This window comes from Pleurodeles waltl, chromosome 11 (assembly GCF_031143425.1).
Source record: "Pleurodeles waltl isolate 20211129_DDA chromosome 11, aPleWal1.hap1.20221129, whole genome shotgun sequence".
Lineage (NCBI taxonomy): Eukaryota > Metazoa > Chordata > Amphibia > Caudata > Salamandridae > Pleurodeles > Pleurodeles waltl.
Genome location: NC_090450.1, coordinates 691,562,482 through 691,850,839, shown reverse-complemented (window position 1 = coordinate 691,850,839; position 288,358 = coordinate 691,562,482). Strand labels below are relative to the sequence as shown.

Below are 288,358 nucleotides of genomic sequence, written 5' to 3'. Positions count from 1 at the left end.
CACTCTGTCCATCATCGAACATGCATATTCCTGGCTTTTCCCTGCGCGGGCGCACAATGTGCTGCCTAGCACCGTCGCAGGCACCCTTGCACCATAATGCAAGGGTCCCTGCATTTTAAGCAGGATTGTTTGTGCGCAGGAAAGGGCACCGTCCTGCACAGAAGCAATCCTAAGAAGCATTTTCCTCTTTCACACATAGGAAGTTGAAGAAACGTCTCTTAGTTATGCCTCACCTGGGGAGGCATAGGTTTTTGACGCATTCCCAGGTTTACCAGTAATGGTAAATCTAGGAATGAGCCAAAATTCACGGGTGGCTGTATGGGAACACCCACGCTCCACCCTCGGAACACCTTCCCAGGGCACAGTTAACACAACACAGTAATTTGTGTTACTTTATGTTATTCTAAATTTATAATGCAAGGTGGCCTTGCCTGACTTGATAAACCTAACTTAAGAGTTGTGTTGCTCTTGCACCCAGTTGCCTGGCGCAAGAGCGATGCAACTCTGATGAATATGGCCCTCAGTGCTTAATTTGTAAAAGAAATAGTGCCTGTACCAATGTTTTGCCCAGAAGCCTGCACCAGTGGCATAACAAAACTTGGGGGGGCCCTGCAAAGTACATGGAGGGGTCTCCCTCCCCGGCCTACCACTTGATGAGGTGGTCCTCTGTAGCTTAGGGCCACCCCAGCACCCTGGGGGCTACAGGGGCTTCTGTTGCGCCAATGACCTGCGCTGTAAAAGGTTACGGTGCCGAATACCAAAGTTGCATAATGTTGGTTCCACCTCATGCCTCTTTAATCCACTACCAGGCACGCGCAGCCTCTTTATATCACTCGTACAGATGCTTTTTTCATCCCTGCTTTCTCCTTTTGTGACTGCTTTTCCGTCTTTCTCTTCCTGATCCTTACCCCGTTTAGTACTTTTCTCTCTTTTACTTTGATTCAAAAATATTTGAGGAAAAATAAGTGCTGTCCCCAAAAATGAGTTAAGGTGGCCCCCCTCCTGCAACCACCAGCTAAAATTAAGCACTGCGCACAATGCACTATCGAACATATCCCGCACAACCAAACAATGCCTCTGATTGGCTTTTACAGAAGCCAACATCACCCATTACCACTGACTGTCTTGCATGCTTTCAATTCCGCCTTAATCTAGAAAGTGTGTAAACAAAATGTTACAGCCTGTGTTTTCACCGTTTAAACACATCAAACACAATGACCTTTCAATCACAACTCAAAGGAGACACTTTCCCCTACTCAGGAACATGCATACTCCTTCATTTTACTGATAGCAGATTCTTGACACACTGAATCAGACTCGTCTGCAATGGACACCTCAGAACCATTTGGAAAATCACACCGGACTACAGAAAGCGCCATAAAGCCTTACCAATGACAGTCTGTGTGCAGTACCAAGGGTAATATTGTAACATAACATGTCACTCAGGAGCGATGTAGCACACACAACGAGAAGCAGATAACTTGAGGTTTTATTACTAAAAGTATCAAAAAATAGCAACACAAGGACAAAACATATACAATGTTTAAATCAGATGCCATTCTTATCCGCAGACACCCTCAATTTTCCGTGTTGGCATTAGGAGGAATATCAGCATTCTAAATGCCACCATACATTCAGGCTGCGTGGCATTCATACATAAAATGAAGTGTAGCTATGTTACAACAGTCTTCTTCCTACACAAACACAAGACACAACCCATTACATGGCAGTGTGTTGGCAGAGGTGGCTCCTCCATTAGGGCAGAGGAGTGTCGCCCCAACACCAACAGCAGCAGCTGCAAAACCTTTAAAACAAAACAATAATAAACTTTATTATCATTTTCTTTTAAAGGGGCAGGGCCAAGGGAGTGATGAGTGCTTTTGTGTTTGGTCAGCTATCTCAGGTCAGGCAAACACACATGCGCAGTAGGCTCTCTCCAGCCCAGCAACTCAGTTGCCGGGCTGGAGAGAGCACGCACAGGCTCCCAGTCTGCCTGGGCACTACCAGCCAATCCTGACGCTGCTCTGAGCAGCGTCAGGATTGGTCGCAGGGCAGGCTGGGAGCCTGTGCCTGCCTGCAGCAGAGGAGCGGTGCAGAGAAGGTGTTTTTTTTTAATTTAATATATTTTATGTTTATTACCCACCTACTCCCCCCCACCAGCGCGTCACCCCTTCTGCACCCCACAAGCCACACCTGTGTGTTGGCCAAATCAATGGAAGCAGAGTATGCCTCCTTTACACCAACATTCTTCACTCTTTGTTAAGGTGCTTGTGTTTCTCTCGCCTTAAAATGTCATTCTCTCAGGTGAAAATGTCTGGGAGGAAGGTTAAAGAGGATTCCACCTCATTTACTCAGGATACTACAAGGACCTTTGTGGCTTAAAGTAACATTTTGGATTGATATGGAAGGGTAAGGATAGGACGATGATATGGGGGGGGGGTTCTAGTCAGTCTTGTTTTGGCGGGGTAGTAGTGTCTGACTGTGACATGATCATGTTGACAGTCTGGTTTGGGCTTTCGACATGGCTGGATTGAGGAGAAATCATCTGCCTTTAGGAGCATGAGAGAGGATTTGGGCATGAACCTCTACTAAAAATGTGTCTCTCTCAGTGTAGGTAGAGTACACACAATCTGTGTCTCTGAAAGTTCGCAGAAGTTCTGTTGCTGTCACCAACTAATTATGCTGTTCCAATTATTATCTTTTTTATTTGTCACAAATGTGCTACAAGAGGTAGCAGCCCAGCATTTAAAAGGTTGCATAGGTTCTGCTCATGACATTACTTAGATTACTAGAACTGGCCACTTTAGGATCTTTTGCTGTAAACATGCAATGCTTCATTTCCCTTCTGATGAGCTGTGTGCTAGGTAAATAAAACCAATAGGAAAAATCCAAAACACGTGCCACCATGAAACAGCACACACTCACCTAAAATTACATAAGACAGAGCATCCCACAGCCAACTCAGCCCAGATACACAATAACTTCCTACAATCAATTTCACCCCTACAATCCACACTACGCTTGTGTCACAAAAAAGTGCATTACTTGATCATATGGTGAAAAGCACATGAACTGTTTAGTTAATCTATATCTTTATCCCCCAACACTGTCTTAATGTGCTTGATATAGTATGTGCAAGTCGCATCTGTATGCCCCCCAAGCATTCTCTCAGTATGCCATTTAGCCTAGTTCCTCATCCTGAGTATCTCAAGCCCCCAGGCACTTATTTCATGAGCAGTTAAGTGCCGTCCATGTGTACCCTAACCAAAAAGGTTTCTGGGTGATACTACTGCTCGCCATCTCTTATGAGGGTCACTCATTCATGTGATTGAGCTCACCTGCCCAGTCACTCACAAATACCTTCTTGGCCCCCCCCCAGTGGGGTATCATTAATGCTCTTTGTCAACCCTCTGGCCCCCTGGCACTTACTTCATCAAGGATCCGACACTGCCCATCACTTACACTCACTGCCCTCCAATGGTGATTTGGTGCACGTTGGACCACCCTTTTAATCCTAGGCCAGTAGGGAGTAACTAGTCATGTGATCATCTCAATGGTTCGTAACACTAGAGCGTCAATTTGAAACGACACTTACCCCCTCATTCCCCATCTTAAAACCACATGGCTCCATCAAATCAAATCATTTATAAAGCGCGCTACTCACCCGTGCGGGTCTCAAGGCGCTAGGGGAAAAAGGGGGGGGTACAGATGCTTGAAAAGCCAGGTTTTTAGGAGTCTCCGGAATGCGGAGTGGTCCTTGGTGGTCCTGAGGCTGGTGGGGAGGGAGTTCCAGGTCTTGGCTGCCAGGAAGGAGAAAGACCTCCCACCCGCCGAGGAGCGGCGGATGTGAGGGACGGCAGCGAGCACGAGGCCAGAGGAACGGAGGAGGCGGGTGGGGACGTAGAAGCTGAGGCGTCGGTTGAGGTATCCCGGTCCCTTGTTGTGGAGGGCTTTGTGTGCGTGGGTGAGAAGTCGAAAGGTGATCCTTTTGCTGACTGGGAGCCAATGCAGGTGTCTCAGGTGTGCGGAGATGTGGCTGTTGCGGGGTACGTCGAGGATGAGGCGGGCCGAGGCGTTTTGAATGAGTTGCAGGCGATTTTGGAGTTTGGCGGTGGTCCCAGCGTAGAGGGTGTTGCCGTAGTCCAGGCGGCTCGTGACGAGGGCGTGAGTCACGGTTTTTCTAGTGTCGGCTGGGATCCAGCGGAAGATCTTGCGGAGCATGCGGAGGGTGAGGAAGCAGGCGGAGGACACGGCGTTGACTTGCTTGGTCATGGTGAGAAGGGGGTCCAAGATGAAGCCGAGGTTGCGGGCGTGGTCTGTGGGGGTCGGTGCCGAGGGCCGTGGGCCACCAGGAGTCGTCCCAGGCGGACGGGGTGTTGCCGAGGATGAGGACTTCCGTTTTGTCAGAGTTCAGCTTTAGGCGGCTGAGCCTCATCCAATCTGCGACGTCCTTCATACCCTCTTGTAGGTTGGTCTTGGCGCTGGCGGGGTCCTTGGTGAGGGAGAGTATAAGTTGGGTGTCGTCGGCGTAGGAGGTGATGATGTCGTGCTTGCGTACGATCTTGGCGAGGGGGCTCATGTAGACATTGAAGAGTGTCGGGCTGAGCGATGAGCCTTGAGGTACGCCGAAGATGATCTCAGTGGGGTCTGAGCGGAACAGTGGGAGGTAAACTCTTTGGGAGCGGTTTGAGAGGAAGGAGGCGATCCAGTCCAGGGCCTGGCCTTGGATCCCGGTGGAGCGGAGGCGGGTGATTAGGGTACGGTGGCAGACGGTGTCGAAGGCAGCCGAGAGGTCGAGGAGGATGAGGGCGACTGTTTCACCGTTGTCCATCATGGTTCTGATGTCGTCTGTGACTGAGATGAGGGCGGTTTCCGTGCTGTGGTTGGTTCGGAATCCGGTTTGTGAAGGGTCGAGCAGGTTGTTGTTTTCCAGGAATGTGGTCAGCTGTTTGTTGACGGTCTTCTCTATTACCTTGGCTGGGAAAGGCAGGAGAGAGATGGGGCGGAAGTTTTTCAGGTCGCTCGGGTCAGCCGTAGGTTTCTTTAGGAGGGCGTTGACTTCGGCGTGTTTCCAGCATTCGGGGAAGGTAGCAGAAGAAAAAGAAGAGTTGATGACGGCCTGGAGGTGCGGGGCGATGATGCTGTCGGCTTTATTAAAGATGAAGTGAGGGCAGGGGTCCGAAGGGGCGCCGGAGTGGACAGAGTTCATGATGGATTTGGTTTCTTCAGTGTTGATGTGGGTCCAGTTGTTGAGGGTGAAGGCCGGGGATGTGGGTTCTGTGATGTTTGGTTGGGTCTGGTGTCCGAAGCTGTCGTGGAGGTTGCTGATCTTGCGATGGAAGAAGGTGGCGAGGGATTCGCACAAATCCTGTGAGGGCGTGACGGCGTTGGCGTTGGGGTTGGAGAACTCCTTGACGATGCTGAAAAGTTCTCTGCTGTTGTGGCTGTTTTTGTGTTTTGTGTTGTGGGAAAGTTTATTTACAACACACTGACTGTTATTATTCAACACAGTTACGTAGGGAAGGGTATTTTCTTCTCAACCACATGGGTGTGATGGTATAATCCTACCACCCGTTCCTTGCTCACCCAAACTCCTCACCTGAACTAAGGTGGACCACACTACTTGCAAATATTCATACTTCATGTTTGTACTATGTGTCCGCCCGCCTTCAGCTACAGCATCAGACTAGTCGGTCTGACTTTGCGGTGCTACGCGGACTACGTGACCCGGCTACAGGTCATTCTCAAGCCGATCTTAGATGTGCCAACCTTTCGTAGCCTTTTATGGATACAAACATAAGAACAACAACTATTCTTTCAATTTTGCAAGTGATTTTGTTGATGATACAATACTGCTACTGACATGTGTGAACTTCACTAATTGTACGGTCTTTTTCAGATCCCCGTAAATGCACGTCCTGTTTCCTACTCCAACTCACTTCCTATAACTACTGATGTGGATTCAACCCAGGACACAACTACATACATACATACACACTCATAATATATTACCCCTCTGTTCTATTGGGTGGATGTATCTATTGCATGCTTCCTGACCCAATCTATAGAAACCTCTCAAATGTGAGCTCAATCCTTTCTCCTTAGGTAGATTGTACACATCTACGAATATTCACTCCACAATAATACATTTTCATTGTGGCCGCCTCCATACCCCTATCTCATCATGGAGCATCAGGTGTTAGAAGTTCCTCTGTAGGGGCAGTTCGATTATTTTAATGTAAAAACACCCTTCCCCTTCATATCCCCATTTATCTCCTACAAACAATGTAAATGATGTCACAGGATCTCATCATTTAATCCCTGTTCGTGACTTTTTCGTCTGTATACCAATCCCTGTTCACATCTAAACAGAAATTTATTTGCATCCCTTACTTTGTTCGGAATCTGAGGGTTTGTCAATCACTGACCATCTCAAGCCCTCCACCGAGTGGTTCATCTCAGAGTAATGTGTAGTCAATCTTGTCATCGTTTTTCTGTACCCGACATTGCACATATGTTCCATTATCCTGATCTTCACCTTCCTCAGGGGCATACCAACATATAATAGATTTCAGGGGCATTTAACAAGATATATGACATTTTCAGAATTGCACGTTGTGAGAAAACAGGGCTGATTGCAGAGGCCCCATAACTTTTTGCCCCCATTTTCCACTTTTTGCTGGTGTTTTCCTGACTTTAAAGGTGCCCTGGGTACTGCTAACCAGTCCCAGGGCCTGTGCTCTGTGTAAAATGGATATGCAAATTAGGCTAATTATAAGTGGCTAAGTTAACCTACCTATAAGTCCCTAGTATATGGTAGGGCATGTAGGTTTAGGGACCACAGCATAGGTGGTGCACACCTAGGTGCATTGCTGAGGTGCCCAGTGTCATTTTAAAAGCAAGCCTGCCTTGCTGGCTGCTTTTAAATTAAAGTTATATGCAAATTCGACTTTGGAATTAAAGGTACTTCCAAAGTCTTAAACTACCTTATTTTTACATATAAGTCACCCCTAAGGTGTGCCCTATGTGCCCCTAGGGCTGGGTGCCATGTAACTATAGGCAGGGACTTTATAAAAATAGATTTATAAGCCCTGGTGAGGTAAAAACAGCCAAATTCGTTTTTCCCTCATTGAAGTAAATGGCCTTCATAGGCTAGAATGGGCAGACTTTATTTTAAATTTTAAAGTCTCCTTAAATGTTGCATACCAAGAATTTGGTATCAAATTAATTGTTGTAATAAATCCTACAACTTCCAGTTGTTGGATTTAATATAACTAGTTCAGGTAAAAAGTTTAGACTTTACCTAAAAAGTTGCCAATTTCAGCTCTGCATTGTTTTTGCTGCTGTGCTCTGATTGGCCAGCCTGCAGCAGCTTCTGCCAGGCTGCCTTGATGAGGTGTGAAGTGGCCAGGCTTCACACAAAGGAATGTGCTTGGGGGAGAGAATCTCCCCTCAGCAGATGGTGAGGCAGGAAGGGGGAGGGCTGCCAAACTGGTCTTCAAAGGCAGAGAAGGACATTTGCAGCACCCAGCAACACCCCCACATCCTGCAACCCCAGACAGCTAGGTGCCCCCTTGATTAGATTAGGAGAGGGCAGGAGAGGGGTGTGTTTATGATTTTTAGCCACACCAGTGGGTGGGCTCAGCCAGATGTAACCTCCAAAAATCAGATTCATCCATGTTGGATTTTTAGAGACTGTTGCCTTCTGGGATGGATTTTTGCCACACTTCCCAGGAAGTGGTCATCACAGGGGGACGACCCTGTCCCTGATTGGAAAACCAGGGCCCCCCTGCTTTTCACCCAGGAGCAAGGATAAAACTGGCAGACCTGCACCCACACCTCAGATCCCCTCCAGAATTCAACAAGAAAGGAACTAAAGAAGAAGAAGGACTGCCCTGCTGGACCCCTGGCCTGCACCTGGACCCTGCACTCAGAAGGACTGCACCAGCTGCACACTTGGGCTTCACCACAAGAAGGACTTTGCCTGGCTTCAATTGGTTCAAGGAGGGACTCCCTGTTTGCTACAGGTGAAAAATTGCTAAACCAGAGTCCCCTGCACCAACTCCTGAAGAAAGCGACCAGCTGACCACTGTCCAGTGGCCAAAAAGGAGTTTGCGACAGGTGCATTCTGGGAGTTGAAGTCCGCACACCCCAAGGACCATCACAGAACTTCTGGACCCTTGGGGTGAGCTGTGGACCCCAAAAGAACCTTAAAAGAACATCTGGGTGAAGCCCCAGAAGTTTGGAAAAGATTTGAGAATTTTTGGAAAAAAGCTCCAGAGAGGGACCGACCCGCCGCAGAAATTCTAGCTGGCTTGCCTCAACCGCGACTCGGCCTGACTTCGTGGTTCGTCCCGGTAAAGAAAAACATCCAAAAAAGAGACTAAGGCCCTCATTCTGACCTTGGCGGGCGGCGGAGGCCGCCCGCCAAAGTCCCGCCGTCAGGTTACCGTTCCGCGGTCGAAAGACCGCGGCGGTAATTCTGACTTTCCCGCTGGGCTGGCGGGCGGTCGCCTTCAGACCGCCAGCCAGCCCAGCGGGAAAGAGGCTTCCACGATGAAGCCGGCTCGGAATCGAGCTGGCGGAGTGGAAGCTGTGCGACGGGTGCAGTTGCACCCGTCGCGTATTTCACTGTCTGCGCAGCAGACAGTGAAATACATGTAGGGGCCCTCTTACGGGGGCCCCTGCAATGCCCATGCCAGTGGCATGGGCACTGCAGGGGCCCCCAGGGGCCCCGCGACCCCCCCTACCGCCATCCGGATCTCGGCGGTCCGACCGCCGGGATCTGGATGGCGGTAGGGGGGGTCGGAATCCCCGCGGCGGTGCAGCAAGCTGCGCCGCCGCGGAGGATTCAATGGGGCGGCGGTACACTGGCGGGACCCCGCCAGTGGTGCCGGTCCGACCGCGGCTTTACCGCCGCGGTCGGAATCCCCATTGGAGCACCGCCGGCCTGTCGGCAGTGCTCCCGCGGTCCTCCGCCCTGGCGGTCAAAGACCGCCAGGGTCAGAATGACCACCTAAGTCCGAACGTAAAAAGTTGACCGGGACCTCCCAGCCATCGTATCCGAGAAGGGCTCCATGGACGTCGGATCAAGATCCAGGTTTAACCCGGTCGAAGGATTTTCATCTCGAAAAAACGACTAAGTCCGAAGGTAAAAGTCTCCACCGAGGAAACCCACATCGCGTATCCGGACAAGGGCTCCAGGAGGTCGGATTCAACTGGCAGGTTCGTCCCGGTGAAGAAAAACTTCAAAATAAAGACTAAGTCAGAAGGTAACTTTTTAACCGAGGCCTCCCACGGCCTGTAGCCGAGCAGGGCTCCATCGCGGTCGGCCTGAAAGTTTGACTTTGCCCCGGTCAAGGTGCAACCAGATGACCCGATTGGCGCTTTTTGTTTCTAAGCGCTAGAAAAGTAATAATTCTTTAAAAATTCATATCTCCGGTTCCCCTGAACCGATTTTAATCGTTTTTGTGTCATTTTAAAGATAAAAATATAAACTATGTTTATAAATTGGTTTTGGATTTTTAAACTGTTTCCTGTGTTTTATTTAATTACTGTTTTGTGATATTTGAATGCTTTACACTTTGTCTCCTAAGTTAAGCCTTGACGCTCGTTGCCAAGCTACTAAGGGTTGAGCTGGGATTAATTTACTGAGACCTAACTGTACCTATGTGGAGGTTAGTGGCTTGTTGCTAGGTGTAGGTACCTACCTGCCCTACCAATAACCCATTTTCCAACATAATTGGAAGCAGCGACGGGATCCTGTACTTGTGTTCAATATCACGTTACAGTTTTAGGTAAAACAAATTAAAAATCCTTTAAATTGTCCTAGTGCAAAAAATTTTTTTAATTTGGATTAATTTCAATTATTGAATTTTTGTAATTTTTCTAAATTCTTGTTTCCAATTTTTGCAAAAAGTTTTTGTTGACACAAAACTAGGGAACCATGGAGCTTGATCTGGCTAGCCTACCCACACTGACAGTAGTCCAGCTTAGGGGGTTGTGTATTGAAAGAGGGTTGCCTGCAACCACTGATCTCAGGAAGCAAATCCTGATCACATCCCTGACAGCATGGGCTGAGGCCCAAGAGGTAGAGTCAGAAGAAGCTCCAGAGGAGGGAGAAAGAAGGGAGGATGCAAGCTCTAACCACTCAGGGGAGGGAAGGCATCTGACCCTAAGTGAGGACGAGGAAGAACGGTCCTCAGTAAATACAGTCACTAGTGGCAGATCCAAAGCTAGTGGTGGGAAGGGGTCCTTTCAGGAGGAGAGAACCCATCCATCAGAGAAAGAGAGCTGGAGGCCCAGCTAGCATACATAGCTTTGGAAGCAGAGAAGCTGGCCCTAGAAAAGAAAAAGTGGGCATACAAAGAGAAAGGAGATGGAAGCAGCGACAAAGAAGCTGAGGTGTCCATGGGTGGGGGAGTTTGCCCCAGGTTACCCAAGGCGGTAGTTCCTGCTTATGTAGAGGGGGATGACATAGATAAGTGGCTGGGGGCCTTTGAGAGGGCACTCCAAATGAGAAGGGTTAGGCCTCAATACTGGGGTTCCCTTTTGTAGGAGTTGGTCCCCAACTCAGGGAGGGATAGGCTTCTGACCTTAAGGGGGGAGGAGGCAGATTCATACCCTAGTATGAAGAGGTGCTTAGCCAAGAAGTTTGGTCTGACCCCAGAGCAATATAGAATGAAGTTCAGGGACACCCAGAAGGTCAGTACCCAGTCTTGGGTTGACTTTGTGGACATTTCACTAAAGGCACTAGAGGGCTGGATTATTGGTAACAAAGTAGATACTTATGAGGGGTTATACAATCTGATCATGAGAGAGCACATCTTGACCAATTGTACCCAAGAAAGGTTATGCCAGCATCTAGTGGACTCTAAGCAGACCAACCCTAGAGAGCTAGGGGAGGCAGCTGATGAGTGGTTGAGAACCAGGGTGGTTGTCAAGTCCCAGGGGGAGACTCCAAGAAGGGGGGGACAGGTCCCCAAAAACCTAAGGAGGGAGGTGGTAAGCCCACCACAGAGACTCCCTCTGTACCCCAGAACCCTAAGAAGGAGGAGAGTAAATCCCACTCCCACTCTGACAAGCAGAGACAGGGAGACCCAGGGTTAAAAAAACTCTTGGACAGTAGGGCTTGCTTTGACTATCAGCAGACAGGTCACTTCAGAGGAGATGCAGCCTGTCCAAGGAAGGTGGTTAGCACTGGGCTGTCCAGTGTAGCCATAGAGGAGGATTCCTCAGATGATGAAGTCCTCCTAGCATTGTGCTGGGAGACATGACCAGATGGTAAGCTGGTGATCCCTGAGCGTGGGAGTAGGCACTTCCACCACATTCAAGTGAATGGGATCCCTACCACTGGCCTGAGGGACACCTGTGCCAGTCACACTATAGTGAGTGACCGGTTAGTGACGCCAGACATGTATGTCCCAGGAAAGACAAAGAAAGTCAGGATAGCCACAGGGGAGGTCACCTCCAAACCTGTAGCCATAGTGCCCCTAGAGAGGGTGGGTATCCTTGACTGGATTAGGGTGGTAGTCAGTGCTGACCTCCCCCTAGATTGTATCCTGGGCAATGACCTCCCAGAGGTGAGTCTGGTCACAGATGGGGTGGTCGCCCAGGGCGCCCCCCCAACCCAAAGTCCTGGGGAGTCAGTCCCTACAGTTAGGAGACAGGGGTCCCCAAGAAAAGGAAAGAAGAAAAGGAAGGGTAGGCCACTCTTAAAGAGAGTTCCAGGGAGCCAAGGGCCTTCTGCCCCAGTAGGGGGGGAGCCCAGAGTTGGCACTGGTGAGGCCTCACCTGACCCCAAGGAAGTCCTGAGTAGTCAGGCAGCTGTCCAGATGCAAGGTGTTGCCCCTGCACTGACAGAAGGGAGAGTGGAAGGAGGGTGTCTGCCACAGGAGGTGGTAGCCCCCCACTCTAGACAGCAAGAGGGGTGCCAGGACCCCAAAGATGCCCCTAAAGCAGCTCAGCCACCTGTCAGTGGAGAGCTTAGGGTGTGGTTCTGGGTACTGACAGCTGTCAGTAGCCTCTGCTGGGTGCTAGCCTTCCTGGCAGCACTGTACTTGGCCTGGGAGGCAGACCCCAGGGCCAATAGCAAAGTAGGCCCCCTGACCCTATTGGTCATGGTGGGGTTGCTCAAGTGTTGGGTGACCTCTTTGGGTAAGCTAGGTGTTGCCCTAGCAAAGTTTGGAGTAGGGGAGGTGGGCACCTCACTACCCAAGTTGGCAGAGAGAAAGGAGGAAGACCCCCCTAGAGGAAAGTTTCAGTTTGTGTTGGGTCCTTTTACTGTTGGGATGGCTTCACTACCCATAGGGAGTGACCCTGACAGGAGGATATAAGGCAGAGTAGGCCCTGCAAAGGGACAGCCAGTTTTCTTCACTGTCTTCCTCGCCTAACAAGCCAGGAAGACTCTCCCAGGGTTGGGCTGAGTCTCCTGGGCGTGTGGGCTGGGGGGGGGGGTTGTGTGAGAAAACAGGGCTGATTGCAGAGGCCCCATAACTTTTTGCCCCCATTTTCCACTTTTTGCTGGTGTTTTCCTGACTTTAAAGGTGCCCTGGGTACTGCTAACCAGTCCCAGGGCCTGTGCTCTGTGTAAAATGGATATGCAAATTAGGCTAATTATAAGTGGCTAAGTTAACCTACCTATAAGTCCCTAGTATATGGTAGGGCATGTAGGTTTAGGGACCACAGCATAGGTGGTGCACACCTAGGTGCATTGCTGAGGTGCCCAGTGTCATTTTAAAAGCAAGCCTGCCTTGCTGGCTGCTTTTAAATTAAAGTTATATGCAAATTCGACTTTGGAATTAAAGGTACTTCCAAAGTCTTAAACTACCTTATTTTTACATATAAGTCACCCCTAATGTGTGCCCTATGTGCCCCTAGGGCTGGGTGCCATGTAACTATAAGCAGGGACTTTATAAAAATAGATTTATAAGCCCTGGTGAGGTAAAAACAGCCAAATTCGTTTTTCCCTCATTGAAGTAAATGGCCTTCATAGGCTAGAATGGGCAGACTTTATTTTAAATTTTAAAGTCTCCTTAAATGTTGCATACCAAGAATTTGGTATCAAATTAATTGTTGTAATAAATCCTACAACTTCCAGTTGTTGGATTTAATATAACTAGTTCAGGTAAAAAGTTTAGACTTTACCTAAAAAGTTGCCAATTTCAGCTCTGCATTGTTTTTGCTGCTGTGCTCTGATTGGCCAGCCTGCAGCAGCTTCTGCCAGGCTGCCTTGATGAGGTGTGAAGTGGCCAGGCTTCACACAAAGGAATGTGCTTGGGGGAGAGAATCTCCCCTCAGCAGATGGTGAGGCAGGAAGGGGGAGGGCTGCCAAACTGGTCTTCAAAGGCAGAGAAGGACATTTGCAGCACCCAGCAACACCCCCACATCCTGCAACCCCAGACAGCTAGGTGCCCCCTTGATTAGATTAGGAGAGGGCAGGAGAGGGGTGTGTTTATGATTTTTAGCCACACCAGTGGGTGGGTTCAGCCAGATGTAACCTCCAAAAATCAGATTCATCCATGTTGGATTTTTAGAGACTGTTGCCTTCTGGGATGGATTTTTGCCACACTTCCCAGGAAGGACCCTGTCCCTGATTGGAGAACCAGGGCCCCCCTGCTTTTCACCCAGGAGCAAGGATAAAACTGGCAGACCTGCACCCACACCTCAGATCCCCTCCAGAATTCAACAAGAAAGGAACTAAAGAAGAAGAAGGACTGCCCTGCTGGACCCCTGGCCTGCACCTGGACCCTGCACTCAGAAGGACTGCACCAGCTGCACACTTGGGCTTCACCACAAGAAGGACTTTGCCTGGCTTCAATTGGTTCAAGGAGGGACTCCCTGTTTGCTACAGGTGAAAAATTGCTAAACCAGAGTCCCCTGCACCAACTCCTGAAGAAAGCGACCAGCTGACCACTGTCCAGTGGCCAAAAAGGAGTTTGCGCCAGGTGCATTCTGGGAGTTGAAGTCCGCACCCCCCAAGGACCATCACAGAACTTCTGGACCCTTGGGGTGAGCTGTGGACCCCAAAAGAACCTTAAAAGAACATCTGGGTGAAGCCCCAGAAGTTTGGAAAAGATTTGAGAATTTTTGGAAAAAAGCTCCAGAGAGGGACCGACCCGCCGCGGAAATTCTAGCCGGCTTGCCTCAACCGCGACCCGGCCTGACTTTGTGGTTCGTCCCGGTAAAGAAAAACATCCAAAAAAGAGACTAAGTCCAAACGTAAAAAGTTGACCGGGACCTCCCAGCCATCGTATCCGAGAAGGGCTCCATGGACGTCGGATCAAGATCCAGGTTTACCCTGGTCGAAGGATTTTCATCTCGAAAAAACGACTAAGTCCGAAGGTAAAAGTCTCCACCGAGGAAACCCACATCGCGTATCCGGACAAGGGCTCCAGGAGAGTGGATTCAACTGGCAGGTTCGTCCCGGTGAAGAAAAACTTCAAAATAAAGACTAAGTCAGAAGGTAACTTTTTAACCGAGGCCTCCCGCGACCTGTAGCCGAGCAGGGCTCCATCGCGGTCGGCCTGAAAGTTTGACTTTGCCCCGGTCGAGGTGCAACCAGATGACCCAATTGGCGCTTTTTGTTTCTAAGCGCTAGAAAAGTAATAATTCTTTAAAAATTCATATCTCCGGTTCCCCTGAACCGATTTTAATCGTTTTTGTGTCATTTTAAAGATAAAAATATAAACTATTTTTATAAATTGGTTTTGGATTTTTAAACTGTTTCCTGTGTTTTATTTAATTACTGTTTTGTGATATTTGAATGCTTTCTCCTAAGTTAAGCCTTGACGCTCGTTGCCAAGCTACCAAGGGTTGAGCTGGGATTAATTTACTGAGACCTAACTGTACCTATGTGGAGGTTAGTGGCTTGTTGCTAGGTGTAGGTACCTACCTGCCCTACCAATAACCCATTTTCCAACACACGTGATATGTCTTGTCAGTAGCCATGGGTATTTCATACCCAGCTTCATGGTTTTACATTGCTTGTGAACGGGCAGGCTTTGCACAAACCAGAGGTTTGTATGTCCTATTAAAGGTGCTGGAGCACCCGCTGAGGTCTTCTTTCCTCCTCAGGTTCAAAATCACAAATGCTCTGGTGAGACACTATTTCTTATCCCACCTACTATAAGTCGACTGGATCTTTGGGCGTAGTGTGGAGTGTGGTAATCAGATTCATTCAACACAAATCAATAACATAAAAAACATAAATAATTCTAGACACCATGACCAAATTAAACACAAATCAAACTCCAAACTGAATAATGTTTCAAAGCTTTATTACAATCCCAAAATCAGTGCAACGTGTATGGGGTGCAAAACAATGTTATAAACATACATGAAAATCATTGGCTGACCAAAATGTCTAAAAAGATCAAAGCTACCAAACATCAATACAGTTAAACACCCCAGAAGAATAGCACAAATTAGCAAAACTATAATATGCACATTAAATTCAGACTTCAAAGCAGAAGATAGTGACATCAGTAAATCATCAAAATTCAATTTAACAGTCAGTTTTCAGGTCTGGGCCATCCTTATCACTAATATGAATCTGGACTTGCATTTGTGGGAACTGACTAATACATGAGGGCAAAACAAAAGAAAAGACAAAAATAATTTGAAAGAAATCATCTAACTAGGGTAACAATATAAAAATACACTGATGTAATCAATTTAAGCTGAAAAGAAAATGAGAAACCACGTTAAATATTATACCTCTTCTTATGGCACAGCAGACTGGAAAGTTTCATCAAGCAGAGCGCTCACAGTTTTGCACCATCAATAGACAGCAACATCAGGACAGTGCAGTACAATGGCTGCACATATGACAAGTCAGCAGTTCAGAATTATTGGGCATATTAGTACTGAACAGCCATAATAATGGGACATGTAAGATTAAAGGAAACTAAAAACATAAAGACTAAATATGGCAGAAGAATTGACGAGGGACAAGAGGTAACAGCATGAACACCCAAAAAGAACAGACTGACTAAAAGATTTAAACGTCTCTCCCTAACTAGAAATGTCTACGAGTTTCTAATTGGTCCTCCAGGTGGGCTTATCTTACACATGATAACCAACATCCAATGGTAACCTCTGACACCATAAAATTTCCAACTATTCTGGATTTTCTCAGGAAAGATGCAAAGTCATCTTGATGAATTCAGACATTTCTGCCAAAATAGGATACTTATTTGTTGACTACAACTTTGGCATCCTTTCCCACAGTACACAGTATGAACTGAACAGTTCTCATACAAAATTAATAAAGCTTCCTGTCTTGATTGACAGCTAGAACAAATACTGTTACATTTGTTAACTTTGAGACATGTTCTTGGTCTTTAATACAATAGGACGTTCACCAATACATCAACAACCTAAAAATTAATTTAGATCAGAGGGAACATGTCATTTTCCTCTACTGCTGCAATAATGACTCTTCAGACCTAGTCTAGCTAAGAAAGCTTAAATACACATTAATACAATTAATGCACATAAATCCTATTGTGCACCTTACAATTTGAATCAAATATGCAAAGCAAATTATTTAATTGCAAACATTATTCATGACATATTAGAACACAATTTAAACGTACATTACCTTTCTATACATAAGTAACTTGTATTAATAAATCATTTAAATCAATACAAGTATGATTAACTCATGTTCATTTAATAGTCATCATATGCTTCTCATCCCTACTTATTTCACTAATGCTTTTAATATAAATTTATGTCAGTCCCTCATTTCGAATATAAATGCACAACATCTTTCATGGCAAAACGCAATGTCAAATATGAATGGAGGGTACAGTTTCCACCATGATTCAAATGTGCACATTTTACATTTCATATTAATTTCTCTGTTAGGCTTGTAAATGCAGGTTTATAAGTCTCCATATGCTAACTTCTATGCCACTAATGTATTAGTAACATTTGATCTTTATCACAGGCGGAGGATCCCACAACTTAATTTCTACTGATGGTCTTTCTGCCTGCAGTCTGGTATAAACTAGTAGGTTCTTGATATTCACACTTTTCCTGAATGAAAACATCACAGTTTGTGAAACTGGGACATTGGATTTAATTGGAGCTCAGAATCTGCCATTTTTTGGTGACAATCTTCTTTCGAAAATTAGAACATTTACAAAATTAGAAGCTGTGCTGAATGTAGTAACACATATGCTTCTGCCTGTTGTTGGGCTCTCATTTGTTTCAAGCAAAATTCCAGAAAAAATATTTCTGAAATTAAATTTACAAAATGGAATTTAGTGCCATTCTAAATTTAGTGATCTGACACCAAGGTACAAAAGCACTACAAATATGTGAACACCCCAATTAAGGTGGTATATGCCCATTTTTCAAGTTTAAAAATGTTGTATAATCTTATCACTCTTAAAACATCTTTCTCTACAATGCAATTTAATAAGGAGATTAAATTCTCCTGATTTCAAGGCTGACTTAAAGACCGCTTTAGAAGTTCCAAAATGCTCATATTTGAAAAAAGACAAAATAAAAATACATAAATACGTATATAGATATACACATAAATTGACTTTTAGTCAGCCCTCTTCATTGATTGGTCTTTTCATAACATTCACATTTTGCTTCCTTCCACAGTAGACTAAAGATTGAGAAACTTGTCAGCCCACTTCCGCCACTGGCTCTCATCAATGTGAGTGATGGTGCTGCATTCTTGCACATGTGCATCACTTAGAAAGTAGTCCTCTTCAATGCCAGGGCTGCTATGCCACTCGCTGCTTCCATTTATTTATGTAATATGTCAATAGTTACTTGTTTAGTTTTTTTGCAAACATATATATACTACCTTTTGATGGCAGTACTTTTGTTTTTTCTTACTTTTGCATGTCTAATGTCTATAATATATTTCGTTAAAAACAGCTACAATTTTTTTTTTTAAATGCATATTTGCAAATGCCATAACTTCTGGCTCTGCAAGTGCTTGTTATTAATTCAGATCTTCCTCCTAGCTGTTCTCAAACATTGGCATGTATGCAATGATTAACTCTTCTTTAACCTTTTCCATGAGGAGGACTACTTCAAGCCATCCCCCGCCATGGTTTTTGTGTGTGCAGGACGGCTCCAAGCCCTCCTCGCACACAAAGACAAGAAATCCCTCCGGTCCGGGCACAAGAGGGATTTCCTGTTGCTAAAAACAGTCTCAGGACCTGGGGAAAAGCTTCCCCGGCTCCAAGAGGCTGTTTTGTTTGGTTTTCAGTGAAATGTGCGACGCCGTGAAGTCCGGCAGTGCCTCACTTACGGGCTGTGGTCAGATCAGTGGTCCACGTTTTGGACAGCCGTTTCTGCTGTGGTCCGCTTTTTGGCTAAACTTTCCCTTTGGGCACTGTTTACGCTGCCCTCGCTCTTGCCCCCTTTAGTTGCTTACCTGTTCTTGATGTCTTCCTCTTTTCTTCTTTTTTCTTTTCCTTGCCTTAGCCATGTTACTTCTTCCCAAGAGTCAGTGTTCCTCTCCCTGCATGCTTTGCTCACTACCTTTCTATGCCATGGCTATTTTTCCATTCACCTGAATGTGGTCTTTCCCAATTCAAGATGGCGTCTTCAATATTTCCTGTATGTCACTTCCTGTTTTTCAGTATATAAGCACAAGTTGGTTTTCTGTTCCTTGCGTTGCAAACACTTCCTTCGTGGTTGTGCTCCTTGTTCCCGTATCCGGGATTTTGGATTTCTCCTGTTCTTTTTCCGCCTTCAGTTTGTTCCAGTTCTTTTTTGTGCTTTTGTTCTTCTTTTTCCAGGAGTCCTTGATTCTGAGGTTTTTCCCACATTGGGTTGTTTCCTCTGGGACTCCTTCTGGAAGTTACGCCCTGCTTGGTGTTTTATTATCAGCAGAACCGTGGCTACTGGAAAGGGTTGCCCCTACCTTGGTCAATCCAGAACAAGCAAGATACCAAGTGGTGCCCAGAGACTGGCTGATTATAGCGGTAAGAAGCACTCAAGTCGTGACAGATTGCAACGCCCAAAATTTCTGCGTTTCTCTTTAGCCATGGAAGGTCCACCAGAAGATGTTGTGAAAACTGCACAGTCGATGCTTCATACCGTACAGCAACAGGCACAAGAATTACAACAACTACGTACCGAAAATCCTGCTCTAAGACAGGCCCTGGTGACTCCATCCATTGATGTACCCACTATCTCAGCCTCAATACCACGTTATTCGGGAGACCCAAACAAGTTAAAAGAATTTCTGGATTCCGTAACAGTATATTTTGCTTTTCATCCCTCTCAGTTTACCCAGGATAAGACCAAGGTTGGTTATTTGATAAGCTCCTTGTCTGTTCCAGCTCTAGCCTGGGCAACTCCCTTGATAGCCACCAATGACTCCTTATTATCTAACTATTCAGATTTTCTTTGAGCCTTTAAACAAATATCCAAACAACCTGGACTGGGAGCTGCTGCTGAAGAGGCGTTATGCAAGATACAACAAGGGAATCAGGATGTCCTGACTTACATAACTCGTTTCAAACAACTAGCAGCTGAAACCACATGGGTTGAACGTACTTTGGTGACACTTTTTTGTCGAGGGTTACGAGACGAAATAAAAGATGAACTGGTGCATTCCGTCCAGGCATCATCACTGAAGGAACTGATGGATCTGGCACTTAACATTGAGTACCGTTTACGAGAGCGTAGATTGAAGAAACGAAGGTCCAGGTTTCTGTCCCAGCCTGTGTCTATGCGCCCCTTTGCATGTCGTTCTGAAGAGGATCGATCAGAAAAAAACAGTTTCTACGGATGAAGAACCTATGCAATAGATGTTGCTCGTGGACCATTATCCGAAGCAGAACGAGAAAACAGACAACGCAAAGGCTTGTGTCTTTATTGTGGCAGTGCAGGGCATTTAATTCAAATGTGTCCAGTCAGTCCCATTAGACCTTCGGGAAACGCCAAGTCTCATCCTCTGTGAGAAGGAAGGGGACGGGAGGCATTGAGATACCTTCTATCTGCTCCTCCAGCGAAAGTACCACAGCTCTCTTTATATTCTCAGTAATTCTACAGTACTTCTACGGTGCCCTAAGTAGGAAGAACAAATATTCACATTATTGGATTGTGGAGCCAGTGGAATGTTCCTAGATGAGAATTGGGCTAAGGACAAAGGAATACCCCGTGTTCCTAAAGAGGTTCCTGAGCATGTTCAAACAGTTGATGGCTCTCCCTTAACTTTCAGACCAGTGGTGGATACCACTCCAACTCTTTGCCTGCAATTCGGAAAACATAAGGAATATGTTGCTTTTGACTTGATATCTTCCCCTAACCATACAATGATTCTGGGTATTCCTTGGCTAACACAACATAATCCATATATCAATTAGGAAACAAGGACCATATCACTTTCATCCCACTTTTGTCAAGTACATTGCTATCCCACAAATTCCTATTGGTCTCAAAGAGGGTCCATTTTTTCTTCCACTGATGCAAGCAATACTATTAATCTGATTCAAGGATTACCCAGATGTTACCAGGATTACTCCGACGTGTTCCAGAAACCTCAAAGACCCATTCTGCCTCCTCATCTGGAATATGACTGCACTATTCCTGTGATACCTGGGGAGGTGGTTCCATTTGGAAGAATGTATTCCTTATCAGAGCAAGTAAGGAAGGTTCTTAAGGAATACATAGAAGAAAATATGCAAAGCGGCTTCATTGTTCCCTCTAAATCACCTGCTGGAGCTCCTCTTTTCTTTGTAACAAAGAAGTCTAAAGATCTCCGTCCCTGTATTGACTTTCGAGTGTTAAATAAGATTACCATCAAGGATAGGTATCCCCTACCTCTCTTTAAGGAAGTTTTGGAAGCAGTCCAAAGAGCCACAATTTTTACCAAGTTAGATTTGTGGGGTGCCTATCATCTGTTACGAATCAAGGAAGGAGATGAATGGAAGACCGCTTTTTGTACCCGTTAGGTCATTTTGAATATCGCGTCATGCCTTTTGGTCTGACTAATGCACCTTCCATATTCCAAAGATTTATGGATTCAATTTTCTCAGATCCTTTAAATCAAAGTGTCGTAGTCTGTCTGGATGACATTCTGATACATTCTCATTGTCCCGAACATCATACTAAACATGTGCGTCAGATTCTGGAAAGACTCCGACAGAACAATCTATATTGTAAGCCTGAAAAGTGCGAGTTCAACAAGACCGAGGTACATTATCTTGGTTTCCGGATCAATCAAGTTGGCATTTCTATGGATCCAGAAAAAGTACAAGCCATACTAGATTAGCCATCTCCCACTTCTGTCAAGGAGACACAGTGCTTTTTAGGGTTATCCAATTTCTATAGACAATTTATAAAGGACTTTGCTCTACAACAAGGTCAGATAACCCAGACCATCAAGAAAGAAAACCTAAAGAAAGGTTTTACTTGGACAGAAGAAGTTGAAAGAGCTGAATCTAAAACACGCCTTTACAGAAGCTCTGATACTACGTCATCCTGACAGTAGGAAGAAATTTATAGTGGTCACTGATGCCATTGGAGCCGTGTAATTGCAAAAACAAGATGATGACGACCTAGAACACCCTGTCTTTTATCTGTCCCATATGTTATCAGATGCAAAACAAATCTACTCCATGGTGGAAAAATAATTACTAGCACTGAAAATTGCCTGCAAGGAGTGGAGGCAATTTCTTAGTGGTTCACAGGAAACCTTTGAAGTCAGGACAGATCATCGCAATCTACAATGTCTCTGCAGTTTTCAATGCAGGAATAGTCAGCAAGCCAGATGGGCTTTCTTCTTTAACCAATATGACTTTGTGGTAACCTATATACCTTGATCCCAAAATATTGTGGCAGATGCTTTATCCCGCTGATATCCGGAAAGTGCAATTACCATCTTTCCACACATAATAGAACCATGTCGAATAGTAGGGGTCGTTCAATCCTTTCTCGACCGAGTATCAGAAGGTACCTATGGAAGAATGGAACGCCTTAAGTTCCCATGTACAGAAATACCAGGAGTATTACTATCATAAGAACACCTTATTTTTGCCTACTAAAAAGGAAAAACAGAAGCCCTGCAAATGTGTCATGAGTCTCCTATTGCTGGACATCGTGGAATACAGAATACACAGGAACTGCTCATTCGCTCCTTTTGGTGGCCCACATTAAAATCTGATGTGGAAACATATGTAAGATCTTGCCCGATATGTGCTCAGATGAAGACAGCTCGAACTAAGCCAGCAAGATTATTAATGCCCTTGCCTGTGCCTTCTGTTCCATGGCAAACGGAATCTACCACTAGGCACCAGGGAGGTGGGAGGGAGGGAGCGGTCCCTTGAGCAAGGGTGTTTGCTCCCCTCTGAGCATTTTGTTTTGTAATTCAGTCTTTCTGCCCCCCCCCACCCCACCCCCTGGAGGCAGATAGGGGGGTGCAGAAAGCCCACTAGGCAGCAGGGACTATTTCTTTTTTAGTAGTGTAGGGGCTGCCCAAAATGGGCATGCCAATGCCCCAACCCCCAAAAAACAAATGGGTACAATCTTTCTGCCTCCCCTAGGTGGCAGAGGGGGGTTATTATCCTCAGGCAGACCCCTATGTGGGGCAGGAAGCCCACTAGACACCAGGGAATTGTTTTTTTAAAGAGGGGTGGGGCATGGCAAGCTGCCTCGCCAAAATAAATAGGGACTAAAGTCTTTCTGCACCCCCCTCCCCCCAGGGGCAAGATGAGGCAATAGCCCCTGATCTGCGGTCCCTCCCCCCCCCCCCACCCAGGGAAGCGGAAAGCCCACTGGGCACCAGGGATTATTTTATTAGAAAAAGTTAAGGACGGGAGCTGCCCAGAACGGGCATGGCAATGTACCCACCCCCCAAAAATGGGCACAGTCCTTCTGCCCCACTTGGGGGGAAGATGGGGGTTATTACCACTGATCTGCCCCAGGGGGGCAGATGAGGCAATAGCCCCGGATCCCAGGGATTATTTTGTTTTAGAAAGGTCTAGGGGTGGAGCTTGCTATATTTAGCATATTTTCCTCAATGCCCTCCATGGGGATCCACAAACCATGGGCACCTTTAGACTACACAGGATGTTGGAAAAAAAGGACATAAATTTGGCGTGGATAGCTTATGTGGACAAAAAATTATGGAGGCTTAAGCGCAAACTACCCTAAATAGCCAAAATAGCTTAGCACTGGGGGAAAGACCTAGTAGCAAAAAGGTTAAGATCTGCTGACATTTAAATAAAAATAATATATAAATCGCATTAAAAGGGCTATCACAGTTCGTCACCCTTGACCAAATTGACACAGTGCTCCCTGCGCATGCAGGAGACAGCTGCCCTGCTACATTGTTGACTGGTAATCTTGTCACCAAATATGCTTATCATCACAATTGTTTCTTCTTGGCCCATTATGTAAGTTGCAGGGCACCTCTTTTTCCTACAAAGTTTCCAACACGCTGTCTGTTATTAGTTGGTAATAATTCCATGCGAACTGAAAATGTCTCAACTTTGTTTGGTAGCATTTACATAATGCTTCACACCCCTGATGAGGCCACAAGGTGCTCCGATTTGCACTGGATTCCTAACACCCTTTCAGAAAGAATGGCTGATATTGTATTGGCTATAGTTTGGCCTATTATAGCGGTGTTGTTTGAGATTTAAAGACATGCATCAAGCAGTGTCATGAGAATAGCCACTGATCCCCTTTTTCAGAGTATTCAAGTCTTTTTTGTTTTGTTTGTTTCTGGTCCTGGGATCCTATTAGATTATTTTGGCCATATGTACAAAAGCATCTCTGTGGTCCGTATCGAACCACAAAAATGCTTTTTGATATGTACAAAACACAAGATGTGATTCAGTAACATTACCGATTCGCAATTTGTGTTAAGCGATTTGTTATTTGGAAGTGGCGTGTTAGGGCGTCCCTTCTAAATACAGAGTCACAGTGGTATGTATGAATGTATGCAACTGAATTATGGTCTCTGAACATTAATTTTTTACTGACAACTAAAGGATGGTGGTAACCATTTGCAAATGGGAACAGGTCCAAACGGGGCCCCTTCCTCTTTGTGAATGCTGAAACAAATATCTTTTAACTCTAAAAAAAAAATGAAACTTGACTGTTTCATTTTACTTTTGAAACACAGATGTTTTCCTTTGACAAAACTGGCTGCGTTTCAAAACTAATAGATTGCTTTATTATAGAGCAATTGCAGATCTAGTGGTCTGCTGACCCCAGCAGGCCACCATCCCTTTGATGATGGCAATTCTTAATAGGTCACACACTATGACCTATCTCATTGATATTCATGAGATAGCTCTATTTGCGACCCCATAAGGAATTTCTACATGAAACCCCATGTGTTTCTTACATTAGAAATAGCAACTTCCTAATTGTGATTTGCAGAAAATCTCAAGTAGGTAATTGCTATTCAGCCCCACTCTCTTCAACGCCTATATGACAGACATCACCACTTGGATTGGGTCTAACTGCCTCAAGCTTGACCCAGACAAAACAGAGATCCTCATCTTCAGAAAAAAAGCCTTCCCCCCTCGGACGACACATGGTGGCCAACTACCCTCGGCCCTCCACTGCACCCGCTAACCATGCACGCAACCTCAGGATCATCCTAGACACCCATCTGACCATGAAGCAATAGATCAACACTGTCTCCTCTGCCTGCTTCAACATCCTTTGCATGCTCTGCAAGATCTTCCATTGGATACCCATCTCCACCAGAAAGACAGTCACCCAGACCCTCATCTCCAGCTGCCTTTACTACAGCAAAGCACACTGCGTCAGAACTACCAAACAGCTCCTAAAGCACCTGCAAATCATCCAAAGACTCATCCGCAACCTCCCCAGAAGGACCAACATCACCCTCCACAGGGCCCTCCACTGGCTTCACATATAGCAAAGATGCTTCTTCAAACTCCCAATGCATGCTTACAAGGCCCTCCACGACTCCGGACCCGCCTACATCAACAACCTCCTCAAATTCCACAGACCGACCAGAGAGCTCCACTCGGCCACCCTCGCCCTGGCTCACATCCCCCACATCCACCACCATGCTTCAGAGGACACTCATTCACCTGCCTCGCTGCCAAGTCCTGGAATGACCTCCCCCTCCACCTTCTTACTTCCCCCTCCCTGAAAGACTTCAGAAAACAGCTCAAGACTTGGCTCTTCAACCACCACCTCCACCAGCCAGGCAAATCCCGCAGCACCAAACCAGCACCTGGAGACCCACCTGGGTAATAAGCTCCTGCTCTACAAGAATCCCCTGACTGATTGAGGTCTGTACACCCATAAAGGGGTCTCCCCATCTTGGGAGTGGGCAGAACGGTGCACCCTGGAATAGCCAGATGCCACCCTCCACAGGAAGTGGTCACCAGGTGGGAGGCAACCTGATAGCCCATTGGCTAACAACCGCATCCTGCCATGAAGGCACTTTCTGAGCATAAAGATGCTACCCTTGGGACTCAGACCTTGACCAAATTGAAAGAAGGGCCAAAGAAGGACTGCCCTGCTGCACCGAGGGACCAGCAAAGAGAGGTCGCACTGATGAAGACTGCACCTGCTGCATCTGGTGGCTAGCAAAGAGGTCAACTGCACCTGCCACGTCCTGCTTAAAGAAGGAGTTGTCTCCAGAGCCCAGTCAAGCCAAGAAACTCCAAGGCCCAACAAACTGGATTCTTGATCGCAGCACAGGGACACAGCTGAAGAAGCCTGCTGGGGCAAGGTGGTAGCCCAAAGTCTTCAAACTGCTATCACCAAAGCCAGTCAGTACCAAGAACCAACAGCAGCAGCACAGAGTTGCACACAAGTTGGCTGAAACCAGGAGTGCTGCCAAAGAGTTGCTGGGACTGTCAACATCAGGACAGTGCGCACTCTACGGGCGACGTAAATGCAAAAACCCAGTCCTTATGCAAAGGCATATTTCATGCATTGTGTCTCTATGCAGTATGTTAACTTTTTGCATTGCAGAGCTTCTACCTTGAAAAGTCATTAATGCTGTTTGTAATTCATTGTTTATTTGCAAGGCTTGTTTGCAGGCCTACAGGGTGTGGTCCTTTATTCTAAGACCTTCTAGAAGTCTTTCTTGCAGCATGATTGGGTGTGGCTCGTGGGAGGGGCTTGGCTCCATATAAGGGAGCCAGCCCAGCTCCACGTGCTCACTATTCAGAGGTCCCCGTGCAGAGCAGCAGCATTTTCCAGAGTTCCTGTCCCAGAGGCCTATCCGGTCATTTCCAGGCCTGCCCTCGTTTCTTTGGTGATCTTCCAGCAGGGCGGTAAGGCGGAGGTCGGGTTAGGCCCCCGACTCAGTTTCCAATGACACTCGGGTTTTGGGCCTAAACTTGACATCGCGTGTGCAATTGTTTTCCTGGCATTCACTTCTTGGCATTCAGATCGGCAGTACGCGCGATCATTTCATGGCATTTGTATTGTGAATTCTGAATCGGCAACAGTGGGCGCGATTCATTCCTAGCATTTACTTCTTGGCATTCAGATCGGCAGTGCGCACAATCACTTCATGGCATTTGGTTCTTGATAATCGAATCGGCAACAGTGTGCACGATTCATTCCAGGCATTTAACCTTTGAAATACAGATTGGCAGAGTGCACGATCATTTCTAGACATTGAAATTTAGAAGTGCAAGTTTGATTAAGGTGCATAATATTTCCTTAACATTTGAGTCTTGGAACTCTTAATCAGAGAGTGACGTAGCTGTGTTATTCATGAATCTAGTACAGTTCATTCATGCAGAGAAATAACCATGTGTTCTTTGATTCTTGTTACAATGCAATGACTACTCTAAGAACTATTTGGAGATTGATTATTGTGCAAAAATATAATATGTTAATTCTGAAATGTTCATATGAAAAACTTGTATAACCTTTTCTTGATTTCCAGGTACCTAGATTCTTGAGGCCTAGTTATAGTGAAGCCTTAGGCCTTTCATGTTTTCAGTATAAGTGTTTATTAGAAACAAAACTTATTGAAAGTCATTTTGATTAATCTTGCAATTGTGTTGTTTTACTCTTGCTTCCACAGGTCTCCTTCCCCGCTGTTCCCAACCCAAAACCCATTCCCCCACTTGGTCATTCTTTAACTCTGTGCTATATTACTAATGGAGTTTGGAGCTGCCAAGAGGTGGACATGTTGGGAACATGCGCAAGCCCCGAGGATCTGGTCTCCTTGACAGGGACCTTCAGAAGGGGAAGTTATCGACTTACAGCATATTGGCTTGTAATTGTCACAACAGGAGACTGGTAGTCTAGTGGCATCTGGACTTCGGCCAGACAAGAGAGGACCTTGTGGGACATCACCCTGCAAACAGGGCCCCTCACCATCTTTGTGGACCAAGGAATCCCTGCAGAAAGTCCACAGTTTACTGTGTCGCATCTACAGCATCCTTTGAGCATCTTCAGCATACTTCATCCCTTACATCAGGACCACTCCAAAGGAATCCATTGCAATGAGAATAAAGTGCCTGGAACTGTTGAAGGACTGCATCACCTCTGAAGGTAATTGTTCTTGAGGACCTTGCTGGTCTCCCTGACTAGCTCCCTGTCAGAGTTGGTCACACCAAGTACTTCTAACTGAACGCCTAACTGACTGCAGTGACACTTACCTAAGTTTTCCTTGAAAAAAAGTTTCCAAACGTCTGATTTGTTGATTTTGCCAAGGCTTGTTTACAGTTGAGTGAAATTGAATTGACTTGTTATCGCTGTTAATATCTGTCCCCGGCACCCTCTGGTGGATCTTTTTGTTTATTCTAGTGTCTAAGTTCTTATAAAAATATAGAGCCTGATTTAGATCTTGGGGGGAGGGGTTTCTCATTCGCAACAGTGATGGATAGCTTGTCCGATGAAATCTAAATGCCATTGTTTTCAATGGTATTTTTAGATTTCGGTGGACAGGTTATCTGTCAGTGTTGTGATTGAGTAACCCCTCCGCCGAGATCTGAATCAAGCCCATAGTCTATTTTTATAAATTGGTGTCAGGTTTCTTGAGTGTTGTCTCAAATTCTTCTTCAGTTGTTTTGGTGCTGTTCAATTGCTTTACACTTGTTCCCCTGTTTAAACCTTGGTGCTCAGTGCCACGGCTACCCAGGATTGAGCGGGGGGTTTGATAGACAAACCACAAGGGTGCTAAAGCGTTTGGTAAGTGTATTACGCAGTGAGATTGCACTACCACACCATATAATAAACTTCATTTCCTCTCAATGTGTGTATCATTTTGTGTATACATTTCTGTATATCCTTCTGTAGTTTATTGAATTTAATTTGAAATTCTGTGAGCTCTTTGTTGACCTTCTTTGGTATTTTTTTAAATAATTGTAACTGGGTATGGGCAACATCCACAGTAACCAGATTGATTTGTGACTCTGAGCAGCTTTTCCTAGGCAATTTGTCAGTAAGTTCAAACTTCTGAATTCCTCTCCAACTCTTTAAAAAATCTAAATGATGGAGAAATGCAGCATAACCTTCTCATCAGTTTCATGCTTTATGTGTTGTTTTAAGTGTAATAATTTGCTGATTAAGCTTTCAAGCCCCTACCACTGAAAATAAGCTTCATCTGCTCTTCTTCTGTTCCGAATTCTTCGCTACAAATAAATCTGCTAACTTCCCTCTCTTCTGTTCTTCCCTCTGGGTCTGCAATGCTTCAAAAGTGGAAACCTAGAATAAAAAGAGAACAACTTGACCATCCTGAAGAGCTAAACTCCTCCAGCCCCAGGGAGTTAACATGCCTCCTAGGAGACTTCAAGGTGTGTGACTTGTCTACGAGGTAATCGCACAGAGAGCAATGAAAGGATATATTGTTTTGTATTATCGTGAATTTATCTTGCTTTTTAAACCTCTAATGGGGTTCCGACGTGCATTTGTGGATGGGTAGCACACCACTCCATAGGAGTGCTTTGGACAGAAGAGTGTTAGTCCGTCACTCTGCACATGCAGATATTGTTTCGATATCAAGCCTGGGGACGACAAAAGTACCATTATTGGTTTTTTTTACACTATGCCTTGGCATTTACAGGTTATCGTAAGAAACTGTGGTTTACATTGGCTCATACAGTAACACATTCAGCATATATGTAGCAAAATAAATGCTACATGCTGACTATACATACTATCTCACTGTTTCCAGGAGATATGTAATTACTGCAACACCCAATTAGCTAGAGCAACTCCAGCTAGTCTCTGAGAGTTTCGTATCATATTTAATCATTACAAAGTATGTCATCACCTTCCAAAGGAAAACAGAAGTAATACGTGCTCAGTGACCCTAGTGATCACGCATAAAACTGATGATACCGAGATTGAAAGTGTGTATGTACAAAGATCAACAAATTACACACGTCAAAAAAGGTCAACCGGATGAGAGACTCATAAATCTCGGCATGAGGGTTGTAATGTTGACAATCTTTCAAACTTAATATTTATTTCTGAGGCTATCTTCAGGACCGAAAAGGTGATTCTGTATAAATACAGAAGGATGGGGTCCCTGAATTATATGGAGGCCTGGTAAGCTGGTTGTAAATGCACTTATATGAAACAAGGTGACAGGTCACCTGGAAATGGACGGTGTACTTACGTTGTTGCTACAAGAATGCGAGATCATGAAGTACACCAAAAAGATACAAATTTAAGACACCTAGATGAGGATCCAAATCAAAGGGAACTCACTCCTAAGAGTGCATTGGTAAATAATTTAGGGTACTACAAAATAAAATCACCATAAGCGTGAGACACCCACATGAATGATCTAAGCAGTAAGTAATCACTCCTACTGTTTGGATTTTAAGGGACTCAGAAGTTCTGGGTACTGCAAAATAAGATTATTGTGAGTTTTCATTCAATAAAACTTTTTAATTTAAATACGAAGGTGATCAAACTTACCCATTGAATAGAGGAGCCTACACTTGCGCAAGAGAGGAGACAAAGCAAATATCATCCCCAGGGGGCCGGAATCAGTGGTTCACACCTTGTGGTGGATGAAGATGCACGAGACACAGCGCCCGTCTCTGTTTAGCCACAAATCAGTAATGAAGTAGAGCACTGTGTCTAGAACTGTATGGAAAACAAGAGGGCTCTGAAATACATATTCATAAAGATGTGAGGAATATGAAAAAACGTGCTAGAGTATTTTCAATAACTTGAAAATAACAGTACAATAGTAAATTTTTACAAAAACAAATGACAATAAATAGAAAAAGTTCATTCTGAACATGCCTTCAGCCAAAGGTAATACATCAATGTAATATTAGGCAGCCTTGGTATAGCTACGAACAACACTTTGAGCCCCAGTGGTGGCACTAATAACAAGAACAAGTGGATAGGGGTGTTGAGTTTTCTGCAGCAGATTGACATGATCTTATTTTCGAACTTCACAAGATTCCATTAACATGACCTACTGCACTTGTGACATTGTAGCCTAAGATAAAGGGGCGGAGCTTAGTCAGTGATATTTGGGGGGGGGTAAATCTCATATTTACCAACTAAAGAAAGCAGTGGAATGCAGGGTGGAGGGTTGAGACGAACAGGATTTTGGATGGACTGTTTCCATGAAGAACAGGGTTAGTGCTGATTTGCATTAGGTGAGCCTTTGTCTGAAGTGGCACAGTGGGCAGGAATGGTACCATGAGTGATTGTCACTGGTTAGAGTATTTATAAACATTCATCCCATCACCTTATCCCATCACCTTTTGGGTGTTTGATTGTCAGTAGTATGCCTGCAAGCCTGAGACTGATGCAGCTTCCCAGGTCTACTACTGCCAACATTTGTGAATTCCAAAAGTAGCACATTTGCACCCATTCAAGGAACACTTCCCTGGGTGAAGATATACTATTTTGTTGGTAAACAATCACTCCATGGGCCTGATTTACAGAGATAACTCTTATTTTGGAGTAAGTTTACTACTTTTTGGGTATTATCAAAATTCAAGTATACATTTACTCCAAAAGTGTAACTTAAATTCACAAACTGCATTTTGTAGAATGTTTTGTAGTACTACAATAGAATTACAAAATTCAATTCACAAACTGCACTTCTAAAGTACTACTGTAAGAAACAGTAGTACATTAGAAGTAAGGTTTGTGAATAGCATTTTCTAGTATGTTTGTACTGATATTTTAGTACTACAAAATGTACTACAAAAAAACAAAATGCAGTTTGTGAATACCCCCATGCCTTTCATGTAAACCCTAAAGTAGTCATGTAAATCCTAAGGATGGCCTAGATTCTTATTGTAGATGTAGCAATATTAGAGTCTATTAAAATGATTGCATGGGAGGTGCTTGTACAGCACACTTTCCAAAACCAAGTATTTAAAAATGCACTCACATGTGATAATAAAGTAAAAGGAGGCTCTGAAATAAAAATGTTTAGATCGCACACTATGGACAAGCAGGCAAGCCGGTATTGAGTCCAGGTTTTCTGGCTTCACATTTTGAAATTCAGCGACCAGATATATGTCTCTGTCTTTCTTATTTTCAAGCAAAGGTCACACTTTTGTCTCTAAGATGAAAAATCGACACAGACATAGCAGACATGACTTAGGGTTACCTGACCCAAGTACCAGGACAAAAATGCATTTATGTGGGCGGTGTCACACCCCAAACACCCCAGAGAAGCTACACCCCTTCTAGGATAGCCGACATCAATGACTAATAATACCACCCTTACCCAGCCTGGCAGGACAAACAATGGTGGGCCAGGCCATTTAGAAGAATGGCCTTAATATATTCCAGACTGACTTGTGTTTTTATGGGGATTACAGTTTTCAGCAGATACTTTTAAAGCATGAGAAAAGTGAGCTGTTGACCAGAACACTCATCTTCCAATGAGGACCTGGTAAAGTGATTCGGACTGCCATTAGACTATCTCTCTCTCTTTCTTTTTCGATTCAGTCTCAATCACCCTCCATCTCCGGACTCATCACCATGTATTCCATATCTCCTATGACTACCTTTCTATTTATTTACCCCACCTATGTCTCACTTTGTCATCTCCCCCTCCCTACCTTGTGCACCTCTCTTTACTTCTCAAGTGAAGAGGCACACAGGCGCGGTGCCTCCGATTTGGCGGAGGAGTGTAACCCCACCCGTACTCCCCCCCCCACCCGCCAGCAGCAGCTGCAAACCTTTTACCAAAAAACGATGTTAAACTACGTTTATTATTGTTTTTTGGTAAAAGGGGCGGGCCACCGGCTGTGACAAACACTGAGACACTCTGCATGTACATTTGGCCGGCCGTTTCCGGAGGGCCAAACACATATGCGCATTAGGCTCTCTCCAGCCTGACACTGTGTTGCCGGGCTGGAGAGAGCAGGCACAGGCTTCCCAGTCTGCATGGGAGTGCCCTGGCTGGGCAATCCAAGCCAATCCTAACGCTGTTCTGAGAAGCGGATTGGCTGCAGGGCAGGCTGGGAGCCTATGCCTGCAGTTTATCTGGAGCCTAGGAGAGGAGCAGTGCGGTGGTGCTGGAGGCGGCACAGATACGTTTTAATTTTTTTTAATGAATTCAACCCCCCACCTGTGTGCACAGCCCCGCCCCTATTTACCACTGCGAACAGCTCCTGGAAGCACAATAGATCTTAGTTAAAATGCTGAAAGATCATGAATAATATATCACATAAAGACCTGCAATAACAGTAACAATTAAAAGGAAAAACCCTAACACTACACAGGACTATCTGTTGGTACTCTTTGTGAGTATATAAAACTCACCAGTTTCTTTCTGTAGGCAGTTTTTAATATTTTGGGGCCAGATGCACAAAACGTTTTTTGCAATCGCAAAGCACTTATGTTCCGACTTTGAAACCGTAAATATGTTTTTGACCATGCTTAAACCCCTAAAATGGATTTGCGACTGTATACTATTTCGATATTTCAAAAGGGTGTTTTTTGGGGCTGTCTTCCAAATACCGTATTGCTACCAAATTTATCAGTGATATTCAACCGGATTTCTGGTTGCAGACTTTTGAAAAGGTTGGGGTTCGTACTTATTCACAAAATTGAATGGATCCGCATTGGATCTTTTCTCCTTTGTGAATTAGGGTGCATGTTTCAGGGGAATTCACTGAAACTTTTAAAAAAAGAGAACTTCCTTTAACAAAAAAAGCAACCCTGGTTCCTCTAAGAAAATCGGGCTGTTTTTATTTGGTTTGTTTGTTTTAAATATTTTTTAGAAGCGGTCACAGAGAAGGTGGCCTGCTGACACTTGCAGGGCACCATTTCTCTTATGGTGACCAATTTGAGTGAGTCTCAATTTATGACCCACTAAGTGAATATTAATTAGGAATGTGAACTGTTACCCACTCCGATTTGAAATTTTGAAAACTGACCGATAAGTACATAGTTCGGGTTGGAAAATTAGATACTGGTTGCAAAAAGACTAATAGATTGTCCACAAATTGCAACCACGTTTTCCACCAATATCTTCGAACATATATGATTAAGAACTATCCTGGATTAAATGACTATTTAAAGTGTTCCTGAGCCAGCGTCCAATGATGAGAAAAGTCTAACAACTCCAGTTTTCACAATTAATACTGATTTTTATTTTAAGTGTCCACGTTTTGTTTTTTCCGGTCGCGACTCCTGTTCCAGTTGACTTGTTATTCTCCTGAGCCATTGTGCTTGTGACAGACTGTCGCCTCACAGGGATGAAAGTGTCTGTCTGCCTTTCAAACCTTTCCTACACTTTGATTGTTCTTAGTGTCTCCATGACTTTACCAAATGACTGGATCTGATTGGATGGATGTCATGACATGCACTTTCAGCCTGCCCAACTTTGATACATAATTAGTACAGCAATAAAGCAATAATATATTCCCCAATGCACACTGTTTTATGATAGGCAATTACTTGTTTTTTCCCACAATCGGGTTAAATGTTTTATTTCTACCATCTAAAACTGCTAAAAAAGAATACATCCCTAGGAAGGTTTGCAGGCTATCTCTTTACATCTCCATATTTCCCTAGTAAGCATTTTTACCGTTTTTATGTGTTAGGTACTTTGCACGTTGGCACCGAGTGCTTAATTTGAGCTGGTGTTTCAGGTACTTATTTTTCCGAACCAGATTTTGACACAGAGTACGAGAGAGAAAAAACACAAAGGGGAAAGGAAGATAAAGATGCACAAACAGTGACAGCAAAAGAAAGCAGGGATGAAAAATAACCAGGAAGTGCTAAATAAAGGGCCGAGAGTGGCTGGTGGTGCATGAAAGGGGCATGAGGTAGAATCAAGGCTAGGCAGCCTTGGTGTACAGCTCTGACCCCTGACATTCGACAGCACTGGTCTCAGGCTTCTGAGCAAAACTTTAGGCCCGGGCACTTATTCTTTTACAAACTAAGCACTGATGGCACTAATAGCAAGAACAAGTGAATGGAGCTGTTGAGTTTCCACAGCCGTTTTACGTGGTCTTGCTTTTGTTCTTCACAAGATTCCATTAGCATTAGCTGATGTACTGGTGTCATTATAACCTACTTGGATGATTATTAATACTCCCCTCCCCCGGTCTGGGGGGCAGCCAGTGGTGGGCAAGACCATTCAGAAGCATGGCCTTAAGACAGGAAAGACTGGCTTTTGCTTTTGTGGGGATGGCTGTTTGCAGCAGAGACCTTTAAGGCATGAGCAAAGTGAGCTATTGTCCAGAACACTCACCTTACAATGGGTGTCCTGGTAAAGTGATTAGGGCAGTCATTATACTCTCTCTACCTCAATCCCACTCATACCATCTCTATCTGCTCCATGTACCCCCATGTCCTCAGTCACTACCCTGTCATCTTCCTCTCACCTATGTCTCACTCTGTCATCTCTCTCTCTACCTTGCTCACCTTTCTTTACTTCTCCGTCTGTCTACCCCATCTAACTTACTATTTATTTTCTACCTTTTCCCATCTCTTTCTACTTCACCTTTCTCTACTTCAACCCTCTGTACCTCTCCAATCACGAAATCCCCACCTTGCTCAGCATCTTATTTTTCCCTCCTCACTACTTTTTTCCCTTTTTTATCACCTCTCTCTCCACACTCTATTCATCTGCCTCCTATCTTACCTTCACACTCTACCTTCCGCTACATTTCTATGTGCCCACTCCGGCCAGAGCTTTTATCTACCTCTACCTCACATCTCTCTCAATGCAACTTTCTCTCTCAATACAGCTTCGTCTTCCCTCGCATCTATTTCTACCACTGTCAGAGCCCACCTCTACTTCTGTACCTCGTTACCTTAACTTTACCTCACATCTGTACCTCTTTACCTTAACTTTACCTCCCACTTATTTCTACATTTCCCTGCTCTATTTCAGTGACAGTTCCCAGTACCTCTCTTTCGTGTGCTTCAGCGCTCATAAACTATAAACTCATCTCTTTGGCTCACCTGTCTTCCATCTCTAAACAGCTCATCCTTCTTCTACTCATTAGTCACTGTCTACATCACACATCTTCCTACCTCATTTATATCCCTACTTTACATTTTGTATACCTCATCTTTCTCTACTCCACCTAACTCCTTTTCTCACAGTATCTCACCTAATTCGCCCCACCCACTATTCATTCAGCACCATCTCCACACTCTGTCTCTTTTTCCAACTCTTTTCCTTTTTCATGGCCTCCTTCACTACCTTCACCTCTTTTCCTCCATTCATTACTACCTCCACTCTCTTGCACCCTGTTGCTCTCTGTACCCTCATTCCCATTTTAAGTCCGCTGTCATCCTCACCTGTCTCTGCTTCTCTCAACACAAACCTCTACATCACCTCTCCGAGTCTCCCTCTCACCATTCTATCCACATATTGTTCACCCTCACCACTACTTCTGTACCTTAACTGCCTCCACACATCACCTCTTTTCAATGCAGTTCATCTCTCTTCCTACCCTTCATCTGTTTCTCTCTGAATTTGAATAGAATATATAGAGTGGTGGTTACCCTATTGGGTGTCCGACAGTAACTACAAGAAAAAAGAAAGCCTGAATAAAAATTATAATTGAACAACTATGTTTTGATTTGTTTTTTCTGAAAGCAATACTTTTAGGTTCTGCTCGTATACGGCGAGGGAGCTCATTGTAGAGTTTGGTGGAACAGAAGAAAAAGGTTTCTCTCCACTCCAAGCTTTCCTGAGTTTAGGAACGGCTATTAGCGAACCAGAAGTTGACCGAAGAGTCCGTGATGGACAATGTGGTACAATATCGGTCTTAATGTCCTCTGGGCATTTCCCAGAGCAGACACCTTGTGGCAAATCCAGAGTGCCTTAAGGCATTTCTTTTGTCAACAGGGAGACAATGTAGATTGCGAAGATGAGATGAGAACGATTTTCGCCACAATAAACTTAGAAGGTGACTGGCAGCGTTGTCTTGAATCAGTTGCGTACCATTCATGACAGTAACATGGAGGCCTACATACAGAGTTAAAAAAAAAACACAAAAAAAACTTGCATCTCTCTACACGCCTGTCACTGTCCACCTCTCTACCTTTACCTCTGTCTTTTTCTAACTGACTCATTTTTCTACTTTACTTTTCTCTGTATCTAGCCATGTAATGTACCGCTATCTTCCTTTCTCTATTTGTTTCTCCCTATCTTTACCTGTCACTAGGCTCTCTAAAATCTTACCTATCTCTCTACATCTCTCTGTCTACCTACCTCTTCTTCTTTCTATGTGTTTTTTGGGCTACCTTTCCTTTCTCGCTTTATCGCACGTCTCTCACCACCTCGTCTCTCACCACCTCACCTAGCTATCACTAACTCCTTTCTCTCTACCTAATCTCTCCCTCATTACCATTCTCTTTATCAGTTTACCTTTCTTCTCCTGCCCCTCCCATTTCCCTTACTCAGAACAGCCAGAAGTCAAATTACACCCAGTGGAATGGTGAAAATCTTCTGAGCAGTGATTTGATTTTCCTTATTGCAGCAAAAAGGCCGATTGTGAAGGTGTATTTATTTATGATGCCCAATAATCCATCAATTAAAACTACAATTGCAAGCACTATGTACATATATCTCACTTTATTTATTTACCAGTCTACTAAACATCCACCAAGACTCATTCACTGTGTCTTTCCTACAATTGAAAGGAACTGTCTGAATTTCATGTTCAATACTGTGTTTGCTTCTGTTTATTAATCTTAAATTGGAAGACGTTTGGCAGCTTGAGCTTTCGGCTAGTTTTGCTTACTCCTGTTTACGAACATTTAAAACATAAATCAATATTGTTTGACTTCAGGAGGCCTTAAATTAGCTGAAAATGGATAATAAATTCATAGTTGTTTCAAAAAGGAAGCTCCAAAGCATGGCATGCCTAGGGCAGCGCTCTGAAAAACCTTCAGATGTCACGGTGGCAATGAGGAGCCTGGGACAATTACAGACTGAGAAACTAGGGGCCTCACTTACAAGTGGCCTGGGCCACCGCTGTGTGTCACTTTTTTGATGCACTGGTGGCGCAGGGCCATTTCTACAAGGCCACGCAAAGCTACTTTGTGTGGCTTTACATGGCCTTGCACACATGGCCCCCTTTGATGTATTACTCTGCGTGTTCCCACGCAAACCCATGGAATCTGACACATTCCCAAATTTACAAGGTTTTGTAAACCTGGGAGTGTATCAGTTTCCTTCGCCACCCTGGAGTGATTTAAGGGTGGCGCAACAGGGAAAAATAACATTATTTGATCCTGTTTTTAACCCTTTCTATTGGTGCAGCACACATAGGAGGAAAACGCCTCTCATGATTGTTTTTATGCAGGAGCTGTCCCTTCCTGCACATAAACAATCGTCCTTGCAACGATAGTGAGGAATCCAAAGACTGGTATCATGGGTGAATCTCAGACATTGAGAATATGGTGTGCCTGAGATCTCCAAATAATTACCACAATGACCTATCTAAGATAGTTGGTGCAAAGAGCTTAATGGTGGAGATGAACTGATTGAGGTTCATTGAGTTTATAGTGGTTGAGGCAGTATGGGTGCCAATAGGGGGCATGTTTTGAAAAGTAAACACTTTCATGTAGCAATGCACACCTATGCAAGCATTGTGGTCACTCTGTGTTGTGCAATATGAAGTTAGGAAAATGTCAAAATAAATAGGTGATCTAATGACTGGTTACAGGCTCCAATCCCAATGACATAGATCAATGAGTTGTGTGACTGCAGTAGTGACTGTAATATATTCATATAGTGCTTTTGATCCATGCTGGGGCCCCAGAGTGCATCTGCAGACAGGTTATATGCAAAGCTATAGGAGAGATATAGATGGAAGGCTGTGTGGCCTTTACGTTACCAATATGTATAGTGATTTGATTTTGTGCCAGAGAAACAGAGTTGTGCCCTTTCAAGTTTTCCTGTTGTGCCTATGCATTAATTTAAAGCAAAACGTGATTAGAGATAGGACGCTTAAACATTAGCATACACGTCGATAGAGTAACTGAAAGTGGTTTATATGGTATATAGTTTGATGTTGCTTTTTTGTTGCAGATCCTTCCCAGACATTGTGGCAGCAACTGTGCATTTACACTAATGCTTAGCTGTAAAACAGTGTGAGAACAGACAGTTGTGCATGCATACAGGCCCTGCAAATACAGGTTCCAAAGCAATGGAAAAAGATGGCTTCCATTATTGAGAATAATTGAAAAATTTAAATAAAAACATAAATATAAATTTGAAAGCCCATGTTGTTTACTAAAGATTGACAGTCCAGAGGCATGAGAAGGTACATCACGGTCTACAAAAATATATTCCCTACTATCCTCCTTAAATGTAAAAATACAGGGGTGTTGTGTATTTTCCAGTCCCGCAAAAAGACAGAAGAGCTGTCTGACAATTACCCATTAGTACTTAACCTTCTCTGTCTCGTCACATCACAGAACATAAATTTTGTCACTGTGTATCTGCCACCATTTCTGTCATGGGAAAAATAACTAGTGAAAACATTCTCATTTAGGATAGAAAGGTTGAGAATGATAGTTTTAAATCAGAAAGGCTTGTCTTCGTCAGATATTTAGAGAGCCATCTGGTTTCAATGCTCGAGAGAGAGGGAGAGGGAGAGAGAGAGAAAGAGAGAGAGAGAGTGAGTGTGTCGGGAGAGTGGTAACGAGACATAGTAATGCCCCCTCAAAGTGAACCTATTATTCTATGCTTCGCCCTGCCAGGGAGGGCAGAGGATTGCTAACATCACTGCTGATCCTGCACAAGGTAGTCCTTTAGCGAAGGACTGTTCGTCTCCGGGGTTGGCTACCATTCCAAGATGATAAAGCACCGATTTGCATAAAAGAAGAGTTCCTACACCAATATATACGTCATCATGCATCCAACGTAACGGAAGGACTCTTTCTCAGAGCATGAATATGTGAAGCGTCCTCCGACCTCCAGATGAAAGTGGTCAGAAAAAGTGACAATGGTCTGGGGAGCTGAGCGGTGGAACATTCCTTCTCATACTTAGTCTATCATGCATCAAGCTGGTACCCCTGAATGACCCCTGAAAGGTGGTACCCCAGAAAACTTTGGAACTATCACCATCAAATATTATTTAATTTATATGTAACTCTCAGAAAACCCTAAAGGTTCTGGAAGCCCAAACTTCAAAATGCAAGCTATAATAAACATCGATGCCACTGCCACAAAACAGGATTGCAGTGCTGGTGGTGTGCAATGGTAGTATCTGCCAGCCACCGAGGGAGCCATCCTGAGGTGGGTGCCAGACTGCCCCAGTACCAAATAGAGCACATGCAATACTAGAGATACATTGTCAAAAAGGAATTTCATTTCAGTGGCCCAGCGGTACTTCTACTAATCTTTCTTGACAGTAGGTAGAAGGGACATCTGTTTTTAACTCCATATTGAGAGAATAGTAGGCGAGAATCGCAAAAAGGAAATATGAACTAAGTTTCTCACAATATAGGTAGGACCTTGTTTGCTGCCATCGATGTGTTGTCCTACAATACTAAGAAGAAGGTGTCAGTACATTTGCAGATTTTGTGGGCAGTGCTAATATGTATGATACAACTGGTGTGGCATTTGCACCTGTTTTACCACAATGTTCTCTGTACATTTTAGCGTGATCACAGCAGTAGTCTGTAAGTATGGAGGTATTTGTAGATCTTCCAAACGAAGGAATTATCTTAGCTTATCATATATACATACATAGAAAGGTAGGCACTTAGAGGTGGGGAGTTAGAGAGGTTAAGAGAAAGGAGTGAAGTAGACATGTTTAGGTAAAGTATGGAGAGAGATTTGAGTCAGAATTTCTATGTTTTTTAGGTCTCACCCACAGACTGTTATTAGCTTTTAGCTATCTGTTGTTGTATAGCTTTTGTAGACAATACCAGTACCGTTTGTAGGCTTTGAGGCAGCCCATTGCTTACCATTGTTTGGATTTCTTGTCAGTCTCATTTTCTTGCTTCTTATTCAATGGCTTTCCTTCTTCTTTTGTTGTCCCTACCCTGAAGCATAGCTACTTCACCAACAGTTTGATTGGATTACTTGTATCCTTCCACTGTTTACATTAAGGAATCCATTTGTTCTTTCATTTTTTAAACACTGTGCTAGAAATGGGGTTTCTGGTTGGCTAGGGTATGCACCTAAGCCAGGCAGAACCCACCCACTCTAGTCAGGACAAGGGAGTTACACTTCCAAGATAACTCCTGCTTACCTTCTTGGTAGCTTGGCACGAGCAGTCAGGCCTATCCCGGAGGGAATGTGTAAAACACGCGTGATGCAATAAATACACCACAAAGGAACACACCACCAAGTTATGTAAAAAATAAACTGTATTGCGCAAACCATAATTAGACCAAACATAACACGTCAGTAATCCGAAGCTACCTTAGCAGTTGTCTGAACATTATGCAATAGTTACTTTGCAAAAATCAGCAGTCGCCACACATAACACACAGGTTACTTATTATTCTGCAACAGAAGCAGTAGCCAGGAATCACATTACTAAAAAAAATGCACCTGTCATAGAAATATCATAAATGCCAATATGAGGAACATTATAAAACATGGCAATTCATGAAAACATATCAGTGTAGAGTGTCCATAAAAGGAACATCAGCAAACATATATGGCACATTCTCAGAAGAGACAGGAAAACATATTAATCCATAATGTCCATATTAGGAACATTTGAAATCATCTGTCCTCAAAAAGAGTACCTGTTTAATGATGTAACGGCACCTTTAGAGCCACGAAGCACCCGGGGGCCCCGGCACTCCTTGGGCCGATGTTAGGTGGGTTGCATGCACTCCCTCTGGCACTTATCTCAGGGCCCCTTCTGGGGACGCGCGATCTCTGGGGGTGTCGGGTCCCCTCCTGGGGCCCATGCCTATATGGGAGCTGACAACTCTAGGTCGCAACTGACCCTCCGGGGGAGGGGGCAAAGTGAGGCTAATGATGCTGGGGGCATCCATACCACTAGGGCAGTGGCCGGGGGGAAAGAAACTCCCTCCCCGCCACGAGCCCTGTGGTCCTGTAGGCAGCTGCCCGTGCCCTCGAGGACTCTGTCGAATAGATGGGGGAGAGGCCAACTCCTTTCCCTGCCAGCCGCACTCCTCCTGGGGGCGGGTGAGGTGTCCTCCAGCGGGCCCGCTCATCTCTCCGGGCTGCGGCAGTGAAATGTGCATCAGTAGGAGCCGGTGTCTGCCTTAGAGGCACCTCTCAGTTAACTGGTTCTCCGGCGTTCCTCACAGGAGCGCACCGGCTCCAATCTTCATCATGGTGGTGCCCTGAGGGCACATTCAAGAGCTTGCCACCAATGCGCTCGTCTTTATCAGAGCACCTGGGTCGCAGTGGTGAATCCCTCCACAACAACGTGCTGGCCAAAGCGCTGGGGGGGGAGGGAAGGGGGCGGCAAACCTTGCTTTCTCAGACCAAGCGCTGTCCCAGCACTTGAGGCAATCCACACACGGCGTCTTCCAGACAATATGGCCCTATGTAGAGCACTCCTCCTGCATTACTCCAGTGCAGGGAAACCAGGAAGGCAGGGGAGACAGGGGCCACAGCATCCCACCCCTGGAGAAAAGAATTAGAGGCACAGGCGGCAGGGCCTAGCAACAGGCCAGCACAAGGAAGGTGCAGTCAGGGACAAGACCTCCTGGTGACCCGGCAGGTCACAGGTCAGCACCCACAGCAGCAGTCCAAGGCAGTTCCTGGGGGAGTCCTTCCAGCAGCGTTCTGTGTCCAGTTCCAAGTATATTTCTGGTTCAAATTGTGGGGAAAAATCCCCTGTACTTATATTCAGTTTTGCAAAGCAATTCCACCGAAGAGGAGAGGGGGTTTCGACCAGCTACAACTGGTTCTAGGGGTGTCCCCCCTCTCTCCTCCAGCACAGTCTCCAAACATCAGTTGGGGGTAAACAACCCTTTTGTGTGATGGCAGGGCACAGCCTTTTCAGATGCATGCATGTGCCTCCCCCTTCTCTCAGCCCAGGAAGACCATTCAAAATGTAGATGCACTTCTGTGACACCTCTACCCTCCTTGTGTACAGGCTGTCTGAGAAGTATGCACACGACCCAACTGTCACTCTGCCCAGACGTGGATTGGAGTCAAGCTGCAAAACACCAGTCATTAGCACAGAGAAATGCTCACTTTCTAGAAGTGGGATTTCTGTAATAGTAATAAAAATTCCACATACACCAGTAAGCAGCGATTCTCACTACCATTACAACCATACCAAACATGCCTACGCTACCCCTTATAAATCAGACAATACCCCCTAGACATAAGGCAGGGCATTTCCAATGCAATCGTATGAGAAGGCAGCACTCACAGCAGTGAGAAACCAAATAGGCTGTTTGTCACTACCAGGAGAGGCCACACAACTAGGCACATGTCCTGCACACTTCCTGCCTTCCATATGCATAGCATCCTGCCCATAGGGCTAGCTAGGGCCTACCTTAGGGTGACTTGCATGTAGTAAAAGGGGAGTTCTGGACCTGGCAAGTAAATTTAGATGCCAGGTCCCTGTGGCTGCAAACTGCAGGCCGAGAGAGGTTTGAAAGGCTAATTCAGTGGGTGGCGCAAGCAGCGCTGCAGGCCCATGAGTAGCATTTAATTTACAGGCCCTGAGTATAGAGATACCACTGTACAAGGGACTTATAAGTAAATTAAATGTGCCAACCAGGTATAAGCCAATCATTCCAGGTTTACAAGGGAGTAAACCACTCCAAGCCACTCTCTGTCACTCCACCCTATGCCACTCTACTCCACTCTGTGCCACTAAAAACACCTCCACAATCCTCCCCTTTACAATCCTCAACTCTACGCTACCTTAGTCCACACTATGCAGTTCCATTGTTTCAAACCACAACACTAACTTTTCTCTAAGCCACTTAAATCCACTTTAACACTCTATGCCCCTCCACAACACACTTCAAAACATTCCATTATACTCTACTCCAACCCACTCTACAACACTCCACTTTACTTTATTTTACACCACTCCATGCCACTCCACAACACACTAGTTCATTCTACAACACTCTACTCCACTAGCCTTTACTTCATTCTATGACAATGTACTCTACACCTATCCAACCTACAACACTCTAATCCATGCCACTCTACAACACTCCACTCTACAGCACTCATTGTCAATCTACATCAGGCTACTCTACTATAACACTCCACTTCACTCTGTCACTCCACCTTACTCCACTCTCTGGCCCTTTACTCATCTCTACAGAACTCCACTCTATACCACTCCACCCCAAAACATGCTAGTAAACAGCACTCTATGGCACTTCATGCACTCTACCCCACTCTACTTCATTTTGCACCAGTCCTTTCCACTCAATGCCTGTCCACGCTACGACATTACACTCCATGCTCCTCCACTCTACTTCACACCATATTACCAGTTTCCACTCTGACACTCTACTTTATAACACTCTACAACACTTTATGGCACGCCACTCCACTCCATGACAAAGCAATATACTCTACTCTGACACTCCATGACCCTTTACTCTACATTACTCCACTGTATGACACTCCACCCTATGCCACAACACTCCATTCCACAACATTGCACTCCACTCTACTTCATTTTACACCTCCCTTTGCACTCAATTCCACTCAACAACACTATTCCATTCTGCACCACTTAACTCTGACACTCTAGTCCACTGTATGCCCCTCCTTGCCACTGTATGAACATCTGTGACACTCCACAACATTCTACTCTATTTTACACCACTACATACCATTTGTAGGAAGCTGGCCTGGTGTGTGGTGGGTACCTATGGTACGTACACCTTATACTAGGTCCAGGTATCCCCTCTTAGTGAAGTGTAGGCCGTGTCTAGAAACCAGGTTCTCTAGAGGTAGCTGTGGATGAACAGCCAAGCCTTATCTAGGAGACATGCAAAGCTCATGCAATACCACTATAGTCACACATCACTCACACACATGAAAAGAAACACTCAGTTGTACAAAAATAAAGATACTTTATTATTGGCACAAATCACCACAATATACTATACAGGTGACCCACCCTTAGGAGATAAGTGCTACACTAAATATATACACTAGCAATCGGAAATAGGCACAGAAAATGTTAGAAAATAGTGCAAACAGTAATAACCAATAGTGACCCTAAGGGGAGCACAAACCATATACTAAAAAAAATAGAATGTAAACAAGGTACTCCCACCTAGGTAAGTAAAAGGTGTAGAGGGGAGCTGGGTGTACTAGAGAACCACAAAGGTAAGTAACAATACCCCCCAGTGACCAGGAATGCAGGAGTAAAACACTGGATTTTTCCAAAACCACCCAAAAGGAGGAAAAGAAGGAAAAGAAGACACCCAGAGAAGACTGCAAGAAAACCAGTGGTGGATTCCTGAATAAAGAAGACCAGTGGAGAGAGGGGACCAAGTCCAAGAGTCACAGTGGAGTCCAGGAGGAGTAGGAGGTACTACCCACGAGCTGTGGATGCAGGAGTTGGTCGACGGTTCTGAAAACAGGTCAACACTGCAGCCCAGGAGCTGGAGAAGAGTTCCAGATGGATGCAGAAGATGTCCCACACGGGAAGGAAGATTGCAGACGGGTATCAGTGCACTAACTCGAGGTTAGTGGAAAGGAGGTGCTGCTGGGGACCAGCAAGGTCCAGGAGGACTCTATCCAGGAGGGGGAGTCTGCATCCCAGAAGGCCCACAGGAGCAGAGGCAGCACCCACAGGTGTCCCACAGGACAGGGACACAGAAGTCACTGAAGCATCCCATGCAGCACCACAGAAGTTGCTCCCACGTAGCCAGTAGACCACTCAGAGGCCCAGGAGGGAGTGCTGGGGGCTGGAGCTACAGGCTGCTTGAAGTTCCCTTTGGATGTGAAGCAAACAAGCCTTGGCAGCTGCAAAGGACGCTGTGCATGGGGGTGCTGTCTTGCATGGAGTAGAAAGGACTTACCACAACCAAAGTGTGACAGCTGGTAGAGAGGACGAAGGGTAAATCTCTGGACCATGACCCATGACCCATGACACATGACACATGCTACTCAGGATGAGAGGAGATCAATGCAGCCGGTCGTCATTGCAGCCAGGTACCTGCAGATGCCGGCGAGTGATGTCTTCACCCCAATGGAGATTCCTGCTTTTTCTTGTGCCGGCTGAAGAGTTGCAGTCTTCTGAGGATGCATGGCCAGTGAAATGTTTCAAAGCTGGCAGGAATTCTGGATACAATGTTGCAGAAGAGTCTTTCTCATGGACCTGCAGCTTGTAGGTTCCTGGAGGGGCCAGTCGCGGTTCCGGAGGCCAGAAGTCGAAGCAGAGGTTGCAGAGGAGTCCTGCTGGAATCTTGCAAGCCGAATCTGAGGACCCACCCAAAAGAGAGACCCTAAATAGCCCTGAAAGGGGGATTGGTCACCTAACCAGGTAAGCACCTATTAGGAGGGGGCTCTGACGTCACCTGCCTGGCCTGGCCACTCAGATGCTCCCAGAGTTCCTTGCCAACCTTGGAATCAAGATGGCAGAACCCAGGGACCCTCTGGAGGAGCTCTGGGCACCAACCCTGGGGTGGTGATGGACATGGGAGTGGTCACTCCCCTTTCCATTGTCCAGTTTCATGCCAGAGCAGGGACTGGGGGTTCCTGAACCGGTGTGGACTGGTTTATGCATGGTGGGCACCAAATGTGCCCTTCTAAGCAAACCAGTGGCTTGGGGAAGCTACCCCTCCCAGGCCTGTCACACCTATTTCCAAAGGGAGAGGGTGTTACCTCCCTCTCCCAAAGGAATTCATTTGTTCTGCCTTCCTGAGCTGGACCAGATCAAGCAGTAGGAGTGCAGAAACCTGTCTAAGGGGTGGCAGCAGCTGGGCTGGCCGGAAAACCCTGTAAGACTGGTGGTAGAAATGCTGGAGGTCCTCTAAGGAGCCCCCAGAGTGCATGGAATCATACTTCCAATACTTGCAACAGTATTGACGTATGATTCCAACATGTTTGATACCAAACATGCCCAGGTTTGGAGTTACCATTATGTAGCTGGACATAGGTAGTGACCTATGTCCAGTACACACATCAAATGGCATCCCCGCACTCACAACGTCCAGTAAAATGGGGCTGGAATTTGTGGGAGCACCTCTGCTAGTGCAGGGGTGCCCTCACACAGGTACCTGCACCCTGCCCTCTAGGCTGAGAGGGTTACCACAGGGGTGACTTAGTGACCTGGTGCAGTGACCTGTAGTGAAATCGGGTGCAGGTACCCGGTTCCTGCAGACTGCAATGGCAGGCCTGCAGAACCCTTCGCATGGGCTCCCTATGGGTGGCAGAATAACTGCTGCAGCCCATAGGGATCCCCTGGAACCCCAATGCCCTGGGTATCTAGGTACCATACACTAGGGACTTGCATGGGTGCACCAGTATGCCATTTGTGGGAATAAGAAAGTTACCAGCACCCACAATAAGAGGAGAGCGCACAGCCACTGGGGTCCTGGTTAGCTGGATCCCAGTGAACACAGTCAAACACACTGACAAACAAGCAAAAAGTGGGCATAACCAAGCCCCACTCCAAGCCACTCTGTTCCTCTACTCCAAGACACTCTGCTTCACACCTCTCTATGCCACTCCACTCCATTTTACACCACTCCACAACACTATCCCATTCTACGTCACTCACTCTATGCTACTGCACTCCACTCTATGCCAATCCCTGGTAAGACACTCCACGGGACTCCACTCTACTTCATGCCACTCTACGACACTATATGCCACGCCTCTCTACATTTCATTATACTTCACTCTGACACTCCACTCTGTGACCCTTTACTCCACTCTACAACACTCCAGCCCATGCCACTCCACTCTACTCTACTCCACAAAACTCTACTCCACTTTACTTCATGTTACACCACTCCACTCTCCTTCATTCTACTCTACTCCACAACACTTGACTCTGCGCCACTTTACTCCACTCTCCAACACTCAACTCTATGACACTCCTCTCTACTCTATGCCACTCAACTCTACTCCTTTTTACTCTATGCCACTCCACTCCCTTCCACTTAATGCCACTCTGAGCCTCTCCACTCAGCGGCACTCTATTTCACCCACGCTATTCCATAATACAACACTGAATACCACAACACTGTGTGCCTTTCCATGTCACTCCTCTATATTCCACTCTGCAACACTCCACTCTGAGTCTTAGTACACTCTATGCCACTTCACACTATGACATTCCACTCTGACACTCCACTCTGTGCACTTGACTCCACTTTAAACCACTCCACTCTTCAACACTGTTCTATTTGTTGCCACTCCACTCTACACCACTCTAGTCTAGGCCACTCCCCTCTAAAAACTCTACTCCACCCCAAAACACTCCACTGGATGGCACTCTACACCCCTCCACTTCATGCCACTCTATAACACTCTACTTCTCTCTGTGCCACTCCACTCTATGCCACTCTAGTCCAGTTTACACTACTCCACTCTGACACTATTCCATTCTATGCCACTCCACTCTATGCCACTCTACGCCACCCCACTCTGCCACTTCACGACTCCTTACTTGACCCTATGCCACTCTAATCCACTCAATGCCACACCACTCTATGAAACTCCACTCTATGCCACTCCACGCCCCACCACTCTACTTCATGTCACTCTGAGACTCTACTGTGTGTCCCTCCACTTCACCCACTCTACAACACGGTATGCCACTCCATGGCACTGAATGCACTCCACAGTGTATATTCCACTCTACAACACTCCACTCTCTGACTTACTACGTGCTACAACATTCCACTCTAACACTCCACCCTATTCCACTCCACTCCACTCTACGACACTGTTCTATTCTTTGACACGCTACACCAGTGGTTCCCAACCTGTGGTCCGGGGACCCCTGGGGGTCCGTGAAGCCTTCTCAGAGGATCCGTGACTGCTTAGAAAATATTAACAGATCAGGTCCCCATCTTTCATTAATGACTCAATGGGGGGTCCTTGGTTTCCACTAATGATTCAGGTGGGGGTCCCCAGTTTCCAGTAATGATAAAGTGGGGGTCCACAGAAGTCAAAAGGTTGGGAACCACTGCTCTACACCACTCTAGTCTATGCCACTCCACAATTCTATTCCACTCTGCAACACTCTACTCCACCCCAAGACACTCCACGCCACCCCACTTTACTCCACACTGCACCACTCTACTCCATTTCACACCACTCCATGGCACTCTATTCTAAAACACTAGTCCATTCTCTGCCGCTCAACTCTACATAACTCCACTCTGCCACTTCACAAATTTATACATCACTCTATGCCACTCTAATCCACTCCACACCACGCCCATGAAATTCTACTCCACGGCACTACACTAGACAACACCTTAGTCCATTTCACACCATTCCAGTGTGACACTCTACGACATTCTACTGCATGCTACTCTACACCCCTCCACTCTACGACACGCTACTTCACGCCAGTCCACAACTCTGTACACCACTCCACAACACTTCACAATACTCCACTCTTACACTCCACACCACTTTACTCCATTCTATGCTACTATACTCATTGCCACTCCACAACCCTCTACACCACTTCATTGTACACCACTCCACACCCCTTCACTCAACTTCACACTACTCTGACACTGTATGCCACTCCACTCTACTCTACTCCATTTGAACCACTCCACTCAATGCTGTTCCAAGACACTCCATGCCACTCTGTGCCTCCCACCCTACTTCACGCCACTCTATAAGACTCCTATCTGTGCCCCTCTACTCTAGGACAATCTACTTCACGCCTCTCTATGCCACTCCACTCCACTCTGTTTTACACCATTCCACACCACTCCACTTTGTGACTCTGGTCACCACTCCACCCTGTGCCACTCCACAACACTCTACTTCATTTTAAACCACTCCACTCTACGACACTCTTCTATTCTATGCCACTCCACTCTACACCACTCAACTCCATGCCACTCCACTCTACAACATTCTAGTCCACTCTAAGACTCTCCACTCCACACCTCTCTACACCCCTCCATTCTAGGACACTCTACTTCATGCCACTCTATGATAATCTACTCCACTCTACCCCACTTTGCTCCATAACACACTACTCTATGCTACCCCAACCTATGGCACTCCACTCTATCTATTACTTTTTACTCTATTTTACAACACCCCACTTCACACCACTCCACTTTGTGGTACGCTACTCCACTTTATGACACTATTCCATTCTACATCACTCCACTCTTCTACACTTTAATCCACTGTATACCACTCCACTCTATGCTACTCCACTTCACTCAGTGACTCTATACTTAACTCTACGCCGCTCTGATCTAGTCCACTCTATGAAACTCCACAAATCAATACTCCATTCTACTTCACTCTATTACCCTCTACTTCACACCAGTCTACAACACTCCACTCTACAACACTCCACTTTACACCACCCCATGCCACTCTACCCCGCTCTATGACAGTCCACTATATGCCACTTCACTCCATGCCACTCTATGCCCCTCCCCTCTAAGGCACTGTACGTGACTCTACAAAACTTTACTCCACTCCACTCTATGGTACTCTATGTCCCTTTACTCTACATCACTCAACTCCTCTCCACCCTCTACATATGTCACTCCACCCTATGCCACTCCACACACTCTATCCACTCTACTATACCCACTCTAATCCATTTTATACCACTCCATGCCACGCCACTCAATACCACTCTACTCTATTCTACAACAATATTCCATTCTACACCACTCTATGAAATTCTAGTCCACTCTATGCCATGCCACGCCACTCTAATCCTCTTCACTCTCTGGAACTCCACTCTATGAAACGCTACTCCATTCAATGCCACTCCACACTGCTCCACAACACATTACTCCACTCTACTTCATTCTATTATACTCTTTGACTCTCCACTCTACAACCTTCCACTCTACTTCACAACACTCCATGCTCCGCTGCACCTCTCCACTCTACTTCATGCAACTCGGACACTCTACAGCTCTCCACTCTACTACAATCCAGTTGATGCCACTACACAACACTCCACTCTTTGATACTCCACAGCACTCTACTTCACACTCTCCATACTACTCTCTGCCACTCTACAACACTCTACTCGAGGCCATTCCACTCATTTTGCACCACTCCATGACACTATTCCATTCTATGCCACTTACGCTCCTCCACCCTACATACCGCCCTTCGCTCAATGCTTCTCTATGCTCGCTCCATTCTATGACACTACTTAATGCCACTCTGAGACTATGCCACTCTACAACACCCTATGCCACTCAACAACACTCCACAACCCTTTACTTCACTCTGCCCCACTGCACTCTGACCCTTTATTCCACTCTTCACCACTGCACTCTACTGTATGCCATTCCACCCTTTGCCCCTCCTCAACACTCTATTCCACACCACTTTACTCCTTTTAACATCACTCCATGAAACACTACTTCATGCCACTTAAGTGTATGACACCCTACTCTGTCACTCCATTCTACGACAATCCACTCTACAACCCTCTACACCACTCTTCTCCACTCTACGCCACTCCTCTCTACAACACTCTAATCTATGCCTCTCCACCCTATGCCACTCCACTCTGACACCATTATATTCTATGCCACTCCACTCTACTCTACAACACTCTACTCAACTCTATGCTTCTCCACTCTACTTCACACAACTCTACTCCACTCTGACACTTTATGCGACTCAACAACAAAAAGATACACTGTTCCAAAAAAGAAGAAAGTGACAGGAGAAAGAACAGAAAGAAGTCCTAATTCTAGGAGCAAGAATCCTCACACACCCAAATGGGTGTCATGCTTCATCATCGGAATTGCTCCTCGTCAGACCGGCGCTGCAATGTCTGACGGGCACCCCCCGTAGGGGGGCTCTTTGCCTGTATGTGACTCCACTACACTGTACTGTACGCCACTCCATGGCCCTTTACTCCACTCTATGCCACTCTGCTCTATGCCACTTCACCCTACAACGCTTTACTTCACTCTACAACTCTTTTCTCCACTGTACTACATTTTACACCACTCCACAATACTATTCCATTCTACGCCCCTCCACGCCAATCTGTGCCTCTCCACTCTACCATTCCCTAGTGAACTCTGCAATACTCCACGATATGCCACTGCATGCCCCTCCACTCTGATACTCTCCTTCTTGCCACTCTGACACTGTACTCCATACTGCGCCACTCTACAACACTCTCCTCTGTCACTACAGACTACGCCACTCCACTCCATACCATTCCACTCTATCAACTCTACTCTATTCCATTTTACACCACTCGATTCCACACCAATTCACCCTACACCAGTCAACTTTATGCCACTCCACTCAACTCTACAACACTAATCCATTCTATTCCACTCCACTGTAGGCCACTCTACACCACTCCACTGTACTCAACAACGCTATACTTGTCAGGGAGTCCGGATCCTCAGGGTTTGCGCCTGTTCCCAATATGTCCACCTCTTGGCAGCCCCAAACTCGACTAGCCGTTATAGCACAGAGTTAAAGAATGGCCAAGTGGGGGAAAGAGTTTTAGGTTGGGAACAGCAGGGAAGGAGACCTGTGGAAGTAAAAGTTAATAACACAATAATCAGATTATGCATATTGACTTTCATAAGCTTTGTTCATAATAGCTATGTACTGATAACATGAATGATCAAGAGCCTTCCTATATCATAACCTTATTAGCTCTGAGTACCTGGAAAATAAATAAGGATTATGTAAGCTTTCATATGAGCGGTTCTTTAGAATACAGTCTGATGCTCTGAACCTAGAACTGACTCAAGTTATTTCTTTGAATAGAACCTGCTTAATAACAGTGATCGATAAACACATTAGTTTTCAAGAATAAACTGCGTTAGGCTCATGAATGATACTGCAAAGGCACACTATAACAGTAATCAATGAACACATTGGTTTTTAGGAATAAACTGTGATAAGCTCATGAATGATACTGTAAGGACACACTCTATCTAGACTTTCAAGATTCAGTTGATTCAATATCAAAACTGTGCATCAAGATTTCAATGTCTAGAAATGATCACGCTTACTGCCGATCTGACACACAAGGGTTAAATGCCAAGAATAACTCACGCACTGTCATTGATTCAAACATCAGGATTTAAATGTCAAAATACAATTGCGCACTCCACCGATCCGAGTTGCAAGATTTAACTGCCAAGAATGAATCACGCACACTGCTGTCGATTCGATCATCAAAGTTCAAATGTCAAAACATGATCGCACACTGCCGATCTGAACTACAAGCGTTAAATGCCAAGAATGAATCGCGCACACTGTTGCTGATTCAACCATCAAGGTTTAAATGCCAAGATACGATCGCGCACACTGCCGATCCGAACTGCAACAGTTAAATGCCAAGAATGAATCGTGCACTCTGTTGCCGATTCAACCATCAAGGTTTAAATGCCAAGATACGATCGCGCACACTGCGATCCGAACTGTAAGAGTTAAATGCCAAGAAAACCATTGCACACGCGATGTAACCAAAAGGCCCAAAACTCGAGTATTTCTGAAAACGGAGTTGGGGGCCTAACCTGACCTCTGCCTTACCACCCTGCTTGAAGATCACCAAGGAAATGAAGACCAGGCCTGGAAATCCTAGGTAGGCCTTCGGAACAGGAGCTCAGGAAAATGCTGCTGCTCTGCACCGGGACCTCTGAATAGTGAGCACGTGGAGCTGGGCTGGGTCCCTTAAATAGACCCAGGCCCCACCCACGTGCCACACCCAGCCAGGCTGCAGGAAGGGATTCTAGAAAGGCTTAGAATAGGGACCACACCCTAACCACACCCTGTAATACTGCAGCAAAGCCTTGAAAATGAGCAATACATTGCAAACAGCATAAATGATGTTTCAACATGAATCTCCGCAATGCAAAAGGTTAACATACTGCATTAATACATAATGCATGAATTATTACATTTCATAAGCGTTAGTTTATTGCATTACGTCGCCCGTAGAGCGCGCACTGTCCTGATGTTGACAGTACTCCCCCCTCCCGAACGCGCTCTAGCGCCTGGTTTGTCTGGGTTTAGGCGATGAAAACGTTGCACTAGTCGTGGAGCATGAATGTCAGATGCAGCGACCCATGAATTTTCTTTGGGACCGTAACCTTTCCAAGATATTAGATACCAGAGATTACGACCTTTAAGTTTTGAATCCAGAACCTGTTTTACTTTGTATTCCAATTCTCCCTGTACTAGAACTGGAGCTGGTTGTGAGCGGTTTTTTTGGACTGCTCCTTTCAGGAGAGAAGTATGAAATACTGGATGAATACGTAGTGATTTTGGTAACTGCAGCTTATATGTTACTGGATTGATCTTCTGAATGACTGTGTAAGGACCTATATATTTGGGATTAAACATATGTTTTTTCTTGAAATCAATATGGCGTGTGGAAAGCCACACTCTGTCTCCTGGCATATATTGTGGTCCTTTACAATGTTTTTTGTCATAATATTTTTTATATGTTTGTTTTGCTTTAGCTAGGTGTTGATGGATTTGTTTCTGGGTTTGATGGAGTTGTCGTATCATTTCTGACACAGCTGGTGTAAGTGAGCTTACTTGTGAAGTTGTGATTGGCAAAGTAGCAGGATGGTAGCCAAATAGGCCAAAAAAGGGCATTGCACCAGTGGAAGTATGATACGAGTAGTTGTAGGCCAGTTCGGCTAACCAAAGCATTGATTTCCAAGAATGAAGTGCTTTCTCAGCGTAAGCACGCAGATATTGTTTCAATGTCTGATTGAGTCTCTCAGTTTGGCCATCTGTTCGAGGATGATGACTAGTAGATAGTGTAGATGTAACTTGTAGTGTTTTGCACCACGTCTTCCAGAAATTAGAGGCAAATTGTGATCCTCGATCGGAGAGGATCACTTTAGGTAATCCGTGATAACGGACCACTTGATTTAAAAGTATTGTTGCCAATTCACTGGAGGTAGGCAATTTCCTGCAAGCAACGAAATGTGCATACTTAATGAGACTATCTCTACCACCAGGATTACTGAGTGAAATTGAACAACTGGCAGTCCTGTAATAAAGTCTAATGATATGTGTTCCTAAGGTCGGAGTGGAGTTGGGAGAGGATGTAACAACCCTTTTGGTTTTGAGTGACTTGTCTTGATACGAGCTCAAACTTCACAATTATCTACCATTTGCTTGACGTCTTTTGTCAAAGTAGGCCACCAAACGTATTGTTGTATTAGTTCAAGAGTCTTAGGAAAACGTGGATGACCTTCCGTAGGTATAACATGTAACCAGTGAAACACTAGTTTGCGTAACTTGGTAGTTGCAACAAATAAACATGCATCATGAAAAGGTAGGCCTTGTTTGATTGATCTTTTGGGATCTGCTTGAGCCCAGTTCTGCCATTTCTTAATGGTGAAAGAGTTACGAATCTCTTAAAAAAAAGTCTTTGGTTTTGATGATACAGAGGATTTTGTCTGGGGCAATGATAGCTTGTGGAGACTGGATTGCGGGTAACATGGTGGAATCTTGTCTGGACAAGGCATCCGCTTTACGATTGTCTTTACTGGGACGGAAGGTTAGCACAAAATCAATCTCAGCAAAAAACAACATCCAACGCAATTGTCGAGGAGTCATAAGTCTAGCTGAGCTCATATACTGAAGATTGCGATAATCTGTGTATACTGTGATAGTGTACTTGGCACCTAGCAAATAGTGTCTCCACTCTTTGAAGGCATCATGGATTGCTAAAAGCTCTTTTTCAGCAATGACATAGTTTCGTTCAGCTTCGTTTAGTTTTCAAGACATGTAGGCTACGGGTGTAGCGGACCAGTATCTTTACTGCGTTGTGATAGCGCTGCGCCAATTGCCACATCTGAAGCATCTGCTTCCACTACGAACGGACGTTCAGTGTCTGGGTGAGTCAAGAGTGGGGCAATGGAGAAAGCTTCTTTTAAGGTGGAAAAAGCTTTGTCAGCTTCTGGGGACCATACAAATGGTTCTTTCTTTCGTAATAGCTTAGTGATTGGTGCCACTGTCTGTGAGGAATGATCTATGAACCTGCGATAGAAGTTCGCAAAGCCTAGGAAGCATTGAACATCTCGAACAGTCTTTGGAATTGGCCAATCAGATACTGCTTGTACTTTTCTTTCTGCCATGACCATGCCTTTAGGGGTAAGAATGACACCTAAAAATTCAACGGTGGTAACATGAAATTCACATTTAGTTAATTTGCAATATAGATGATGTTTTCGAAGAACAGTGACAATCTTCTTGACATGTTGTACATGCTCGACTTCGTTATCTGAATAGATTGAAATATCATTGATATAGACTATTGTAGATCTATAGAGAAATTCTCTGAGGTCATCATTAAAAAAAAAAATTGGAACGCTGCTGGTGCATTACAAAGTCCAAAGGGCATGACTGTGTATTCAAATAGACCATATCGAGTTTTAAAAGCAGTCTTCCATTCGTCGCCTTCTCTCATTCTGACTAAGTGGTAAGCACCTCTTAGGTCTAACTTGGTGTAGATTTTGGCCTTTTTAACTTGATCCAACAAGACAGGAATCAAGGGTAATGGGTATTTGTTTTTTACTGTGATTTTATTCAAACCTCTGTAGTCTATACAGGTTCGAAGATGCCCATTACCCCTTGGGCCAAAAAAAAAAAAAAAGAGGAGATGCTGCAGGAGACTTAGAGGGACGAATGAATCCATTAGCTAGAAATTGGTCTAAGTATTTTCTCAGGTGTTGGTTTTCATGTTCTGACAGGGCGTACACACAACAACTAGGGAGAACAGCACCAGGAGTCAGATCAATTTGACAGTCATAGGGTCTATGAGGTGGCAAGGTTTCTGCTTCTTTTTCATCAAAGACGTCTAAAAAAGATGAATACTGCCTGGGTAACGTTACATTTCTTTCAGCGGCTGTGGCTATGTGAGTTTTGTGAGGAACTGTGACTCTCGCTGTCTGTAGACACTTTTCTGTACACATGAGTGAAGAAAACATGATGTTTTCGCTCTTGACAGTCTATCACAGAGTTATGGTGACTTAACCACGGTATGCCAAGAATGATCCCATACTGAGGAGCATGGATGACGTCAAAGATTAGTTTTTCTACGTGTTTGGCATCTTGATTCCCCCCTATGCAGATCACAGAAAAGGGGAGTGTCTGTAGAGTCACTGGACCTCCATCTACGAGCTTTCCATCTACGGCTTGTACTATTTCTGGTGTTTTCTTTTTCTTACATAGGATCCCCCATGTTCGAACCAATTGTGCATTGATTAAGTTGCCGGTAGCCCCTGAGCCGACTAAGGCTTTCTTTAGATAACTCTTCTTTTTTTACTAGCACTTCTAAGTCTAGTTTGAGATGTCCTGACTGTGAAGGGTCCATAGTTACACCCAAGAGCAACCCTTCTTTACACCTTGGGTGTTCTAGTTTTCCGGCTCCATTTGTACGTTAGCTGCCACTTTCTTGGTGGAGATTTGTTTGCCTTTTGGTTTTACTGTACATTCTTTGACGAAGTGACCCTTTCTACCATAGTATAGGCATTGACCGTTCTTTCTACGTAGATCTTTTTCTTCTTTCGTCAAGGGCCGCCTGATGGTTCCAATTTCCATTGGTTCATGATTATGCTCTTTCTGAACTCGATTCTCTGCATTCATGAACACGCCAGGTATGTTTCTCTGTCTTTTTGCGTGTTCCTTGTCGTTCAGAAAGATGATGGTCTAGTCTTAAAACAAGATTTATCAAGTCTTGACAATCAGTAGGTTGGGGATCGATCTGAGCAAGAATGTCTTTTAACTCATCTTTGAGTCCTTGATAAAACAGGGCTGCTTGTTTTTCTTCAGGCCAAGATGTTTCTGCTATTAAACGATTAAAGCTAGCTAAGTACGAAACCAAGTCTTTATCGCCTTGTCGCAATTCTAGCAGTTCTCTGTCTGCGGATAAAGTGACAGTTCTTCAATCAAACACTCTTTCAAATTCTCGGACAAAGTTTCTCCAATTATAAAGCAGTGGACTGTCTTTACGCACAAGAGGAATTGCCCAAGTGGCCGCGTCTCCAGTCAAATAGGATAGCAGGAAGGCCACCCGGGATTGGGCATCAGGGAAGGTGTTTGGTCGACAGGTGAAATGCAATTCTACTTGAGTCAAAAAGGATTCTGCTTTCTGAGGATCACCTGAAAATCTTTCTGGAGGAGCTAAAGGGATGGCTGAGGGAACTGTGAGGGAAATGTTAGTTGGAGGACTTCCTCCTGAACCTTGAGTAGGAGGACCGAACCAACCCGCACCCAGAGGACCTTGCTCCTTCTTTTCTACTCTGTCTTGCAACTGACTCACTCTCTCAGCTAGACTAGTTGCTATATCTTTAGATGACACTACATCCGATTGGAGCTGCGTAATTACTTTGACTAGGTCATCCAATGTGGCCATATTGACAACCTAGCGCAAACCAGGAGGATTACAAATTTGTGGGCTCACTATTCTGTCAGGGAGTCCGGATCCTCTGAGTTTGCGCCTGTTCCCAATATGTCCACCTCTTGGCAGCTCCAAACTCTACTAGCCGTTATAGCACAGAGTTAAAGAATGGCCAAGTGGGGGAAGGGGTTTTAGGTTCTGAACAGTGGGGAAGGTGACCTGTTGAAGTAAAAGTTAAAAACACAATAATCGGATTATGCACATTGACTTTCATAAACTTTGTTCATAATAGCTATGTACTGATAACATGAATGATCAAGAGCCTTCCTATATCATAAACTTATTAGCTCAGAGTACCTGGAAAATAAATAAGGATTATGCAAGCTTTCATATGAGCGGTCCTTTAGAATACAATCTGATGCTCTGAACCTTGAACTGGCTCAAGTTATTTCTTTGAATAGAAACTGCTTAGTAACAGTGATCAATAAACACATTAGTTTTCAGGAATAAACTGCGTTAGGCTCATGAATCATACTGCAAAGGCACACTATAACAGTGATCAATGAACACATTGGTTTTTAGGAATAAACTGTGATAAGCTCATGAATGATACTGTAAGGACACACTCTATCTAGACTTCCAAGATTCAATTGTTTAGGAATTATTATACCCTTTAAATATCAAAACTGTGCATCAAGATTTCAATGTCTAGAAATGATCGCGCTTTCTGCCGATCCGAAACACAAGGGTTAAATGCCAAGAATGACTCACGCACTGTCATTGATTCAAACATCAGGATTTAAATGTCAAAATACGATCGCGCACTCCGCCGATCCGAGTTGCAAGTTTTAACTGCCAAGAATGAATCGCGCACACTGCTGTCGATTCGATCATCAAAGTTCAAATGTCAAAACATGATCGCACACACTGCCGATCTGAACTACAAGCGTCAAATGCCAAGAATGAATCACGCACACTGCTGCTGATTCAATCATCAAGGTTTAAAGGCCAGGATACAATCGCGCACACTGCCGATCCGAACTGCAAGAGTTAAATGCCAAGAATGAATCATGCACTCTGTTGCCGATTTAACCATCAAGGTTTAAATGCCAAGATACGATCGCGCACACTGCGATCCGAACTGCAAGAGTTAAATGCCAAGAAAACCATTGCACATGCGATGTAACCAAAAGGCCCAAAACTCGAGTATTTCTGAAAACGGAATCGGGGGCCTAACCCGACCTTTGCTTTACCGCCCTGCTTGAAGATCACCAAGGAAATGAAGACAGGGCCTGGAAATCCTAGGTAGGCCTTCGGAACAGGAGCTCAGGAAAATGCTGCTGCTCTGCACCGGGACCTCTGAATAGTGAGCACGTGGAGCTGGGCTGGGTCCCTTAAATAGACCCAGGCCCCGCCCACGTGCCACACCCAGCCAGGCTGCAGGAAGGGATTCTAGAAAGGCTTAGAATAGGGACCACACCCTACCCACACCCTGTAATACTGCAGCAAAGCCTTGAAAATGAGCAATACATTGCAAACAGCATTAATGATGTTTCAACATGAATCACTGCAATGCAAAAGGTTAACATACTGCATTAATACATAATGCATGAATTATTACATTTCATAAGCGTTAGTTTATTGCATTACGTCACCCTTAGAGCGCGCACTGTCCTGATGTTGACAATACTTTAGTCTAATCCACTCTACGCCGCTCCACTCAATGTCACTCCAAAACACACTACTTCACACCATGACATTCTAGTCCATTCTTCAACACTACACTCTACGACATTCCACTGTAGGCCCGTATACCACACTCCCCTCTACAACACTTCATTCTGCGACACTCCACTACCACACACTCTGACACTCCAGTCCAGGCCACACCACTCTGTTCTATGCTACTCCACCCTATGTCACTCCACAACACTCTACTCCATCACTCTACTCCATTTTGCTCCCTTCCATGCAGTCCACACCACTGTATAATACTATTCCATTCTACGCAACACTACTCTACACCTCCCCAGTGTACAAATACTCAAGTCCACTCTGACACTCCACTCTACTATAAGCTACTCTACACCCCTCGCCTATACACTCTACTTCATGCCGGTCTATGCCTCTCCATTCTGATACTCTACTTCACGCTACTGTGACACTCTGCACAACACTCCACCATACTCCTCTCTACCCTACCCTACCCTACAGCAACCTACTCCATTTCACACCAGTCCGTGCCACTCCACAACACTCTTCCATTCTACTCCATGACACTCTAGTCCACTATGTCACACCACAATATGCCACTCCACTCTATGACACTCTGACAACCCCACTATACTCCAGTCCACTTTACTCCACTATATGCCACTCCAATACCCTCTCCTCCACTCTGCCACTCTTCTCTTCAACACTCTACTCCTCTCTGACACTCCACCACTCCACTATTCCATTCTATGCTACTTCACTCTATGCCCGTCCACTCTGCTTCATACTACTCTGACTTTCTACTTCACACCACTCTGACACTCTACTCCCCAAAACTCCACTGTACTCCACAACCTTTTACTCCACTGTACTCTATGCCACTTCATCCTAAAACACTCAACTCCACTCTGACACTTTACTCCACTCAATTGCACGCCACTCCACAACACCCTACTCTGTGCCTCTCCACACCTCTTTACTCCACTGTATGCCACTCCACTCTACGACACCCTACCACACTCAGTTCCATTCTGACACTCCACTCCCTGCCACTCGACTATATAACATTCCACAGCACTCCTTGACACTCTGTGTCACTCTATGCCACTCCACCCTATGACACTTAGGCCCTCATTATGACATTGGCGGTAAATCCTGCTTACCGCCACGCTGACTGCCACCAACTTACCGCCTCTGCGGCGGATATCCGTTCACCATATTATGACACACACACCAATCCGACAGAATTCAGCCATATACACAAATCAGCCAGTCCAAAGGTCATTGATAAACTGGCAGTATCAAAACCCACACTGTTACACCAACAAAACAACGCCCACCACATTATGACCGACGAATCACCACAGCCAACATTCAATTCAATGGCGTTAAACCATTGGCGGTACATACCTCCGTACTCACAATTGACACCCACTAGCAAAACAACTCCACATTGGCCAATTCAAACAACACACACCTGACACCCATACACACACCACACCCACACCACTATCAAACACACACACACACACACACACACACACATTACCCACAACCCTTTACGATTACAAATCATTGCAACCAGAGGGACACCAAGACCATTGAGACAACTAGAGCCACACACTACTCACACCCATACACCACTCACGCACTCCACATCACACACCCCAACACATTACCCAACACATCCTCACCAACACACCTCACATGACACCCATGGCATCACAAAGACACCCCCGTTTCATAGAGGAGGAGCTAAGGGTCATGGTGGAGGAAATTGTCAGGGTAGAGCCACAGCTACTTGGAGCACAGGTGCAGCAAATATCCATTGCAAGGAAGATGGAGCTATGGCGGAGAATCGTGGACAGGGTCAACGCCATGGGACAGCACCCCAGAACAAGGGATGACATCAGGAAGAGGTGGAATGACCTATGGGGAAGGTACGTTCCATAGCAGCAAGACACCAGCTCGCTATGCAGAGGACTGGCGGTGGATCCCCACCTCCTCCCCCACAACTCACAGCATGGGAGGAGCAAGTCTTGGCAATACTGCATCCTGAGGGCCTGGCCGGAGTCAGAGGAGGACTGGACACTGGTAAGTCAACTCTACTATAATCAGCCCCCTACCTGCATGCCATCACATACCCTCACCATCACTCAGCTACATCTCCCACACTCCAACATGACATCTCACTAATCCCAGTAGCAAGCCCTGCATGCTGTACCCATGCATGGACACCCCTCACAGCCCTACATGGACAACCATTACTAAAGCATGCACAGCATAGAGAACTAGCAATCCCACCATACATTAACATACAAAAGTGAAAGCTGGCAGGGAAAAACCAACCAAAGAGGGGAAGCCAGGGATGTATAATATGTCATACACATAAACCATAACACAGCATTTACATCCCACAGGTACCCCAGCCAATGTCGCCGGAGAGGAGGTGCCAGCACTATCCAGTCCCACAACTGAAGAAGCCCACAGTGATGATAGTAACTCTGGTCTTCAGGATCTGGTCAATCTACCTGGCCCATCAGGGACCACTGGACAACTGGTTACCCAAGCCCAGTCACACACCACCACAGAGCCTCCCCCATCAGGAAACACCACCACAGCATCCACCCAGCGTTCCCACACCTCTGTCCCCAGGACACGTCAATCAGCAGTTTGTCCACCTGTACAGGGACCCCAGGCCACACCTAAGACAATCAGGGACCTGGGATCAGTGGCAGTGGGCACACGGTTCAGGGTACAGAGGCACAGGCCAACAGGGAAACTGGGAGGAGTGCTGTGCACCAGGGTGAGGACAGGCCCAGGGAACTGACTCTTCAGGAGGCACTCTCCGAGATCCTGGGCGCCTACCAACACTCCCAGGACACGATTGACCAGATCCTGTACAATGTGCAGGAGAACAGGCAGCTACAGGAGGGACAGTACCAGGGGATCAGGGCGGACTTGCAGGCCATCAACAACACCCTGATCTCCGTAGCAGGGGTGCTGGCAGACATGGCCAACATTATGAAGAAGGCAGTCTCACATCAGCAGGCCCCTGCCACTAGCCAGACATCTAACAGCCTTCCACTTCCTCTGACGATAGTGGCCAGGAGGCCCCGCCACAGGACTGACAGGCCACCAGCACCCCTGCCCCTGCAGAAGGGGAACCACCACGCAAATGTTCCCTGCGATCCAGACAGAAGCCAGAGACACATGCCAAGACCCCCGCCAGGATATTAGACTCTCCTGATTGTCCCCCTTGTGTCCCACTCAGTCACTCTGTTCACCTTGAACTGTCATTGCACCGCTTCCTGTGTCACCTTGGACAGTTCACCTGTGCTACAAACAGACTGGAACAATACCCTGGACTTTCCTCCATCATCACCCCCATCCCATTGCACTTTCCCCCTGTATGTTAGCACTTCAATAAACACCCTTTGAAAAAAATCTATTTGGAGTATGTCATGTATATCAAATATGTCTTTTTTTAAACAGGTACAAACATTGCAAATGAACTGTACATAGAATAAGCATAGATTAATGACCTGTAGTTGGCTATAGTGATCACACCAGGAGTATTTGTCAAATCACCAGCTTCTGCAAAATGAATTGCCAGAGGGAACAGTAAGTGGGCATAGAAGTGGGAAATATCAGCATGCCATTGCCACACAGATTACAACCAAAGTAATTGAAATGTAAAGTTACACTGTCTTACCTGTGTGTCATTGGAAGTATTGATGGATCACAGATGTTGTGTTGTCCTCATCCTCATCCTCTGCCTCCTCATCCTCCCTGTCCACAGGGTCTACTGCTGCCACAGGGGCATCTCCAGTCTCCTCCTCCTGCAGAAAAGGTACATATCTTCTGAGGGCCAGGTTGTGCAACATGCAGCATGCCACTGCTATCTGGCAGACCTTCTTCGGTGAGTAGCACAGGGACCCACCTGTTAGAGGGAGGCAGCATAACCTGGCCTTCAGGAGGCCAAACGTTCTCTCAATTATCATTCTGGTTCACCCATGTGCCTCATTATAACGTTCTTCTGCCCTTGTCCTGGCATTCCTCATAGGGGTCAGCAGCCATGATAGGTTTGGGTAACCAGAGTCCTCTGCAAATATTGAGGGACAACATTTAGCCACACACTATCCCATATGGCCAACTGCATAGGCATACACCAACATATCTTGGGTGGGAACAAGGGCTCACCTATTAACCACACCCTGTGCCTCTGTAGTCGGCCCATCACATTTGGGATGCTGCTATTCCTTAGGACAAAGGCATCATGGTGGGGGGGGGAACAAATGCAATATGTGTTCCATCAATCGCCCCAATTATATTGAGGGTATGTCCCATTGCATAAAACTCGGCCTTCACTGTGGCCAAATCCTCAACCTGGGGGAAAGCAATGTAGCTGCACGTGTTTTATCAGGGCAGACAAAACTCTTGTTAGCACTATTGAGAACATTGGCTGTGACATTCCTGCTGCCAAGCCCGCTGTCACTTGTAAAGAACCTGTTGCCAGGAAATGGAGTACAGATAGCACTTGCACAAACAGGGGGATCCCAGTGGGCTGATGGATAGCAGATATCAGGTCAGGTTCCAATTGAGCTTCCAGCTCTGTTATTGTGGCCCTGTCCAGTCTATAGGTGAGTATTATGTGCCTGTCCTCCATTGTAGCCAAGTCCACCAGGGGTCTGTACACGGGGTTATGTCTCCATCTCCTATTCATCTGCAGCGGTAGGAATCTATGGGGCAAAAGAGCGAGGAGGCTGTCACAAACTGAACAATGGAGCCACAACAGTAGTTTGCATTCAGTGTGATTTGTCCAGTATGTGCTGGTTTCTCCTGTGACGCAGCATTATTCCATAGGGCTGCCCCCCTGCTGAAATGGCGTCCGCCTGTTCTGTGTGGGGGGACAGGTGGACGGGAGGTAATTCTGCTTATGTTGTGCGCCGGAGACGGTCGGGAACCGCCATGCAATTCCTCATTGGTTAAAATTGGGCCCTATGTGGTACAGTGGCCAATGGTGATCTACGCCGGCGGTGACGGTATGCACCACCGTTGATGGGACGGACATTTTCTATCTGATTCCTCACTTGTTACCTGACCTTCCATAGGAGAGGACCGACACTGTATGTGCTGCCGTGACTGGTGTCTGGAACCTACCATTGCCTGTGTGACCGGGGAAAGGGCCCAAGCCTTCACTTCAGAGGAGTTGGAGGGACTGGTGGATGGGGTCCTACCCCAGTACAGACTGCTGTATGGGCCTCCAGACCAGCAGGTGAGTGTACACCTTGGACACAATGCATGTGGCATGCATATATGGAGGTGGGTGTGTGATAGCTCCGTGTAAGGGGGGAGGGATGTCCTCCTGGCTGGGTACACATTGAGTGCTGGCCTATGTGTGTTCCAATAGTGCTATAAACGAATATGGCAGGCCATATGTGTAACTGGCTGGACTGTTTGTCTAATGGTGTTTTCCCATCAAAAGAAGGGTATATGGCGTGCCATCGCCAAGCACATGTGGACCCTGGGGCTCAATGACAGGCAGAGCACCCACTGTCGCAAACGGTAGAAGGACCCAAGACGCTGGGCACAGAAGATGGCGGAGGCCCAGCTGAGGGTGGCCTCCCAACGAGGAAGGAGTGCTCGTCAAACCCTGATCCCCGATGGCCTGCATACTGGTGGTGGCCTATCCAGAGCTGGATGAGTGCTTGAGGACATCACAACAGCCACAAGGGGGTAAGTACAGTGACTATCATTACAACTTATGCCTGGTGGGGTGGTATCTGGGTGGTGGTTTTGTGTCCCCGTAGGAGAGGCCAGACATAGCAGCATAGGTCCTCTGGTGGCTAGGGGTCTGAAGGGATAATACTGCCTACCTAGCTTGTTAGCATCCACAACTGGCCAGGGCTGCGTGGGTCCCAGGTGTGCTGCAGGTGGTGGTGTGTGCCCATCTAGCAGAGGAGCAGAGGCACAGGCGACAGAGGGAGCTGCATCCCACAAGACCCTGGAGGCAGAGGCCACCGATTCTGAGGGCACCACTGGGACGGAGGGCGAGGGGAGCACCATGGCAGAGACTGGAGGGGACAAAACAGACTCCGATACCTGCGGAACGGAAACTTCTGTGACCACCCCAGCTACAGGTACAGCTGCCACCCCCGTACCAGCACCGCCCTCCCAGCAGCCCCTCAGCAAGTTTCCCATGCCCGCTCACCCGGGAGGGTGGGCATCTCCTTTTCCCCAGGCACCTCAGGCCCTGCCCCAGTGAGCCCTGCTGCCCTGAGTGAGGAGGCTATTAACCTCCTGAGATCCATCTCTGTAGGGCAGTCAACCATTGTGAATGCCATCCAGGGTCTGGCAGCCCAGATGCAACAATCTAATGCATTCCTGGAGGGCATTCACACTGAATTGGCGGCCCAACAGAGATCGATCCAGGCTCTGGCCTGCTCTCTGATGGCAGCCATTGTCCCTGTTCCTACTGTCCCTCCTCCAACTTCCACTTCCCAGTCCCATTCTCCTCAACCTCAACCTATCCCAAGCACACAGCCAGACAAGCATGCACACAGGACAACACCCAAGAGTGTCACAGGCAAACACAAGCACCACACTTCATCCCACAGCCACTCACACAAACACCATCCAGTTGCAGACACAACAACATTCAGTATTTCCACTGTCTCCCCTTCTTCCTCCTCCTCCTCCTCCACCTCCCACCTATTTACATCCACACTCACACCTGCATGCACTACATCATCATCCACTTCCTGCATCATCACCACACCAAGCAGACCACACACCTCACTGGTCGACACCTCCACAACATCCATGCACACGTCCCCTGTGTCCTCTCCCACTGTGCCCGTCCCTCCCCTTGAAGTACACAAATGCAAGCACTCAGACACCCAACAGCCATCCACCTCACAACAGCATACAGACCATACACCTGCACCCAAATCTAGCAGACAAACACCTCCAACAACCACTCCCTCATCCCTAACTCCTATTACTTCTCCCTCTTCGTGCCCCAATGTCCCTAAAAAGCTTTTCCTTTCCACCATTGACCTCTACCCTACCCACCCCCGTCCTGCACATATGGCCAGGGTATCAAGACCCCAGCCAAGCACCTCAGCCACACAGTCCAAGGGCCCTGTTCCAGCCATACCTACTCATGGTGGAAAGGATTCCAGGCCACAGATACTGAAGGGGAAGGAGACTGCACCAGCAGGCAAGAAGGGGAAGGAGCCTGCACCAGCAGGCAAGAAGGTGAAGGAGCCTGCACCAGCAGGCAAGAAGGGGAAGGAGCCTGCACCAGCAGGCAAGATTGGGAAGGAGCCTGCACCAGCAGGCAAGATTGGGAAGGAGCCTGCACCAGCAGGCAAGATTGGGAAGGAGTCTTCACCAGCAGGCAAGAAGGAGAAGGAGCCTGCACCTGCTGACAAGGGGAATGAGCCTGCACCTGCCATCCGAAAGGGGAAGGAGCCTGCACCAGCAGGCAAGAAGTGGAAGGAGCCTGCACCTTCCATCCGAAAGGGGAAGTAGCCTGCACCGGCCATCCCGACAGGGGAAGGAGCCTGCACCAGCAGCTGTCAGAGCCCCCACCACCAACCGTGGTTGTGCAGACATCGCAGGGTGCAGGGGCTGTGCAGCAGCCTCCCACTACCTCCACCACCAACACCACCACAGTTCATCCATCGGAGGGTGCAGGGGCTATGCAGGAGCCTTCCATTACCACCACGACCACCACCACAGTGCAGCCACTGGAGAGTGCAGGGGCTGTACAGGAGCCTCCAACTACCACCTCCACAGTGCAGCCATTGGAGGGTGTAGGGGCTGTGCAGGAGCCTCCCACTACCACCACCACCACAGTGCAGCCATCGCAGGGTGCAGGGGCTGTGCAGGAGCCTCCCACTACCACAGTGCAGCCATAGGAGGGTGCAAGGGCTGTGCAGGAGCCTCCCACTACCACCACCACCACAGTGCAGCCATCAGAGGGTGCAGGGGCTGAGAAGGAGCCTCCCACTACCACCACCACAGTGCAGCTGTCACCACCGGCGGACGCAATGGGATCCTGCCTCCATGGGCTGCTGTGCGGCCTGTCCCCTTCAGAACCAGTGGGGAAGACACCCACTTGAGAGACTGTGGCCTATAAATCCCTAGGGCCAAGCACAGGGCATCTTGCCCCCTCCAGAACCAGTGGGGAAGACACCCGCTTGAGAGACTGTGGCCTATCACTTCCCAGGACCAAGCACAGGCATGTTGCCCCCTCCAGAACCAGTGGTCTTGTTTCCGCCTCCAGCTGAGGTGCCCCCCTCCCATCCCCCTGAGGTGTCTGCCTATTTGCCACCCGATGCCCCTGCAGTGTTCTCTCCGTATTGATGCAGGTAACAAGTGGGGCCTTGGACTTTGCCATATGGCCCAGGCAAACTGAGGACTGGGCAGTGTCCCTTTTTTGTACATTTGTACATATCTGTAGCATTGGCAAAATTATTATTTATACTGTGTTGATCTTATTACAATCACTTTAGTAAATTCATATTGTCCTTCCATTATTCAGCCGATTTACGGGGATTAACTTGTTTTCTTGGGCAGCTGGTTGTGTGTTTGGTGTGTGTGTCTGGGGTGTGTATGGTGCATGTGTGTGTCACTCTCGTTCCCCCCCTTGTGTGCTAGGCAGCTGTACTCACCGTTGTCATCTTCGCCGGAGTTGGTGTTCGTGGTGGAGCAGAACGTAGAACATCATCGGGAACACTTGCAGTTCTGGTTCCATGGTGGCGTGGATCTTCCCTGTGTGTCCAATGATGAGTCCTTTCACTTCTGTGCAGTGTTTCCGCCTGGCTTTTGATGTCGTTGGTACCGCCCGGAAAAGGTGGCTGATTGTGTAGTCATAATATGGTGGGCGGAACTTTGACTTCCGCCTGGCTGTAGGCGGCTACTGCAGTGGAGCCTGTTGTTTCTGCCCTGGCGGTCGGTGTGGTACATTGGCTGTCTTTCGGAGATCTTTCTGCCATGGTCATAATTTGGCAGTAGTTACCGCCAGCCTATTGGCGGTATTACCGCCACTTCATCACCAACCGCCAGGGTCGTAATGAGGGCCTTAGTTCCAAGCACTCTGACACTCCACTACACTCTACTCTTAAAACACTGCTCCACACCACTACTCCACTCCACACCAGCACTCTAGTCCAGACTCCACTCTGCGACACTCTACACCACTCAACTGTACTCCACTTAACGCCACTCCACTCTGACACTATGATACTCCACTCTAAGACACTGTGCTCTGCAATACTTTACTCAACTCTGTGACACTAATCCATTCTTCAACACTACTCCACTGTACGCCACACCACTCTATTTCATTCCACTCTGACACTCACTATATGACACTCTACACCACCCCACTATACCACTCCACTCTAACACACTACTCTTCAGCATGACACTCCACTCTGCAACACTCCATGCCACTGTACTCAACTCTATGGCACTTGACGCCTCTCCGCACGACGCTCGACACCATTCTCTGCTATGCCACTATCTTTCATCCACGCTGAACAGCAGACATGCTGGTGTACAACATGGCTAAAACACACTGGCATGGCAACTGCTTCGCATAGACACGACTTATTGGCTTTGTCAATGCTTGTTATTTTGGTCTTGCTTCTCCATCTGCACCGCCTATTCCAGCCTGGATATGCTCCTACCAACACCTCTCTTTAAATTACTTTGTTGTGCAGTCTAAAGCCCAAAGTATCTGAACCAACAAGTCCACCCTTAAGAGTGTGAACAAAGGAGCCCACAGCAGTAAAAATGCAAAAACACCAGAAGGATTACAGAGAGGAAGCAGAAGGACCATGCAGCAAAAGGGCAGAGATGAGCAGTGGCATGGTTTAAGGGGGAGGGGGGGGCATGTTGGGATGTTACACATCACTAATAAATTTATTTTCTGTTAAACAGTTGGGTACAGGTGCTTTCAGTAGGGTATGGGGAGTTGTCTGGCAGATTTCCCCACAGGTTCTGGCATACACACAGATAAAAACACACACACTTGCTCCCTTTCTCTGTTTTGAAAGTCTTCAACAATGTTGGTAAGTTTACAAAATACTGTGTTTTCCCTCACTTAGTACCCCTGCCAATACCAATCTGCATTCCTCGCCCTTTCCGCTGCCCCTTAAGCCCCTCTCATGCAAACTGCCCTTATATGTATCTTTATATTATATGCCAGTGTGATTGTTGGGAAAATCAGAAGCACACCCCACAATCTTACTGACCAAGCTATGCTCCTGGAGATGAGGATGAGGGAGATCCAACTGGAATTCTATTGGGCCGTAGCCACTCACTCCTCCAGAAGACAATGTTCCTCATTGTTGAAAGAGGTGAACAGAGTTCCGGTGACAGGGAGTAAAAAGAGTGATTTTAGGTGGTGTAAAAGGAAAACAATGCCTCAACCAAGGGCATATACTCGCGAGTATGAGACATTCATTGCACTAGAGAAAGACCACCCCGAAACAAAGTTCACAATAAAAAATGCAAAAGGAAGAGTGGCGATTGCTGATCTGAAAGGGTTGTGGACTCCAGGAAGTAGAAACAAAATAGGCTAGACTACCCGTAAAAGCAAAGAAAGTCAATCAAAGCATAGGAGACCACCTTATTTCAAACCAAGGCTTTGAACCACCCTTCCAAACTGTGCTAGCAGAGTTTACAAATTGCTCCAAAGGATTTCATCCTAAATGATTTTCTCTTTTCGATTAATCATTTTCTCATGGCGGCTGGCAGGGCCCATTTGTGTTACATCTCTACCATAGCCCTGTCTTCCTACACACTTTAGTGAGTCATCAATTTAACACCTATTCAAAGCTGTACAATCCAAAGCAGCTGCCACTGCCTCTTTATGGATTATATCCGTCACCTGATGGTGTGAGTAGAATAAATGGATACCTTTCCTCATCAAACTGGAAAGTGACAGTTGTCCCGCCCCGGAACTGACATCACATCCGTTACTGGGACTTCTGGTGCCCCTGAGAGCCCGTCCCAAAACTGACATAGGTGGATCACGTGGGTTGTGACATGCTGTGATTACGTGTTAGTCACGTGCCAGTGTCTAGGGCTATAGGCTGTGTAAAATAGGGGCCCTGATGGTGTGCGCCATGTTTCTGCACCTAAGAGGACAAATCTGGACATGTCAGACAGCCAGGACCTTGTGACTGCTGGGTGTCTCCTCACAAGGAGGAACAGTGGATATGTAAGACCAAACCTCCACACTGCTGGCTAATCCAAAACAAGAGGCTGGTCAAATGTTGCTTTTGTTAGGGTCAACCAATCAATTTAGAAATGGAAACCTAAAACATATGTTTGCTTCAAAATTCCCAGGAATGGTGATTAGCAGAGGTCAAAGTATAAAGGGTCCCCACACTTAAGGGCTGAAATAGAGCCTTTGAAATGAAAACTCCAGAGCACATATGCAAGCCCCCAGGAGTGTGTTAAAAGCTGGTTACCAGATGTAAAATTATAAACACGGACCCCACAATAAAAAAAATGTTTAAAACAGACAGATGATATAACATGAAAACCTAATACAGATGTATGCCCCATAAGACTTCCCAGGACAGGGTTCGAAGGTAGTTAGCAGAAGTCAAAGTATAAACACACCACACAATTAAAAACGTTTGAAACAGCCAGAGGTCATGAAAGGGCAGTCTAAAACAGATGTTGCACCCCAAAGACTTCCCAGGACAGGACTCAAAGGATGACATGCAATGCAAACCTAAAACAGATGTCTGCCCCCAAGAGTTCCCAGGACAGGATTCAAAGGGGATCAGCAGAGGTCAAATTATAAAGTGACCATGCAATTAAAAGTTTGAAACAAACAGTGGACATGCAATTCAAACCTAAAACAGATGTCGGCCCCCAAGACTTCTCAGGACAGGTTCAAAAGGGATCAGCAGAGGTCAAATTACAAAGTGACTGTGCAATTAAAAGTATGAAACAAACAGAGGACTTGATATAAAAAACCTAAAACAGACTTCTATTTCTGGGCCCAACCCTCCACAAAGCCCATGCATAATTAGCACGAGGCAGGTATAAAAAGCCTCCCCACATTCGCAGGTCTCTTTTTCTGAACTATGTATTTGAAGTTTGCGGAGAGCATTGGCTTCCAGGACCAGCAGGGGTGAAGAATATGAAGGGCAGAGCGCAGACTGGTGATGCTAACCCTCTTCTACTTAAGGTTAGTAATTGTGGTGTTTGTATATGTCCTATTGTAGTTTCACCCTGACATTATCCCCAGCCCTTTCAACTACGCCCCATCAGAACGTAATGCCTATGTTTTACACAGGGTTATCTGAGACATTTATGTTGTGTTGAAGCCCATATTTAATTTGTAGCAAAAAATATTTTAAAAGTAAAAAACACAAAGGGGTGGTAAAAATCGGTCTAAACTTATAGTACATTATGCATGATAATTAGGTGTTTTTAATATTGTAAGCCCAAGCTATGTAGCTTAGACACGCACAATTTTATTATTCTTCTGTTTTTTCTAAAATCCAACCCTGCATGTTTTAAAAGTTTGGAGCCCCAGACACGCACAACCCGGGTCCCAGCCCTCCATTATATGCATTGTTACTAGGGCTGGCCCCTGCCTTGGGTTCCTGCCCTAACAACTTGTGTGTAACGGAGGGCATGGGCCCAGGCTGCCCTCGGCCATGGTCCCTGCCCTCCGTTGCATACATTGTTGTTATGGGATAGGGGCTGGCCTGGGCCCCCAGCCCCTGTTACATACTCATTGTTAGGGCATGGGTCAGGGTCTACGGCCCTACCTGCACTTACAGAAGTTTTCCCCATCCTTTTCAACTGCACCCCATCAGAGCTTAACGCCTATGTTTTACACAGGGTTATCTGAGACATACGTTTATGTTGTGTTGAAGCCCATGTTTAATTTGTAGCAGCGAAAAGTATTTTAAAAGTAAAAAACACAAAGGGGTGGTAAAAATCGGTCTAAACTTATAGTACAGTATGCATGATAATTAGGTATTTTTAATATTGTAAGCCTAAGCTATGTAGCTTAGACCCACACAATTTTATTATTCTGCTGTTTTTTTCTAAAATCGAACCCTACATGTTTTAAAAGTTGAGTCCCAGACGCGCACAACCCGGGTCCCAGCTCTCCATTATATGCATTGTTGTTAGCGCTCGCCCATGGTCCCTGCCCTCTGTTACGTACATTGTTGTTATGAGATAGGGGCTGCCCGTGGGCCCCCAGCCACTGTTTCATACTCATTGTTAGGGCAGGGGTCGGGGTCTCCGGCCCTACCAGCACTTACAGAAGTGCTGGTAGGGCCGAGGTCTCTATCCCAGCCCTAACAACGTGTATATAGCGGGGACCTGGGACCTGGGACCTGGATCATTCGCGAGCTGTGTCCCCAGCCACCCATTACACACATCCTGGTAGGGCCGGTGTCTCCGTCTCAGCCCTAACAATATGTATATAGCTGGGGCCAGGAACCAGGACCGCACACGGTCCAGGTCCCCAGCTCCCGGTGTATACACATTGTTAGGGCCGGGACAGAGACCCCGTCCCTGATCCTAACAGGATGTGTGTAATGACGGACACGGACCCGGGGGTTGCGCGGCCCTGGTCACCAGCCTTCCGTTACGGAAGTGCTGGCAGGGACTTGATGGAGACCCTGGCCCCTGACACTAACAGGACGTGAGTAATGGAGAGCTGGGGACCAGTGCCGCACGCAGGCCAGGTCCCCAGCCACCCATTACAGAAGTGCTGGAGGGGCTGTGCAGGGTCCCCGGCTGCACTATGCCAAGGTCCCTAACTGCTAGTACATACACATTCTTAGGGCTGGTCAGAAAGCCCCAACCGGCCCCAACAGTTCATTTGTAATAGTGGACAGGGACCTCAGCATCACCCAGCATGGGTCCCTGCTCCAAGCATAGCCCTATACTCTGGGGATAAATGTAATGGCCGGCGCTACACACCATTCGTGTTTTAAATAGCGTAAACAGCTAAAATAGCATGCAGCATGTTGGCCCTGCAAAGGGACCTCTTTACATACCGGGGGTCGTCCAGTTCGAGGCCTACCCCAACCCATATGCACTCACCTGGGGTGGGGCCCTGTATACATAGGGGCTCTGTGCACAATGCTTGGGTCCCCCAGGTACTCCTCCACAGCATACAATTGATCAATGGCTGTGGAAGGGTTGTTGCATACACGTGTCTGTGGTGGAGCAGGCTCTGCATGTCTGCTTCCACCCTCTAGACTGGGGCTTAGGGAGAGCTCTGCCCCCACACATGGTTGAGAGCATGGGGAGTGAGGGCAAAAACCTGGAAATGGATCCTAAGATCTGGCAACCATTCCATTGTACATATATATACAGTTAGGTTAATGCTTTAAATTGTTATGTGCTGTGTGTTATAATGTGTAGAATTATTGGAATTATATGGTATTACAAGGGCTGTAAATTATTATAGTAATGTGTGTAAATAATGCTGTAAAGGTTCTGGAGCCATATAAATAAGGTCATACCGAGAGTTTCCTAGATCTTATGTGATGCATCAGCGCCACCATGTGGCCTTTTTGATAAACAGCTCATGATGTTTGAGAAATGTGAAGAAGAGTTTTTTCTGTATAATACTTTCAGAACCTTGTAGTGGCGCCGATTTGTATGGATTGCTAGGATACTTAACAGTTAACATCATGAGAGAGCATGTTTAAAATTAATTGTATTTTAAATTGTGTATGTAAAAATGTATTTTGAAATACAACATATGTATAAGTATATACCTCTGAAGGTATGTGTACTGTGCTATTTAATAAAGATTGCCGTTGTTAGGAGGGGTAACGTTTCAACTCTTAATTGAATAAGTGTTTTTACGGCCTTTCAGTATATTTTCAATAGCCTATGTTAATATGTCTGTAAGGCGCTCAGTAAGACTGTAAGCAGAAAAATAAGTAAGTAGGGTGCATGGGTCTAGACAGGATCTTAATTAATAGCAGTTGCTAAAAGAGATTTCAAGAGGGGTTTGTGTTTATATGTGGAACAGTTATTAAAAGTATACAAATGTAGTTCTGAATAAATAGTGTAAAGAGGCATCTGTAATTAGAACCTTTATGTTTATATTTTATGTGTTTTACTCGACAGTTGTGCTCGAGGATTGGGATTTTAGATTGTTGTGTTATGGTTTTAGTATTATATTATGCAGACCTAGTATATAATTTAAAATGAGTGGCTGCAGGCAATTATGAATGTAGCGTAAAAAGCATTAGGGGTTAAAAGTCCTTTTTTGTCTCTTCTGTGAGAAAGCTCCCCAAGAGCTAACACTGTCCCCAGAGGAAATAGATGCCTTGAAATAAGGTATATGTATCGAGAGATTTATAGTTCAGAGAACCTTGTCAACCTCCTTCCTGAACAGCGTTGTCTCGATTTCGTATTTTTTTATTTTTTCATTAATGTTTTCCTATGTTTGTGTTCCTTTACAGGCTATGATGCTGAACTACAGTTTGCAGTGGGTGCTCTAAAACAAATCCTCCAGGCTCAAGACGCCCCAGGCATACTGTCTCAGGATACATCTTTTGTGGGTAAACAAAAAGAGTCCTTGTGTAAACACTGTGAAAACATCAAAAAGCCTCATAAAACCCTGTAGATGGTACCCTCAGAGGGCATGCATAGTCAGTGTATCATATTGTAAATGTGACATTTATTCTTCTTTTTTTCCTCCAGACCCGCTGGTGGTACAATCGGGCAGAATGCCAGCGATGCAGAAAGTGGTAGGGGACACTAAAAAGACAGTCTACAAAAGGAAGTCTACAGCGCCTAAGGAAGGTCATCTATAAAGAAGGACCCTCACAACGGAACACAGCAGGTGCATTTTAGAAACTCTAGAGCCAAATTAATCCTAACCTTATTGTCTCTCAAACCTCTTTCTCCTCTAGGATATAGCAGTTATAGCAATACCTAATATGTATTTTGTTATCTTTACACCATAAAGTCGTCACAAAAGAGCTCTGGAGGAATCAGCCGTAAGGCTAAGCGGAAGTCAATGCCTTTAAAGGACAACACAGCGGCCCTTCAAAACACTAAGGCCCATATTTATACTTTTTAGCGCCGCATTTGCGCCGCTTTTTGACGCAAAAGCGGCTCCAACTTACAAAATACAATTGTGCATGTAACAACAAATATCACCCTGTTCACCTGCCCATGCCTATAGCGCAGCACTCGACTCCCAACATAAGACTCTCCGCCACAGATTGTCCAACTCAAACATGGAACAAAATGTCAAACTCCAGTCAAGTCACATATCAGATCATGTGCCAGCACATCATACCTTGCAATGAGTCCAACACACAGGAGTCAATCACACAACAGCTGCAAACACAACACAGGACAAACATATCAACACTTACTGGATATGTCTGGGTCCGCAAATCGAGCCACTTCACCAATTGTGTAGGGGGATGGTGCACCTGTAAAACATGGAAGGGTGAAATGTGCTCAATGTCTGCTCCCTGTACAGAAGGGACAATGAGTTACTGTGCGATGCTCACGTGGGTTGAGTTTAGTTCAGGAACCATTGTGCTTTCTAAGGTCCATTATATGTGTGCCTGTGTTGTATGTAGGTCACATATGCCACAATGGCAGTGTACCCAGAGCCGTATATGCCCCCTATGAAACCAGGAAGGCAGGGATCCTGTGTGGTACTTGATGACAATGTTACGCTAAACATGGATTGGCCCTTTATCTAAATCAAAACAACAAAGAAATATATGCTGACAGTGTTTAATTTGATCATCCGTGACAGAATGCATGGGCACAGGTTTAGTCATTGCACCTGAAATGTGTTACTCAGGGCCCTGTGTACCTCTATCAGGTATTGTAGATCACACTTAGCCACATTCATTATCTTACATTTGCCAATTTGGGTGATCTGTGGTTATACAACCGAACTGACACTGTCCCCTAATTGAAACATGGTTTAGCAAATGTCCTACTTCGGCAATCTTGATGACGTAGGTCTGTATTTGTATGCACCTTGGGAATGCCGCACTCACAGGAATGCTGGCCTGCTGATCTTAGCATACACCCATGTCTGTGATAGCCTTCATACTGAGAAGTTAACAATTCTACATATGCTGCACTAGATCAGCAGGGGTGTACCAAACGTAAACTACCAAACTAGTTTGTCACTTTAAATGTATGATGGAAGCAGTCAGGGGTCCCTTGCACAACATCATGCAAATAAATAATTTGTGACCATGCATTCACAAAGTTCAGGGATCCCATGATGACCAATTACCTTTAGAAAATTGTTTGGCTATAAAGTGACACAGATGACAAATGCACCAGCTCTGTACCAGCAATTGTGCCCAAGGCAAAAAAAAACACACAGAAACAATGAACTTAGGGACAGATGTTCTTTTTTTATGCGTAGCATTTGCTTCATTTGTTTACGCTACAGCTATGGAAAGTAGCACAAAATATTTAGATATTATCAAGTGTGCATTACTTTGGCATCCATAATTAATTTAAATGCTGCACAAACCAAGTCAAAATATCAGCCTAAGATATTACCAGAGGTTAGGAAGATCTTTGTACGTATGGCTATGAATACTGTTCAGACATGTATTAAAAAATTTGTGGACTACATTGGTTCCTCGCATTAGCATGTGAAATACATCTCATGCCTGGTACACTCACAGGACCTGAATAATACTTTTGTTTGTGCCGCATTACCACCATCTATTGACGTCAAAGCAGCACTAATTTACAAGATAAAGTTGTCTTTTGTAAGTTTGTATAGCTTTTGTGTCAACAAAGGACGGTAATGCGTAGCAAAAATTGTATAAATCGGGGCACTGTTTGTTCAACTTGCATTCCACATGTCCACAAACATTGCGTGCAGCATGTCACAAAATCTGCTACTGTCACTAATGAGCATTTTACTGTACACATTAGTCTAATTTGTACTTACCAACACGGCCATCAATCACCACATCCAGGTGGTCCAGCAGGTCTTGCTCTCTGGCCACCAGGTCAGCCCGGCAATGTTTAAGTTGGTGGTCGATGCACTGGCTGTTGAACACACTCATTAGGTAGAACAGCACCTTTGACCACCTGAGCCTCCTAGCCTCTGTGTGATACCCCTGTATCACCCTGCCACCAGCCTCTAACATCAAGGGGAGGAAGTGGCACACGAGCCAAATAAAAGCCCTCAGCTCCTCCTCACCCATTCTCCCCAGACGTAGCCTTCCCAACATCTCAAAAATAATAGGGATAGGAAAAGGAAAAGAGGGAAATACAGGGAAATGAGGTATGGAAATGAAACTTAAAGAACCCACAAACAGCCCAACAATACCCCAACTAACAATACCCACTACACACTCCCAACAGTACAAAGACAAATTTAAACATAAAAAATGAAAAAAACACACAATGATTTACACAGACACTTACTAAAACAACAGATTACAATGGAAATGGCACACAGGAGACAAAAGCACAATATTGACAGACAACTCTCTACACAGCTACACAGTCTAGAAGAATCACAGACTGCAAAGTGAAAGGGAAAGTACACCCACTGTACCATTTCTGTAAACAGGATATCCTATTACATCACTTCCTGTCTCAAATGCGGTGCGTTTTTATTATGATGCGTGGAAGTTTATGATGCTTACTGGCTTTGCGTCAATATTTTTTTACGCATATGCATAAAAATCCCCCCTCATTCAAGGATCAATATTTTTTTAATGGATAACCGATTTCATGGGGTGCAGTGTTGGAATTAACGATAGGGACCAATCAATGTATAATGGGTGTGAGCATCATTTTGTAACGCATATGTGTCATATTTTGACGTATATGCATCTTTTTTTACGCTTTTGCGTCAAAATATCTGTCTATAACTGTGTTTGTGTCATTTGTCTCTTTTTTAACATACATGAAGGCTACAACTATACAAAGATAGGATGTTATGGCCTGCTGTGTGTCTTCTAGTGTTTGGGCACATGTGGCAGACCACACTACTGCGGAGCATAATACTCATGTTGTTTTGCCGTATTAGCACTCTTAACTGACACAACAGCAACACAAACTTTTGGAATTAAAATTGGTATTTCCTACTTTGAGCAGGTGTTGCATCAATATAGGATAGCAAGGCTACGCAACTTAAAGAATTCACTCATGGCCTGTGTGTTTATGTCTGTGAATTGCCTATTTCAATTGTTGTTGTGCCTCTGTGTGAACGTCACAAGACGTGTTTTGCATAATGTGCTTGTATGCATGTGTTGTAATTGTGAATAACCATCAGATGCCATTCATTGAGGTACATCAGTCATGATATGTCTTTGTCATATCTGTTGCGTATTATGCTGTGTGAACTTCTCTGACTTTGGGGACAAAACATCTCCCATGACAAACTAAATAGAGGATGGTTGACAATGGCAATGTCAAAAATGTAAGCCATCACATGTGATGGAATGTTGGATACCACTTTATGGTCACTTGTGTGTATACTACCCATGAGTCAGGCATTTGAACATGCTAGGTAGGTACAGTGTTTGTGACACAGAGTCCCAACTCCAATCAAAAAATGTTTTGGTACACCACATTTTGAGTCATGTAAATGACCTATGTTTCTCCTGTGGCTGTGGAGGACCAGCAGAGCATGTTGCATGTGTTCACATATTTCCAGTGGTTCATTGCACAAAGGTGTCCAGTTCAAGTGTGTGGCCATATGTACTCTGTGTCAGTATTGGCCTCCATGTTGTCATAGTTATGTGCAGGTCTAGTCATGAGTCTGTGGAGCCATTCCCTCAATTAACAGAGTATCCTTCAAAGCAGATTTGCCCTAAAACCAAAGATAAACTAACGACACACATGGTGATAGCCCAGCTATGGCACAGCAGAACTTTTAGAATGCTGACGACAGAGCATCCTTGGTGTGTTCAAATGTGTTATGGATCAGTAATATGAAATAGGCAGGTTTCTTCACAATATTTGTACACAGGGTGGGCTCTAAAATTCCCACTGCAACAGGAAACATCAGTGCCTCTGTGCTGATTAATCTCACAGCTAGTCACCACGCAAGTCCCATCAGAGGGTGGCGGCAGAAGTGAATCTGTGTCTGGATCGTCAGTGCACACACATGTTTTATCCTTACATACACATTAGCAACCCTTGTTTGTTGTGCTGTAGGTACCATACGAAATCCATGCATACAGCCATAGCACACTGTCACTGTTTGGCACTAATGAATACATGCAAAACCAGACAAGGAATGGGGGCTGGAGTAGGTCATTTGAATACATGTTCCAGAACAGAATACGTTCAGTAAAATGATTAAACTATACTGTACATTTGAGGATTCATTGAAAACCTACCAGACACAATACCCCAGGAAGAAACAGAGGGCATGGAAAGCAACTAAATGTAGCCACAGGGAACCTCTATGGTTAATGCAAATACTGAAACCAGTCTGGCTAACAGGATGCAGGCTCTGTCAGGAACAAACATGAACAAGGCAAATACACAGTGAGCAGACCCTGACTGGGACAAGCAGGAACAACACTGTGGGAACAAAAAACAGTTTCTGCTGTGGTCTGCACCGTTATACAATCCCCCAAGGGCTCTGGTACACATGTGATTTTTACACCAATGCACAACAAGGAGATTCAGAAAATGATAGCTTCTAAGCAGTTCCAGGCAGCAGCAAGGGCAGTACAGAGTCAAATGCCTGGTCTGCATGGTAGTGCCCACAGGTGTGTGCAGCTTCAGTCTCTCACAAGTTGTGGAGTTGAGAATCAAGTTTAAAGGGCCAAGTAGACCTTTCACATGGGAAGCAACGGACAGCTGATTACAGGTCTTACCGACTACCAGGCAGTGCATTATTTGACCAGAAGACCATGCAGACTGATGAACTGACTTTGGCATGCCATCCTGAAGTGGGAAGCACACAGGAGTCTGAATGGGAGTCTGGGTGTGTGTAGCTGAGGAATCTCAGGCTACAGATAGTCCATTTACAGGGCCCCCTAGAAAAGTGTGGGGAGAGACTTAAAACATGGCAGTGGCAGGACTTATTACCTGGGATGGAATGCGCAGGGCATGTTTTGTGAGCAATGCTTGTCATACTTGGGGCACTCGTGCTATCCAATTTCAGCCTAGATGGACGTCTTGTCTCACATGCTCCTTGCAGAGATAGCTGATGTCACACTTACTGCTGTCAAGGGTCTGGTCATACATTCCTGTTACCAATGCAATAGCACATCCACTGCCTCATGTACGAGACTTTTTTTTCCTTATGATTGATTGTGTCTTAGTTGTGTGTGATGTGCAGGAATGGACCATGTTGGCAACATGGCTGTGTCTCGTAGCTGTAGTCCTCTGATATTGCCCTTCACATGTGAAATAGACAGGATATATGTCATTTACACTGTGTGTGATGTTGTGTGTACATTCATAGCCATCAAATGTGATGTGGCTTTTTCAGTATCTTAATCTATATTTCTGCAATGCTCCATGAGGCTAAACTCTGATTATGATTCCTAGGGATCATGTGATGCATACATATTGCCCAGAGCATGATTGAGTGACGAAGGTAGGTGTTTAATGACATACGATATCAAAGTGGTGATGGTGACTATAGTTAGAAGAAGTTTTGTACAATGTGTTGTCTCCGACGCAATCCTGATGCAGTGTTTGGATGGTCCCCCTTTATTTCACGGACAGCATCCTCCTCTTCAGGCATTTGTGGGTCTGGTTCATAAAGGGGAATGTTCCTCCTTACACAAATGCTGTGCGGGATGGCACAGGTCAAAATGATCTTGCAGACCATTTTAGGTGAATATATGAGGCTGCCTCCAGTGATGTCGAGGCACCTGAATCTGGACTTCAGGATGCCAAAAGTCCTCTCAACTATGGTGCATGTCCTACGATGTGCCTGCTGTGCTTGGGTTGGCAAATGGACTCATGATCCATGGCTGCATCCCGTAATCCTGATCAGCTGAAAGAGAAAATGAGGGTAAATATTTGGTTGTTGGTTGCACCTTGATTATCACTTTGCATGGCAGTTATCTTGTGTCGTCTGTGACTCATCTGTGTTTGTGTTATTGTGTGGGATCCTAGGCTTCTAGGATGTTCTTTCTGCATTGGGTTGTTCAACTATCAAAACTGGTGTTTGACTGATTGACCTGATATCAGTGGTATATTTGTAAACTTGCAGTTCATTGTGTATCTCCCATGCATTATGTCATGTGAAAGAAGTGTCCGTGTGCCTTCACTGGAGGTACATGATACTTCCACACACACAATTGATTCCACTGTGGTGGTAACACGGTTGCACTATATGGCCTGCACATCCCATCCAATTAGACATATGTAATTGCATGTGAAATACAACAGTGAGGCCCTATGATTTGGCTAGGTGACAATGTACAACACATCTCCAGAAGTTGGCAGCACTGAAGTGTTCACAATTGACAATGCACAAATATCCCATGTGTGACAAGTTCTATGCAAACCTATTTTTGTGCCCTTACTGAGTTGGCTCGTGCAAACGTGTACCCACACTATTGAACTTGCTTCAGGTAAGCTTGCTAACTTGGTTGTTGGGGTGAAGGTTTAAGTGTCATACGGTCCATGTGCCTGTACATCTGTTATGTATATGTGTAATTGTCTCAATCTGTATGTGTAGCAGTGTGCACTTTTCATTAGTGTCACATCAATATGTGTACATAGCACAGTCCACTTCTTTATTGCTACTGGGCAATGTCGCCCCAGGAGTGATGAGAGCTTGGTACTGTCTCAGTGATTCCATGTCACCTTCATTAGAGTCAGCATCATCATGCTATGTCTCTCATGGTGTTTGACCTGCAGCGAAACACATTACACACCCCTTACACAGTACGTATTGCTTAGAAGGGTGTGTGCTTTAGTGTTATTGATGTGATATTGGAAGATTCATCTTCCAAGTTATACTGCCAGTTAAGGCCATGTCATTGTCACTGTGTGGTTTTAAATTGGTCCTGTGTGGCTCTGAAGTGGCATCTTTTGTTATTTGCATCCGTCATTTGTCCATAGGTGTGTATCCCATTGGGTCAGGATATCAAACATGACTACCAGTGTCACAACCTCAGTGTCTTCCTTGCCACGTGTCAATGTAATGGTGTATGTGTTGTGTGTCCTACAGGGTCGCTGTGCTGTGTGTATATAACTAGGTTTCTGTACTTACCAACAAGTAGGCCATTGCCATATCATCCATCCTGGAAGTGTTGATTGATGGTGCTGTGGCAGAAGATGAATGAATCATGTACACTCCCAGGATACTTTGTCACGATGTGGTGATCAATCCCCGGTGATCCACAATGGCCGGCACATTGATGGAGTGTGTGTGCTTCCTGTTGAGGTATAGATGCTCTGTTACAGCAGGTGGCACAATCCGTACATGTGTGCAGTCAATGGCACCAAGCACATGTGGAAGACATTGATTTGATAGAAGCCCTGTTTGGTCTCCTGCTGCTTCTGCTGTGTGTTGGGGAAGCTGATGTGGCGGGGTGTGACGGAGATGATGGCATCCAGTACCTTGAGAAGGAAGGCAGAGAATGAGGGCTGTGAAATCCCGGCAACCAGGGCACCAGTGGTTTGAAAAGAGCCACTTGCCAACATGTGCAGGACAGCTTGGTCTCTGGTGGAATGATGTGGCGTGTCTGCAAGCTGGGTGCCAACTGTGGCTCAATGTGGCGCAGCAGTTGCTGTATGGCTTGCCAGTTTAGTCTGTACCTCTGGATGATGTCATGTTCCCTTAGGCCCTGAAGGGTTGTCCTGGTCTGGAATATCCTCTCCTGTCTTCGGCGTTGCCTTTGGGTCCCTGTTGGTGTGCTGGAAGCTGCTGCTGTTGCTCCTGTGCTCTGCGTCTTCATGCATGCTGAATGAATAGCACCTCCATGTCTTCCTTTTGGAGCTCTGAAGTTGCTTCTGTGGATTTTCCTTAAGTACTGATGTGTTTGCCCCATTTTAACACCTGCCCTGACCCAGACGTTAATTTTTGGTGCAAATCGGGATTTGCCCCCTTTTCCAGCTCCGCCTCCCAGCTGTGCGGCATTTTTGCACAGTTGGATAGATATGGCACACGGGTGTTTGTCATTTTTTGGACAGGAACGCCTACCTTGCATCTCATTAACGCAAGGCGGATTCACGCATCCAGAAATGCTGCGCACTGGGATATTTTGCCGTTAGACGGGTCTAGCGTCAAAATATAAATATGGTGTTATCTTTGCGCCAAATTTGCATTTAAAAAAATGACGCAAATGCAGCGCAAGCAGAGTATAAATATGCCCCATAGTATCTAGGCCTGGCCCTTACTAAGTTAAAAAACATGGTCATGGCACGCAGGAAGTTTCCAACTCCACCCAGCCTGAAAAACTGGAAGAGTGTATGCTACCTGCTGGGTGCAGGCCGAGGCAGTGGCCTTACATCATGAGGTGGCTAGAGGGGACGATTCTTCGCCCGATGGCTCATAGGTGGGACACATTATTTATTCAGCACTCGAGGCTCTGCCAGATTCCTCTTCTGAGTAGGTGGCATTGTAGCTTTCACACTCTCGACGGGCACAGTTAGAAATGGCTTCCCCTCCTTGGGCAGCATGCATGCTTCACCCTGATTTAGGTTCCATAACCATGCAGCACCAGATGAGTCGCTGGCCCCCCTTCCACCTCACCAGAGACATATATGCCACCAGAGTCTCCTTGACTTAATAGCTGCCCCCTTTCCCTATTCACTTTTCTGTCCTGCCTACACCCCTGGGGCCCTCTGCATGACATCTGACTGGAATTGAGGTGAAATGTTATTGGTGATACTTTGTTGCAGAGTGGCATTGATGGAAAAGATAAAGTTTCTGTATAATGGGCATTTTTACAAATATGTAATTTATGGTTATACCTAATCTGAATACTTGTTTAATAAAACTCAACAATAAACAAGTTAAAAACAAAATTCCAATAAAGTTTTATATCACAAAACCTTTTCAGACTCTTATGTTGGTCCACAATGCACCAGTACAATGGCTTCGCCTTAGACTGTTTTTCTGTCTAGTCGGTGAGTAGTATAAGCGATGTGTGCTATCGAAGAAGTGTACTGTATATTGTGAAGAGGTGCTATGATAGAAAAGATTCAAAACATGTGTGATCATCTCTGGAGGAAGAGGGTGAGTGCATGTGAATCAAGAGCACTACAAGCTGCAATAGTCTAGTTATAGATTAAGTAACACTTTCTCCCAATCTACAGCCACACATGCTATGCAGATAAACTGCTTTACAGTATATGCAGAGTATGCTAAAGTAGCGGCTAGCAAGCAGATGAAGCAGATGTTTGAAACCGGATTCCTAACTCAATTTGGCCAACTAAAGATTGTTGATGGGTTTGGATGTCCTCACAGTAGTGTTTCCTTAACATGCGTGCACTGGACCGAGCAGCAGCTTGTTGATGTATGCTAAAGAGAATGGTGCCTAAAAATCCTTATTGGCACCCTATTTGCATTGGAATGCGCTTGGCGAACACTTAGTGCAGACTCGGCTGTGGCCTAAAAGGTTTGTATGACTTTGAAGAGCTATCTTGCAGTGCCTGACTTAGAGATGGGGTGCCACATGTGAGGCTCGGCAAAGACCACGAAGAGTTGTTTTGTTTTATGGAGGGACTTAGATCTGTCAGTGTTGTACATGAGCACCCTTTTAACAGTTAGTAACATCTAGTTTGTCTAAAGCATTTTCCCTACAGAGACAGAATATGGAAAGAAGGCAGACAGCTCAATGGTTTTATTAAAGCTTGAGGTTCGCTGATGCATTTGAGAGAAGTGATTGCTGCTGAGAAGACCATCTTCAGAACTGGAGAACAAACGAGAGTAGAGACTCAAATGATGGACCCATAAGCCATGTTAGAATGATGTTTAAGTTCCAAAATGGGGTTTGGGGACACCTTGGGTGGTATAATTGTTTGGAGGCCCTCAATGAAAGCTGTAACCACAAGGAATTCAAATAGGGACGTGTTCCCTATTTTATAGGTATGCTGCAACTGCAGTCAAGTGTATTCAAATGTAAGTGTATGAAAAATCAAGCCATCCGAAGGTCAACCAAGTGGAAATTGTTATCTTGAACTGAGCCTTTGAAGTCGGCTACATGATTGTCGATACAGTGGAGGAAAAACCTTTCTCACTTTGCAACATAACAGGCATGTGAAATGTGCCTGCGCACATCACAGAGAATGTAAATGCCTCCAGGAACTTGAGGTACCCAAATTACAGGTCCTGGGGCACTAAATTGCTAGGTTGCATGAATTGGCCTTGATGCAGAGAAGGTTTTGCCTGAGGAGCAACTTCTCATGTGGACCGACATTTCCAGGCATGTGGAGTACCAGTGTTGCTGGCCCAGGTTGGTGCCAAAAATGGAACGGCATAACACAGGCCTTCTACCAGCCCCCATGGTGCTGGGGGGCCACAGCCATTACCTGCAAAGGTGTTTGTGAAATACTCTTGCCTATAAGTGAGTAATTTTATTGAAGATACTGTTGCTGTATTTCTTTCAAAACTGCTTTTGCTTAAGGAAGAAGGGCCCCTATAAAGCCCCCTTGCATCTATGAATGTTTTTTCAGTCACCGAGGTTGGACTGTGTACATCCCTGCCATCTCAATCAACTGGGGGCGTCCACCTAGGGTTAACACCTGGCCGTGTTTTTTTTGTTTGTTTTTTTACCAGCTTTGGCAGTATAATGATGCCCCACCCAGTACAAAAAGAAAATCACTTAAACCTGGTATTTTTGTCTCTTATCACTACATACATGAAATACCAAATATAAGCAGAAAGCACTTTAAAATACATTCTAAAGTTGCCATAATGATCCATGACTGAGATCATGTCTGGACCTTTTCAAAATCCTAAAATATGAACAAATGACTGCTATTTTTCTCTGGAAAGGTGGCAGCCCTACATCAACCACAGGAGCATAGCAAGGGCGTAAAGCAGGCTCCTGTGGTGCAGGGGTTCTCCAACTCTAGGCACCTCCAGCCCTTCAAGGGGGAGGGGGGGGCATTTAGCCCAAGGACAATGAATATCTGTGGGATATGTGAGACTCATGGGCTCCTTGTTCTTCAGGGGGACCCAATCATTTTGCGTTACGCCACTACCACTAGGATGAGGGCCATTTATACCTGCCTCATTTTCCTGACCATTTATTGAATGAGTGGGAAAGGAGGAAAAAACTAACAAATATTCAATACTAGTATATACATAGTGCATTGCCCATGGACTATGGATCGGGGTACCTGGCAGTGGAGCATTGGCATTTCTGCATTTCTTGGGGTGACAAACAGGTTGATAGTCTGAGTGCCCCGCAGGTGGATGTACCTATGAAGTACGTGCATGTTCAGTTCCCCTTCATGCACTTGTTGATACATCCTGCTTACAGTCCACAAAATCATTGCCCATCCCTGGCAAATCTTTGACTAACATGTGTATGTTGTTGCGAATTGCCCCATGCCAAATCACCTGTGTTAGTGCATACAGCTGGGCTGTGACTCCCCCGTTTTTAGATCCAGGACATGGTTGTCATGTTGTCTGTCTTTAGGAGGACTGTTTTCACCCCGGTGAGCTTAAAGAAGACTTTAAGACCCTGATTTATAGTTTTTGGTGCAAAACTGCACTAACGCAGTTTTGCACCAAAAAGTTTAGCACCAGCTTGCACCATTTCTGTGCACCAGCCAGGCACCATATTTATGGAATGGTGCAGGTCGGTGCAAAGGGTAGGCTAGTGTCAAAAAAATTGACATTAGTCGGGAGGCGCTGGCGGTATGGAAGAAGGGGGTTTTGCACCCAAAATGACTTTAGGCAGGTTAGAGTAAACAAAAATGACTCTAACCATATTAGCGTCGTTTTATGGCACTAAACCTACCATTCTACATGACTCGTGCCTTAGAAAAAGCAGAAGTCATGCCCACCACCCCAATGGCCAGCACAGGGGACAAGGGTCCCCTGCGCATGGTTATTGCACCCTGTGCCATGTATGGGGGGCCTGTTTCAGGGCTCCCTTGGCACTTTAAAAAAATAAAATAAAATACTTACCTGTACTTACCTGGGATGGGGTCCCCCATCCTTCACTGTCCCTCTGGTGTGGGTGGGGTTGTCCCTGGGCATGGTGAGGGCACCTGTGGGCTTATTCCATGGTGTTCAACCATGGAAATAGGCCCACAGGTCCCCTAAAGTCTGCCCTGACCCAGGAGTTAAAAAATGTGGCAAAGCAAGCTTTGCACCATTTTTTGACCCCTCCTCCTTCCCGTGCACCATTTTTGCACAGAAGTATAAATATGATGTTAAGGCCATAGAGTCATTTTTTGCACGGGAACGCCTACCTTGCGTCTCATTAAGGCAAGGTAGGTTTCCACTTTCAAAAAATGACTAACTCCATAAATTTGGCGCTAGACATGTCTAGCACCGAAGTATAAATATGGAGTTCGTTTTTCACCGAATTAGAGTAAAAAAAAATTACGCTAATTCGGTGCAGAGTATAAATATGCCCCTAAGTACTAAATGAATGGCCAATAACTCCAGGAAGTTAATATGTCACCCCTGGTGGTATGAGGTCCTGATACCCTGCACAGTTATGTGCCAGAGGTGGGCTTCTCACATTTCCTGTAGTAATTAAGGTAAATACATAAATTAATCAATTAAAACTAGGAGGGTGAGAGGGATCCAGGACTGGAACGAGAAAGACTTAGACTCAGAGTAATGAAGAATACTTTTAAGTGACCAGGTCATTACCTCCTCATCCAGTGAGCAAATACCCAAGCAGATATTGATTGATTTAATACACTCATTTGAACAGGAAAGAAATTACACAATTGAATGCAACACACATTAATTTTATTATGGTTTATTGCACCAGAAAAATAATTAATCTTCTTAAACAGAATGAACACAAGATAATATATGTGAGCCAAAATCTGTAGGCACATCACCCTCCAGCTGCAAACAGTAGTGAAGCTTAAATGTGTGAGAGGATAGCCAACCCGGAACACAACAGACGTCTTGCATGGAAGCTCCTTTAAAGGCTGTCCAAGAAGTGGATCTACCCCGAAATTGTGCTGGGATTTAATTTCCTGAGATGCCATATGGTTTGAAAATAACCAGCTTAATCCATCTGCATAAAGTTGGTGTTAAAGAGCGAAGACCTTTGCCTGGAAAACTAAGGGGCATATTTATGGAAAAGTGGTGCATCATGCATGATGCGCCAATTTTCTTGCTCCCCCCCCCCATTGGCACCTAACACCACCATGGCTGCGCCCTATTTCCAATACGGTGCACCATGGCGGTCATTCGCACAATAGCATCAACATTTTTGACGCTATTATGATGCTTTGCTGCAATAGCATGAAACATTTTGACGCTAGTGCAGCAAAGTGCTGGGAGGCCCATAGGTTACCATGGGTGGGTCATTTTGATGCCTGCTCTGCGCAGGCGTTAAAAATGACAAAAAAAAAAGCGTAGTAAAATCTTTTAAATTTCACTGCGTCATTTTTTTGGGCCTCCCAGCGCCAGAACACCCCTCTTGCATACATTATGCCTGATGCAGGCATAATGTGGTGCAAGGGTTTGCAAAGTGACGCAATGCTTGCATTGCACCACCTTGTAAATATGGCACTTGGGAAATGCTACCTCACTGCCACAAAAAAAGATACAAATGTGGCGCAAGGTGGCACTAGGGGCATCATAAATATGCCCTTAAATGTCACAACAAGGGTGTCAACCTTATGAAAAGATGTAGTTCTTGTTTGATAGATGGTTAATGCCCTATGCACATCCAAGGTATGTAGCGTAACCTTTCTCCGAAATGGGGTTTAGTTAGGACAGGCAATGCTAGGTCTTCAGAGCTACGAAACATGGATGGGGTTCTAGGCAGGAATGTAGGACCGGGTCTCACTACTACCTTATTCTGGGCAAAATTACAAAGATAAGAGGACACCAATTTCACTGACCCTTCTGCCTGAGCGAATAGCTACCAAAATACGCATCTTTGCTGAGAGAAATTCAACATCCACTGATAGAAGTGGCTAAAATGGGGGAGAACCAAGGGAAGATCCCAAGTGGGTATTGAGGAATGTACAACTGGTCTCCCAGGAATAAAAATAAATAAAAAAAAACTCTTCAGCAAACGGGTGGCTAAGGTTAAAATAGGACGCACTTGCTCCCCTCTAAAAGCCTGAATAGCTGCCCACTGGGCTCTAATAATAGAAACGACCAACCCCAGGGGAAAACCATCCCTGATAAAGTCTAAGACCACAGCAGAATCACAGTTCTGAAGGGGAAAGCATTTTTTCATTACACCAGAGTTCAAAATTGCATCAGTGGCGGGCATATGTCTTTAAAGTGCAGGGCCTTCTGGACTGTTGGATACATTCTGCAACTTCCCAAAAACAACCAGCCCCACTTAGAACCACTTTTCAAGTGCCAAACCCCTAGGTTGAGTCTCCAAAAAGAATCTAATGGAAGAAGAGGCTGGCTCAGAGGCAAGGGGTGAATTGGAAATAAATAATGCAGACTGACAGGCATCTGTAGAAGCAATGGGTACCAAGGCCATCTCACCCACTCCAGAGCAATGAGGAGAACCTCTGCCTGGCCCTCCTGAATTTCTTACCACTGCTCAGGACCAGTTGGATTAAGGAAAACAATACAGCAGACCTGGAGGCCAGTTAACATGAAACATAATCTATTACCCAGCCCTGACTGGATGGGTCAGACTGCAGAAGTTAAGGAGAAGTGAGTTCTGTAGAGTGGCAAAAAGATCGAACCAGGGTATCCCTAACCTTTCTGTGATTGTCTTGAAGAGTTGAGGACAGAGACGTAGGGTAACAGATAATGGAAACTTTCGACTGGGCTGATGGGCAGGCTACATCTCCTTCCCCAGAAGACACTGCCTACAGAGAGGCGAGATACAAACGTATCTTCCAGGAAAAGAAAAAGAAGGTGGAATGCATTCCACCCCCTGTTGGTTCAGGAATGATCTGACTACCTGATTGTCAGTTTGAATACAGACTGCTTGATGTTGAATCAAAGGCTGGAGGGACAAGAGCGCCCTTTGATGTGAAGTGCCTCCCACTCCTTCCTGTTGGACAAATTATGAATTTGCTTCGTATTTCATCTGTCCTGAATGAAGGAAGAACCATAGGTGCCACCCCAACACAGCTTGCTTGCATCTATCATTACCATTGCTAATTCTGGTGGAATCTAGGAGAAACTCTAGTTGAGATGTTCTGAAATCAGCCACAATTTAAGATCTTGGTGTACTTCCGGTGTTATCAGTATCAAACTTTTGTAATTGTGAAATATGGGGTACCAAAAATGTGGCAAGTGGTGGATGAGAGAATACAGATGAAGTCACGCCCAAGGGAGAATGGCTAGCATCAATGCCATCTTTCCTTGGTTTCTCAACAACAACCTGGCTGATGCCTGTGTTTCGTAAAGAAGGGACGATAAGTAAGCTCTCAGCGTCACTCTCTTCTGTGACAGAAAGCCTTGGTTGACATCTGTACAGCACAGAGCCCCAAAGAGCTGGAGCTTCTGAGAACAGTGAGACTTTTTCACATTCAAGAGATATCTGTGGTCTTGGAGAAGACAGCATGTTTGATGGAATCTTGCTCTGCCTTGGGGAAAGAAAAAAGAGGCTACCAGCCAGTCATCGAGGAATGGTTATACTTGAATTCTTCTAGCATGCAGAATACCCACCAGAGGGCTCATAAGCTTTGTGATCACCTGGTCCTGAGGCTACCTGAAGGGAAGAACCTGGAACTGGTAATGCTTCCCTAGGACAGCGAATCAAAGAAAGTAGGACAGCGAATCAAGGAAAATTCTGGCAAGATGGGAAGATTGGAGCATCCATAAAGCCCAAAAATCTCTGAGAATCCCATTTTTTCAAGAGATGCAGGATTACTTGAAGAGAAACCATTTTGAATGGCATGTAGGAAATAAAGAGGTTCTGTTCTTTCAAGTCCAGTACAGGTCAAAAGAACCCAGAGGCTTTCTGGAACAGAAACAGATCGAGTAATAACCCTGAAAGCATTCCTCCTGAGGAATACATATTATTGCTGCTTTGCTCAGTAACAACTGGATTCCATCTCGTCAGGCCTGGACTCGAATCATATTCTTTGGAGTCAGTCTGTTGAAAATGCTGAGGAGGGTGACTGGTTAAATCTATTCTGCGGCCTTGCAAGACTTTCTCTGGCTCAGGCATCTGATAATGTTTCTTGCCAGATCTCTTGGAAGTGGAGAAGATGGCGTCCCACCAGAAGACTTTCTGCATAGTCATGCCTTAGGAGGCTGTGATGGAGGAGTTGAGGTAGAGGAGGAGGAGGGTTGGAACTGTAGCTTATCTGAAGCAGGGGCACCCTGGCCGTGCCTCCTGCCTCAAAAGGGCTGATATTTAGACATTGTGCCCCCTAGACCAAATCATGTCTAGAACCTCCCCCCCGTGGAAAGAACGAACTGGTGCCATGAGTTTTTTATTCTCTACAGACTCTATACCTTCTGGTAGTGGAATAAAAAGTCATCATCCTCTTTATCAGCGATCAGGGGATCAATGCCCAGATTGCCCCTTAAATGTTGCAAAAAATCCGAAATAACTGCCCCCTGTACATTTCGATCCCTCACCTCTTCTTCTTCAGAGTCTGTATCAGTTGTATCCAGCTGAGGCGTCTTAGTTGTAAGAGTGGGAGGAATACTCTCACGTGATTGAAACAAAGCAGCTTCTACCGCTGCTTCGATCATTCTCTGCATCGTTACCATCATGGAAGCGTCAGAGGAGGGCATAGCAGATGGACCGGCCCGAGGGCTCCATTGACTTTTAGTCTCCACACGGCTCTATATTGCTGCTAATGCAAACGGGAGCGAGTTCCTGCTTGACTTGTTGCTATAGAGGCAATCAACGCAGTCTCATGTAATCTCATGAGAGCTGCCATATTGGAACAGGCAGTGACATCAATAGTAGAGAAACCCTGTAAGGATTCCTCACAATTGGCAAAGTGAAGTGTGGTTTCTCTGCAAAATAAACAATAAGGTAATAAGAATATTTACAGTCTTTATATGCTCGGCAAGACAGTCATGATCGATGATAGCTGAGACTGCTAGAGTGAACCTAATAGAGGGGAGAAAATAAAATGAATATACATAGAAACATTTTTAAACAAACACCTCATTCGGGGAAGGTAAATAAATAAATCAGGAAGTGTCTTTCAGGAAATAAGATTATTTGAGTACTTCTGGGGAAGGGCAGTCACATTGAGGGAAGTATTAAAAGTTGGCCTTGGTAAACAATGTCTGCCAGCTAAGAAGATCTCGTCACCAGGAAGGACTAGAACAAGGAAGATGAAAGAGGAGGTAATGGCCACCTGTGGAAGAGGGTCAAGGAATGGCTTCTTGAGCAATGAGTTGTTGCTGTTCTACCACAGAAGAGTACATTGAGTCCTGGATGTTCCCTACACAACATCCTCCCAGTCGCCCTCCCATGTGACACTTTTGGCAAGGTGTGCCCTCATCTCATGAAGTAAAATTTGAGGCGGTACTCCCTATGTACGAATGAGAATGCCCACTGCTCCCATGTATTGCCATCCCACTAAGGAAGAACCTCTGTCTTTCCCCGTCACAGGTGACATATGATCTAGTGGGGGAGAGGATCAGTCACTGTTTTGAGACTGAGTTATCCTGACTGGAGCCACTTCTGCCATGCCAGTTATTCCTGTAGCTTTGGCTCAATCCTCCCCCCCCACCACCACCAGCTGACTCCTCCGAAAGATCGACCTGGAGGTATGGAAGCCAACCATGGACATTGCAATGTCAGTGTTGTCTTTGTGTTTTTCAAGCACCACTTTGTTCTAGGGACCAAAGAGATGCTTACCATCAAAAGGCATATTAAGGAGATGCTGTTGCACTGCCAGCTAGAATCTGGAGTTCCAGAGTTATCTGTGCGGATACAAAAGAAAGCTTTTACTGATGCTTCAGGCCACAGTATCAGCTGCGTCGAGGGCATACTTGATGTTTGCATTGTTAATTTTACCCTTTGCTACTAGCTCCTGCCTCCCATTCCTGTGGGACTCTCGGAGATGGCTGACAAGCTCCACCATGTCCTCCCAATGATATCAGTCATAGCATGAGAAGCAGCCTATAGAATTGGTGCCAGTGAGGGGCAGCCCCAACTGCTACGCACTAGCGCTAATGCGCTTCCATTGCTCTTCTGATGTAGGTGTGTCCAGTCTTGCCTGCACTAAGGCCTGTTTGCGTGCGGCAGTACTACTAGGGAATCAGGTGGCATCTGACCGCAGATGTAAACTGGAGCATCGGGGGAGGGTTTAAGCTTCTCCAATAGGTGGTGAGAGGATTTGCCTTTATTGGCTCCTTAAAGTTGTCTAAAGCTGCCTTTCACACGTTGCATAGGTCCATAGCTCTAAAACTGTTCTGACATCAAGAAATATATGACCCACAACTTCTCATGGCATGTTCATCAAAGGTGCTCACCTCCTCCCTCCCCCACTGAAGTGGGATAATACCACTTCAGTGGACTCAACCAAGGGCTGAGAGATGTTAGATAATTCTTAAAACAGGACAAGAAAGGGGTTCATAAATAGGTATTTTAACACTAAGGGTCTACCCCAAAAGAATCCTTGTATTCAGGGTACCCTTGGTACAATAAAAGCAACTATTTACAATTGTGGTAATGCTTAACCATTATGAGTTACATAACAATTTTCTGTGCCAACATGTTCCCACCATGAAAGAATGGCTCATACTGTGTCCGTGGTCTTCATCGAGGCTACTGGCCTCAATGTTGCAACTTATTCATGCAATAGAAAGGAGGTCTACAACTCTCCTACCTGACTCAATGTAGTGGATTCAGTTTTTGGGAGGTTAGGGGTATTATGGTCTAGGAATAGGGGGGGCTTCCCCTGTAGTTACACAGGTACACGGGCCAGGCTACACCCACCCACCTCCAGTTCTCCAGGCACTGGCAGTGGCACACCAAAAACGTTATACGTTCTAGTTTGGGACTTCTTTTCGATTAGCAAGCAGGAGGATAACATTGCACTGTGCTTCATTTGCCATGAGAGTGTTTGTCAACATAAGCTAGTTTTGCACTACATTACTGGAGGCCACATGTCCCATATGAAAAAACATCCAGCAATCCAGTGGGAGGAGCACCTTAAAAAGATAACTGCTGATGGTGAATATGAGAGAGGGAAAGCAACTCAGTCCACAGTGACAGAAGAAGGTAGTCACGAGGAAGAAAAGGATGATGGCATTACATTAAGCAGCACTGCTGCAATAAGTGTCCCCTGTAGTGTGCCAGCATCTCCCTCATCATCAACCCCCAAATAGCAGAAGACTCAGGTGCAGACACCGCCGTATACAGCGAATCTCGCAAGATGCTAATTGAGTCTACCACCTCCTGGTTTTCTCCCAAAGTCGCCTGTGTCAGTGATACCACAAAAGACAAAACTCCAACCTACTATTATGGGTATATTTAGGCAGGAGGGGACCTATGAACACAATCAGCCAATGGCAGATTTGTACAATGAGAAGCTGGCTAAAATATTAGCCTTGGACCGCCTCCCTTTTTCTTTTGTGGAAGGAGTGAGATTTTTAAACTTTGTGGCAGCCATCTCCCCCAAATGGAAGGTTCCCAGCCGTATTTATTTTGCCAGTTCCTATTCCAATGCTCCATCATGATGTGCTGTAATTGGCAAGCCAAGCTATGCAGCAGAGTGTTGTTCACACTATGGCCCTCATTATGACATTGGCAGTGACTGTTAAAGTGGCAGTAATACCGACAAATTATAACCATGGCAGTGATTCCTCCCATAGACAGCTAATATACCACACCAACTGCCAGGGTTTTAACACCACTGACCGCGGAGGTAGCCATCAACAGCCAGGCAGAAGACAAGGTATTGCCCACCATATTATGACTTAGCAAACCGCCACAATTTCCGGGGCGGTACCAATGCCATCAAAAGCCTGTCAGAAACACTGCAAAGAAAACGAAAGACTCACCAGAGACACACAGGTGACCACCGCCATGGAACTGGAACATCAAGACTTCCCGATGCTCTTCTACACCATGGTCCTCCTGGAACATCAACGCAGATGAAGAAGACGGTGGTGAGTACAGCCGCCTAGCACACAAGGGAGGAGGAAAAGGAGAGTGACACACAGACGCACAACACACACCATTCACACACACCCCATACACACAACCAGCTGCAGAGTAAAACAGGGCCCACATCTAATTAAAACAAGGACCACATTGAGGTTTAAGTGACACTGTTATTTGATGCCAACAGCCACCATATTGTCCATGGAAAAACAAAAGCATCTGTCAATGTCCAGAAAGGGCCAATGGCCAGTCCAAAGTACAAAAGGCCCATATGGCCAAAGGGCGCAGTCCTAGGCCCAACTTGACTCCTGACATTATCCGGACTCCACTGTGCAGGGGCATCATTTTGGAAATGGGCAGGCACCTCAGAGAGAAGGGGGGTGGGGGTGGGGAGCACCTCAGCTGAAGTGAGTAACATGCCCACTGGTTCTGGAGGGGGCTCCTTGCCCAATTGTCTCTGGCGGAAGGCCTACATGCCCTCTGCTGGAGGTGAGGGCTCCTTGCCCACTGCTGGTGGAGGTGTTACTCTGACTGCCTCTGCTGGAGGTGAGGGCTCCTTGCCCACTGCTGGTGGAGGTGTTACCCTGGCTGCCTCTGCTGGAGGTGAGGGCTCCTTGCCCTCTGCTTGTGCAGGGGGTCTCTTGCCTCTCTTTGCTGGTGGAGTGGGAACCTTCCCTTTCTTGGGTGGTGGAGTGGGAACCTTCCCTTTCTTGCCTCCAGGACTAGGAGGTGCCTCCACTGTCTTGGTCTCCTGTCCCTTGGTTTTCACCTCCCTAGTCCTCCCTTTCTGAGGCGGAGGTGTGCTCACTGTAGGAGTGGCACCTATCACACTCTGGGCCCCTTTGTGCCAGAAGCTGAGGTTTTGTTCGGAGCAGTGGCAGACTGTTTGGCTGAGATGCTGTGCTGGGTTGTTGGGACCCTGCTCCTACGCACAGGACGGGGGTAGAGGGGGAGGGAAGAGGTCAAGATGGGCAGGGAGAATATTCTTAGGGGTGTTGGGGGATATGGGAGGAGGGATGGTAGTGGAGTTTGAGGGAGTGGTTGTCGGAGGTGTACGTCTGCTGGACTTAGGTGCAGGTTCATGGGCAGTGTGCATGTGTGAGGTGAAGGGTTGTTGGGAGTCTAAGTGCGTGCGTTTGTGTCTCTTAGGAGGGGGTAGACAGGATGGGACAGGACAAAGGGGATGCATGGATGGATGTTGTGGAGGTGTTTGCAAGGGAGGTGTGTGTGCTGCATGATGTTGTGATGGTGGTGGTGGCTGTTGATGCAGTGCATGCAGGTGTGAGTGTGGATGTGACTATGAGGTGGGAGGAGGAGGAGGAGGAAGGGGAGACACTGGAGGCAGTTGATGTTGTTGTGAGTGCAACTGTCTGTTGATGTGAGTGCTTGTGGCCTGAAGTGTGCTGCCTGTGTTTGACTGTGCCTATCTTGTCTGATGTTTTTTGTGCATGCTTGTCTGTATGTGTGCATGGGATAGGTTGGGATTGAGGCGACTAGGAAGTGGTAGTTGGAGGGGGGACGGTAGGAACAGGGACACTGGCTGCCATCAGCAAGGCGGTCAGAGCCTGAAACAGTCTCTGTAGGGCTGCCAAGCCACTGTGGATGCCCTCCAGGAACGCATTGCATTGCTGCATCTGCAATGCCAGCCCCTGGATGGCATTCACTATGGTTGCCTGCCCTACAGAGATGGATCTCAGGAGGTCACTAGCCTCCTCACTGAGGGCAGCAGGGCTCACTGGGGCAGGCCCTGAGGTGCCTGGAGCAAAGGAGATGCCCATCCTCCTGGGTGTATGGGCACGGCCAACTCAGTGGGGGGCTACTGGGAGGGCGGTGCTGGTATGGGGGGTGGTGGCTGTAGCTGGGGTGGTTCCAGAGGTGTCCACCACCAAGGAGCTCCCATCGGAGGAGGAATCAGAGTCAGTGTTGTCACCTCCTGTTTCCGCCATGGTGCTCCCCTCGCCCTCTGTCCCACTGGTGCCCTCGACGTTGGTGGACTCTGCCTCCTGGGTCCTGTGGAATGCAGCTCCCTCAGTCACCGGTGCCCCTGCTCCTCCACCAGATGATGCTAATGCACACATGGACAGGATGACAGAAGAAAATACGGGGGAGAGAGAAAGGGAGCACTGGGTCAATTACAGCACCAACACCACAGATGGCATACACATTACCATCACACACAGGGATCAGGATCGGGCACTATGCATCGCACTAGCATTCCATTGGCTAGGTACCAAAGCAAGATGAGAGCCAACCACCACCAACTGCACCCCTCCTGGGACCCACTAAGCCCTGTCTGATCTGGAATGCCACCTACTTGGAATACAAGATTTTGCTGTACACCCATTTACCTTGTGAAGGACCACACAACAATGTCTGAGCTGGTATTAAGGGGCACCCACTAACTGAAACCCACCACCAGGATCCATGCCAGACAACAAAAATGGTTGTCATGCCCACTGTACTTAGCCCCTTTGTGGCTGCTGTGCTGCCCTCAAGCGCCCATCCAGCTCTGGGTAGGCCACCACCAGTATGAAGGCCATCAGGGGAGGGTCAGGTTCTGACGGGCACCCCACCCTCATTGGGAGGCCATCCCCAGCTGGGCCTCTGCGGTCTTCCAGGCCCAGCATCTCAGGTCCTCCCACCTTTTCCTGCAGTGGGTGCTCTGCCTGCAATAGACCCCCCAGGACCCCCACATCCTTGGCGATGGCATGCCACAATCCCTTCTTCTGATGGGCACTGACCTGCAGAGGTAATACAATCAGGCCTGTCAAACATATGGCCCACACATTACATTTCCATTGGCACACACATCACCCTGAGCCCTGCATGTACACTACCACCAGACATACCTCACACCTGGTCACATGCATCATCCCCATGGTGTACTCACTTGTTGGTCTGGAAGCCCATACAGCTGTCCATACAGGGTTAGGACCCCATCCACCAGGTGCTCTAACACCTCCGAAGTGAAGGCAGGGGCCCTTTCCCAGACACACAAGCCATGGCAGGATCCAGACACAGGTCACAGCAGCACACGCATTGTAGGTGTTGTCCTGTGGAAAGTCAGGAATCAAGTGAGGTTATAGATAGAAAATGGCGTTCACGTCCATGGTGGTGTACACCGTCACCGCCACCAGTGATCCTCATTGGATGCTGTACTCCATAGAGCCCCATGTTAGCCAATGAGGAATAGCACATCGGTGCAAGACCGCCTTCCACCATGACGACCAACGTGGCGGAGTTACATCACTTCCACCTGTCCATACTTACAGGACAGGCGGTTGCCATTTCTTGGTGTTGGACAATCAGAAATTGGAAACTGCGTCATTGCTGTGAATTGTACATACATTGCCATTCACATTCTTCGATTACATACGTGCCCAGTTGCAATGGGGTGGTGGTTCCATTGTTCAGTTTGGGACACCCTTCTCACTCTTGTGTCCCCTAGAAACCTACCATTGCGGAGGAATAGGAGGAGGAGGCAAGCCGCTGGGTATAGACCCCTTGTGGACTTGGCTACACTGGAGGAGAGGCATATAATACTGACCTATAGACTGGACAGAGCCACAATCACAGAGCTGTGTACTCAATTGGAGCCTGATCTGATATCAGCTATCTGTCATCCCACTGGGATCCCCACCTCTTGTGTAAGTTCTATCAGTGCTCCATTTCCTGGCAACTGGTTCTTTCCAAGCAACAGTGGACTTGGCAGCAGGAATGTCACAGCCAATGTTCTCAATAGTGCTGGCAAGGGTTTTGTCTGCCTTGGTCAAACACTTGTGCAGCTACATCGCCTTCCCCCAAGTGGAACACTTGGCCACTGTGAAGGCTGGATTCTATGAAATGGGACATATTCCAAATATTATTGGGGCGATTTACGGAACACATATTGCATTTGTGCGCCCCCCCCCCACCACAATGAACAGGTGTTCAGGAATCTGAAGAGTTTCCACTCACACAATCTGCAAATGGTGTGCCTGGCGGACCAGTACATCTCCCACGTCACTGGCAAGTATCCTGGGTTGGTGCATGACGCTTTCGACCAGAGGAATAGCAGCATCCCAAATTTGATGGCACAATTACAGAGGCACAGGGTGTGGCTGATAGGTGAGCCTGAGTCCCCACCCAAGATGTCAGTGTATGCCTTCTGGAGTCATCCCCCATACCATTGTGTATGGTTAATGTTTGTCCCTCAGTTCTTGCAGGTGACTCTGGCTACCCAAACCGGTCGTGGCTCCTGACCCCAGGGAGGAATGCCAGAGCAAGGGCTGAGAATCGGTATAATGATGCACATGGGCGAACCAGCAGAATCATAGGACTTACCTTCGGCCTCCTGAAGGCCAGGTTCAGATGCCTCCATCTGACAGGTGGATCCCTGTGCTACTCCCCTGAGAAGGTCTGGCAAATAGTTGTAGTATGCTGCATGTTGCACAACCTGGCCCTCAGAAGACATGTGCCTTATCTGTAGGAGGAGGAGATTGGAAATGCCCCTGTGGAAGCAGTGGACCCTGAGGACAGTGACGATGAGGAGGCAGAGGATGAGGATGTGGACAATAGAACATCAGTAATATGGCAGTACTTCCAATGACACACAGGTAAGACAATGGAACTGACCATTCCTCTAATTATTTATGTTTTCAGTGTCACTGTAGCAGGATGGCAGTCACTTCATTTGCATCTCAACTGTCTGTCACCTATGCCTTCTCTATTTGCAGATATTGGTGTTATTACTACTATGTACTGATGTCATTACTACAGACAGCTGAAGCTCATAATTTGTATACTATACCAAAGTTCAGATCAATTGCACAAGATGTAACTGTTAACATAATTGCACATTTTCATCACATAAAGCACTATCACTCAAGTTGTGTTCAAGGGTGTTTATTGTAGTGAAATTAATAGAAGGAATAGAGCAATGGAATGGCGTGATGATAGAGGTAAGTCCAGGGTATTGGTCCAGTCTGTCTGTGCACAGGTCCAGTGTTCAAGGGGCCACAGGAAGGGGAGCAATGGCAGTTCAACGAGGACAAGGTGACCGAGTGGAACACAAGAGTGACATTCAGGGGGGTCTCCCTTCCTGGTTGTGGGCTTGGTCTTGTCAAGTGTCTCTGGCGTCTATCTGGGTCGCACGGAGCATTTGCGGGGTGGTTCACTTTCTGCAGGGGGAGGGGTGCTGGTGGCCTGTGGGTCCTGTGGCAGGGCCTCCTGTCCACTAGCTGCAGCAGACGTGGTGGGCTGTTCAGTTGACTGGCTAGTGGAAGGGGCCCACTGGTGTGCTGTACATTCCCTCATGATGTTGGCATTATCAGCCAGCACCCTTGCTATGGAGACCATGGTGGTGTTGAGGGCCTGCAAATCTTCCCTGATCTCCTGATGGTGTACCTCCTGCAGCCGCTTGTTCTCCTGCATGTTGTTAGGAATCTGGACCATCTTGTCCTGGGATTGTTGGTAAACCCCCAGGACATTAGTGAGTGCCTCCTGGAGAGTCGGTTCCCTGGGCCTGTCCTCCCCCGGACGCACAGCTGTCAGCCGAGTATCCCTGTCCCCCTGTGCCTGCGCCCCCTTAACAGTGTACCCACTGCCACTGACCCCAGGACCCTGATTGTCTTGGCTGTGAGGTGTGGACTGGGGTCCCTGTACAGGTGGGCACACTGCTGATTGACATGCCCTGGGGCCTGTGGTGTGGGGACGTTGGGTGGGTGCTGTGGTGTTGGATAATGAGGGGGGAGGCTCTGTGGTGGGCTGGGAGTGGGCTGGGGTTGCCGACTGACCAGTGGTCCCTGATGGGCCAGGTAGTTTATCTAAATCCAGAAGTCCAGAGTTGCTGTCATCAATGGGGGCATCTTCTGTTGGGGGACTGGATAGTCGTAGCGCCTCCTACCCACAGATTGGCTGGGGCACCTGTGGGGGGTGTAAGTGATGTATTATGCTTCATGTCTATGACATATTGTACATCCCTAGCTTCCCCTATATCGTTGCTGTTGCCCTGCCACCTTTGTTTGTGTATGGTGATGTATTGTGGGATTGTTTGTTCTCCATGCTGTGCATGCTTTGGTGATGGGTGTACATGCAGGGCTGGGAGGGCTGTACATGCAGTGTGTATGGCATGCAGGGCTTGGCATTGGGGTTACTCACATGTGTAGGTGCACTGTGTGGGATGGAGTGGAGTGATGGGAGTCAGGGCGATGGGGTGAGATGGTATGCAGGTATGGGGGGTGATAAGTAGTAAATATTGACTCACCAGTGCCCAGTTCTTTGGCTACTCCAGTGAGTCCCTCAGGATGCAGGATTGCCAAGACTTGCTCCTCCCTTGCTGTCAGCTGTGGAGGAGGAGGAGGGGGGTCCACTGCAGGTCCTCTGGATGGTGAGCTGGTGCCTTGCTGCCAAAGAACATACCTCCCCGTTAGGTCCTTCCACCTCTTCCTGATGTTGTCCCTTGTTCTTGGATGCTGTACCACGCCATTCACCCCGTCCACGATTCTCCGCCATAGCTCCATCATCCTGACAATGGAGAATTGCTGTACCTGTGCTCCGAAGAGCTGTGGCTCTACCCGGTTTCCTCCACCATGAACCGCAACTCATCTGTGAAACGGGGGTGCCTTAGTGGGGATTTGGGTGTTGTGTGTTGTGCAGAGGGTATTGAGTAATGTGGTGGGGTGTGGAGTGCCAGATGGATGTATGGGTGGCTGTGGTGTGTGTGTGTGTGTGTGTGTGTAGTTGTCTCTGATTTGCGTGGCTAGCTATTGCAGTCTTTTCGTGTTGGCAAAGGGTTGTATGTAATGTGGGTGTATGTTTTATAGTGCTGTGGGTGGGTGTGGTGTGTGTATCAGTGTCAGGTGTTTGTATTTGGTATTGGCCAATGTTGTGTTGTTTTGTATTTGGGTGGCCATTCTAACCACGTCGGTGTGTACCGCAAATGGTTTACCACCGTTGAATGTCCGCCTTGGTGATTCGTGGGTCATAATGTGGTGGGCATTGTTTTGTTGACGTAACGGTATGGGTGTTCATACCGACACTTTATCACTGACCTTTGGTCTGGCGGATTTGTGTTTGTGGCAGTACTCTGTCAGTTTAGTGTGTGTGTGTGTGTGTGTGTGTCATAATATGGCGAACGGATGTTCACCTCCGTGACAGTATGTTGGCGGCCGTCACCATGGCGGTAAGCGGCATTTACCGCCAATGTCATAATGAGAGCCTATATGCATAACAACAGGCATGTGGACCAGTTGTCAAGAAACTGATTACATGTGTATCACTACACAGTGGATCTCTTTTTTGCAGGATAGGCAACAGCTATCTGCATATCTCAGCACTGAAAAACGTTTTAAGGACATTCAGCGGCATTCAACAATGGCGATCTTCGCCATGAAGAAATCCCATACATCTTGAAAGAGTTTAACTGCTTAGTGTTTGAATGGCTTCGACCCAGAGGTCTCAGAACTGGATTTGTTACAACAGACAACAGTAATATAGTTAAGGCTATGGCAGATGGTGGATATTTCAGAGTCCTGTGTCTGGTTCATTGCATCAATCTGATTGTGCAGGATTTTCTCTAAAAAGGAAGACATAGCAACATACTGGCCACCCGCTGAAGAATCTGCACTCATTTCAATAATTGTTATCAAGCCCGGAAGCAATTGAGGATCATTCAGTGTACTAACAGAGTACTGGTTTAAGCTCTCATACAAGAGGTGGCAACAACTGTACCTCTACTACATGCTGCAATGTCTCTTTGACTAGTACAGACCGATCAATAACTGTGTCCTTCAAAGAGGGGGGGTGGGGGGGGAGGTAACTGGGAAAAGCATGACAATGGAGGTGGACAAGCGGAGGCTTGTAAAATGCCTGACACAATTGTTACTTCCTTTTGAGATTTTCCCATGACAAGTCAGCAAGAAGGACAGTACAACGAGCCAAGCCATCCCATTGTTGCATTTGCTACAGGACCAGCTGAAAAAGGTTACGCAAAAGTTCACCAGTGTGAACGCAGAAGCAAGAGTTGCTCCAGCACTTATTCATTCGCTTGGCTATTAATGTAAGCTTTAAAAAAAAGAGATCCTGTCCTCCACAGAGTACGTGTGCTACAGTACTTGATCCACAGTGCAATAAAAAAGAAAAGCCACTCATTCCTTTTTCAGAAGGGGATGTTTCACTTTACAAGACTTGGATTGTCAAACAAGTGAGAGACCTGGAAGAAGAATGGCTAGATGTTAGAAGCCTGGGCAGTAGTTCTAGTATGCAGTCTTCAACCTCCAGAGAGGGCAGTACTGTTCACCAGCAACAAAAGAATCCGACGCAACCTCTGCAGTGGATTCGTCTCAAGTGGCAAGGCTTAAGTCAAGTGCAGAGATGAAGACAACAGAGGTCAAGCAAGTGGCAGCACCAATGACCATTCACAGGATGGTCCAAAATGATCTGGATGATGCAAAATAGGTCTACCTGGATCAAAACCTATTGGTCTACTGGTATAGGAAGATGCGACAATGGCCAGAGCTCAACAGGCTGGCAATAAAGTATCTGGTTTGTCTGGTAGCCAGTGTCTCTTCTGAGCATGTGTTTAGTGCAGCTGGGGCAGTTGTCACAGTCAGAAGGACCAGTCTCTCACCCTAAAATGTTGCGAGATTGACCACGATTAAAATGAACAAACACTTCATACCAAAAGATTACACCGTTCCTGAAACAGCACAGGAGGAGGGCAAATGGTCAGAATCCATTATGTTAGCGGACGAACTTCTGTGCAAACCCAGAGTTTGAGGACAAACTCTACTTCCCTAAGTATCCCACAACAGAACTTGCATATATCGTTGAACTGCTTTGAAAAAAATAAACATATAGAAGAGCATTTACATATTAGGCGTCTGGTTATGCTGCCCCATTTATATGTAAGAAGTGGACCAGTGTGCATACAATAAGCCTCCATTCGCTTAAAGGACAGGAAGACAATGTGTCCCATCCCTATCCTTCTGGTTTTTCATTCCCTAGCTGGACTGCCAGTAAAGATCATTATACAAGACTGCCCTTGAGTGAATCACTTCCATGGTAAAGATATATAACAGACAAATATGCACCACACTTGGAACAGGTAATTATTGTACCAATGAGTAATATATTGAATTAATTATGATATAAGTGATGGCTGGAATGGTATTGTAAATAATTTATCAAGTTGATTTGTCTTGAGTCTAGCCGGGGGATGATTCTTCCTGAATGCTTACCTCGCTTTCGCATTTCATTATAATTACTTACTTGGTACTTGGGTGTATTTTTCTTTTCAGGTTCTTCTAAGGCCAATCCGTTTAGTAACCAGAAGTACACAAAATGCACAAATTGTTTTACTTTTCTTGTTCATCAACACTACAGGTCTATGTCATTTGGGTCAGGATGGGACTATCACAACAGCCAGAAGAAGGAAGTTAGGAACAATACCTGTCTACTTCAGTGGGAAACACTATGACTCTAACAGGCCTAATCCTGTAGACTGGAGAGAGATGTGATTATTAGGAAAATGCAGAGTAGTGGCTCCAATGTCAAACTCAAATTAAATGGTTGTGGTCTGGTTGGCAAGGACCGTCACTGGACAGGTCACATGATGGATGCGCACAGTTAAATGTTAGTGCCATTTGTGAGATTGATCAGCTAGGGATATAAAGCTACGTATCAGGGATTGGAAGTAAAAGATTGTTCTCACTTCTCAGATAATCACATGACTGCACTAGCCTATGCTCTGCCCTGATGATCCTCATGCACCATGAAGCTTACCTGGACTCTACAATATTAGCATTTACTTTTTTGCATTCCACAGTCCTTCTCGTCTTCTGCACAAAAGCTCCATAACACACCTGATTACCAGACCAGTGCAGCCCTGCACTCAAGATGGACATTCCGAGAAGAAGAATGCAGATGCACTGTTCACTTTGTTATTTACAGTATAATGTTTCTTTTTTTAACAATAACACTTTTTAGAACTGTGTGGGCCCTGCCTATATTGTATTTTCAACCCTAAAATTGGACCCTTGGGCTGAAGGACTATTTGCATTTGGTAACTGAACTGTCTACTTCCTTCCACAACAGATGTGATGAAGTGCTGCTCAACAGCTTGATAAATGTTGTGTATGCTTAGTCTCACCTTTTCCCAGCAACCTCATCCCACCCATTCATGAAACCCCTAACCCTCTTTCCCAGGTTGTGTGATCTACTGGGGTGTGACTCATTAATTTACACCATAAATGGATCACAATAATTTACACCATAAATGGATAACAAACTTGGTGAGGCAGTTGTGGTTAAAGCAACGCCAACTGCTTCAGGATCTTCTTAACTAAACTATAATCCACGCCAGCCCTACTATCCATCCACAAATAAAAGGGACATCATCACAATGCAAAGTCTTAGAAAAACATCTGTCCAAGGATAGGCAGTACTAGGCCCGATTCACAAAGGTAAACCTACACTTTTGCTCTAAGTTTAACCTTGCAATGTAACTATTTTACAAGTAGATTTAGGAGTAGTAACTAACTGGTAGTAACTCCTTTTAAAATAAAGGGAGTTGCTACTTGCAGAGTTACTACTCATAAGGTTACTGATGGAAAAGTTCTTACCCATAAACTTACACTGCAAGAGTAAGGTAGCACTAAAAGTGTAACTTACTTTGCCTTTGTGAATCATGCCCTATGTGGCTTACAAAATCTATGCAAAACTAAGTAACCTGCTCCGGAGTCCTGTATTTTGTAAGTTTAGCTCTATTTTTTAAATAAATTAAATACTAGCTCCCCAGGTAGCCTGCTTGTTGTTGGACTTTTTTGTTACTGTGGTCTCAGTCTTGTATTATTTACTAAGTATGTGTTTTCTTTGTCTAGCTGCATGTGATGGACAATCCTTCTGAAGGATCCTACAGCTGGAGTTCTCCTTGCAAACATCATTCAGAATAGGTGTGACCTCATTTTGTGATGTCTTCACTGTTAGTGCTAGCCCACTACCAACAACATGAATAAGGACCTTTGGGAAACCCTGCAATAAAGTTTCGGAAGACAGAGAGGTAGCAGACATCATTTAATCTTTGCAGGTAAGAACTAGTTAAGCACTTGGTACAGAATTTGCTCTCAGGAAGGAGAGATTGTGATTTTTGTGTATTTTGTTGGCAGATCCAATTAATGGTCAATAGAGACAGAGGATAAGGCAAGGACAGTAACTAACTATTATTCAAGCTTCACTCTATCACTAATAGGTGGCTGTGTGCTAACTTCATCAAGCTATACAGTCAAACAAAGTTAGTTTTCCATTCCCACTTTGGTAGTAGGGTATACTGGGCTTCAGGAAGAGGTAAGTAACCTATGAAGACAATGAACTTCAAGTATGGAAAGTCTAGGGTGAAAAGTACAGTATAATGTGTGACAATTTCAGAGGATAGCTTCTCGTCACTAAACCACAATGCTACACTAACTAGCAATTGAAAGACAGATACTAAAGCTAAAGACACCTTTAGTTTTCTTTTTAACATGAGAAACTCACCCTCTCCAGGCACAATAGGCCCACTCCCCTCCCACAAGCAAAACTAAAAAAATTCCCCTTTCCCCAACTCCCCTTTCCACCATCTCCCCCCACATCAGGCCCACCCCACCCCAAGGAAACCCCCCAAAATGTCCCTTTCTCCAAGTCTCCTGCCCTCTCTCTCCACCCACAACAGGCCTTCCCTCTCAAAATAAAGTCAAGAGGTTCTTGAGGACATCCGGGTCCTTTTTAGGTTGCAGCATACCTGACAGCACAGCTGTCTGATTTGCTAAGGACATCTTTAGGACGTTCAGAAAGTTGACCTAAAGATGCATTTTGCTCGCTGATTACCATTTGCTTTGTGGTTTGTAACCCACACTTTCTGACTTTCCATTTACTGGCTTTATTTGCTTTAGGATCTCAATGTCCACTTTGCCCCTGCTGTTGCCTAAACCGTGTTTTCTGTGTCCGTGAACTCACTTTCTATTAACATACCTTTAAACTTGTTCTTATCTCATCACATTTGCAGTGCATTCAAAGAATGAGGTCAAATGTTAGTCGCTGTCTTCCAAAGGTGCTTATTTACTTTCCTTTCTCTGACTTTAAAGTGAGAGGATTTATGTGACAATCATACTGGATACTGGAGGTAGGAAATCGTGTTTTCTAGCACAAAATAACATTAAAATGAACTGTGAAGGAAGCTGGCTCTGTATATACTATATCAAAATGAGATAAGTGGGTACAGAGCGGCCTGGCTCCGGCACGTAGGTACCCCCCATGGTATTCCCTTTGGAGTGAGTGTGACTACAAGGGAAAACCCCTCCCCGGCATTAGCCAGACAAGAGGCAAATCGCCCCCTACCCCTTGACCTACCCCACCGTAAACTACCCGTTCAGGTAGGCCATTCATTATCCACTCTGAGCACCCCACTTATTGCGTGTGCTCCGACCCTGACGAATGCCCCTGACCTACCAGCACCTAGTGAGGGCAGAAACCTGTTGGTCATCCATTTTTCATTTTAGACTCCAGGAGACATTACTCTCCAACGAGCCTCTTCCCCTTGCTTTTAGTCTTACCAGCATGCACCTATATTAAAACTAGCAGCAACTATCGGTGACATGCTTGGTAATTTTATTACTCACCTCATCTGGATCTAAGTAACTATCCAGTAAGTTTAATTTCAGTACTCCCTCTGGTTCTTTTAACCAAGAGGTTGAGTCCGCCCAGGCAGTATCATCTTGCTTGGGTGGGGCTAGGTGGTCATATGATGAAGCATGACACTATTATGTGTGTGAGACCACCTAGTCCGTAAGGGAGACTCCCCCTTCCCCTGTGGGACTACACAGCACCCCCCCTGCCTGGATATTCTTCAACAATGACTCCCCCGCGTTAGGATCCTAAGCTACCTAACCAACACCGATATAAGACTGACCCAGTCTTACTTTCGGTTCCCTACTACCCCACACCTTTAGTGATTATATAAGTGGGTACAGAGTCCATGGGTTCCCCAAGAGGCTTGACAGAGGCAATAAAAGATAATACTAATGCTCTATTTGTCGTAGTGTGGTCAAGCATTTAAGCTTATCAGAGGGTAGTGTTAAGCATTTGTTCTACACATACAAGCAATAAGTGAAAACAAGCACTCAATTAACTCCAGACAAATAGGTTTTTATATAGAAAAATTCCTTTTGTTAATTTAGTTCTAGAACCACAAGATTCAGTTTGCAGCTAAGTACATTAAATGAAAGGTACTTTGCATAGGTAAGTTCAGTACTTTGAATCAAATCGACAATACATACAGTTTTCTTTAAAATGGCAAAAAGCTGTTTTTAAAAGTGGACACTGCAATTTTCAGCAGTTCCTGGGGTAGGAAAATACAGTACAGATTTGGAGGTAAGTAATCAACTTACAGACTCAGTCTCTGGGGCATAGGTAGCCCACGGATGGGGGTTCAAGATAACCCCAAACACCCAGCACCAGCAACACAGGGCCAGTTAGGTGCAGAGGTCAAACAGGAGCCAAAATAACGTGTGCACCTATGGAGACATGGGGTACTCCGGTTCCAGTCTGCTTGCAGTTAAGTACCCGTGTTGTCGGAGGGTAGACCAGAGGTGTTTAGAGGAGCACTGTGGGGGGCCCCAAGTAGGCACCAAACATGCACTCTCAGAGGCATGGGGGTGGCCGGGTGCTGGGTGCAAACAGGGCTTCGGGTTCCCGATGGAACTCAATGGGGGAACCCCAGGGGTCACTTGGGCACTGCAGGCAAGGCACAGGGGGGGATTCTTGGGCCAGCCCCCAACTGGACAGGAAGGAGGGCCACCTGCTGGTCACTGCTGCACCGGTGGTCGGCCCATCTCGAGTCTGGGGGCTGCGGGTGCAGTGCTTCTCCGGGCGTCGAAAATCTTTGTCTGGAGCAGTCGCGGTCAGGGGGGGTCCTTGGGATTCCCTCTGCAGGTGTCGTCGTGCAGGGGTGGAGAGGTCAGCCTAGGGTAGACACTTGGTCGGAATCGTCTGGGGGTCCCTCTCTGGCTGGTTGGTTCCTCTGGACACAGGCCAGGGGAGTAAGGTGCAGAGTAGTTTTGGACTCACGCTTCTGGAGTGAGGTGGGAGTCCCTTTAAAGATGGTTACTTTTTCTTCTTGTTGGACAGATCTGTTGTCCACAGGAGTTTCTTGATCCTCGGTGATGCAGGCATTCCCCTGAAGGCTTTTCAGGGGTCGCTGGTCCTGTAAGACGCTTTGCTTCTTCTTTTGCAGCTTCTTGAAGCAGGAGACGAGCTGCTAGAGCTTTGGGGGGGGGGGGGGCTTAGTCAGTTGTTGTCTCATCTTCTCTGCGGGGTCATCAGCAAAGCAGTCCTTCTTTTCTTGAGGTCATCAGGAATCTAAATCTCTTGGTTCAGGGAGCCTTTAAATCCAAGATTTAGGGGTGTTTTTAGGGTTAGAGGGCAGTAGCCAATGGCTGCTGGCCCTGGGGGTGGCTACACCCTCCTTGTGCCCACTCCCTTTGTGAAGGGGGACATTCCTATCCCTATTGGTCCTAATCCTCCAAAGCAAGATGGAGGATTTCTCAAGGAGGAGGTCACTTAAGCTCTGGACACTTTAGGGGTTGTCCTGTCCTAGGGGGCGACGACTCCTTGTTTTTCCTAATTATCCCTCTGGACTTGCCACCACAAGTGGGGGCTTGTCTGGGAGTGGGCATCTCCACTAGCTGGAGTGCCCTGGGGCACTGTAACACGAGGCCTGGTGTTACAGTTCCTGCAGGGGGAGGTGTGAAGCACATCCACCCAGGACAGGCTTTGTTTCTGACCACAGAGTGCACAAAGGCACTCATCCCATGTGGTCAGATACTCGTCTGGAAGGGGCAGGCTGGCACAGACCGGTCAGTCCTACACTACCAGGCTGGCTGACATACAGGGGGCATCTCTAAGATGCCCTCTGTGTGCATTTTTCAATAAATCCCACACTGGAATCACTGTGGGTTTATTGTGCTGAGAAGTTTGATACCAAACTTCTCAGTATTTAGTGTAGCCATTATGGTGCTGTAGAGTTCGTAATGACGAACTCCCAGACCATGTACTCAGTATGGCTATCCTGCACTTACAATGTATAAGAATTGACTTAGACACTGTAGGGGCATATTGCCCATGCAGCTATGCCCTCACCTGTGGTATAGCGCACCCTGCCTTAGGGCTGTAAGGCCTGCTAGAGGGGTGACTTACCTATGCCACAGGCAATGGTTTGTGGGCATGGTACTCTGAGGGGAGTGCCATGTCGACTTTGTCTTCTCTCCCTACCAGCACACACAAGCTGCAAGGTAGTATGCATGTACTGAGTGAGGGGTCCCTTAGGGTGGCATAATACATGCTGCAGCCCTTAGGGTCCTTTCCTGGGCACTTGGTACCAGGGGTACCTTTTACAAGGGACTTAACTGTGTGCCAGGGCTGTGCCAATTGGGTAAACCAAGGTACAGTTTTTGGGAAAGAACACTGGTGCTGGGGCCTGGTCAGCAGGGTCCCAGCACACTTCCAATCAAAGCTGGCATCAACACTAGGCAAAATGTGAGGGGGTAAGCATGCCAACAGTGTCATTGTCATACAAACTAAGTATTTCAGAATATACAGGAATTATGAACACAAAAATGAAGCACTTTTTTGCTTTTTCTAAAGTGTGTTGGAAACAAATACTTTAGTATGATCAAAATAAATAATTAAACTAGGTGAAGCAATTTCCACACATTTTTGTATGTGCACTGTATCAGTGTATAGTTTTATTAGTATTAGTCAATTGAAAATGTGTTGTTTGCTACCACAATATGAATACTCCAATCTATGCCACTCTACACCACTCCACGTCACTGTACTCTGCACCACCTCCTAAGTCTAACTTGTCTCACCCAACTCTATGCCACTACACTCTATGCAACTGTACTCTACACCACTGCATTCTACACACCTCGAGGCTAGGCCACATCATTCTACTTTGTACATCACCACTATATGCCACTGTACTCTGCCCCACTCTGCAACACTGCACACTAGGCCACTGCACTCTATGCCAATGCACTTTACCCTGTAATTATGCCCCTGCAATCTACTCCAATCCACTGTCAGCCACTTTAATTTACTCTGCACCACTGTACTCTATGCCATTACACTCTATGCCACACTACGCAACTGCACTTTACCCTGCACCACTCTACTTCATTTCACTTCACTCTACTCTGAAACAATCTACTCTAGGCCACTGCTCTCTGCGCCGCTCTACTCTGCAACACTGCACGCCAGTAGGTAGTTATAGTTAGGACCAAGTTTCCTAAGGAAAAGTTTTTTAAAAATGTTTTGCTAATAACTTTGGCGCCGTTTGACAAATCTTCATGAAAGTTTACCACTCACTTCAGCTGCTGGACAGAATTATGCCAAATTTGGCAAAAAGCTAGATCTTGGTCCCAAACGATCTCTATTTGTAATTTGGTGTCAATCTGTTCAGAAGTTTTAGAGTTATTAAAGAAAAAAAGATTTATGTATTTCTAGAGAAGCGGATCCACCTCATATTCATGAGCCAACAGCAGTGCTGTGATAGGCTGGCTGCAACCTGACAGGAAAGTTGTGGCTACGATTTCTTGTATCGGGACTCGGTCCTGGGATGTTTCGGGGGGGGGGTAGAGGGGAGAAATAATACTGAAAACTGATAGAAGGCATCAGGACTAGAGGTACCCTGACCCCCATGGGTCTGATGGAGGGGTCTAGGAGGGAAACCCCATGGGCAAGAAATTGCCCCAAAATGTTTTTTGGGGCACACAAGGATCCAGTGGTCCTCTGCGGTGCTCAGTGTGCCCACGGTGTGAATCTGCAACACAACCGTGGATCTGGATCCCTTAAAAAAAAAATACATCCACTCACAGACCCACACACACTCACAGGCCCACAAAACCACCACCACACCCAGTCACAGACTCTCACAGTCAACTCAATACACTCACTCACACATACAGCCACTCAAACACCCACTCTCAGACCCACAAAGCCACTCGCACACCCACTCAGACCCACTCATACACCCACTCACCTTTATAAACCCACAGAACCACTCACCCACCCCCTCTTATACCCACACAGCCACTCACACACCCACTCACAGACCCACACCGCCACTCATACTTAGACACCCCCACACCCCTGTTACATACACACACACTGGGGTTGGCTGCTTGCAGACATTGGCTATGCACAATGGTGGTTGGATTAATGTGTGTTAATTAAACATTAATTTACTTTTAAAAAAAAAAACTAGAAATTTACTGGAACAACACAAAGGTTACGGGGACGTTATAGTTAGGTTCAGATTTTACACACACAAAACCATAAAAATTCAGCAGTTATAGTTGTACCTTTCTTAAGAAATGTTAAATTGTGCCCTAAATATAATGACAATTTGAAACAGGTGAGACTGATCCCAACTCATAATGCAGAATCTGAAACAATCAGAAAAATGATTTGTAGACATTGGCATCTGATCATAACTGATATTACGGTTGGCACAGAGTTATCACATCATCCAATAATAACTTATAGGAAACCGCCATCCCTAAGGGATGGATTAGTACATATCCATTTTACCACGCAGAAACAATTTGGAAGTTTGTTGAAAGACCAGAAAGGTTTTTACAAATGCAGACACTGCAAAGCTTGTAAGCACAGCAATAATGTAAATAGTTTTAGTCTCCCTAATGGGAAAACTAGGAACATAAACAAATGTATTACATGTAGCAGTGATCATTGTGTCTATGTACTAAGTTGCCCTTGTGGATTACTTTATGTAGGGAGTACTATTTTTCCAGTTAAGAAAAGGATTGTAGAACAGATAAGAGCCATTAAAAATGTTGACATTAATTATCCAGTAGCACGACCTTGGTCTCAAATACATGATTGGAATGTTGACATGCTATCTTTTTATGGAATTGACAGGGTCACTCTAAGCAAGAGAGGTGGTGACCCAGAGAAGAAACTTAGAATCATGGAATCCAAATACATTATCCGTTTAAATAGTCATGCACCAGGGGGTTTGAATTCAGATGAAGAACTTTTTGTGCATATTTGAATTGGTGCTAATTGTCATTCCTTGAACATATTTAGGACATTGAGAGATTTGATCAATTTAAGATAATTAATGAAAATTTATGATAATTGCTATGATATAGTTTCTCCATTTGCTTTTTTCCTTTTCCTTTTGATATGTTTCATGCTCATGACTAATGATCATATAATGGCATTAAGGACAGAGTAAACAAAAAGTGTTTTGGAAACGGAGTTATTATGGCCACTTGGTTTTTATGTCACAACAATTGGAAGTGGGATTTATGTGCTCTTATTCATTTATGACATTTGTCTAAAGAGTGATATTTTTAATTTATTATGCAACAAGTGTAAATTGATATATAAAAATTATGTGAGGAGGGATTTTTGCACTTTTATGTATCAGTGACACTTGTCTGAATGATGAGATTTCTTTATTATAATTTTAGTCACTTGGCTTTTATGTTATAAATTTGCCTGAACAGAGATATTTTCCATTGATTATGTAAAGTGTGAATTGATTGCTATATGAAAATGACAAAGGGAAAAATGTTTTGCACTTTATCGTGCATTATTGACATTTGTTTGGAATAATGAAATTTCTTTATCACACTTTTAGTATTATATATATACATTCATAACGCTTTTTGTTGGCAGATTTAGGGGCTAATATATTATTTGTTACTGAATATGTGAAAAGTCTGTCTTTCACTATGGAATTTGTTAGTCTGTCCTCCTTTTCCCCTCTTGTCGCAAGGAAGTGATTTTTAAGGAAAGTTGGACACGAATGTCAATATGGCTTGGAAGAAGATTGTAGAGATTGAAATGCGTTGCCAATAAAGCGCTTTTCTAGAACCCTGTGGAGGAGTGAGATTCTTTGGTATTTACACAAATCAGCGTGGCGTCCTATATATATATAGTGGGCTCCCCGTTCCTGCATATTGCACCGGCCCGCATGGTTGAAGTGACTGGCTTTGGGGAATTTGTGTGTGATATAAATATAATGTCCCTGTAACCTTTGGGTTTTTTAGTGCAATATATATAAAAGGCGTTTTGCCGAAACGCGTTGACATTGCATTTCAGGACTCTGTGTTACCTGCATAAAGAAATAAATTTATGAACTGAATACGAGCTTATTGGATATGAATTTGCTTCGATAATTGGGATCCATGCGACGGGATCGGTGCAGCCATCAGATGGCCATCAGTCCATCTGTTGAAGAATTATATATATATAAAATCATGCACACAACTTACCTGTGCTTATGATGCTTGAAAAAGTAATAATAGAATTAATGGAGAACAAAAATATTACTCACCTAGCCGTTCAACCTCGATGCCTAGCAAGTTAAGCAGGTCCTATTCACGGTCCATGATGTCCACCCAGTGGTGTTTCAGCTGCTGCTAGGTGAGCTGGATAGCAGTAGTATGGCACATACAACCCCATACTCTCCCCCAAAGCACTTTATACTCCTGCAGGCCGTAAGCCTTGCTAGGCCTGCTACCATGTGTAGGAGGCGGCGCTGTACCCAAAAGATGAGTGTGCCCATCTCTGCCTTGCCAAATACAGGGTGGGGCTGCAACCTAACCCATCGCCCTTGTCCACAGGGGGTGCAGGTGGCAGGCGCTGCTGCAGTAGCAGCATCGCTCCTGGCACAACCTGCTTCTGCCATAGCAGTAGGGAGGGACTGGGATGGGAAGGTAAGTAGGAAAAAGAAGTACTAAAAAGTATATAAAACACACAAATAAATGTCAAATAAATTAATTAAAAAATACACAGGGAAAGTCAGAAAGTAATAAGTAAAGAAAAAAGTGGGATTCGGATTAGAATAGGAGGGAATGGATGGGATGGAGGACTAGAGATTAGAGGAGCAGGAAAAAAGAAGGAGGAAAAGCTAGCTAGACAGTAAGATGAAATGGCCACGCGCTTGCGCACGGCATGATGCCATTCATGCTGATTTTTCAGAACGGAATGCACTACTGATGCCAAATTGCAGTGTGACATGCATTTTCTGCCCATTGGCAGAACACCGCAGAATCACATAGATTTTTTATGTAACTCCGCTGAGTGAAATTCCAGGTGTTCTACCCAGGCCTATTTATATGTCTATATGTGCATGCACTTATATACATATATATTGTTAAGATTCTGTTTCTTTAATTTGTAATAGTATTTTAAACTTAAATTAAAAAATCATAATTAAGATAAAAAATATTTACTATATAATAAAGAATATAGAAAATAGCCTTATTTTATATTTATGAATGTGAATTTATTATTTTTATTTTACAAAATCAATTAATATAAGGTGGTTTGAAATGTTTGTGGAAGAGGATTTTAGGTTGGGTAGTGTTTAGTGGTATTAAACACTTTTTAGTATTCAGGAATGGGTAGCGTTTAGGCATAGTAAGGAATGTTCAGGGATAGGTAAATGTTTAGGGGTAGAAGGAACCTTTAGGTTTCATGGATGAGTATGTGGAGTGTATAGTGGTAGTTAGGAGATTTTCATGCCCAGGGATGGGTAGCGCTTAGGAGTAGCAAGGAGTTTTCAGTGTTCAGGGATGGATAATGAATATGGGCAGCAAGAAGGTCTTAAGGTTCATGAATGGATAGTGTACAGGGTAGTAAGGAGTTTGTAGGGTTCAGGCGTGGGTAGTGTATAGGGGAAATTAGGAGATTTTAGATTTCAGTAATGTGTAGTGTTTAGGGGCAATAAAGAGTTTTTACAGTTTAAGGATCAATAGTGTTTTGGGGCAGTAAGTATTTCTTGGGGTTCAGGGATGAGTAGTCTGTAGGGACAGCAAGGGGTTTTTAGTCCTGAGAGATGGGGAGTGTTTATGAGAGTGAAGGAGTATTTTTGGGGTTCATGGATGGGTAGACTTCTTAGGGCTTAGCGATGAGTAGTGTTTATGTTTAGTATTAAGGTCTTTTTAGGGTTGAATCTAGTAATATATAAATTCACCCATTTTATCGAAAGGGCCTAGAAGCAACATGATGCCAGGTTAAATGCGTGTGATGATTTAGAAAGTGCTAGGTTTTTATAGGCATTTAATCTTCTCTAGTTTTATTGAAATGAAACATATTAGACCTTTTTACGTGTTGGTTATCATTTTACTCCTATAGAGAAGTATAAATTCATATTGCCTTTTAGAGTGAAATTTACTGAGGCGGATATAGCATTAAAGGAAGGTCTCCAGGGTAATACATTCCACATCAGTGCAGTATCCGATAATTAGGGGAAAGTGAACAGAGTTAGCTGTGACATCTTGGTAATGCACATACTGGAAAAAGAAATAAAAAAATAAAAGGTTCTGAGTTTGCCCCAGTATAAAATAGTCTAATTGCTTTTTTTTTTTTTTTATAAAGTAGGGTGTGCAAATCAATAATAATAAAGAAGTCTGAAATAATGCTCTAAAAAGGGACAGTTGCAAAGAGAGGGAAGATTAATTGGAACAGTTAAAGAATTCTGTTAAAAGTAAATCTACAGGGAAAAAAACTATTTTTACAGGGAAAATGTTAGTACAAATGCACCATTCTACTTTAAGCCCCGATGTGCAAGCTTTCTTGAAAATTGTAAAACAAAATGTTCCATACTTGATACAACCAGCCATCATGTAAAATTGCAAGGGAAAACAAAAGTATCTGAGCTTTATAACAATAAATGGGAAAACATTTAATAAAGTAAAATTGTGTACCATGGATCCTCCTACTAGAAAAGATGCCTTTTGTATTATTGAACATTGAGAGGAACAAAGCCCACTACCCAGACCAAATGTATTTATTGAATGAACGAACAACCAAATGAATGAATTAATAAATCCCCTTACGTGGCGCACACTAAGGTCTTTCAGCCATGACCATCTAAAAGTGTCTTGAAGATAGATGTTATCAAAGATGGCATGGAACTGCAGAACATGAGTGATTCCTTGAGTTATAGTAAAGAGTTTTCTATGGGATGAGGCCCGTAGAACCCTCCCCGGCTTTGAGCTTAGACCCTAGAAACAGCTAGCAAGGCTTGCGTCTGGTGCATTAGTATTAGCAGCAGAAAATAGTGCTAAGTTTTGTGATTGGGCAAATGAAAGTCTAGCTGATGGTAACACCCATACATTAAACATACCAATGTAGTAGCATTCTTGCCTGGCAGAATTGATGTTTTCTACATATGCACACCCTGGCTCTAATTGAAGTATTCTTGGCCCTCTGCAACCCAAAACACATTAGCTGGCTGCCCCATTTATACAGGGAGCTACAACAGTCCAACTTCGGTTTGATCATGTTTCCTACTGTGTGTTTGGAAGGCAGCAAAGGGAGAATTTGTTTCAGCATAGACAGCTGGAAGAACCAGTTGCCAACCACCACCTAAATCCTTACATCCTTGGCCAGAAGTGAAACCCAGATTCTTTCTGGTGGCAGCCACTTTGAGTTTTTTCTAATTGCCTTGGCAAATGAAAAGATGTCAGGTTTCACAGGCATGTCCCTAAAAATAAAATAAAGGCTTACAATCCCAGCAGATGGAGCAGCCTGCTTCACTTATTCAGTGCTGGCTCATGACAATAGTAATCTGACACAGCCATCAAAGTATAGATGTTCTAGGTTACAAGAGGCTTGGGGTAAAATATTTGTAAATATATTTTTACACAGAATCGAGTGCTGCATGTAAACAGCAAATTTCTGCTCCTAAACCATGGATAATTGTATCGGGCAGAAAACCTAGCCTGAAAAATCGGCCTGAGAATGCTTTTCAGTGCAAACTGGCCCCAGACTGCCACCGACCCCTTCTCAACGCACATGGAGAGCATGCAGTGTTCCCCCTGCCACATCCTTCAGTCATTTCTGCCATTTTCTCGCAGCTCTCTGCACTGGCCCTCTTGCAGACATGTAACACCTGCTGCAAGCAGGTGCTATGTGTCTGTGTTAAACTCCACTGAATTGGGAATTCCACCCTATAAATCAGGATCTGGACAGTTATTCCCTATAACTCCTAATAGACAGATATGTATGTTGAGATGACAGACATTCCAGCTTCCAGGAGTCTCTGCACGTATATCCTCCTCACTAAATTAAGGATCTGTTTTCTATTTTTACTAATATTTACACATACGCATAGACAGAAAACCATGGATTTCTCTTTTAAATATGGATGAAATCGTAAATAAGCTATCTTTTGAACGTTCTTGGTGATGTCAAACCAAGACTTTCAAACTAATAGGTGAGCAGACCGACAGATAGGTGAGTTGAAAAAATGAGAAAGTAATCTAATGTCGCTTAAACCACTGCAGATATAAATGTGTTTGAACTTCAGTATTTATGATTTCGTATGATGTATTGGCGTATGATACATATGGATGAGTACATGCAATATTGAAACCCATCAGGAATTCAAGGTTCTAAGTGCAGTGATCGGTTCAATGCAGAAAAGTACTAGCCCCAAGTTCATTTTTTCACCAAAAACAAAATAAATATAGATAAACACAGATAACATGAGCAAAAATAAATATAGATAAATACAGACGGAAATTTTAAAACAAAATATTAAATACCATAAAACCTGGAGCACTTCTTGTGATCTGGGTCATAATTGGCAAAAGCTTGGCTTAATACACAACCAGATGCTTTTCAGTTAGTTAGTTTTACGCGTGGGCCCCTCGTTGATTGACCCAATAGCTCAGGGTTCTGCTGGAGGACGGTTCTTTAACCCTTTTCACTGTATGGCGCTGTTTTTGATTCGCACATCAAAATACAAATATACTCATTTAATACCTCCAGTTGCACACATACAATGAAAGACTCTTGAGGATGCATTACATTCTCATTGCCATCTACTACACTAAAATGTATATAAACTTTTATTATAAGAACACGTTCAAATAACAAGGGATTCGGAAACTTAAATGTTATCAACTCGATCATTTTAATTTGGTTCATAGTTGTACAATTAATGTTCTGTAACAGTCTTCATAGTAACCTCAACTAATCTAATCTCACTAAAAATATAACTATGCAATTTGCGCCAAATTGTATAGAGAGGTCTTTACCAATTATTCATTCAGCTAAAAAAATTGCAAAATTTTAAACAGAATAATAGGACTCTTTTCATTAACTGCAATTAAACCTTCTCATACATGAACACTGTTCTTGATACAATACCTAATTGCACACCTAATCGTCACCAGATCACTAATAAACAATTCATGAATCAAAGAATAATAAAAGCAATCATCATTTGTAAGTACCAATGCAGTGCATTATTGCATTGGAAAAATCCAGTGCTTAAGAATGCTTTTGTGACAATGGTTGTAGTTGGGTGTTGAATGTGTAATAGTGTTAGTGAGCTGTGTAACTTCTCTACCATTGTGCAATTAAGGATAGTGCAGGGCCAAATGGACCATGTTACACTGACAATCTGTACTTCTGGGAAAATTACAGCACTTAGGATACAGGGGAGCTTCTAATAATATTATGTGCCTGTTGATTTATAGTTGTTGGTGTACTCCTGCGTGTAATATTGAGTGAAAATGATGCGCTTAAGGGCTGCTAGGCTTGCAGCCTGGAATTCGGTAATACGCATATTTTTTCAAATGGCAGGCTTGTTTAGAAAACATGTAGGTAACTTATTTTTGTATTTTATGAAAACAACATTGGTAAACAAATTCTGCTCTGCACAATACTGATCAGCAATAGTTTATTTTTTAGAAGAATTGCATGCCAAGTGATGTACTGTTGCAGCAGATTACCTGGGGAAAACAATAGTCTATGTACTGATTTATATTTAGTGTCCAATTGCAATTCGTAACTGTAATTATTTCAGGTGTTGACATATTGAATTTCTAGTTACCACTGGAAATTGGGAAAAATACGTTTTAGGCTTTAACACATTTAATTTCCAATAAGAATTGTTAACTGAGAATATAACTTTATGGCTTAACAGATATGATGTCTTTTTTTTATAACTGGTAATTGAGAAAACAATGTTTTTGAAAGATTTTAGTGTTTGAAGTCCATATTTTAAATCTGGAAAAAAGGTTGTAATATTTATAAAATTACCCACGTTTCCTCCCCTATGGAAGTATTTGATACTAGCTTATAGCTTCTTACCAATACCTTCATTAAAAGTCCTAAATTCCAGACACCCGGCCAAGGACTGACCAATTTCTTGAATAAATTATAATGAGTTGCAAACTAGGCATATTAAACTAGATGAAGAGATTTTGGCGTGCAAAGTTGTGGTGTATGTATTTGTAGGGGAGAGTTATATTTAAACTCGAAGAGTCCTGCTCATCAGTAATTTAACTGTAGTGTGTTTTCAGCTGCAACCCCTGTCTAGACCTTCAGGCAGACTGCTTCTGTAGCCCAAAAACCACAAGCAGACAGGTGAACAGTTTCCTGAAGAATGCAAGAAGCATACTCGGGGCACAACCAAATCTGATGCCAGCAAGAGATGGACGCTTAATTCCATCCCAACCTGCTTTTGATGTAAGCTGTCTGCTTCCTTCTGCATGGGTGTTTCATGTGTCTGTGCTGTTCTGATTTCCTATACCCCACTTTGAAAGCACCCTTTTATCAGACCTACGGTTTCTCCTTTTCATCCTCACCAACTTGGATTTAAAGATAGGAGGATTAGGTGGACTCCTGACTTCTACATTTCCTGTAATATAGATCTCAAATTATCAGTCACATAAACCTGTAGTCTGGAGTAGGATTTCTGGTAGGTGACAAGAGTAAGCTGGTGTTTAAATCTAAAAAGCATTTATGAGTACAACCCAAGGACCCATTCTACTTAGATACCCTAGTGGATACCAATGGATTTCAAATATCTGTCATTAATGAGATCTGGTTATTTAGTGCCCTGACAGCCATTACTTGTGCAGACAAGTGTACTTTTCAATGACAGAGCTATTGGTATACGTATTTGGTAAACAACCAAAAGCTTTTAAATATGAATCTGTGAAAACTTTTTTTTTTTCAAATGCAAGGGTGAGGGGCATTCAATGCCCTTCCATGCCAGAACTAATCGTTCCTCCCCTACTTTCCCGTCCACCCTTCTGTCACGGATACCTTGTCCCCCGCACAGAAGCCTCTGCTGGCATTTACCACCTGCTTTGAGACGCTAGTAAAATGGGACTGTTAAACCACAGAGAATTGTTACACTTGACAAGTCCAGGTCTGCGCGGCTATTCCCCCTTGCATGGGGTTTAACTCTTAATAGGAGTAAATGCATGGCAATACTGGGCGGAATGGAAATTGTTTACGCTTAACAGATAATAAGAGCTTCATCTTGAGATGGCAAATGTGGAAATTCACCAAAATGGAACAGATGTCCCATCAGCCGTATTAACAATGCATTGATGTCTAATGAAATTGAGCCCTAAATCGCCACCAAACCCCAAGACAACATTGATATCCCAACCGGGTTCAGTCCCAGGATAGAAAGTAGCAATTAGTGAGGCCTCGTTAGAACTCGCACCAGTTTCTCACTTTTGTTCGCTTTCAAATCTCTTTGGAACCAAGTGAAGTAAATCATCTGTGAGATCTGGAAGATCATTAATGTTGGAGAAATTTTAACACAATTTATCAAAATTTTGCATTGAAGCAGAGGACCAACCTCAGATACAGACTAATTCACTGTGACTTTTATGCTACCAGACTCTTAGGGATAATGCTGACATACTGGTGTGTCTCCAAGTCTGCCAGTTTTTGATATGTGATCCTGGCATTAGACTACAGTGCTGACGAAAAGCCTCATGTCACATGTGACTCTTTCTGACACTGTTTGTCCATCATAGATGTGACCTTGGGTGCAACCAGGGTGTAAGTGAAGCAGGAGGGTAGGTGCAGCATGGCAGCAGCAATGAACAGCTAAACCTACACACTAAGAGAAGGAGAACCGAAGGAGAAGAACAAGGACCTGGTAAAGAGACACGGTAGAGGTCTTGTGATTAAACTTTGCCAGACTCCATGTGGATGGGATTGATGGCAGCTTTCCCTGCAGTGAGCACATTAAACAGCATCCATTGCATTGCAACTGTCAGTGCTGGCTGCTAAAGTTTAGGCAAATGGCTTAGCAATATTGAGCACAATTTTTAGACGAGCTCTTGAAAGACAATCGGAGGTAGTACTTGAGAAGTGATTCAGCCCATATGGAGAAAGAAACAGTGGTTCCCCTCATGTTCCCAGTACAACACAGAAGGGGTGACTGAAATCAGTAATGGGACAACGCCTACAAAAAAAACTTATCTCTGGGAGACACTGATGCAGCAGTTACAGCCAAGGATCAAGTTGAGGTAAACAAGAGGCATTGATAGCCAGTCAGTCATTAGACCAACAAGTCACTGCCTCAATAGAGAGGCAGCCAGCAGAAAAGAAGCAGACAACTAACATTTATAAAAATCAACAAATGAAGAACACAACAGAAAAAAAAATGAGAAAAGACAAAATAGTGAGATCAACTCAGATCAAGAAGGTTGATATATACAGGACAGCCACAAGAGATGACAAACTGACACAACAAAAAGAATCACCGTAAGAAAGATCAGTTCAGCCATGGCGCCCCAGACTTATGTATTGAGGGCCATAGTGAATCCTAGAACAGCTCTGGAAGCTAAACTAGACTCCATTGTAGATGTTGACCTGCTGATAATGGATTGACGGAAAATAGGTGAACGCATTAAAGAAATAGAAGAAGCAGTGGGGCACCTGAAATATAATGTAGAAGAAATATAAAGCAATTTATGACTTTCAGAACATTCACACTAACTGCAGCCATGTTTGTTTTCTGCATGAGTATAGATTTCCCACATTGGTCACATAATCCACGTTATAGCAAATTTATTTCTACCTCGATTGGATCAAAAGTTACTGAAATAGAGTGAGTCATGTGGCTGCACAGTGGAAGGCCCTTAGCAAAGATTATCCGCTCACCGCTAGTTGCGTATTGCTGTATTTGGTCATTAAATTGGTGTTACTGAGGTGACATCATATCCCAGGCATGTAAAAATGCATGTTAAAATAATAAAGTAATGGTATCACACAATGCTCTGCATTATGACACATAATTTGCCTTGAGCTCCGTATAATTTAGTCAACTCTGCTGTATAATTTGGTCCTCCCCTGCCACATAATTCCAGTGGCCCTGGGTATATCCCAGGAAAATACTGTGAGCTTTCTCAGCATTTCAGAAAGGGTGGAGGAACCACTGATTGGAAAACCAAATACTGCAATCGGTGAAACCGAAAGTTCTCTTTGCATTTTTCTCCACTAAAGGGGTGCACAAGGTGCTGACACAATGGCCTGCTCAAAGCACTTGGCTAAGGACTATAATAACGAAGTTCTTCAACTACCGAGCAGAGACTCCTTATTGCATTCCAGGGGAACAGCTGAACCCACATTTGCAAATAAGACGGTGCTAATTTTCCAAGAGTTAGACCATGCCCAGAAAGTACAAACACTTCAAAAATCAAAAGTAGGGAGCAGTGAATGTAAAATACAAATACAAGACTATGTACTAGGGTGCTCCTCGAGGGAAAGGTATGCTTCTACACAGAGCCAGACACAGTAATAAATAAACATAATAAATGAGACCTGCCTGGAAAAAGGAAAACAGAACACACTAAGCAGAAAACTGGCCAGACACTACAGAAGAGAAAGAGATAAGCGATAAGAGATGAGAAGTGCATTGCTTAGATATGAGATTTTACTCTGTGCAGAATGTTCAGAGTTCACTTAATAAAAGGGCCTTGTTGAAAGAGACTACAGGTAAACAGAAAAGAGCAAATTAAAAATATGGAGATAGACTAGGGATACAATATTGACCCAGCACTCTGCTCAGGCATACGAAGAACAGCAAGGGTTAAACTTAACCAGACTTGCTTGGGCTGCCAGGATGAACTCAACTCACCCCTGCACTTTAAACACAAGACTGACAGAAGGGAAAGAAGGAGCATAAGGAAAGCAAACCGCATAGTTCAATCCCTGTATAAACACTGGCGAAGCCAATAGGTCTTCATGTGGGAGCTAAATGGCTTTTTAGATATTCTTTACAGCATCCCCGATGCTATGCAGCATCACCAAAGAGTGAACGGAAAAAGAGGCTATGATGCATCCACCAGTCTCATTTTGTAGGCTTGCACAACATCCATGTCCAATCTCACAAATTCACAGGGTGCGTTTTGTTCTTTTTAATTTACCAAGTGAGTTCAATCCATAAGTAAAAAAAAAAACAGTGCTTTTCCTTTTTTTTGTGTGTGTTTGCTGGGGGAGGGTGGAGTAACATGAAGGGTGCATTTCAATGGAAGCAACACAGAAGCTGTTGGTGGAGAAGTAAGCAATATAGGGGGCAGAACAAACCCGAGGTCAGGAAGCGGAAACAACATGGGTAAGAGAAAGCAACATAGCAGGATGTGTGGAAGAGCAGAAAATGACGGAGTCAAAGGCAATACACGTGTACGCTCGTCAAGTGCTTAAAAAAAGAAAAAATAGTGTTTCAATAGTGAGCAGTGGAAAGATACAAGTAATGGGTCCACGCTGCAGGGAACGGACAGAGACTAAAAGAGGAAGTGAAGCCCACACAAGAGGATGACTGAAAAGCAAGCAAATGAAAGTGACAATAATGGTAAGCATTGTGCGGGCCATAAACCCACTGTAAGCAGGCAATCGGTCTTTTCACCAACACACAGCTTGCATTGTCTGGCAGGTGAGACATGAGAAGGCATTTGTTTTAACAGTTACGTGGAGTGTAAATCTAGTTTAATGCTTGAGAAAACTGTCCGCAGTTGGGGCGGGAGTTACTGTTAGCTACAAGCAAAAAGATACAGAATGCGGAGGCACACTAAAGGATAGAGAGTCCTGAGAGGGCTTGTCCCTAACCATGTAAGGAGTTGGACTTGGGATAAACGTCCAACCGAGGAATCCAGGGCAAGGAGCAAGAAAAAAAATGGGCAGCAAGACTAGTATTCTTACTTGGAACGTCGGATAACTTAACAGCTGTTTGAAAAAATAAAAAGTACACCCACATCTACAAATGTATAAGCAACAGTTTGGGTTTTTTATTTTAGGGGAAACACCCAACTGCTTTAGAAATGTGAAAATTGTGCAGAGTTATGAAGCAACTTATTCAGCATATCACAGGGTGTAATGCTATTGGTGGCTTCCCTTCAAGGTGGATTTTGAGGTGACGGACACCAAAGGATGATTTGCGACAGTATATAGAAAGCTGCATAGGGAGTTAATATGAATGGTAAATGTATACACACCAAACACTCATGAAAGAGTTCTTTGAAGGACTTTATAAAGACGATGCTATACATAGTAGTCTCCATGCTTTAGACAAGAGTTATGGACTGTTTTCCAGATGGTCAGCTGGATAGATGCCCCACCAAGGACAAGGTTAAAGCCAACACAATATGGAACTGAAAACACTGATGAGCAGGGGGGGCCTGTCGGACATATGACAATTATACCACCCACAGAATTAACAGTATTCATGATATTAAGCCACTCTTGGAACGTACTTCAGGCTAAACCATGTATTAGTTTCACAAGGAGAATTGCATAAACATGAACAAACCACTTTTTTCAGCTAGTATCTATTATGGTCACCCTCCTGTGTAAACAAGATGCCCACATTGGGCCCAAGGCCAAAAGCACTACAGGATGGGACATAAAATGGGAGGAGAATGGGTGGGATTAGCAGGGGAAAGCAGTAAAAATAGTATTTTGGGGCACACAGCATCATATACCACAGAGTGGGAAGAATTTCAAATAAAAAAAATACAATTAAAAAAATCCAAATTCAAATAGCTATTTCAGGGGGGGGGGGGGTGCAAGACAAAATAATATCACACTAAATTATACCTAGACCAAGGCCCAACTATCCCAGAGACTGAACTGAAAAAGCAAGACAAGATGTGATGGGAAACTCGGGGCCAAAGAGAGATAATGGAGACCAAAAGAAGAAGGGACTAAAGCGGAGATGCTCTTGACTAATTACTAACATCACCTACAGGGAAGGAGACAAAACAGAGACTCTACTGGCATGGCTGCACAAGAGGGTAAACCTACATTGCATGATATTAAATATGAGAGGACGCAGTGCTTAATTTGTGCTTGTTGTTTCCGGTACGGGGCACCGGCACTTATTTTTCTGCCTCAAGCATTTACTGCGAGCAAAAGACACATACGGGAAAGGCGGAGGAAGAGGAAAATGAAAAAGCGTCACAATGGGAGAAAGCAGAAAGCTGCAAGAGTGAGATGAAGGGGCAGGGAGTGGCTGTAAATGGATTAAAGAGGCCCGAGATGGCTTCAGGATTACGCTGCCTCAGTATTCCGTGCTGCGTGTTTAAGAGGAGGGCTTTGGGCACTGGCACATATTTATTTACAAATTAAGCACTGAGAGGACAAAACAGGGAGCTGGTGAATAATTAAAGCACTGCACATGCACATTGAAACACTATATAAGCAGTCATAGGCTGCAGATTAGTGGGTATAATAGCCATGCTCAGGAGACTTAAAGTAGAGACTAAAAGTACATCAGAAAAAGATATTGGAAGCCCCCATAACAAAAGATTAATAAGATCAAAAAAAAGAAAAAGATATAGACTTGGGAAGTGACAGCTTACCAGCTGACCCCTGCCTATGGGTTTCTGCAATTTGTCAACCGATTGCTCTAGGTTTATCCATTGCTTTAAATGTATAAATAGAAGTGAAGGTACTCTGTACCAGAGTACCTGCTTGTTTCTGAGAAGTGCGGGTACTCTCCAATTAAAAGTATTATATTTTTCTTGAGAAGTGCAAGTACTCTCCCTTACAAAATAAAGTGCCGGTACTCCGTACCGGACAGTATCGGCCCTTTTAAAGCACTGGGTTTATCGAAAGGCATATAATGCTGGGCAACAGCTGCAATCGATAGATGGTAACTTGTCATATTCCCACAACAATATCACAACCCACAGGAATGCATCTTGTAACTGTCCATGATCAATAACAGATACTGAGGTGCTGAGCAAGGCGTTGGCAAATTGGCTACTCAAAATGATGGAGGCATTAGTCCAACCTGATTCGTTCAGGTTCAGACAACATGGAAATATACTCCTAAACATAAGACGTCCTAGACTTTTATGCACATCTTAGAATCTTCAGAGCACATTATGATTTGGCAGTTTTAGGCATTGTAAAACAGTTCAACACCATTATGTGGCCATGCATGTTTATGGTACTGAAACAGATGGGTGTCCATCCTGGGTGCCTTAAATGGATGGCTAAAACTGCCACATACAGCCCCTGGTTCAAACGGAATTTCTCCTAGCAGGACTAGCTAGTCTAGATACATGAGACTACAGGGATGCCTGTACACTATACACAGAGCCACGGGCGTCCTCCAGAGTGAGATGTTTCAGAAGTTTAACCAACTATTGACATCACACGGGTAAACACAGCAAAGTTAAGCTGAAGAATTAAAATTGGAAGAACAAATTAAATTAACCATAAAAGAGAACATACTCACTGGGGATTTAACTGACTGTACAATGATTTACCAACCGTCAGACTCGTTGGACGGGAGGCCAGCATGAAGAGGAAGGCAGAGCAGTGGGACGTGAACTCAGACGAAAGGCAATTAAGCACAACAGGAGAAATCAGATTGTAACAAGATGCGAGATGATGGCAGGGGACATAGAAAAGGAGAGAAAAGAAAAGGGTAGGATAGAGCCAATGAGAGATAAATAGTGGCATTAAGATAACAGTGGTAAATAGCAAAGCACCAGCGTAAGGAAACCCACGAAGATCCACAGAAAGAAAAAGGGGGACACTGCTAAAAGCAGTCACCCAGTTTCAACTTAGACAGATAAGGTTTGTGAATCAGGGGCACTTGGTGGGAATGAACATTCCACAAGACAGAGAATCGAAACAGCTACATACATTATGTAATACATTGCATATTTTGGCTGTATGCAGAATACAACTGTATTCCTCAAAGCAAAGGTACTTAATGAAAGAAATAACGATTAAAAAAAGGAATATATGGTTTAATATGGTTACCAACTCCGGGTGCCCTTGCACTCCATTTTCTGCAACTGGGGCAGAATTTGGAAAAGTGTAGATTAGTACTAAAGCACGCAGGCGAGTGCTGACTTCCTTACAATACAGAAGGAGCTGTGAACTTGCTTTCACATTACCTTGTCTCGAGGCTACAGAATATTAAATATTAGAAAAGTTTAATTCATCTAGTTACGGATTTACTGACTTGTTTTTTAAAATAATGACATAGTTACATGGCATTACTGATAAAAAAAGGCACTTTTAGAAACAAGCTTGCAGGATTGAATTGCAAGCACTAGGCCTTGGCTAGTGTTCTTCAAGCTTCGTCAGGGAAACATATACTGACCAGAAGTAAGAACTCTTTAACATGGAAAGCAATGTTCTGTCTAATGTTAAAGTCCAAGAGTATGGGCCATTTGGAGTGCTACATGACTATCATGCATAAACCACAACCCAGTGGGGCACTTTTATGCCTGCCAAAATACTATCATATGCACTTATGCTCTTCACATGGCAGGTAACAGCTCAACAAATAAAAGCATGTAGTTGTTGGATGGGTGATAGCCTGTATCTAGATATGTTGCACATGTGGTTACTCTCTGAGATGCCAATGCTTAAGGCATCTTTAAAACTCATGGTATTTGGAAAGGTTGTCATTCTTATTAAAAAAAGAATTTGCAGACATACGACTAAGAGCAACAGAAATCTAGTAGCACAGAGAAATAAGAAGCACATATCTAACCCTGAGTAGTTAGAGTCCAAGGCTGTAAGTTCTAGCTTCTTTGCACGGGACTTCCAGCTCTGCCTATTGGATTCTAACGTCTATTTTTTAGTGTGCAGTTTGTGCTGTTAGAGGCCAGGACAGAGGTTGAATTGTTATTTGGTGTTTCCACATTGAATGATCACTCCTAGTGTTTAAAACACTTTTAGTGAATACACCTTGTGCTACAATGTGACATCATCATTGTCTTTTATTAACCTGAACGATATTGATTTTGAATTGAATTAAAAATATGTGGGACATTTACAGACGGGAAGCTATTTTGCAGACACTAATGGTAAAGAAAGAGATTGTTTTAAGGTCTGGGAGTCACGAGTCAGCAACAATTAAGAATGAAGATGCTGAGTGGTCAATCTGCCATCCACTTCTCGGTTCATTTTTCTTATAGCAACGATCTGAACTTCCAGAACTTCAGGCTCTTTGCTTGAAGTTAAGGTCAGACTAGTGTGTCTGATTTCTCAATCACAACCAATGTGATCTCCCTAATTGGATTGTGAAATCAAAATTGTTTTAATACAAAAAAGGAATCAAAATTCGAATCAGTGAGGTGAAAACTATTAATAGTATGTTAAACCATTAGCTTGTTAGGCAGGAGAATTGCTATAAGTTAACAATGCGAATGCCTTCAACATTTTCCACAAAAACAAGTCCATGTTCACCAGTCCCAAATGCACGTATTAATGCATCAATCCAACTTCTTGAGTGCCACCTTATTGATTTGCTTTTTAAGGTGCTGCAAATCCAGGTAGAGGTTGCGTCCCAGGACCTCTGACGCACAGACCATTGCTCCATTAAGGGCTCCTACAAATCCACCAAGAAAGGCGTCCTGACCTGGGGAGAGCAAGAGACACAATTATGTTGGGCTCCGTATCTAAAGTACAGTGACAGTATTAACTATTTTCCTTTAAGAAGAGGGCCTAAATTGCACCTTGAACAAGAACAACTGAAATTAGGAAAGCACAAAATCACTGGTGGGCCTTGCAGTGGAAACGGAACATTACCAGAAGAGCATACAGCATTGCTAGCTGTGGCTCTTCCAATGAGTACAGCAGTTCAAAAGAGAACAATACTGTAGGAAAGTAGCTTCTTTCTAGCACGGTTACCCCCACTTTTTGGCCTGTTTGTCAGTGTGTTTGACTGTGTTCACTGGGATCCTGCTAACCAGGACCCCAGTGATTATGCTCTTGCCTTTAAACTTGGTTGCTGGAACCTTTTTCACCCCACATTTGGCATACTGTTGCCGCCATGTAAATCCCTAGCATATGGTACCTAGGTACCCAGGGCATTGGGATACCAAGGGATCCATATGGGCTGCACCATGTAATATGCCACCCATAGGGAGCCCATGCAGAGTGTTTGGCACGCCTGCCACTGCAACCTGCGTGAAAGGGTGCATGCACCCTTTCACTGCAGGTCACTGCACCAGGTCACTATAAGTCACCCCTTTGGCAGGCCCTCTCAGCCCAGATGGCAGGGTGCAGGTACCTGAGTGTGAGGGCACCCCTGCACCAGCAGAGGTGCCCCAACAAACTCCAGGCCCATTTTCCTGGACTTTGAGTGTGTGGGGATGCCATTTTATGAGGGTACTGGACATAGGTCGCAACCTATGTCCAGCTACATAATGCTAACTCCGAACCTAGGCATGTTTGATATCAAACATGTCGGCATTATACCTCAATACTGTTGCAAGTAAAAGAAGTATGATTCCATGCACTCTGGGGGCTCCTTAGAGGACCCCCAGCATTGCTACCACCAGTCTTACAGGGTTTTCTGGGCAGCCCAAGCTGCTGCCACCCCTCAGACAAGTTTCTGCCCTCCTGCTGCTTGATCTGATCAAGCCCAGGAAAGCAGAACAGAGGATTTCCTTTGGGAGAGGGAGGTAACACCCTCACCCTTGGGAAATAGGTGAGACTGGCTTGGGAGGGGTAGCCTCCCCAAGACACTGGTATGCTTTGAGGGGCACATTTGGTGCCCTCTGTGCATAAACCAGTCCACACCGGTTCAGGGTCCCCCAGTCCCTGCGCTGGCACAAAACTGGACAATGGAAAGGGGAGTAACCACTCCCCTATCCATCACCACCCCAGGGGTGGTGGTCAGAGCTCCTCCAGAGTGTCTCTGGGTTCTGCAATCTTGTTATGAAGGTTGGCAGGGAACTCTGGGAGAATCTGAGTGGCCAGGAGAGGCAGGTGACGTCAGAGCCCCTTCCTGATAGGTGCTTACCTGGCTAGGTGACCATTCCCCCTTTCTGGGCTATTAAGTGTCTCTTTCTTGGGTGGGTCCTCAGATTAGGCTTGCAAGACTCCAGCAGGATTCCTCTGCAACCTCAACTTCGACTTCTGGCCACTGGAACTGCGACTGGACCCTCCAGAAACCAACAATGCTGCAAACAACGAAGAAGACTTTTCTGCAACTTTGTTTCCACATCTCCTGCCAGCTTTGCAACATTTCCCTGGCCCTGCATCCTCAGAAGACAGCAAATCTTAAGCTTGCACAAGAAGAAGAAGGAATCTCCCCTGGAGTGAAGGAGTCACTCCCCTGCAACCGCAGGCACCAACAGAAACGTCGACCGACTGCGTGGATCTCCCTTCATCTTGACCTGCATGGATCCTGCATCATGGGTGGTAGTCCAGAGTAGCCCTCTTGGTCCTTTCTGCCAGCTGTCCAACTTTGGTGAAGGTAAGCCTTTGCCTTCCCATGCGGACAGTACCCCCGTGCACTGCGTCCCTTGCAGCTGCCAAGGCTTGTCTGCATCTCCTCCAAGTGATCTTCAGGCAGCGTGGGACTCCTTTTGTAGTGCTGCGTGGGCTTCTGCTGCGACTCCTGTGTCCCTGTCCTGTGGGACTCCTGTGGGTGCTGCCTCTGCTTCTGTGGATTCTGATGCTGAGGGTCCCCTGTGACTCCCCCTCCTGGGTTGTCCTCCTGGGCCTTGCTGGTCCCCGGCAGCACCACTTTTTCACTAACCACGAATTTGCCTTTGCCAAGGCTTGTTGGTGGAATTCCTGCACCATTTGTAATCTTTGTAATCTTCCTTCTAGCGTGGGATATCTTCGGCATCCGGCAGGAACTCTTCTCCGGCTCCTGGGCTGCAGGGCTGACCTGTTCTTCATCACCGCCAGACCAACTCCTGCAACTACCGCTGGGTAGGTAGTACCTCCTACTCCTCCTGGACTCCACTGTGACTCTTGGACTTGGTCCCCCTTCGCCACAGGTCTTCTGTCTTCAGAAATCCACCACTGGTTTCCTTGCACTCTTCTCTGGGTGGTTTGGGGAAAAACCAGTGATTTACTACTCCTTTCCTGAACTCTGGGGGGGGTACTGTGTTACTTACCTCTGTGGTTTTCTAGTACTCCCAGCTCCCCTCTTCACATTCCATTTACCTAGGTGGGGCTCCTGTGTTCACATTCCATTTTTTTTAGTACATGGTTTGTGCTCCTCCTGGGGGTCACTATTGGTTATTACTGTTTGCATTGTTTGCTATCCTTTTCTATGCGTATTTCTGATTACTAGTGTATATTTTGGTGTATTGCTTACCTCCCATTGGAGGGTTGCCTTTCTAGTATTTTGTGGTGGTGTGTTCCAAAAATAAAGTACCTTTATTTTTTGTACAGCTGAGTGTTTTCTTTCATGTATGTAAGTGCTGTGTGACTACAGTGGTATTGCATGAGCTTTGCTTGTCTCCTAGATAAGCCCTGGATGTTCATCCACAGCTACCTCTAGAGAGCCTGGCTTCTAGACACTGCCTACACTTCACTAAGAGGAGATACCTGGACCTGGTTTAAGGTGAAGGCACCTTAGGTGCCCACTACACATCAGGCTAGCCTCCTACAAATACTATATTTGGTCTTGTCTAGGTACCACAACATTGGCAACAGAGGTTCATTACATTCTGTGGTTGAGCCCATGGGATCACATCATCAGTGGTGAGGGAATTATCAACAATGCTTTCTGTAGTTCACGAGTTGGGAACAAACTATTGACAACAGTGGAAAAGGGGGCATAACTTGGTCTCTGGAGCACCCTTTCACTAATAGAGCTGTGCAGGGTACAAGTAGCTGTGGTCCACGAGTTAGATACAATCTTTATTAAAGGGCTGCCAATGAACACACAGGCTGCACTTTATCAAAAGAGAAACATCACCACCTGTGATCCACATGTTTTGGTTCAGAACATCGTCTTAGAGAATCTCTATCTATGGTAGAAGCATGGGGACAAGATCATCAACAGAAAAACATACAACAGTATTATGAAGCTTACAGCCTAAGGAAAAGAATTCTAACCTTTGTTTTTCTCGTGACATAGTCTTATGTATTGGGACTGGACAGAGATTTTTACAAGCATTATATTCAAGTTTTTAAAAAGATAGCTATGTATGAATTTTCAATAAGGAGCGAAATAGTAGTTTTGGAGAGAGAGAGAAAGAAAGAAAAACAAGTTAGATGATTTGAGAAGAGCTATATCCAAGTTGTGTTATAATCCGACTCAACCAATTACATTCTGTCCTATTTAATCACACAATATTTGATTGATTTGGTAACGTGCTGAGATTTTCTGATTGCAAAGCTCTATTTCCAATATGTGGGAACCGGCTAACGATGTCCTGCCGTCCTCTGTTGACTATGCCTGGACCACCTCTAGTAATATACTTTGTTTTTACAGATGACATGTAGGCCTCTCTACAAATTGCCATTTAGATCACTTTCTTCAAAATTATCGAAAACGCTTTCTCAAAACCTTGCATGTTGACTCGTACTCTTCAAACTGATTCCAGAATACAGTAGTTCATATTGTACTAAACTCCTATATTGATCTATTTTTTCCCCAAATATTGAACATAACTTGAACTTCAAAACATCACTGAAGCGATCGTTAGCGCTCAGTTATTTGTCTGCCCGCCCACCTACTGCAGCTCTCACAAAAACTGTATATAGCTTTCTACAAAACACCCAGATGGCTCAGTCTCTCACTACTGATGCATAGGTCTTGTTCCAAAGTTGCTTACAGACTTCTTTCCAAAACACCCATACAGGTCTCCCTAAAACTCCAGGAAGGCACTAAAGTAGCTTGCTCCAAAACTCCTATATACATCAAACCATTAACAATGCCTACTTCTTTCTCAGAATCTGTAGTATCTCTTTCAAACTACCATGTAGTTCTTGGCAATACACAATTGCGATAGCTCTCTGAAAACCAGGTGTTTCTCTTAAGTGTCATCTGTTTCTCCAAAACATATACAGTTTTCTTCCACAGCAGATGTATAATTCACCACCCTTAAGTTACCATATAACTTCATCCCTCAAAAACGCTACATCTCCAAAAGCAGAATCTAGTTCCCTGCACTCCATCCCACCTACCACACCGGAATACCCATACTAGTCGTAGAGCTTTAAATGATGGTTTTGGCCAACAAGTGATTTGAAGTTTTACGCAGGTACTCTTATAAATACAGTGTATTTTATGCACATGCCATGTCAGAAGATTATCTGTCAACAGTATTCAGCGATGTGCACTGGCGGTCCAAGTCAAGCGATAGTCATGAAACGTACTACACCACAAGGACACTCAAATCATATACGAGCGGCCCTGGCCAGGTGACAGCCTTAGGCGACAGATTTGGACACAGAATACAACTTATCTCCCACCACAATGACAAACAACAAAGACAGATTGTACACAAACCCTCCTTTTTTAATTTACACAACACAGGCCTAGATGAAAACGAGCCAACGACCTGAACAACATTCAGCAGCACAACATGCATAAATAACGTACAAGAAAAATACCACATTACCCAGATGGACACAACTCAATAGCCAAAAAAACAGAAAGCAAAATATGAAATACACAATAAAGTGCACGGTTCGATCTGCATGGAAGCCACCGTCCACTGCCAAATGGCCTATCAAACACTCACACCCACCTTTTATAGTTGAGGTTTCCTTATATTGAACAGGGTCTGTACATCCAGCACCCTTAAGCACCACCCTGTCAATACACACTTGGAAACCCATAACGTCCATAGGTGCAGTTTATTCTTCGGAAAGTGCTTTCACGCTGGCTTCCCGCACCCCCCCTCCCCCCCACACACACACACTCCAAACTCCCCCCTGTACTCTGACACATACATGTGTGTTAACAGACATGCCTGTCATGCTGACGGGCATATTTTACACCTAAACACTAATGATCACACCTTTGTGAAATGTAGTAAATTGACAATTCACAATAAGCTCCTAGAAAACTGCAAAACAGGAACGGTATAAAGATGCATCTGATCAGCAAGTTTCATGGGCATCGTTTAGGGGGTCGCAGCTTCTTCGGAAAAGGAAGTGGAGGGATCATTAACTGGTATATTTAGGGTGTTTGCTGAATTGACATCCATACAGTCAAAATTAAAGAAACGGATTCATATGAAAGCTGTGATCAGCAAATTGATTATGTGGGTTTTTATTCGAGACCGTGAGGAGATGATGCAATACACAAGTGAAGCCAGGTAGCTCGTGGATTACAATGACAATAAAATAGATCAAAGTCACTCAATCCTTGCCCCTCATCTCTTTCATCTGGGTCATGTTTTATTAAAGGGTACTGATGTAAGATAACATGTTGTCTGCCAGGGCTGGGTCAGAGGTTGTAAGTGGATCAGACGGATATCAAGGCAAGAGTAAAGGTAAGTGTTTGGTAATTATTGCATGGATGTTGTAGATAAGAGGTTGACCCGGAACTCAGCAGAGCACTGAAGGATTTGGATCTAGATATATATGGTAACAATAAACTGATGCACCTTATCTACCTTATCTACTGAGGGAGTTTGTAAATACATTTGTTTTTCTACTGCATTTTAGATTTTCATTAATCTACAAAACATACGTTGGCATGATCCACAGTGGATGTATTTTTGTTTTTGTTTACGAGAAACCAGTGTGTGAAGGGGCAGGATGACCCTACTCTTAATCACGTAAAAGGCAAATAGTTGGAGGGTACTTTGATGGCAGGGAACAATTGTTCTGGATATTGGGTTGGAAGGACGTGAGGCTACCGAGTCATAAGTGTTTTTGAGCCGGTCAGTGGCTTCGTCTTGGCTTGTCAATGGTGGAAAGCACCAACGTGAAGTGATTGTGAGCCCCAGAGTATGAAAGGGAGTTTTTAAGTCTATTAAGTCACTCCTATGATCTGAGCTGTCCAACTGGCAGCAATTTCCCATGGCAATGGGTGGCTGCCAAAGACTGGCTGACAGAGGTCCTAGGCACCCAGTGTGGCTGGTGAGGTGATAGGTATGGGGGAGGGGGGCAATTGGTGGTGAAGCTTTGTTTTCAATAGTAAATGCTGAGATTGTCCCCGAGTTGTAACAAGAAGCTCAGAAGGATGGGCCAGGATGGAGGTGGACCTGATGTATGTTGGAAAGGAATTTCTACATGGTGGGTTGTTTCTGGTACAGGGAGAATGAACCTAAAATGGTTGAAGCTTCAATCGTATGGCACTAGGTTGATATCATGTTGCTGCAACATGAACTTCTAACTGCTGTAGATGTTAATAGTCATTACCTGGGGAAAGTGGAATCAGTGAACAATGACTACAGAGCAACTGTGTAGGATTTTAGTGGATTTAGACGTATGGTAGAAGGGATCCAAGCATGACTGGTTAATGGAAGTGTAAAGAGGGGACCTTTGTTTTAGACTTTCCCCCATGAGAGAACCATGTGTCCAGTATCTGTGTTTTTTCTTAGCTAGGATATAGGATGTATGTATACATACATGTGGAATCTGTGTGATCCCAGTCGAAGGGCAGCAGACACAGTGGGTCAAAGGCAAGGATACACTCAGTGAGGGACTGGAGAGAAAGCTGGATTCTGAGACTAGAAGTGGTCTATCACTTTGCTGTTATGTATTGTTCTTTAAAACACTGTCTTCCTTAAATTGGAGCAGGGTCAGTGCAGTCCTGAAGGATACAGGGATGTTGCTTCAAATCCTGTATGCACAGACCGTAAAAGGCTTTTGCCTTTTGTTTTTTCAGTGTGGTACTTCTTTGTCTCTATCAGATTGTGTTCTGGCTGTATGTGTGCCAAGAGCCACTAGAAGTAGTGAGTTTGTCAGCCAGATGGGCAGGGGTACTGGTTGTGACGGCTTTGTAGATGATGCAGGTGATTTTGAACATGGTGCAGGCAGGCAATACAGCAGTCACCATTTATGACACCTGGCCTGCTCTTTGCTCTACAGTGACAGCAACCGTGACACTCTCGCTGCAGCCTTCTTCTCTGTGACTGGACCTCTTCGTGGTGGACTTTAGACTGTAACTTTTGCAGTGGGACTAACCTGGTCCTTGTATCCGGCCCACACTTCATCATGGATACCTGAACTTGTGACTTTCACAAAGTCTCGCACAACCAGATAACCGCGAGTGGAGCTTTGTGCTTTTAGGTGCTGTACTTATTACCTAAAATCTTTGAAACTGCATAGCTCCTGTTCTACTGATTGGAGTTTTGTCGTTATGGTATCAATTTATTAAATTTTACTCTATTTTTCTTAGTTTGTGTGCAATTTTCCTTATGTTGTGTTTTCATTTTATTACTGTTTGCCTTCTGCATAAACATTTTACACATTGCCTCCAAGTTCAGACTGATGGAGTTTGTGCCAAGCTACCAGAGGGTTAAGCACAGGTTAATATAGTGACTTTTGTGGTTCACCCTGACATGGATTGTCGCTGTTGCTTGAGAAGGGCTCCCACCCCCCTCATCCAACTTCTTACACTTTATATAAATGCTTTACATAAACATCCAATATTGTTGAGCAAAGAATCCCAGACAGTAAAAAAAAAAAAAAAAAAAAAAAATCCCTATAGCAGGTTAATTGTATGCTTATGACAGTGCTTATTTCCTGAACATCTTCAGGTGTTAAGGATGTGATCTGTAACTTTGTGGCTCATATGGATAACTTGGATTTGGAGACCAAGCTCACTAAAACTCATTTTATGGCCGTGGGGAGGAAGGCCTTCCAAAACTAGACCTATCTACATTAAGGGTAAGCCCATAAAAAAGGTGTATGGCTTCCGTGATTTAGGTGTTACCTTTGATTTCCTATGTAATTGGACCCGTGTTTGTCAAACAGAAGTAGCAAGTTTTATTAATCAATTGGGACCTTTATAACCTTTGCTAATTGGGTTAGTTCTAAGCACATATCGCTGCTGATTGGAATCTATAAACATGTTCCAGTTTCAACTTATAAGTCAGCTATCAGGGGATATCGGTCAACCAACAACGCCCAAATTGAAGAGAATAGATTTTGCAGACAGTTGATAGGCTTACCAACCAGTAGCTCCCACTGTTTTGCCCATAGCACTTAAATATGTATCTGACTAAGTTAAACTAGCCCCCTTACTATTGTGGATATTGGTAATAGACACACCATTTAAAACAGATATAGGATTGCTTGGCATGCGACCCTGGGTATGGAATCCCTTAGTTTAAGCATGTGAGGCAAATATGTAATGACCTTCAGAGGTCTGATTTGTATCAGGCGCCCGCTAAAATAAACCAGAAACAGAAAGTATGAATTAAGCAGCTTTACTGGGAAAGAACAGAGATTAAAGGAGAAAGTGCTGAGATGGCTAAGCCCACAAAATGGGAGTATGTAGTTATTCAGACAACCCCCAATACAGAACCTTACCTGGGTTCAGAATGTGTGTGAAAGACACTTACTGACAATTCCATATAGGTAATATAAGGTGTCACTTATCTTTCCCCCTTGGGCCAATATGATAGAGCCTCAATCCGACTATGTCCATGTGATGAAAATTCAACTAAAACACTGTCGCACTTTATCTTCATCCTTTAAGTTTAACACTCAATTTACTTGTCAACACTTGGTGCTGAGTCTAAATTATTTGTTTTTCTTAAATGCACCCCTACGCTTTATTTTTTACAGTCCCTAAGTAACTAAAAGGTTTGTTGCTCAGTTGGTTCATTTTTAAAGTCCACTGGTCAGCTATGGATGACATTGCCTATTTAATTTGGGCGGGGGAAAGGATATATGCAATGAATTGAAATGTTATAGATGTTTTAACTTGTTAATTTATTAACGGTTTGTGCGTTTATCTAGTTGAATTTTAATGGGGATGCTTGTGGAACAAGCTTTTTTGTACTTCTCTCTTCAAAAGATATTAGCTGAATAAAGATTTTCATTCATTCGGGTTTGTTTATTTCAACTCGGTTAAGGGAGCAAATGTGGCATATTGGTCTGAGCCACCAACAACTGAGCTGGGAGAACCAGATTCGGGTATGGCATCTGCTCAACATCCAGCTATTCAGGACAAATCACCAAACCTTCCCATGCCTACAATTCAGCGCCTCGAGACCCTCACTGGTGATTTGCTGCGCTTTACAAATCCTGGATTTGTTTATTTGACACTTTGGCTGATTAGGCCAGGGGACAGGTGGCTAGAAGCTTTTGTCACTGAAAAAAAATCAACTGTTCATGATGAATATTGACATTAGATTCTGGACTGATAACCTCTTGATTTTTATCTGGGGAAAATAATGTGATGTTTTTCTTTACCTGTCAAGAAGAGGTTCTTTATTGGTGTGCGGGGACGAAGTTTTGCAGTGTTTTCAGCGCTCAAGCGCTCCATACTGTGATCAGCTCCATAGAATTCCCCCAATGAGGCTGCAAGGTAATGCTGGTTGCTCAGAGGAGTTCCGCTGGAGACACAGACAATCTACAGCAGTCAAAAAGAACAATTTACTAGAAAGCCATTTGTTTCCAATGTCGGCACAAAGCATGTGTCATGTACATTCTTACCAGGAAGGCCACCTTTTATAACTGCCATTTGCAAATAACTTGGACCAAGTACCTCTTAACTTGGTATTCCATGAAAATAAATGGTAAACACAGAATCTATGAGAATCAGTGGTGCGGACGAGAAGCAGTGGTGTCCTGCTTATGCAAGTAAAAGATGTTGCAATGCACAGCTCTCATTTTACATAAAAAGGCCAACAACAATGAATGAATTTATTCAAGTCATTTGGGGGCAGATTTATTATGTTGTGCAGTGCAGCAAGCCACTTTGCTGCACTTCGTGAAAGGGTAGGAATGCACTGTATTTAACATATGGTACATCTCTGTCCTTTCCTTGTTTTGGCGCACAATGTGCTGCCTTGCGCCAATGCAGGCACCCCTGCACCATGGCAAAGCTGCACCTTCCTGCCAAAAAGCAGTTCTCAGAGGCATTTTCCTCTTTCTAAGTGTGCTGCAAAATGCAGCACACTAAGAAGAAACAACAAGAAAAAATAAATATATTTTTCCTTTCGCGCCTCCCAAGGGAAGACGTAGCATTTTTACGCATTCTCAGGTTTACCAGTGTTGGTAAATCTGGAAATGCACCAAATCTATAGGTGGATGCACAGGAACACACAGGCTCCACCCACAGAACATCTCCCTAGGGCACTGTAAAGCAAGGCAGCGATTCGTCCTGCCTTGCGATACTCCAGATTTATCAAAACACTTAGGGCCATGCAAGGTGGCCTTGCGTGGCTTGATAAATCTCGCTTAGGTTTTGCATTGCCTTTGAGCAGGAGCGGAGGTGCATTGCTACCCTGCCAGCAGCGGAAGCTGCTGAAACTTTAATAGAAAATGATAATAAACTGAGTTTATTATCGTTTTCTGGTAAAGGAGCGGGCCACGGGGGCAGTGACGAGCAGTGAGGGGACTGTGCATGCATGTTTGGCCGGCTGACTCGGGCCGGCCAAACACACATGCACAGTAGGGTCTCTCCAGCCCAGTAACACGGTTGCCGGGCTGGAGAGAGCCTGCACAGGCTCCCGGTCTGCCTGGGAGCATCCTGGCTGGGCGCTCCCAGACAATCGTGATGTTGCTCTGTGCAGCTTCAAGAGTGGCCGCAGGGGAGGCTGGGAGCCTGTGCCTGCCTGCCTGCAGAGACAGAGGAGAGGAGCAGGGCGGCAGCGAGGGAAGGTAAGTGGTTTAAAAAAATAAAAATAAAAAATGTTTATTTCCCCCCTCCCTCGCGCCGCCCCACCCCTTCGCACCCTGCGAGCCACTACTGCCCTTGAGCTCCCTTGCGTAGCGCAAGGGCAACGCAAAACCATGATAAATTTGCACCTTAGTTTCCTTTATGTCACTTGTTACCACTAAAAACATGGATGCTGTCAATGATACTCTACCACTCCAAACACACAAACAGCTATCTATTTTACATCTCATAACAAACAACTGATACTGTCACATTGGACCATAATATTTCCTTAAATTCGGGATTACATACGCTGAATGGCACCACGCACTATCAAAGTTTCGCCTTCAGCAAAGGTACAACAATGTTAAATACTTGCAAACAACATAATCTAGCAGAGTGGTAACTGATTTAAGAAGGTCACTTGGAAAACATGTCAATCTAGATCGGAGAATAATTTGTTAGTCCTGATGAAGCAACGTCTTAACCTCTAGGGTCACGAAACATGTGATGGGAAGTTTTAGAATGAATGAGTCTAGATTCCGTACAAGTACACCATGAAAGAAATAGTTCAATTATTTTAAAATGTTATTCAATGAAGAATAATTGAACAAGGAGAGAATTAAAAAAATAAAATAACAAAAAATAATCTTTCAGAAACTTTGACTCTAGCTATAATATTCATTGCAGTCGTCAGTCTTTTTTTTTTTTTTATAAGTGTTCTATTCATATTTACTTTTAAAAATCGGTACATTCTGTACTGTCATGCAATGTAGCTGATTCGAGAACTGAAGATTGAAATGCAAAATACAGGTACAACCAATACCACCCCCGAAACTCCAATTGTCAAAGAAATTCTCCAAGCCTTGGCTGAAACTGACATTTTCCAGTTGTATTCTGAGGCAGCATATACATTATTAAACGTGTGTTTTTTTCTTGTTATCACAACTTTGGCCAGTGAAACTTTTATTTACTTAGGATGCTGTTGAAATGATGCTTATTGTTCTAACATTGGAGGCAACATGTCTTATAATTTATTCTCTAAGGTTACAATGCTTCCCCCTTTCCATTTAGGGAACTGTGCATGAAAAAGAGAAGAACGTGTATTCTGGATACATTGACTTTATTTTTTATATGGTTATTCTTAAGTCATGCTTTCAATCTCCTAAATCTACTAAGATGTACAATGATCACTACTGGAAAAATGAAACCAGAATTCTGTTAATCATTTGTGTTTGCTATTGTCACAAAAGTGACGGTAAATCAAGTAGTTTGCAACAGCACCGTATTCACCCCCCACCCCTTTAGTAATGAAGTCCATAAAAGCCCTGCTTCTTTACTGGGAGAAAACCTATCATTCTGTGGTTTTCACTCACAAAATGATAATACTGTAATTAGATTTTTAGATTGTAGACTTGGAAGGACCTACAATCATCATCAGGTCAGACTCTCTGCTCTGGAGCAGGAACTACTTCCAAAATACACAGGAGGACTATGGATCAAACTCCCTGCTTTTGAGCAGGGAGAGTGAATCCATCACTAGATACAAGGATACACCATGGTCTTAGTAATACATGAGGTTTTCACCACCACCTCTGTGTTGTTGTACAGGAAGTATCAGTAAACTGTAGTGGTACGCAAGCCAGTGTCCAAAGCAAATTGTACTGCAGGACAATGAATGCTCAGATGTACCTAGAAACCCCTGTTCACTATGTTGTGGCGTATGAATCATCCTGAAACTGATATACTTGTGCCTCTTGATAACCAGGTCATGCCTTCATCTGTGGTGCAGAAAAATAACCATCAATATACTAATACCCGAGGGATCCTGGGATGATTGAAGCCAGTCCCCCGGAGCGGTACATGAAAACTCATTATACCATGCACAAATCTCTGGCACAAATTTTTGCAGCTTTTCAAACTGCAGAGCAGTGCTTCCCAAACTGTGAGATGTGGTTGTGAGCTGATTTTTGGTGGGTCCCGGTAGTCCAAGCAATAAATAAAGATGACTTTAAATTCTGTGATTATCTTGTCATCTTTGCTGTGCTTCAAAAACAGAGGTCAAATGTCAGGCCCTGTCTTCTGACAAATTGCTGTTTAGTTTTATTAACATGGTGACTGGTGTTAACAAACTCCTCTCACTTTGCAGTCAGAGAGCGAAAAGTAAAGTGAATTATGCAACATTTTTTCCGGAATTCAGGGAGTGTGGAAGTAAAGGTTGTAGGATGTCATGTTTTGTAACGCACAAAATATAAATACTGTAAATGAACTGTACACAGTCTGGAATTAGTTTTGTAATTCTGAAGTGTGATGGAAGCAAAGCTTTAGGATCAAAACAAATCAAGACACTTTACTTGGTGATGTACAAGTGATAAATATTCACTGAAACCTGATTTCCACACATTATCAATTGTGTGCAATGCAGTTTTGCCACTAAACCTGCATGTCTGTGCAAATTTAGTGGCCATTTCAATGGAAACTCTGCTCTTTGTAAATGACAGTGCACTACCACAGGATGCTTTATTAACATTATAAAAACTTTCACTGCCTCATACTCATTTAAGGTAGGTGCGTTACAAAACTTTCTCATTCTAAAAAGTGGGTCCTGGATCTAAAGGTTTGGGAAGCATTGCTATAAGAGAAATATGTGATAAACAAACATGATAAACAGGATTCAGAAAAATGTATTTTCCTCAACTAGAGAGACCAGTGTGATTATGAAGTGGGAACAAGGGGTAACATAAAACAATACTTTTGAATATAGAGCTGTGAATGCAGCTCCAGGTAGTGGGACACAGTTTGCAGACAGTGCAAGGTCTCTACTAGGTTTTGTGCCCCATGGCTTCTGTAGTGAAGCCTGAGGCAAAGATGAAGAAGCAAGAAAATAAGGGTAATACATTTCATCTTCACCTTGAGAGGGTGCTAGTAATGCGGAAAGGGAATGCCTTACAGAGCTACAGGGGAGGTTAATCAATACAGACATTTTGTGGAACTCTAAAGTACCACATATTTTGCAAGTAAAGTGTACCAACTAGCTACTGGAGAACTTGTGAAGGCACCTTACAGGTTTTTTTGTTTTTTTTGTTTTTATGAACCGCAAGTAACTCCTCATGGTACTTTGAATGATCACTAAGAACAATGATTTTTCCCTTCAATGCAACATAGATTTTTAACTCAAAAAGTTATTCATGGAAGCATACAATCAGCAGCTAGTACTGCATGCTATATAAAAGGAAACTATTCAGGATATTAAAGATCCTTCAGTGTGATGATTCAGAGTAAATTTAGACCAAAACCAGCATGTGTTTCAAGGCAAAACAAAGACTTCTGAATACAATCAGGATACTGCTAGACTGACTGACAAGGTGGACTAATGCAAATAGGTTTCAAGGCTTACTAAAGTTGGACTAAACCAGGTGGATAGAACTCCACAATAGATAGGCACCTGTAGGTTTTTGTATTTGATTGGTAGGCCCTCTAGGGTGCCATTCAATACCATTTTGACCCTACCTTCCCACACCTTGCTCGTCTGTGTTACATGGAGAAGATTTAGTTGAAGTCTGCTTAGGAGAACTTATCTTAGAAAAAATAATGGTCAGAGGGAAGAGTTATCCTGCATCCATATTTTCTAGTGGTGGACTTCTTTTTTAACAACAAACACTGTTTTGTTCAGATATTTGTACACTAATCAATAGATGTAATGAATGCATGGAACAGCCTGCCAGCAGAAGTGGCGGAGCAAAAGTGGATTAATCAGTTTTAAAAAAAATAGCAGTCCTGAGGGGAAGTCCATACTGAGTAAACCGGAGTGGATGTACCCATGTATCCATTTGAAAAATTCTCCTTTTTATAACTTGTTTTAAATTATAGCAAGTACAACAATGGGGATGTTAACGATACAGAATTTACTGAATTTTTATAAAGGATACACTATTTAGCATGGACTGCATAACATTCACTCTGCCCAGTATAGTAGTACAAAAGTGGCTAACCACTTGACAAAGTAAGCTGTGTAGAAAATTATATGCACTAATCACATATTTAAATAAGTCCTTGATTTCCTAATCCATAACAAATTGTCCTTCTTGCTGTTCCGCAATTTCTAGTTTGTAAAATGTTTCAGGATAGCACCAATATGAGATTTAACCACGGCATCTTAGCAAAATATAATTTTCTTTGAACCACATAACTGTGATTCTTGGGTACCGGACAGGGTGCCTGTCATTTAGCACTGATGTCTCAGAGCCTGTGTGATATTTCCCTCCTACTGGATAACTAAGTTACTCAAGTACACTTTACTCTCAGTGCATAGGTAGGTCTTTAAGGCAAAGCTTATTCTGGATGAAGGTGGTAAATTTGGAATTCTACAATTGCCAATCTTGAAAAGAGTTTGGAGGATTAGAGTTGTTGACCTGGTCACTACTTTATCACTGCTGGTATCCCTCCCAACATCATGAAGGATTCCGACATGTCTCGTATGAAAGCTAGATGGCATACTGCAGTGGCCTGCAACGAGCAGAGCCTCCACACATAAGCTCACTCTGTGTTCACTGTGAGAACAGTATGTTTACTCGGTACCCCTGTGAAGAGTGTCAGTATCATAACACACAGTGACACTATGGGAGTTGGCAGGTCTGGAAATCAGGAACAATTAAATCCACTCATCACTCTCAGCCGCAAAGTCCAGGCAAAGCTACTATGTTTAGCCAACACTAGCAGAAGGTAGAGTAGTTCCAATGACGAGCAACACTAACTATAAGGTGGCGATATATAATGCCAATTAGCGTTATATAACGATTACGCATGCTGACCACATAATCAAAATAACACTTCAGTCTTTATACAATATTAAGCTACTTGGCTGAAGATTGTAAGTCCTCAGCAATCTATAGAGACCTCGGAGTTTCAGTTCTTTATTCCAGTCAGGGTTTCTAAATGAGTAAAGGTGCAACACAAATGTGTACATTTTTATCAAGTGTGCCAGACGTGATAGATCTGCCACTTTTTCTAGTTTAGACGTAGGGGACAGCACCTGTGTTTGAGCTCAGGAAGCTGTAAATCGCCCATAAATCTTCAAAACCTTACAACCCAAAAGTTAACTGGAATTCTAATTCTATATAAATTATGGAATCTGGTTCGGAGCACAATTGAGTTCCAAGGTTACATTTGGAGTGTAAAGTTAACACATCCACTTGACGGTCCATTACAGAGGCACAGTTCAGGGGGATCAGGCACAGCTCAAAGTGTTCTACAAGTCACTGTACCAAACGGAAGAGTACAGGTGTTGAGAATTGACTTAGCATCAACTGTAGGCCCAATGGAGCTCTTAACGTAAGGGGCCTGTATATCAAACCATGAGTGGCAAGTAGATTTTTTTGATGGCATAGGTACATGATATGGAGCACCCACTGGCAAAAGGAAGAACTAGAGAAATATTGTTAGGGTCCCATGGCATACATCTGTAGCATTATCTTTGAAAGCATAAGTTGCATACAGATAGTTTAAATGGCACCAGAATCAGTTCTACCACCCATGACCTACCTTGAGGCCGTAAGCTAAAAGACAAAGATATCTGTGTTCCTCTTAGGCTACGGTACAGTAAACCAAAGGGCGGACCATGCACACCTTCAATGGTCCAAGTTCATTTTGAAACCATGAGTTAAACGGTATTTGAATTTGGTCATGGCTAGTTGGCTGCAGGGTATTGCAGCTCCTTGGAAGACTAAGTTCTTCAAAATGCCACGCAGGTCAGCCAGGTCCTTTCCTTACAAGGAAATCCAACAGCTAGTACAGTTCAGGGCACAGTGACAGGGCTTCCTCATAGCCCACCCTTGGTCTCAGTTTTAGGAGAATCACCAAGGCCCAGATGTATCAAGCGTGTTTGCATTCGCAAATGGTGCAAATGGGCGAATGCAAAAATGCCTTTCAGTATGTATGAAAGGCATTCACTATGCAATTTTAAGGAATTGCTAAAATAGCGATTCCTTAAAATTGCGAGCCTGTTTAGAGAATAGTTAATTGCGATTCTCTAAATAAGAAATCGCAAATAAGGAATCCTTATTTGCAATTTCTTAAGCACATGTATCAAGCTTTTCCTTAATGCGAACTGGGCATTAAGGAATCACAATTACCACCAAGTAAAACTTGGTGGTAATCATGTGCAAAATTTAAAAATGCATTTTTAAAATTTACATGTAAGACACACATGCTCCTTTGGCATGTGTGCACCTTACATGTCCTAAATAATTTTTTGGGGGTGCAGCAGAGGGGGCCTTAGACCCCCAGTACCCTGGGGTTTGCATTTCCCAAACTGCGAATTCCAGTTAGGAATTCACAATTTGGGAAATGCAAAAAATTTGCAACTATGGGCCTACAGGCGCGAATGGGGTCAGAATCGCTATTTGCGATTCGGTAATAGCATTTGCGATTTTTAAGAAATCGCTATTACCGAATCGCAAATATGATGCATACCATTTTGCGACTCAGAAATAGCGATTTCTTAAAAATCGCTATTAGAGAATCGCAAAGGGGATTCTTCATACATCTGGCCCCAAGTTTCTAAAAATTGATCCTGGTCTGAAAAATCTCCAGGCTTGCAATGCAGAGGTTCCTCCAAAGTCTAGAGGAATAGGAGGACCAGGCACAAGAAGGACAACGGTTATGTGATTTAGGGCCATTGAAGGGGAAGCGTGGGCAAATCAAAAGGTTTGGTTGTTGGGAGTTCATTCACAAGTTATTGGTGAAAATGTTTCAGTATGAATCTTTGTTATTCACATTTTAAATTAGACTGCTTTTGTTTAGTCATTACTGCTAGGACAGTGCTCTGTTGAGACCATTTTCCTGCATCATCTTTGGAGGGTAGCTGCATTCTCTTATTATGTGCCAATTGCAAGTCAGCACTGGGAAGAGGAGCACGCGTTTTGCAGAACATTATCTATCATCAGAAATTAGCAGAACATTCCGGGCAAGTAAAATTGCAATATGTACTCGTGGTGGTGAATGCTGTACAGCATCTATTCAGGGACCAGTAGCTGGAGGAACATATTCAGGACTACATCAACCTATACACTGGAGCTTACCAGGTATAGGTTAGTACAACTATATGTGCCAGTCCATAGCACCATTCAGGGTGTTTGAGAAACCTGAAATGTCTTGGCTTCCAATCGTCTACTCTCAGAGATCGTGTCCTTGATAATAGTTCTCCTAAATGTGGTCATGATTTTTTGGTTTGCCACAAAGCATCACCTTTTACATGCAGAAAGCCATTTCTTATTAGCTAGTAACCACATGCCCTAAACGAAATATGCCAGCACCTTGGAAAGAGAAATAACCACCTGACATATACACATGGCCAATCCCTGCCACACACATCCTCCAGTGATGCCTCTCTCAGTTTTATTGTATGTGCAGCAGGAGCCAAGGGTGGAGGAGGTGCCCGCTTTCCACCTTGGTCTTCCCACCTACTTACTACAAGCCCTACTTGGAGAGTCTCAGCATGCAATGGCAAACATGCCTCCTCACTCGCCTGTCCTCAAGTGGAGGTGAAGAAGGGAGCAACATATAGTTAAGAATGGTTTCAGATGCATGAAGGGGAGGGGGAGGGCTTGGAGAAGAGAGATGAGGGTGCCATCCAGAAGTCATATGCTGGGCTAGGATAACAGCACTAGCCAGTTGTTTGAAGGCCTCCCACTGACAGAGAGAGCATGCTCCACAGGGTGAGGCTGAACTATCTGAGATGGGACTGCAAGACTTGCAGTTTTCCTCAACGGGATCTAGGCAAGAAAACTAGTGGCAAAAAGCTGAACAGCACTTAAAGCATAAATCTGGCTCTACTTAATTGGGCGCTGTTTAACAACATTGGGCAGTTCCATCCAGGCAATTACTTACTCTTTAATATTTATATTGACAGAACAATATGACCCCTAGAGATCCACTACATAAGTGCACGGAGGCCACTGAAAAGGATGTAAGGTTGCAACAGCTCTGATCACTGGTGACCTGCTCAGGAAATCTAAGCTTGTGCAGATGCGCTACTACAGCTCTACACCCCTGCAAAGGAACTGCTTTGACAAGTACACACCACTACCTACCTTGTCCCGGAGGTTGGGGAAGTGCTGCAGGACTGTCTCAAGTATGGCGTCGGCAAAAGTCTTCTTCAGCCCTTCATACTCCTCCCCTCGCTTCTGCACTTTCAAGTCCTTCCATTCTTCAAACCACTCATAACGTACAAGTGTCAAAACAGTCAACGTAGATTTGCCTATAAAAACAAAATAAAAAAAATAAATAACATAAGCCTGCATTATTAAACAACCTGTGTAATATAATAGCAAAACACCTACATATTGATAGTTTTAGAGCCTCTCAAAGGAAAATTTGTACAAACGGGCTACAGCGATGCAGTTGGACACGTTTCCGATTATAATGTTAAAATCTGTTATGAATGTGTCAGGTAATTTGTAGTGGACACAATCTCCACTGAAATTGTGTTTGGATGTTAATTAATCACAAACGAGTACTGGAGGGCCATCTCAGTTTCTTACTTAAACGATAGGTCGCCTAAACCTATGATGCTCTGATTAATTTGAGAATTGATCACGAGGCTTACAACCAGTGCTTAATTTGTGCTTGTTGTTTCCGGTGCCGAGCACCAGCACTTATTTCTGAGGGCCGGGGCTTCGTTTTCTGTCTTAAGCATTTACTGCGAGCAAAAGACATGGGAAAGACGGAGGAAGAGAAAAACAAAAAAAGCGTCAGAAAGGGGAAAAGGAGGAAGCTACAAGAGTGAACTGAAGGGGTAGGGGGTGGCTGTAAATGGATTGAAGAGGCCCGAGGTGGCTTCAGGTTTACACTGCCTCAGTACTGTGTGCTCGCACTTTTAATTGCAGCAGCCGCTTGTTTAAGAGGGAAGTTTTGAGCACCGGCACCTTTTTATTTACAAATTAAGCACTGCTTACAACTATTATTAATAGCAATCAAATGCAGTAGGTCTTTGAAGAGCAAAGAACACGTATATGGTCATCACCAATGTGTTGTGCCCAGTTAGAGCACTGACTAAATGTGAGAAAGTAGCCTCTTTTTAGAGCATGGTTACCCTCATTTTTGGCCTGTTTGTCAGTGTGTTTGACTGTGTCACTGGGATCCTGCTAACCAGGACCCCAGTGCTTGTGCTCTCTCTCCTCTAAATTTTGTCACTGCATACTGGTAACCCAGCATTTCATCCCAAATTGGCACACTGGTCAACCCTTATAAGCCCTAGTATATGGTATCTAGGTACCCAGGGTATTTGAGGTTGCAGGAGATCCATATGGGCTGCTTCATTTCTTTTGCCACCCAAAGGGAGCCCAAACAAAGGCTTCTATAGGACTGCCATTGCAGCCTGTGTGAAATGGTGCATGCACCCTTTCACTGCCATTTACACTGCACCAGGTCACTTATAAGTCACCTATATGTCGGGCCTTCCAGCCCTGAAGTGTGGTGCACCTGTGTGTGAGGGCACCCCAGCACTAGCAGAGGTGCCCCCACATTGTCCACGACCATTTTCCCGCACTGTGTGAGTGCGGGGACGCCATTTTACACGTGCACTGGACATAGGTATTGACCTATGGCCAGCTTCACAATGGTAACCCTGAATATGGTCATTTAAGGTGTCTAACATCTTGGAACTATATCCAAACGCGGTTTCCAGCCTTGGTTATATAATTCCATGCACTATGGGGGCTCCACTGTGGACCCCCAGTACTGCCATACTAGCCTTCTGAGGCTTTCCAGCAGCCCCAGCTGCTGCCACCTCACAGACAGGTTTCTGCCCTCCTGTTGCTCAAGCAGCTTGAGCACAGGCAGGCAGAAACAAAGGATTTCCTTTGGGAGAGGGGTGTTACACCCTCTCCCTTTGGAAATAGGTGTTACAGGCATGGAGAGGTAGCCTCCCAGAGCCTCTGGAAATGCTGCATAATCCAGTCTACACCAGTTTAAGAACTCCCATTCACTGATCTGGTGCAAAACTGGACAAAGGAAAGGGGAGTGACCACTCCCCTGTCCCTCACCACCCCAGGGGTGGTGTTCAGAGCTCCTCCAGAGGGTCCCTGGGTTCTGCTATCTTGTTTTCAGGATGGGCATGGAACTCTGGTAGCATCTGAGTGGCCAGTGCCAGCAGATGACATCAGAGCTCTCCCCTGATAGGTGCTTACCTGGTTAGGTGACCAATTCCCCTTTCAGGGCTATTTAGGGTCTCTCCTTTGGGTTGTTCTTCAGATTCGGATTGCAAGACTCCAGCAGGAATCCTCTGCATCCTTTACTTCACCTTTTCACCGATGAAACTGCATCTGGACCCTCCACGAACTTTACAAACTACAACAAAGAAGCAAAGACGGCTTCTGCAACATTGTATCTTCAGCTCCTTCCAGCAACTGCAACTGTTTCCCGGTCGTGCATCCTCAGAGGACAGCCTGTCTTCAGCCTGCACCAGAAGAGCGAAGGAATCTCCCTTGAAGCGAAGGAGTCACTTCCCTGCTTCAGCCGGTGCCCCTCTGCAGCGACGCCCCATGGCTTGGGTCCCCTCTCCTGAAGACGTGCGTGGATTCAGCAACATGGGTGGTGGACTGAAGTGGTCCAGATGGTCCTGAAGTCCAGCTGTCCAACTTTGGTGGAGGTAAGGGCTTATCTCTCCACGCAAGACGGTACCCCCGTGCACCGCGTGATTTGCAGTTGCCAAGGCTTGTGTGCAACCATCCACCAAGTCCTTCGTGCACAGCACAGATCCAGCCCCCAGCATTCCTTCCTGCAACGCACAGCTCCCAGAGTGTGTTCTACGGCGGTGTGGGATCCCTTTGTGTTGTGCTGCGTGGGCCTCCATTTGCACCTTCTTTGTTTGCTGAGGGACTCCTGTGCATGCTTGCCTGGTCTTCTGTGGGCACTCTGGACTGCTGAGAGCCCCCTCTGTCTCCTCCTCCTGGGTAGAGTCGACCTGGTCTTGCCTGGGCCCGTGCAGCACCATTTACCGCTAACATCGAGCTTTGCGTTTACCAAGGCTTGTTGGCAGGATCCAGCAGCGCATACCAGACTGAAATTATCCATCCGGTGTGGGAGATCATCTGCACCAACCAGGAACCTGCATCTGTCTTTTTGGATGCAGTACTGACTTTTGTTCTTCACCGTTGGTGGTTCTTTTGCACCTTCATCCAGGTTGGCAGGGGCTCCTGTTCTTCCTGGACTCTTCTGTGCTTCTAGGATTTGGTCCCCTTCTTCTGCAGGTCTTCAGGTCCAGGAATCCACTGTTGGTGTCTTGCAGTCTCTTCTGGTTCTTGCATTATCTTCTTTTTTGTTTTCTTGTGTGCTCTAGGAAAGTTCCTGTGATTTACTCCTACTTTCCTGGGCTCCGCCGTGGGATCTATTACTTACCTTTGGTGTTTTCTAATACTCCCAGCGCCCTCTATACACTACACTTGCCTACGTGGGAAACAGACATTCACATTCCATTTTTCAGTATATGGTTTGTGTTCCCCCAGGCCTACTTCTAACTATTGTGATTTTCACTATTTGCACTGTTTTTTAACTGTTTACGTACCTGTTTTTGGATACTAGTGTATATATTGTGTATTTTACTTACCTGCTAAGGGAGTATAGTCTCTATGCTATTTTTGGCAAGTGTGTCACCAAAATAAAAGTAGCTTTATTTTTGTACAACTGCGTTTTTTCTTTGATGTGTGTAAGTACTGTATGACTGTATGACTGTATGACTGTAGTGATATTCCATGAGCTTTGCATGTCTCCTAGATAGGCCTTGTCTGCTCACCCACACTACCACTAAACAGCCTGGCTTCTAGACACTGACTACATACACTAATAAGGGATAACTGGACCTGGTATAACCTTTGGTACCCACTTCAAATCAGGCCAACCTCTTACACTAAACTACATACATATGTTTGTGTAGTGGTGCAACTGGGTCTAGCTATACCAAAGACAAAGTTGAACTAAAGTTTATATAAATACAACAGCAGAGAATCCAGTGCCAAATGAGAAGAAAATGCTGCCTAGTGCGTGAGGTCAAGGCAGCATAACTGCAGGATAGACATTGTCTACTGTATCAAGAGCACCCTGGAATGCGTGAGAGGAAGAGTTGAGAAGTATATACAGTCCTGCTTTGGCTCAGAAATAGAGTGTGGCAGGCTATACCAATCCACCATATCTATCATACGACATTTACGTGCAATTTGATGGCATATAGCGCTGCAAGGGATGATGGGTGCATGTTACTTTTTTTCAGTCACTACATGTGGCATGTGTATGGGTGGATAATGCTAATAATGTATAAAGCATGCCTAGGCACATTAATAATTTAGTTCAATGCCTGGCGCCATGAAGCCTCCCTCATCGTAAGGAACAGTTAAAACTTCTCATTTGATCCTTAATTGCTTTCTAGCCCGCAATACCTTTTTTCATTAAAGATCTCCCTATTTCAAAGAATTGTTGAGATAGGGACAAGTGTATATTAAAGAACAGATACGATATCTTTGGCATAACGACCATTTATGTGCCCAAATGGCAGGAGTAGCACCATCCAGTGATTAATCTTTTTCTTTACTTGAGTTATACCTATCCCATAGTTTTCACGGGATAGCTTTCATGATGTATCATGACTGACGTAGTTGCTTGGATGTGTATCGGGGTTTCTGCACCAGCAAAGGGGATATTCTAGTAGACAGCGATGGATGTCTGTCGTGAAGGGGAACATTAGTGACTTATTCCAATTTATTGTGAGCCCTGCTAAGTATCCCAACGAATAATCTTATAGACCGAAAATCCTTGTGGTTACTCATAATTGTAAACCCAAACTTGATTTTCAAGTGCCTCAAGCATGCTTCACTTACAATTACAACTTTATTTACTTTCTTGGGGTGTGCCTGTGCCTACGACTGGGGTCTGTTCACACTGTGGAACATTTATAGTTGAAGCATTTTTTGTATCTCTGAAATTCACAAATCTTTGTCAACTATTTTCCTTCACATTATTACAAATGAAGGTTCACCTTTTGTCCTGTAACTCCATGAACTACTGGTGTTCGTGTGCACTTTCACACTTCCATGCAATTTATTAACTCCATCTGAATTACATTTATTTAATGCTTTTAGTATCACAAAGTGCTCGGAAATTCCACGATTATAAAAGAACAGTAAAGGAAGGCTGTTTTGTGAACAATTGTTTTCCATCCAGTTTCCTAAACTATAAAACTATAAAGTGAAACGATTACAGAAAAGTACAAAATATATCTTTGTTCCCTTCTTTTCACAGAAAATTATTTTTATTTAGCCCAAAGTATTTCTTTCACCAAAGCTTTTGACATATCCGAATCATGGTGCATTTCCATCACACAACACTTACTCCTGGGTTACTTAATTGTAAATGTAGATAAGCCAAGTGTGTGGAAGGCACTGAAAATGTTTTGAATATTCACAAAGGTGTTACTTTGTAAGTAAGTGCCATATATTTTAGGACCACTCGCATGGTAACACTCAAAGAGGGAATAAGGAGGAGAACTAAACAAACAAGGGCTGGGTAAGTTCGCCAGTAGACCCTGTGCTTCAAAATCCTAACAAGATCTGGACCTTAAGGTAATGCAGGTATTTGGTCACCACCACCTTGACTGAAGACACTAGTATCTCCTGAACTTCCATAAATTGCCAAACCAACTCCAATTCAGCTGGGCCATGTGCTTTTCCTCAACACAGGGACACCTTGTCTCCTAATTAAGTCTTACAGGGACACCTTGTCTCCTAATTAAGTCTTAAAGGCAAAGCACAGCAACAGGGCATCTCTTCTGACCAGACGTTGTTCCACAGATGACTCACCCAAATGAGGCTGTAAATCTTCTTCGTGAGTCAACATTAATTCAACATAATGGCTCTGCTGGGTCAGCTAGTATTTATAGAAGAGTAGAGGGACTAATGTAAAGCAATTGTGGCTGACTAAGTGTGAATGTTAAAAAATCTGTATTTCCAACCAAACGGTGCGGTTATAATCAGTCCTCGCAGAGGACACCATTCATTTAGCACACAAACTCCAAACAAGTAACACAATAACCCAATCACAGTACACACAAGCCAACATACACTGTGGGGTAGTGAGGGATCCCAGTTAAAGGGGGTCCCCTCGTATTACTACTTTGGGTCTGTGTAAGTATTTAACTCAATGACTCATTCAGTCACTCACACCACAGTTTACACAAAGTTAAACTGGTTACAACAAAGACTGAAAATGCATTCAAAGTAGCAGTAGGAGAGTACCTGGACATCTCTGCTCATGTGTTGGATCTTTGGCAGATGGGAAGGACACAAAGAGCACAGGGATGTGCTGTGGTGCCTCCTCCCTGGAGGATGAGAAGTAAAGATCTTCCCTGAAAGAAAGAGGCCAAAACATATTAATCTGGGCATACTGGACATTTAAAGACAAACTACAGATAAGTATTGGGAATGGAGGGCATTATGCTCATTTACCTTCACAATATTTTAGTCCTCGGTATTTTGGCCTCACAATATTTTTGGCCTCTGTATTCTAACATACAACTCCTGCAGTGCAGGTGAGAGCGGGAAGTCATCACTAAGTGCTGTATGAAGTATGGCAGTCCACCCAGACATCGCAGATCCCCTGTGTGTGTACTGGCCAACGTACAGTCTCATAGAAACATATTGAAACTGTCTAGGAATAATAAAGGGTTCTCAGAAAAAAGTGGGGAAAATCAATAAAACCCTATAAAGATTTATAAATTAGCAGCATCTTTCCATCAGGCCAGACATAATATACAATTTCCATATGTTAAGTATGAAACCTGGCTGCACTGGTATAACTGGTAATGCCAAGAAAGTTAATTTGAAGTAACATTGGCAGGACATGTCAGACAGCATTGCCCAAGTTAGTACTTAGAAAACATAAACTATTAGAGTATCTACATCAGTGATCACCGCTTCTTTCCAGGTAATTACGTCTGAAGAGTTTCGTGATCAACGAGTCTCCTAAAGACAACGAGGGCCAGAAGTTAAGGATTATAAAGATTGTTGATAGTTAAGCAGCAATCCATAGGCCCAAAAGTGCCCTAGTGATTAGTGAAGACTATTCGGTACTGCGAAAAAGTGAATTCATAGTGCAGATAGTGATTACGAAACCATAGTCCCAAAAAACTCATAAAAGGAGGAATATCAAATGCAGCTACAGGTACTGGGCCATGGACAAAAAAACAAAAAAGAGCCTCCCTGGTGGGGGTTTCCTAATAATTTTTAAACTACCGAGTTTCGTACAGCCCATCAAACAAACTCAAAGATAATCAGTATTGCTTTGGTGCTATCAATAAATAGATTCGATTTTTATCACATTATTACAACGTTGCTAAGGAGAAGGATCCGGGTCTTGGCACTTATGTACAATAAGATGGTTGCGAGGCTGGAAAACAGCCAGCTGTGGTTTATGCAGACCCATTACATGGCTAACTCCTTCACAGCTCTATTGGGTTTTGCCAGCAAGGATCAAAGGAAATAAATTTTTCCCTCTGGGTAACCCATTTCTCCAAGACCCGGACAATGGTTAAAATATTGTGGTGTAAGGCATATAGGCAACTATAGATTTACTATTCTTAGCTCCACATCTATGTACCTTGGAGATACTTATATCCCCAAGATACAATCTTACCTATATAAATAGTTATCTTCGTGAAATTTCAGTCCTCGATAATACGACATTTTTGTGCCCCTTCCTCCACTATATTTTGTAGTCGGTATTCTGGTAGAGTGCTCACTGCAAGGCTATGTTTGTGAGCCCCTGCAACACTCTCGGTTCCAGTTGTGATGAGCAGGAAAGGTGAAAAATCATTAGCTAGGCAAGCACACATTGGCAAAGCCAATAAGTCTGGCTTTTGAAGGGAAAGTGTTTGGGTGGCTTTGTGTGTCTTATCTACAGCTGTTCTAAAAAGAAAATACATAGCCAAGTAGAATCAAAGGGTACAACAATGTGGAAGCAAGTAGTAGAGCCCCTCTGCATAACAGACTACCTTTGCAGAGGTAAGACATATCTTCAGAAAAGGTCTTCTGATAAGAACATTAGGTGTGTATTTAAAGTTAAAAGGCATACACGGTGAAAATGTGCATAAAAGACACTTTTGAAAAGGGTCTAAGTTTTCAGTTGCTTCTTTAAGAAAGCCTGTGTGCTTTTGTGAAAAAGCAAATCCAACATGTTTAGCGAAGTTAAAGAAATGCACGATGAAGAGGAACTAGTGAATATCATCTTAACAGCATGCACTTCTTAAGTAAAAAAAAAAAAAAAAAAAAACATGAATTAGCAATTTAAATGTACTCGTCTCCACAAAGTAAATAAATCAAAGAATCACATAGGCTCTCAATTATAATCTACATGTCATGTCACATCTACAATTTATCTAAAGCACTACTTGATGCCCCATCACGAAAACCTATCGGGAATACAAATGGGATAACGTAACCATTCACAAACTGCCATGTCCTCCATAGGAAGCACGTCCAAGCAGTCGCAAACCATAAAAACCCATGGGTGAGATGGCGGAGAGTGGCTGTCTCAAACCCCACTCTCTCACGGTCTATCCTCTTGTACATTTTCTGAAAAATTGATAACATGAGGAAAACCATAGCGGAAGCGGTCTGTAGCTAGGCCTAAAACGGGCACTCATGATCTACAAATCATCAACTTTTCTTTCGAATATGTCACATTAAGTATTTCTGTTTGACCTGGCCAGTTTGCACATCGTTCTGTGACTGTCTATATTTGATCACATCTTTTGGAACAAATGACGATGGAGGGTTCTAGATGTTTACAAAAAAGTACCTTTACAGACCAATGCCTTTACAGTGGAACCATTACAGAGAAATGTAAATAACTTAGCAGAGAAGCCACCGTATAGACATCTCACTAACAAACGTGCCTGCTAGTAGTAAAACTGCTTGAAATGAAAGTGCTACAATTAGTTACTTTAGGGTTCAAAGCGGATTTATTATTTGAGTTCACGTTTAAATATAACAAGGACAACAAGATGTGTCGAAGAGAAAGATGAACAGAATTACTGAATCACAACATCCATCCATTTTCTCCCCCTCCCAACCCCGCCCCCCTCCCCTCCCCCCGGTATTCATAGACTTTGTGGTGTGAAAAGAATTTAGTGTAATATGTGTGGTCTGCAGCAGATTTTGTGTCCAGTGATGTAGCAAGAGCAATCTCTGAGAGTCGTAGCAGTCATAAATATTTAGGGCACGTCAGTTCTCGGAATTCTTGGGATAACAGTGTGATGTATGGTTTCCATAAGTCTCCGTATGAGTCTCCCTGGTTAGTCGGCACCAAGGATAGCTGCTTCATACCCAGGATATGTCAAATTTGATGAAGCCAGGCCAAGTGCGTGGGTATTATGTCAGTAACCCAGTGTGCTAAGACTGACTGGTGGGCCGCACCTAGTGCTAAACCAATGTGCCTCCCTTTAAGGCATTAGAACGGGTATGTGAGAGAATTGGGAAGTCCCAGAAGTGTGCTGGTGGGAAACCTGGGCAGTTGTGTACCTACGTGTGCATCTATATCTTGTAGTTCCTGCTCCCAGAAATGTGAGATCTTGGGGCATTCGCACAGAATGTGAAGTTGCGTATCAGGTGACCCACAATGTCACCAACAATCCGCACTGTGGGTAGGGTAGCATCTCTTTAGGCATGGATGCGTGCGGTACCAATAGGTAGTGACTTTGGTGGCTGTTTCAGTGCTTGAGAAATTGTGAGCCCTATGTTGTTCTCTATAGAGTCTCTCTCCCCATTACTTAGGTGTTAATTGCCTTCCCAGCTCCATCTCCCATCGCTTCTGCCCAGGAGTTCTAGAGGGTGGGGAAGCATGCAGTATAATATTGAAGAGTTCTGTGATCATTCCTTTGCCAGTGGCCTTTGCAGGGAGACACTTTTCATAGGTTGTTAAAGGTCTCTGGGATCCGGCCTTTATAGAAGGGTGAGTAATCCAATGCCGGACGTGTAAATAGCAGAGCCACTCTGTTTCCGGTAGCCTGAAGTCCCCCCCATAGCTCGTCTAGGGTGAGAACACCATCCACCCCAAATATGTGGCCTATGGATTGACACATTTGATTGGCTGCAATGGAACGCAGTGTGGTCGAGTCCTGATTTGAAATCTGCATGGTCAATTATAGGCACCAGGAAGAAGGAAAGGTGGTCACACCTTAGAGGGTCGCCACCCCTTTCCAGGTCTTCAGCGCTGACCTGATCATTGTGGAGGAGTAAAGGCCCCATGCCCATTGTGAGCGCTTCAGAAATGGGACTCTCCATAGAGGTGTGCCTGCGACTTCGCAGTCCATAAAGAGCGAGGGTTTCTCCGATTCAGCTCTGAACTACTCAATGAGGCAGCAGAACTGAGTAGCTTGTTATTATGCGGCGAGGCAGGCCACCCTCCGTATGGGGCCGACAGCTACGCTCACAGTTCATTCGCAGGCTTTTGTCAGCCCTCACAAAGAAGAACAGTGCCTTTTGCAAGGCTTTGATCGTTCCTGGTGGTGGGTCGACCATTGTGAGCGCTAGTACTCTGGGAGGATTTGAAATAGGAAAAGAATCTTTGTAAAAACGGTCATCTTAAGTGCAACTATTAGGCCGAGCCTTGAAAGAGGGTATGTAGGAAGTTGGCTCTGTATGCACTATTTCAAAGTAAGGAATAGTATGCACAGAGTCCAAGGGTTCCCCTTAGAGGTAAGATAGTGGCAAAAAGAGATAATACTAATGCTCTATTTTGTGGTAGTGTGGTCGAGCAGTAGGCTTATCCAAGGAGTAGTGTTAAGCATTTGTTGTACATACACACAGGCAATAAATGAGGAACACACACTCAGAGACAAATCCAGCCAATAGGTTTTGTTATAGAAAAATATATTTTCTTAGTTTATTTTAAGAACCACAGGTTCAAATTTTACATGTAATATCTCATTTGAAAGGTATTGCAGGTAAGTACTTTAGGAACTTTGAATCATTTCATTAGCATGTATACTTTTCACATAAAACACAATAAGTTGTTTTAAAAGTGGACACAGTGCAATTTTCACAGTTCCTGGGGGAGGTAAGTTATTGTTAGTTTTAACAGGTAAGCAAGTCACTTACAGGTTTCAGTTTTTGGTCCAAGGTAGCCCACCGTTGGGGGTTCAGAGCAACCCCAAAGTTATCACACCAGCAGCTCAGGGCCGGTCAGGTGCAAAGGTCAAAGAGGTGCCCAAAACACATAGGCTTCAATGGAGAGAAGGGAGTGCCCCGGTTCCAGTCTGCCAGCAGGTAAGTACCCGCGTCTTCGGAGGGCAGACCAGGGGGGTTTTGTAGGGCACCGGGGGGGGACACAAGTCAGCACAAAAAGTACACCCTCAGCAGCGCGGGGGCGGCCGGGTGCAGTGTGCAAACACGCGTTGGGTTTACAATGGTTTTCAATGAGAGATCAAGGGATCTCTTCAGCGTCGCAGGCAGGCAAGGGGGGGGCTCCTCTGGGTAGCCACCACCTGGGCAAGGGAGAGGGCTTCCTGGGGGTCACTCCTGCACAGGAGTTCCGTTCCTTTATGTGCTGGGGGCTGCGGGTGCAGGGTCTTTTCCAGCCGTCGGGAAATGGAGTTTCAGGCAGTCGCGGTCAGGGGGAGCCTGGGGATTCCCTCTGCAGGCGTCGCTGTGGGGGCTCAGGGGGGACAACTTTGGTTACTCACAGTCGTAGAGTCGCCGGAGGGTCCTCCCTGAAGCGTTGTTTCTCCACCAGTCGAGTCGGGGTCGCCGAGTGCAGTGTTGCAAGTCTCACGCTTCTTGCGGGGAGTTGCAGGGGTCTTTAAATCTGCTACTTGAAACAAAGTTGCAGTTCTTTTGGAGCAGTGCCGCTGTCCTCTGGAGTTTCTTGTCTTTTTCGAAGCAGGGCAGTCCTCAGAGGATTCAGAGGTCGCTGGTCCCTTGGAAAGCGTCGCTGGAGCAGGTTTCTTTGGAAGGCAGGAGACAGGCCGGTAAGTCTGGGGCCAAGGCAGTTGGTGTCTTCTGTTCTTCCTCTGCAGGGGTTTGTCAGCTCAGCAGTCAATCTTCTTGTTAGTTGCAGGAATCTCAATTCTTAGGTTCAGGGGAGCCCTTAAATACTAAATTTAAGGGTGTGTTTAGGTCTGGGGGTTAGTAGCCAATGGCTACTAGCCCTGAGGGTGGGTACACCCTCTTTGTGCCTCCTCCCAAGGGGAGGGGGTCACATTCCTATCCCTATTGGGGGAATCCTCCTTCTACAAGATGGAGGATTTCTAAAAGTCAGAGTCACCTCAGCTCAGGACACCTTAGGGGCTGTCCTGACTGGCCAGTGACTCCTCCTTGTTTTTCTCATTATCTCTCCTGGACTTGCCGCCAAAAGTGGGGGCTGGGTCCAGGAGGCGGGCATCTCCACTAGCTGGAGTGCCCTGGGGCATTGTAACACGAAGCTTGAGCCTTTGAAGCTCACTGCTAGGTGTTACAGTTCCTGCAGGGGGAGGTGTGAAGCACCTCCACCCAGAGCAGGCTTTGTTTCTGTCCTCAGAGAGCACAAAGGCTCTCACCGCATGAGGTCAGACACTCGTCTCTCCGCAGCAGGCTGACACAGACCAGTCAGTCCTGCACTGAACAATTGGGTAAAATACAGGGGGTATCTCTAAGATGCCCTCTGTGTGCATTTTTTAATAAATCCAACACTGGCGTCAGTGTGGGTTTATTATTCTGAGAAGTTTGATACTAAACTTCCCAGTATTCAGTGTAGCCATTATGGAGCTGTGGAGTTCGTTTTTGACAGACTCCCAGCCCATATACTCTTATGGCTACCCTGCACTTACAATGTCTAAGGTTTTGCTTAGACACTGTAGGGGCATAGTGCTCATGCCCCTATGCCCTCACCTGTGGTATAGTGCACCCTGCCTTAGGGCTGTAAGGCCTGCTAGAGGGGTGACTTACCTATGCCACAGGCAGTGTGAGGTTGGCATGGCACCCTGAGGGGAGTGCCATGTCGACTTAGTCATTTTCTCCCCACCAGCACACACAAGCTGGTAAGCAGTGTGTCTGTGCTGAGTGAGGGGTCCCTAGGGTGGCATAAGACATGCTGCAGCCCTTAGAGATCTTCCCTGGCATCAGGGACCTTGGTACCAGTTACAAGGGACTTACCTAGGTGCCAGGGTTGTGCCAATTGTGGAAACAATGGTACATTTTAGGTGAAAGAACACTGGTGCTGGGGCCTGGTTAGCAGGGTCCCAGCACACTTCTCAGTCAAGTCAGCATCAGTATCAGGCAAAAAGTGGGGGGTAACTGCAACAGGGAGCCATTTCTTTACAGGGTACAACCGTCATTGGTCAAGGTCATGTGAGACTTGCTGGAGTACAGCGCTACAGTTTAGAGATACGGTGGCTATCACCGTCAGGGCCAAGTGGATCCTCAGGTATGGAACAGCGGTCAAAGTCCATTGGATAGGAAACCTACTGGAGAGCTGTGCTGCTTTGCATGGGGGAGTGTGATGTTGAGGGCCTGAGATTTTGGAAAATGTATCTTAAAGCCATCTGCCTTTCCAAATTGCCCCTCCTCTTCCAAGACTGTCAGAAGGACCCTGAGCAGGCCACTATGACATCATTCGCATGCAGGCAGATGGTATGGGATTCCCACCCAAAATCGAACGCCAGTGATGTTCGGGTGGTCCCGTACTCTTTGGGTGAAGGGCTCCATGTAGAGCGCATAGAACAGGGATGACCGTGGACATCTCTGTCGTGTCCCTCTGGAAATGGGGAAGGGAGTTGATGTACGTCCATTCACCCTGACAGACGCTCTCGGATTACCATAGCTGCTCAATATCCAATTACTGAACCGTAGTCCAAAGCCAAAGTGAGCAAGGGTCGCTGCCAAATAAAGCCAATGGACACAATCAAATACCTTTTCAGCTTCTATGGCAAGTAGTAGAATTTCCTATTTGGATCCCTTGGCCTTGTTAAAGATGTGGAGCAGTCTCTTGGTATTATCGCTGTATTGCCTGTAGACGACAAAACCCACCTAATATGAGTTAATCCGTCCCGGCATCAGCATTGAGGAAAGAAATAGGCCGGTATGACCCACAGTTATGTTTGTTTTTCTCAGTCTTGGGAATAACTACTATAGATGCTTCTCTCATTGACGGGGCGGGGTGAGAACACTGTCAATGGAGTTAAACAGCTGTGTCGGTATGGGGACCAATGTGTGGTGGAAGGTCTCGAAGATTGCTGGGAAGCCATCTGGCTTGATGACTAAAAAGGTTTCTGATGAGCTATAGCCAACGTCACTTTCTCAATGAGTATAGGATGATCTAGCTCGTCCACCTGTGTCCGAGTGAGAGGAGGAGTGTATGCGGTATCCAGCTACTCGTCAGTGTTATCTGTTAGTAGGGATTGGGCTGAGTAAAGATCTTCATAGAAATCCCTGAACTGAGAAGCAATAAGATTGTTGCTCACAATCCCTGATCCATCCTCCCTCATTAGGGCCTCAACTCTTACAACTTGGCGTTGAGCGCCGAGCCTGTTGGCAGTAGACTTCCACACTTATTCCACCCTCCTTTCCCGCAAATGGTGTTGTCAGCTGCTGAAATTGCTACAAATTCTCCCCTCATAACTTGCTTCAGGGCGTCCCATAGGATAGAAATGGTAGTGTCTAGTGTGTCATTTGCCTAAGGTAATTATTATTGGCCTGTTGAATTTGTTTGACCACATCAGGGCAGTGTATGAGCATCTCTTGGAGGTGCCACTGCTGATATGTATGGGTGTTAGGGGGAAGACAGATGTCTACTACTACTGCTGCATGAACACATAGGGAGCAGGGTTCTACATCTATAGTGGTAACCATATGTTTTAAATCCCGGGTTCCCAAAAAGAAGTCCAGCTGGGCATACGTTTTATGAGGGTGGGAGTAGAACGTGTACATTTTATGAGCGTGGGAGTAGCAAGTGTAATCTTGGGACTGAGGGTGGGTTTCCCCCGCCCCCCCCCCCCCCAGATCTCGTAGCCCCCTTTCCTGTAGCCATTGCGCACTGTCACATAAAAGCTACCCCGGTCCCCTGTGTCAAGATACAGAACGCTCCATATTATTATTAAACACTGTATTAAGATCCCCTTCCAGTAAGACCAGTTTTCCTTTGGTGATCATGGTGTCAGCTACTCCTTGCATGTGTAATGTTCCTGGCCTTTGTTTTGGGCATACATGGATCTCTGCCACTTTGTCCTCTACCTTTCCCTTGAATGATCTGGAAACTAGAATTGCTACGCCTGTGGTTTTATTGCCCGCGGAGGAGAGAAATTGCTGTGGGTAAGCTCGGGACTTAAGACGATTCCAGTCACTCGCCATTAAGAGGGTCTCCTGTAAAAGGCCAATGTTTGCGTTAGTGTGTTCGAGATATGACAGAATGGCTTTTCTCTTCACTGGGTTAAGGCCTTTTACATTAAGCGTGATGACTCGTAGCTTATTGAGTGTGAAGGTGTGTTAGTGCAGATGCTAGAACAATAGCTGTGCCTGTGGGTACCCTACAACTCCAGTGAGCACTGCTGGAACATATTACACAATTATATAAAATAGTGGTCTTCAGATGCTTTGCAAAGTAACGTGAGTACCCTCCCCTAAAATCCCCATGAACAAAGAACAACATAAATGTAAATAATGTCCCTGAGTACATGTGGGCCCAAACCCAAACCCACCTGTCCCCCAGTCTTGGTCAGAATCCTGGGCCTGTGGACAAAAGCAATCTTCTAACTAGCCTGCCCCTGACCCTGTAACCCCACATAAGTGCTAATTATTATGGCACATCTCATCTCAGGACGCCTCTAATGTGTCTGATCCGCCAGCCAGAGTCTCCAGCACGACTCTCCGTTCCTGTGCAATGAAGTCCGGGTCTGGTCGTGGATCCTTGGCTGAGGTTGAGCATTTCTGCCATATGAGGCGTTTGGAATTCTTGGGGGGAGCCAGGTTAGGTCTGCTCTCTGTCCCTGTGTCTCTATCAAGGCCAACAGTATGCATGCAGATGTTAGGGAGTAAATTTGGTGCAACTACCACTCCCAATGGAATAGGATACAAAAGGGGTGGCCTGAGGAGTAAGAGACCCCCTTATCACACAGGTAGGCCGTCACAGGGCAAAAAGTCCCTCCTTATTTGCAGATTAGGGTTGAGAGGTCTTGGTATAGCATTAAGGTGTGGCCTCGGCACTGCAGTGGATGAAATTCTCTTGCCTTATGAATGATTTGCGAGTGAGGAAGGCCCACTCTATGTGCTCTATCCAGCTGAATGTCCACTTCTGAGGATTCCAAGATTTAGGAAAGAAGAGTTTTGACATAAGAGCCAATATCACTCCCCTCTGTGGCCGTCCAGGCCCCCCTAATGCAGATATTGTTACGCCTTGACCTCTTTTCTAGATCTTCCGCATGTGCTAGGAGTTCTATGTCTTGTTCCTTGAGGTGAATGAGTTTCAGTTCTTCATCTGTTATTCACATTGTCGTCCAAAGTTGAAACCGGTCTTCGATCTTGGCTAGGGTCCTTATGTACTGACTTCAGGTCTTGGGATAAGTCTCTTTTGACAGTCTGAAGGTCATCTTTAAGACATGCAAACAAAGCCTCCAGGAATGAGTGAGTCAATGAGACCTCCACTTCATCCCTGTCCAGCTGTGGGTCTGGAGTGGACTGGGAGGGCAGGCTCCAACGGCAGGGTTTATTAGCATCTCTTTGAGAGAATGGTCTTTATTTAGTGCGTGCCATTGCCATGGTTAACCACCTCTAAAGCTAATGCCGTTGCCGGGCGGGTTCTGTGACCGGTAACGACCTAGGTCTCCGCAGGTGCAGGGCACTTCCTCCAAGCCCAGCTTCACCCTTGATCTTTTGGTAGGCCCCGACTGGGGCACCTCAACACACTCAGGTGGTGGACCCTGAGACTGGGGGTGGGGGGAGGCAGGAGGGCCGGGCCACACAGATCGCATTGTAGGGGCGTCAGCTGCAAGACTCTCCTCTCCTCTACTACTCTCAGACACATGGAGGGAAGTCATGAATCCCTCCTGGAGAACTGTAGCTGTGCCGCAGCTGTGTCCCTTACTGCCACCGTGGATGGGCCTGCCTCAGCTTTCAGCAGGGCTGTGGAAGGCATGAGGTAGTGCCACCTCAGAAGGATGGTGTGTTCCCATTGCTGTGCTTGGCAGAAGGTTGGCAGGATGAAGAGGCTTCTCAGCCCTATGTATCAGGCTATACAGGTGCGGCAATTGCAGGGCCGGCTAATATCCTATAGGCCTCTGAGCATGGGGATCTATGTTGTATGTTTACGTGAGCGTTGGTCTCCTGGGGATGATCACCATGTGTTCTGAAGTGAGCCATAACCAGCCCCCGGGAGCATTACGAGGGTCCCTCTTGGCCTGTGCCAAGTCCCAAGTGTTGGGTCCTGGAGCGGAGGGCAATGCTGCTCTCAAAGCCTACCTGCACAAGCCAGGTGCCATCGGAGCCAATGCCTCGACAGGTGTAGACTGGCCGGCCGGTGTCGGTTGCTCCGTGCTCTGCGTAAGTGGGTGCATGGTTCTCCACACACTCTGAAACACGAGTGCCAGGGATCCATGGGCACCGGGGATGGAGGGACGGGAACTTGCATCCTAGCCATTCACCATCTTACCCATGCCCCCAATTAATTACATTAAAATGTAGATTTATTTTATCCACCTCTTCTACATATATAACCTAAGCATATCGAACTCTGAATCAAAATCTGAATCTAATACTATTACGTTCAGCCACACCCTAAACTGAACTTGACCAGTAGCTGTTCCTACACTCTAATGAAGATATGTAATTTTCCATTTTATTGACCACAGACCAAGGCAGCTTCAGTTGTCGGAGTGCTGTATACAGTATTCATATGCTTCCAGTATCACAGAAACAAGCAGAAAGCCTTTTAGTATTATCTGGTGGTATATAAGTATGTGGACTAGCTGGTTTATTTAGTCTTTTAGGTGCTTTGCTTACCCAGTCAGATTTCAGTTCCTTCTGAAGGTAACAAAATTCTGGGCAGAAACAAAGTCCACGCTTTTTTATGCAAGACTGTTGGAGCCTGGTTGATGATGTGTGGTAGTCCCAGATGTAGCAGACTTTATCTTTCAAGATGGGGTGTGTGTATCCAGAGATGGCTAGTGTTTTAATTGTCAGATAACCTAGGTGGACTACTTTATACAACACGAAAATAATATTAAAGATCAGTTTGGCTCTGGTTTTGGAAGTTAGTCCAGGGACAAAAGAGAGTGGGTGATGTTGTCAGGATCAAAAATGCTGGCTGTATGTCTGACTGCCACAGGCTTAAGTTCCTGGAGTAGGGCCAAGGATGATAGCCTTGATCTGGGAGATTTCAGTCCCTAGAATACTCATGTTATCTTTGTACGCTGTAACACTCAGTCTTGGACGAGTCTACTGTAGAGAGTTACAACCTATTATTTAATGATGCAACTGTATGCCTGGGATCAATATAAAATAAAATACGCATTTATCTTGAGAAGCTGTAACAGTAACCTCAAAAAGAAACAACCATAATGTGTCACTCATACAGTTTCTGCTTCGTCGTCATGCCTCTCTGAGATCAAGTGAGGCATTCATGTGATGATACTATGTTTGGTGCCTATAGGAGATGGAATACATCTAACAGTGTTAGCCTGCTCAACAGCAGCATGATGCAGCCCCCTCACCCCCTTCACACTGTCAATATTAGAACACAACTCACATATTGTTAAGATTTTTGTCAGGAAAGATGAAGAAGTTTGATGCTGGGAGACCCAGGCTTTCTTTGGTTCCATCCAGGCCAACAAAAAGGCTGAAACCAGCAAGGCCATGTCGCACACTGCTCAGCTGAGACTGGATACCTAAGGGAGGAAATGGAAGACCATATGGAGGTTATCCAAGGTTTGTGCATTCTCCGCCTTATTCTGAAGTGACTACATTGGTTCCCAGAACATTTAGGGATTATTTTAAAGCTTCTCACCCAAAAGTTATCTACGTGGCAGTTACGGATTACCAAACAGGCAAAGTAGGGACCAGCCTTTGGTCCCCACTTATTTTAGGGGGCCAGCGACAACAGATATTGATTTGATCTGATTTGATTTGATCTTGAAAGAAAACTACAATCAAGCATTCTTAAATTGCTTCCAAAAGATAGAAAAAAAAATAATCATTTCAAAGAAACAAACACTTTGCATTAAAGACTCTATAGAGAAAGTACTGTTTTAATGTAATAGACTCATTAACAACTTAAAGTACATAAACCACAGACATCAAAAACAGTTTGTCTCTTAAAAGCTCATCTTCTGTCAGCTGTCAGTTTGTAAAATAATTTGGTGCAAACTATGTATGTGTAATGTACTGTAGTGATGGTCAGACATCGCCATCTAGTGGCCGACGTACACACTACTTTGTTTAATGTTATCCCAGAGAGCGCACGCACGAGAAATCTCCAGTACAGTCACTACATTTTACAGAGTACCACTAACGACTGCCATTTTGGGTCTGTTTTAAAGCAGGAAACATCAAAGTGTAGGTTGTAATGCAATTACTGTTGATTTTTTAGATCTTGAATAGTAGCGCCTCTCCTGTTAAAGTAAATTATCAACAGTGATAAGTCGTCTTGCAAAAGGTAGACTTCCAAGATATCCTGAAAGATTTCCCCACAATCAAATTGAGAAAAGTGAATATTTAAAGTTTTGTTGGTTTGTTAAAATTTTAAAATATATATATATATATATATATATATATTGTTTATTAACATTAAAAAAATTCATGTTTAGTTTTGTGTAATAAAATTGGTTTATTAAAATTGTTGGTTGGTAAAATTAAAAACGTACTAGGAGATAATTTGCGAGGGGGGCGAAATTTTGACTGCCTGCATGCCTCCACAGGGTTTTACCCCGCACTGATACGTGGCATAGTTACAATAAATGAAAACGAGAATTCTATCAACCAATACAAAAATCAACATGTGCACCTTCTCCCTCCTGTCACAGATAACCAGCTTCTCCCATCTACTGCTGTGGGACAGTGTTTCTGATGTCCAGAAGAAGCTACAAGGAAATCCCTGCTCAATCAAGTCCACTAGCAAAACAAGCTCTTCGTCTTCAGTAGTGACTCAAAATCACAAATGTGCTACATTAGCAAACTTGCCTCCTCTAGTTTCCCCAAAGGAAAAAAAAATCTTATGTTGCATGCTTTTGTTTCTGAAAGTTTGCTTCGAATTGTCTGTCCCATTCCATGCAAAATATGAATTTATGGACATTTAAAATTTCACTTTTTAAAAATGTTAACATTTTCCTACCACATAAGCAGCTAACTAGAGGAAAAGTAGAGCCTTAAAATTAGATATTCCTTACTACACGCTAGCACATTTTTTTTAAATATCGTCGACTAAGTACTTGTGTTTGGTTAAAACAATTAACTTTTGTGGGAAAACAAATCTAAAAATTACAGTCAGAGATTTTGCCGCACAGTTTGTATTGAAAAAATTCATCAACAGTGCAAGGAACAACAATTTTGAAAACGTTGCATTTTTGTCATGACATTGATGAGTTTTCAATGGTGTAAAATGCACATGCAGAAAAAGGAATTCAAGCATCTTTGCAGTTTTTTAAAAAAACATCATAAGCAAGCAATTCCAAAAAATAACCAATACTGTGGGAGCACACAGACAGAGCACTTGGTTACCTACTTAGAGAATGCCCCGTGGGAGGCAAGAGTCTTTACACCTAGCTTGTTTGTCATACCTGGCAATGCCTGCTGCTCCGGGGGGAGGAGGTTTTCGTAGGTGTTGAAGATTCCAGCATCAGAAATCACCACCGGGGCAAAGATATTCACCGGATCCCGCCCCTTCCTTTGAACATTAACGCCTAGAAATAAAGCAAGCGTGATAAGTCATTAAATGAAGAACGTGACCGAAGAACGTGACCGAGAGCCAACTAAGGCTTACTTTCTTTCAAAAACAACAAAATGAACACTATTGAGGTGGGCAGTAACAACCAGTGTAATTGAAAGAGACAATTAAGCTACTGGTGTAATTTTAACAACATACTACACAAGTTAGAGTGTTTGGAATAGACTTATAAATAAGGTTATCCATACACCAGAAGTATTTGTTAATAATAGCCAAAGTGCTATATGGTTATCTAAAATACTGTTTCTGATACTGAACCTTCGAATCTGTATTAAGAACTCCAAAGTGCCTGTCAGAGTTTCATACTTTATATTTTGATTTGGTAAGCCTGAAACATTAAAGCAATGAGCATTTTCATAGGTCATTTCCCGATGGCTTTAGTAAGCCTCACCTAGAAACCCATGGAAATCCCCACCCCCATTCCAGGTCACTCAGCCCCCTAGGGATAGCTCCGGAAACATACACAAATCACCTAGCACAGCGCGTACTCCTAACCTGAAGCCAGGCTCAGAGGTCACAGCTCCTACAAGGCAAACGTAAGAGTAGTAGCCACTCCTTCTCCAAACCTTCACAGCAGCAACGTCCTCATTCCGTGTCACACTTCCCTGGTACTCAAGTATGTGACAGAAAACTGATAACACCCATTACACCCACTCTTCCTACTCACCAAGCCCCTCCAATGTTCTCCTACCCTGTCTTGTCACACTCACCACAGGCTCTTCCAGCTTCATCTATCAGAATCCTTGTGACCGGCGCTCGGGCAAACACGACACCCCCAGATTTTTCAATCACTGGGATGAGGTGGAAGGCTATCTCACTTGCACCACCGCTCGGGTACCAGGCTCCATCAAAGAAGTCTCCAACCACCAACGCATGCAAGGAAAAGCTGGCGTTTCGCGGTAAAACACCTGTGAAATGGGAGGAAGGCACAGCGCCAGATTACACACTTCCTAAATATTTTGTAAAATAACATTGTTTTAAGTACTTCTGCTGCAATGCCAATCAAAGATGGTGGTAAAATTAATTTAACAGGGCCTTTGGTAGAAGTATCAGTCACAAGAGATTGACTGAAAGAACCAACATGCGTTCTCCAGCAAGACATTTCAACCTGAATGTCAGCAGGATAAGGGAAGTCTCCGCCACATCAGCAATGATAAAGCACTAATCCTTCTCCAGCCATGCCTGCCTGTCACAAAAGAGTCAGATACTTGATTAACTCTGTCCCAGAGGCTTCAACAAAAAGGTCCACTCCTCTCGTTTCTCCTAGGGGGAGCTCACTATGGGAAATAACAGAAAGCTGACCAGGTGGCCTTAAGGAGAGAGTCTTTTTTTGTTTGTTTCATAAATCATGTGAGTACCTGACGATTTGATCCTCACAGCTTGGATCCAACACACCTGCTACCAAAGCTACTCTACTCATGATATGGATTCTATAAATCTATTCTATTTCTTTAATTCATTCCTTGAGCTTGTGAATTGAAAATATACACCTTATGCAGCAATCTCAATTCTTTGAAGTTTTGTTAGTTTTGGCTCACTTTTCACATTATTGGCTTTGTTTCCTCCAACTTCTCTGGCTTACCGTAATCAAGATATAGGTACGACAGCACCGCTTGGAGCTCCTCGTTGGTTGTCAGCTCCCCAACTACTTTGGCAACACTCTTGGACGCCATCTTGAAGAAAGGTGAAAGCCACTTCACAAGGCCTGTGCGACACAGGAAGATAGCTAGAGGAAGGGGAATGAGCTTCAGGATAGCCAGGTGGGATGCAGATCGCGATACCCCCTGAAAGAAAGCCAACAAGTTGGTTTGGCTACCAGCAGTCAACAATAATTCAATTTTCAGCCTGCCATTTATACAAACTCTAGGAAATGTGTTCAAAATGTGAAGGAGAAGTGTCCTGGGTGGAAGGACCAAGTCTCTCCAGAACCGTGTCTGTACTCCTAAAAGGACATTAAAATATGAATCGTCTGCCACATTCTAAATGGGCAGCATGGCCAGTGAAAAGACAGTTAAACATAAGGCACTGCTTAATACACGTCCACTTCTGCCCGTCAAACTTTCAGAGTATATTTTGCCTACACATAAAAGTCTCAAGGTTCCACAGGTGGGACATACAGGGACAGCTCCTTCATAAGTGCGCCTCCCCTCCCCCCCATCCCTCCCTCCACCAGCAGCGGCAAAACCTTTCAAAGAAAATGATAATACATCATGTTTATTATTGTTTTCTTTGAAAGGTGCGGGGCCACGGGGGTGACGTGCACTGAGGGGAAGTGCACAGCACTCCCCCTCACTGCGCTAGTACGTTTGGCCAGCCGTCCTGGGCTGGCCAAACACACATGCGCACAGGGCTCTCTCCAGCCTAGCACCACAGTTGCAGGGCTGCAGAGAGAGTCTGCACAGGCTCACAGTCTGCCTGGGAGCACCCTGGCTGGGCACTCTCAGCCAATCGTGACTCTCCTCTGAGCAGCGTCAGGATTGGCCACAGGGCAGGCTGGGAACCTGTGCCTGCACAAAGAAAACGGAGGAGCAGAGCGACGCAACGGCGAGGAGGTAAGTGTTTTTTTTTTTAACGTATTTTTATTTCATTTTTATCTCCCCCCGCACACTGCCCCGCCCCTTCTGAGCCCCGCAAACCACCACTGTGGACCTAGCAAGCAGGTCTGTGAAAGAGTAAGTCGTGTGCCAGGCTCTCAGCAGGTTCAGAAACATAAGGTTTTAGTCAGTTTCTGACTCCGGTGGTAACCTTAGGTAGGCGGTAGTCACCAAAATCAGAAGGACTGGAAGAGAATAGTGCTGCTGCTCTATGTGTGCATGAAAGGAGGGACACAGTGTCAGATCTTGTTAATCTGGAACCTTAAGGGTTGTTGATCCTATTCTTGAGGGGCAAAGTAGCTGCTTTGCAAAACTTTGCAGCAATGTTTACATGCCTAAGCCCCTGTGTGATTTCATGTGCTGGTCACAATAGGCATTACATGTGGTAATCTCCTCTTCTATAGGCTTGCTTGAGTAAGAGGGAATTACACCCTGAATGGTTGTCTGCACAGCCAACATTTCACCTAGGTTAACCTAGCTTCACATTGGGCTTTTGTCCATGTCTACTTTCTGACCCAGGCTATCATGACCCACTTTCGTATCGTCCTCAGCCATGGAGTGTGAACAATATGATGGTAACAGTGTGCTGAATACTATCTTGTGCCTTTTTTAGATATTAAAAAGAGGACAAACACAGAATGGAGAGGTGGGAGGGCAGTGAGGAATCTGCTGTTAGACAGAGCATCCACCAAAAACAGTGATACCAAAAGGTAAGTAATGTGTTTTTTGATGGTCGCATCTAATCACATATTCCTCATCTTAGAATAGATACCAAAGCATTACCCCTCACTCCCATGGAGGAGGGTCTGTGGAGTGACTCTGACCAAAAAGACTTGGAGAACCAAGCAGGCAAAGTGCCCTTCCCATCAAAACTGGTTGTCAATGCAGTAATGCTTTAAAAATATATGCACGGACAGCCACATTGCAGTCTGGCAGATGTCAAGGACATGCACTTTTCACAGAATTGCAGTATTAGCAGCCTTAGCCCCATTAGAATGGGCTCTCAGACCTTCTGGGCCGATTATAATGTGAAGAACCATTAACTTTGACAAGGTCCTCTTCTGCACGGCCTTTCCCTTATTGCTTCAGAGAACAACACAAAAACCCGATTTATCACTCGATTATCCCTGACACAATCTATGTAAAAACTTAGAGGCCTTTTGGGATCCGCCCAATGTAGTTTCTCCCCTTTTGAGGGGCGAGAGGGAGCACAAAAATGCTGCTTGAAAAAAATGCTGCTTGAGTAATGAATTTCTCAACCTGGAAGGGAGTCATGACTTTAGGTAAGAAGGTTGCCCAAAACCTCAGCAACAATATGTCCTGGAAAACAAGTGGTAGGGGTCTGTTGCACTTAAAGTGCTGGTAGTTTACTCATGTTACAAGCAAACAATTGCAATGAGAATGACAGTCTTGAAGGTGAGGAGATGCAGGGGGCAGTTGTACATCAGCTCAGACACTTGAGAAATGTCAAGGCCAAGGTGTGGGAGAAAACGTGTCAGACCTTTAATGAACCTCATCACAACAGGGAATTTCCAGAAGTAGAGTCGATCCGACAGATGTAGAAATGAAGGCCGAATGGGGCAACAAATAACCTTGTATAGTGCCCACTGCAAGGCCTTGCTGAGCTAATGACAAAAAAAGGAGATGCAACAGCTTCGCCTGGAAGGCACCTCTCTGTTAGGCACCACACGAGGTCACAAATTTGTCCCAGAGGCAGGCATAAATGGATTTTGTGGAGGAGCATCTGGTGGCAAGGATGGCATCCATTTCAGGCAGCAAATCAATTGCAATCAATTACCGCTGTTCAAGCTCCATGCCTGGAAGCCTAAATTACATAGATTTGAGTGGAGGATCCTGCCTTGTTGCTGTGACAGGAGGTCCTCTCACCCCTCCCCACACTCTTTCCCCTCCCCCCTCCCCCCGAATGGCTACATGATTGGAGGACATATACTCATGGTTATAAGTTCAATGTACTGCACTCTTCTGGCCCAATACATGTCCCCAGGATGATATGGGCCTGGTCTTTCCTAATCATCTTCGAAACACACGGCAGGAAAGGAAGTGGCAGCAAGGCTTACATGATTCTTCTCTTGTTCTATTTCAGATGGAACGTGTCTTGTAACAAGTGCATTTGTGGAAACTCCAAATGCAAAACATGGCCTGCAAGATTTCTGTAGAAAGTTGAGGTCAAAACCACTGAAAGACATCTCTGTGATTCAGGCCAGTAAATATGTAGCAATTGCAACCTATGGGGTGGGTATTTGGGGCATTATCAATGCAAACACTGTACCACAACTAGAAAACAACTTTCTGAATAATTTAGTGGCGGTTCCATGTAACTGTGCCAATGCCTTCTGTCATGCCGAGTTGGGTATCCCTTATATAGAGGACAGAATCAAATTATCTCCCCTCTTATTGTGGCATTCAATTTGGGTAAGGGAGTAGATTTATACTTATTAATAAGCTAATCATAAAGGATTGCCTTCACTTCAAGTCCGCCCTTGGCATTCTGTGGCTTGTTTATGTAAAAACAGCCTGTAAGTCGAGTGATCATGCTGGGCTATTTGATACTCCAGATTCTTGTCTTCTAATTGATAAAGGGAGCATAAAGATATTGTTTAATGAAAAGGCCACGTGGTGTAGAGCTTGCTCGGATAACCAAAAATACACTGTGCGCTCTTATAATTTAGTTCATACACAGGAGGCCTTCAATGGTATCTTGCATATGCCTTAAATAGACAGCAGTGATTTGTTCTTATAAGGTTAAGATTTTATTTCCTCCCCTTGCTGATTGGGTTACCTGCTGAATGCTGCACCTTACAGGACCTGACCCTATGTCCCTGTGATAGTAGCTCTGTTCAGTTGACTATAGATACATCTTGTTTTGCACCTTTTATCAAAGACCCAGAAAACAAGTTTTTATTGCCAATTCTTAACGTTTTGAAATTTTACCAATGCAGACCAGCCTTATTATTTTTACAACATAGCCCTTCAATATGCTGCTCAGCATCTTATCTGGCATCTCAGAAAATTAAGAAAAAGTGCAATATTGTGATTTTAGGTATTCCTTTACATGTATTATTGTGGTATGCTTAATTGTATGTATCCTGTTCGATTTGCACTGATTTTATATTTAACATTTTATGCTCCACAAAATCGGCAAATAAAGATTTTTTTTTTATTTGACTGCAATGGCTGAAGAAAACATGTACTTCCCAAAGGAGTGAGTCCTCTTAGATTACCTATCGAGAGGAGTGGTTGAGAATGAATGTTTATGAATCACTTTACTTGTCGAGGCCTGCACAATAAAGCCTTAAGGAGTGGGATGCTTTGAAAATCCCGGTCACAAGGTATCAGTCTATAAATTATGGTCACCTGCCTGCTCATAGGAAGTCAAGCACATGGTTTCAACCAGGTAGCAAACAGAGAATCTGTAAGAGCGTGTGTCAAAACATTTGTTTTAGCATAAGTGGAGGAGAGATGATGCTCTAACATCTCAGCTGTCCTCCGAACCACCAGTGTGAATAAGGCACTGTTCTCTGCTGGTGGCCCATATGGTAAGTCAAGTTGTGTCTCCGAAGATGTGTCAGGCTAATTGGCATTTTGTAAATCACAGTATAACGATCATCAGTGTAATGAGGTGAAAGCATGCCATCATCTTCTCCGTCACCATCAGCAGCAGCATGCTGGAGTGCATTTTGCTCTGGTACAGGATCAGAGTTAGAATCAGGCAGGAGGACAGAATTAGAGCCTGGCTGCATGATGACTGGTTGCGTTTGTGTAATTTCATACTGTGACATTGGTGAAGGGCTGACATTGGGTCGGACTCTAACCTAGGCATCAGCACCAGGTCATCTTTTGGCACCAGCAGTGTTTGCACTTGTTTTTGGGTGGCGGGACTGGCACTGATTTTGGGGGGGGGGGGGGGTGCAAATCTGTATGGGAGTCTGCACAAGCCTGGTAGCAGATCGCTCGGGTGTATATGGCATCAGGGAAGGCGCAGCCGATTGTAACCCAACGGGAGGCCCCTACCATTCCTTGGGGACAAAAGGCATGCAAGAGGGAGGCGAAAGATCACTGAATATCTGTGGCCTGGCCTCCCTGAATGCCTCAACATGCTGCAGAGTCGAGGACAGCCAGAGAAACTTGAGGCACTTTAGGATCAGCTGACAAATTGTCTGATGGAGTGCAACTTACTTCTTGATGACTTTGCATGTTTTCCTTGTTGAGTTGGAGTGGCAAAATGGGCTGAAGACTTGATTTGCTTTTTGATGCCGAAGCTTGGACTTACAGGAAGAATTTGGGTGGGAGGTTGAATGGCCATGAGAACATCTTCAAGACCAGGACTGAGTCTGGGCCCACAAACTGGAGCATGACTTATTTGTAGGCCGAAACTTCCTCTTGTGCTCAGGGACATACAGCTTTTGCTCCTGGACTCAATTTGTCCTCGAAATACATGGACACTCACATTTCACACAACGTAGAGTTGTGTCCCAAGCCCAGGCACTAAAGAGGCACCTCGTGCAGTCCGTAGCTGGCATGTGTGTGTCCTGCAACTTCAGCATGGCTAGAATCCTGTAGTTGCTGGTGGGGACATCATTCTTTAGCACACTTTTAAAAGTTTGGAACTCATCGGAAAACTGACAAATTCAAGAGAGGGAATCTGGGTTCAAAGAAAGTAACTTATGTCAGTGGGCCAGGGCGGTGCGGTGTTCTATGCTGCGCAATGCCCCAAGCGGTGCATGTTAGCACTGCTGTGAGAAAGATCTCCAGATCTAGTCTGGTGCTGGAGGATATTCCATGGTGCGGAATCTGCAGTTAGCAGGAACAGTCAGAAATCATTTAAATCTATATATGCCAAAATATTTTTTTTTCTATAATCACCAGCTTCTTAGACGTTGTTGGAACATGGCTGGTGTCAAAACACGCACTTGCCTTTGCCAGCAAATAGCAATTATTACCAGAACCTGTTTTACCACCAAGAAATTCTTAGTAGAATATTTGCATTCTAAGCCTCTCTGCAGCAGGTCATAATCATGAATATGTGTGTGCAGTCATGAAATGACTTTGGTAACTCTGTATACTTGAATCTCTCAAAAACTTATATCAAAGTTGTAACATACTCAAAATACTGCTGCACTTTTTCAGCTGAAAAACGTGATCATAGCTCTGATATCATGGAACACTAGCACTGGTTTCCAAAACAACAAAAAAAGAACTCTTTCAAGGCATCCTGTATGCTGCCTCACCTTTTCCACCACTAAGGCCATTTGGTACTTGTGGAAAAAATGTACAGGTATAGGCCAAAGAAATGTCTCAGATCAACCTCAAACCCGATCTAACTTCAAAAAGTCAAGCTTGAAGGGGCTGGTGGTAAAACCTTCAGGGCACTAGAAGCTCAGCTATGGAACAGTATTATTCTTTGCTTGCATGTGGAACAAGAACAGTTGAAATTTCACAAGAACTTGAAAACCTATTTTCCACCTACTTGTGTGCCTTTGCTAGACGCATGCTCCCTGCACTGGGTGACATTCCTTGTATAGCTGCAGGACACCCATCAGTCATTGAATGCCGAGCTCAATAAATAACCATAAATATAATAATGGAAAAACGGATGTCCTAAGTATGACAGAAATGTGTGTTGTGCTTTGTGCAGCTAATTGCAGATCCACGTGTTCTTCAGCTTTCAGGATGCAAAACTAATACTTTAACACGGCTGTGAAGCAAATGCACACCAGACGCGATAGAAAGCAATTCGCACAGTGCTCTATGTAAGTAGTTATGTCTCACTCAGACCAAGGAATTATTTATTTCTGAACTATTAGTAGTACGTGCTTACTTTCGAAGAAAAGCTTTGTGAATCCAAGGCCAAAAGAGAAATTGGTTGAGAAAGTTATGCAATAGATTGTTCATTACAACATCGCTGGTACACTCTACTCCAACAGGTGAATATAGAGTATTATGGAGCTTGCAGTCTTGGTTAGTTACCCTGTACCTGTTGCACTTAAGTAGCATAGAACAAGTGAACGTAAATCAACAGTGCAGTTCTGGAAACTATTGCGAAAAGTGCAATTAGCGATGTAACATGGTCGGTAACCAAATGCCCCAAGGAGGGACAAACATAAAGCAGTTACCAATGATAACAAAGGATTTTTGAAGGGCAATCCCATGAACGAGCGATATGAGGTGGGCGTGTGTGGGGGATTTGGGGTTGTGGTCTGGGATACAGAGAACACAGACGCAGGTTTTTAACCCTTAACAGGGGTTTCCTTGTTTTATTTTTAAGTTCTAGGAGTGGTGAAATACAGTGATAGGATGTTTGCCTTTCGTTCCTCTCTTTTGTTTCTCTTCCTCCAATCTGTGGGACTTCCAAAGTCTTTAATGGTCTCCTTGAATTTTTTCCTTTCAGGTGGCGAGTTTCTGGTGTTCTCCCCTTGGTCCCCGATGTCCCTCGGAAAGAACAAAAGAGGATACAGCAGGTAAGTGGGACCGTATTTCCCCGGTCTATTAATTACTGTGATTAGTGAGGGGAGGGGTGGAGTTGTGAGGGAAGTAGTGAGGGGTTAACTAAACAAACACTGATAGATTTGTGTAGTTTTTACTTTAGTAGGATGGTTAGGGTTTTTGTGAGGAGGAGGGGTTTTTCCTTTCTTTAATAGTAGAGTGGCAGGGTATCCTGGGAGTTTCTCCCCTTCTTTCACCTCCTGTCTTTTCCCACCATCTCTCTCTCTCTCCCCCTCCCCTTCTTTTCCCTTATCGTTGTTGCCCTTAAAAAGGGTCCGTACCTTGTGTAGCCACGACCCTCCTGGGCCGTGGCAGGCTACTTCGTGTCCTCTTGGTATTGCTGCTCCGGTCGTCTTGTCGGGTTCTGCTCTCCGCTCCTCGTCTTCTCGTTCGGGCCCACTGTCAAAAACCTTCGGCTCCGGTTTCTCCTCTCTCTCCCCGTTCGCGGCGTCTTCATTTTTAAAAGTCCCAGCAACCCGGAAGTCCGGGGCCGATTGCCGTCTCCACGCGTCTCCATGACGATGTGGGCGGAAGTCAGGGAAGGCGTCGGGCGAACGCCACGTCTGTATAATCGTAGGCGAGGCGAGCGACGCCCGCCTACAGCGTGGTTAAAAGCCCAAAGAGATAACAACTGGTTGGAAAAGCAGAGCTTGCACGCTGCTATTCTCGACCTAAAAAATGCTGGGACAGTCATAAAGCCACCTCTGACCTGCCCCTCTTGTCAGCTTTGTTTACGAGAGTCGTTGAAGCCATCCCAGTCTCCTTGCCCATGTGAGATTAAACCAGGGAGTGAGGCAGAAGCCTTGGACTTCAGTTCGCCAAAATGCCAGGGGTAGCAGGAGTGACATCACACCCTTTGACCTTCACTTTCACATACATACACACTCTCACAAACACACACAGCATACGTTTAAAATCTTTTTTTTTTTTTTTACTTACCTCAACTTCCAGGGAAAGTCCTATTCCAGCTAATTCTATTACAATAATAATGAAACATGTAATTTTCTTCACTATTAGTGTAATAAAAACTTGATAGCAAACAAGGAGAATGGCGCCCCAATGGACATCAGTAAGGATGAGCTACGGAAGAGCTGCTTACTCTATTACAGACACTGATCTTGCCTGCCTGCCCTAACCCCCCCCCCCCCCCCCCGCCCAAGCCGGAGGTCGCAAGTTGCAACCCAGTGGTCGCAGTTGCGATCACTGACGACCACTAAATGACGTCCGTGCTAAAAGCCTTCCCACTCTACCCCTCCCCCCCCCCAAGAGACAGAGTGAGCCATGCCACAGCCCACGCCAGCAGAAAGCGGCGAAAGCCATCCCACTCAGCCCTTCCAAAGGGAGGAAACAGGAACCGTCCAGTTGCCCCTTCGATCATCAAACAGTTGTGTAAGCCATCGTATTCACCTGTTCAGACAGGAGCAGTGAAGCCACCCTGCTGTCCCTCCGCCCTGACGAGGGTTGTGGAAGGGGGTAGAAGGAAGCCCCGCTAGTAAACTCTCCCCCGACGCAGTGCAAAGCAGCATTTATTCTTCTGTTTTTAATACAAAGTTCCAAACACAAAGTAAAAACTCCTATATTGTCTTTATAAAACTTCTAGGCTGTCTTGCCCCCTGAAACTGAACACTGTACGTTTTTGGCAACACTTGCAACACGTATCTCGATTGTGTACAAACATCTGTCGAGAGACAGTTACCTGAAATGTGGGTGTGAAGATCGCCCTGGATTTTTGTCCCATCTTTTCTTTTTCACTTTGAGGTAGATTTTCTCCTTACGCAGATTTTTACTCAAAAAGAATGTTAGTTAAACAGAAGCAGAAGAGATCATCAGTCCTTCCACTGTATATTGGTAGATGCAGCCCTCCAAGATGTTTATACTGGCAGTCAATCTAGTGTTTGCACTCATAAGTGGCACAACAAGGGCTGAAAATTCCTGGACTCGTGATTCGTGTTGATTTGCACTCACCTGCAAGGAGGAATGCATCCGTGTAGGGGAGATGGCATGCCCTTTTATTGCATGATGTACCAGTGCGAGCCATAGGTGCATCCAAAGGCCCATCAACTCTTAACTGCTAAATAAGGCTGTGCAACAACCCTAGCATGCTGCTTCAACTAAATGAAATATATAAAAAAAAGCTTTTTGAGTGGTTTTGACTAACAATAGCACCTTTTAAAAATATCCGTAAAGTAGAAAGGAAAGCAGCAATTCCACATCTGAGCAACGTCTAAAACGATAAACGAATGTAAATACTGTTCCTTTTTTTAATGCAGATTTGTTTAACCAGTAAAATACAGTTTTTAAATAATATTTTTTTCGTACAGATTTTGGGTGAAAGATCCTATAACTATTTCAGTGTGTCTGGACATGTTAAGAGGGGCACCAGGCAGACTGAGGCCACTGGGCAACAATGGTGGTGGTTAAGGTAATTTGCCACTAGTGTCCTTGGGTCTGTCCTACAATGGACGTGCAAACTGGACCAAGTACAACTTTGCCACACTTGAACCTCACAGTAGCACAGAAAGCAGTGAAAGACATCATATGGATGAGTATTTCAGAGTTAAATTCAACAATTCATAACCAAAATATGATTGGAACATTGATAATTTCTCCCAGCTGCAGAACAAGATCTGCACGCCTAGCTCAGACTTTTACATGGGAGGGCCGATTACTGACTTAAGGTGGCGCTGGCAGGCGTACTCTTGGCTGGCACTTTTATCGCCAACTCCACTAATATGTAACATCAGTGGTGGTGCCACTCAGCTTGCAGCGGGTGTGCAGCAAGACACGCCGGCTTGGAGGGGGCCCCCGTCCTGCCAAATGCAGCCTCTAGGTCGGAGTGTGATGGGTGATTTTCACAGGCAGTCGCAGCCTCTGGGCTGGGCTAACGTCGGGTTCCTATTTGGCTGTTGCAGTCTGTGGGCTGGGATCAGGTTTCTGCTTCAGCTGTGACGTCAGCTCCTCTACTTCTTGGCTTGTTGTTGAAAGGTAGCAGCACCAGGCCTTCAGGCTTTCAGGGGTGCTAGACAGCACATGGTTACTTCTCTGGCTTGATTTCTGTATGCTGTCCAATGCCGACTGCAATGGGAGATCAGGATAACTCATGACAGGTCAGCTTCGGTTTCACTTCGAAAACCAGTTAGCAACTTCTGGGTGTTCCACATGCTGGGAACACAACAGGCTTTTTCTCCTGGACTTCTCTCCACCAGCAGGCACTCCTTTCACTCTTGAAACAGACAGGCTTACTTCTAGATAGGCATACCTACATGATCTCCAGGAAGTTTTTTCAGACTTCAAATTATGTCCCCTCAATGCTGGAAGACTGACTGTCATACAAGTACCAGCCTGGTCACACGGTAGCTGTTTGAGCACTCTGCTGAATACTCCCATTCTTGGTTAAGAAGAACTTGGAACTGTGAACAGATGTGAGGCGTGGAACCCACTTCTATACACATTTTCCAGTCTCAGGATGCAGGTCCACTCTCAAAGGTTTCAGAAGCAGTTTATGTGGTTCTATTTCAAAGGTTATTTTCTGATATCTTCAGCAACAGCTTTTGTGTAAGGTGATTGCTTTCAAAGCATGTGGGAGGAGGGCTGTCGCCAAGTAGGTGGATCCAAAATAAGGGCACAATGAAGTGTGAGATGTCTGCACCTGGCTGTCGTCAATGTACTTACAGCAGTAATCAGGAAAAAACAAAAAAGCAGGCCTGCCTAGAAACATCCTCATCTTGACCAAAAGAAACTGCACCCCACTCCTTCATTCCTATCATCTACCAAATGCCAGTGCCCAGGAAGGACGAATCAACAGCCTTTTTCTACCAAGTCCTCATTGAAATTCTAAAGGCAGCCTTACCTTCAACGCCCTCACTTCCGTATCTCCACCCTTCAACCACAGAAATGCAGTCAAAACACTCCCTCCGCCGGGTGAGGCCACATCACCCACCATCATGTGGCCCCACCCATGGGCCATCCAAAGTGGATCTCACTAGTCTAAGTCTTCAAACTTTCACCACACACAGAGTCCTACCGCCATACATGTACTCCACACATACATGCTTGCGACCCGCATATGAAATGTCAGTGCAAGGTTCAATGTTCAAACAGTACTGAAACATATCATCATAGTGGTTCAGTAGACACAGAGAAAACGATCTGGTCACACTACTGATTGAGAAAACTTGGTATGCTACCACCACTGCTTTACAGGATTCACCCAGGGCATGATTATTAGACCTAAAGCCATTATGAGGACATGCTTTATGCACCCATATAGGTCACAAAACAGATTACCAGTGACTGGCCTGGGCCTCTGTGCACACACTAGATTAGCATTATACTAGGGTCAAAATGGAAAGCCAGGATACATGTTTCACAATACAGTTAAGCACTCAAGGCACCTATTTATCATGCAGGTGGCATTCTCATCCCAACATAGGCATTTTAAACAAATCATTTCAACATATTTGAAATACTGTTTAACTGATTCATAGTAAAATGCTCTGAAAAATGTAAGTATAAAATAATTTCAACAAACCATTAAAATCAGTGAAATAGCCTGAGGATGATTTACAATGTTGAACCTATAATTCCCAACTTTACAAAACCTGAAATACTGTGAACTAAAATTAATGTAGCAGTGTGCTATATTGTGCTGGGGAAGGGGAATACAGAAGTGCGATTATTGTGCCTCATGATCAGGCTATGGATTGGAGGCATACATTTCGAGGCAGCGCACTCTCTTCTCCTCCTCCCACTTCCCAGGGCCCTGCCCCGCCCCTCTCTGTACTGCTGGCTGAGCCAGCAAATGAAAAATAAAACAATAGTGCAACTATCATTTTATTTATCATCTCCTGGCTCTTGGCCAGGGGGGCGATGTTCCTTTGCCATAGCAAAGGAACCATCCCTGGGTGGTCTACCACAAATTCCTCAGTACACCTTTGTGCATTTTGTAAAGTTATGTGCACGTAGACATAGGACAATTTAGACAAGCCAATGAGTCCTATGTGACCATTCTATTTGAAAACTGGTATAGGCTTAAAGTTTGCAGTAAAGTCTACCGTTGCTGTACATGAAGAGAAGGAGGCAGACTTGCCATCAAGTCCAGAGGACTGACGAACTCCGCAAACAGACCCACCATGCCCAGCTGCGTGTGCCTGTCCAGAGAACATGGTGCTACCTTGTGTGAGGAACCCCTGCTGAGTCCTACTTTAAGAGGGCCTCTTGTATGCTTTTTGTATCTACTGGAACATGAATCTATACAAGGAAGCGTTCACATTGGCTTCCTCAGTGAACTACTTGTTTTATTGAAGGCTTCCAAAGGTGGTCTCTTTCCCCTGCATCCACACAGACTTGTGTCACTGCAGAAATCAACACTCTCTCAACTGAGGTTAACCCAGAGACATTTGAGTGCCAATGGGTGTATTGCAGTGGTCGACCACAAGAGCTTGAGTTCTCTTGACAGCTCATCCCTCTTCCTACTTTTGGAAGTACTGCACCTATGACTGAAATTGATTATTTTAGTGAGCCAGATTGTAGACACTCTTGAGTGCTGATTTTTCGGTAGATGTTGTTCAACCAACCAGAGAGTATTCTTCTACCTGAGCTAGACGTGGTATGTGAGGTGGGCACAGAGCACATGATTTGAATATATGCGAGTGAGGTGTCAAGCTATCTTCGGAATCATTATTAATCCCTCCAAGTTGCAGAAAATTAGCTGACGTTTCTCAGCTCCATGAGACATCTTCCTGTTCCAAGCACCCACAAAACATAAGAGGCTTAGACAGGTCATCAAAGGGCCACTTTTTGACAGCCTCCAATCAGTAAACATATATGGACGAAATATAAAAAATAAAAATAAAAATATATTTAGGGAAAGAGTTAGAGGAAGGTGACAATTAACACAAACTGACTGACTGACACCCTGGTGGCGTTCCTCTGGTGGTTTTTAGATCCTGCTCCTTTGCTGGGTCTGTGCGGCTTCATTGCACATGTTCACATCATCAGCATCTCTAAAGGTAAACACATTCCTCACAACCTATGCTAAAGCAGCACATCATCTGAACTGTGGCTCCTGCTTCCCAGGTCCTGTATTAACCAACACTGGTTCCTCACAGCTATTACTGCACAGCTTATGTTCACAATGTGCAGGACTGAGTGAAGGGCAGCCATGTGGCCACGCAAGGCATGCACGTCTAGTTCTGCATGAGGGATTCAGTGCAGAAGGAGATGTGATGCAAGCAGATGGGCATGACAAGTAGGATGAAGTGGGGGACCAGAGAATCTGGAGGGTCATAGGAGGACCAGAAGTAATGGGCAGAGGAAGACAAGTCCGAAAACAGCACCAGATAATCAGGGTGGTCAGAACCAAGAGGGCAGAGGGGACCTGAAGAATGACCATGAAGAGCAGCGGTAGGAGGCCCTGAGGGAGGAGTAGCAGAACCAAGAAAGCAGAGAAATAATGGGGACCAGGCAGACCCAGGAGTGCCACCAGAAAGAGGTATATTAGGATGAGGTCTAGGAGGGACTAATCCATCAAGGCCACTAACAGAATCAGGATCATGACCATCAAGAGCCCAAAAGGATGACCATAATCAGGAGAACCAGAAGTGATTCTAGACCACACGTAATATGGCACAGGGTTCATTACAAAGAACATGCCTTTCATAAGTGGTTCTTGTTTATGTTTTAGGCCACAACCCCTTTAAAAAGTCAACCTGCGCAATCACAGACACACACAAAGCTTTCAGCCCAATGAAAGCATTGGGACTGTGATCCATTTTTTGAGTGGTGGGCTTTCAGTTGAGATTGAATGGGGCTCCCCCTGTGTGCCTGTGGCAGTCCTAGATGGGTACGCCCCACCACCATCTGTCAAGCAAACAGACATGACCCCTTTGGGTAACAGTAACAACTTCTGGAGCATCAAGATTAGGCCATCTAAAACAACCCAGGCAGGAGCATGCTGGATATTAAATGACAAAGCCTGTGGTTACTACTGCTCGTAAGGCATTATAAGGGAAGAGCATCTGACGATCTCTATGACTGCTTTAAGTAAGAATACATTAGTGAAAAGAACTAGCGATAGATAGATGGATAGATAGAGAGTTCTTCCCCTGTCGGAGTTAACATTATTTTGTTCATGATCACTTCTTACTGCGCCACTTTAACTATTAATCAGATTTGCAGCAAGGGTACCATAGGTCCTAATGTAAGCAAAGATTAGGTATTCATAAACAGTCATAACTTGGGTGGAGTGGGTCCTTCATCTATCAGAGCCCCACCGCTGCTGCACTCATGATACCTACACCCTTGCCCTTAATACAGTTTTATAACTTACCTTTGATGATATAAATTAAGACAAGGGACTGGAGGTTATGTATGCTCAGAAGAAGCAGTGGGAGTGTATGGATTTGAAATGACCAAGAGGTGATTCATTTTAATGGACTGAAGTCCTGTTATCGCACTAGTCATGTTCCTTTATTAAAGAAGCAGAATGGGCTGTGGTGGGCTAAGGTGGACAGAAGGGTAAAAGGGAGTATTGCCCCACTCCAAGGTCTACCACTGTATTACCTTAACAAGCTCCATGTATTTGTCAATTGCATGTGCCTCCTCTGGGAACACCTTTTTGAGTCCTTCTGCGTAGTCCTTCTTGCCATAGTACAGTGGATACTGCTTCCCGGTGCCCCCCAGTATCACCACGTCAAAGGGATTCTCCATGGGCGCCCACTGCAACTGTCCCTCAGTAAGCTGGTCCATTATCAGTCTCGAGGGGTCACCCTCTGACAGATGTCCGATGTAGTGGATTCCTGAAACGCAACCGGGATTGATTACTGCACATATTCAACAGTGAAGCTAGTGAGGGCAGTGGCCTGGTAGCGGTAGGTTATAGATGTGAAAGGCCCTGCAGACTGAGTGGAAGTGTGCAGCAGAAAACATGATGGCAATATTCTCAGAAGGCGGTATATGATACCAGCAGCAAAGTGAGAAAAGGAGGGGTTGGAGGCATGAAATTGAGAGGTGGGCTTGCTATGCGGGAATTATAACTCATAAAGTTGTGAAAGAGTAGAAGGCCTCAGGCAGAATCAGACATGTCTGCCCTAGCTTGTCACAAAGCCTGTCAGGCTGGATAAAAAGTAAAACAGAAGAGACTAGTCTCTGAAAAGCTGTCAGAGTACAGGTAGAGTATTTCTCGTTTATGGAATGGGGAGGACACATCAACCTAATCTGAAAATATTTTTCTACATTAAGGGTTTCCCAGCCCCAGCTTCTCCCCCTTTTCTTATTCCAGTTTCATTTCCTGAATTCTTGCCAGCCTGCTCACACCTGTCACCTTTTTCAAGGTTGACTGCACTCTCTCCCCTGTTTTGTTCTCTTTATCCTCTGCCTCCTCCCAATGTCCACCAGGCAGACCCTCACATGAAATGTTTTTTATGTTACCCTCCCTCTAGCACATCCTTCCACCAGTCATCCGACATTTGACTTTACCATGTACAATCTGTTCACTAAATGTGATAAATGCAAGCCATTGTGTCGAAATAGTACCGGCTACTTGTGAACGATGTCCTTTTGGCCCAATATACCCAAGTTTTGAGCCACAAAGAAACTGAGTACTGTCCTATTTGCCTCTCTGCATGCCTGGTTAAGCTGAAGCTTCTGGCTTCTTTGCCCCTCCAAATTAGTCTGGGCAGCAGCAGTGTCCAACAAATCACAGCTCCTTCCCACTTCTCCCAAGACACCTTCAGAACTTTTTTGATTATCTTAATCAGCTCCAGACCTGTCAGCTGCACTAGCTTATTCTTCCTGCATGTATCAGGATTGTGATTGGCTTCAGGCTTCTTTACCACAGCGTTGGTCATACCTGCCCCATGCCCATCCCAATAAACCTCAATCTTCTCCGCATCCAAGTCTAACCGCTACCCATAGCTCTGCCTGTTCACAAACCCCTCTTCACAATAGAAGGGCCACAAATTGAAACCTCCTTCCTGCAATTCTTCAAATAATGCTGTCATTCCAACAAATAAACCTAGTAGCACTACAAGCTTGTAGCATGGCATCAAGGGTGAAAATAACCACAAATGCATTTTGACTTCCAGTGCTCCAGCTCTTTCAATCTGCTTACACTCCATCCCAAATTGTGGCCACCCCATAATGAACAACCATGTGCCAAAACTTTCAGGGGGCAAACCTCCTCACTTTAAAATGTACTCAATACTCCCCCTACTTGACTGTCCATCACCCTAAACATATCATAATGTTGAAAATTCCCTGCCAGCTCTGTCTACACTAATTTGTGTAACTCCTGCTTGGACATATGCTCTTGTGCCCTAAAAACCACACCATCACCCAAGCTCCCACACTCTTGGTGAGTCTTTGTCTTCTTCACCCTAACTTACATCCTATCCCTCTCAGTGCTCAATCTTCCTTTATCAAACTCGCATATCCCCTAGCTCCCCCTATCTCAGAAACACTAGAAGATTAAAAAAAAAGAGCATCTTTAAAACTGCACAAAACAACAAACTCCCAAACAGATGTACACACGGATGCCACGCAGGCCACCTTACGGCTCAATCTGTCAACCTTAATAGCCGTTCTTCCGTCTCAACCCTACCCTTGCCCACTCTTCTCAGGATATGCCACAAAGCCTCCTCCTCGTGGCTTATGTCCCCAAAAGCATTTTTCACAGATTGCTCTGAATGTCAGTTTTCCTAAAGTCGTAGCCAGTAATCAATGCAATAACAAAAATAACAACATCTTTTCTCCTGTCTTAAAAATGGACAGTGTGCTGCACCTCCTCAAAGCCACACTCTTCAAAAAAATCTTTCCACGCCTGAGAAGATACTCTCATGAACAGGGCAAGTGAGCCTTAAGCAGTGCTCACGACCCTCACTGTTCTAAGATTCCAACATCTTCCAGCACTCATGTCCATTGGAATTCCATCATTTGGGCTAACCCAGAGAATAAGGACTGATGTGAACCAGAAAGTCTATCAGGCAGTCCATTACCCAGGACTGGAATAGGGCATGCTAGGAACCACTGCAAGCAGCACAGCTAGAATTCTCTCAGCAAATGCGGCATCTACCGCTCTCTAGCAGACATTCCATTGATCACCCCAACCACTGTTTTGTCTTCCACAATCATCATCTTCCTGTTACTACATTTTCACCCTCTTTGTCTCACTACAAGAGCAACGAGGAAAAACTCGAGCCAGGCAATATTGTGTCACCTCTCAATAAATTCCACTGTCCAGTGCTCTGTGAACCCGACAATCTTTCAATAAAGGCCAAAACCGCTAGATCCAGACAAGTCGGAAAAAATCCTGAATGTTCAGGTGGCCTGATCATTTTGAAGTCATACTGTCACTCAATTACATGCCTCCAAAATAAAAAGCCAATTCTGCAAGTCCTGACTTATTCTTTTCCAAATTCTAATCCTACAATGCTGTTTTGTAACATCTGCCAAGGCAAACACTATCTACCTTCTTAATGAATTGCAGGGTAACACTACTTTGCAATGAGATTTCAGATATCCTTATAGTAACTGCAGTTTCTTCAACTCACACTTCTTTCTTCTTACAATGTCTGGTAGCATCAACTTCAGTCTCGGATTTATCAACTGGTAAGTGAGACACCATGGCAATCTAATACCATACTGATGCGCAAAATATGCATCACCATAGCTGGCCTTTCAATTGTTTCAAGTGGCAATGCTAACCCAAACTACTGTGCCCTCCTTTTCAATGTATACAAAGAAGGTACCTAAGCATACACTATAAAGTGTTTCCATTAATTCCTTGATAAGTAAGGACATGTAGTCACAGGATCAAGTTGCTAATATTCATCTGTTTATTCATCCCAATCTTCATTGCATAGCATATAAAGCTTTCTCTATAGAAGTAGCAGACACGTGTTCTGTCCACAGGAGTTTTTCAAGGCTAAAGATATGGCAAGTCCAAATACGAGAATAGTAAAACACAGCACCATCTGATAATCTTCATACGTCCTTCAACTCATGGACCATGGTAAGCAAAGAATGAGCCAAGTAAGTAGAAAATGAGTGACTCAGAAAAATCACTGAGGCAACCCCAGCCCTTGCAAATGCATCACATGGATGTTGTCAAATATTTAAATGTGTCAGTTCTTATGAACATATGACCAATGTAGACCATGATAAGCCCTGAATCTGTAATAGTCAAGAATGCCAATTGTTTGTGTGGCCATGTGAGAAGCAGTATTTCAATGCCGGTCTCTTGCTTTCATTGCAGACTTCTGCTTTATCCACAAGTAAAAGAATCATCAAGAGTTCGTAGCACTTGACCCCACTTCCACTTTCACTACCCATGCAAAAAACGTATTGAAAATCTCAAGAAGAGTACAGGCCATGGAGCATTCAATTGCTATTGCTTGGTCCACAAATAAATTGGCTTCAATTTGAAAACCCAATAGATGAAAAGCATACTGTGAACCAGTAGCTGTCGAAAAGCAGATTTTGGCTCAGCTCCATTCCCAGTTTGCATCTCTTTTCTCAATATGTGCTGCTTCCGTTATAGTTTCTGACTGCCTCCCACTACTGTTATTCTCTCTCCCTTCTTTGCAGCCTCTGCTTGTCCACCCTTTTACAAAATTCTACCCATGAATCCAACCAGCTGTCTAAAACTGCTCAAAGCTAAATTTGCATGTGTCCCATTTCATTTCTTCCCCCTGCCCCACCACTCCTGCTCCCCAAATTTTCTTACATTCCATCCTGCTCCGAGGCTTCAACAAGCCTTCATCCTCACATTCCAACTGTTTTATGACACTGTGTCCTTTAACCTCTAGCTTTTCTCCAGTCTCACGCCTGATCCTCCAACAACTTCTTGTCCCTCGGCTGCACTACTGTGGCTCTCAGCCAACTATAGCTCACTGTTCTTCTCTTGGCTCTACCTTGCTGTTCTTCCAGTGATCCTTTGTTAACCTGCCCTCCACTGGTCCTGCCTCTGTGGTAGCACTATGATAGAAACCACTGTCATTCCATGGTGGTTGGTATCACTTCTGGTTCTTGAACAACTCAGCTTCTTTCTTCAAGGTTATCCCCCGTTGACCACTCCAAATCAAACTCCTCAATATCCCACTGGTTATCTCGTGGTTACTCTAGACTGTGGGCCCATGGTCCATGCCTCAGATCCATGACCTAGTCATCACATTTACATCTGGTTCCATATTCAGTAACTCCCTGACCTGCTTTACCATCTTTGCCCATCGGCCAAACCCTAAAGCTCCCTTCTGAAGGATGTTGTGCTTCCATTCTTTTAGAGATTTGGGTGCCCTATCCTCTCCATTAATCTCCCAGGAAGCCTTTCCAAGATGCGTTATTTGTCCCAGCACGTCAGAGGCATATGCACTAGTCAACCGTTTCGAGGTTTTAAAATGTCCAACTTCTTTGGAATGCTTGTAATCCTCAAGAAATTCTGCAGAAGTTTTCAGTTAGTGTTAAAATCTAGGAAGTGAAAATGTCCACGTACGGAAATACAAAATAAAAGGGCTTTAGCACTTTCCAATTACCATGGATGCATTCCACCCGCTAGATTATGGATTATATTCCTACCCTTACTCTGGACTAAGAGAGGAGTAAATATGGGAGTGTTTACAGGTGCGAGACTTACGCCAGAGGGTATGCGAATATCCACAAACCTACTAGTCTTTGGGACTTTGCCCGGATTTGCCTGTAAGACTTCCCTGGAATGCTCTCAAGTCGTTCTTTAGCCAAACAATTGCACATGCAACGGTCCACGGTTCTGCAGGAGTTTGAGTACGAGGCAATCCCATTTGCAAGGGGTACATTTTACAGTCCACAGTCTGTAAATCTGAATTGATGGCCCTGACCTGTAAAGTCGATTTTTGTTGTTCCCCAAGTTAAACGTCGGTGTGCAAAATTATTTGTGAATCTAACCTATAGCGCAGGAACTCCTGTTTCAGTGAACCAAGGCAATGAGCTGCTCTCTTCTCCTTGAAGCTGTTGTGAATGAATTGGACTTTGTGCTGCATTATATTTTAGATTTGTCTTAGGTGTGTAAATAAATATAAGCATTCTGTACTGTTAACAACCACATCTCTGATTAAATTGTGCATGCATTGCAACCCAAAAATCAGACCCACATACCGCTGCAGCGTGCCTCGATGGCAGGTGAGTCAATTAGATTTAAGATAGAGGTACAGCACAGCGAGCATGATGAGCATGTTTGGAGCATGTTTGGAGCCCAGTGGTTGTCAGATTCAACAGTCACAGAGTTTAGAAAGTTTACATAGCCCAGTTCATGCAACGAAAGACTCTGAAGGGTCTGCAGGGCTAAGGAAGAGACTGGTCAGACCTGCTTCTGGAACGCGGCCACACTCACCCACGTCAAACTCGTAGCCCTGTTCATTGAAGGTGTGGCAGCAACCTCCAGTCTTTGCCAGCTGCTCCACCACCAGGACTCGCTTCCCAGCCTTGGCCAGCATCGCAGCTGCTGCCAGGCCACCTATGCCGCTGCCGATCACCACAGCGTCCAGATTCTGAGGCACCTTCTCCTTCTCGAAGCCTGAGGAAAGAAGAGGTAAATGAAGGTGGCACGGAATGCACTCAAACACATTGAGCTCATGCAAGCACAAAGAGGCACCACAATAGTAAGAAGAGCAACTGATGAAAATCACAGGCAAGAAACCCCTACATGCACATCGAAGACCTTACTCCACATCAAGCAATACATTGTTAGATATCTAAAAGTGAGTGTGTTCGGTGAGACATTACACAAGAGGGCATGCACGCTTGCAGTACTTATCAAGGTTCACATTTGTGTCCGGGTGAAGGTGGTGCCCACAACTATTTCATGAGTATACACATTGAGCCTCCACAGAGTCTAGCTGAATAAGAAAATCCCAATAGGCTGAGTGGTGCACCCTTTGTCTTAGCCAGCTCTTTCCCATACTGAGGGGCTTTTTCCTGGTAAGAAGGAAATAACAAGTTTCAGGAAAGAGACCAACGCCCTTCTGACAGCCAAATCCCATGGGTAGGTCTGACTCATACAGGGAAGTATTCTCTAACCTGTGTACATCAGGCCCTAGCAGCCCTCACAATAAGGCTCCATATTGCACTGGCATCTGCCAGTTGGAGATTGGTACAGCTCCATTCTTCTCAAGAAGACTCTTTAGGTCTTAATTACCTCGCCTACTGTTGAGGAGAGCGGATTGATAGAATCCTGTGAGCTGGTGTGCGGCACACTCCTACCTCCCGCATCCTGTTAGGGCACATCTAATGAGGAAGATCCTGTCTGAAAAAAATTGTGCGTTTACAGATAACTTTGAGTACGCTAGGTCTACCCCTGGACAGAGAAGGATTTTGTCTGTGTTTCTGTCACCCACAGGGTTGCTAGTAGTAAAGTGGTGACCTTCTATAGATCATCTGCACACTGCTTCTTAGGGTGGAAGTGGATCTGGGCTCTAAGCAGCTCCACCTCATCTCTAGCGCAGTCCAACTCCGCAATAATGACATGGGACTAGGATTGCTCTGGGGAATCTGACAGTTAGTGGCTAAGAAACAGTTGAGAGATGACTTCTCCCACCCTTGTGTAGGAGAGGTTATTGTCCCTTCTTCCTGCAAGCACTTACTACTGCCTAGGCACTACAGTATGACGACAACTCATGCTCTCCCCATCCTGCGGAATACAGGGCCAAAGCCCAGCTCATTGGGCTGTCCTAATGGCTGATCTCCTTAAGTTCTTAGATATGGGAAGGATAAAAACATACATGAATAGTCTTTTCCCTATTATGCAAAGTCCTACTACTGCAGGCACTCATCTAATCAAACACATGCAGGAGCTGCCTATCATAACAGTCCCAACCATAAAGCCCTCTCTGCAGTGCTATCTGGATAGCTCACAAAACTTTCATACTCCCGAAGACACGCAAAGCTCCAATCATATCTACACACAGCAGCAGAGAGGTGGCCCAACACTCCTCCACCGCGACCGGAGGCCAATAACCGGGACAAGAGCTATGTCCCCAGACACATTTGATGGCATTTGAAACAGTGCTACTGGAGGACTGTTTGAGACGCATGTACATGCTTACACTAGTCCCAAAAGACTCCTAAAACAAGTCATATAGTTTTATGCATGTGTACCAGGTGCCCTATACATTAATTAACCCTACACATATTCTGCAAACAACAGACGTCTTACTAAATGTACACATCTGCAATTTAAATCAAAGGATGGGCATGAATTATACATTCAGCTCATTCGATCATAGCATATGTAGTTATAGCGGGTACCACCTCAAGTTCCATATCTTTTTCCTTTCTATAGCACCAACTCATTACATTATATACTAGTTCGATCAGACAAGTCACTATTAAACTAATAAAAAAAATAGTTACAAATATTCGTCGTAGAACAGGGCTACATAAGGGCGAACAGAATTGAAACTCAGGAAGAAAAACGTTACTCAGCATCCTTGAAAGTTGTGTGTTGGCCGCCGCGACGGACGCTCCTCGAGGAGCTCCTGAGGGACGGGATCACTCTTTTGTGTAAATCCCAATCTTCCCCTTGACCGGCATCCGTTCTCAACCTCAGTGCTCCCGACGGAGATCCCGGTCCCATACGACGAGGAGAGCAGCGCTCCCGAAGGTGAGCCTGATCTCCCGCGACGAGGGAATCAGCGCTCCCGATGGTAGAGCCCAGTCCAGCAGCGCTCCCGAAGGTGAGCCTGGTCTCCCGCGACGAGGGAATCAGCGCTCCCGACGGAGAGCCTGGTCCCCCGCGACGAGGGGAGCAGCGCTCCCGACGGAGAGCCCGGTCCCCCGCGACGAGGGGAGCAGCGCTCCCGACGGAGAGCCCGGTCCCCCGCGACGAGGGGAGCAGCGCTCCCGACGGAGAGCCCGGTCCCCCGCGACGAGGGGAGCAGCGCTCCCGACGGAGAGCCCGGTCTCCCGCGACGAGGGGAGCAGCGCTCCCGACGGAGAGCCCGGTCTCCCGCGACGAGGGGAGCAGCGCTCCCGACGGAGAGCCCGGTCTCCCGCGACGAGGGGAGCAGCGCTCCCGACGGAGAGCCCGGTCTCCCGCGACAAGGGGAGCAGCGCTCCCGAGAGCCCGGTCTCCCGCGACAAGGGGAGCAGCGCTCCCGACGGAGAGCCCGGTCCTCGTGCGCCGTTCCGCAGCTTCGGATTGCTTCAGAGGAAGTGCGCGGAAGCGTCCTCTCCTGGAGCAGTCGGACATCCGGGATCCGACATTCGCACGCAGCCTCCATCCATCTGGCCGAGGAAGGCACCAGACGCAGCTGAGCATCGGGGAGCGATCAGGTACAGTCCTTTGTCCCTGATACGGCCAGAGGGAGGGCTGGGTTTCAGGGATAGCCTCTCCGGATCTCCAGTCCTTTCAGTCCTGGGGTGGCAGCAAGGGCTGCCCGGGATTTCTCCCCTTTGCTTGGGGCCGTAGGTCCATGGTTCCAGCAGGGCACTAGAGCTGTTGCTGGCCCAGAGTCCTGGTGGAGTGGAGGACCCGCCGCGGGTCTCCGTGAGCCGCCGATCAGGGGAAGGTTTGAGGACTGCTCTGCATCTTCTCCTGGCAGCTATAGAGGAAGGCTGCTCCTTCGGGCTTGAGATCTCGATACCGCCCTGGCGCTGCTTCCTTTCAACTACGAGCTGCCTCTCCTTCTGGCCCTCTGTCAGCCCCTTGCCCACTGGGGTGCCCCCCCCTGGATGTACGGTTTTTACCGCTGATCCTGGCAGCTTTAACAAGATGGCCGCCGTGACGGACGCACCGCGAGAAGCTCCTGAGGGTTGGGATAATTTTTTTATGTAAGTCCTGATTCTCCTCCTTCCCTCTTGGTGCCCCCCCCCACTACTGACCGCCCTTGAACCTCCTGACTCGGTCAGGGTCTTTTGGGGGTTGTTGACACCTTTGAGCCCTGCACGTGAGAACTGAGTATTGATTGACGTCCAGGTCCCCCTGGGCCTCGCCTGTCCCCGCAGTTGGGCTGCCTTTGCACTGATGCAGCCGTGAGCATTTTTCAGCATCTTTGGTCCCACCGGATGAGACTGATGCTGGACCTGGTCTCCGCTCTCCCAGAGCCTTGCCTGCCCCCGCAGTCGGGCTGTCTTTGCACTGAGGCAGCTGAGGGCATCTTCTTCAGTGTCTTTGGTCCCGCCGGGTGAGTCAGACTGGTCTAAGTCTCCGCTCTTGCCCCGACCTCTGAGGAGTTGTTTTCGCCCTGCGTCCCTGATCCCGCTGCCGGGCCACGGGCGTTCTGCCTGCCCTGATCAGTCCGGGTCTAAGACAGGACCGGACTCCCTCCTCCCGGAGTCTCATCTCTAGCTCCAACGGTTAAGGAATCTCCTCCCCTGACTCTGACCCGCGAGGAGCCGCCTGACTACACCGTCCCTTGAGGCCCCCAACCTGGGTTGGTCTACTAGAGCCCCTTCTCTGGCCCAGCCTTGGAGGTGCCCCCATCTCCGGCTTTCACCTATGAGGAGCTGCCCGTCAACCATCTTTGCCGACGCTGAAGACCCCTAACCAGGGGTAGTCCTCCTGTTGTCCTCGTCCTCCTGATGTCGCCCCCCACAGGATACACCTCCTCTCCCTTTTCCCCCTTCCTCAAACCCCATGGGCCCAACTCCTTCTCCATTTCTCCCCCTAATCACCTCTCCCCCTCTGCGCTGAAAAACTTCAAACGCAAACTTTCCAGGCAACATCCGGAGCTTCTTCTTGTGGACACCTATTTCACTGCTCATAATGGCCCGAAAAAGACTGATCTCATCTTCTTCACTAGACGCCCGGCTAAATGGAACACCCTCCTCACTACTCACCTCCACCCCTTTACGACTACTAATATCCCTTACGGTTGCAAACTCTCTATCTCCAGCTCTCTGGCTTTCCAGGGAAATGTCATCATCTCCATCTTCAGAAATGGAACCATCATGATTCAAGCTAATGACTCCAACCTCCGTGCCTTTGAATCCTTATTCCCCGCCCTTAAGGCCACACTCCCTCCCCCCCCAATCCACCCCCAGCCCAGTGACACCCCTCCCCACCCCCATTATTCCCCCTACCATCACCCCCTGCCCTGCCCCCCCCCCTGGCTCCCAGTGCCGACAGCCCCATCCTGTCTGTCCCATCCATCCCCATTTTCCCCTCTCACCTTAATCATGCCTCTTACTCCCGCAACCTCAATACCCCCAGTCACTACGCCCTCTCTGTCTCCTCCTCCTCTACTCCCCTGATCCTCCCCCACATCACCTCTCCTCTCCCCGAACCCCCCTTCGACTCCCCCCCTCCATCGCCCCTCATTCCCCCCCTCTTCCACAGATCTCCTCTAGACCCAACTTGTTGACCTGTAGTGACTTTCTTACCAAGCCTGCCCCCCCTTTCTCCCCTAACCCGTACTCTGACTCTAACCCCTCCCACCCCTCGACAGCCTCCCTTAACCTTCTGCCCAATGATCCTATATCCCATCGCAATCAATCCCCCCAGCCCCTTCTTAAGAAGAATTTTTCCTCCCACTCCTTCACCCCTAATTTCTCTCCCTCCACTAATATTAATTCACGGCTCTCCAACCTTGAATCCCAACTAAAACTCATCATTCAAGGCATTAACAAACTAGCGAGAAGCCTCGACTCACTGTTTCCCCCAGTGCCGACCCAGACACTCACGCTTCTGTCGGCCAACAACTCTTCCCAAAGCATCCACTGGCCCTTCTATACCCCTTCCTCGTAACACCCCGAGACCTAGAAGAATCAGCCCTCCTTTATCCCATAAGGAAGCCACGATCCTTGCTCTCTCCTATAACCCATCCCTCCCCCCCCCCCCCCCTCTAACATACCAGTCATCACCGGTTTCAGGAGACAACGTATACAACCTCCCTCTCCCAGACCCCCTGCCCAACTTGTTAATATCCCCCCTCTCCCTTCCAATCCTGAGCCTAAGATCCATCCTCGCGCCAACTGCATGCTCATAAACTGTAGATCAGCAGTCAAACACGCTACGGATCTCGCTGACGCTATCCTCAGTCATAACATTGACATTGCCTTCATCACAGAGACCTGGCTAACTGAACTCTCTCAACCAATCTTGGACACCCTTGTCCCTCCCGGCTACTCTATCTACAACAAAGAGAGAAAGAACCGACAGGGGGGAGGTATTGCCATCATCCACAAAAATACCATAGAAATTGATTTCAAAGAAGCTCTCATTTTCAATTCCTGTGAACACTTGAACGCCTCCTTGAAGACCAGCGCCAACTCTAAGGTGTCCTTCCACCTTCTCTACCACCCCCCGGGTAATACCCAACCTTTTGAAGATCACCTAGCTGACCTAATAACTCACTGCTCCCTCTCTGACCCCAACTTTATCATCTTGGGCGATCTCAACCTTCGCTGGAATGATGAGAACAATGCACTCATTCAATCCCTTCATGACCTCCTTCACAGCAACAACCTTTCTCAACACTGCAAGGGCCAAACCCACAGCAAAGGTGCTATACTAGATGCGATCATAGCACATAAAGATTCCCTCAAGGTCGTTGACATCCTTCCTGTCGACTGGTCAGATCATCATATCATCCTTTTCCATCTCAACTTTATCCCCCAATCCACTCCCCATCCCCAAAAATCCTTTAGTTGGAAAAGAAATGTCAGCCAAATCCCCTTATCTACCTTTGAAGAAAAAATCACCTCTCTTCTTCCCCCCCCCCCCTCGACCATCCTCTCCACGACGGACTTAACCACCCACTACAACTCAACTATAACTACCATATTGGATCAGCTTGCCCCTTTAAAACCGAAAAAACTGCGAAACATCCCATCTAGAGCTTGGTTCAACAATGACCTCAACTCTGAGAGAAGACAACTCAGAGCCATGGAAAGACTTTGGAGATCTGACCCCTCCTCCACCCACTTAGATCAGCTCAGAAGTGCACGGAGAAGGTACAAAAAACACATATATAATGAAAAAAGATCCTTCTTCCAGAATACCCTTGACAGAGCCAAAAAACGCCCGAAAGAGCTCTTTAACATCATTAAAAAACAAACGACCAAACCTACTCCCAACCCCTTACCCACCACTGAGGCCACCTGCGTTAACTTTGCAAACTTCAACGATAAAATCACTGAGATTGAACGTTCTTTAGCAAGGGACTCTCCCCCCAAAATTGTGCCCCCCCCCTCCCATCCACTGTCAATCTTACCCCCACTCTATACCTCTCCGACAACTCTTCCCCCCTTACCGAAATCACTCTCCCCACCCAGATGCTTCGGCCGGCCCCTGCCAACTGGAGTTCTTTCCAACCCCTCCTGGTATCGGACATCTCCAAACTCATGTCCTCCTCCAAAACCTCCTCCCACCTAGCTGACCCCCTCCCTTCCTCCTTGGCAAAAAAACTCCACCAGTCCCTCTCCCCTACTTGGACAATGATCATCAATAGCTCCCTTCAGACTGGCATGTTCCCTGACTGCCTAAAACTAGGCCAAATCACGCCAATTTTGAAGAAACCAGGAGCAGACCCGAACAACCTCCACAACTACAGACCTGTCTCCAACCTTCCCTTCCTGGCCAAAATTCTCAAAAATTGTGCTCTCCAACAATTAACCCAACATATTGACTCCAACAGCCTCCTAAACCCTCTTCAATCTGGATTCAGGAAAGGCTGCAGCACTGAATCCGCCATCCTCAACATTGTAGATGACCTCCTCATCTCTCTTGACTCTGACAGACCCTGCCTACTCATTCTCCTTGACCTTACAGCAGCCTTTGACACTGTCGACCATAAACTCCTTCTCGACTCCCTCCAAAAGAGAGTAGGCATTGAAGGCACTGTCCTCCGCTGGTTTTCCTCCTTCCTACAAAACCGTACACAACTAGTAAAACTTCTAAACTCGACCTCGCCCACCTCCCCCATCACCAGAGGAGTCCCCCAGGGTTCTGTCCTCTCTCCAACCGTCTTCAACATCTACATGGACCCTCTTACCACTATCCTCACCCGAGCTCATATCCCCTTCCACCTCTATGCTGATGACACGCAACTCTATATTGAACTATCTTCCTTAGATGACATCCACCACCTGAACAATACCCTTAAAGAAGCCCTTTGCTGGCTCTCACATAACCACCTCAAACTCAATCATGACAAGACGGAAATACTCCTCCTCTCGAAATCTAACCAGCTTCCTCAACTGCAAGAATGGCTAAAATCTATTGACGCCCTCAAATGTACTCTCTCCCCATCTACCACGGTCAAATCCCTGGGAATCTCTCTGGACTCCAACCTGACCTTGCAGGACCATATTAAGTCAAACGCTAATAATGCCTTCCGCAGCCTTAAACTTCTTCACAAAATCAAATCCTTCATACCCCACGATGACCTCAAACAGGCCACTCAAGCACTGGCACTCTCAAGACTAGACTATGGGATCTCTATCCTCACTGGCACGGCCAAATCCCGACTCGCCCCTATGAGGTCCACTCTTCATGCAGCAGTTAGACTAGTGACAGGAACTAATAAATTTGACCACATCTCCCCAGCCCTGAAGAACCTGAAATGGCTCTCGATTGAGGCCCGCTGCCTGTTCCGCACTGCCTGCCTGACACACAAAGCCCTTCACACTGGGAAACCTGAATACCTCGCTAACAAGCTAGTGAAAGCTGGTGAAACTAGATCTCTGAGAAGCACAAGCTCTCTCCTCCTTCCGAAACCCAACAAGCAAAAAAATCGATCATGCTCCTTCTCTAACAACGCTCCAAGAATATGGAACTCCTTACCCATCCACATCAGATCTAACACCTCCCACCTGACCTTTAAGAAACTACTGAAAGAATTCCTCCTAAACCACCCCTCTCATTAATAAGGGTCTCTCCCTCTCCACCCCCCCTTCCCCGAACTGCCACCCTTCTATTCTTGAGAACCCACTTGCACCCCCATTGTACAAAATGACTCTTGACTTGTGTGTCTCTTATGTTTATTCTTATGTTTATTTCCTGTTCTGCTGTAAAGAGCTCTGTTACCCTCTCGGTCTTGCTAGCGCTATAGAAAACTCTTATAAATAAAAAAATAAAAAAGTAGAGGAACATCTAGTAAGAATAGAACTTTGGCTTAAACATCATAATGCACTTCCATCTGATATTCAATTTTTCGTACCTACGTATGCAGATATCTTCATGGAAACAGAGTCATTAGAGAGTGCACAGACCTGACACAAGATTCTTGGCACTTCTTGACACCAATTGCATGTTTGATCTCATCAGATCAGTACAGGCAACACACAGTTCAATCTGCCAATAAATCCTGTTCAATACGTTGGTGTCCCAAAACTAGGCAAATCTGCTCCTCTTAATCTAATACGTATTGCAGGGTCATTTAATGCCTATGTACTTCCAAAAAATAATAGTCGACAGGACACCTAGATCACAATGACTTCCTATACTCCTTAAAATCAAGATGCATTCATTTTTATTATGTTTTGTCCGAATATGCGTCGCCAAACAACAAGAAACCAAACAAACTTTCTAAGCTTAATACTGCAAATACGAATCCTAATGTTCTGTATACTTTGAAAAAACAAGCGCGCATAACAGACCAAAATAATATTTAGCTGGGAAGAAGTAAATCAGTTGTTGGCAGGATAATCACTAGACATCTAGATTTAAGCTACAATTGCTTTTAAGTAAGGAAAAAGAAAAACACAGCCCACATTTCTTTAAAGAAAAAGAAAGTAATAAGTTAAATCCTCATCCCATCTCACAGGTCTGGTAGGTTTTCTAGTTAACTGATTAACTACATCTATGTAGGAGTGCAAGGAAAGAAAAAAAGAAAGGGCAAAGGCTAATCCTACCAACAGTTTAGAGATGACCCCATATTTTTGTGTATATCTGACCCCACTCAACATTCCACTCCTCATACAACACAATACACGTGAGAACAAACTTTCATACTTTGGGGAAATTAGTCAACCCAGTGAAATCTATACACGTTCTACCAATATTATATGACAATGAGCATGTACACATAACAATATTGAGGAGCAAAGGTATATATAACCCCAAAGATAACTAGTACATTCAGGTGGGTCTCATTAACAATAAAGTCTCCTAAGCTTGCAACGTGAGCCTTCCAAAATGCTGTACATCTAGGGCACTGAGTGCAGTTAAAGGTTATAAGCCATTTGGGTGTCCATCTGGTCATGTTCCTAGAATCCGAGGATTCATGACAGCTTACCTCTTGCTCTAATGGCAAGATTCAGATTCTTTTTTAAATTCCCTTTCAGCTCTAGCGAGTTTCTAGTGGGCCAAGAAATTGCAAAATAAGTAATTCAAGACAATCTACTTTTGTGGTGTCCTGAAAGATACTCCAATTCCAAAGAATCCATAATAGATTACTAGGGTGCCTATTAAATAGGTCTCCATAACACATGAGATCTGATGCAGAGAGTGGTTTGACCATCAAACCATTCCTCACTAGTAGTACAGCTGGCGAGTCCAAGAAGGTCTGTTGATCGGAGTTAAAGTACAATCAGTATTTCCAACAGACAGCCTTCTAGAGCAAAACAAAATACATCATACTCAGAAATGTTATCTTTTAATGGCGATGTGCTAGAATATGAACAAACTAAGCCAGGTAATTCTCTAGACTGAATCGAGGCATTATAAAGTTTTTTGATTGAACTGAAGGTCTGCAAACGTCAGGAGACCCTTTCCTATGGTTCTCCAGAGCTTCTTCCAGGTCAATTTAATTTCTCTGTTTTCCCATTTAAACAAACAGTAGAGAGAAAACCTTACCAGGCATGGCTTTGTCTAAATAAAGTAGGACTGTAATAAACAAGGAGGTTAATTTATGAGGATAGACATTTTAATTACATTCATTATTTCTATGATTGTGGGATAGGTCCCCAGCAAGCCAAATCAATTTTTAAATCATTTGAAAAAGGTTAATATTATAATGAACATTTTTTACTATTTGGCCAATGATGTGTCCCCCTTTGCCCCATTCCCAAAATACTTCAGAGGTTTAATTAAGGGCAGTTTAGACCTCTATACTCCAAAACATTATATCAGAATTATCATCGTTTATTTGATAGCCAGACTAAGTAAAACTCCAGCAATTATTGGAGAAAGGGACAATGTCTTTTTTGCTTAATGTTTTGCGGTAGAGGTAATATATACACAAATATATATATCAAACAAAGTTGGAGGCAGCGGACAACCCTGCTTCGTCCACATTAGCTACTGAACTCTATGGCCCCCACACTCTTCACTAGTATCGGGCTTATTATATAGGCTTTGTACGTCAAAAGCTTTAGCAATATAAAAAAATGATAATTTTGAAGAAATAGCCAAGATCCTTTTAACAAATTACTCCATTATCCGCCCAATACCGAACAGGCTACAATAATGTGAATTAGAGCGTCTTGCACACACCCACCCGACCAGCCTTCCAACCCCCTCCTTTTTAACAAAAATTGTCTAACTTGCCTGAAGTACAATAAAGGTGGTAATTAACAAATATGCCTTCACTTTTAATTTGTCAAATAAATTATTTCATGGACTTTGCAAGATCTTTGTGTTCCAATTTCAACACATATTCCAATGCCTAAATATTCTTTCTTTGTCCGATGAACCAATTCATCATTGTCCTGCTCTATCAATGCAACAGAGAAATAAGACATGTTTATAAGCTAGTGTAAATCTGCAAATTGTTGGATGGATGAGTCAGTGTCCTTCTGACTTCCTTCAGCAAGATTGAAAAAAATAACCAAGATAAGAGCAAACAAATAATTCATGATACGGACATGTTTTCTCAATTTAATCAGGCAAACATTTATCTCCATTCTTAAATACCTCATATTTTTTTACCTTTTGAGCTCTTATTCTGTATAATTTTAGGTCTTCAAAAATAGACAGTTAATCGTTCTTTCCCCATGTGGGAGTAAATGCAAGAAAATGCCCAATGCCGAAATATCTCAGAAATCGTACACGGTATGAAAAAATGCTTTCATGACCAAAACCTAATATCAATTTAAAATATTTTGGATTTGGAAAATGAAATAGGTTATATCACCTAATCCTCAATTGCACTTCTCTATAATATATGCATGGAACCTGGTTTAAACAGTGGGTCAATGAAAAAGTAGATTGACCCTTTATGACAAGAAAAATATAATTGCAATACAGATGCACAGGCTAATGCAATGCACAAGTATATTTAATGCCACTCAACTCTGCAGCACGATGGACACATGACTTCACATAAATTGTAAGGTCACAAAGTAAACATCAAGTATAAGTCAGTATAACTCAAATAGCTGCTTGTGCTGTGAATCAAACCGAGGCAACAAGGAATGCGATCACTGGGCACAACTCACATAGCAAGGCCAGGAAGACAACATTATGCAAGTTCAAAGCCACACTTGCAACCCCTGTCAAAACTTCACTCGACAATGGTCTAAAGTAGAAAGAGTAAAAAGTTAAGACTGTGACCAGTCAATTGACTTCATGATGTCCTGCAAACTACCTCCCAATGCGAGTGCTACAGAGGCTATTTGCTTTCCAAACAGAATGTCCTTTAAACCTGCTTAGATCAACACTTGCCATAATTATTACCAGGTTAAGCCAATGAGCCAAACTGAGAGCTTTAAAGTTACCTCTGAAAGCAAATGAAAGTTGAGTAATAGGACCTCCCGGCCAATGGCCTGGTTTCCATAAGCATGTGTGAAGGAAAAGGCACTTGGTGGTCAGGATAAGCTGAATACAAAATGGAAATGGAAACAGACTTATTTTCACTCTGGAGAAAGAACCTGTTCTGGAACAGCAAAAAATCCACATGCCCATGCAGTTTTTGCAATTGAACAGGTGAAGGAGCATTGTTATTTTAATGGCTGAGGTGCTTTCAGTCTACAGATTCATTTCCCAGTCAACCAAAAGAGTGAGCACCAGGTAAGAGACACAGGGAGGTGAATCATATTGTAGATTTTTTTTTTTTTAACATAAATGCTCTCCAGGAGGCTGCAAACAATAGGCATTCTGCCAGCTGCTAAACCCTCAATGGGTACATGCTTTGTAGATATAGGGGAAAAGAGAAAAAGGCCTACAAGTAAACTTTAGACTCCTATAGTAGACTCAAGTTCAAAGAAAGAGTAGAAATACCTGAGGTATAACTCTGTGAATCAATCTTCTTCTCACAAGGCATCACTTAGGAGGTGAAGGCTGTCCATCTAGTAGTGGTAATACACCTTCCCTTTTTCATGCTCGCTTGTGTTTCCGAATATGTTTTGGTGTAGTTTTGTTGTACGTTGTTCTCTTTATGTGATCTATTTTTAAATTCTGAATATATTTTCTATATTAAGTTTATATTTGATTCAATACATAGACATTCATTATTGTAGTAGGATGTTTTTGATGTTTCAAAATAAGGTATTTTTGCCCTTACACTTAATGCAAAAGCTGTTGTGTGCACTGACTCTTGGGAAACTACATTTTTCAGTATGTTTATACATTAATATAATATTTTAAGCACCTTAATACACTATTTTTAAAAACGTAGGGATTGATCAGTCCCTTTTGTCATTTCCACCCATCTAGGAAAGTGGAGCTGATAAAACCAAGATTGGTGAAGAAAACCTTGGACCAAATTACATTTTTGCGATAATCAAGCAAAGTTCTACACTATCTAGAAAACTCAAAGATTTGAAACAATATCTGCCTAGTGATGTGCAAAGGAGTGGGCACCTATCATTGGAGCAGAAGAACGGTCTGGACCCACCCAATGCGGCTTCACCACAAAATGCAGCATCTACTTGTCTGAAAAAGGAAAGAACTCGGAGTTGTTAGCATGGAAGGATCTCCACAAGGAACAAACAAGAGTGGAATACCACTGGTTACCAAGGAAGCATCCTGTGTTTTCCATGAAAACAAAGCCCCGAGTGGAAATATACACCCACCAAAAATTTGACATTTCTGTCGGAAACTATTCCTAAAGAGTAAACTGTTGGCATGATCACCATTCTTCATTGGGATTAGCCCTGGTCTGGAAATAGAGTTTATGGGTGATCTGGATTGAAATACATCTATATGTGCCTACTGAAGAGAGTTGCATTAGCAATCACCAAGAGATAAACTCCCCATTGAAGCCATTTCCTTGTCCCCATAAGTTCTAAGTTAAGAGAAGTGCCACTAGAATAATCATCTTACTCAAGGTTTAATGATTTGAAAAGAACCCATAAGACCTAATAACTAGCCCTGGCATCTTTTAGTCACTAAAGGCATCAAGCCAGAAAAGCAACAACACCTATTTTCTGAGTAATCATACACTCCATGAGGCGCTCCCCCCCCCCTTTGCTGCACCCAACAGTGTATGCTGCCACCCTTGTCAACAGAGGAAGTACCTAGCTGTGCCACGCACCTCTGCTTTTGACTGCACTGCGTTCGACACGAGCAACAACTGTAGATATCCCAGGCCAATCTTTTCCCTCCTACCTAATTCCGGCAACCATGGCCGCAATTAGCTCTACACTGAGTAAAATATTAGGCACACTCATTAATCAATCTGATGTATTATCCAAACGAAGTATTATTTGGAGAAACTGAATCAAATTTAAAGGCCATGGGGGAGGATCAAAAACAAAGATTAGAACTGGGTAACTTCACTGAATTTCGCATTCAAACTCTAATCTCTTTCACAAATTGATCAGGTACAATTACTACCACTTAAAATAATATCATACTTACAGAAAGAAGGTGAAAACAAATAAAGAACTGAGTACATCATGTATATTTAATAAATTGCTATTGGAAGATCATTTCACAGAGGCTCAGGGAATGCACATCAAAGAGATTTTAAAAAAAACCGGATAATGCCAAGCATGGCTGACAAATTGCTATCTGAACCTCAAAGCATGGGTATCTGATAGCAAAGGATCTACCCCATTTACAACCACAAACATTATCATTTGTTGCAGCAAAGTGGAATGCACTTCGTGAAGGTTGACTGTTCACCTTTCAGTTGCATATTGCTGTGTTTGGATGTTAAACTGGTAGTAATAAGGTAATGCCTTAGTCCAGTGTTAATATGCGTAAACGTGACATAATAATGAACTGATACTATCAAAAATGTGCCACATAACTTGAATTTTCTTGCCTCATAATTTAGAAAACCCTGCTGCATAATTTGGTCCTTCCATGTTGCTTAATTCCAGTAGCCCTGTCAGAAAGCCAATGAGGAGAGGTCAGGGGCTACAGTCTAAAACTGGAATGTTGACAGCTCAAATGAAGACAATGGAGTAGCTCTGGGCTTCACTGGGCTTGTAGAAGTCCGGAAGGCCAACATTCAAATGTTGTCATTCACAGCTGTTGCTGTGAACAAAGGATTCACAGAGACCAAGGTGATCTTAATCCCATCAGGCTGCATGAGGCCTTTGTTTTATTTATTAGAACATTCTGCCCTATCGTGGCGGAATGTTCCAATAGCCTTATAGCCCTCAGTAGCTGGGCTATACCAGCATTAAAGTCCTGCTCCCCTGTTTAAGGCCCTCGTCTTCAGCTCGGGCCTTTAATGCTGGAGACGGCCTTTGATGTCCAGTATAGCCCGCTGTGGCTGTCTAAAAGGCTACATTATGGCAATGGAATGTTGAGAGCTTCACTGAAGACAATGAAGTAGCTCTGGGCTTATAATGGCTAGTATAAGTCAGGAGTTCCAGCATTCCAATGTTTGCCTTCATGTTTCCCCTTTTTAATTTAAAACTTTCCACCCTTAGTGGATGGAATATTCGAAAAGCCTTCTGCCTCGGGCTACAAAAGTTGGTAAAGGCCATCTCCCTAGTTATAAGCCCTCAACAGCAGCTCGGGCCCATAACTCAGGTTCAGGATGTCTAACAACCGGTATTGCCTCTTGCAGCAGTTGGAATATTTTGATAAAAGCTCAGTTACGTAATGGTTAAGGAGAGAAATGTATACAAGCTGAAGCTATTAATAAAGCTGGCTATAAATGCTCTCTTTATGATGCCCACTTTTTTGTTCCTACTTTGTTATTGTTACAGTCCCACAGTAAGAAGCCTGGTCTCGGATCACAACTATATGCGTATAAATAAGGAGAAGGCCCTTAAATAAAGACCTTCTTTCTTTTATCCGTCACATTTTTTTAAGCGTTTTGACAATGGGAGCATTTTTCGTCAAACGCATACTGTGACATGAATTGCTTTTGGTGCCTTGGGAAATGCAGGGTGTGGATTTGATCTTCAGGAAGGTAGCAGGATAAATGACATTGGGGCCTGCCCACTTATGACAGCTTGACATACTACCCAGCAACAGGAACTCATCACATAGCCTACAATGCAAGCTTCTCACCAACTCCTGGATCCCAGTGATGACACTCCCCACCAGGGTCAGCGTTCCACACAGCACTCCTGTGTGAGATTCTCTGTATACCCAACAGTGCATGTCTTACACACTGCCTGCCACTGGCAGCTTCTAACACTGCCCTTCATACAAGGCATGCTCCTCACACTAGACACCAGTCACAGTTTTATAAACTGCCCACCAGTATCGTCATCTCATTACCAAGAACTGTGATTATCGCGGACTGCACATCAGCATCATTATCGCACACTGCCTATAAGGGCAATCAACTCACAATGCCTACCAGTGGGATCGTCTCCTACCACCCAACTTATATGTGTCATAAATCTATGTAAAAAAAAAATGGCCTGCAATAATATTGCATCCACTACATTAGCCTACCAGTACATTGTAAATTCAGCATATACTTAATAGGATAAATTCCTACCTTCTTGGAGATATGTGTAAGTGGTGTTAAGAACAGCAATTAAATACTTACCTTTCAGTTCAGTGGTTGATCGATGTAGAAGATGCAAACTAAGCGAATTACAATATCACATGATAAACGACTCCTCAACTGGCTACAGTGCAAACTTCCATTTCTGACTACCAGTGACTAATTCTCACACTGTAAAGCAATGCTGTATTTTAACTCTGCTCATCTGTGCATTTTACCACACACCTAAAAGTGGAAGCTCTTCACATTGCGCTTCTGTGCCAGCAATCACTCTGCCCATCGGTTTTATCTTCTAATACTGACCACTACTGCAGCTTTTCACACTGTGAACCAGAGCCAGCTTCCTGAATTTGGTTTGTGAGCGCCTCACCCTGTGCGTATTCTGAAGTCACACTTGCATCAAGGAACTGGCACTGCCCGTGTACCTATGGATTCCATGCTGCTCATATCACTGCCCAACAAACCGAGGTGATCTGAGCAGCACAAACTCCTTAGGTACACAGACAGTGCCAGTTCCTTAATGCACGTGTGACTACAAGATGGCACCCGCCGCCAGATACGTATAAGGTCAGAACAACCCTAAATTAGGGTATTATCCACTGACGGAGTTTAGTCTTAGGTGAGAGCATTAGGCCTCATATACGCACAGAGCATGTAGGTTTCACAAAGGGATACGCATTTAGCCCTGAAGGCCACAGATCCGTTGGGACTCATTGCGCGGGCCAAAACATGCTGGCACTTAAAAAAAGCAAGGTTAATTGAGTAATGGTATCTCAACTATAACCTTGTGCTATACTGCGAGGTATTTTTTAAGACCAACCCTGACTAATATTTCCCTTCTGGATCCCTGAACTGTCCAGTTCTGTTTTATCTAAGAACTACCAATAAATTAGTGTTTTGGTCAAGTCCGCCGTGGTGGTAGCATCCTACCAGGGTGTGGATGGGCGCAGATGATGAAGCAAGTCACGATAAGTGAGTGAGGCATCTACTCCAATATCTTTTGAAACCCCAGGTAGATAGGAGAATACTGTGGCCTGTTTTGGGGACTTCTGGCCCTCTACTCCCCCATCTGTCTAGTTGTCTGTACGTGAATTAGTACTACATAATAAAATCTCTGAATTTCACACCACCTCTTTGTACTTTACACCACCAAATTTTAGTAAGGTCAACTCACAGATATACAAAGGCCTTGTCAAGAGAAGACTACAATGACCGGGGTCATTGCATCACACGGACTCTAAAACCGTGTGCATTTTAGAATTGTGAAGCTGATATATAATCAAAGCAGCCAAGAGTCCCACTTCCAAGCGTCACTAGCTGCTCCAGTGCTGGTCTTTCATTGTATTCTGCGATTTGTAGTCCTTGTTTTATACAGGAATAAACAAGACTACAAGCACCATAACACAAAGAAAAACCATGAGGTGGAGCAGCTAGTCAGGTTGGATCTGGGAAATTGTGTTGGGCTCTAGAAGGAGGGCAAAAATGAGAACATACTCCTTTTTTGAAGACTCATCTCTTTAATTATTATTTAACATAAAAAGTAGTGAATCTACAGAAACACTACATTCACAAAAACAATTAAACACAGTCCAACACCTAAAAACATAAAAGTACACTAAACCCTCCATAAAACCCAAAACATACTATTATTAGTGAACAAGTGTCGCAGTCTAGCCATACGGCATTACATCAGTGGCAGCTCCTCTGCTTGGGCAGAGGAGCGTCGCCCCCACCCCCACCAGTAGCAGAAGCTGCAAACCTTTCACAAGGAAGGGACAGTATGTTTATTGTCTCTTCCTTGTAAAAGGGGAGGGCCATGGGGTGACGAGAAGTGAGGGGAGTGCACTGTGCACTCCCCTCACTGCGCATGTATGTTTGGTCGGCCATCTCCGGCCAGCCAAACATACACGTGCAGTAGGCTCTTCTCAAGCCCGACAACGGTGTTGCAGGGCTGGAGAGAGCCTGCATGGGCTCCCAGTCTGCCTGGGAGCGCCCAGCCAGGGCGCTCCCAGCCAATCCGGACGCTGCTCTGTGCAGCATAAGGATTGGCCGCAGGACAGGCTGGGAGCCTGTGCCTGCCTGCAGCGAGGACGTAAGATTATTATTATTTTTTTTTCATTTTTTATTTAAATGTATTTAACCCCCTCCCCCGCCACCCGCCTCTCTCATCCCCCAAGCACTACCCTGTCCCACCCCCTGTAACCATGGCGAGCCGCGCCTGCAATACATTATTTACAAAAGTGCCATTCTGAAAACATTAAAATAGTATGTAGGCCCCATTTATCAGGACCTCTTCAGGCAATGACAAACATTTACAGAAGGCGGATTCAATATCAGAGATAACACATCATTATTTGTTTCACAAGAATACCTTTTCCATATTGGATCAATATGTTTAAGTCTTCGAAACTCCAAACCTGAGGAAAAGAACAGCATGTGAACTACATCCTGTATCTTAGCATGACAATCGACAACTCATCTCTTTAAAGAACACTACATGACAGTAAATATACTGTCCATAACCCTGCTTCCTCTCCTATAACTCATTGACTTTATACTTGTCTGTGACAGTATACAGCCCTCCACTGCCTTCTGGCTAAGTTTGCAGTATGGAAATACCGTTTACATACCGTACAGCGTAAAACCCTTAAATCTTTATCTACAATCCAGAGGAACAGAGGGACCCAGGCTAAAGAGGTGATAAAAATATGATAGATGACAGCAGGTATCAGCAGTGCAAACAAGTCTTTCCAGTCGCAATCCAGGCAGATGAAGCACAACATCCGGACACTAAGCTTAAAAAAGCTATACACATTCTATGTTTTTCAACACACCCCTTTTCAATTGAACCTCCCACCCTTTTTCAGAAATAATTTTGGGTTCGGCGGGAGGATTTTTCTAGCAAGCATCATCAGTGATGCTCACGCCTCTAAGGTGTGTGTGTGTGTGTGTTTTTTTTTTCTTTTTTAGCTTCCCCAAACTATTCCTGCATCGTACCCACACAAAAAATCTATGGGGCTGAAGCCTACGAGTACACTGGGACGCTTCTCAGGGTGCTGGAGATAGTGTACTCTGGTGAAAACGTTTCTTACCCAATTTTTTCCTCATTAAAACACTTTTTCCGGGGGCGGGGGTAATCACAAAATAGGAAAAAAAAACTGTCTTGTAGAAACCTTTGGACCTAGGCCACACGAACAAAGAGAATTAAAAAAATCTATTTCATTCACGCATTTATGGCTGATTGAGGTCTTAGACCCCATCTTCTGCATCATATATGATGATTGTTATGACATGTAATACCTCTATTAAATCTTGCATTAACCTGAATCTCAAGCTGGCAAGGAAAAAATAGCATTTAAATCACACTTTGATTTTCAAAACTGCATATTATAATTCACATTGGTAAAACAACAAAAATTGAAAAACTCTTTAGGTAAACCATTAATTTGACTTGTAACCACAAACAAAGGAAAAACACTGCTATGTGCCACTAACTTTTTTATGACACTGTTGGACCAGGCCCTTTTTGCAGGGTCATCCCCACACTTTTTGTCTACTTTCCACTTTACCACTGGTTTATCTATGATTGGCATATTTGATTTTCTGGTAGGTCCCTAGTAAAGTGCACCAGAGGTGTCCAGGGCATGTAAATCAAGTGCTACTAGTGGGCCTCCAGAACTGATTGTGCCACCCCCATGAGAAGCCCTGTAGACAGGTCTCAGACCTGCCGCTGCAGTGTCTGTGTATGCAGTTTTGCACTACCAGTTAGACATGGCAAGTGTACCCACTTGCCAGGCCCAAACCTGAACATCAGAAGAATCAACGCAGCACCTGCCTCGCGGCTGGAGAATCGATGCATCGCCTGCTGTCAAAGTGGACCCTTTGCACACCATATCAGAATTTTCACTGCAACAACCCTTGGCGTCAAAGTCTTCAACATCACCGCATAGACCGGAGGATGCTTGTCCGGAAATCGATCCATTCCTTCCCTGCGATGAAAGAATCAATGCATCGCTTACCCGGCTGAGAAAGAATTGACGCACAGCCTTACTTGCGAGTAAGGAATCAATGCATTGCTTGCTTTTCCGACACACGCTCGCCCATTCGACTTTCTTTTTGACACATACCAGGTACTTTGTGCTAAAACAACGCAACCATTGATTTCTATGGATTAAGACACTTTTTACTTTAAAAAGTCATATTGTTTCTTTTGTACGTTGGATTTTTGTCATTTTGTCTTGTTTGATTTAGATAAATATTGGTTATTTTTCTAAACTGGTGAGGAATCTTTTTGCAGTGTTTTCAATGTATTACTGTGTGTTATGTGCAAATGCTTTACACATTGCTTCTAAAATAAGCCTGACTGCTCGTGCCAAGCTACCAAGGGGGTGAGCAGGGGTTATCTGAGCTGTGTATGTCCCGTACCCTGACAAGAGTGAGGGTCCCTACCTGGACAGGGTGTGACCTGAATGCCAACTTAAGACCCCAGTTTTAACAGACAAGAATGAATAAATTATACTTTTTGAAGTGCTAGCTAGCATTAAATGAAAAGAAAAACGAGCAAGCAAAAATGTGATATATTTAAATAGCCAGATTTTTAGATCAAATAAGGGGGGGGCAAGCCTAAGAGACTGTAAGTTCAACATTGTTGCACTAATATAAGAAAAGATCAGCCACCAATACAGCTTTTCTGGACTCTATGGATATGCAGGAGGTTAACACGAGAAGTGGACAAGGCTCATACAGGCTTGTGCAAACACAACTTCCTTTTAAGGTACACTGGACCTTAACTTTTATTGGCTCTGTAAACCAAATGTAGAGACTTAAAGGTGCATCTTTCCTGGATCGGAAGCCAATGTAAGGATGGAAGATGTCTGAGTGACAGCCTCCATGAAAGATTAAAACTCACTCAAGCAGCAGCGTTCTGAACAAGTTATAGCCTGTTCATAAGAAAAGCTTGGCGGTCCAAATATAAATATTTGTGTAATCCCTGCTTGGGGTGTTTCAAGCATGGACAACCGTTTTTCGTTCAGACACAGGGAACCAGGGAAGAACCTTGAAAGCAGTAAAACAAAACATTTCGAAGTTTCTATCTTTTACGGTTCATGATGAAATTGAGAAGGACTCTCCGAGCTTCCCAGCCACAGGGGCGATAACGACTAGCTATAGACGTATTCAATTGAAGCTCTTACACAGGGTGCGCTCTACACCGGGGCACTGATGCACAAGTTACCCTCGTGCCTCCTTGCCTTGCACACAAGCAGTGCCCCAGTACCCCCTGCACAGTGCACCTTGATCATTAACCCTGCCCGATCTCTGCATGTGCCACATATTAAACACTAATGCCTCATCACTGGCCTCCTCTTGTCAGTGAGTCGTTTGACCCAGGTCCAGTACAAAACAAACTGTGAAGAGGAGGCTGCAAAAAAATGCCAGAGTCTGTGTGATTGCCCAGAGGGGGTTACAGTCACATTCCTGTGATGGCATAAATACCAGATTCAAGTGCATACAGACTATCCCTACTGTCAAGGAGTAATAGTGCCAGCACCCCAATCCCTGGCACAATGCTGGCCCTCGCATTTTGATGGTAATAAATGTTGGCATATTGTGGACAACCCTATTTTGATGATGGCCACCACCTGTATAATGCTGGTCCTGGCATAATAGTGGTTTTGGCATACTGTGTCAAGGCGTAAAAGTGCCAGCACCCCATCCCCTGGTACATTGCTGGCCCTTGCATTTTAATGGTAAGAAACATTGGCATATTGTGGACCACAATAGAGGTTTTGACATATTGTGGTTGTACATAAGATGGTAATAAATGGGTATGCAAGGCAGAATCTATCCATGTTTGGCCTTGCGGACATCCAGCTACTTCCATGGAGATCCTTGCTCGTAACACAATTGAAAGTCTATTTAGAAGGGCCAGAAAATAATTATGAATGGTACTGAAATATTGAAGATTTAATAGACACAAAGGTAGGCGTCGGACCTTGTTAACGTGCATTTTCTAAACTACTTGAATCACCTATGGATTTTAAGATCTTTTTTACTGCAACTGTGCTGAAAATTGCACTTTAGCCACCATCTTCTCAAAATTATCCTACCGCATGGGAACCATAAACGTTCCAGGGAAGGTTCATGGCTTGTTTGGCACACCATGAAAGCACTTAAATATTTCATGCGTACCATTTCAGACCTCGTGGACTTTTAGTAAATTTGAGTGACAACTGCGCTTTAACATACATGATTTGATCCCTTTATTCAGATTTTTCTCCGGGTGACCACCCAGATTCCTCCTGCTTTAAGTAATAAGTTCATTTGTTGCAAGGACTCAAATTCAACCAAGGTACTACATCCAACAACTTTCAGAGATCAACAGCAGCTGTCACTCTTTTTTGACTAGAGGGGGTTAGCACCCTTTTGGTTCATGATTGTCAGATATGGAATTGCTAATCTTTTGTGTGAACAAGCAGAACAGCATTAAAAAAAAAATCCTGTTCCCTGATCTCTCCAAATGAACATGTCGAAAGGGGAGTAAGAACACCAAAGGCTGTCGTCAGTGTGTATGGCACTGGCAGCAGGGGTGGAAGAGGGTGGTGCCACTGGTGCGAAATGGCAGCAGTCTCCTGCGAACACTTTTGGAGCCCAGCGCTTCCTTAAATTGAACAATGCCTTTTAGCACCCCACTCCAATGAAGACCTAAGACTCCTCCTCAATTAGATATAAAATATATTTTCATTAATGAAAATTGGAAAAGTGGGAGGCATGAGGAAGGGGTATGATGAAATTAACTCAGTGTGTAAAAAAAAAAAGGCTTTCAAATCAAATCTGGGCTTAATAGCCCTGCAGGGTCATCAGCAGTTACACACTCCACACAACCTTCAGTTGAAACCTTTGCAACACGCACAGACCTATGAGCCTGAAGAGAACTAAGTGAAGAGGGTTAGCTTAGATACTTTGTGCTTGCACTGGGAGTGGACACGCCACATGAGGGTATATGTCTCCAGGCCATTAGGCCCTGGTCATCTTACCAAATCGAAATTTCTGAACAGGGTTTTCTCACGGCAAGGTCAGTAGAAGGGGTTGGCAGAGAGCAGAGGGGCATATAAGTGGAAGCGCATATGGGTTGGTGCCAGACACTGGAGACTGCCCCGCAGAGACCCTTGAGGACCTTTGTCTGCTCCCCCAGTCAGGGGCTGAGATAAGGTGGAGTTGGAATGGAAAAATGCGCTAGGAAACCTGGGAAGGGCAGGAAACCCGGGGGGGGTGAAATAGATGACTAATGGTGGATGCTGGTAAACATGAAGATTGTTGTGAGGTGCAGCAGAATATTTCTCCATCTTTCTCCTGTTAGGTCGGGCAGGGGTAGACACATGTTGGCAGTGACACGAGGTTGTGGAAAAGAACGCAGATTTGGGAGAACTCTTTCAGTGCCACATCTGCATAATGAAGCTTAATTCAATTTCGACTAGTTGTCACATCCTCCTAGTCTCAAAAATAGGTGCTGAAAATAGGGTCGCAGGGGAGGGGGTCCTGCAGCAGACTCAAAATATTCATGCTGTAATTCAGAAGGTGAATGAGCAATAAAGATACCTTTGAAGTTTGTTTATATCTTGTCCCGTTTGCTGTATATTAGTGTTTAACTTTTTTGGAGGACTTCAGACTGAGAGGATTTAGTAAAGTGAACTATGGGACAATCTTGCATGAGTACCTGAAGTGTGAAAAGAAAGACTAAGGCATTTTTATTAAACCACAACAAAATGCAAATGCCAGTAAATTAACTTTACACAGTCTGCAATGCATCAGCAGCAACGAAAGCACAAATGAGGGACATTTTTAATTCTGAATAGTGATGAAAACAAAGCCTTTAATAGGATCAAAATAAATCAGGACACTTTTACTTGATGATATGTAAATTGTAAATGGTTGCTGAAATTTGATTTCCACACATATGCGCTATACAGTTTTATCAGTAAATCTGTATGTCTGTGCAAATGAAGTGGCTATTTTAATGGAAAATGTGCTAGGTGTAAATGACAGTGCGCTATAATTTCAAGATTTAGTGATCTATTGGTGGCAACACGCCGCAAAGTGCATCACCAGACATATTATACCCAAACCACCATCTTGGATTGTCTCATTTGAACCACTTTTCTTTCATAATACCTATGACTTTTTAAAAAAAAAATTATAAAGCGAAAACTGGACCCGAAGGTATTAGGGTGCTTTACATGAGCACCAGTTACATTACACAAAGTCACATTCATTTTTTTTTTTTAAGCACTAGGAGCTTATGTGAGTTGTCTAGAATCCCAGAACTTAGTTTCCCCAGTTCCAAAGTAGGTAGCTCTGGCTGTAATGCCACATCATCTCCCGGACATCTGTAATCTAACACTGATGGCAGCACCCCCCACTCTGAAAATTGTTCCAGCACCACTGGCCTCAATCCTGAGTTATTTCTCGTGCTCACCTTCGCGGACTCCCATTTTTCCAATCTTCAGCATCACACACGATTTTGTCCCTTCCACCACTTTCCTGGGATCAGGTCTTTGTGTTTAATCAGCCACCCACTGCCCTGGTTAGTTTACTGGCATTTCCATTACAGTCCTTTCTCATCTTCAGGAGCTTATGGTAGGCTTCAACACTGCTTAAATTCGCAATTTCATCCAACCACCCTTGAGACTAGGCTCTCCCTCCAGGACCGCCTGTACACCTCCTGTTTTCTGCTTGCCACACATACCTCTACTGGTAAAGGATCACTCCCAACAACCCAACCGCACCCGCCTTCTCTGTAGCTGACCAGCTTGTTGCACTAGTCCAATCCCTCCTGATATTGGACCCTCCCATCATGCACTACCAGTCTCTAACCTGCTTGTGTGAGAGAACAGCATGTGTAAAAACACGTATAATGCATGTATCATATGCAAAAACATGCAAAAACATGCAAAAGATATCTTTTTGAGAGTAGATTTTCTACTATTAACTCCAAAGGGGTGATTTTTGTTGATGATATTTAGTACAACATTTATATCAACAGATATTCTGACAAAAATTCCCCCCACCCACTGCCTATTTCAATTTCTCCACTCTGGACCGGTCCTCATCCCTGCCCCCTCTTTCACTATTTTATCAGCTTCCCATTGCTTCATAGTGATTACTCTGAAAAGCATGTGATTGCACCGGAAGGTTACCTTACCTTCTTTTGTTTTTAAATCACAGTGTAAGTTACCTGTACGGTGTTGGGCTTTTCTGCCTTATGTGTAGTTTGTCCCTGGTCTGGATGAAGGTCCCAGCACCACAAATCTTCAAACCTGAGCATTCCATGTGTCACAGAATAATGTTATTTGTCCTAGATTATCATGATGCCATCATTCAAACATTCTCACCGTTAGGGTGGCGAGCTGAAAGAGCCATCTAACCATTACTACAGCTTCTCCACCATTTTTTATTTATTCCAATTTTAGGTTGATAAACAACTAAGCACAACAGTCGAGCTCTATAAGCAGGATTTCTCTTTCATTTCCCACTTCCTGACGAGGACAGAGAACTCAATCACACTACTCTTGTTGGACGTCATACATAGTACAACTGGGGTGGGGGGTGGTAGACCTATATTTGACACCACATTGTGGTCTGGTAGCTCACTGAGATAATGTATCCACTCCAGGAATGTATGTTTGACTTCCTGGTCACTACTTCACATCCTGGTGTGTCCACTCAGCCTTTCATCTTCCTGAGCTCTCATCGAGTTGGGCAACAATAAACATCTATTATTCAGCACTGAGATGCCTGTGGGAGTGAACATACACTTTACAAATACGTATTAAAAGAACATATCCTGCTTAGGGCAATGACAGCGCAGACTGGACATCCCCTGCCTCCCCCCATGATAAAATCCCAGAGTGACGAGAATCTAGTCTACAACATGCCCTTGGTGGGGCTGGTCAAGTAGTGTGTGATTGTGCTTGAGGACTGGAAGGTGGGCTAAGAGGGTCTTAGGCGACACCCCTGTTGATATCTAGTGCAGTGTTGAGTTAATTATTCAAAGGCCGTCTACCTAGTAATGGAGTTGGGTGGCAGCTCTACAAGTAGTCTATTCTAGTTATGTATACATCTCTATCTGGACCAGCCCTGACTCTGTGCTCCACGTTTGGCTTCCTTCTCCACTTTAGAACATAACACCGAACAGTAAGTGTGTGACTTGATCAGTGGCACACACCCGGAGTATGGCATCACTTACACTTTTGCACTGTGTTGAATCCTCTGTGGATGAGCCAAGAGCCAGTGCCATTCTGAGTTCTGGATTTATAGCCTCTTCCCAGAGGGATGCTTTTGCATTGCAGTACTGGCACTGCCTTTGTGCTCTGGGCTTGTTAGAGTGCGCTGTTTCTGTCCAGTTGGGGTGGTTACTCGCTGTCACATACACCTATCAGCCATCTCCACAAAGACTATCTACATACTACTAAGAACATTCTCAGCATCCACACACAAAGCCTGGCTACTGGCAGACTGTATATTGCAGATCACGGTACTTAATCTCCATGAAAGGCGTAATAAACAACAGATAGCTGAGAAAGGTATGAAAGACCCTGAATGAAGGACACCCCAAACAAGACTGAAATGATTCCACTCTGAAGCAGAATGATAGGTAGCCACTTGCACAGGGCAAAGGTGCTTATTTTAAGATTTTATTTCTTAAGTTCATACGATTTTCAAGATCCTTGTTGAGAGCCTTCCGAGGTGATCAGTAGCCCCGCTAACAACCATGCCCTCCTGGCAGGTGGAGTCCTCAGCGCGATGGATAGTTCTGACTTCTCAGCACCGGTGTGTGGATTTCAACTCTGAGCACTGCGGAACTGCTCTCTGGAGCAGAGTGCATTTGTGAGCGCAGGGCCACCGGCGGGCATTTGTGAGCGCAGGGCCACCGGCGGGCATTTGTGAGCGCAGGGCCACCGGCGGGCATTTGTGAGCGCAGGGCCAGCGATGCTCAGCGTGAGCGCAGGGCCAGCTGTGTTTTTTTCTGAGGGCAGGGCCAGCGGATCTGTGAGCGCGAGGCCAGCGGATGCGGATCTGTGAGCGCGGGGCCAGCGGATCTGTGAGGGCAGGGCCAGCGGATGTGCATCGTGAGAGCGGGATCCGCGGATGTGCATCGTGAGCGCGTGGCCAGCGGATCTGTGAGCGCGTGGCCAGCGGATGTGCATCGTGAGAGCGGGGCTAGCGGATGTGCATCGTGAGAGCGCAGGGCTAGCATTGTGAGCGTCTTGAGAGCAGTGAATATTGCGATCATGGCCTGAATGGTGCAAGGTGGGCATAGTGTATTGTGAGCACAGAGAGAGTGGCGAACATTGCAAGCGCTACGAGAGTGGAGTTTGTGAGTGGGAGAAATTGCCATGTGAGTCGAGCATGAAGGATTAATGGTGTGAGTGCAGGGACAGCAGCATGTGCGGTTAGCACAGAGTGGTATGTGTTGAGAGTACGAGCTGAGAAGGTATGGTGAGGGCAGAGTGTGTGGTCTCATCTCAATGCAGGGTGAACGGTGTGAGTACAGGGAGAGCGGACAGTGCTGTCAGTGCCGTGTATTAGGCGGGAGAGGGAAGTGCATAGTGAGCAGTGAGCATTACAAGTGTAGGACCAAAGGGGCGCCTGTCTGGTTGAGTGCAGTGTTAAATGTGAGTGCAAAGTGTCTGTGGGGTGCATTGTGAAAGCAGGAACAGTGGTGTGCCTGTATGAATGCACGAGGGGAGGTTCGGTGTTTGTGTGTGAGGGGTGTGTAACCGTAGTGTCAGTGGTGTGTCCAGGTAGTGGCGTGCATTACACCAAACAACAACAGTAGCACGGTTTTAGCGTGATACTGCACTCTATACCCGATCTGTGTCTGTCCACCCTGGTGCAACCACTCTTTGAACAGCTACCACCGAACCCAATCGCCCATTCACAAACTCACAACTGAAAAATAAATAACTTAAAGCCAACAAGTACACACTAATTGCCTTGGAGAGGGTGTTGGGTGTGTGGTGCTCCTTTGCGAGTAGCATCGGAGGTGTGTGCAGGAGGAGGGCTGTGTCTGTATAGGTGTAGGGGGAAATGTGTGCCTCTGCGAGTGCATCTGTGGCTCTGTAGTGTACCTGAGCGAAGGACGTGCCATCGTGCGTGCAAACTGAGGTTGTGTCTTTGTGAATCTAAAATGGGTTTTGTGCCTATGTAAGGGCAGGGTGAGCACCCGAGTAGAGGGTGAGTGATGCTTATTGTGACAACACGGTGCAGTAAGCATCTGAGTGCAGGATGACCAACGTGTGGTTGTGTTAGAGTGTAGTGTGAGCAGAGTGCATGAGAGCACGTGAGCAACGTGCATTTGAGAGCACAGGGTAAGAAGCTTGACTTTATAGGTGCAGTGTCCACAAAGTGCCAGTGTACCGAGTTGGATGTGTATTACGAGTGGAGTATCTATCAGTGCAGGGTGGGGGTAGCGGGGGCAGGTGTCCGAGTGCAGGATAAGCAGTGTGCATCTTTCAGTAGAGTGAGTGGTGTGCCTGTGGGAGTGTTCGGTGAGCAGTGTTTGCGCGAGTGAGGAAGAGCAGTGTGCCTGTGTAAGTGCAGGGTGACTACTGAGTCTCAGTGCAGGTTTCACAGTGACTGTACGAGTGTAGAGCGAGTTGATGCCTGTATAGTGCATGGTGGGTAGTGTACTTGTGTGTGTACTAGGATCAGGGCCAGCTTTAGCACAGGTGGCACCCGGTGCAACAATCTTTTTTTACACCCCCCCCAACCCATGACCTCCTCCTCTGATTCCCTCACTACCAGCAAAAGTGCCCATCATCTCCGTAGCCCTTCTCCCACATACATTTCATTTGTCCGTTCCAGTCCTCTGGCTGCCAGTACTTGCAGGCACAAGCTCCGAGCCTGCCCTGCGGCCAATCCTAACACTGCTTTCATGCTGTTGGCAGCATGAAAGCAGCGCTAGGATAGGATGGAACGCCCTGGCTGGGTGCTCCAAGGCTGAGTAGAAGCATCTGTCTGCGGTCTCCAACCCAGCAACACAGTGCCAGGTTAGAGAGAGCCTAGTGTGCATGTGTGTTTGGCAGGCCCAAGACGCTGTCCGAACATACATGTGCACTGAGGGGAGTGCTGTGCACTCCCCCTAGGTCCCTGTTAAGCCCGTCCCTTTAACAACAAAACCATAATAATAAGTTTAACCTCCTTATGTTTACCCCCATCCAAGTCTCATCGCTACTTCTTGAGTTCTGCAAGAAGCTGCAGACCTGGCTTTTCAAATAACCTCCATCCAGTGAGTCCTGGGCCTACCCACGTACTAAGCACCTGGATACCCTTAAGGGTGATTAGTGGGTTATACAAATTGACATAACATAACCCCCGTGGACGATAAGTTGCAGTACTCCACTAGTGTTTATGGTTATACTGGATCGCTTCTATAATCAGGGTGGATGTCGGAGGGTCTGATTTGGAGTTTGAGCGACAGGCCCTCCATCACAAACGTGACGGATCTCTGACTTGCTTTATTACGAGTGCCACAGGATATTGCTCACTTATAATAAAGCGGATCGGGTATACTTCAGGTTTGACAGAGTAATCGGTCTGCAAAACTCTAAGTCACTAGCATTCAACATGCATTTTACAGCTGAGCTAGTCCGTCCTAAACCTGGAGCCTGGGAGTTCTCTACCAGTTTTCACAAGTAACTAACGTAAAGGCTGACCAAGGATGCTGAGGGTGGAACCCTAACAGATTTACACTCTCCTTTTGAAGCCCAAGCATACAGATTGATTACCTTAACATTACTGTATTTTGAGGCATACCTAGATTATTTTTTGCCGTTTTAAATACTTACTGCCAAATCCGATCAAAAGCTTTCCGGAAGTTGATAAAAGAAGCAATTATTTACCCGTCTTTGTTTGCTGAGGAAAGTCCAATCTGAAGATATGGTTTGTGGCTCAGTGTTTGGAAGGAAACATTTCTGGATCCCTTGCAAAATGTTAGCAACATATCTATTCTAGGATTCATAAACTGCTCAGATTGCTTTCTTGTTTAAGTTTCCCCTACGGTTGCTAAAAGGAGTTACCATTGATTGCAGCTTTTCCTGAGCTAGTATGCAGGTCGCATGTTTTTTGTTTCCTCCCTTAAATGGTGATTTCTGCATCCTCAAGAGGCATTCTGAACGTCTCACAATATTTACTGGGGTGTCGAGCTTAAGGTTGGACAGGATTATAAATTATTCCTTTAGTATTTATACAGTCCATTTCAATATACCCAAAATGAAAATTACATTTTTCTTATGTTATCAAGCCTTCAGTGACTCATTTGCCGCAATGGGCTTTGTTTAGACGGGTTATGACAGGGTCCATCATAGCAAACAAACAACAAAGCAGCACTCGTCTTCTCATTCACTGGTTTTAGCTGCACAGCACATGAAAGGCTGTGCTGCAAATCCAAGAGGAGCCAGCACCAATCACAGTGACATGGGGGAAGGGATGAGGGAGAAAGACCCCAAGCTGCTTAAGATCAGGTTACTCATTTGGACAGCGTGCCATCATTCACTTGGCTGTAACCATCATCATGGGGTACATGTGGCAGCAGGAAGTTTGGTCCGGACACACTTGGAGAATCTGCAGGCAGCTGATGCGCCTTAGTGACCACAGACCTTAAGGTGATCCAGGGTCGCCACGTTTTTACTCGTATTTTGTTTGTAGGATTCTGTTAGCTTCAGCTTTTGATTTTAGAACTCCAAACTCGCTTTAAGGAGTTCGATTTGCTGCTGACGTCCCTGGAAAACAGATCCTGTGACGTGGTGCAAGGTAACTGTGATGTCTAGAGCTACTTTCTCTTAGGTAGTTATTGGTAGCCATTACCATCCTTTGTACGAGTACTTAAGTGGTCCCAGAATGATTGCTTCCAGCCATCAGCATGTTCTGCATCAAAGAGGATGTTCCTGTGCAACAGTGGAGACATTAGTAGCAAATCTCTTTGCAAAGCTTTCAATGATTATTTTAAGGGATTTATTGTATTTCTGCAGAGCTCTTCAGAGTACAAAATGTCAATTCTTGCAATCCCCATCTGCTACGTGCCTATCGGGCTTCTCCTTTGCTGGTCTTAGGGTGCTTTATTTTCCACAGAGGTTCTGTCTTCAATGTTCAGAGCAGATTATTTTCAGAGATCTGTGGTTTCGGATGTAAAACGAAACATTCTCTCTCTGGATTATAGTTTGTTGCTTCACAGGGATTCATGGCTCCCAGTCCTCATTAAGATTCTGTAGGAGGCAGGCAAGCAGGGTCAATGATATCTGTGGAATTTCTGCAGTTCCTGCTAATAAGGTTTCTGTTTACAAGGTTTTCATCTCTGTGTGTCCCTCCTTTCGAATACGTGTTTTAGTGTTGCTTTTAATTGTACCTTTCGCATAAATTTTGGGTCCCAGATTTTCAGCCTTTACATCCTGGTAGGGTTGAGATGTTAACCTCATTGCATAATGCGCTATGATGCACAGAGCCCTGAGGAGTACAAAAAGCACGTCCTCGCCTCTCTTCTGCAGGAATGTGTCATTCATTCATCACACTAGCCTACTGTTATGACATACACTCCTATCAAATTGTGTAGAGGAGTCGTCGTCATCGTAGAAAGCGCATCATGAAGACCGCAAACTTCACTCAACTATAAGACAGTACTGGTAACACAAATCACTCACTCTTTCCTATCAATATACAGGCTACCATCACACTACCTCAAATTCACAGACACGCTAATGGATGCAGTAGCAAAGATCATTTTCAACCAGCCACTCCACTCAACCCTGGGAGAGTGCCACACGTGGTTCGACATATCAAACAACCTACAGCACACACACCAACCATCAACCTAGATTTAATCAGCAGGTCAAATGGCCCCTGTAAAGAAATGGCTCCCTGTTGCAGTTACCCCCCACTTTTTGCCTGATACTGATGCTGACTTGACTGAGAAGTGTACTGGGACCCTGCTAACCAGGCCCCAGCACCAGTGTTCTTTCACCTAAAATGTACCATTGATCCCACAATTGGCACACCCTGGCATCCAGATAAGTCCCTTGTAACTGGTACCTCTGGTACCAAGGGCCCTGATGCCAGGGAAGGTCTCTAAGGGCTGCAGCATGCATTATGCCACCCTAGAGACCCCTCACTCAGCACAGCCACACTGCTTACAAGCCTGTGTGTGCTAGTGAGAACAAAATGAGTAAGTCGACATGGCACTCCCCTCAGGGTGCCATGCCAGCCTCTCACTGCCTATGCAGTATAGATAAGACACCCCTCTAGCAGGCCTTACAGCCCTAAGGCAGGGTGCACTATACCATAGGTGAGGGTACCAGTGCATGAGCACTGTGCCCCTACAGTGTCTAAGCAAAACCTTAGACATTGTAAGTGCAGGGTAGCCATAAGAGTATATGGTCTGGGAGTCTGTTTTACACGAACTCCACAGCACCATAATGGCTACACTGAAAACTGGGAAGTTTGGTATCAAACTTCTCAGCACAATAAATGCACACTGATGCCAGTGTACATTTTATTGTAAAATACACCACAGAGGGCACCTTAGAGGTGCCCCCTGAAACTTAACCGACTGTCTGTGTAGGCTGACTAGTTCCAGCAGCCTGCCACACCAGAGACATGTTGCTGGCCCCATGGGGAGAGTGCCTTTGTCACTCTGAGGCCAGTAACAAAGCCTGCACTGGGTGGAGATGCTAACACCTCCCCCAGGCAGGAGCTGTGACACCTGGCGGTGAGCCTCAAAGGCTCACCCCTTTGTCACAGCCCAGCAGGGCACTCCAGCTTAGTGGAGTTGCCCGCCCCCTCCGGCCACGGCCCCCACTTTTGGCGGCAAGGCTGGAGGGAACAAAGAAAGCAACAAGGAGGAGTCACTGGCCAGTCAGGACAGCCCCTAAGGTGTCCTGAGCTGAGGTGACTCTGACTTTTAGAAATCCTCCATCTTGCAGATGGAGGATTCCCCCAATAGGGTTAGGATTGTGACCCCCTCCCCTTGGGAGGAGGCACAAAGAGGGTGTACCCACCCTCAGGGCTAGTAGCCATTGGCTACTAACCCCCCAGACCTAAACACGCCCTTAAATTTAGTATTTAAGGGCTACCCTGAACCCTAGAAAATCAGATTCCTGCAACTACAAGAAGAAGGACTGCCTAGCTGAAAAACCCCTGCAGAGGAAGACCAGAAGACGACAACTGCCTTGGCTCCAGAAACTCACCGGCCTGTCTCCTGCCTTCCAAAAATCCTGCTCCAGCGACGCCTTCCAAAGGGACCAGCGACCTCGACATCCTCTGAGGACTGCCCCTGCTTCGAAAAGACAAGAAACTCCCGAGGACAGCGGACCTGCTCCAAGAAAGGCTGCAACTTTGTTTCCAGCAGCTTTAAAGAACCCTGCAAGCTCCCCGCAAAAGGCGTGAGACTTGCAACACTGCACCCGGCGACCCCGACTCGGCTGGTGGCGATCCAACACCTCAGGAGGGACCCCAGGACTACTCTAAGACTGTGAGTACAAAAACCTGTCCCCCCTGAGCCCCCACAGCGCCGCCTGCAGAGGGAATCCCGAGGCTTCCCCTGACCGCGACTCTTTGAATCCTAAGTCCCGACACCTGGGAGAGACCCTGCACCCGCAGCCCCCAGGACCTGAAGGACCGGACTTTCACTGGAGGAGTGACCCCCAGGAGTCCCTCTCCCTTGCCCAAGTGGAGGTTTCCCCGAGGAACCCCCCCCTTGCCTGCCTGCAGCGCTGAAGAGATCCCTAGATCTCCCATTGACTTCCATTACAAACCCGACGCTTGTTTCTACACTGCACCCGGCCGCCCCCGCGCCGCTGAGGGTGAAATTTCTGTGTGGACTTGTGTCCCCCCCGGTGCCCTACAAAACCCCCCTGGTCTGCCCTCCGAAGACGCGGGTACTTACCTGCAAGCCGACCGGAACCGGGGCACCCCCTTCTCTCCATTCTAGCCTATGTGTTTTGGGCACCACTTTGAACTCTGCACCTGACCGGCCCTGAGCTGCTGGTGTGGTGACTTTGGGGTTGCTCTGAACCCCCAACGGTGGGCTACCTTGGACCAAGAACTGAACCCTGTAAGTGTCTTACTTACCTGGTAAAACTAACAAATACTTACCTCCCCTAGGAACTGTGAAAATTGCACTAAGTGTCCACTTTTAAAACAGCTATTTGTGAATAACTTGAAAAGTATACATGCAATTTTGATGATTTGAAGTTCCTAAAGTACTTACCTGCAATACCTTTCGAATGAGCTATTACATGTAGAATTTGAACCTGTGGTTCTTAAAATAAACTAAGAAAAGATATTTTTCTATACAAAAACCTATTGGCTGGATTTGTCTCTGAGTGTGTGTACCTCATTTATTGTCTATGTGTATGTACAACAAATGCTTAACACTACTCCTTGGATAAGCCTACTGCTCGACCACACTACCACAAAATAGAGCATTAGTATTATCTATTTTTACCACTATTTTACCTCTAAGGGGAACCCTTGGACTCTGTGCATGCTATTCCTTACTTTGAAATAGCACATACAGAGCCAACTTCCTACATTGGTGGATCAGCGGTGGGGTACAAGACTTTGCATTTGCTGGACTACTCAGCCAATACCTGATCACACGACAAATTCCAAAATTGTCATTAGAAATTGATTTTTGCAATTTGAAAAGTTTTCTAAATTCTTAAAAGACCTGCTAGGGCCTTGTGTTAGATCCTGTTTAGCATTTCTTTTAGAGTTTAAAAGTTTGTAAAAGTTTGAATTAGATTCTAGAACCAGTTGTAGATTCTTAAAAAGTATTCCAACTTTTAGAAGCAAAATGTCTAGCACAGATGTGAATGTGGTGGAACTCGACACCACACCTTACCTCCATCTTAAGATGAGGGAGCTAAGGTCACTCTGTAAAATAAAGAAAATAACAATGGGCCCCAAACCTACCAAAATACAGCTCCAGGAGCTTTTGGCAGAGTTTGAAAAGGCCAACCCCTCTGAGGGTGGCAACTCAGAGGAAGAGGATAGTGACCAGGAGGAAAATTCCCCCCTACCAGTCCTATCTAGGGAGAACAGGGTCCCTCAAACCCTGACTCCAAAAATAATAGTCAGAGATGCTGGTTCCCTCACAGGAGAGACCAACACCTCTGAAATCACTGAGGATAACTCCAGTGAAGATGACCCCCTGTTAGCCAGGATGGTCAAAAGATTGGCTTTGGAAAAGCAGCTCCTAGCCATAGAAAGGGAAAGAAAAGAGATGGGCCTAGGTCCCATCGATGGTGGCAGCAACTTAAATAGGGTCAGAGATTCTCCTGACATCCTAAAAATCCCCAAAGGGATTGTAACAAAATATGAAGATGGTGATGACATCACCAAATGGTTCACAGCTTTTGAGAGGGCTTGTGTAACCAGAAAAGTAAACAGATCTCACTGGGGTGCTCTCCTTTGGGAAATGTTCACTGGAAAGTGTAGGGATAGACTCCTCACACTCTCTGGAAAAGATGCAGAATCTTATGACCTCATGAAGGGTACCCTGATTGAGGGCTTTGGATTCTCCACTGAGGAGTATAGAATTAGATTCAGGGGGGCTCAAAAATCCTCGAGCCAGACCTGGGTTGATTTTGTAGACTACTCAGTAAAAACACTAGATGGTTGGTTAACTGGAAATGAAGTGTGTGACTATGTTGGGCTTTATAATTTGTTTATGAAAGAGCACATTTTAAGTAACTGCTTCAATGAAAAGTTGCATCAGTATCTGGTAGACCTAGGTCCAATTTCTCCCCAAGAATTGGGAAAGAAGGCAGACCACTGGGTCAAGACTAGGGTAACCAAAACTTCCACTGGGGGTGACCAAAAGAAAGGGGTTACAAAAACTCCCCAGGAGAAAGTGGGTGACCCTAGAAACAAAGAAAAAGAGTCCTCTGTAGGCCCCCAAAAACCAGAACAGGTGGGTGGGCCCCAAGACACAACCCAAAACAAAGGTGGGTACCAGGGTAAGAACTGGGATGCCACTAAGGCATGGTGCCACAACTGTAAACAGTCTGGGCACCACACCAAGGACACTTCTTGTCCCAAAAACAAACCCCAGAACAAAATTCCAGGGGTAACCAGTGTAGCCATGGGAGATGACTCCTCAGATGAGGAGGTCTTCATAGCCTTCAACTGGAAACAGGGCCCAACAGGTGAGTTGGAGATTCCAGAGGGAAGTAGACACTTCCACCACCTACTGGTGAATGGAATCCCAACCACTGCCCTGAGAGACACTTGTGCCAGTCACACTATTGTGCATGACAGGCTGGTACTCTCAAACCAGTACATCCCAGGTGAGATGGCCAGAGTAAGAGTTAGCCCAGACAGGGTCACTAATAGGCCTGTGGCTCTTGTGCCCATAGAAGTGGGTGGAACTTTTAGCTGGAGAAGGGTGGTAGTCAGTACAGACCTCCCCCTTGATTGTCTCCTTGGAAATGACTACCCAGAGGTTAGTCAGAGCCTAAGAGAAGAACTGGTCCAGGGCCAGTCCTCTCCCAAGGATTCTGGAGTGCCTGCCTCTGCAGTAAATGCAAGTAGGCCCCAGAAGAAAAAGAAAAGGAAACAGAGTAGGAAAGGTGGACAACCTTTAGCCAAGGTTCCAGCAAGCCAAGGAGATTCTGCTCCAGTAGGGGAGAACTCCAAAAATGGCTCTGATAAAGTACAACCTGACCCACAAGAAGTCCTGGCTAGTCAGGCAACTGTTAAGCCTGAGTGGGTGGCTCCTCAGCTAACAGAAGAAAGAGTGGAAGAAGGGTGTTTACTACAAGATGTGGTAACCCCCCACTCTAATACAGCAGACAGGCACCCTGAACCCAAAGAAGCCTGTAACTTAGCCCCTTCCCTTGTAGGTGAAGAGCTAAAGGTGTGGTTCTGGGCACTGACAGCTGTCAGTGGCCTCTGCTGGGTGTTAGCCTTTATGGCTGCACTATCCTTGGCATGGTGGTCTGACCCCATGCCAAATAACAAGTTAGGCCCCCTGACCCTGTTGGTCATGGTGGGGTTACTCCAGCTCTGGGTAACCTCTTTGGGTAAGCTAGGGGTGACCCTGGCTAAGATAAGATTAGCAGAGGTGGATACCTCTGACCTCAAAATAGAGAGAATGGGTAAAGACATAAAAAGCACAGACAAGAGGCAGTTCAGACTAGGTCCTATCACTGTGGAAGTGGGTCAGTTCCCCAGAGGGAATGACCTGAACAGGAGGATGTAAGGCAGAGTAGGCCCTGCAACAAACCAGCCATTTCCTCTACTCTTCCTCGCCTGACAGACTAGGAAGACTCTTCCAGCGTTGGCTGAGTCTCCTGGCCTGTGGGCTGGGGGGGGCTTGTGTAAAGAAATGGCTCCCTGTTGCAGTTACCCCCCACTTTTTGCCTGATACTGATGCTGACTTGACTGAGAAGTGTACTGGGACCCTGCTAACCAGGCCCCAGCACCAGTGTTCTTTCACCTAAAATGTACCATTGATCCCACAATTGGCACACCCTGGCATCCAGATAAGTCCCTTGTAACTGGTACCTCTGGTACCAAGGGCCCTGATGCCAGGGAAGGTCTCTAAGGGCTGCAGCATGCATTATGCCACCCTAGAGACCCCTCACTCAGCACAGCCACACTGCTTACAAGCCTGTGTGTGCTAGTGAGAACAAAATGAGTAAGTCGACATGGCACTCCCCTCAGGGTGCCATGCCAGCCTCTCACTGCCTATGCAGTATAGATAAGACACCCCTCTAGCAGGCCTTACAGCCCTAAGGCAGGGTGCACTATACCATAGGTGAGGGTACCAGTGCATGAGCACTGTGCCCCTACAGTGTCTAAGCAAAACCTTAGACATTGTAAGTGCAGGGTAGCCATAAGAGTATATGGTCTGGGAGTCTGTTTTACACGAACTCCACAGCACCATAATGGCTACACTGAAAACTGGGAAGTTTGGTATCAAACTTCTCAGCACAATAAATGCACACTGATGCCAGTGTACATTTTATTGTAAAATACACCACAGAGGGCACCTTAGAGGTGCCCCCTGAAACTTAACCGACTGTCTGTGTAGGCTGACTAGTTCCAGCAGCCTGCCACACCAGAGACATGTTGCTGGCCCCATGGGGAGAGTGCCTTTGTCACTCTGAGGCCAGTAACAAAGCCTGCACTGGGTGGAGATGCTAACACCTCCCCCAGGCAGGAGCTGTGACACCTGGCGGTGAGCCTCAAAGGCTCACCCCTTTGTCACAGCCCAGCAGGGCACTCCAGCTTAGTGGAGTTGCCCGCCCCCTCCGGCCACGGCCCCCACTTTTGGCGGCAAGGCTGGAGGGAACAAAGAAAGCAACAAGGAGGAGTCACTGGCCAGTCAGGACAGCCCCTAAGGTGTCCTGAGCTGAGGTGACTCTGACTTTTAGAAATCCTCCATCTTGCAGATGGAGGATTCCCCCAATAGGGTTAGGATTGTGACCCCCTCCCCTTGGGAGGAGGCACAAAGAGGGTGTACCCACCCTCAGGGCTAGTAGCCATTGGCTACTAACCCCCCAGACCTAAACACGCCCTTAAATTTAGTATTTAAGGGCTACCCTGAACCCTAGAAAATCAGATTCCTGCAACTACAAGAAGAAGGACTGCCTAGCTGAAAAACCCCTGCAGAGGAAGACCAGAAGACGACAACTGCCTTGGCTCCAGAAACTCACCGGCCTGTCTCCTGCCTTCCAAAAATCCTGCTCCAGCGACGCCTTCCAAAGGGACCAGCGACCTCGACATCCTCTGAGGACTGCCCCTGCTTCGAAAAGACAAGAAACTCCCGAGGACAGCGGACCTGCTCCAAGAAAGGCTGCAACTTTGTTTCCAGCAGCTTTAAAGAACCCTGCAAGCTCCCCGCAAAAGGCGTGAGACTTGCAACACTGCACCCGGCGACCCCGACTCGGCTGGTGGCGATCCAACACCTCAGGAGGGACCCCAGGACTACTCTAAGACTGTGAGTACAAAAACCTGTCCCCCCTGAGCCCCCACAGCGCCGCCTGCAGAGGGAATCCCGAGGCTTCCCCTGACCGCGACTCTTTGAATCCTAAGTCCCGACACCTGGGAGAGACCCTGCACCCGCAGCCCCCAGGACCTGAAGGACCGGACTTTCACTGGAGGAGTGACCCCCAGGAGTCCCTCTCCCTTGCCCAAGTGGAGGTTTCCCCGAGGAACCCCCCCCTTGCCTGCCTGCAGCGCTGAAGAGATCCCTAGATCTCCCATTGACTTCCATTACAAACCCGACGCTTGTTTCTACACTGCACCCGGCCGCCCCCGCGCCGCTGAGGGTGAAATTTCTGTGTGGACTTGTGTCCCCCCCGGTGCCCTACAAAACCCCCCTGGTCTGCCCTCCGAAGACGCGGGTACTTACCTGCAAGCCGACCGGAACCGGGGCACCCCCTTCTCTCCATTCTAGCCTATGTGTTTTGGGCACCACTTTGAACTCTGCACCTGACCGGCCCTGAGCTGCTGGTGTGGTGACTTTGGGGTTGCTCTGAACCCCCAACGGTGGGCTACCTTGGACCAAGAACTGAACCCTGTAAGTGTCTTACTTACCTGGTAAAACTAACAAATACTTACCTCCCCTAGGAACTGTGAAAATTGCACTAAGTGTCCACTTTTAAAACAGCTATTTGTGAATAACTTGAAAAGTATACATGCAATTTTGATGATTTGAAGTTCCTAAAGTACTTACCTGCAATACCTTTCGAATGAGCTATTACATGTAGAATTTGAACCTGTGGTTCTTAAAATAAACTAAGAAAAGATATTTTTCTATACAAAAACCTATTGGCTGGATTTGTCTCTGAGTGTGTGTACCTCATTTATTGTCTATGTGTATGTACAACAAATGCTTAACACTACTCCTTGGATAAGCCTACTGCTCGACCACACTACCACAAAATAGAGCATTAGTATTATCTATTTTTACCACTATTTTACCTCTAAGGGGAACCCTTGGACTCTGTGCATGCTATTCCTTACTTTGAAATAGCACATACAGAGCCAACTTCCTACAGCCCCTGCATCAGCACACACGGGTACCCTCACTAAAGTGAAGAAAACTGGCCCCTTGCAGAAATGATATTCCTAAAACACGTTGCAAAGCAGACTGTTGTAGGAGCAAATCGAGCACAACAGGGGAGAAACTTGCAACATAATAACATTGATACAATACTCTCGCACCTCATTTGTTTCAGCACCGCTATCCACTCATCACACACCCTTATCATTAAAACCTTCACCTAAAGCACATCACAGCTGTTTTTTTCTGCTCCACCGCCTTAACTTCATTCCACCCTATACTGATCCCACCCAGACCATATCAGATTGTTTGATACAGTTTTCCTAAAACATTACACCCTTCTAGTCCCTCGGTTTACTTGCTCCACCAAATCTTTCAAAATGCTTTCCTTCACATGGGTATTCGATGCAACATATGCTGTAGTTACTTAGCGATGGCTAGTTTGCTGTTCTAACTGTAGTCCTAAACCATCTAAAGGTAACCATTTAAAATTCTCCAAATATTTTAAATGTTGTTTACATGTTGCAAGTTAGCATCTCCCTACAATCTGGTGGTAGCTTCCTAGAAGGAAACCACTATATGCAACAACAAAAAAAAGAATAATAGGAATACCAGCCTCAACCACATAACTCCCACACATCCCTCGTTGAGCGATTGTACCACGAGACCTGGGTCAGCATCAATCTACAGTGGGCCAGTCACAGATCCGACAAATACAAATAAAGGCCTGAAGCAGGGCTCGGATTGCATGTTGCAGACCTTGGCATAGCTCTTGGACATGACAGGCCTACCCCTCCCCTCCAAAAAAGTTAGGAAGGAAGCCTAAGCCAATCTTACAATATGCTTATGATCTGGTCTTACTCTGTAAGGCCAGCTGTGGCCTTCAGTGCTTGCTGACGGCATAGGTGGCTTACGATGACATTAACTTCCTATCAGCAAACATCTCGAAAACAAATATTGGTATATTTGGCAAAAGATTTAAACAACTAACATCAGGACAGTAAAGGGATCTCGAACTCCTAGGGCTATAGAATCTAAACATATTATAATGTGGCTTCATGAGAGGCAGTGGTTGCCTCTACTTAACCACTGTAAAAGCAAAATCAGTACCAGCCCTAATTACACCCTTTTCAAATTAAATTTTCAGCTCTAGCATTGCCAAAAGTTTGGAAATTCTAAAAGCTAAATTCTCCCAGCCTTAGTTTATGGAAACGAAGCCTTTCAGTGTACACAGTTATCCTGTGTAAATCCAGCCCAAAGCAATTTGTTTAGGCGCTTATTTCTCCTTCCCCCTTTGGTCTTTACAAGCACAGATTACAGTGCAACTTGGCCAGCTAACCCAAAACCTGGCAGGTGAGTCTGTCCTACTTTGGTTTTGGTATAGAAACAAATGTGCTACGGACAGCTCTCTTGTGGAAAAAGCTAAATGGCCCAAGAAGGGACTCAATCCAGCCAGTACTGTTAGTTGAAAAAAAACGCCGAAAATAACCCAGCGATGGATGCCAATCTTAAATCAGCGTCCACCAGGTAATAATTTTTAAAGTATTTTTAAACGGAAGATGAGATTGCTATCCTTTAATCAGGACATTTTGATATTTTTTTTAATAAGTAATATTTATTGTTTTTTTACAGCATGGGGACATTTGTTTTAACGTGAGGAAAGGCTAAGCGAGTGAGGGGTGCAACTTTTGAGGATGAAGTGATGAGGAGCCAGTGCTTAATGTGAGCTGGTGGTTTCCAGTGCGGTGAGGGTCTGCTCCCTGCTCCTCCATTAGGGCAGAGGAGAGTTGCCCCCGCCAGCAGCAGAAGCTGCAAATCTTTCACTGCGAAGGGGTAATAAACGAGGTTTATAAGCCCTTTGTGGTGAAAGGGGCGGGAGCTTGGAGGTGACAGGTAGTGAGCACAGATTGTGATCAGTGAGTGATGGTGCACAGAGCGCATGTGTGTTTGGCCAGCCATCTCGGGCCGGCCAAACACACATGCGCAGTAGGCTCTCTCCAGCCCGGCACTGTGTTGCTGGGCTGGATAGTGTCTGCACAGGCTCCCAGTCTGCCTGGAAGTGCCCAGCCAGGGCGCTCCCAGACAATCCTGATGCTGCTCTGAGAAGGGTCAGGATTGGCCGCAGGGCAGGCTGGGAGCCTGCCTGCAGCAACGATGAGGGAGAGAGGAACGGTACGGCAACAAAGAAGGTAAGATTGACTGGGCCCAGCACTTACTTTTCTGCATCAGGCATTTACTGCAAGCAAACAACACATATGGGAAAGGCAGAGGAAAAGAAAAACGAAAATGTGTCACAAAGGGAGACAGCAGAAGGCAGTAAGAGTGAGCTGAAGGGGCAGGGAGTGGCTGTAAATGGATTAAAGATGCCCAAGATGGTTTTAGGAATATGCTGCCTCAGTATTCGGTGCTTGGACATTTAAATGCAGCAGCCATGAGTTTTAAAAGAGAGCTTTGGGTACCGTCACCTTTTTATTTACAAATTAAGCACTATGAGGAGCAAGTAAATGTGGGGAAAGGACCGTATTTCTGAGAGCAGGTCTCAAAAATGGAGAGGAATTGAGATGAGGAACTGGGAGGCATACGGGCTAGAACAGGAGGAGAGGGTATAACTGGGGTAGAGACCGAGTGGGGGATAGTGCTTGTTTTGATTATAGGAGAGTGAGGCGGGCAGAGAACTGGCAAGCAGGTAGATTCACTATATTTTACTGAGGGGAATGGGGAGGAATGGGGAGGTTGTGGGAGGTGTCTCTGCGGTTGATCCCTGGAACAGCATAGCATCCCAAGCGGGCACAATTGGGTGTTTCCGTATGCGCTGCGCTTCCTCCCAGTGTAGGGCAGCGTCTTCTGCTGTGCTATATCTGATGAGCATTGTCCTCCTTTGGGGAGAGCGGGAGGAGCACCAGTTCATGGTGAATAGGCATTTGGCTAATAAGAGTTCAAGATCTGCAAACTGCACTCTGATCTTCTGGGTTTTTCGTTGTGGGTAAATGTGAAGGGCTGTAGATCCCCATGTGTTGAAGTTTGAAAGTTCAGTGATCGTAACTAGAGAGGATTGCATGCCTTGCCAGAAGGCGGCTATAATTGAGCAGGCCCATGGTATGTGTTGAAAGTCTACCAAGGGGTGATTGACATCTCGGGCATGTCAGTGGGGGTCGCGGAGAACATGTGGGTTAGGCAAGCTGGTGTTAGGTATGCCCTGTAGAAGATGGTGTACCTTATGTTTTTGAAAGGGGAATTTCTAGAGACTGTGCGGTGACTCCAGTGCTGTGGACCATTCAGAATCATGCAAGGGATTGCCTAGATTTTCCTCCCATAATTGGCGGAGAGGTGTTGATGAATATCCGGTGTTACCTCTGATTGGTGTGTGTATCCACGTAATGAGGTGACGACCCTCCCCCATGTTATATAGAGTGTGAATCACTTGGTGTGCCAGTGGCCCCATAGAGTTTGGAGAGTCACTAGTAGATGTCTGTGTGTTAGGAATTGGCCAGGTGGGACGGAGTACTCCTGTTGGAGCTGTTTGAATGATAGGAGTTGCGGGTTATGGAAGAGTTCCAACACTGTAAATGGGGATCCTGTGTGCCATTCCACAAGCCAGGAAGCTGTGAAGGGACCCAGGGGCCTGGGAGATCTGTGGGGGGCAATAGAGGCATATGAGGTGACGTGTCAGTTGTGGCATTCTTGAGATGCATTTTCGAGCCACCCACACAAGGAGGGACCAAGATTGATGGTGACGGATGGTGGGATGCAGAAATTGTCGCAGGACATGGAGGGGTTGGCGGTCCTCCACCAGTATTGTTCTCCTAGAGGTTCCTGCCTCCACATGTCTTGTACGGACTAATGCTGGGCCCACTTGACATTTTGATATTTAATAGTCGAAAAATGTTTAATTTAGTCGGGAGCTCAGAATTTTAAATCAAATTTAACCTTTGCGTTAAGAAAGGTCATAAAAATAAGTTACTGAGATTCAGTCTGTTAGATTTTAGTAAGGCTAGGCAGACCTGGAAAAATATCAACCTATGCGTTTTGTTCAGCACCAATTTAAATGTATTGTCTTGTTTTCTCTCCATTTGCACGCCCGTAAAACAAACCAAATTGCCTTCTTAGAACCTGTGTTCTTCAGGATTGGATGTGAGAACATGTAACGAGGCTATTAACATCCGTTTTAACTGCAATGATGAGCAGCTGTTGTCAGGTTTTGTAAAGGTAATTTTGGCTGCACAAAAACAATTCATGGCAGCTTCAGTTGCCATGGTCATGTGACAAGTGCTGGATCGCTTTCCTCAATTGGCCACATGAAATTGGCTGGTAGTTATAGATCTAATCCAGAGATGGCATTTTTTTGGTATATTTTACATAGAATAGGGTACGTATCGTGGAAACTAAGCAATGACTAATTGGAGCTCGCTGTCCGCTCTGTACTACATTTCGCAGTTATAATTTGGATGCTTTATTACTGTATTATTAATTAATATGTACTGCTGCCCTTTTTTATTGTCTTTTTTGCATTGTGATAGTTTTAATTAACTGCACAATAAACCTATTATAACATAAGGAAGTTAACTGCGAGCCCGGACTTCAGGATACATTCCTGTATGATACTGCGTAACAGAACAGAATAACATATGATAAGTACGTTCTGTGGACTAAGGGCGCCACCCACAGGCGAATAGCACAACCGGGGACCTCCCAACAGTGTCACTACTCACTCCTGAGTTGGGACACAGCTCGAGAACTGGGGGCAAAGCAAATAACTCAGATGGGGTGGCGGATCATGGCCTGAGGCCCACGGAGAAGGACACTCTCTAAGGAGCTACTGGCAGTGCACTCCCATCCGGCGCCATCTTGTCGCTAATTTAATCCCCCATACCCTGTCAGAGCCGCTGGCACCAATGTTTTTATGCCCCAGACCCACGGCAACTAAAAAGATTGTGGCGTTGCAGCGCTTGTCAAGCGGAGGCAAATGGGCGCTTTCTGAAAGATTACACGGATCGATTTCTCGACTCCTCCCCTAAGATGTGTATACTTGGAACTTATCCTCACCGACAAAATCAAACTGACATCCCGATTTACTGACCTGGCATTTATGCTTCCCTAGCGGCAGATTAGGAAGCACTAGAAAGCCCCTGCCAGAACCCAGGTGGAAAGCCGGCCTTCTCAAATGGGCCAACTGTGAGGGGCACCAGTCGTAGAGGTGCTTTTAGGGCAGTGGCAGGTGGTAATTTTAACAGGGAAAGGGGGTGGGTTGGCCACACACTCACAAATACACACTCTCACACCCATGCATTCACACACGCGCTCACAAACCTCCATTCACAATGCTCACTCCCAAATATTCGTACATACACGTACGAGACACCAAAAAACACTTACCTGCTGCAGCTTTCAGAAATGGAAGCCTCAGATGTCCCAAGAGGATTGGGACTGCCTTTTCTCTCTTCGGTCAGCCAATGAGGGGAGGCAGCAGTGCCCACCTCGTTACAGAGTGGGATGGGGTCTCACTCCACTCTGTGATGAGTGGCAACGACAGACACAGGGACCTGGGAACTTCAGGGCTTAAAACTGAAGAGTCCAGGTCAGATGAGATCAGTGTATTTATTCCCCCTTGTCACAAAGGAGAGGGCCTCAAGGCACTTTTGCCAGGATGAGGTCACAACCACAGGGCTGTGAAATCCTCAGTCTGGCAAAGCTCAGCTCAGGCAGGCAGAAGCCTGCGCATTTAGCACATGTACAGCTCCTGGCTGCCTGACCTAAACAAGAAGAATGTCTGTCAGGTTGGCCTTTGCTCAGTCTCAATGACACTCCTCTTGTAGGGCAAGAGGTGTGGGGCAATGGCACCACCACCTATTAGGACGGGCCATAGCTGCCACAAGGGAAGGGAAACAATGTATTCTGCAAGATCCTGGGAGCTGCTAGTCGATGCAACCAAAGAGGGGATGATGAGGATGAGGCTGTCTTTGAGCTGAATGCCCTCATGCCCACCAGATAAGCAGGTAGGGGCTTTATGACTCTGGATCTGGCAACCTCCAAATATCAGATCATCCATCTGAAACCAGAGAATTAGTAGTGCCTAGAACACCCAGAACAGAAGAGTTGCATGGTAGAAGGTGACATTCTACCCCATGCTCATTTTGGTAGGTGGAAGAACAGGGCTACAGGGGAGGAAGGGATACTCTGTCCTTAGGTTACGGTAATTGCAGATGCCTACGGAGAAGGTGATTTCAGTGCACGACTCACTACTGCTACTCTGACACTGCATCACTTAGAGCCAACTGTTGAGCACAGAAAAAGTTTCCCGCTCGTCCCCGGACTACTGCTCTGGATAGATAACTACATACAAGAACGGCAGGTGGGGTTTCCTAGCTACGTTTCATCATGATTCAGTATACTTCTGGGGGGTTTATGGGAAACTTAAAACCTCTTCTGTCGGTAGTTGCAGCCTGGGACTCGTGCATGCACCAGCTTCTGAAATGGAGTGGGACCAGGATAGAAACACCTGAAAATGTTGCCAGTGAGCAGTTGTTGATAATTTGAGGAGATTTCGATTACAATTGAAGTGCGGTCTACCATTGATGTAGATATTCTTTACTTTATGCCCCACCTGGTATTCAGCACCCTAGGATTAAACACAACTTGCCTTCGTGTATGGATTAACAGTCAGTTTGAAGGACAAATCGTTAAACAACGCCATACAGAGGTTCCTCGGTATACCAGTGGGAGCCATTATTTAGCGTCACCGTCAAAAACAAATAAACTGCACGGGATATCTTTCTCACGTGTCAAAGTTTACGTTTATTTAAATACACAGCACTTGGTTAAGTAATGTACAATTTATTCTTATTTACTTCATATTTCAACGTTTATGGTTTTACAATACAATCGCACAGTTCAGCGTGTTTTATAATTCCGTATGCAAATAATACGGGCGTTTAAACACAATGTATTTATTATTTATTCTGTGTTGTTTCTAATTGTGGAATTCTGTCATCAGTGACCAGAAATATTTCGGTTTTTTGTGACTCGTATGGATTTTACTTCTTTTATTTGTGTTTGTTTTCACGTAGGTTACGGGTCACGTGATTTGAATCATCATCAGCCTACGTTAAAATTGGGTTGCACATGTTTTCAGTTATGGAGAGAGGCTGCTCGTTTCGGTCAGTTTACATGTTGGAGTTCTCCTTGTTTAAAGATTGGTGTCTAGCATTCTGGTATGAGCCCATCGTAGTTGCAAGTCTTTTTCTGTGAGGTTTTTCCGTGGGTTAGTGATACTCATATTCAGTTTTGTGTGTTTATACTGGGCACATTTTTATGATGGGCTCATCATGTATTGTGTTTTAAGCGTTTAGTTTGCTTTGCACTACAATGGGTCGCACAGGGCACACGTTACAACTTTAAAATATTTTAGGGGAGGAATGTGTTTAATGATAGGCATGAGGTGTCATTTAACACTATAGATTGATTCTTTATTAATGCAAGATTCTATTCCTACTGGTCCTGATTGGCCTTTTTTTTTTTTTTTTTTAAAACACCACACTTACCCCTGAGGAAAGGAAAAAAGCCCGAAATGCATTGGGTTTACAATATTACGTGAGGATACGAACTGTGTATTTCGACATGCTGTAGATGGCGCTTGGATGGGCACTTTACAAGCACTTGAATATTGGAATCACGCCGTTTTGATAAAAAACATAACTGAAGAAGCACGAACATAAATAAATGGATAAGATGGATTAAAACGGATGTTGGGCATATCTTTGTTCAATCGGTAGCTGCATTCTGGGACTGGTGCATACGCACGCACCAGCTTCTGAAATAAAAGAAAATAAAACCCTCAGGTTGGTGGGCATGGATCCCTGGCATGTGAGCCACGTGGGACAGCTCAAGTGCTCCGGGCTAGGTGATCTCACTTCTGGCATCAAATACCTTATGATCACTAGTCAGTGTTGATCCCTATGTCCAGATCTCAACTACAACTCTGATGGAACCTTATTTAACTTGGTTCCCGAATTCCTCAGAATACTCTCTTCTTGCTTTATTTAGATTAAATTTGATATATTTTAGAGTAGCCTTTCCAAAGCAAAGTACCTGACAAAAGGTGCTCCCGAACTGCCCTTGTGATAGCTTCTCTAAACAAAGCACGTGTCACTTTCTTTTATTCTGTTCACTTTATTCTGCTCCCAGACTTACATTTTTATTGCCAGTTATACGGAAATTACGAATTACATCCTATAAGGATACACTGATGCATGCACAACAATTGCCATCAATTCAAATTTGTTTAAGACTAGCTATTGCTATCAGGAAACTATATGAATTGGTGGAAATAGCCGCATTTTAATTTAGGCTGGAATTGTATAAGATTTCAAATTGATTTAACTCTGTTACTGTTTCTAGGTATTTCATGAGAACGTTTATTTATTAATTTGAAGTTAGCTTGTATTTTTAGACGTATGAGGCACGTTTTGCAAATATTGCTTCTCATTTTAGGCACTGTGTTTAAAAAAATAAATAAAATCTTTTTAAGCTATGTTAATGTTTTTGTGCTTTTATGGTAATATGCCGAATAAAGAATTTAGACTGACTGACTGACTGACACTAGTCATTGTGAGCTGTTCACTTGATGTGCGACTGCCTGATCATCTTTGCGAGGTGACCAGCTCATAAGAAATGAGAGGAGGAGCACAAGGTCAGCACGGTGGGTGAGCTACTGACAACGTGCGCAGAAGAGCTCGGCATCTCTGAACTGAATGATTTACTGACAAGTAACACGTTGCAGCTTCACAGTGCCTAATGTTGCCTCCTTTTCCAAAGAAAAATAGCTGTTGTTTCTTTGTTTTAAGATTCTGCCAAGGCTTGTACATGAAGTTTACATGGAGCCTCCGTGTATAATATCGTTTGTATACATTTTTAATATGGTTTTTCTGTCTTTGTTTAATTAAATTACCAACTGGAAACCATCAAGAAAGCTCTAGAACACAATGTAAAGTGCTTTCTTCTTATATGTACTATTTAAAGTATCTGCTGATAAGGGGGGAAAAACTGCTTTAAATGATTTTCCTCGTTGTTTAACAGTTTAGGACTACACTATGAAGAGTAGTTTGGCAAACTACAGAACACACATTCCCCAAAACAGCAGGAGTGTTTGTACTGGGTGAACACCTCATGAGACATGTGGGCAGTCTGCCACGAACACGAGACACCCAAGTCAGCCTCAAACCTCGCACGGATAATGTGTAGTCGTGTAGCACTGTAGTAATAATACCTAGCATCTATATACAGCGCACCACAAACGGTGCTTTAACAATAGGTTCAAGGCTCTCCGTCATTTGAAGATTCTGGAGTAGAAATGTTTGGCCAGCCCGCCATAGCCAATTTTGCAAAGGGAACAGGGTGGGTTATTTCAAATGATGTTATCCTTTAGGTTTTAGCTTCCCGAGCATACACCTCATCCCACGGCCATTCATTCCCCAGCACCCGCCACTTCTCTGCACGTTTGTCCCTTCCCCACGCACCTTACATCCAGCACCCTTTCCCCTTCCACACTCCTCTCTTCCACACACACACCTTTTTTGCACTTTTTGCCTCCAAACGTTGCCTCTTCGCCGTCTCCTGCACCGCTTACATGTACGCCTACCCTATACTGTCCCTGGACACACCCAAATAAACCCCACCTGTCGAGGCCGGAATACAACAATAGCCATTTATAACAGGAGCCCCCAGTGAGTCATCTGTCTACGGCACCACAGTTTAACTTACAGAGGCAATCACCAGCCTGCCGGTGCCCTTTCCTTAATGAGTCACACGTTCGATAAATCTCAATCACGCCCGTATCACCGTGTAACCATCAAGGCGCTGTGTACACGGGCCTCCCGAGCAAACACTTCCTCACACTGGGATCAAGCCAGCTACTGAGCAATCACGAATCCACACTTGTAAGCGAGGAAGCGTCTCCACTGCGTGCAGCAGCGTTACCCTCAGTGGTTACGCTGCGTTGTCCTTGTTGCAATTACACGCTTATTGGTGTGAGCACAAGAGCATGTCCTTGGCCGGCATTTGTATGGTGCCATCTTCTTACAGGTCACAGACTTTTCAAAGCCAGAGGCAAAATTATAGTTTGCCTTTTGGGTGCTTCTTTTAATCTAGGAACTATCGTTAGACCATTTTTGCAAATTGGGTCCCGCTTATGGCCAGTTATGTTGATGCTCTTTATAGTGGCTACTTACAATGGCACTCAGAGGTATCCGTCTCACTCTGCCTTACTGGTCCACAGATGCCAACTGGGGGCACAAATCGGTTTACCCCTAATCTACAGCACACTCGCATCTGTGGACCCCCCACAACTCCACTGAAGCATCTCAGTGAGTACCTGCATCACTCAATCATTATGTTTCTGTACTTCGGACCACACACAGCCCAGGAAGTGAAATACAGAATGATCTCCAGCACTCCACCTATTTTAGTAATCGGAGCCACTCTCAATACACCCAATTCTTGCCTGCAGAAACTGCAACATTAGGACCCACAAACAGATCTACCATTGTGCCTCGTTCTTGTTCGGCTGGAATTTCTAGACCAGAGACCCATAGCAAAAGGAATGCACCCACACGACCGGAAGTATCCTATGCCATGCAACCCATACACACAGCTTTGCAAATGACGATCCATTCACGCCAGAATTACAATATTTAAATATATAACAAATGAGAACATGAAAGTTTAAAATTGTGGACTCATATGAGAAACTTTGCATAGTTGAACAAGCAATGTTTCAAGTAATTAATTTGAGTTACTCGGCCATAACTGTCCCAGCACGCCTTTAAACAAGACCTCTGTAATCATGTCTGCAGGACTATTTGCTATCAGGCTATTCTGTTCGTATGCCCTGCACATATTCCCTCCATTTCTTCTTCTGGGAGTTGCAGAGACTGTGGCCAAGATAAAACAGCATTTGCATACAAAATGCAGCAAGTCCCAAGATGTTATTTTTAGGTCTAGCTACAAAGAGTTGAGAACAACTAAAGCTACAGGTTGAGCAGCTTTGGCTCACCCTTCTCAGCGATGGTTTGCCTCAACTCATCCCCTCACCCTTTTAATCGCAACCGGCCTCTTTTTTATGGTTAATCCCATAGGAGTGTTGTGCAGTTATACATTTTGCATTGGTTATTGATTATAAAAGAATCCTCACACCCATAAGTAAGCACTGTCACTTACAGAAACAGTGCTTCCACCTCAGCTTCCCAGGCGCAACCTCTAGGAGCTAAAGCTGCATCTTCACCAACTCCACTCTAACTTAACCAAAACCTGTAGGGCCTGCAACTCCATATAGTCCAATCACAAGCAAGCTGGGCCACAACATTCTCTCCCAGCAGTTGCCTGCTTCAGAGACCAGGCAGCCCACCTCTGCCCTCGGCATCTCAGGAATAATCTGTCAGTGGCCCTGGCAGCGCATACCTGACTTCTAGATCTCGATCTTTGAACAATCTAGCAGGGCCCTTTGAGCTGGAGCTCCTTTGAGTTTACCCACACCAACTGCAGGTCAAAAAACAGTAGGCTAGCTGCAATCTCCCCAGGTCTCTCCCTATGCATCCGACAATCTACAACAATGCATCCTAAAACAGGTCACCCCTCCCCGCCATTCATCCTACAACATGGCCGTACCATTCCCAGGACAATAACAGATACACTCAAAGTTACCATGTTACGGGGTTACATGCTACAGTACATCTTAACGGTGTCACATTTTACAATCGGGAAGGTAAAAGGAAAGCACATTCCTATTTCCCCTAAAAGGTGGTGAGGGAGCTATCTGAGTTCACAAGGCATCAAGTAACCAATTATGGTACTTAAGCCTTAATCTGACTTTAGAGAGATCTAGTAACGGCTTTTGGTACCTAAAGCTTGCCCAGCTGGATGTCGGGGGATTAAGAAATCACTGCTGGTGAAGGGTGATAGATGTGTAGTGTCATCAGCTTAAAACTACGGCATTTACAAATTAAAATGATGTATTGCAATATTAGCAAATGTACCAGGTTTATTGCTATGTTGTCAAATGAAATGATACCGAGTGGTCATGCAAAGGATTTGTGAGTGATGGTGGGCCTGCTTTCACATATGATTGGTTGCCGTCTCCTGCTGCACGCCACACTTTACCATTATTTTTAAGTCTCTGCATATTTTTGCACTGAATTTGAACTTGCCAGAATTTATTAACTTTTTGAACATTTAGAAGTCTTTGTTTGTGGGGCATTAATTTGTCATTGTTCGAGGGATATTTTTAGTTTACTTTCAGTTGCTATTACAATTAAGCCACTCTTTAGACACCATTTTGGTTTGTTGGTGGTCTAGTTGTCTCAAGGGAGGTGGGATTTGGAGGTTAAGGCTGGGCATATGAAAACACTTGTGCAGGAGTGTAGCTTGGTCAATATGATTGGGGGGGGAGGGAGGGTTGGGGACTGCGCTCCATTCTACCAACAATCACGCTGGCACCAATGTTACAATACGTTATATGACAAGCAGGGTCTCAAGAGGGGCTCAAGGGGCAGTGGAACGTGAGAGGAACGCAGAATGGTAGGGGTACTAAGTGTGAGAAAACTCAGTATTTTGTGAAATACCCAACATTTTTGAAGTATTTCCAAACAGTGAGAGGGAAAGTGTGTGCGTGCACTTTTTCTGTGTGGGTAAAAATTTATCATACCCGACTGAAAGCATCTGTACCCGACCATTTATCACAAAATATGCCTATTAGGGGGTGTAACACCCCAAAAAAACCCTGATGCTACGTCCCTGACTTGCAGCGTGGACTTGCTTTTGGCATGCCTAGTGCAAAAGGCAAGCCCATCAGCACCCGTCACATCCAGCTCATGTTCCTCTGCCAGTTTAGGGTCAGCAATCTCGCATTCTTTATTTGCTGTGCCACCCAGAAATTAAACTTTAAGTTGCCTCACTGTGATGATTTTTTATGTATCTGAATTGAGCGGCCCGATCTCTTACTTAAAATGTAAATACTTTTTCTTTTCAGAAATGGGCAATTTATATCATACTGCCTCCGCCTACCATGCTCATCATAGTTCATACCTTTTGAAAGTTACTTCAACCTCTTTGTAGAGCATCTTACATGCTGGCCTTATTAATGTGTGCTCTCTCCCTAGACGTAGTCAACATATCTTTGACTTCCTCTCGGACTGCCTCTTTGACTTCGTATTCATGACAGTGGCGTGGCTTAAGCGCTAGTCTAATACAGATATTCCAGCTGTTATTCCGTCAAGCTACTCCATTCTCTGGTGTGACAGACCAGACATAAGAGTTGGGGGCTTGGCCATTATCTTTCATGAACAGTTGATGAATTAAAGAGTGTCAAGTGTCTCAGATTTTGCTCTAAAGTAAACCAGTTATACTCTTTTGCTCGAGTCTTGCTTTACTGCCCACCAGGACCTTGCTCCAACTTCAAGAGCTCTTTAGATCTTCTGGCTCCCTATGTACTACATTATTCTAATTTCACAGTGCTAGGGGACTTTGTCACATTGACGGTTCCCTTAATAAAGATGATAATAACATAATGGACAACTTGGCGGTATTTGCACTCTCTCAATGTGTAGTAAATCCCACTCAAGTGGACAGCTACACACTTGATTTGAGTTTTTACCAATCGTCCTCAGTTATTTTGAGGTGGTCCGAAAGTTCATGTGTGGCCAGATCATATACTCATTCTTTCTAACATATCAGTAGATCATTGTGTACCACATATTAGCTCTCTATGCTCTAAGAAACTTAATATTCGAAAACTGGGTAAAATAACAGGTGATAATTTGAACAGTCATCAAACTCAGTCCCCTCTCCTTATTTCTGGAGATCTATCTACGGATCTGGATTCATTTGATGTTTGGATTTTGGAAGCAATTGATGAGCTCGCTCCTATAACTTAGCCTGGTCGGAATAGCCCTGCTAACTCTGCACCATGATTTACATAATCTCTGACCAAAACAAAGCTTTCTTATCAGCAGCATGAAAGAAGGTGGAGGACTCAGTACAAGATGGAAGACAAATTTAGACATAAAGCTGCCTAGACAAGGTAACACAATCTGTTGATGGAGGCTAAAAAGTCTCTTTTCAGGTCTCAAATTGAGCTTGCTAATAGCGACCACAAGAACATTTTTCAGCTCACCAAGTTGTTTCTTCAGCCAAGTTTGGGAGAGAGATTTTACCTTCTCGAACCTTATGCGACAATCTCTCCAACTTTTTGGAAGAGAAAGTCATTACTATTCACAGAGGCTTTAATAGTAATTCTGATGGGTTGGATAGTTCTCACTGCTCATCAAGATATTTCCCCTTTTAAGCCTAAATTGGCTGGTTCTCAATTTATTTCTCTTCAGCAATCAAAAATCTCCCTTCTCCTAATAAAATGAAAACAAAATAAAAGTTAAACAGATAATGGATTTTCTTAAAAATTACAGCATTCTTCATCCCTCTCAATCAAGTTTAGACCCAGGTAATCCACAGAATCAGCTCTTTTAGAAGTATCGGAAACAATAAAAGTCACACTGGATAAGGGTCTGAAGGATGTGTTAACTCTTACATTTGTCCGCAGTGTTCAACACAGTGTCTCATCCAGTACTCCTTCGGTGTCTTAAGGAGATTGGTATCTGTGGCCCAACTTGGGCATATTTCCAGTCTTTTCTCACCAATAGGAGGCAGGTGGTATCCATTGGCCAGTTTTCCTTGAAAGAAAACATCTTTAGGGTACGACGTTCCTTGGGCCCTATAGTAGCCCTACATTACTTAATATATAGTTCCTCTCATCACTCCAGCTCGTTCAGCATTTCTTCCACATCTTACACTTATAATACCCAATTGATCTTGTTGATTGACAAGAATTATTTTTGTTCTGAACTCAAATTCAAGAACTGCTTTGCCTATCACCTGTTGGACTGTGCACAATACCATAAAAGGTAATACAGTCAAGACAGAGATAATTCTATTTGTTAGCAAAAAAACATGTTCGCTCCCCAGACGTGGTGGCCTGACAATCTTTTGCCTCTTCCTCCACCTGTAAAGGTGGGTCTGAATTTAGAAGTCAAATTTGACTGTCCCCTCTTCTTCTACTCTCGGGGTTTATCTGTGTCTTGCACTTGCATTTCCATAACTAAGTCGCTATTTTGAGTTTTAATTAATTCCTCTAACAGCAAGGGAATCTGTGGTCCTTGAGCTCATCACCTCAAGGCTGTAAGAATAACTGGGTTCAAATGGTCCGAAATGCTGCAGTTGGACTTGTTCTTAAGCTTTGTTTGGTCCCTCAGGGAATCAACAAATTGCACTGGCTTTCTGTCGACAAGCAGATCCTTTTTAAATCCCTAACCAGGGTTTTCAGAGTATATCATCTTAAATGATCTACGTACCTTTCTGATCCTTTTTGTTTTTATACATCAAGGGACACAGACAACCATGAGATCTTTTAATTCAAACTTGGTAGCTATCACTTCTTTTAGGTTTAAAACAAGATGAGGGAAATCTTTTTCAGTGTTGGATTCTAAAGCCTGGAGTAGCTTACCAGATCATTGAAATACATGAAGAATTAATCTGCTTTTAAGAAACGTCTAAAACTCAGCTTTTTATCTGATCGGATGACTTAAATGATTTACTGAATGATTTTTTGCTCCGAATTTGATCTGTGGCCCTTGGATGCTAATGTTATATTTTCCCTGTAGGTGTTAGTAAATTGGTCTGGTATCTGAAACAGCACCAGGATGCTCTGCTCTGAGTGACATTGTGCTTTATAAGTACCTAATTCATTCATTCATCACAGTATACTGTAATGATTAAGTGACGGTGCAAATCCAAGCAGGTACTTGGATTAGGAAGTGATGCCCGTGCAAATGTGCCCATGTAACCACATCTTCTAATTGATGCAAAGGTAGCCTGACACTTCAGATTTCAGAGAACACATCAGAACAAACTTTCAAGGTGAGCGAGTCCCAATGCAAATCTGAACTAGCACAAGGAATACGGATTAATGAAGCAAATCTAATCATGAAACAAGGATTAACAAGCGATGCTGCAAATCTGAACATGCATCAATAGTTATTAAGCACTAGATAAAATCTGACCATGCCCCAGGATGGTAATGTTCGACCCCGAGTCGAAAATTTTGGCATGATGGGATACACTTCTGGAGTGATGCATTGTAAAAAGGCAGTAATTCTTGACATTGTAAGCAAATTGTCTTGAAACTATGGTGACCAGCCGAGGTGTAATGCCTGTATTGGTATAACAATGGTAATTCTTTACATATTGTAAGCATTCTGGCACCACTTTGCCCATGCCTGGTATAATATTTGCAAATCCATAATATTGATAACTCTGTGTTTCTTTCAGGTTTGAGACCGATGGCCTCTCGTAATAAGGCGGCACCAATCCTTGCCATTATCTTAACATTATTATATTACTACTGCTTTCTGAGGCCTCAGCCTGTAAGAGTGATTTAACCTGTCTGCATCCATCCAAACTCTTGCTTATTAACCAATATTTGATCAGACCACGTCTGCTCTTCAGAGGAAGCTTGATTTCAGTTTGTCTTTTTTGCTCAAGTAAGCTGCCTTATTTTGGGATGACTGTCACGGAAAGCATATGTTAGCTACAAATCAAATCTCAACTTTCAAGTCAAAACAGAGCACTGACAGCAGATGCTTTTTCTGTTACTTCCAAACCACTCTTAGTCCAACTTTCAAACGTCAGAAAGATAACACCTGCGCAGCACAGCCGCAGGCAGCAGTCCTGTGGTGTGCCTCTCGTGTGTGAGAGTGAATGTTTTGCAAGTGCATGTGAATGTGTATGAGGGAGACAGCTTGAAGACTGTACTTACAGTAGTCAGGATTCCCGAGATCGTCGCCGGGTTTTGAATGTGTGTCACAGATGGAGGTAGCTAGCCTATATATGTATATATTTTTTTGTTAACACAAATTAAGCACTGTCACTACCACATTCTCGAATACACACAGCTACACATCAACTGGAATTCATAAAACATGTAGAGATAAAAATCACTGCAGAGTCATCAGAGGTCGATCTGCTTAAATGCCTTAAAGCTTTGAAGGAATGTGCTGGTTTGATAGACTTAAACCAATAACTACCTGTAGGGACATGTGAGTGTGAACAACAGAACCCTTTTGGCTCCTGAAAGACTCCGTAGAGTGATGACGTGAGTGTTAGAACGTGGTGATGAGAATGCAGGTTTAGACTGCTGAGTTTGAGGTTACACGCAGATGAATAAAGACATGTAATACATACCTCTGTCTGTGGCTTAATCATTAGAGGGTACCCAGGCTGGGGAGGATGCTACACTCCCGATCACCCTGATTGAGAGAATCAATTATGTTACAGTGCCAATTCTGCTAAACTGCTATATGTTTTACAATACATCCTTGACTCAGTTTCCAACTCCTCCTCCAAAATTTGAAAGCACACACCAACATCTTTATCTGGAGCAACGAAAACATATGACTAACTACAAAAAAAAATATATATATATATTTATATATAGGCTGTAACTAAGGATGGGTTGACAACTGGGTTTTAAACTCTTATTATCAGGAAACACAGCTAGGTAAAATTACATTTCTAAGAGCTCTCCATCACTCTGGTAGCCCTGGCTATAACGCCCTACATACAAAACTTCATACAGAGGGATGTCCCAGATGGGCATCTGCTGAAATTTTAATATACTAAATGTTATATGGAGGAAGAGACAGGAATGGATTACACAGTTATGCTAGGTTTGGTAAGATACAAGAAAAGTGTTATTAAATTGTGGATGTGTTCCCAACTACATCTGTTTGGAACTATCTAAATTTCCATCAAGTCTTCCCTATTTCAAAAGGACATCCAAGAAAATGTAAAATAAACAAACACATTTTGAAGCCTGTTTTCAGTGGGTGGCACCTTCATATCCCTTTAAGAGTTTCACATGACAGCATGAGCGACAATTTTGAGAAATGAACATTTTCAGCTATGACACTACTTAGTCTTTCTTCAAGACAGCATGAACCATAGCCCATTCATGAAAACTCAACTGATGCTTTTAATAGACTGCATATACATAGAATGTGGTTTCATAATTGCACTTAGCATTGATTGAGAATATGATCCAGATTATTTACTGGTGATCTTCATTAGTCATGGTCCTACTTCCCATTACTAGTCAGATGAATCCCACTTCACTGAGACCAGACAACCCAGGAAATGCTAAAAATGATATCTCACCTAACCAACTGGGTGCTATAAAGATAATGCCATTCCCAGTATCCTTCTGGCATACCAAATCAAGATGAAGGATGTAGTCCAGGTAAGGGTGGTGGGGTGATAGGGGCTAGGGTGAGGAGGAGTAGGACTAGAAGTAAGGAAGTTGGGACATTATAGCTATCTCCTTTATCCCAGTCTTTATTGGCGAAGAATTCCAAAGCAAATCAGTCTTTGTTGCAAACAGGAAAAAGCATACTACCTCTCAAAGTAGTGATTTATTTAAGTAAATACTTATTCAGGTGTCAATTAATACCAGAATTACATATGCATTCTTATGACAAAACTGGAACTCAGTAGCCCTGGACCAAAGTTCTTCCTTTCAATAACCAAACCTTCAAGTCAAATGATTTACAAAAAAAAAAACTTTAACACCTAGGCCAAGTAGCCACACAACAAATCTCTGAAAGTGGAACACCTCTGTGCTAAACCCAAGAGGCTGCAAGGCTCCTCGTTGACCTTCCTTGAACATCTTCTGGAAATTGAAGATCTGCCAGGGAACACGCCAAAGCCATCAACTCTAAACCATCTGTTTATTGTCAAAGCAGATATAATTTTCTCCTGACATGAAGTCAAGTGTTACAAATACATTGGCAGAGTAATTAAAGGAGAAGGACCTGTCAAGGTAATACTCAAGGTTCTCCTAACATCCCAGGTGTGAAAAAGTTCAGTTCTTTGGGAGAGGAAGGAACCTAAAATAAACACTGGAAGAATAACTTCCTTGTTCCCGTCAAAGATCATCAGAAAATTTGATAAAGGGTGATCAAATCTATAAAACACCTAATTCATTTACACCCTGGGGCTGATGAGCTTACAGCCAAAAAGACGGTCCATCAGGAGGAACTTAATGTCCACTTCAGACAAGGGTTCAAAAGATTACTTTTAAGAGACTTCGAACTAAGGGCAAATCCAATGAGAAGCAAAGGGCCTTAACAAATGTTGAGTAAAGGGAAAGCTTTAAATAAATCTAGAAATCATAGTTTTTCCACCTCTCAAAGATTTGCCAGTTCCCTAAAATCTCTTATTGTTCACTAAGCTTTTAGGGCAGCAGTGCAAAGTTTAAGGCTGAACCCATTCCAAAAGCAATTGCAGAATAGATGAAAAAAAAATCACGTTGCAAAGGATACCCATTACTGGAATAACAAATTCTGAAAAGCTTTCTACTGCCAAGCATAGGTGTGGAGGTCTTATGAGAGCTTTGGATAGCTTCTGTTAAATGAAGTGAGCACCGGACCCACGACTGGGCATACCATTCCCACCTAGGGAAACTTTAGCAACACAAAAGGATGATGGGCGGAGTGCTGAACAATGCAAACACTCATGCCTTGCACGCCCTAAGAGGCTAGGGTATGCACAGATGTGGGTCCCTTGCTTGTGGCGCCACTGGGTTCAAGCTAGCCTGGCTGATGAAGGGTGATACCCTGAAACCAGTCCCAGGATGCTTGAATCTTGTCCAGGGAGGACATGGTTCGGCAGGACAGCTCCTATTTGGAGAAGGGTCAAATCTAATTTGCATGTAGCTGTGTTCAAACTTGGGTGACTCGGCAAGCAAAATAATGATGGATTAAACCCAGATCTGTGACTAGGGGTGAGTGTTTGAAAATTTCAACATTCCATCCATCATTTTGTTTTGTGATATTGCTTTGTACGCCCTAAGTGGATAGGGTTTGCCCAGACGTGGGTCCCTTGCTTGCTGCACCACTGGATTCAAGCTAGCCTGGCGGATGAAGGGTGATACCCTGAAACCGGTCCCAGGATGCTTGAATCCTGTCCAGGGAGGACCTGGCATTGGCAGTTCGGGCTGGACTGCTCCCATTGGGAGGGTCAAGACTCATCTGCATGCATGTAGCTGGGTTCAAACTGGGGTGACTTGGCAAGCAAATTAATGTTGATTTAAACCCAGATCTGTGACTGGGGTGGAGTGTTTGAAAAGTTTCAACACTCTGTCCATCATTTTATTTTGTGATATTGCCTTGAGCTTCTTTATAGCACATGGTTGGGTAGCTGGGCTTTCATTTTCTGGGGGTCCCCATCTCAGTGAGGTAGGTTTCACCTCCCTACTAACGACAGGGTCAATGGGCAAGATGGCAATGAGATTATAACGCCAATAGCTACTGAAGGCTGGCAAGCAGATGGAATTCCTAATACACCAGAGGTACATTTTATGTTAACACCTTGACAGCGATAACATTTTGAAAAGAGCTCTTGTGTATCAGAGGATCTACTATTCTCCAAAAAAGGAGCAAGCTTGGAGACCTTGATGTGATCCATCACATTTATGGATTGCATGAAAGAGAGTGTGCTGCGGTGGGCGGGGTGTAATCAGCCACCCTGAAACTGTACTTCAGCAGAAATTAAATGCATACAGAATCTGGATTTTAAATAGGACAAGCCAAACAGAAGGGTTATTAACCTCTGAAGATTAAAAATTAATCTCAGCTGCTTTTTCTGTGCGTCACAATACAATGTATAGAGATACTCTACTTCCCACATATGAAACACGGCTTGGCGGGTTATAAACTTAGGTAGCTGTTAAAAGAAATGTTAAAAAAACAGACAGGTACGCCAGACGAATGCTTCTACTGAGGGACAGACTGCCCTACAGGGCAATGAGGAAATTCCAGAAGGACTGGTCCAACAGGATGGGGATTGTCTCATTTGTATCTGGATGGATTTCCCGGATATTAACACACATATTGCCTGCAGCAGGAACATGTGGATTCAGTCTAATATTCCTTGCAAAACACGTGTATAGTGTGCCTTTAAAAATTCACAAGTGTTCCGAAATGCAGAAGTGAGACACTTATTTTCAGCTATCTGATTCGCTAATTGGGTACACTTTTATTTTGATGCCCGGGGCGATTTTCTGTCTCCGTCCAACCCGGCGTTTTGAGATTCGGTAAAACAGCATGCAAGGAACCAATTTCAAATGCGAAACAAAAGGTGTAGAAGGAAGTTGGGTGTGGTGGTGGAGTGGGCAGGGGCGCAACACCCATTGAGCTAAAAGGGCTTCAGTGCCTCCCGTAGTGGGTCTCAGCACGTGCTGCTGCAGCTTCCTGGACAGACACAGGACTCTCTCTAATCTGTGCTGGAGATATGGCCTCCGTGATCGCCCCAAAATATGTCACAAATATTTGATGTGCATAAACAAGCAGACAATGGGATCTCTGGGGCCAGAGACACAAATATTCTGAAACTGTTTTGTAGCCCTTTCAGGCAAATGCATACAAATTATAAAGCATACGGTAATTTAAAACGAATGTCAAAAAATAATCTGTGGGGAAATGCATTATGTTAGGCGATGAAAGCTGGATTTGGTAATGGGGTCACACTGCATGTGTCTGTGTGTCTAATAAGACAGTTACACAACTGAATCCTGGTTTGGCCATACTAGAATAGTTATCTGTATTTATAGTGCTATGCGGTCTCAGCCGGTGACTGAAAGCACTGAGAATATGCAAGTTTCCGTGTATAGCACTCACAGTATAAGAAAGGCTGCCATGAAATGTACAGAGATTAAGAGGCAGAATTACTAACAGTTTATGCAACGCAGCATAGTAAACAAATTTTCTCTGCGTTGCATGAAAGTGAGTTTGTAGAACAGCACGAGATGTAATAAATTATGGCAAACAGCGTCATAACTACAGTTTAGGCACGATTGCCTGCTTGTCTTCCACTTTCACACTTTACGCCAGTGGTTCCCAACCTTTTGACTTCTGTGGACCCCCACTTTATCATTAGTGGAACACAGGGACCCCCTCTGAATCATTATTGGAATCAGGGGACCCCCTACTGAGTCATTACTGAAAGCTGGGGATCTAATTTGTTAATATTATTTAATTTTATAAGCAGTCGCAGACCCCCTGAGGATGCTCTGCAGACCCCAAGGGGTCCCCGGACCACAGGTTAGGAACCACTGCTTTACACGAACATGAGCTAGCACACAAACACTTGCCCTTATGCAGAGGTGTGTATATTCTGGCAACCATAGGTTTTGCACAGGAAAGGTACTTTCAGTACAAAACACTATGCTTAGACATAGTTTAACACATTTACCATTTTTTACGTATACATTGCATGCAGCATGCAAGCAAAGTGGGAAAACCCTGAAAAAAATAATTTCTCCAAGTCAAAGCCAGCCTCAATGATGTGTTATTTTTCTGTCCACAAATGCTGGTATGGGGCTATGCGTGAAACCATGGGTGGGTGCATGGGAACTCCATGTCCTTGATGCAAAGTAGTGCTGCACTTCCGGCCTACTTTCCACCGCAATTAAAGTTTTGCTCTGGAAATTAAATCCCAAATCAATTGTTTGCATCGGTTTGTATCACTTCTGCGATGCCAGTCCAGCCCATATTGTTAGTAATCTGCCCTACGTAGTTCAGAAAAAACAAGTATGTTAAAAATATATATTTGTAGTAATAGTCTGACTGTACCCTGTGTAAACTTTTATTTTATTTTAATAAGTTTCCATTAGAAGGACATATCCCAGAATGCAGCTGATAATACCCTTACATTACATCTCAAAAACAATAAACCCATCTCACCATGAAGCCTCAAATGACTGCATCAATCAAAACCACATAGTGCCTGCAAAGTACCCTTTAGATTTGCTGATTACCCACATTTACATTTCTTTAAGGTAGCTGGAAACCTGGAAAGTAGGTTTGTTTCTTTTGTTGCATGACTCTCACTTGGATTCATAGAACAGGATACACCCCACTCCTTTCCTTTCAGCCAAAGACACCCGAAGGTGGTATTTGTTCTGCAATGGTTGTTTATTTTCTCTTACAAAGTATGCAAAGTTATTGTAAAAGTTATATACGATTTGGAAAGTCGTCCCCAATAGATCTTGCCACTTCAACCTGCAAGTTCATCCATATTCCATTTACTGGTAGAGGAGTTTGCTTTCATGCCTCATGGTGTTGTACTCTCTCTGCCTATTTGGCCCACCTACAAGATGCCCATAAAAGCCATAGGTCCTATTTAGAAACTGTGCAGAGCAGAATTCCCATGTGGAAACCCATTCTACACAATTATTAAAAGGGCCAGCTTTCCTGCACCCAGATTTACTGATCCGATTTTACCAACCAGAAAATCCAGCAGCTAAAATCACAGTAAGAAAAGGATGAAATTTAGCCAGGACCGTTTCTATGCCCTCTTCTCAAACCTCAGACAAGGCCTAAGTTACTCCCCTGTCAGCCAACATTCTGCAATCCTTCCTTCACCCTTCTACCCCTCTCCGCCTACCCCTGCCTTAAAAAACAGTCCAATGCACACTTTTACCACAACACTCTGCACGCTTTTATGACCCGATGGAAGTCGTTGGTAAATGTCTGCATTAAACCCAACTGAACATGGGATACAACATAAAACACCACCAGGTAAATTTGGGTCCTAATAGTATTTTCCCATTCTGTGAGGTTTAACTTGTAATTGCATGAATAGGTGGGTTGTTACCGCCCAGCACTGGTAATTACTGATGCAGAGTTTGCACACCACAGTACATTGCGCCTTGTAATTGGGGCTATGGTGGGCTACTTAAAGTAACTAGAGATAGATCAGAAGTGTTAGAAGGTCTAGTTATCACGTCCCATGACACCTACAAATACACAGAAGGATAATTCAATACGCATTAACTTTGTCAGAAAGACAGAGAATGCAGATTCCATCATATCTTGTAGTATAGTTTTATAATATATTGTGGTGGGTGCTCTCAGGCACTAAACGCAGGGGTGGTGGCAAATTCTGGAAGAAAGAGAGCAAAAATGATGGGTTGTTTTTTCCTTTGGGGATGGCACATTCTCATCTGAAGGATACCTTGGTTGACTGGTGCCTGACCTGTAGGTAGACTGGGAGATAGCTATGTTAAAGCCTCATCATATGTTTTAGGTCTAATGAGAGGCATTTCTCCCATCAAAAGAAAACACCTCTGTGATCAGTTTCTCAGGAGCACTGTAAGACAGATGTAGAATTTGCTTTAACATGTGGTTTGCGTGAGGGGGAGGGCTAGGATGGCGACCCTGTAAGAAGTACTACACGGTGCTCCGTGACCCTCAGCCAGTTAAAAAATCCTGTGTATTTGGAAACTCTCCCCCCCAAAAAAAACAGGATTAACCAGCACAAAAATCGCTCACTACCACTGGCGCCTAGATGCTGAGGGATACTCTCCGACGGCCTGCATAAGGAAGAATGAGCACAGAGACACCTGCGCTGCAGACGGACCCTGAAGGCCTGCAACGTTTAACTCGGCCGTTTGCGGTCAGACACAAGGGCTTCCTCCTGTCTTCATGCTTCCCTACCCCTGGGAGGAAAACACCACTCTTCTTCACACAGCCGATGTCGGCACCCCAGTGAGTAAGAAAGCCCCCGGGATCCAGATTGAAATTACACATACCAAGACAGATCTGGAGGGACGATATGCAATATTGGAGGGGATTCTAGACAGTTTCCTGGTGGTGCTCATATCACTATATGCTCCAAATTCTAACCAGGCGATCTTCCTCCACTCACTCACACCAGTGCTCCTCCGTAATGCTTTATTGGTGAGTCAAAGTCAACTGTGTCCTGGACCTCATCCAAGACCGCTCTCGCCCAACAATCCCAGGAGCACATTCGATTGCCTTGACACAACACCTTCAGCGCTGGGCCACGCAAAGACAGGTAATGGATGCCTGGCACAGTTTACAGCCTTTAAATTAGGAATATTCCTTTTATTTGGGACTACACGATCTCCATACCCGAATTATTTACTGCAGCCCACATTCACTGAACTTCAGTACAGGTAGCAGAATATTTGGGTCATACATTATCTGACAATAGCCCCCTGCAACTCCGAATAACATAGGGCCACAGACGCTCCACCATACCGACTTGGTGCCTTCCCACAGATGCCTTACATTCGAACAGCTTTCACACTCTACTGAGGGGACACATCACAGAGTACTTTAAGGAAAACAAGGGTTCAGTATCCAAATCCAGTGTAGAGTGGGACGCTTTTAAAGTGGTCTTACGAGGGCACGCGATCAAAACGGCATATGGTGTCAAGATAGCCCTCTATAAAGAATTACATGAATTAGAAAGGGACAAATGCAAGTACGAACTATAGATCACACTTGATCGCTCAGTCACTGCCTTGATAGTTAAGACGCGCCTGACACACAGGAACACAACAGCCCAGCTATGCAGGCTGGTCTATAAAGAATACCTAACCCGCAAAAACATGGAAGGGGATAAAGTAGGCAAAATGCTAGCATGGCTTCTCAGCTCTGAAACACAAAGATACCCCATCACTGCTATTCGTGGGGACAACAGGTCACATACTCAACACCCGGACGGACATAAATGAAGCATTCCGCACTTACTATGTGACTTTGTAAGCAGGATCGACAAGTGATGCAACTCCTCATATTCCCCTGTTCCTTGAAACCTTACGCTTACCAGAGCTGCACACCTCTCAACAGGATGAACTGGAGGCCTGCTGACCCGGTCAGAGATCACAGATGGAATCAAACAGATGGCAAGAGGCAAGGCCCCAGGGGCAGATGGCTGGCCAATTGAATTTGAATACACTTATAGCTCTACACTCACCCCTCACTTAATGAAAACTTACACCTCGGCCTACTCACAAGGCATACTGCTGTGCTCTCTTCGAAGTGGTTCTGACTGTTCTTCCTAAACCAGGCAGGGACCCTCTATTAAGAGAATCATATCACCCGCTCTCATTACCAAGCACGGATTATGAGATCCTGGGAAAGGTGTTAGCCAACAGAGTGATTCCAATAGCCTGTGCCATAGTCCACCCAGACCAAAACGGGCTTATTCCTGAGAGAAACACTTTTCTCAATTTGTAACGAGCATTCATGATGATGGACTGGGCAAAGACTTCCGGAACCAACCCTTGGGTCACATCACTGACATAGAAAAGGCATTTGACACCCTCGGTGGTGCTACCTCCAAACTGTCCTTACTAAAAATAGATATAGGCCCCAAATTCCTAAAATGGACAGCTCTCCTTCACAGTCAACCCCAGGCCAGAGTGAAGATGGGCTGCATTATCCCCGACCCATTCCCGATTGCACAAGGCACGCGCCTGGGATGCCCGCTATCTCCCATAATATTCGCTCTAGCAATGGAACCTCTTGCATGTGCATTGCAGGAACGCAAACCTGAATGGGGTATCCAGGATGAGGGCTGCTGGCACATAATATCAATGGGTGCTGATGATGCCCTTATTTACTTACGTAATGAGGCTGCAATTCGTCCCTGACTAATGGACCTCTTAAAGGACTTTGGCCCAGCATCGGGACTTAGAGTAAACTGGGATAAGTCCCAACTATTCCCACTGACAGATTTGATCGAACGGGAGGCACTCCACGTCACACCACTCCGTTGGTCCTATACCACTATCAAATATCTAGGAGGGCAGGTATCCTACTCAAATAAAGATCCTATAGAACAGAATTTAGGCAAATCTCTAACCAAAGCAAGGTCCACACTGCAATTCTGGATATCACTATCACTCTCTCCAACAGGGGGAGTAGCCATCTCTAAGATGTTGATTCTCCCTAGATTTCGAATTTTTTTATCTGCTTTACCATTATGTTTGCCCACCTTACATTAAGAACTTGTGTACCCTCCTCACAACATTAATATGGGGCAAGAGACGCAGAAGAGTGGCACTACCTAAACTCTATGCCACTGTTGACTGAGGGGGACTGGGTGCCCCGAACTATGAATACTACTATGCAGCAGCATAGCGCCAATGGCCCATGCGTTGGATAGCTGGTCATAATACAACAGCATTGGGACACTGGTTTCCGGGATCAACACCACCTCAAATACTAAACTGGCAGTCAGGCTCACAAACTGTTATCGGAGAGGGGAGGCAATGCTTTAATGACAGTGGCCAAATTATTTTCGTCAAAATACTTACAGACGTCAAAGGAAGCCCCCCGGTACTCCCCTGAACTTCCCCTCTGGGTTTTACCCAGCTGCTAAATGCTACAGGCGCTGCTGCATACGGTAGCTTGGGCAGAAGGAGGCTTTTTTTTGGGAGGGGGAAGGGACAGAAGATATGTTCACGGACAAAATCCTTAACACATTTGATAATTTAGTGGATGATTATGGGATCCCCACAAGGCTCTCCGTACAGACAGGGAGATTCCATTAACCCCTCTACATGCCTTTTGGGATAAGGCTTTAAACGCCTAATTGACTGACAAACAATGGGAGCAATGAATAGATGTAGGAAAGTACCATCTTGCCTGGCATGTTACCCCCATTTTTCACTGTATATATGTTGTTTTAGTTGTATGTGTCACTGGGACCCTGGTAACCCAGGGCCCCAGTGCTCATAAGTGTGCCTGAATGTGTTACCTGTGTAGTGACTAACTGTCTCACTGAGGCTCTGCTAACCAGAACACCTCAGTGGTTATGCTCTCTCATTTCTTTCCAAATTGTCACTGACAGGCTAGTGACCATTTTTACCAATTTACATTGGGTTACTGGAACACCCTTATAATTCCCTAGTATATGGTACTGAGGTACCCAGGGTATTGGGGTTCCAGGAGATCCCTATGGGCTGCAGCATTTCTTTTGCCACCCATAGGGAGCTCTGACAATTCTTACACAGGCCTGCCACTGCAGCCTGAGTGAAATAACGTCCACGTTATTTCACAGCCATTTTACACTGCACTTAAGTAACTTATAAGTCACCTATATGTCTAACCTTTACCTGGTAAAGGTTAGGTGCAAAGTTACTTAGTGTGAGGGCACCCTGGCACTAGCCAAGGTGCCCCCACATTGTTCAGAGCCAATTCCCTGAACTTTGTGAGTGCGGGGACACCATTACACGCGTGCACTACATATAGGTCACTACCTATATGTAGCTTCACAATGGTAACTCCGAATATGGCCATGTAACATGTCTATGATCATGGAATTGCCCCCTCTATGCCATCCTGGCATAGTTGGCACAATCCCATGATCCCAGTGGTCTGTAGCACAGACCCTGGTACTGCCAAACTGCCCTTCCTGGGGTTTCACTGCAGCTGCTGCTGCTGACAACCCCTCAGACAGGCAGCTGCCCTCCTGGGGTCCAGCCAGGCCTGGCCCAGGATGGCAGAACAAAGAACTTCCTCTGAGAGAGGGTGTGACACCCTCTCCCTTTGGAAAATGGTGTGAAGGCAGGGGAGGAGTAGCCTCCCCCAGCCTCTGGAAATGCTTTGTTGGGCACAGAGGTGCCCAATTCTGCATAAGCCAGTCTACACCGGTTCAGGGACCCCTTAGCCCCTGCTCTGGCGCGAAACTGGACAAAGGAAAGGGGAGTGACCACTCCCCTGACCTGCACCTCCCCTGGGAGGTGTCCAGAGCTCCTCCAGTGTGCTCCAGACCTCTGCCATCTTGGAAACAGAGGTGCTGCTGGCACACTGGACTGCTCTGAGTGGCCAGTGCCACCAGGTGACGTCAGAGACTCCTGCTGATAGGCTCCTTCAGGTGTTAGTAGCCTATCCTCTCTCCTAGGTAGCCAAACCCTCTTTTCTGGCTATTTAGGGTCTCTGTCTCTGGGGAAACGGCAGATAACGAATGCAAGAGCTCATCCGAGTTCCTCTGCATCTCCCTCTTCACCTTCTGATAAGGAATCGACTGCTGACCGCGCTGGAAGCCTGCAAACCTGCAACATAGTAGCAAAGACGACTACTGCAACTCTGTAACGCTGATCCTGCCGCCTTCTCGACTGTTTTCCTGCTTGTGCATGCTGTGGGGGTAGTCTGCCTCCTCTCTGCACCAGAAGCTCCGAAGAAATCTCCCGTGGGTCGACGGAATCTTCCCCCTGCAACCGCAGGCACCAAAAAGCTGCATTACCGGTCCCTTGGGTCTCCTCTCAGCACGACGAGCGAGGTCCCTCGAATCCAGCGACTCTGTCCAAGTGACCCCCACAGTCCAGTGACTCTTCAGTCCAAGTTTGGTGGAGGTAAGTCCTTGCCTCACCTCGCTGGGCTGCATTGCTGGGAACCGCGACTTTGCACCTACTCCGGCCCCTGTGCACTTCCGGCGGAAATCCTTTGTGCACAGCCAAGCCTGGGTCCACGGCACTCTAACCTGCATTGCACGACTTTCTAAGTTGGTCTCCGGCGACGTGGGACTCCTTTGTGCAACTTCGGCGAGCACCGTTTCACGCATCCTCGTAGTGCCTGTTTCTGGCACTTCTCCGGGTGCTACCTGCTTCAGTGAGGGCTCTTTGTCTTGCTCGACGTCCCCTCTCTCTTCAGGTCCAATTTGCGACCTCCTGGTCCCTCCTGGGCCCCAGCAGCGTCCAAAAACGCCAAACGCACGATTTGCGACTAGCAAGGCTTGTTGGCGTCCTTTCGGCGGGAAAACACTTCTGCACGACTCTCCAAGGCGAGAGGGATCCGTCCACCAAAGGGGAAGTCTCTAGCCCTTTTCGTTCCTGCAGAAACCTCAGCTTCTTCTGTCCAGTGGAAGCTTCTTTGCACCCGCAGCTGGCATTTCCTGGGCATCTGCCCATCTCCGACTTGCTTGTGACTTTTGGACTTGGTCCCCTTGTTCCACAGGTACCCTAGATTGGAAATCCAGTTGTTGCATTGCTGGTTTGTGTCTTTCCTGCATTATTCCTCTAACACGACTTCTTTGTCCTTAGGGGAACTTTAGTGCACTTTGCACTCACTTTTCAGGGTCTTGGGGAGGGTTATTTTTCTAACTCTCACTATTTTCTAATAGTCCCAGCGACCCTCTACAAGGTCACATAGGTTTGGGGTCCATTCGTGGTTCGCATTCCACTTTTGGAGTATATGGTTTGTGTTGCCCCTATCCCTATGTTTCCCCATTGCATCCTATTGTAACTATACATTGTTTGCACTGTTTTCTAAGACTATACTGCATATTTTTGCTATTGTGTATAAATATCTTGTGTATATTTCCTATCCTCTCACTGAGGGTACACTCTAAGATACTTTGGCATATGGTCATAAAAATAAAGTACCTTTATTTTTAGTATAACTGTGTATTGTGTTTTCTTATGATATTGTGCATATGACACTAAGTGGTACTGTAGTAGCTTCACACGTCTCCTAGTTCAGCCTAAGCTGCTCTGCTAAGCTACCATTATCTATCAGCCTAAGCTGCTAGACACCCTATACACTAATAAGGGATAACTGGGCCTGGTGCATGGTGCAAGTACCCCTTGGTACTCACTACAAGCCAGTCCAGCCTCCTACAATAGAGATCCCAAAAATGATTTCCATAAATTCCAGATTAAAATACACACAATTTAATTTCTTACAACATACAAACCTCACACCACAACGACTGGGCGAGGCAACATGATTCATCTCAGATACGGTGGGCACTACGATCCAAGCAGACGGCAAACACTGTTTACTAGGAATCACCTCCCATTTGGCCGCTCGCAAACTGATTAACAAATTCATAGACCTGGTCATTGTGTTGGCTAAGCAGAGGATTGCTATGTGCTGAAAGTCTCCCGCATTCCCTCCCATTAGTACATGGCTCAGGAATCCGCGTACAGGTATTCTAGCAGAACAACCGACCCTATGGTTCCAAAATCTGGGTAAATCACCCATTACAAACCCCCCTGAACAGCAAAAATACTTAGAGGAGGTAGAGGCCAAATCTGATGACAGCTCCCCTTGAACATCACATATGTAAGCAGATAACCAACGAGAATAGTCTACAGTCTACATCACGTATGTACATTTAGTAACAACCCTGCATACAGAGTATTAACTCAACAATACTTGACTACTACGGCTCCAATATATCCACCTCAAACAATGACAAGTTTTTGATGTATGTAACTGAACCCCCTGTAACAAAGATGTGGACCTTCTTTCTGCGGTGTTCATCCCTCCCTCTCCCCCACAGGGGGTTCTTCCTTCCATTAGAAAGACATGTCAGTGGTAAGGCAATGCCCTGCCTTTCTTTCGATAGATTATATATAACTCGAGTGCAATGTTATGGTATGGTTACAGCAGTAGTTATCTTTTTCTGTCCTGTTGTCTTCCCCTTAGGGAAGAAACAAGGGTGGTGTGTTGGGCCAACCTACGACTCTCATACACACGAAGAAGTTAATGAATTGTATTTGTTTCCTAACCTGTATATCTAAATAACAAATGTATCTGGAAATGCCCTAGGTTAAACTACTGTAGCATTGTATGATGAAGTGCTATTTTCTCCTTAATTAAACAACAATAAAGAATCAGTAAGAAAACGTGGTTTGTGTTCTTTTTCTTCAGGATGATGTCAGTGTAGGGGCGGTACACCAGCACTCCCCATGCGTAGCCTTAGCATCGCTGTGTCCGTCCTCTGCAAAATAGTGCAGCTTAGTAGTAAAATGCTTGTGAAACCTTATTCTGCTGCCAAACCAGTGCTTAATTTGTGCTTGTCGTTTCCGGTTCTGAGCACCGGCACTTATTTTTGAGGGCCGGTGCTAAGTCTTCTGCCTCAAGCATTTGCTGCGAGCAAAAGACACATATGGGAAAGGCGGAGAAAGGGAAAAACGAAAAAGCGTCACAAAGGGAGAAAGCTGCAAGAGTGAGCTGAAGCGCTGGGAGTGGCTTTAAATGAATTAAAGAGGCCCGAGATGGCTTCAGGATTATGCTGCCTCCCTATTCCGCGCTCGCACATTTATCTGCAGCAGCTGCGTGTTTCAGAGGAGAGCTTGGAGCACCGGCACTTTTCTACTTACGAATTAAGCACTGTGCCAAATTAATCCTGGGTCATTCAAAACCAGCATAAGTCTGACATTTGGTGCCATACATTATCAGAGCAAAAGCACTACACAGTAAAAACACTGCTTTGTTTTCCTGTGTTATCATAAAGAACTGTAACTATATTGTCTACCTTGTTTCTCTCTTGTGGCCCGTTCAAGGTTGTCTTTTTCTCTACCCAGGCCAGGCTGTTTATTATAGACTTTATGGACAACCATTATAGAGAATATTGTCCTACTTTTCAAAAGACTTTTGAAGACATTTGTAATAAATGATGCATTTTATAATGCACGTCGCCTCTGAGCAATATTGATATTTTAATGGGTTTCAACTTTATGTGCTAGGACTTCAGAACAAAATTAGAAACTTCGTTTAAGTAGCACTATTTCTGTTTGAGGGACCTCGTTGTTGGACATTTCCAATCAGCCAAAGCTTCTATACGTCCTGGAGCTTGAAGGGATACATATGTCCTTCATATGCTACAACTGTTTTGTAAAATCAAAGTAACTACCTTTTTGTTCGTTTATTTTTTTTAATTTTTTTTTTTAAGTCTGGTGGCTTCCTCTCTGGATGTAGCGCAGTCATATATCAGAACTGCTCAATGCGTGGTGAGACAATGACTATTTTGTTTTTGATTACCACAGATTCCTGCCAGACTAATTAACAAGTGATAATAATGACAACTCATTGACTCTCATTTGTTCAATTTCAGAAGGAATTGAATAGGCATTAGTAATCAAAGCCAGGACTTGCCAGTCACAGATCATGTTAACCCACCAATCACTATGTTCTGACACATGTACATGGGTAAGATCCCAAACAAGAATTAGTTGCAATGCCCTGATGAGTAGACAGAAACTGTACATTCGATCAACAGTCGGACACTAGCGTCTTTCTGAAGATGAAATTGAAAATATTCCCTCATTTCACAGAAGGAATTTTTGGGAGGATTGGCAAAACGGGTCACTGTCTTGAAATACCTTTGCCAAAACTGGTTCTAAAGTGTTTTGGATTAAAATTTATAAAAGCTATTTTTTGGCTGACTATAAACACTGCCAAACCCACTAAAATAAATTTATCGGATCACTTTTGATCAATATATTTAAAATGCACAATTAATCACTATTTTCTTGTATCGGCTCCAAGGATAGCTCCACCTCACCTCCACTGGTTGGCCTGTTAACCCCCTCAAAGTTCAGGTCTAGTTGCGTTCCTAGGAGAGGAGGATTTAGAAGAGAGAAAAAAGCACTTTGCCAGGGGCCTAGATTTGGGATGAGTGGGGTTGGGGTGTTACACTCCCTTCATAAATATATTTTCTGTTAAATAGTTGAGTACAGATGCTTTTGATTGGATACAGGGAGTTGTCTGATTTCACCAGCAAGGTTTATATACAAACAGACAAAAACACACACTCGCGCCCTCTCGGTTTTGAACGTCTTCGAAAATGTTGGCTATTTTTCAAAATATTGCCTTTTCTTTCAATTAATACTCTTACCAGTCTACATTCATCTCCCTTTCAACTGCCCTTTAGGCCCCTCTCAAGCACACTGCTTGTTGTATAATGTATTCTAATATTATATGGCAGAGAGTCTGAGTGTAACCAGACAGTTACAGAATTGAATCATGGTAGTTCTAGTCGGTACTACATACTTGAGTACAGAGCTGGACTTGGAACCCAAAGCAGCCCTGGCAATTTTGTTGAACCAGCTGTCAGGGCAAGTGTGAAGCATTGCTGCTTTTGATACTAGGGGCAGATACTGCAGGTCTGCTGAAAACCCATTCCGCAGAAACAAAACAAGCATTTGTAATCCAATAGGTCTCGCATTTACTTGACTTAGAGCTATTGGCATTGTAAATTCAGAACTGGACTTTTCTTGCCACGTAAATTGATCAACCCTGCCTCATAATTCCGTCTTTTTCTGACATATAATTCCAGTGGTCCTGCATATAACTAAAGCATTTCCATTTACCTTTTTCCTCTATCTGCAGAAAAAAATGTAAATGTTGCTAATTCGCATCCTAATTTAAATCTGCCATGCTAATTCCAATATAATACCACTTTCACCACTCCACCATCAGAGTAGCTCGCTGGCTAACACAATTCCCCAAAAAAGACACAAGACAGCCACAGAGGAGAAATAAACTAGAAGGGTCACCCAAACATATCAAACGTATTCAAACAATATTGGTGTAATAAGGATGTTAAGTTGGCCTGAATCATGTTCATAACTGTAATAGGGAGAGAGTATTAAAACATATACAATTAGGATATAAACTTTTGTCAGAAATACAATTTTGGAATTAGGCTGTAATGCTCAAAACACCCTAACTAAAATATAATTTGTAAGAAACATGGTCATGTAACCATAGTGTTAGCTCCTAAATAGCATAACACATGAAAAAACAGGTGAAAGTAATGCAATGTGATTATATATTTAGTCCCTAAAGGGTGGAATGCATTAGACATGTTCAAGGCTAGCAGTTCTGATGCAATGATATTGCAAACAGGGCCCATACATTTAACTTCTCCCAGATGTAAAACAAAAGTTCCAGCCATGGGAGACCTTAAGAAAATAATATAAGGTGTTAGGGGTTATTATTTTGGAGTGCCCACTGACATACCGTTGGGACCAAACGATGATGTAGATAGAAAGAGCATGCTGTGCTGAACATTTTGGTGGTGGTCCCATTGTCCTAGGACCACCACAGGCTAAGTTAAGAGCAAAAATGATTTTGTAAAAATAATGCCCTGGAAAGCATTATGGGGCAAGATTCTGTGTGCCATGAATATTTTAGTATATTGATGACATAAATGCTTAGAACAGTCCCTAGAGAACACCACAATGAAAATAGCATTTGAAAGAAACATGGTCATGTAATTGTATTGTTAACCCCTGGAGGGCATAACCACACAAAAAGAAAATGGCATTAAGTAATGCAAGGCAACCATAAATGTAGCTTCTAGAGGGTGTTCTCAATTACATATATCCAGGAGTAGCAGGCCTATAGCAATGCTATTACAAACAAGGCCCTTAAAACAAACTACTTCTCAGCTGTAAAACAAACATTCCAGCCATGAGAGCACTTAAAAAGATACTGAATGGTGGTAGGGTTATTTTGGGATCCCCACTAACCTAGTGTGGGGATCAGAGATGGAGTAGACAAAGAGCATGTTGTGCTGAACGTTTTGGTGGTGGTCCCATTGTCCTAGGACCACCACAGGCTAAGTTTTGACCATTTTTTATTTGTAAAAGTAATGTCCTGCAATGCCTTATGGGGCAAGTTTCCGTGTGCCATGAATATTTTAGTATATTGATATGACAGTAATGCTTAGAACAACCCCTAGAGGACACTACAATGAAAATAGCATTTGAAAGAAACATGGTCATATGATTATATAGTTAACCCCTAGAGGGAATAACCATGCAAAACGAAAATGGCATTAAATATTGCAATTCAACAATATATTTAGCTCCTAGAGGGCTTCGTGCATTACATATGTTCAGGGGTAGCAGGCCTATAGCAAAAACATTTCAAACAAGGCTCTTAAAACAAACTACTCTCAGCTGTAAAACAAAAGTTCCAGTCATGAAAGCACTTACAAAAGACACGGAATGGTGGTAGGGGTTATTTGGGATCCCCCACTAGCCTAGATGATGTAGATAGAAAGAGCACACCGTGCTGTGCGTTTTGGTGGGGGTCCCATTGTCCTAGGACCACCAGAGGCTAAGTTATAAGCAAAAAACATTTGTAAAAATAATGCCCTGCAAAGCATTATGGGGCAAGATTCTGTGTGCCATTAATATTTTAGTATATGGATATGACGGTAATGCTTAGAACAGCCCCTAGAGTACACCACAATGAAAATAGCATTTGAAAGAAACATGGTCATGTAATTATATAGTTAACCCCTAGAGGGCATAACAACGCAAAGCATTATGGGTCGAGCTTCCCGAGTGCAGTGAATATTGTAGTATCGGCTCTCCCACTGTGACAGGAGAGCCGCTTTCGCTTTGAGGATTTCTGTTTTTGTAAAGCATAAATCAATTTAAAGTGTTTTAAGGGAAGAGCCACAAGAAATGACTGATGATGTAACTGTGAACAATGTGACCAGCGCTTCAATACCGCTGATCGAGTTCATGCTGTTGTGCCTGTTCGCACTGTGAGCGCCATGGCCGCCGTTCAGCACGAAGGGGACAGAAAAGAAAAAAAATTGTTTGCCCACGCTGAATTATATCGGCGATCGTGCAATAATCCATGTAACAGGAGTATTCTGCAAGGCGTGACAAAAAGCCTTAAGGCAGGACAAACAAAGCATTTACCAATGACACCAAATGATTTTTGAAAGGCAAGCCCATGAATGAGTGAAAGTTATGGGCGTGGTTGAAAGCCCAGTACACATACAACAGGTGAAAGGGTTTGTGCGCTCAACCTAAAAATGTATCCCACCGCTGCAAAACCAGCCCCCACCCTTCCAGCCTCCTGAGGAAACGCAGATGCCCACTATGGCCAGTCCAGCCCTGCTTGTGTATTTGTACTGATAGGAGGTCCTGCCTGTGAAATAAAGCCCTGCGAATATGCAAGTTGTGACTTTAACACTATTACCCAGGACACAAGTCTCAAGGAAAATACTTGGGGAGCGGTCTAATTATCATATAAAATTCATGATACCATCATGGGAAGTGACGCCACAAGAAGATATATTATGGTGTTATGTTCAGCCCCACTTAAAAGGTCAAGAGCCTGTGTTAAAAATACAACAATTTAATATAATCACAAAGAACCATTTAGATTTTACATTTTATTAAATCACGTGTATTTTTTCAACAAATGAATGTGTGCCTAAGCTTGACAATCTTTAAGTGACAATATTTTAAAGTGATGTGTAACATTGGTAATTACATTTACCTGCTTTAAATAAGCAAAATGCACAATGTATTAAAAAAAACACTAAACTTGCCGTTGGTGTGTGTTTTGTTCCCTGCTGATGTACTCTATAAAACTTCAAAGCACAAAAGTGCTTTGCATTTGCAGGTCGTTAGGAAAAAGAAAGGTTAATTGGTGTGGAGGTCTCTGCTCCTCGGGTAAGATACTGAAATACCCCCTCTTGGCACATTCCCAAAAACAAAGGGGGTTCTGCCAGTGGGTTGGAGGTGAAACATCCTGAGGCCAGGTTACATGCTTATGGTGCTGAGTAACGCAAGCAGATGGAGTGCTGGGGCAGCAGGGGACACCACTCAGGCACTTTTTGCCCTGGTGAAGGGGAATGAAGCCCCCTTCCTAAAAATAGTGGTGAGAGGGGGTTGCGTGGGGGTTGTGCTTGTGTCCTCGTATTACACAGTATGAGATCAGCTGCCGTAAATGTGTAAACATCTTTAGTGCTTAAGCTAAATCAGGTATTTTAAAATACGTTTTTAGTAATAAGCAAACTGCAATGTGTGAACATTATTTTTTTTTTGTGGCCGATAAAAGGATACACTCCAGAAGTAAACTGATACCTTTCATTACCCCTCAAAAAGAGTAAACCTTGTCACCATGAAGCTTCAGGTGACTCCATCAAATAAAGCCCATACCAGCTCCAAGTAGCCTTTAGATGTACCTACTGCACATATTTACACTTCATTCAGGTACACCCTTGTGAGGGGAGAAGGTTTGTTACTTCTTTAGCTGTCTGTCCCTTCCTGGGATTCACAGCACAGCACCAATCGCCCAAGCTCCAGTCAAAGACAACTCAAGATCAGCACTGAGCGTCCAGGGACAACAAGTATGGAATAGGAACTGTTTTTATAAAATTACAATAAACATGAATACGTAATTCCCCATAGATCCCACCCACTTCAACCTCAACTTACTAAGGTCTCAATTACTAGTCTCTAAATGTTGACACCTTGGCAAATCCATGTTTGCTCAGGTATCAGAATTATAAATTTGCCTTTAAAATAGGAGTCAGATTTTTTCCCCGACAAGCAGTGGCAATTCACACAAATATTATGGGGTGAATGGGTCCCAGTAAATACCAAGATATGCCGATTTTAGTATGGTAATCCCCAAAATATGCAAGGTATTTTCACAGGGAAACTCACAATTGGCTTTATCTATCGCATCTAATAAATACCGATCCTAGCAATATCGCAGAACAATGAAGGCCTAAATGAGTGAAGATTGTGGGCCATATACAAACTATTTAATAGCAGTGTAAAGATGAGGATCTTAAAATGAAAAGGAAAAAAATAATTCATGAAAACGTGACCAATGAAGAACCATTTCCGTTTTTTTTTTAAAAAAAATAAAAGGCAGGCCTGCTGACTTAACCAGGGCTTGTTAAGGGGAAGAAGGATAAACTGCAGTGCAACTAGAGAACTGTGTGTAATATCGTCCTTCTCTGTTGTGAGCGGAAGTGCGAGGGTGGGGAGGGTAGCTATAGCGGTCCCGGTTCAATTAGCCCAGCTACCCCCACCCTGTAGCAGCTCGGCCTGGTGGGAAGGCACTGAGGATCAGCCCTGTCACGCATCTCGGGTTATAGTAACTAATTTCGCTGCAGTGCCGGAAATCTGTCACGCAAATCAGTCGAGTTCAGCCTATAGTTTGTTTGAAAAGATCATATTTAAGATTAACTAAATTCCCCTTCCTTGGGTTTCTATTTGCCTAAACTCAAAAATGAGTTATTGCATGCATAAGCTGAGCGCATTGGTTTAGGGGGGAAAGAAACATTTGAATAGATGTTATATACTCACAACACTGTCGCTGATGAAATGTTGCACTTAGCTGATTTCATTTTATGAAGTTTCGGTTCGTGCCCCACTTGTGCTCCCTGAAGAGAACACCATGCTCTAATCATTTTAATAAATTCGTAGCATTAAATGGTTATGAACAGAGTATGGGCAAATTGAAACTTTTAGTTTTCATTCTTTTTGAGCGATTTAGTGAAATTTAGACGTGTGGCACCCACTAGTTGTGAGACATACAGTCCAGCTTTAGCTTCATGTATGCATTTGGTTCCAAGTCTGCGGATTTCCGGGCTTTCAGTAGACTGGGTCTCTCCGGGTGTCAGACCCGCTAGTATTTAAAACTCAGGCCTTTCATTCATGTCTTAGTTGTAATGGCAAAACCACCAACAAATACTGAACAGTGAATGTAAAAATGGTAAAGTAATATCAGCAATTTAGTCCCTGTTCATATTTCAGCGTTTTACTTAATCTTGTATTTGCTAAAGTGTTAACTAATTTAACTATTTCCAGGATGCTGGGTTCCTGTATTTTTTCATTTATCATATTACTCTTGCATAGTGCAGACTTTCACCCGAGTCACCTCGGGTGTCCATAACTGATAACACGATTGAGCGCTCTGGAGTGGAGGCTGAAGGCAGTGCGAGGTTCTCACTGTGCCCGTCAGGGTGTTCAGGAATCGCGATCATCCAATGCCTGGCCTCTCTGCAGAGCCACAGAGCGTTGGTGTTATGTGTAAATGTGCGTGAAGAAGGTACGCAACTGTTAAAATATTGACAAGGGCAAAGTAAAAGAAGGCGTGGTGAAAAAGATGCGAGGATATGCAGATGGACGAGATGTGAAGAGAACTAGGGCCCGCATTTCAAAAAAAGTGAACATAACAGGAGTGATTGAGACACTCTGATGACCACTACCGATTCCACAGTTTCCATTAATGTTTCATTCACTGTCTCAGAATTTAAATATTTTGATTACTAATTATTTTCAGCAATATCATTGTTGTTATTCATCTATCTTAAACAGCTGACAACCACTGGCAAAGCCAATAGTTGTGGCTGAGTGTTTTTGTGTCCGTACAGAGTTTTGTTATGTATCTGGATACAACAGAAAGCGGAGACAGAAACTAAAGCATGTGCGAACTACGTAGACCACGCCTCTTTAAAAAAAATTAAAAAAAAAAAAAAAAAAAAAACACACACACACACACACACACACGGGAAAAAAACACTAGCTGTTTTTCAAAAAAATCAGTTGATTTGCCTCAGAGTTCTGTTGTTGCAGAGAGCAGGCAGCGATGAAGACCAGGTAACCAACATGTTACTTTATATGACACATTGCTGTGTGCGCTGGAGGCATCGTTGCAATATGCTAAAATATGAAGTCCGATTACCTGATCCCGATTCCTTTTACTCAAAATAAAAGGATGCTCGTGTCACACGTGGCAGTGAAATGTCGCACCAGCACTTTTAAAAGATGGAAATGTCAGACATAAGCAAGCTGAAAACGTGTAATTGTTTTTATATAGCACTTACTACCCCTGACGAAGTGTTCAAGTTCTTCATGGCGAGTAGCAAGCTACTCCTGAACCACAGGTTAGTGGTTAATCCAATGGTATTGTTAGTTATTGGGTTGAGTCGTGTTCTCCAGAAAGAAAGAAAAAAAAAATCCATGCATTTACTCCAGTTTCCTTGTGATAGATGATTAAACTGAATACCCGTTAGGTGTCATTATTAGTGGGGGCTGTGTGTTTACAGCTAAATGGTTGGCGAAATAAACAGGCAGGTTTGGGGTTAGTTATTGTTAGGCAGCACAGATGGGCGTTTAAAGGAGGAGAAATTGTGGTCAATAAGATGAGGTGGGAGCCATTTGCAGAATGACAATCAGGGAGGTTAAGGCAGGCAGCCATGAGAATGGGAGGCCTATACTCAGAAACATAAGGCATGCAGAGAATGGAAAGTAAGGAGAGGAATACTCTGAAGAAAGTGAGGAGCGGGATCATTCAGAGGGAAGCAAGTTCAGTTATTCTGCAGGGTTTTAGATCACAAGCAATCTGAGAAAGTAAGCTAAAGAAAGAAACATTACATATAGTGCCCTGGGACAGACAGCTTACACGTGTGGATCCAAATATACATCTCAGAGCACTAGCCTGCTGTCTGCCAAGCCTAGGACAGCCTTTTTCTGACGTATCACAAGCTTGGTACAGGGTCTGTAAACTACACAAAGGAGACTTGGCACAAAAAATGTTAAGTCTCATTTACTGATCTTCCCACACTATTCTGTATTAAAAGGTTATTTCACTCACTCGCCAAAAATGAGTTATTTGCCACTGGCTATGAGCATATCGCAGATAAATTTATACCAGGTTATCTAATCCCACTCTAGGTTGTTTCTACAGCAGAACAACCGTAGATCGCAAAGGCACGTAGCATTAACATTCGAAGTGTATGTTACATGTGTTTGTGTATGTGACCAGTGTAGCATATGCATCGTTTGTTAGTGATGGAGGCCTGTTGGTTCCATTTTCAAATCCCCTGGCCTGTCCATGTGCAAAAGATTCTGGTGAGGTTGTTTTCCCAGACATTGGAAGTGTTTTGCTGGCATTGTTGAAGGAGGGAGAGGCCCAGGCAAGGAAGTGGGGACACAGGAGACAGGGTTCCTATACACATTTCATTAGCTCTTTTTTTACTCAGAAGGTCTGCTGATAAGTCATCTTGCATCACAGACTCTTGGCAGATGGAGGGAGTGAAGGGTTGGGCTGCAGTCTCTGTTGACCAACTCTTTTAGTTTAAGGGCAGCCTTTTATTTCTGTTCCTGATCACTATCTGTGTTACTGTTGCTATTCAAGTGCAGAACATTTACACCTCTTTAGTGCTCTGTTATGGGTATGCCAGTCTGGAGACTATCCTGCTGAGAGGAATGTCACTCTGCACAAAGGCAGAGTCTGCAGAACACCCTGGAGAGGCATTTGAAACAAGCATTGGCAAAGCCAATAGGTCTTGACAATGCAAGAGCTATTGGCTTTGGCATTGTCAATATCTTTTAGCCACGTTGGGTGGCCCTGCAGGAAAAGCAAAACATGACCAGCATGCACTGTAGACTAAACTCAATGGGCATCAACCTAAAAAGGGTAGTTTTCCAAACAGACCAAGAAAGCTAGGGCAACGTGTAGGAGGCTGGCCTGGCTTGTAGTGGGTACCAGAGGTACTTACACCTTGTGCCAGGTCCAGTTATCCCTTATTAGTGTAGAAGAGGTGTTTCTAGCAGCTTAGGCTGATAGAAGGTAGCTATAGCAGAGCAGCTTAGGCTGAACTAGGAGACATGCAAAGCTCCTACTATACCACTGTTGTCACATGCACAATATCATAAGAAAACACAATACACAGATATATTAAAAATAAAGGTACTTTATTTTTATGACAATATGCCAAAAGTATCTCAGTGAGTACCCTCAGTATGAGGATGCCAAATATACACAAGATATATGTACACAATACCAAAAATATGCAGTAATAGCAAAAGGAAGTAATGCAAGCAGTGTAAAGTTACAATAGATTGCAATAGGAGCACATAGGTATAGGGGCAACACAAACCATATACTCCAAAAGTGGAATGCGAACCACGAATAGACCCCAAACCTGTGTGAGCTTGTGGAGGGTCGCTGGGACTGTAAGAAAACAGTGAGGGTTAGAAAAATAGCCCACCCCAAGACCCTGTAAGGTAGGTGTAAAGTGCACCTACAACCCCCAGAGAGCACAGAAGTCGTGAGAGGGGGATTCTGCAAGGAAAACCAACACCAGCAATGCAACAACAGTGGATTTCTGGACCTGAGTACCTGTGAAACAAGGGGACCAAGTCCAAGAGTCGCGACAGTGTCGAGAGTGGGCAGATGCCCAGGAAATGGTAGCTGAGGGTGCAAAGGAGCTGCCACTGGATGGAAGAAGCTTGGTGTTTTGCAAGAACGAAGAGGACTAGGAACTTCCCCTTTGGAGGATGGATGTCTCACGTCGTGAAGAAGCTTGCAGAGGTGTTCCCACGCAGAAAGACCGCAAACAAGCCTTGCTAACTGCAAGGGTCGCGGTTAGGGTTTTTGGATGCTGCTGTGGCCCATGAGGGACCAGGATGTCGCCACTTAGATGAGGAGACAGAGGTGGCGCCCAGCAAGTCAGGGAGCCCTCACAGAAGCAGGCAGCACCCGCAGAAGTACCGGAACAGGCACTTAGAAGAGGAGTGAACCGGAGTCCACCCGAAGTCAGAAAAGAGTCCCACGACGCCAGAGGACAACTCAGAAGGTTGTGCACTGCAGGTTAGAGTGTCGGGGACCCAGGCTTGGCTGTGCACAAAGGAAATCCTGGAAGAGTGCACAAGAGCCAGAGCAGCTGCAAATCACGTGGTACCCAGCAATGCAGTCTAGCGTGGGGAAGCAAGGACTTAACTCCACCAAACTTGGACTGAAGAGTCACTGGACTGTGGGAGTCACTTGGACAGAGTTGCTGAGTTCCAGGGACCACGCTCGTCGTGCTGAGAGGGGACCCAGAGGACCGGTAATGCAGTCTTTTGTTGCCTGCGGTTGCAGGGGGGAGATTCCGTCGACCCACGGGAGATTTCTTCAGAGCTCCTGGTGCAAGAAGGAGGCAGGCTACCCCCAGAGCTTGCACCACCTGGAAACAGTTGAGAAAGCCAGCAGGATGAAGCGATACAAGGTTGCAGTAGTAGTCTTTGCTACTTTGTAGCGGTTTTGCAGGCGTCCTGAGCAGTCAGCGGTCGATCCTTTGGCAGAAGGTGAAGAGGGAGATGCAGAGGAACTCTGGTGAGCTCTTGCATTCGGTATCTGAAGAATTCCCCAAAGCAGAGACCCTAAATAGCCAGAAAAGGAGGTTTGGCTACCTAGGAAGGAGGATTGGCTACTAAGAGAGGTAAGAGCCTATCAGAAAGAGTCTCTGACGTCACCTGCTGGCACTGGCCACTCAGAGCAGATCAGTGTGACAGCACACCTCTGAATCCAAGATGGCAGAGGTCTGGGACACACTGGAGGAGCTCTGGGCACCTCCCCTGGGAGGTGCAGGTCAGGGGAGTGGTCACTCCCCTTTCCTTTGTCCAGTTTCGCGCCAGAGCAGGGCTGGGGGATCCCTGAACCGGTGTAGACTGGCTTATGCAGAGATGGACACCATCTGTGCCCATCAAAGCATTTCCAGAGGCTGGGGGAGGCTACTCCTCCCCAGCCCTGACACCTATTTCCAAAGAGAGAGGGTGTAACACCCTCTCTCAGAGGAAGTCCTTTGTTCTGCCTTCCTGGGCCATGCCTGCCTGGACCCCAGGAGGGCAGAAACCTGTCTCAGGGGTTGGCAGCAGCTGCAGTGAAAACCCCGGATAGGCAGTTTGGCAGTACCCGGGTTCTGTGCTAGCGACCCGGGGGATCATGGAATTGTCCCCCCAATGCCAGGATGGCATTGGGTGACAATTCCGTGATCTTAGACATATTACATGGCCATATTCGGAGTTACCATTGTGACACTGTACATAGGTAGTGACCTATATGTAGTGCACACGTGTAATGGTGTCCCCGCACTCACAAAGTCCGGGGAATTTGCCCTGAACGATGTGGGTGCACCTTGGCTAGTGCCAGGGTGCCCTCACACTAAGTAACTTTGCACCCAACCTTCACCAGGTGAAGGTTAGACATATAGGTGACTTATAAATTACTTAAGTGCAGTGGTAAATGGTTGTGAAATAACGTGGACGTTATTTCACTCAGGCTGCACTGGCAGGCCTGTGTAAGAATTGTCAGAGCTCCCTATGGGTGGCAAAAGAAATGCTGCAGCCCATAGGGATCTCCTGGAACCCCAATACCCTGGGTACCTCAGTACCATATACTAGGGAATTATAAGGGTGTTCCAGTATGCCAATGTGAATTGGTGGTTTTGGTCACTAGCCTGTTAGTGACAATTTGGAAAGCAGAGAGAGCATAACCACTGAGGTTCTGGTTAGCAGAGCCTCAGTGAGACAGTTAGTCATCACACAGGGAACACATACAGGGCACACTTATGAGCACTGGGGCCCTGCCTGGCAGGGTCCCAGTGACACATACACTAAAACAACCTATATACAGTGAAATATGGGGGTAACATGCCAGGCAAGATGGTACTTTCCTACACAACATCAGCTGCATGTCAAGCAAAGCATTCCATGAAAGTTTCTCTGCTCCAGCCCTCTGGGGCAAGCAACAATGGGGAGGGAAGGGTTCTAACAACTCGCCATGTGACAAGAAGGGGAATTAGGAGAGCTGGCTTGATTCACAGTGAAACTGGTCCCTGAAGTCCTCTTAAAATACACACATTGTGCAAGCCTGTGCTAAGGGGCATGCATGTGGAGGAAACAACATCAACAAGGAAAGCACAAAGAAAACAACCAACAACACGGGCAGTGCAAGCAACAAAACAAGGGGATACAGGTCGGCTGTGTAGAAGGTATAAAAATAGATAAATAAAATGTAAAAAAAAAAAAAAAAAAAAAAAAAAGCACAATGAATCGGCCACAGGTGTCCTGTCATGGCATTTTTTTTTCTAATTTGGATGGGGCAACAAGGAAACTGAGTGGGAGGGAAGAAGCCAACACAACAACAAGAAAGAGCAGAGGAGTAATACAGGACAGAGCCAACCACAGAAGATGCTCTCTGTAGAGTGCGTCAGTAAAAGAAAAAAAAAATAGCTCCCAAAAGTGCAAGCAGTGTAAGGATACAAGTACTTGGGCCATTCTCCAAGGAAGGAGCCACACAGAAGAAGATGTGGCAACTGTAGCGCTGTCCAATGGGATGCAAGCAATTGAGGCAAGACGATGCCAACCAAATAGTAGGCGGCCTGAACAGTAAACTAAATGTCTCAGAGACAGCTCATGCGCTCTCCAGCCAAGAGTTAAAAATAAAAAATTACAACCAGTTTAGTGTATCTAAAATATAATAAAGTTCATAATGTTTGTCAGTGCACATACTGATTGAAATAATCATTCACGTTTCAGAAAATTAAATTCATGTTTATAAGCGCACAATCTTTTTGAAGTATGAACTATATAACAAGTTGCAGCTTAGCATCTTGCCTGCTCCTCATGCAAGGAGTCGTCCTTCAAAAATGAATTGGTTTAATACTGCGCATGCAGAGTCGTACATAGCGCTTTTAATCAGAAGAATGAATGTTATTCAATGTGTCTGCTAGTTTTATTGTCCTTGCATGGCAGAAATATGTCGACAATACAAAGAATCTATGAATATTTGTGGGACGTGGGAGACTGAGGAGCGGTTACATTACTGGGGGCGGGGCTGAGGAGGTCATGTTTTGTTACATCAAAGATTAGACGGGGTTATTATCCCACCTCCACGGTGCCTATTTCATTGTCGTTCACAGGATGAAAGCTGTGCTAAAATTCGAACCAGCGACACACCAGAATCTCATTCGCCATCCCCAACAGGCGCGTTAACCTACTAAACTATTTTAACGCTCGATTATTTTATTCAACTCACACAAATTAATTACAGGACTCTCGGGCAATCCGAGGAAACCTGGATGTCTTGCACAGCAGCGATAGGCGAGGGAGGTTTAAGGTGTAATTTACGGGCTGGGTGACTATTTCACACCGTTTCATAAAACAACACCAACAGGCGCGTTAATCTACTGAGCTATTCTAACGCGGATTTATTTTATTCTCTCCGACTCACACGAACTTTAAGAGCTCTTGGTTTGATCATCAGGAACTCGGGGGATTAATTATTAATTACAGTTCTGTCGGGTAAACTGAGGACAGCCGGGCGGGATGTTTGGGTTAGCTCAGAAGTGATAAGCGAGGGAGGGTCGACGTCTAATTTACGGACTGAGTGAACACTTCAGAAAATTTAACCAGGACCCCGGTAAATTCTTAAAAGAGTAGCCGCAGGTCGGGACCCTCTAAAAGAGCGTCGCTTTAGAGCTGGGATGCTTGATTTCAGTCACGTGATGGGCAGTCACACGGACAGGCTCGCCTCTGGCAGAGTGGTGCACCGAGGAGTCCGACAGTCACGTGTCATGCTGCGGTCTCTGGACGCTATTGGAGAGGGCTCAGAGCCCGCCGCTTACCTTGCTTGATGACCTGCCTTCGGACTGCTTTGTCGGTGACCAGGGGGGCCGGGGACCTCCGGGAATCCGTCTGGAAAGGGTTCGGGGAACCCTTCTTCCGCCCCCATAGCTTCACGACGAGGAGCAGGGGGAGCAGCAGTGATGCCAGGTACAGGAGCCACATGGTGCCGGCAGGTGGTACCTGAAGCGTCCTCCGTCTCTCAGTGCACGGCGGAGGGCAGGGCCTCAGCAGTGAGGCTGGGCCAGCGCTTCGCGGCGCCACTTCCTGTCTGCTTTAAAGTAACAGGAGAGTTTGATCAGACGACTGATGAAACTGGTGTATCTGAACTGTACTGCGAAGTTCAAGGTGAAGGGTGTATCGGACAAGTTAGAAAACCGCTTCATGGTGCTCTTGCTACAGGAGAAAACCATTCCACGTAATGTGGCACACGACTATGTGATAGATCACTCACTACTTTTAATCCAATAGCACTGCATTCTGGGATTTGTAGTTACATCCCCTCATGGAAAGGACAGTCTGGAAAATCTCTGCAAGAAAGGTGTGCTTTTCTTTAAAGATCAATAAGAAGAATTAAGATGTATGGCTGTGTCACACATGACATGAGGCCACTTGCTGCTCACTCGAGATATAGATATATATATATATATATATATACACATACACACAAAAATCTTTCCAAATGTATTAACTACATTTAAAGTTCGAACGAGGGAACTGTAACTTACGTTGTACTGCGTATTTAAATATTTAAAAAACTGTAAAAAAAAAAACAACAACATTAATTTTACTTGGTTAGGTGGCCACAGCAGTAAAACACAGGGGTGCGTATTACAAGTACACAGTAAATCCCGAGTCTTCAGGCATATTTTCCATTGAGGACTTGGCTGAATATATATATACCATAATAATAATAATGTGGGCGAATATGCGGAAATAGCAGGAAGATAGCTTCCATGGGTGCAGCAGGTGCAGTGGCACGGGGCCCAGAGGCCGGATTGGTCCTCTGAACCCTGATTATTGCCGTTTCACAGTTCATTTTTGCAGGCACTCGTTTGAAGCAAATCAACGAAAATAGCGTCAAACAATTTTTATGTGCAAAATATAATTTGCACCAAAAAAAAACAGCATGAAAGAAAGAACAAACAGCTTTGCTTCTCATAGTGCCAAAATCAGGAAGCAAAAGGGGCATTGCGGGACAGGAGCTGTGCAAACACCCCAGTATTTCACACAGACACAAATTTGTTAATCTAACATGGCTCAGCTTTTTGTGAAATCCTAGTTCCAAATGAAACACAACATATAGAATAACAGATGGGTAACAGTGAATTGTGGGGATCTTTTCACCAAGAAGTTCTGCCTGACATCAGTTAGACAACAAGAGCGAATATCAAGATTCTATGATGTCACCCAGAACCCCTACACAGGAGTGTGTTGGACTCAGATCCTAGGCCGATAAGAACCTTTTGTGGGGCCCTGGTCACTAACGACATGCATGACCCAGATTTGGTTTTTCTTCTATATACCAGGAGTATCTCCTTCACATTAGAAACCCTGGCAACGCTAGCATATGGCCCACCCAGTGATGGTTTCTGTTACCTGCCTTATAGTCAATACTAGATGTAACAAGCATTTGCAATGGGTCTCGCGTTTGTTCGAGTTAGAGCTATTAGCGTTGTAAATTCATAACTGACTTTTCTTGCCACACAAATTGAAAATGTAAAACAGTTGACATAAGTGAGCAGTTCCCAAGTGCCATGGCCTCCATGAGCATGAGCGCGAAGGAGAGGCACAAAAAGAAAACAAAGTTTGCTTGCAGTCAAACGTATCGGCAGTCATGCAATTATCCATGTAATAGGGGCGGTCTGCAAGGAGATAACAAAACTGCCCCAAGGAGGGACAAATGGAAAGCATGTACCAATAATAACAAAGGATTTTTGAAGGGCAAGCCCATGAACGAGTTAAAGTGATGGGCGTGAGGTGGGCATGGTTAAAAGCCCACAATTCTTACACTAGGTCAAAGCGCTTGCGCACTCGACCTAAAAACTATTGACTGTGAATTACAAAAAATCACTCACATTTCAAACACAGCCAAAGCACCAAGAGGCAGTGGAAACTGTACTTAATACACGGTCTAAACACCAGGTCACATAACATTACTCTCAATGAGTTTCACATGTGCCATGCTGCAGAATCCCAAACAGGGCGAGACAAGTTTATGATTTCTCAATATTTTTGAGGTAAGCCTCAAAGCAGGTATTGTTTATTAGAAGCCTTTCCTGGCAACTGTTTAAGAAAATAATTGGGTAATGGTTTAAAGTGCACATTTCTGCGCCTTGTCCCTTGCTCTGGTGAGTAAAAACTCCATAATATAAAGTGTATGCTGTATAAGCAATTGTGGTAATACCAGCTGCCTTTGCCTTGGACGTGGCGTGGTCATAGTTTACGTGGATGGTACTGAGTTTCTTTAAGGAACTCATGCTGTTGCTAGGACAGCTTTTAATAAAAACATTATCTGATGAGGGGGGCAGAATACTTCAACTTTGCACTGTTGCAAAGTGGAAACAAATGGTTTTCATCTTGTTTCTGCTTGCAAGGTAGCTTCAGTCCATATTACATATGGTTTTTCACCAGAACAAAAGATGCAGTAGACAGATTTTGCTTTGTTTTCCTTTCCATACACAATAACATGATTCTGTACCTTTAAAATGTGAATCATAAAACTTTGCTTGAAACTAAACCAGTAAAAGATTGGCCACATAATTTTTCCAATGTTTTTCAGTTTTTTTTTCTCCAGATTAGATTGGTGTAAAAATGTTCAGATGAGCAGTTCATTCCATGAGGATGCAGGGTCACAAGCGAGGTCCACAGCAGATCCTTACTCACGAGTATGATGGAAAAGACCGTGGAGTGAAAGAACTACCCCTAACTTGAGAACAAATAATGAACCAATTAGTTTTGCTTAGTGCCAACTAGCCAATGAGGGGTGCCCGAGCATGCTATCTCTTGAATCCCGAAAGCAGCGGACAAGTCCCAATTAAAACAGGCGAGGGGAAAATTAGCATAAGCAAAGTAAATCAATATCTAAGAGGTTTATTATCATGTTTTGATTTTATTGGTGATCTCTTTAGATCACAATAAAAAAAATAAACATCGCAAATGAAAACGGGAAAAGACAATTTTGCATTATACTAATGTAAATCTCATGCATATTTTCCACGTATTGAGGAGTTGACCTAGTGAATGAATCAATGTGACATATAAGACTAAACAAGCAAAAGTTCAAATGAAGTTAGCAGAGCTGCCTAAGAAGATTTATGGTCCCAATACAGGAGATAAGCAATGCCCTGTGTGCAGTGTCCTGAGTGCTGGAAGGGAGGGGCCCTGGAAAGAGAGAGACTCTCTGCGATGCAAGGGCATATTGTGGCTTTCGTGAGCAGTGAGCTAAATTACCAGGTGTTTTTTTTTTTGGTAAAATAAGCTTATTTTAGGAGCCAGATGTAAACGAGGACAGCACTGGAATAAAGCCAAAACAAATGTCAGCGACATGGGAGGAGGTTGAAGGAACGGAATGCGGCAATAAAATGCAGGGAGCTACCAGCCCAAAATCCACAGTGACAGGGGAGCACTAAAGAAATGTAAAAAATAATCCATTGCAACAACAGATAAAGAAACCAAAGTGGAACAATACTGGTTGGTCACTGCTCTGAAACAGAAAAAGGAGGGAGAAAAGGGAAGAACTGACGACTAGCGAGCAAGAATATTTAAAGGACACTACAACCAACACATTAAATCGCTTTAAGCCACCAGTATAAGTATACTTAAGTATACACCAGGTCGAACACTTACACTTGACCTAAAAAAAAAAAAAAAAAAAAAAAAAAAAAAACAGAAAAAGCCAGGTGTTGTATATATGAATATATTTCACAAAGGTAGCGTAGGGCCCTGAAACAGGGGCGTAGCTTGATCAGAGAGCGTGATTGTTGGGAAATCTGAAGCTCGCACCCCCCAATCTGACTCCTAATGTTGAAATACATTATATGACAAGCACGGCACACAGGAGAGGCTTAGGGGCAGTATAAAAAGGGAGTGGAATGCAGATCAGTAGGGGTACGAAGTGAGAGAAAGAACATTATTTTGTGAAATAAACGGAATTTTCGAAGTATTCCCAAACAGAGTGAGGGAGAGAGTGTGTGCGTTTTTGTTTGTGTGTGTAAAATTCCTAGTGAAATCCGACAGACAGCTCACCATATCAGACTAAAAACCCCAGTACACAACTATTTATCGAAAGATACTTTTGTTATAGGGGGCGTAACACCCCGCACCCTCCCAACGAAGCTACACCCCTGCCCTGATAGTGCTGGTCCTGCGCAAACTGCTCCTACTGCCCCACCCTTGTGATTGTCCTTACAAAGCCCCCACCTATATGTTTGTTGGACCTAAATTAATGACCAATAAATGCCTGTCTATTTACTCCTTTTCATCTAGAGGATGAGGCTCTGTCACACCAATGTGTCCAAGTCATTCTGTTCCTTAGAGTGCCGGGCATGGGAGACTTGGCCACCCCAAAACAACACCTATCAGAAAGCTTAGGTTTTCCTACTAGCCACCTCTACTACACATAGGCTGCCACTGACTCTTGTCCCAGCCCTGGAGTATCTTTCCTAGACTGCCTCAGAGTGTAACATTCTGAAGGATGCAGCAACTTTACTCTCCTTAAAGGCTTCTTTCCTCTTCAAGCATTCTGTCACATCTAGCTGTACTCTCTCACGTCTAACTCATTCTTTCAGAACAGTGTATCTTTCATCTGGCAAATCCCACTGTTGGGCATGTAGATGTGCAGTCCTGCCTAAGCGCCCTCTTATTATTAGGGACAACCTACAGCCTCCACAAGGCTATGTTTATTACGTCCACTAGAGGGAGGCAAAGCATCATGCTCATGTAACCTAATACTATCCGCTCCTGCAACCTAGCCACAACATTCACCAGAGCAGCAGTATAATGCAAAATGGAGCTACACTGGAGAATGTGATGAGGACCATTAAGTCACCCATATCTCACAGATATTCATTGACCTTGGATTGAATGGAGCTCCCTTGAAGGGTTGGGGGACACCGGGAGGGTTGAACCAGGGTACTTACTCTGTATGCAGGGACTCCTGCAAATAAAGCATCAAACAGGGCAAGATCTTCAGTAGGTTCCGCACCCAAACTTGGACGAACAACGGAATGCACAGTTACCACAGCTTATGTAGACATGGTTTTGTAGAGTACGTGGGGAAGACATAGCCGACAAGGTTTCATATTGCTATGTGTGACATTTTCCTAATTTCAGTGTATGCGTGACATTTCAATGACTAAGAGTGACACTTTCTCGCGAACAAAATTAAGCAATGAAGACGAGGGAAACAAACATCAGAAATTACACCCATTTGGGCAACAACCACACTGCTTTCATCTGCAGTCTTTCACTTTTAGCCACATATTCCTTCTTTTTCTCTGAATCTTTCTAAAATCTCTAATCTGCATATCTTCCATAATCTCTTTCCTCATCCTCACTTTTCACTGCGTCCTACTACTTCATGCACTACTTGTATGGTCCCCATCACCACACACCCACACACACTCTCTCTCCTCATCTGTAAACCCGCTATTTTCTTCTCATGCAGTCAATATTTTGACATCTGTGTTTATTTCTTTCACACACTATAATATGTAATACAAATCACAATTGGCAGATATGTGAACATCTCTCCGCAGAGAGGCCAAGGTTGGATATGCTGAACACATTTATTTGACCCACCAACAGTCATTGTGGGAAACTCTCTATCATGCCCTATAATAAGCACTCGCCCATAAGCTTTAACTAACCCAGACACCATTAACCAACTAACAGCACTGTAGATGAGCCATATCTGTTTCATGAAAACAGTACAGAGACACCATCATATGGAGAATGCATATACTTTTAGCCAGTTGTGGCATGTCCTTTGGTGTTGAGAGGCCACGCCCTCCCACCTTTTTCCCTTCAAGAAGAGTCTGTCAGGCTGAGCAAAAGTCAGCCTGACAGACACTCTTCATTTTCAGGTCAGGCAGCTGAGAGCTAGACATGCTCTATTTGCGCAGGCTCCCAGCTGCGTGAGCTGAACTTTGCTGGGCTGAAGAAGTTATAGCCCTGTGGGCGTGACCTCTTCATCCTAGCAAAGGTGCCTTGAGGCCCTCCACCGCAAGACGGGGGAGAACGTCACCGCTTACTTCAGATCTGGGCACTTCAGTTTTAAGCCCTGAAGCGCCCAGGGCTGATTGTCAATCAGTAACACCTCGTCAGAGTGGGGTGGGGTTGGGTCAGCAGTCTCAATGACCTCATCCCACTCTGTGATGAGTTGGGACTGCTGCCTTCCCTCACTGGCTAACTTTAAGTTAGCCAGTGAGGGAAGGCAGCAGTCCTAACCCTCCTGGGATCTCTGACCGTACGTGTTTGTTTTATTTTTTTTTATGAATGTTTGATGCGTTCATGTATGTTTAAATATTTGATAATGAGTGTTGTGAATGGATGTGTGTGTGTGTGCACGCATGTGTGAATGAATGAGGGTGCATGTGTGTCCCGCTCCCCCCCTGACTCCCTCCCTCCCTCCTAAAATTACCAGCTGCCACTGCTTTTAGCGAATAAAAGATAAAGTCAAATGTTTTTAAGGGTTTGGAATTCCTAATAATGTGTTGCTCTGTGGTACCATACTGACGTGGAATATAGGTTAAAAAAAAAAAAAAACTGCCAAGCACGAAACGATGCATGTTCACTTCTCCATCCACCACCCCAGTGCTGTGCGATGAGTGGCATGGGGCTATCTCAAACGTGAGAGTAGCTGCATTACCTTTCATCAGCCCATGTCTCTTGTCTTTTCCCAATCAAAGGTTTGCACAGCAGCTCCAGCGCAGGGTTGCAGGTCCCAGCAGAGGCAATCTGTCTCAGAGACAGCGCCATGTACCCTGGCACACATACACAACAGCCTATTGTATCGCGCAGGTGATGTGAGCACGAGTAGCATGAAAAAAACATCATGGAATTTAAACAAAATCATTTAACAAATGTAAATTATGAAGTGCAACATAAAGTAAATGTGGCATTATTGCTGAATTAGGTTACCTAGAGGCATGCTGCTGCTGCTGGTGGATTCAGTTTCGTTCGGGAGCTGGTAGCAAACATGACAGTCGCATTCTTTGACCTGCTCTCGCTCCGGAAATGAGTGGGCGCGGAGGGGACACTCTACCCCACTCTCACGTCACTGACCAGGTTGAATAAATGAACTGCGCCACATCCATCTCTTGAGGCTTGGTGGGTGGGTGGGTTGGCGCTTAATAGTTTATTTTTTAAGAAGACCCATCTCCCACAATAAGCGGCCCCAGCCAGATAAATGATAGTGGTGCACTGCTGTCTCCGAGGGGCGGGGTCGCAAAAGCACAATTTGGTTTTGCCTCGCAGCTCCAAAACAATGTTTGTGACTGAATTCTTCGACTTTGCAGGGTTCACCATGGCAACCAGTGAGTGCCTCAGCTGCTGTATATAGCACAGGAATTGCCCATGCAGGCTTCTTTTATTGACCTAGGGAGCACCTCTCATTATCCCGCAGTGTGCCGGTTAGCTATGTAAATGCAGGACTAATGCATTTTACTGCGGTGATATGGCCACCAGCACTAAAATGCTTTAGTCTCACCCCTAACGCGTGGTACTTGGCAGGGCTGGGAAGATGTGCGGGATTCAACTTTTCTGTTAGGGCTGGTGGCCTGCAACGTCCCCTAGCAACTCAACCTAGATACTGTAGTGACCCGCAGGACACGTCATGCAGGAGCTCTTCCCTAGGGGCAGTCCTAACACCCACCGCACCCATCCAACACAGGCATTACCAGTCAGGTGACCCTGCTATTAAAAGGGGCTCTATACATGTGCCCTGGGCCAGTTTAATAACCATATATGCAGGGTCCGTGTCATCTTTTCTTTAGTTTGTGGGCCTA

The 288,358-nt window shown here is 44.9% G+C and overlaps 1 protein-coding gene and 1 long non-coding RNA gene across 2 annotated transcripts; one reads left to right on the top strand and one right to left on the bottom strand.

Moving 5' to 3' along the window:
• The first annotated feature begins 71,745 nt into the window (after window positions 1-71,745).
• On the top strand, window positions 71,746-75,449 carry LOC138266662 (uncharacterized). Its single transcript, XR_011199605.1, has 3 exons — window positions 71,746-71,817; window positions 75,080-75,178; window positions 75,321-75,449. It is a non-coding gene; the product is annotated as an uncharacterized lncRNA (long non-coding RNA).
• A 44,271-nt stretch (window positions 75,450-119,720) lies between these two features.
• LOC138265981 (all-trans-retinol 13,14-reductase-like) lies at window positions 119,721-280,585 on the bottom strand. Its single transcript, XM_069214227.1, has 11 exons — window positions 280,352-280,585; window positions 193,011-193,193; window positions 187,211-187,446; window positions 172,132-172,333; window positions 171,260-171,457; window positions 170,383-170,505; window positions 168,357-168,495; window positions 155,885-155,994; window positions 149,693-149,859; window positions 140,192-140,351; window positions 119,721-130,475 (listed from the first exon to the last, which is right to left on the bottom strand). Exons 1-11 carry the CDS (start codon window positions 280,512-280,514, stop codon window positions 130,330-130,332), a joined length of 1,827 nt encoding a protein of 608 aa, XP_069070328.1. The 5' UTR covers window positions 280,515-280,585; the 3' UTR covers window positions 119,721-130,329.
• Window positions 280,586-288,358: the final 7,773 nt, after the last annotated feature.

Bases quoted from the DNA above. Each gene is read 5' to 3' on its own strand.
- LOC138265981 (XM_069214227.1), bottom strand. From the start codon at position 280,514: ATGTGGCTCCTGTACCTGGCATCACTGCTGCTCCCCCTGCTCCTCGTC. The intron at 187,447-193,010 runs GTGAGTGTGGCC...GTTGCGTTTCAG, and splicing joins GGGCTACGAGTTTGACGTGG to GAATCCACTACATCGGACAT. The intron at 168,496-170,382 runs GTATGACAAACA...TTCCTCCCTTAG, and splicing joins GGAGCAGCAGGCATTGCCAG to GTATCCAGTCTCAGCTGAGC.